Source organism: Ochlerotatus camptorhynchus, unplaced genomic scaffold, assembly GCF_037179485.1.
Source record: "Ochlerotatus camptorhynchus isolate MF236.1 unplaced genomic scaffold, CSIRO-AGI_Acam_v1.1 ptg000304l, whole genome shotgun sequence".
Taxonomy (NCBI): domain Eukaryota; kingdom Metazoa; phylum Arthropoda; class Insecta; order Diptera; family Culicidae; genus Ochlerotatus; species Ochlerotatus camptorhynchus.
In genome coordinates this window covers 2350671-2568830 of record NW_027040792.1, presented here as the reverse complement: position 1 = coordinate 2568830, position 218160 = coordinate 2350671, and the positions used below count along the sequence as shown (strand labels likewise).

General features: G+C 41.2%; 3 protein-coding genes across 4 annotated transcripts in view; 1 reads left to right on the top strand and 2 right to left on the bottom strand.

Moving 5' to 3' along the window:
• The window catches only part of sqh (Myosin regulatory light chain sqh), an 11163-nt gene extending 8049 nt beyond the window's left edge, over positions 1 to 3114 (bottom strand). The window contains exon 1 of one of the 2 annotated variants that reach the window (XM_065228927.1): positions 3010 to 3114. The gene's annotated coding sequence lies outside the window, so the exon portion shown is untranslated. Of the gene's footprint in view, positions 1 to 1588; positions 1748 to 3009 lie in introns of those variants that run through there. The other variant, XM_065228928.1, reaches the window with a different exon arrangement.
• Positions 3115 to 20247: 17133 nt separating this feature from the next.
• Positions 20248 to 21869, top strand: Pex10 (peroxin 10). Its single transcript, XM_065228923.1, has 4 exons — positions 20248 to 20338; positions 20566 to 20856; positions 20918 to 21160; positions 21216 to 21869. The coding sequence occupies exons 2-4, from the start codon at positions 20584 to 20586 to the stop codon at positions 21588 to 21590; spliced, it is 891 nt and encodes a 296-aa protein (XP_065084995.1). The 5' UTR covers positions 20248 to 20338; positions 20566 to 20583; the 3' UTR covers positions 21591 to 21869.
• Positions 21634 to 165049, bottom strand: fw (furrowed). Its single transcript, XM_065228880.1, has 10 exons — positions 164786 to 165049; positions 58783 to 58959; positions 33510 to 34079; positions 33295 to 33447; positions 32535 to 32861; positions 31944 to 32474; positions 31295 to 31888; positions 30881 to 31234; positions 30630 to 30809; positions 21634 to 22550 (listed from the first exon to the last, which is right to left on the bottom strand). Exons 1-10 carry the CDS (start codon positions 164994 to 164996, stop codon positions 22006 to 22008), a joined length of 3642 nt encoding a protein of 1213 aa, XP_065084952.1. The 5' UTR covers positions 164997 to 165049; the 3' UTR covers positions 21634 to 22005.
• Positions 165050 to 218160: the final 53111 nt, after the last annotated feature.

Below are 218160 nucleotides of genomic sequence, written 5' to 3'. Positions count from 1 at the left end.
GCGCATCAAGAGCAGACTTCCTCGTGTGCCCGTTTCTTTTGACGATGAGGCTGTGCGAGATTTCGACAGTCTTCAGAAAGAGAAGGGAAAGGTATATGCAGATGAAAAACATCATGCTCAATCCAATAGCATCCAAGAAGGTGACCGTGCCTTCTTAAAGAGAATGAAGAAAGGCCACAAGTTGGAAGCAGCTTTTTCCCCGGAAGAGTTTGAAGTTGTAAGAAAAAGGTGATCTGACACAACCGGCCGGTCGTCAACATCTGGAAAGGAATTTCGTCGTAATGTTACCCACTTGAGGAAGGTTCCAGGCAGCGGCGACCAGGTTGCTGACATCGAGCCTGAGGGTTCAGCTTCAGAAGATGATCTGCAGCAGCTGGCGAACAGGACATCGAAGAGTGCTTTAGAAGATGATATGTTGCGTAGTTCCAGTTCAGCTATACCTCAAGAAGAGACTTCCAAACGCAAACGATGTGAACCCACAAGATTCAAGGACTATGTGCCATATTACATTCAAGAAACAAAAGGTGGGGTTGTAGGATCTGGCAGCACGGTTAGGGAGAGGATGTAGATGAGGGTTTTGACAACACGCCAAAGGGGGTATGGAGGAGGAGAGAGGGAGAGAGATGAAAAAGAAAAAGGGAGGTTTGGTGTTTGGGATGAAGACGCGAATAAAGTGAGCTCTGAATAGGAAACTAATTACCCGTGTAATATCCGATTTATCCGAAGGGACTTCACGACAGTACAGTTACATACAGTGGTGGCCTTCAAATTGTTATAATCAATTGAACTGAAATTTTAATAAAATAATTTTCTTAAGCACGCCGTCATTTATTGGCCAATATCGTTGAAATTTTAAAACTATAACACTTCGGAAATGTCGAATTATAAATGTGCTAATTAGTTGGCCATTTTCAAACAGCCAATCAATTTCCGGCAGGCGCTTCCAATTATTTGATATTACGTACACGCAAATTCAGCATAATTGTAGTTCTGTGTCAAAATTTCAGCTCAATTGATCATAACATCATAAGTTGGCTAATTTGTATGAAAATCGGCCTATTGTGCCACCACTGTATACCATTTCAAACCAGTCTACCACTAACTAACCGTGCTTCCTATCATGTCATTGATGCCTCGCAAAAAAGGCCATATCTGCATTACCTAAAAAATCTTTATCAAACCACGACGAAGACACTTCGATGAATCATCATACCGCTGCACTTCAACGCGATGGTTGGTCGCACCAGAAAAGGAAACACCCATTACCTTCATTCTACATTCGCACCTCCATTAACGAAGGTGCTCAAAATTCCTCTGTTTCAGCGATCTTCGTAGCACGAAAAACTCCCAATTAATCATCTGTTTAACTTTTCACCACATTTCCCACATCGCTACTCGAGTGCGACCGTCTTCCAAAACAAATTCCTTCCCGGAACCCACGCATATGGCCCTATTCCGCACAGATTGGTCACAACCGTAGCACGCTGGCAGCATTGGAAGATACTAGGCCACTCACTTTTTTTCTCTCACAGTTACGAAAAATCAGATGTGATTCAATTTTGTAAGAGTCACACCACCAATCACTCACCTAAAAATACAACACTAAAATAGACTTAGCCGAGCAGCAGTATGGATATCAACAGATCAATCGCGGTCTTTGTGTTTCAAGCACGACGTGTCTGGTTTTCTTTATTCCGGTTGCAAGTTGGTAATTCGTCTTCTCCGGACGAGTCGCGAGCGAGGACTGAATCTGAATGTGTAAAAGCGCCACAATCATTACACACGGTTGTACCATTTCGCGTGTACTAAGTCACATTCACTACTAGTGCGCTAGTAGTGGTAAACGATATCAACTGGACTTGTCGCCAGTGTTGGATTTAAGCCGTGAAGACGGCGGTGGTGATTCCGTTGTTCATATACGTTAGATAGCTTGTAGTGAAAATTTCAGAAATTTTTACCAATTCTGAACCAATCTGAAACCGCGAGTAACACACGACCATGCATTGAAAGCCCGTTCACAAGTCCATATCTGAACCTCTGAAGGAGGTCACCCGTTGTCGCTGTCGCTGAAAAGTCTCACTGCAGCAGCAGCAGCAGCAATAACGACAGACAAGTAAAGGCCACACGATCGGCGACCGACGGAGACGCCAGCAAAAAAGGGTAAAGCGTAAAAACATCACCCGTATATGGTCATCTTCGAATCTCCAGCTCTTCAAGCGAAGCAGCGTAAGCTGCTTGCAGTTGTGCACAAATTGTGACACAGTTTTAGAGTTTGGTTCATTCTGACTATGTAGGTATCTACCTAGATCAAAATTAAACCGAAATTCTTCGAAAACTCTCCAATTCCTTAATTCAAACTTGATACCATCTCCGGTTTGGACAGATTGGGACCTATCAGCTCAAAAATGGTCATCATCAGTGCGAAGTTGTTTTGTCCAAAAATGGACTCATTATGCAAACCGGTCAACAATTGCTAAGTGCCTGCGTCCGCTGCGCTACTGCGGCCTGCGGCACAAAAAAAAAACCCATTGCATAATCCAATCGAATGCAATAATTATTTTCGTTACTTTGCACAGAAATATAACCAGATGATATTAAAAATTTAAAATCCAGGACGTCGCCACGCAAGTCCGGAAGTCGAACGAAAACAAACCCGTTCGGCTCGGAGTGACACACATCTTCCTTTCGACGTTATTTTTTTGTTTACTTTAGCTAGGAGGCGGATATTTCCGACCGCGGTTAGTAATCTGCACATAAATACCAAAAAAAAAAAAAAAAAAACGAATCACGATGGGACTATGCCCCGTAGCTACCATGTAAACTGTATGCTCAGAAAGCAAGATTCTGACGTCAGCCGAATGGAATTCAAGGCAATGACAAACATTGAAGGAAAAAAAACATGACCAAGTTGTTCGGTCCCAAATCCTCCCGAAATTCACTTTTGCCACCCAAATTCCATCAACAACATGAAATTTCACCGCTAAGCTTGGGAAATTCAATAAAACTTACCGGAAATGCGCCGGAAAACTGAGGAAATTTGACGAAACAACACGCACTTGAATTTTGACTCACTCGCGATGGATTTTTTTTATGTTGGTTCGTTCGTTGCTTTCTTTTGTGTGACTGTTTTCTCGAATGAGATAAACGGGGAACAAAGTGGAAAACGGAGCAAAAACTGCTGACGGTTTGACAGTTTGATACACTGGGATAAAAATGAACTTGGAATTTTGCGGTCAGCACTAATCTGAGGCAGTGGTATCGGATCTTAAGGTATTAGCAACAATCAATACGAAACTAATTATTTTAAATTGGCTCTCTACTTGACTAGCCTATTGGTCCCAAGCAAACGATTAACGTATCCCATTATAGCTGAAATTCTAGTATTACACTATGTTTTTTTTGATTCGCTATGAAAGATTGACAGATAAAATGAGGGGTTCGTGGATTTTCCTATGTTCCGAGGGGTGCATCGATTAGCTTGGGACCAAAGAGAGTACCAGAGCTGAGCCAAAAACTTTAACACTTTTCTTCGGGACCTACTAGTCTTAGAGTTACCTCTATGGTATCTCCCCGCCTAACCGACGACTCGATAATCCGGAAAATGTATCAACGGATTAAAAAGTATAAACACGCGTTTGAATACAAGGTGCTGTCAATTTTCAGCACGACACGAAAGGTGAAAAGAACACAAATCTCGCGTCACTTTTCAAATAGACCAATGTACACTGATAAATTGAACTATTTTCATTTTGGTTGAAATTTAATCAACTTGACATTAAACTCAGTTAAATCATATCGAATGATTAAAAATTAATCCTCTCTTTCTAAAAAATAAGCATCTGATATTAATCCCAGTTTAATCATGGTTAATTAGATTGTAGGTTATCTCTTTTTGAATAAATTTGAATCATTTTTGATTCTATTTTAATAATTTTTGATTGAATTTTAATTTTTTCTGATTATATATCAGTATTGAAAAGAATAACATTTAATACTGAAAAGATTATTTCGATTTTAATCATGCATGACTACTGCCGAAGTAATCATGGCTCGGACTCAATAAGGTGAAGCAGGAATCTGCATACTTTTTAAGCTTTTTTGATTCAATTTACCTTTGAGTGTAACAAATGTAAACAAATCGAGTTAAGCGATACAAACTATTACCAACAAACAATACGAAACTAACGATTTTAAATTGGCTCACCACTTTAGTAGCCTATTGGTCCCAAGCAAACGATTAACGTACCCTATTCTAGTTGAAATTCTATTACTACACTATGTTTGTTTTGATTCGCTATGAAAGTTTGACAGATAACATCAGGGGTGTGTGGATTCATGCAGAACATGCAGGGGTGAGTGAAATAGCTTGGGACTGCTTGGGACCGTTGTTCTGGTACTGAGTGAGCCAAAAATAATAATGATTTTCTTCGGGACCCAGTGGTCTTAGAGTTACCTCTATGCTATTACTATTCTATGTGATACAAAAACACCCATCCAAATTTACTTTCATTTATCACGCAGAAAAAAACATAGTGCAATCAAACAAATTATGTTTCATGTTAAACAAAATTTTAAATAGAATATGGATCAATAAAATTGATAGATTAATTCAACAACAAAATTGAGTTGGGATAATACTACTAATTTTATTGAATTGAACATCGGCTTTTATTGATTTAAAAAAATGTTTGCTTGAATCAAATTGAAGCATCATTTAAAGTAATTGTCGTTTTTGTTGCATTGAAATGTTATTTTTATTGTTTCAAAACCAAATTTATTTAAATTCCCAGGTCAGATTAGCTGTCATTATAAAAAATAAACTCACATTTTTCAATTATGGTTTCAATTAAGTTACTAACTAAGCCACTGTTTGTTTGTTAATTTATTGTGCCTGAACGGGTGGAAGAACGTTTTTCCCTTGTGCGCCTTTCTGTACACCTTAATAAAGATAAATCAATTCTGTACACCATGGTGTAGATTCTAATGTTATTGTTGGTGATAATTTCGAGGGTAATTTTGACAATTGTTGTGCTGCTGGTAGCGATTCTGCTGTAGATGCCGATGTTGACGCATTTCAGTGGTGCAGAGGAGGAGTTCCTGTAATGATAGAATATTGGAAAATGCCTACACAGCAAAAAAAGTTGTTGAATATTACATCGAAACTGATGCAACCAGGTCAATCCATCGGTTGTGTAATATCACATTGTACGATGTACATCGATTTTGCGAACAAAATTACATCCATTGATGTAATATTGTATCTGCTTTTTGCTATTACATCATTATTTCATACATCAGCTTGAATTACGTTGATCGATATTACATTTTTTTTTTGCTGTGTAGGAAAATGATCATTTTACTTTTTTGATTTTTTATTAACAATGTTATGATGTCGATACAGACTGACACTGCACTACACACACATAAATATTTTTAAACAATTGTGTTGGTTTGATTTAAATGGGCTTCTTTATTGATTTGAAACTTCATTATGAACTGAAACAAATAGAAATTTCATATTAAATAATAACAAAATATTTTATTGGTTTACGCCTCAGTGTTTTTTCTGCGTGATTTAAGAAAATCTTAGCTCAAAAATTGTCCAATGTAAAGTTTGAAATGATGGGTAGGTACATGATTGTTACTTCGGTCATTCGGACTGCCTAACATGATTGGTGCTCGTTTTCTAAAGGTGGGCCAATCTAAAGTTAGGTATTCTACTATGAAATCTGTGAGAAGGAATCTGTATCATGTAGATCAAAACGTCCAATGTAACACTCATTGATTATGTCAGTGAGAATAATCGTGCAATGTAACATGTCCGATGTACAACGCGAATTGTGTGGTTTTTTCTATGTTGTAGCATGAAATTCAAAGTTAAATTGTGATTTTATCGTTTCTACTGAATTTTCAACGTTATTATTCACTGACTCAATTAAAAATAGTATTGCAAAATGTATTGTTTCTAAACAGTTTAAAAAATAATCTGTCGAACTTCAACTTCGATTTTCTCAAAATGGTGGATATGTTACATTGGTCTATTTGAAAAGTGACGCGAGAAATAAGTGAGTAAATATTGTTCAGTCACTCAAAAAATATTGAAATCTAAATAGTATAAAAGTTACGCATAATCGCAACTCTCCGTACCGAGAGAGAGAATGCAAACTTAGTATAAAAATGGTTTATGCGTGCCATAGTATAAAATTGAAATATACTTACAATGCATAAATACCAGGGGGAACGACACTTCAGGATTATCCCATTTTTATCAAAACCTCTCATAAAAATTTCAACGTGCACACAATTTCAGTCCATCCTATATCTATTTTTTCTATTCCCAACTTATCCCTTCTGCATGCACACAAATTGTCAAGCAAGCCGTGCAGTTTCTCGAAGTTTTCAGGTCGACCGCGAAGCACTCTGCCATAATCACTCTCAGTTTTCAACAATCTCTACAACAAACACCATGTATGTCAGCTGGCTATGCCGGTTAAAAATCGGTGCAAAATTTTAAAAAATGATGACCACTCGTCTAAAATCGGTCGTGGGACAACATCAAGAGCATCACGGAGAAGACGGAAATGCACATCCATTTCCCGGACTCAAACCGATCGAATTCGACGGATAAGAGCCCAGGTGTCTGTGTGTTGTAGCATGGAAGTTACGACAAGCAGGTGGAAAAGGAATTTAGGTCATTTTTTCCACTCGGCCCAAGTTTTACAAAAATACAAATACAAAACCGGGGGGGGGGGAGGTCCGTCTCATTTATTTAATTTTTGATTCCGGTATGGCTTTTTTATTTCTAGGTAATTGTATTTATTAAAATTCAAAATAAAAACAAAAAATCAGCGTACCATCGAGTACCTGCTTTTCAAAAGTTTAAGCATAGCAAAAATCTCAAGATATAAAATAAAAACATATCCATTTTGCAAGCAAGATTTAGTGATGTCATTTTTTTACCTGCATTTTCAAACTTTACATCAAGAAACAAAAAAAAACAAAATGTTCTCGCTGTTATGTAACGGAAAGCTTTACTCCCCTACGTAATAATTCGTAACGATAAAGGTGACCCCCCCTCCCCCTATAAGCGACATTGCAGCAGATTTTTCTTCTTTTTACACCTATCCTTTTCACGTTCGGACTTGTATTCCTCTGAAACTTTTTAACACCCCTCACATTTCCCTGATCTATCCCATCTATTTTTTCTATCCGTGCTCTATTTTCGTCAACACGACACACTCAAAAAATCCCATCAATTATGTTTTTCCCCGAAAATTCCAAGTAATTACTAGACTGAAAAAATACATCCAAATGAGTGTCGTTCCCCCTGGTTTACACATAAAAACTATGTGTCCGACACATATATATATCATTTAATCATATTGCAAAAACTCATGTGTGGGACGCATAAAAATAATCATTGAATTTTTATTAATGCATATTCTGCCTCGTATTCTGCCTAGTATTCTGCAAGACACCAATTCAAGCTGAACATTGCATTAGGTCCTAAGTAACATGATGTGATGTGCACAGCAAAAAAAAATGTAATATCGATCAATGTAATTCAAGCTGATGTATGAAATAATGATGTAATAGCAAAAAGCAGATACCGAGGCAGATACAATATTACATCAATGGATGTAATTTTGTTCGCAAAATCGATGTACACAACCGATGGATTGACCTGGTTGCAGCAGTTTGGATGTAATATTCAACAACTTTTTTTTTCTGTGTGGAACCCACCATCAGTGCAAGGATTACCAATGTCTGCAGATACTTTACCGGTTGTAAAGTTCTGCCTGATGGTTTGTTGCAGCAGGGTGAATCAGCTTCATTGAAGGCCTTTGGAAGACAAAACGACCAGATGGCCATCTGTAATTACGTGACAACCCTAATAAACAAATACCATAAACGAACTGTATCCCGGAAGGGGAAACTATCGCACAAATGGTTTGGATGACACCCTGAACACGTCGTTAAGCTCTCTTTTATATATTAGAGATGAACTAGCCTAAGGCTAAAAATCTCTTTAATAAAGAAAAAAAAAAAAGCTCTCTTTTATGGTTATTTTTATTAGGGAAGGGCCTGGCAAATCCACGAACCCTCGTTCAGCCAACAAATCCTTTGATTACCTTAGGCTGCCCCCTAACCCAGTATATAATATAATGTTTTAAAATATATGATTTACAGTAATGTTCCAATTTTGTTAACCCCTCTGCATCCAAGTTTTAATTATTTTAGATAAACTATTCCTATTATTCCTCTATTTCATTGATAAGATAATTTTTTATAATTTTGTTTGGGTGCTTTAAGATTATGTTTTCTCCGAGGTTTTCTCACCGAATTCGTATTATTTTAGAAAAGATCCCGTTTAAAAAAGAACGAAAGAGGTATAATGAAATGTATTGTAACCCTAGTTGTAACCATACAATAGAATTTATTGTACTTAAAATAAATTGTACTATCCACAACGATAAAATAACCATAGAATTTATTGTTTCCATAATAGAATCTATGGTAAACGGGGAAATCTACAATAGAACAAGGGGGTTGTTATGTATCTTAACCATACAAAAAATCACTTTTTCCCGAACAAACTTGAGCCATTTATCATTCATTTTATTGTTTTTCTTTTGTTAAAAATTCATACAATATAGGATGTATTATAGATCTATTGTAATAACAATATTTTTAACTTACATACACACAATAAGATCGATTGTTGGCAATAGATTTTGTTGTGAATTTATATTATTTTATGGTAATTGTATGGTTATTTTTTCCGGGATTATAAAGGAGGGGTTGACAAAAAGGGTTATTTATGTATTATTATATCAAGAGCAAATTTTCATTACGTCGAAAGTAACAAAGGTAAACAAAGTCGAGCTATCAGTGTCAGTCGATTCTCCTGCTATTACACTATATACTGTCCGAATATAGGATCACATCCCAATTTTAAATTTATTTACCAGTCAAATTGCTTTTTGACGTAATCACCTTCCGATCAGAATATTTTTCGATGTTACTTAAGTCACCCGATTTCTACGGAGATGCCGTTTGACTTAAGTAACAGCGCTGAGAAACCCGTGAAAAGTGTACGTTCGTCGTTTCGCTTTCTTCCCTAATAAACGGGTACCATATACTGACGATATCTTAGATGGTGTGACCATACCACATAAAGTTGGGATGATATCTCGAATTAGTGGTTAGGTGCATCTTATGGTTATTGTTTATGCGGGTTATTATTAAAGTGAATAAATCGAACTGTTCGTTGCTAAGATGATTTCGGTGGTCCTAAAATGATGAATGGACTGCACGTAAGGAGACGTAATTGATCTTTCTCCCGAATATCCTGGTAAATACACTTTGACTTAAATAACAATAGGGGCCACCAAATGACGTATAATAACTTTTGACTCAAAAACCAGTATTTTTTAGCATGAAAGCTAGCGATTTGCATTTGTATGATTAAAACCCTGCTAAATATGTTAAAAATTGCTATCACTATGAGATTATATGTGTTTAATTGGAAATAGGAATAACTTTTCGGTCATTAAAAACAAAACTTTATTTTTCTCGGATTGGTGCGAATGTTACTTACGACATAATGAAAATTTGCTCTTGATATGTACTCAAAAACGAATTATTTCAATGAATTTACGTGTACCAACGTACTTACCTTTTGATGACGACAACTTATCGTACTTCGTGTGCCTAATAATGACGAACTAATTTTCCTATGTCCCAGTAATTTGACGCACCCAGTAACAGTCAATGAAACGACTTTAACTTCGTTCATATCATTTCCAAGGTGTGGACCGTAGCTCTTATGTCCTTATCTTCCAATAACAACTTATTTGCGAAACTTGACTTTTGCAGATCGAAGATGTTGATTGTTCCCTTCTGAAGTCGTATAATTTCTACCTTGTCCTGCATCAGTTCAGTTTTGGATTGAATTATGGTTCGATTTGATTTCACGAGGGGAACAATGAACAGTCCAGGAGACGCAATGCTAGCTTCAAACCAGCCGAATCAAAACTTAATTAAAAATTGTTAAATAATCAGCGGAAAACATACGCAGCAAAAATTCACAAGTCAGTTTAACCGCGGCCTGCTATATTGACTGTTGCATTAGGTCCTAAGTAACATTGACAGATTATCTTCGTTGACTTTCTCTTTTCATCCTCACGGCCATGTAAAGACATTCCCAGGTATTTTAAGCACACACATCGATAAAAGAAGCTTTTATCTAGCATCTAATACGACAAACACAACAAGAAATGGTTATGTGCTCATGTTATTAACGAAAGAGAAAGTCGACGAAGAGAAATCGATCAATGTTACTTAGGACCTAATGCAATGTTCAGCTTGAATTTTCGAGAAGATCCTCACAAATCAAAGGCCGCCCACACAAACCAACACCATCATCGTGTAGGTGGATGTTTCCCCTATCCAATGATGGTGTTGGTTTGCGTGGATGGCCTTCGCTTTGTGAGTAAAGGGCTTTGGAACGGTTTGTTTACAAATGCTGATGGGCCCTTTTCTATCGTTGATCCAGATTTTTTGATCAACTTGAAGAATCAAAGCGACGATTGACTCACAGATGGCGAGTGGGTAAAAATTGTAATAACGTTTTTATCATGCTGGGTAAATACATGGTGATACCTAAGAGGAAGAGGTGACAATTGGCTTCTGCCTCTTTTATTTCTATCTCTATCTCTATCTCTATCTTACGCATATGAAATCGGCCAATCAGGAGCTGGTTCATGTTTGACAGAAAAGTGGTTCATTTACGCCCCCGTATTGTCACCTTTTCTCTTAGGGTGATACAGCTTTGTCACTATATGGCCGAGGAGATCGCGGAGGGAAAAAGTGCGGTTTTAGAGCAAATTGTAAACAAACTCGGTCGCTGTCCCATACAAAAATCCAACATAGCTGAATCACAAATTTGACACATTATAACACCTATATGTAGTCACCTTGGTTTTGATATCTGTATGACATTTTTTTGTAGTACATCATCATTTTTGTAATTGCGGATCTTAAAACTAGGTGTCGCATTACCAGTTTTGGCATTTCTCTGAGAGAAGAGGAGACAATACGGGGGCAAAAATGAACCACTTTTCTGGCAAACGTGAGCCAGCTCGTAATTGGCTGATTTGATGTGTGAAAGATAGAGATAGACATAGATAAAGATAGAGATAGAGATAGAAATTAAAGAGTAAGAAGCCAATTGTCACCTCTTTCTCTTAAGTGAACCCTACACGATTGCTTTTATTGACAATAATCGTATTGTCAATACATTCTATATTGACGTCAATACATCGAGATTGACAATATTTCTGAATTCACATCATCAATATTATTGTCAATAATTCCCCTTCGCGTCAATATATTGATGCGTGTGGGGTTTGCTTTATGGCTTTGCTTTGATTCGTCAATACTGGAGTCCTTTTTGATTGGGTCGTATGAAACAAACTTGAACAAATTAACATTTTAATGCTACCCGACCTCGTACACACTTAATCTAGCTCGGTAAAATCTCCAACAGCCGATTACCTCGGCATTTACTTTTGCTGATATCTCTGCAAAATATCTGTTTGTTAGCTGATATCTCAGCAAAATGATATTTGTTAGCTGAGTCTCGGCAATTGTTTTACTGAATCTTAGCAAAATAAATTGCAGAACTGCTCAGCTGTTGGAATCTCGGCGAAAAAAATTAAGTGTGTACCCGACACTGCTCTGCTTATTCTTCCTAGAGGCAAAATTTGGATCCACTACCTTTTTTTGTTTCATTTGCTAATCAAAATTTGTCGTAAAAAATAGCTCAATGTCGAGATCAATGTTACATACGACACATAACTTCTATGGAGGTGTCAATCGTCGTATGTTACAAATTATACAGAAGCGTAAAAGCTCTACATACGAAATGATAACTACGCTTTCCGTGATGCAAGTAGAGCAGGTAAAGTGTGTGTATGACACATAAAACCTGTAAATTTAGCTTTCAGAGGGTCTCAATAGCGATTAGCTGTAACGATAAGCAACGTGATCAACGAGCAATCAGCGATCATACCATAGAGGTAACTCTAAGACTACTGGGTCCCGAAGAAAATCATTATTATTTTTGGCTCACTCAGTACCAGAACAACGGTCCCAAGCAGTCCCAAGCTATTTCACTCACCCCTGCATGTTCTGCATGAATCCACACACCCCTGATGTTATCTGTCAAACTTTCATAGCGAATCAAAACAAACATAGTGTAGTAATAGAATTTCAACTAGAATAGGGTACGAGCTGTCTTCGGGCGCGGACGCATTTGCATTTTGGTCCGCAAGTAATTTGTATATATATATATATTTTTTTTTTTACCCTTCGACAACGACGCGTGTGGGTCTCGCTGGCCATTTGTACCTTATAGTATCGCGTCGAATATTTAAAACATAAGCAGTTATGCCGTGCGGTGTAATATCATGCAGCATCAACGACGACCGCTTTCTATGGAAGTGCGAATTTTGCAACAAAAAATACCATGCTGCCTGTGTCGGAGTACAGCGACAACGGGAGCATTTCATCACGGCATTCATGGTGCCTATGTGTGCTGACTGCCAGCACATTTTACGGAAGGAAGCCGACGTGAGGAAGCTGCTTCATCAACAGGAGCAACTTGTGGAAGCAATCCACTCTCAAACGGACGCGAACCACCGCATTGCTGCTGACCTAAAAAAATTCTGCTTAGTATCAGAATTATTCGACAGCATTGAGCACCTGCTAAATGACGTAAAAGAAACGTTGGCAGTAATAAATAAAAACAATAATAACATGTGCAGTGCGGTCGGCCAGCATATGAAAACGTGTGATTCACAAGCGCACGCGACAATAACCGGCATCAACGAATCAAATTCGTTGATGTCACAAAAAATTACAAAATTACTTGACGAACGGCTATCAAGCTTATCTAATGACATGGCACTTTCAATAAAAGGGGCCGAATCATCACCTCATCATCATCATCCAGAGCCGAAACTTCTGGAAATTCTTGAGGAAGTGAAATTTGTATCTGGGGCTGTTTCTAGTCTTCAGATAAATGCTGCAGAACCTCATCAGAAGACCTTGGAGGAAGAGTTAGCTGAAAGTCCTCCAGTACACAAAAATACAATATCTCCAAAAACTGACCATTCATCTCCTGGATGGCGGTTTTTAGGCAACAAATGGCACTGGAAGCAGGACTGGTCTAAATTTGACGCAAAACAACGGACTCGCAGGTTGCAGGAAAAAGCTGCTGAAAAATCCAAACGCAGCAGAAAACGACGAAAACAACAACAAATCCACACCAGCAGTACCAAAAACATCATCCAAGGAAATGAATACAGCCGCGCCAAGGGATCGGACAAGCAACTACTGGCCACAGCGAAAGTACAATTTGCTGGTCCGCCATTGACCACCGACCACCCAATTGCAGCCCTCTCGGTCCCAAAATTCATCAACTTCAGGAAGGGTGAAACCATCAACCAATACCGGACAGAAAAGCAGGTACAACACAACAACAAGACTGAAACGCCGTCATCATTGCAATCAAATACAAATACATCAAATCAAACATCTGGATGGTCACTCGACCCTATGCGCCCACCCATCGTAAGCTTGACGCAGCAATCAGCTGATGGGGACGGGCGTTTCCTGAAAGCACGACTACGGGACACAAAAATAATGTACATCGTTCGCCTTTATTTGGCATATATGCATGACAAGGAGCCATCGTTTTGCCATGAAGGAATGACCACTACTAGCATCAAAATTAATTTGGCATCCGAAGGACTACCGACTTCAGCGGAGGAACTTCGGAAAATCTTTTTCGAGGTGCATGAAGAACATGGTGTACCAAAACAGGCGGCATCTGACGATTTGGAATCCTATCGGCGTCATCTTAACAACCAGAGGATCCAACACCTGCAGCGTATAAGGGAAAGCGCCGACAAATTTCACAACCCGAATTTTCGGAAGCAATGACTCCTTTCGACGAGAAAGAGGTAAATAATAATACCAATGAAAATATTTTATCAACCGACGTACTTCCAAAAATCTCTTCACATAAACAGAATGCGACTGAAATTTTGATTTACTGTCAAAATTTCAATCGCATGAAAAGCCCAGCTAAAATGAAGGAAATCTATCAAAATTTATTATGCTCATCCTTCTCGGTCATTCTGGCAACTGAAACAAGCTGGGACGAAAGCGTGAAAAGTGAAGAAATCTTTGGAAATGCTTTTAATGTATTCAGAGACGACAGAAATTTTCATGCAACTCAGAAGAAGTCAGGCGGTGGAGTCCTTATAGCTCTTTCGGCCAATTTTAACTCAGAAATTATCTTTACACCAAAATTTACAGAATTTGAGCATATTTGGGTGAAATCACACATTGCCGGTGAAACGCACGTGTTCGCCTCAGTGTATTTTCCACCAGACCATGCTCATAAAAGCACTTATGAAGCCTTCTTCCAAAGTGCTGAACAAATTCTATCTGAGCTTCCTCCTGAGGTTAAAGTTCACATCTATGGAGACTTTAATCAACGCCATGCTGACTTCATTCTGGACTCTGAAAATGAATGTTTCTTACTCCCAGTCGTTGGGGATAATGAAACATTGCAGTTCATTTTTGACAAAACTGCTAATTTAGGACTGAACCAAATTAACCACATCAAAAACCAACAAAATTGCTATTTGGACTCTTTACTAACGAATATTTATGAAGATTTCTGTGTGACCGAATCATTAAACCCATTGTGGAAAAACGAAGCGTTTCACACAGCAATTGAATATTCTTTATTTGTACACGAATACCAAAGACCCAACGACTGCGAATACGAGGAAGTCTTTGAATACAAATTAGCAGACTACGAAAAAATCAAACATAAATTAAACAGCGTCAATTGGCAAATAATTCTAAGGAATGAAGGAAATGTCGAAACTGCTGTAGACATCTTCTACCAAATTTTATCAGGAATAATTTTGGAAGAAATACCTTTGAAGAAAAAAAGACGCTACAGAAGCACAAAAAATCCAGTCTGGTATAACAGACAAATAAAAAACTTAAAAAATCGAAAACAGAAAGCACATAAACATTACAAAAAACACAATAATAGTGAAAATTTGGCTATCTATTTGGACTTATGCGATCAACTAGATTTAGCCATCAGTAATGCATTTGAAGAATTTAATTCAAAAACTGAACTTGAAATAAAGTCCTGCCCAAAGAACTTCTTTAATTACGTAAAAACCAAATTAAAATCTGACAATTTTCCATCAATAATGCATCTTGACGAACGTGTCGGGGATAGCTCGGAAAAAAATTGTAAGCTTTTTGCAATTTTTTTTCAAGAAATCTATACGACATTTTCCGATGAAGATCGCGACCGCGATTATTTTGCATTTAATCCAGAATTTTCAAGGGACATTGGCGTCAATCAACTTCAAGTGCAGGATATTTTGCAGGCTTTAAAGAATTTAGACGCCTCAAAAGGTCCTGGACCTGACGGAATTCCTCCAGTATTTTTAAAAAGTCTAGCAATGGAACTCACTGCTCCATTGTTTTGGCTTTTTAATATGTCACTGGAATCCGGAACCTTCCCAAAAATATGGAAAAGCTCATTTTTAGTACCTATTTTTAAATCTGGCCGAAAATCTGACGTACGTAATTATCGTGGAATAGCCATTATCTCTTGCATTCCAAAGCTTTTCGAGGCAATTGTAAATGAAAAATTATTTCTTCAAACCAAAAATAGAATTACTGACATGCAACACGGCTTCTTTAAAGGACGTTCGACCTCGACAAATTTACTTGAATTTATAGACTATTCATTAAATGCAATGGATAATGGAAACCACGTAGAAGCTCTCTATACAGACTTTAGCAAGGCATTTGACCGAATTGACATACCAATGCTTCTTTTCAAATTGAAAAAAATTGGAATTGAGCCAGGACTCCTGAAATGGCTTGAATCATATTTAACTAACCGCCAACAAATAATTAAATTCAACGGAAAGAAATCGACCCCAATTCAAGTCACCTCAGGAGTCCCGCAAGGCTCTCATCTGGGACCTCTTCTTTTTATTCTGTACGTAAACGACATTTCCTTCATTCTCAAAAAAATAAAATTGCTAATCTATGCCGACGACATGAAGCTCTTTTTGGAAATAAAAAATGATGAAGACATCAATATATTCCAGAGGGAAATACACATATTCTACACATGGTGTAAAAAAAGCCTATTAGAACTGAATGTAAAAAAATGCAACTTAATATCATTTAGCAGAAAAAGAACACCATCAAACATTTCAATTGCATTAGGAAATCAGAATGTAGAAAAATGTGAAAGAGTCAGGGATTTAGGGATTATCTTAGACTCCAAACTAACTTTCATAGACCATTACAATACAATTATTCACAGGGCAAATAACATGCTAGGCTTTATCAAGCGCTTTTGCTATAACTTTCAGGACCCTTACACAATTAAAACACTATATATTGCCTATGTGAGGTCAATACTGGAATATTGCAGCATTGTATGGTCTCCATTTTCAATCACGCACGAAGAAAGATTAGAATCAGTACAAAAGCAATTTCTATTATATGCCCTTCGTAAATTAGGTTGGACATCATTTCCTCTTCCATCATATGAAGCACGCTGCATGCTTATAAACATACAAACATTAAAAGAGCGTCGTGAATATGCAATGGTTTCGTTTGTAAACGATATCGTTTCGCAGCGCATTAACTCAGCAGAACTTTTATCAAAATTAAATTTTTATGTACCTACTCGACAACTCAGAAATCGAAATTTATTTGCCGTAACCCATCATCGCACAAATTATGCAAAATTTGGGCCATTAAATCGCATGATGGCGTCTTACAATCAATACTGCGAAACCATTGACTTCTCAATGTCTCGGCATAAACTAAAACAATATTTTAACTCCATACGGAATCATAACTCGTAGGAAGTAAAAATATAATAGCTGACAATATATTTTTTAATATTCTTAAGAAAAACAAATTTGTATATGTATTTGTACTAGTCTACATCGGTTGATGAAATAAATAAATAAATAAATAAATAAATAAATAATCATTTGCTTGGGACCAATAGGCTACTAAAGTGGTGAGCCAATTTAAAATCGTTAGTTTCGTATTGATTGTTGATCATACCATCGCTATCTGTGACCTTCTGAAAGCAAAATTGACATTTTTTTTTATCTCATACACAAACTTTGCCACCTATTCTTGCTTCTTACAAATAAAAATTATTATTATAGTATCTCATAGTTTCATAATTACGAAAAATAGCATTTTAGCTGTAATGAACAATTGATTATATGATTTGAGTAGTAGCTTTACTGAAGATCCGAGAGATGTCGCCCCTTCAGTGGTAGAAAAATCATTTTTGCAGTATGGATAATATCAGAAAATCTACGATTTGTGACTAAACCAGAGTCGATGTTATAATAAGAGTCCCGCCAAAAGAAAATGTTGCGAACAAGCAGCACTGTTTGGGATTTATTTTTCGTCAGAGTAAACGGGAACCAGATTTTTTGCGTTAGCATCGGATGACTTTCATTCCAAAGTGAAAAATTTCATGTCGATAACGGAGCTTCTGGGAGACAAAAACAAATATAGAACCTGAAAAAGGTTCAAACAAGTGCTTGGTATAAATACCACAATGTACTAAATAAAGCGAAGAAATGTTTTGCATCTAAAATTACTAAAATATTGTCAATACTTTTGACTGGCTGTGGGAACAATGGTGTTTATTTACTTTGCTCGTTTGGTACCCCGCTTGACAGTTCGATTGGTACATCTGGCTTCACTCTTGGCGGGACTCTTATTATAACATAGACTCTGGACTAAACATGCTTTCACAGAGGGAAACAAATAAACGAGTGTTTACCTTATCACCATAGTAATGTACTCGTGTAATTTTCGTGCATCTAAAACTGCCAATAAAGACGATAATGAATAAAAACTGAAAATTTTCATGCATTTCCAAATGGTTTCCTATCATTCCCATACCACAGACAAACAGACGTAACTCTTTGAAAAACTTGTTCTTGAAAACATAGTATCTCAAAACATATAACCTCAGTAACGACATCTATCTGGCTTCTCGCGGAAAACAAGCTTGCTCGCTTACTTGTAAACAATATTGCATAAAATTTCTATAGAATATATAGAAACGTCAAAGTGATCCGATGCCAGCGCTGCGGCGAGTAGTTCGCGGAACTGATAATATTCAAATCAACCGTTAAATGCATGAACGAAGATACACACTGAAGAGCTACGTCTGTTTGTCTGTGCCCATACATTCAAAAATGACTGGCCCTCTGGATGTGGATGATGTCAAAAACAACAAAATATGATTAATTACAAGCCTGCTGCACTCATAAAATTCGACACATTTTCTTTGGCGAATTTCTCTGTAAAATTCCACATGATTTTCATGAGTCCACACATAAACCGACTCCACTCAGAAGTACGCATGAAATGTATGCGTCAAATCAGGCATAACATTTGATAACGGCACAAAAGCATTTGTAAACAAACTGTCTAAGGCCCTTTACACGTGAACCAAAGTACACCCACGCAAATCAACAACATCATCGGATAGGGGCAGCTATCACCTTTCCGAAAGTTGTATTGGTTTGCGTGAGCGTACACGCAGGCAAAAGACGTAAGAATTCCATAAGAAACACTTATGAATTTTAGCCACAAGAAATCAAAATGAATTTCATTGATTTGCCTTATGAAAAATAATGTTGACAAAAAAAAAAATAATATATACCGTAATAAAAATAACCATAAAAGAGAGCTTAACGACGTGTTCGGGGTATTATCCAAACCATTTGTGGGATAGTTTACCCATGGGATACAGTTCGTTTATGGTATCTGTTTATTTGGGTAGGAGCAGACTGGAATCAAACCATGGACGTTGAGATTACGGAGCTCGTGTGTTGACCACTCGTCTTTCAACGCTTAAGAAAATGGAATGGCTAAAGGCGTATAAGGGCTACGTTATGTTAGACGAAAATCTTTCATAAGTCGCGTTTATGAAATTCATATATGTCGTTCATAAGTCGAGTCTTATGAAATTGTTAAGTTTATTTGCCTCAGTGTACTTTGGTTCACGTGTAAAGGGCCTTAAAAAGTTTATTTACAAATGCTTTTGTGCCGTTGTCAAATGTTATGCCTGAAATGAATAGTATGTGGTGTTACACATGAATTTTATGTTTACATATAAAAACTATGTGTCCGACACATATATATATCATTTGTTAATCATATTGCCTCATAGCCTACACGAAACGAAAATCAATTATTTAATTCATGTGTTTCACTTATACATTTTTGCCAAAGCATCAGCCTTATACATTCCATAAGACAAACCACATAGGTCCTATTAGAATACATAAAAGGTATGTGTGACCAATTATACATTTCATTTGACACATGATCTTTACTAACTTTCTGCAAGGCGTGTGCTTATTAGTTGACTTATACAATTTATGAATAATCAGCAATGGAAATTTGCCAAAAGGTATAAGGAGATTTCTATCCGTGTAGTCAGTAAAGGCAAGGTATTACCAAGCCGGTGGTGGCGGGTTCGATTCCCGGTCCAGTCGAGGGAATCTTTCGGGTTGGAAATTTTCTCGACTTCCCTGGGCATAGAGTATCATTGTGCTTGACACACAATATACAAATTCATGCATTGGTATTGGCATCGAAAGCTCTCAATTAAAAACTGTGGAAGTGCATTTAGAACACTAAGTTGAGAGCACGCAATAAGCTAATATGCACTAAGCAATAAGCTTGAAATGTGAATAAGAAGAAGAAGTAATCATATTGCAAAAATTCATGTGTAGGACACATAAAAATAATCATTGAATTTTTATTAGTGTGATGAGTTAAAAAAAAATGTTTATTTTTGAACAGAAACGCTATCAATACTTTACTCAACCGATAGGAGCACTCCTGAGAAGTTAGTAAATGGGGACTTTAAAGGAATTATCTATTTATTTGAAAATAGAAACAATTTTTTGTTCACTAAAACAAAACACCTCGTTTCTCAAATTGACAATAATGCTACATACGACCCAATCAAAAAGAACTCCGGAATTCCTATATTCCTGAATTTTGGCAGCACTGCCTGAGATTAGCTTCTTCGCTAAATTTTAAATGTCACAACAAATGTGTAAACAGCAAGATCTCATGCGATGTTGTGAAAATTGTTAACTTTGTAGTGAATTAATTTTTACATTCGATTATAAAACTACTAGTCGATTAGCAGGTACGTTGATTGGTTAAATTCATTGTCACGAAAGAGAAGTTTGATAACCACTGAAACGCAGCAAATCAAAATGATTGGCGTAAACTTCCCTTTCGTTCGTCGTTGATGCTCTGCATGTGACACTCACATGTAGATAGCGCTTTGGCATTGCCTATCAGTTGTTAGGAGACATTGGGGTTGATTAGGCCTGCATATTTTTGAAACCAAAATCATTTAATACGTTTTAGCTATCACCGGTCGGCAAAATGTCACTGTACCACGCCAACGCTGGCCAGGCGGAAATAATTCGCACGATCCAAAAAGATCAGACCTACATCGACGAAATCCGTTCTCAGCTGAGCGACGTTCTGCTGCTGGTCAGCCAGAAAAACTGGTTCAAATATAACCACCTGTGCAAGCTGATCGCGGAGGTCCTCTACCATCAGTATGCCATCGTGCACAACCTGCAGACGCTGGGCGAGGAATACACCGGAATCATCCAGGTCGATTCCAACTACGTGATGCTACCGAACAAGGCGGTAGGTTGGGGGATTTTTTTTCCGGGTTCTAGAACAATGATACGATTTACAATGTTTGCAGCTGCAAATTTTCGCCATCCTGTTGGAATATGGCGGAGAGCACGTGGTCGACCGAATCCTGACCCGGCTGCAGACCGAGATCGACCGCAGCGAAGAGATGCTACCGGAGGCGAAGGAAAGTTTCGTGAGGTTCCTGGATGGGATCAAGTTTATTGTTCCATACGTCCGGGGGTTCCACACCAGTTTGTTCTACATCTACGCTGGAAAGTATCACATTTCCAAACGACTAACGAGGATCAACTACGTAAGTTTATAGAATTAGCTTCTGGTTGCCGTTTGATAAACTTAGAAAATTTCAGATCCTCATCCGGAACTGGCTTAAGGAAGATCATTCAATCTACGGTTTCCGGATACTCGGAGTAGTCACCTTGCTTCAACTCCTGTTATCTTTGATAGTAAAATGGGTGGAGTTACGTAAAAAAGCTAGAAGCAGCATTGCCAGCGTAAATAGCGAGGTAGGATCTGCTGTTCGAGTGGCGAGTGGGTCGACAACTAGCAGCAGCAATCGCAGGTGCGCTCTATGTATGGAGATGGCCATAGATTTGAGCGCCACGCAGTGTGGACATCTTTTTTGCTGGGTTTGCATCCTGAACTGGCTGGACGAGCGGCCGATTTGTCCCATTTGTAGGGAGTCGATCAAGAAGTCGAGGGTTGTGAAGTTGCAGAATTTTTGAAGGGAGTTTGGTTCGGTATTCAGTAAGTTTCGGGTTGGGGTGGTTTAATTTTACTGTTACATTTTAATATGTACAAAGTACTAAGAAGCTCTTTCCAAGAGTATTTTTTGTTATACAATTCCTATCGATTTTGTGGCGGTTTCGTTCGCGCGTTTGATAAAATTTTCGTATAGGTTTAGATAGCGTTTCTAGAGGGTGGAAATATTTACACAAAAAGCAGCGTCCGAAACGGGCACCAGGAAGGCCTAAATAAATTAGTATTTTTTCTTGTTTTAAAAATTTCCGTCTTTTCACTTTAGTGTTCTTTGATGAAAGACGGCCTAAGTCTCAATTGTTCGGTTGTTGTGTTGTGTGGGGGTATACAAACTAAATAACCAAATCTATATTACGATTAATAGGTAAAAGGGCGGATCGCTCATCGCACGCTAACCCCGTTGATGGTAATGACGTTCCCCCTGGCGGTGGGTTCCGGTTCGTACACTTCTTCGTTGCTTCGCATCTCGTACGGTGCATCGTAGAACTGCTCATTTGGTATCTGGTCGTAGATGTTCTCGCCCCCGCCCCCGCCCCCGCCGTTCATGTGCCTACTGCTAATGCTATTGTTATTGCTTACACTAATGCTACCGTTATTATTAAGTCTACTGGGTGGTGGTGGGTGGCCGTTCGAGCCGCCACCTCCATTGGCTCCACCTTGGAACGTGTTGAACGTGAGCAGGTTGCCCCGGTTCGGTAGGTCAAAGTTGTGGCGACCGTTCTCCAGCGAGGAGTAGGACATGACGGCCGCGTTCTGTTCGTCCTTGTGTTCCGCTGCCTGGACGTTTTCCGTGTTCTTGACCGGGCGGGCTTTGTTCCGATGCAGGAAGAGGACTCCGATCAGGATCAACAGGATGACGATGATGGCGGCGCCGATGGCTATGCCGGTGCCAAGGCTGTTCGTCTCCTGGGCATCGTTGACGATCACTGAAATGAGGGGGAAACAATAGGGTGTTGGGTTCATTATCCGTTTCATGCCCCAAAAATCGTTACATAATTCTAAACGTAAGTACATTTGAGCATTTCCAAGCCAAATGCCCTTTCCACGAAGTAATGCCTTCGGGCGGTTCCGGGGAGGTCAAGGGCCAAGCGCACAGGGTAAGGTTTAGTGGGTCGGGAGTGAAATTCTCCCTTCCCCACACCCTGAGTTCCTTCTCAGGTGTCTGTGAGCAGATTTCCCCCTGTATAAAAAAAGCCAAATAGCCAAAAATAAAAATGAATTTCAGACATGACCTTCTCCGATTTGCATGAAACTTTGCATAATTGTTTGTTATGGGCAATCATTCACGTTTTTGCTAAAATTCGGCCATTTCGGGTCTTGTAAAATTAAAAAAAAAAAAAAAAAAAAACAGTTCCCTGCAGAAAGCATATCCCAACCTGTTCAGTAGCACTTTGGGGTTGTGTACAAAAACAAAAATCAAGCTAGTGTTTCAAGAGCCATGTCGGCCTATTTTTCGTCATCGTAGGCCGGTTTCCTACGCCATGCTATCCACGGTGGATGAGGAACTCGACCGTTTGGAACGTTTGAACATCATTTCTCCGGTGAACTACTCCGAGTGGTCGGAAATTACTCCACTGGGCTCAACGAACGGCTTCAGTCTCACCTGTATCCGCTCCCACTCCCGCAGGACATTTTTTCAAAATTGGCTAACTGCACCAAATCGACCTGTTGGATGCATTCTTACAGATAGAAATGGATGAAAGCTGCCGCAAAATGCTTACCATCAACACACCGGGGCCTGTATCAATACAACAGGTTGCCACCCGGAGTTAAAGTTGCACCTGGGGCGTTTCAGCAGTTAATAGATACCATGTTGTCGGGACATCCGGGAACTTCTGGCTACCTAGACTACCTGCACGCAGTTGTACAGCGGATTCAGGACTACGGTTTCACCATAAGTGCTCTTTTGCGAAACCTCAGATCCGGTACCTGGGTCATCTATTAAGATTGCAGCTATCAACAACATGCCTCCGCCAAAAGACATCAGCACAGCAGAGTTCGTTCCCTCCTTAGCACTATACATTACTATGGGAAGTTTTTCCCAAACATGCGGACCCTACGTTATCCGTTGGACGAGTTACTCAAGATCAGCACATCGTTCATCTGGACTCCTGAATGCCAGCATGCTTTTGACTAGTTCAGGGAGATATTTTCCTCCGACCTGTTGCTCACGCATTATGATCCGAAGCTGGAAATGATAGTGTCCGCCGACGCATCATGGAGTTGGGGCAACAATTAGTCATAAGTTCCTCGACGGCAAGATCAAGGTCATTCAGCACGCGTCTCACTGCTTCAGAACAACGCTATTCTTAGCCGGATCGTGAAGGTCTGGCAATCGTGTTTGCATTAACAAAGTTCCACAAGTTCGTATACGGGAGAAGATTCCGGCTTCAAACAGACCATGCTCCACTTCTACGAATTTGTGCAACCAAAAAGGGTATACCGGTTTACACGGCCAACCGGCTCTAGCGTTGGGCTCTGACGTCGGGAACGCCGATGTACTGTCCAGGCTCATCAACCAAGCCAATGCCAAGCCGGACGAAGATTCCACCAGCTTGGAGGAAGATCTGAGGTCAGTAGCAATCGGTAACATCAACAACCTCTCAGTTGCAGCATGGTCCAAGAGGCAACCAAGTTGGCATAAGTCGAAAACCAACACTCTAGACTGGGAACAGCAGCGATTTCAAAATCGTCAGGAAAGCTTGTCCATCGTCTAAGGCTGCATAATGTTCGGAGACAGGTCTACCGAAAAAGGCACTTGAGTCAACTCCACAAGGGCCATCCGGGAGTGTAGAGGATGGAAACTGTGGTGGCAAGATGGAAAGACCCCACTTTCAGTAGAAACGATATTTCGTTAGTACTTTGAAGACAACGGAGACCAGTTTAAATTATTCCGAAGAACGTCTGCCTTTATCAGTTTATCTGTCCATTTCAGTGGCGACGAGGATAAAATGATTTTATTAAGTGTGCACCAGTTTTTTACGACCCGTGTGGCATAAAAGCATTTTGGCGTGATTTTCTTGGCGTAATTGGTGCTTTTGGAATTGGTGAAAAATAAGTGATTCGTGAAAATCATCTGTGAAATAATGTTTCTCCCGTATTGAACGGTGTGCCAGTGATTTTTTTTAAAATACCCAATCTTATTCTTTGTGGAGCGTAGTGTCGGAAGGGATTTTTTGATTTTTTCCGCCAAAAAAAAAAACTACTCCATACGATTGTTATATTCTTATAGCAAAAGAATATTTCTTTGTTCTACGCAATTGTCCGTAGAAAGCCAAAAACTAGGCGTACCTTTTTTGTAGGACGCCATTGCACCTTATTTGTTCGTAGATGCTTATTGACTTCTCGATACAAGATCTCACTAATACCAACAATAGTTACCTCTAAACTCCGCAAATGGTTCACAGCCTAAGGCTGTGAACCATTTGCCGAGTTAAATTTAACTCGTGGTTAAAAGTGACATTTCGAAAGTTATTTTCTATGTTCGAAAATCCCCGTGCTGTCGATCGACCGGTTTTCGAGCCACAATTGTCAAAATTTAACTTCTTGTCTGTCAGAAGTAACCACGCTCGGATAGCAGGGTTAATCGATAACTTTTCATCTGTCAAATTTTAACCAAAAGTTAAAATAATTCGCCAGATGGTTTAGAGCCTAAACAGGGTATACCACAATAGATTGCAGTAGTTCAAATCCCTACACACAAAAAAGACTATCCAAGAGATGACGTTTTCATTTTTGGGAAGCGATACAGAGTACCAACCATCCGGTCCTCGCAGGACTGTACTCGAAAAGCTTCACAGTGAGTCTCTTCCGGGGAATAATTGTTCTTGGAGTCTACCTCCTCCATGGACCAGAAACGAGTAAGTAGTTCCTCCAACCGACCCATAATTGCAGTATTGCAGTTGATATGCCAACCCTGATTACCGTCTACGAATCCTCCGCTGACAATCCAACCGAAAACGGATTCCTGAAAGGCCGGAAGTCGTTCCCCAAATGAGATTTTCCTGCCAGAGTCGAAGAAGTCGAAAATTGCTAGCGGTTAGGAGGTTGGCTGTTGCCTTCGGAAGTACCAGGAAGGCCATCTGGTGCGAGAACTCCGACAGCCGGGAACGGATCATTACCACAATCCTTTGTTTGACCTAGGATGCTGCCTGACCAATGCCAAGGCCCGAAATATCCACCTTGCTTCGAGATATTCGGTGATAAAGATACTCTCCGATCCTGAATCGAGAAGAGCGCGAGCTAGCATCCTATTGCCGTCGTTATCCGGATCTACGACAACTGCAACCTTCGACGAGCATTGGTGCACTGTGCCGGCTTCTAATCTGTCAGTAGCTGCCAGGTTAGCTACTTGTGGAGGAGAGATATTGGATAGATGATATGCCGATTGAGTGGAAGTAGGCATAGGTTCTGGAGTTTCCTTGGCCACGTAGCTGCTTTCGGTTAGTACCCTTGGGTTGGAGTCCCTTTCAGGTTTAAAGCAAACCAAACATGTGACCACAGACAAACAGACGTAACACTTCATTGTGTATTTTCGTTCATGCATTTAACGGTTGATTTGAATATTATCAGTTCCGCGAACTACTCGCCGCAGCGCTGGCATCGGATCACTTTGACGTTGCTATACATTCTATAGAACTTTTAAGCAATATTGTTTGCAAGCTAGCGAGCAAGATTGTTTTCCGCGAGAAGCTCGAGAGATGTCGTTACTGAGGTCATATGCTTTGAGATACTATGTTTTCAAGATAAACTTTTTCAAAGAGTTACGTCTGTTTGTCTGTGATGTGACAATTCCTACCGTTTCTTGGAGGCGAACCAGCCCAAGGCTGAAAGCCTCCCTAATAAAGATAAATAATAATAATAATAATTCCTACCGTAGCTATGAACCTTTATCCGTCACTGACATTCGTTGGAAAGTACCACACTGAAACAGAGGATAGTTCCCAGTACAGTAGTAGCATAGAGGTAACTCTAAGACCACTGGGTCCCGAAGAAAATCATTATTATTTTTGGCTCACTCAGTACCAGAACAACGGTCTCAAGCAGTCCCAAGCTATTTCACTCACCCCTGCATGTTCTGCATGAATCCACACACCCCTGATGTTATCTGTCAAACTTTCATAGCGAATCAAAACAAACATAGTGTAGTAATAGAATTTCAACTAGAATAGGGTACGTTAATCGTTTGCTTGGGACCAATAGGCTACTAAAGTGGTGAGCCAATTTAAAATCGTTAGTTTCGTATTGATTGTTGCTACTGGTCTTTTCAAGAGATTGAAATACGAGTTAAGTTTAGAATCGGACGATGAAGATGCAGCTTGCATGATGATATCTTCAAGGCGAGGAGTTAACGAACCGTATTACGCAGATGTAGTAATTGAAAATCGTAAAATGTCAATGGAGGTAGATTGCGGGTCTGCTGAGAGCGTAATATCCGAAGAGGTTTACCTGAGGAACTTCAAGAACTGTCCAATTGAAATATTTAGGAAAATATTGTTTGTAATTGATGTAAATAAGCTGTTTGTTCTGGGTAAAGTAAGTTACAGCTCGGATGAATGGTCTGCGAATGGATTTGTTTTTGGTGGTGCTGCCTTGCGAGAAGGATTTCATTCCGCTAATGGGACGGACATGGCCCGACGTATTCTACGATGGTTGGAGGAGTTCATTTTCTAGTTCATCGGTTCCTGAGCAACGAGTAAACGCCCTAACGGTGGATCAAACGATGGAAGACATCAAGAGTAAGTTTGCAACGTGTTTCGACAAAAAATTGTCTAACCCGATAGTTGGCTTTGAGGGAAATCTCATTTTTAAGGATGATACACCTATATTTAAAAAAAAGCGTATGAAGTCTCTTTGAGATTGCAGCCAAAAGTTATTGAGCATCTGGATTCGTTGGAAAAAGGTGGTATTATAACTCCGGTGGGAGCTAGTGAGTGGGCTTCACCGGTTGTAGTTGTTTTAAAAAATGACAACAGCATTAGACTGATAATAGACTGCAAAGTCTCTATAAACAAACTTATAATTCCAAACACCTACGCTGGATCTGGCTGGAGCTTATTCACAGCTTTTAATTTCTAAGACATCCAGAAGGTTTATGGTAATTAACACCATAAAGGGCTTGTTTGTTTACAATCGGCTTCTGCAAGGAGCTTCATCTAGCGCTGCAATTTTTTAAAGAGTCATGGACCAAGTGTTGCAGGGTATAGAAAACGTTTCCTGCTATCTAGACGACGTTCTTATTTCTGGGAAAAATTTAGAGGATTGCAAAGCTAAACTTTATGTAGTCCTAGAACGATTATCTAGCGCTAATATAAAAGTTAATATTGACAAGTGCAATTTTTTTGTAAGCAAATTGCCGTATCTGGGTCACATTTTGACTAAAGATGGTCTTCTACCGTATCCAGATAAAATCCGGACTATTAGTGAAGCAAAAGCTCCACATAATGTGTCTGAGCTTAAGGCAATTTTGGGATTAATTTCTTATTATTCTAAATTTATCCCAAATTTATCTTCCCGAATAAGGGTTTTATACGAACTTTTAAAAAAGGACTTGAAGTTTGTGTGGAGTCCAGATTGCGAAAAAGTTTCCAACAAATGTAAACAATTCCTTTTGCAGCCAAAAGTACTAGAATATTTTGATCCTGATAATTGGATCCATACTGTCGGTATGGAAAAACAGCTGATTGGCATTTTTGGAAAGGACGGAAGAAATCCGATGTCAGTCACGAGGTTACAGCGTTATGTTTTTGAGCTTTCCATTTATGAATACGACATAATATACAGGCCGTCATCCAGAATGGGTAACGCAGACTTTTGTTCACGTTTCCCTCTCGCTCAAGAAGTGCATAAGGAACTAGATAGAGCATACGTAAAAAGTTTAAATTTCACTGACGAATTTCCAATCAACTATAAGCAGATTACAAATGAAACCAAGCATGATGATTTTTTATTAAAAATCCTTGAATATCTGCGGAAAGGCTGGCCAGATCGACTGGAGAAGCGGTTTGTCGATGTATATTCCCATTACCAGGACCTGGAAGAAGAGGAGGGCTGCATTCTTTTCCAGGATAGGGTAGTTGTACCGGACTCAATGCAACGGATTCTGTTAAAATTACTGCATCGAAATCACTCCGGGATGCACAAAATCAAACAATTGGCCAGGAGGACTGTCTACTGGTTTGGAATGAATGTAGACATAGAGGATTTTGTCAGATCCTGTAGAATTTGTCATGAAACTACTTTGAATTCCAAGAGACCTCCCTATTCACCATGGATTCCTACGACTAAACCGTTCAGCAGAATCGATGCTGTTTTTTTTTTCTATTTCGATAAAAAGGTTTTCTTTATAGTAGTGGACAGTTACACAAAATGGGTAGAGGTCGAACTGAGGAGACTTGGCACGGATCATAGGAAAGTCATAAAGGTATTCATTGGCATTTTTGCAAGGTATGGAATACCAGATGTCTTAGATGGTGGTCCTCCATTCAATTCGGATAACTTCATAAAATTCTTTGAAAGGCAAGGTGTTATTGTTATGAAGATCCCTCCATATCATCCGGAGAGTAACGGCCAGGCGGAGAAGATGGTTCGGCTAGTGAAGGATGTATCTAGAAAAGAATGGAAGTTTTCCCTCAGAACGATTGTTATCGTACAAACCAAAGACAACACTTGACTTGATTAACCCTAAGCATAGTTTAAAAAATAATTTGACTAAGAAATCGCATGATGATATCCCTGACGCACATTTTATAAAAACAGACAATAAGACTAATCTGTTTTACATTCTGCGGAAAGGAGATCTGATATACTATAAAAATTCAAACAAAATAGATCTTAGGCAGTGGTTGCCAGTAGCCTTTCTAATACACGTATCACTAGGCGGCAGAGTGATTTCTGCACTTAGGCGGCAAATCAAGGTCCCGCCTGATTCTCGTTTGAAAACTCAAAAGCGTATGATTTTCCACGAAGAGGGTTCAGGTTCAGCCTTTTGCTAACAACAACAGCACCAGTCAGTGATGAAGATAGCAGAGCTCCACTGGCAGAAGCTGCCAGAACTGGCCCCGCTACCGGCATCGCCCTAGCAGCACACTTGTCACTGAACAATCGTGGTTACTTGTGTGCAACCCATTCCAGTCTCAATCAAGTTGCAGCAACTTATTTCGATGGAAGTGTGCTGCTTGGGCGTTGTCTAGGCCACCGATCCAAAGGACGGACTCGACGAGGAGCCAACGAACGGATTGAGAACCCCTCGAATCATGGCCCACCATCGATCATACTCGCGAGCATTTGAAAGTGCGTGAACAGGAACAGCTCTCACCTCTCTTCAGCTTTCTGCGCTCGATAATGCCGGCCTACACGGGTTTTAAATGCATCGTTCACTGTAGCTTTTGAACCTAACTGGAGGTTTGACTTTTCACCCCTCCCTCCCTTTCCCTCTCAAAGGAACAGAGGAAAATGAAACGAGTTGTGTCAAAAATTACAGTGAACGATGCGTTTTAAAACCTGTGCATGCCGCCATTAACGAGCTGGATAACTTCAATATCGTCTGCGTGATCACGGTGAAGTATGAAAACGCTGATATATCAACAATACAAGTCGGAGGAAGACTTTGTCGTAGCCAGTATCAACACGGAGAACGATCTATTTGCATTAGATGTAGTTGAAGCACTTCCTTTCAATATCCTCTGGAGTTCACATAGTTCTGGCACAGTATCAATCAGGTGACTTAAACCGATCTGGGCTTGCCCCATCCATCATCCATTCGGGTTTAGGGTCTTTCAGGAAAGAGCATCGAGTCTACACAAAGGTTCACTCCAAGAATGCGTGGAGATGGGCACCAGGTATAACTATTGAACCGCAAGCCAATAGTTAATTCAAAATTATGCCTGCTTGTGGTGCTGGGTCTTCGTATCTCTGCGTTTCCAGAATCTTTACAAGTGACGCCTAAGCTTTCGAATCCTAACCATACTCAAAGGAGCAACAACAACGATGCATGCAGTACTCACATTCGCAACGAGGCTCCTCGCCGCTCCACTTGCCGTCGTCCATACACTTCCGCAGGTACGGCCCGATCCGGTTGTAGTGTGGAATGCAGTGGTACTCAGCCGATCCACCGTACACGGTGGATTCGTTGACTACGATCACCCTTCCGTTTTCGATATCCGCCGGTCGGCCGCAGTCGATCACTACAAAACAAAAATTCCCATTTAACATCACACCCAAATCAGCAATCTGACCGCAAAAAAAAACCACTTACATTTACACACCGGATTCCTACCGGACCACACTCCCGTCAGCTGACACGTCCGGGTACCGTTGCCGATCATATACCTACCCTTGGAGCAGCTGAACTTGGCGGCGGTTCCTACCTTTCGGCTGCCGAGATCTACCACCAGGTTGTCGGCCATGTTCGGTTCGTCACAGGTGATCTCCACGCAGGCCGGAGTTTCGTGACTCCAGCTGCCATCCTCCATGCACAACCGTCGCGATACTCCATCCAGCTTGAAATTGGCATCGCATTCGTACAGTGCAGCCGCTCCGTAGTAGGTGGCGTTGGTAGCAAGCGTAACCCGTACCTGCTTGGTTGACGGAGGTGCTCCGCAGTCGACGTCTGTTGATGATCAAGGATTTAGTTTAAATTGTAAAAATTGCAAAGTTAGCCAATACTTACAGACACACTCCGGAATCTGCCCGCTCCAGAGTCCGTTTTCTTCGCAGGTTATCAACGGCTCTCCGACAATCTTGTAACCTCGCTCGCATCGGTACTTGGCTAGTGCACCGATCTTGTACGTTTGCACACTGTTGGCCGGCACATCCGACGTCCGGATGAGTGTCCTCCCGTACATTCGATCGTTTCCGGTTACACTGAGAATGCTGTGTGGAGCGAACGTCGGTTCTGGGCAGCGGATCTCCTCGCACCGTGGTGCTGCTTCACTCCAGAGGCCACTGTCCAAACAGATTCGCTTGGGGCTACCGCTCAATCGATGGGAGTTGGAACAGGAGTATAGAACTTCCGATCCGAGGTAGGTCGTGTTCTGTAGGTAGCGGTGCGATCCGAAAGGAATCGGAGTGAGTGGACCACAGTCGACGTACTCGCAATCGGGCGCTTCACCACTCCAATGGCCGGACTCGAGACAGGTTAGGGTGTCGTCCCCGCGAAGGATATGACCCGGATCGCAGTGGTACTGGATGGATGAGTGGATGTTGTAGTCGTACCCGACGACGTAGGATCCCGGCGGGACGTGTGGCGTTTCGCAGGTGATCACTGAAAAAGAACGAGGTTTGGAGGAGGTTTTGAGTGGAAGAGAATGAAAGCTTACGTTCACAAGCAGGTGCATTTCCGGACCACTTGCCGTCCTTGGTGCAGAAGAGTTCCTGCGGACCGACTAGCCAGTAGTCATCGTCACAGAAGTACCGCACCATGGATCCAACGGTGGTGGAGTCATTGACGAGGAGCATGTTGCCCCGATCCGGTCGGGCAGGCATGCCGCAGTCAACGAAGCGGCAAACGGGTGTTTTCCCGGTCCAGTTTCCACCGAGACCGCAGGATAGGACTGGTTCACCGATGAGGACGAAGCCGTAATCGCAGGCGTAGATGGCAGTGGAACCGGCTCGGCGCCCGGACACTTTGATGGAGCCACCTTGGATCGGAGGAGGTTCCGGACACCAGTCGACGAGACATTTCGGATCGGAACCGGACCATCCTTCCGCCTGACAAGTTCGGTTCTCGTTGCCGATGAGGGTGTAGTTTTCGTGGCAGGTGTAGGTGGCTTTGACACCGAAGCTGGTGCGCTGCTCGGACAAGATGATGCCACCGTGTTCGATTTCAGGGAGGGAACCGCAATCAATATCTGCAAGGACATGTGGATTAGTGGGATAGTTGCTATTGTAGGGGATGGGAAGTAACGTACATTTACAGGTAGGAGGTCGCCCACTCCAGACGCCCGTGTCCTGGCAGAGACGCTGGGCGTCTCCGATTAACGAGTGCCCCACCGGACAGTTGTAGCTGATGGTCGACCCGATGGTGAAGTTCTTCCCCACAATGGTGGTATTGACGAGGGCTTCCGGCGATCCGCAGCTCAGTGGACTGTGCTGGCAGATGAAGTTCAGATAGTCGAGATTGCAACCTACGTCGTTCCACAGCCAGTTACGGCCTCCATCCAACACGACACAGTTCTGCTCTCCGTTGTAGTTGTTCGGTTGATCTTTACCCCAGGTCGGCTTCAGCACCGTATCTCCTGCAAACGATAAGCGAGTGGTGGAGATGATTAGATAAGCGCCCCCGAAATGGTGCCAGCGGACGCCTCTCATCGGCACAGGCAAATTCGCAACTACTTAGCATGAAATATGGAAGCACAATCTTCCAATTCAATTGTTCTGTATGAGGAACAGTTTGAGTTTTTCGCAAGTCGGGCCTCTTTACTAGATATGTGAACAACGCGCACGAGGCATCTCCGTATAGGGTGGGAAAAGTTCCCACCATTGTCCCCGCCCTCGAAAGCGAAAACACAGAGATGAGCCCGAAAAAGATGGCTCATAATTGTGGCTGCATTCATGCGTGAATGCATCATCATTCGTGCCGTGGTGCATGCATACATGCATCGCGCAATCGCAAATTGTTTGCAAATTGATTTCCCACAGTCAAGTTTAGATCTAACGGTCGGCGCTTACCGTTCACCCATTTCCAGGTGCGAGACGTAATACCGGGCTCTTTCTGCGCTCCGATCCACACCAGCTGCGTCCGTAGGTCCGTCTTCCGCCGATCCAACTCGGAAATGATGTAATCCGTGGTGGCCCCCCGGAAATCGTGCATTAGATCACCTCCTGAAACAATAGAGAGGGTTAATGGGATTAATTTTAGATGGCGCGCTGCTGCTCATACTGACCGTGAGACTGGCAGACCTGCCGTGCCTTCTCAAAACTCTCGCCCCTGGTGATATGGAACTCGTAGCACGTCTTGGCAAACGTCGTCAGGATCGTGTCCGCATTCAGATTCGGCGCCGCGCATCGATCCGGCGAGAACTCATCGTTCGAAAACACCTCCACCTCGCACAAGCTCAAACTGCTCTCCACCCCGACCAGCTGTATCGTCACGTACTGACCGATCAACGGCCTTGCACAGGTGAAACTCTTGGTCGTCCCCTCGTCCATGGTCCCGGGATACCACGCACACAGTGGATTCCTCTGCAAATCCGAACTACTGTTGCCCACCCGTATCTCCAGATCCTGCAGAGGTTGATGCCCGCAGCAGCCTCTGGTGGTGATCCTTACAATTCGCACCGCTTCCGGCGTCAGAAGATCCACTCGCCACCAGGGCGACGCTTCCTTCTGCGTTTCCGAGCACTCCTGCCCGTCCGGGTTCTGATTGCCCGGTTTGCCATCGTTGGCAAACCCCGCCGGACCGGAACGCGTTGCGGATGATTGGTTCACCGGCTTTCGGTACGCCACGTTGGTTCCTGAAAACACAGCAAAAAAGCAGCAGAAAACAGTCGTAATTAGCCAATTGATTAGATTTGCCACGGCGTAATTTGCGCGCGGCCCGATCGTGGTTTGTGCCAATTATTACGTTGCCCCGCGTTCAGTGGTAACGTAACACCGAGATTGCCTAATAAGTGAGGCCCAAAACCAAAAGAAAAAAAAATGAATCCATTAATTTCGGGGAGCCCTCGCTCGATTAGTTGGCGCGTCGAGGGCTCGCAATGCTCTTTGCTTCGGGGGGCGCTGCATGCGACACAAGAACTTGCTACTGCCGAGTCGACAGTGAGAACAATGAAGCGTCAAGAATCGCTGCCTGCGGAAATCATGGTGCTGGGGAAAACGACGAGATTTTAAAATTCAGCTGATGACCCCAATTATGGTGCAGGCGGCAGCGGGGGTATGAAAATTGAAAACCGTCAGTCCGTCCGACAGTCAGTCAGTCAGTCAGTCAGATCGTGCACCAATAGATCTCATTGCTCTTTCTTTTGGTCGCGATCTTGCAATGCTGGGTTTGCGAGTAAGAAGTGTAGAAGAAGATTGGCTTTAAACAATGGAACGATCAGCAGTCGGTAAGGGTCGAACCGTGCGGTGGCGAAATTTTAATTCGCTTACGGGTTTGGGGTCATTAATTAGCTGGGTGGGGTTGATTTCGATGTGATGAACTTTAAAAATGATACAATCCATCGATTGGGATGTTTATTGAGGTATTCGAAATGTGCAGTAAAAATGGGACCTAAATCCAAAGTTTCATTAATTTTGATGCACTGGAACTACTTTAAATAATTGCAATTAGCTTAGCAAAAATCTTCATGATCCCGCTGAAATCTTGAACAAATAACCTGACGACTTCTGGGAGGTCTAAATATTTGTTTAAGACTTCAGGTTGGTCAAGATTTTTTTTCTGAAGAATTTAAACTGTCCATCATGTTACGTTGCATGATTGAAGTTCTCCATCAAATTGACTGGATATTGCTTAGCCTTGAATCAGGTGTATCAAGTATTATTCTGAAGATCTCACACTATGCAACAATTGAAATCTCAATGTTTTCATATTCTCACATGCTACCAAAATTCTCATAAACGTTTACAGTAAACTTCGTAATGGATTTCTTGTTTTATATTTTTAAAATTAATGGTTTATCAGGTTTTGTTAAATTGTCCAAATCCGCAATCAAACATCTCAATCTCTTTACTCGATTTCTCCCTGACTCGATGAAAATCCAGGCTACTTGAATCACTCTCTCCATTTTACTTGGCCATCTCGATATCCTGCCTAACTCAATGGTCCCTTCAATATCGGATTTAACAAGAAGTGACTGTATAATCATTTCAATAAGATTTGCATTGGGGCGCGACCCCGGCGTAGTGGTTAACATCCATACCTCTCACGCCAAAGTCGCGAGTTCAAATCTCATCCCCGGACAAGTCACGAATGACCCAAGTGACCATAACAAAAAAAAAACGAAAGATTTGCATTAAGCCCTCTAGATGTTTGTTCAAGATTTCTAGTTCATCAGGTATTTTTATGAACATCTAATTATGAAGGAATCCAAATAACATATTAGCTTAATGCGTGCTGTTAATTTAGTGTTCTAAATGCACTTCCACAATTATTAGTTGAGGGCTTTCGATGCCAATACCAATGCATGAATTTGTATATTGTGTGTCATAAGCCCAGGGAGGTCGAGAAAATTTCCAACCCGAAAGATTCCCTCGACTGGACCGGGAATCGAACCCGCCGCCTCCGGCTTGGTAATACCGTGCCTTTACTGACTAGAATTTGAGGACCCTAATACAATATGGGTTGGGTATTTTACAGTTTTTCTAAAACTAATGGCCACCATCTTGGATTTCAAAATGGCGTCCAATATCGATTTTTAACCTCTACACGTCGTCTCCGTTCAGGAAATATCCATTTTGCGGGTGTTAACTCAGCGTTTCGGTGCTAATTTTTGGTTCCTGGGCACTACCGAGCACAACGGGAACACATAAACATTGTTCGTCAGTTCTTTCAGAATTTATTATCTTCTTTTAAGGCACTTTTCTGACACTTGTTAAATGGTAGTTCACACTTAAATTGTTCAATAGTCTTAAATTAATTTTATTTTTATAATTCCAACTTCACAAATTTATTATTAAACAGCTAAACTACAATTATTTAAATATACATAAATTCTTCGTTTGTTTTGTTCTGCTAGTTCACTGATGACGATGATGGTCGATGACGTCGTTGAGTTGTCCACACGAAAAGAGAACGAGCACGATGACAAGTCGGCCTTTTATAGAGGGAGGGTTCCTTTATTTTGGCAAGGTAGGCCGGATAGAGCGAGATCGACAATGCTTTTTTTCCGCCGGGCGCCATGATCGACAAATGAGTAGACTGGTGCTAACGGTTGATGAAGATCCACACACAAGGGGAGCGTCAATGCACAGCGGGTATTTGACAGTTTTTTAGAAACCCGATGGCTGCCATCTTCATGGTGGCCAGTGAATTTTCATTTTGAAATTCCCGGTTTTTCCGGTTTAAATCTCAACATATTCTCGGTTTTTAATATTTAGTAAGAATACCTTGGAATTCTGTGCTGAATTTTCTTGAAACTTTTTTAATTTAAATTCTTCAGAATTTTTCTTTATTTACCTCAGAACACAGAACACTCACCATTTTTCTCGAATCTTGCTTAAAGTTCTATTGTAAATCTTTCTTAGTATTCATTTGACATTAGACGGATTTCACGCCAACTCGTCTTCGGAGTTGGCAGCACCCTCTCAGAACCTTATGAAACTTTGTGGGTGTGGAGACTTAGCAATTTTAAGCAACTTTTATTACTTATTTTTTTCAAAATTTATCTCGCCTAACATTTGATAAGGGTCAAAGTTTTTTGTCGATTTTTTTTTCAAATCGATATAGCTTAAAAATGACAAGCCCTACAAAATAGTGATGTATGGCAAACTTTTAGCAAATAATCTGAAATTTTATAAAAAAATTTAAATAAATTAAAAAATTGGTTTCTACACTCTAAAAAAATATATTTAAAAATTAAAAGTCATTTTCCCAAAAATGGTACCCCTCAGATTTGCTTGATATTTTTTCTCATGAAAGGCAATATAATTACCTAACTTTTCTTCATACATCGCAAAGTGGGCGTTTTAAGGAAAAAAAGTTGTTCGAACAACAACTTTTTCATGTTAATTTTTTTTAGCGTGTTTCACTCAAAGTCGAATAGTAATACGCGCACAACCTTATTAAAATCCGTTGAAACTTAATGAGCATAAAGATTTTGACCTTTTGATAATCTGGGCGTGCTTAAAACAAAAATCTAGCCTAACATTTGAAAGGGCCTAATACAGAGGATTTTCCTGCATTTCGAATGGTGTTTTAATAAATGAAAACTCTAGTGTTTTTGTTTAGTGCATAATTTATTTTCCTATAATTCTCCATACATAATTTGAGTTTTTCATTGATTATTAGTCTATCGGAAACGGAGTGAAATTTTTCGGAGTTTCCTTTGAATGTGAAAATCGCTTAGTAGAAATTATGTTTTGAGAAATAGGTACAAAACAATGAAATTTTTGTGTACCAGGTATAGTTTTTACATGACTGAACAGCTCCTTGAGTTCATCGGACATCTTTGTGTATTGATCATTTGATATGAAGCAGAAGTTCAATTTTGTTATGCTTGTATCTGTTTGTTTAACTGCCCAGTCATACAGTTCTTGTGGAGTTGTGATTGTGTTTCCATAATCTCGAGCAAGACTTGCTCTCTTTGCCCTTCAAAAATCATAAAAGCCTCTTTAAGAGACATCATCAATAAACGTTTCTGAACATGCTCTTTATATCCATTTCGATATTCAGAAACATTATCATTACTTCCTGGCATAGGCCTACTAATATCATCACTGTCAAAGAAATTTAAAACAATTTGTTTTTCAGTATCATTAAATCCATGACCACTTCTTGCTTTCTTACTACAAAGAATACCTTGTTCTCTGACTAGCCTTTTCATCTGTTTCACTGTATGATGGGGTGCATTAAACTCATTAACTATTTGATTCACTGACCATGATTTAGGGAGCACTGATAACACTTTTAATTTGTCATTTGTACTCGTACCTAGTGTATCATCAAATTCCTGATGTTCTGATTGCTGATGACTTGTTGATGGTTGCGGCTCTTCAAACTTCCGAGCATGGCTTGATTCTTTTCCATCCGATCGCCTCTTTTTCGGGAGAGGTGTCCTATTGTGCACTAAAATTCCACGACACGATTCACAAATACGCATTGTTACATCCAATTGATGATCAAAGCCCCATGAATGTATTTTCTCTATGAGACTTGATGATAAATTACGTAAATTATTGCGGCTGCAATTGGGATTGTTTATGTTGGCACTACATTGCACCCTTTTAATAATCAATTCAGCAGATTTTTCCATTGTTGTATATATAAACACTTTTTCGTTTCAACAACTATGCACTACAGCAACTATGAGCATTGTTGTGATATCACCAAACTTAAATATTAGATTATGTCGGTTGAAACAGACTGCGGTGCTTTAAGTTTATACCTTATATCTCTCATGTGACTACCTGCGTTGTTATATAACTGCTATATAGCAGGTAACTTAACGATTATTTTAGGCATGCCTTAAATAATCGTTAAGTTACCTGCGCTATTATATGTATTCACTTTAAAGATGAGGTATAAACATATATGCATATTGCTTACTAATGGACACACCTAATACATAAAAATAAATGAATGATTATTTTTCTAATTAAATTAATCACAAATACATGAATTGAAATCTTTTCATGAATAAAACATACTAAGTGATTTTTACTTAGTTTACCTGTTGATTTGGAACAATTTGAGGGTGGTTTTATAGAAGTTGGATAGAGTGTATGCATATATTATAATACAATCCATCACAGGAAAGTGCAAACCATGCTGAGATGGCTGTTCCTCATTAGAACGTTTTGTTCTGAACTCTTATTGGACGATTTGCAGGTAACTTCTCTGTATCCTTTTCAAATGTTAGGCTAGATTTCGCCCAGATTATCGAAAAGTATGCCCATAAAGTTTAATCGAATTTTAATAAGGTTGTGCGCGTATTACTATTCGACTTTGAGTGAAACACGCTAAAAAAAAAATTAACATGAAAAAGTTGTTGTTCGAACAACTTTTTTTCCTTAAAAGCGCCCACTTTGCGATGTATGAAGAAAAGTTAGGTAATTATATTGCCTTTCATGAGAAAAAATATCAAGCAAATCTGAGGGGTACCATTTTTGGGAAAATGACTTTTCATTTTTAAATATATTTTTTTAGAGTGTAGAAACCGATTTTTTATTTTATTTAATTTTTTTTATAAAATTTCAGATTATTTGCTAAAAGTTCGCCATACATCACTTTTTTGTAGGGCTTGTCATTTTTAAGCTATATCGATTTGAAAAAAATCGACAAAAAACTTTGACCCTTATCAAATGTTAGGCGAGATAAATTTTGAAAAAAATAAGTACGCAAAGTTGCTTAAAATTGCTAAGTCTCCACACCCACAAAGTTCCATAAGGTTCTGAGAGGGTGCTGCCAACCACTGGATGAGTTGGCGTGAAATCCGTCATTATTATCAGAAAACCCTTTAAATTCTGTTTATATTTATTTTTAAATTCTCCTTAAAAATCTCCTCACAATCTGCATACAATTCTCTTCAGAATCTCCCAGGAATTCTCCTTGAAGTTCTCCCCCAACTCCGTTGCAATTCTTCTAAGAGTTCGTCAGGACTTAATCCTAGAATTAGTTTGGGATTCTATAGAATAATGATTCCAATATCGCGCTATTTTCGAGGTACTTAGAATCAATTTGAGTAACTTTTTTTAGACTCGAGTCCTCTTATAAAGCCCCAGAATTTACAAAGTACCAGATTCATGGACTTTGTTAAGGTCACATAGCCAAACGCTATCGGGCTGAATGGGTCATTATACCGAATTTTAGAGGAAGAGATTAAATTAGGAAATTGTTTTTAAAATCTTGAACTTGATACTGCGCAAGACCTTTGTTTAAAGTATTATGATCTGTACGAAAATAAATCTAAAATCAATTTTAATGTCTATGATTCTGAGGCTTTGACATGTGTTTAGAGTCTTAGAATATGCCATTTTTAGAGATTTGTGACTTATGAAAATCTATCCAAGATTTTGAAGAAAAAAAAAAACAGACTTGGATTTTTTTCCAACAATATGAAACTGAGAAAAATAGTCAAAATGTGGGATTTTGAAAATGTTTCTAGATCCTCGATTTAGACAAATTTTCGAAATACCAGATTTGAACAAATAGTCCCTGGAAATTTTTGTGGGCTTGGAAAAATGTTCAGGGTTCTAATAATTTGTAGATTTTTTATCGAATTTTAAAAACACAAAATTCTGAGAAGAACTCGAAAAAAAAATTCAACGGAGCACTGATAAGAATCTCAAACTAATTCTAGAATTAAGTCCTGACGAACTCTTAGAAGAATGACAAGGGAGTGTGGGGAGAACTTCAAGGAGAATTCCTGGGTGATTCTGAAGAGAATTGTATGCAGATTAGAAGGAGAATTTTATTAAGAATTTAAAAATAAATATGAACAGAATTTAAAGGGTTTTCTGATAATAATTTCAATTTGAAATTTTCAAATTTCAAAAATTTGAAATTTTCAAATGAATACTAAGAAAGATTTGCAAGAGAACTTTAGGCAAGATCCGAGAAAAATGCTGAAGCAATCGTGTTCTGAGGTAAATAAAGAAAAATGCTGAAGAATTTAAATTAAAAACAGTTTCAAGCAAAATCAGCACAGAATTCCAAGGTATTCTGAAGAGAATTCCAAAGAATTTCTGAGGAGAGTTTTGCTAAAGGTCAAATAAATTCAAAAGTTTAGGATAATTTATTTTTCAACCGCCATTAAAACGGCGCCGCGATGAAGGCTCGCTCACAGGCAAACGACTTGTTGGTGGTTCTAAAGCAGTAACAGGCGACAATGCCTTTACCGAGGTCCTTACTGTCCCTGAACCCACCGAGCTGTTTTGGCTGTACCTTTCTCGTATTCATCCTAGCGTGAAATCGGAATCAATCGAAAAGCTGGTGAAATGTTGTGTACAGTGCGAAGGTCCGATTAAGGTTGTGCCGATAGTCAAAAAGGATCCGACATCAGCCGTATGAGCTTCATCTCGTACAAAGTCGGAATGGATCCCAAACTACGCGAAGCTGCTCTTAGATCGGATACATGGCCGAAAGGAATTTTGTTCCGTGAATTTGAAGACGGTTCAAAAAACATGTGGTTGCCTCGTTTGAACACGCCTACCATCACGATCTCTCCTATTACGGGACCTTCCGAGTTCTCAACTCCCATTTCCGTACTAGACCCAGTCTGCTGATTCAGAATTGGATTTTGCGTTGTGAATCGGAGCGCTGTAGACCAGAACGCAATGCCTGTCGCATTATTGGAGACCTCGAACCACTTGATCCAGTCGCACTAGCTGTTTCCCGCCTTCAAAGTCGTTCTACTTCCTGCCATCAGAGTCGTTCTGGCCCTGCGGTCGAGTTCGGTGGTGGGGTCTCCCAAGCATCGTCTTCAGGCAAGTATGCATACATTAGTTACAGTCATTTGCCTGATCAGTTTCCGTGTTCCAGTGCAACGCTTCAAGCACCTGCCGGCTGTTTCCAGTTGAGAAGCACTTCTGATACTGCTCATTCACAACATCCGCTTTACTGTTCGAACAATCCTAATTCATCTCCGGGACGCACAATAGACCGCTCTTTGGAAGCTCCTGGTTACTCCAGCCCAGTCGTGCCGATTCCCGCCAGTGTTCAGCATAGTCGTCCTGGACCTGTGGCTGGATATGAATCAGGAGTCTTCCACCTTGCCTCTACAAGACTTGATGATGGTCAGTTATTGCCTGATGTATCTGTGATTTCCAGGGAGAGCAGTCGTTCGATTCCTTGCCGCAAGCAGGACGTCGTGATCTTCTACCAAAACGCCGGTGGAATGAATTCTGATGTTGAAGAGTACCGCCTAGCTGTATCGGATCGTTGCTACGATATTATTGTCCTGTGCGAAACGTGGCTCTATTATCGAACGCTTTCCAGTCAAGTCTTCGGTCCTGACTACGAGGTCTTTCGTTGCTATCGGAATCCTAATAACAGCCGTAAATCTACTGGTGGAGGTGTCCTTGTAGCTGTCCGTAGCGGGTTGGAGGCAAAGGCCATCGAGAACGATTCATGGAACTATGTGGAGCAGGTTTGGACAGCCATCAATCTGGGTGATCGCACACTATTTCTATGCGCTCTGTACATTCCACCTGATCGAGTCCGCGACAATGAACTCATCGATACTCACTGTCGGTCAGTTTTCACAAGTTGTCGAAAGTTCCACTCCAGTTGATGAGATATTCATTTTTGGTGACTTCAATCTGCCAGGCGTTTCGTGGAGTCCATCTCATAGCGGATTCCTGTATCCAGATCCTGATAGCTCTACATTTCACGCAGGAGCTATTAGCCTTCTCGACAACTACAGCGCAGCGACGCTTTCTCAAATTAACCATGTAGTTAACGAAAATGGTCGTAGTTTGGACCTCTGCTTCGTGAGCACACAGGACAGGGCTCCATCAATTTCCTCGGCTCCTTGTGCACTAACTAAGCTAGTTCCACATCACCCTCCTCTAATTGTCACTGTTCAGGACAAATTCGTGCGTGATTTCGGCGACTATACTGCTACGGTTTCTTATGACTTCCGTAAAGCTGACCACCGTAGCATCATAGATGTATTGTCTAGCATGGTATGGGAGAACATCCTTGATCCAGATGACGTTGAGGCTGCAGCGCAAACCTTTTCACATGTCTTGGCATATGTCATTGACAGACACGTCCCGAAAAGAACTCACCACAAAGTGTCTCACCCTCCCTGGCAGACGAGAGAGCTACGTAGGTTGAAGTCAATCAAGAGAGCAGCATTGAGAAGATTTACGAAGTATCGCACGCTTCCTCTGAAACTACATTATGTGAGGTTGAATCACATGTACCAGCGAGCCAGTCGTGAATGCTTTTCAAGTTTCCAACGAGGCATCCAGCGCAAACTTAAGGTACACCCGACATCCTTTTGGAACTACGTGAACGAGCAACGCAGGGAATCCGGCCTCCCATCGTCTATGGAATTCAACGGAGAAGTTGCTGCCACTGTTCAGGATATATGCCACCTTTTTTCCGAAAAGTTTGCCAGTGTATTCACTAATGAGACACTAACTGACGACCATATTAACCTGGCTGCCAGGAACGTTCCAGTAAACGATCAAACGCTGGGTGCAATTGATTTCTAAGGCCGCGACTCTGCTCAAGTCATCCTTCAATCCTGGACCTGATGGAGTTCCATCTGTATTTTTGAAGAGACATATTGCTAGCTTGTTAATTCCGCTTCTTCGCCTGTTCCGAATGTCTCTCTCAGGTGGCATATTTCCATCTTGCTGGAAATTTGCGCACATGTTTCCCGTCCACAAAAAAGGAAGGAAACGAGCTGTGGATAACTATCGAGGAATTACATCGTTAAGTGCCGTTTCGAAGCTATTCGAGCTAGTGATTATGGAACCGTTGCTGTCCCATTGCAAGCAGTTTTTGAGTGCTGATCAACATGGGTTTACTGTCGGCCGCTCTACAACTACCAATCTGCTGTGTCTCACATCATATATAACCGAAAGCATGTCGGATCGGGTTCAAACGGACGTTATTTATTCAGACCTATCCGCAGCATTCGACAAGTTGAACCATGCTATTGCGATTGCTAAACTCGGCAGGCTCGGTGTATGCGGTAATATTCTGAGTTGGTTTCGATCATATCTTACCGGTCGGCAACTAAAAGTTGCCATAGGAGATTGCAGATCAGCTAGCTTCTTCGCCACATCAGGTATATCTCAGGGAAGCCACATGGGACCGTTAATTTTTATACTGTACTTCAACGACGTGCATCTGGTCATCGAAGCTCCTCGGTTATCATATGCAGATGACATCAAAATCTTCCTACGAATCTGCTCCATTGCTGACTGTCACTTTCTTCAACGTCAACTGAATGTATTCGCTAGTTGGTGCAGGTTAAACAGAATGGTAGTGAACCCAGCCAAATGCTCCGCTATTACGTTCTCACGAAAACAACAACCGATAATATTTAGCTATGACCTGCTTGGCTCGACAATCGACAATCAGGTGAAAGACTTGGGTGTGATCTTGGATTCGCAGCTTTCATTCAAGCAACACATTGCATATGTTGTTGATAAGGCGTCAAGAACGTTCATTTTTAGGATAGCTCAAAACTTCACTGATATCTACTGTCTAAAATCTCTCTATTGTTCGCTTGTTCGATCGACGCTTGAGTATTGTTCAGCGGTTTGGAACCCAAACTACAACAACGGTGCCGAGAGAATTGAATCTGTTCAACGTCGCTTTCTTCGTTTTGCGTTGCGTAGATTGCCTTGGAATGATCCGTTTCGATTACCAAGTTACGAAAGCCGTTGTCAACTTATCGACCTAGTGAAATGATGTCCTTACGGACCTCCAGGATCGTTCGGTTGAATTCAACTGTACACTTTGACGGTTGTGGGTAGAATAATTTTTATTTCTCTTCCATAAAGTTCTGTACCATGCTTCGAGACTATTTTTGCTTATGTAGCTAAATGATATAATGACGACTTCAGTTGACGATAGCATGTGGCGACGGCGTTCCACATAATAATCCAAGTCAGCAAAAACATTCATTCCTCGTGGTTTATGGGAACGCAAAGTTTGATCGCTTCCCATGGATGGTAAGTGAGACCGCCATCCACCACACGCCCTATTTATAATTTTTAAAATTTTTATCTTCAGTTGAAAATTTTAAAATTGATCTACCTAAATATTCGTTTTTTTTTTTTGTGTACGTTCCATTTTTTTTACGATGAAATTCTGATTTATTTACCTTACTTACATCCACCACACGTTCTATTCTTGAATATATCTTCTGACCCTATCCTTATGAATCAGTTCAGTTTTATTGTTAATATTTACTTCTACATTAGGATCTTTGTCACAATTAACTGAGTATGGTCCAAGGTATTTATTTTCTAGCTTTGATCCTGTTTCATTTTTGATTAAGATAAGTTCTCCTGGTTGATAAACATAATTTTCTTTATTTATATTGTAATTCATTGTTCTTTTGCGCTTTGAAGCTAATAGTTTATTTCTGACTTCTAATTGGATCGTTTGTAATTTATACTTTAAAAGTTTACTGTAATCGTCTATGTTGTTGATAGGATCTACGCTGTTGGAATCTGTTAGATTTGAAGGTAATATGCATTGTTTTCCAAAAAACTAACACATAAGGTGTGTTATCGGTTTCTGTATGGCAGGTTGTGTTGTAGGCAAATTGAAAGTACGGCACCCAAGATGACCATTGAAACATTTTGCTACCTGAATAAATACGAAGAAAATTTCCAAGCGATTTGTGGGAGTTTTCTAGCGCTCCTATTGATTGATGATGATATGCAACTGAGTTGAGCTTATTAATTTTTAGTAATTTGCATATGTCGCTGAATAACGCAGACATAAATTCTGCACCTTTGTCTGTTGCTGCTATTGCTTTTGGAACACCATAATTCAAAATAACCTTTTCAACAAAAGCTGTTGCTACTACTGTTGATAATTTTTCCTTGATTGGTGTTGCTGTCACGAACTTTGTCAATTCACATTGAGTTGTAAGAATATACTTATTTCCTTCATTATCCGGTAACAATGGACCGACTAAATCCAAGTATATTTTTTCGAATGCTGTGCTAGCTGTCGAAGTTATAATCATAGGTACCTTTTTCATAGGTAAAATTTTATTTTTCTGGCATAGTTCGCACTTTTTAATAAAGTTTTCAATGTCTTGGTTGATGTTTTTCCAGAAATATCTGTTCTTGATAGTTTTTTGAGTTCTTTTAATCCCTGCATGTCCTGCAGTGGGAAGTATGTGAAAATCGTTTAGTATTATGCATTTTTCATTACCATCAGTAATTATTTTTACATCCTTGTGTAATGTATGAAGTTTTGGTATTTCTTGAAGAAAATTGTTTTCTACGATATCTTTATAAAATTTGTGCGCACTTTTAGTATTTTTTATAATTACGAGCTCGTTTATTTGTTTTTCTTTGCATAATTCTGTCAACCTTTTCATTATTCGCTGTAGCTGAACTAATGACTTTGCTGGTTTAATAATTATTTTCCTTCCACATTCAGACATTTTCACTTCAGTTGAAGTATTGTTGTCAAGTGTAATTTCTGCTATCCCTTCAGATGAAAGATGATGGCCATTCATCTTCTCTGTAGGTGATGCATTTTTGTTTGTAAGCTTTTCCGCTTGTGATCTTGTCGTTACTAACACGTCTTGATATATTTTGTTGTTAATCTCTTTCAACTCGGAAGACGAAATACGTGACAACGCGTCCGCTATCACATTTTGACTTCCTTGTATGTAGGTTATGTCAAAATCATACTCTTCAAGCGCCAACCTAAATTTAGTTAAACGACTTGAAGGGTCTTTCAGTGAGAATAGATAGACTAATGGCTTATGATCTGTGCAAATTGAAAATTTTTTACCGTATAGAAAGGGCCTAAAATGTTTAATTGCCCAAACCACTGCCAGTAGCTCCTTCTCGATTGTCGCATAATTAATCTCTGCTTTATTCAATGCTTTACTGGCATAAGCTATGGGAGTTCCGTTTTTGTTCGATAAAACGGCTCCAATAGCGTATCCAGAAGCATCTGTGTGTAGTATAAATTTATTGTTGTCACTGAAATCTGGGTAGTCTAGAATCGGTGGGTTTACAAATGTTTCCTTCAATGTGTTAAAGGCTGTCTTGCAATCCTGAGTCCAGACAAACTTCGAGTTTTTTCTGGTTAATTTGTTAAGAGGAATGCATATTTTAGCAAAGTTTTCAATATGTTTACGGTAATAGTTCGCAAACGCAATAAAACGTTTGACTTCATTAGCATTTTCTGGTACAGGCCAGCTATTTATGCATTCTATTTTTTGTGGATCGGGTCTTATTCCTTCTGAGGAGATGTAATGACCTAAGTAAATCAATTCCTTTTTATAGAAATTACATTTCTCAGGATTTAACTTCAAATTAACTTTTCTAAGACGTTCGAAAACACTAATTAGATGTTTATTATGTTCTTCCGTTGTCTTTCCAAATATAATTAAGTCGTCTAGGTAAACCAAACATTTTTCCATGTTAAGGCCTGACATAGCAATTGTCATTAGCCTGGAAAAAGAAGATGGACTTATTTTTAAACCCATCGGTAACCTAGTCATTTGATATTGACCGGTTGGTGTGGTAAAAGCTGTTACTGCCCTATCTTCTGGCTTAATCTCACATTGGTAATACCCTTGAGATAAATCTAAATGCGAAAAATATTTGGCTCCCGATAATGAGTTAATGACTTCCTCAATGTTCGGCAACGGGAATTTGTCGTCTTGGAGTGTTTCATTTACTTTTCTATAGTCGATTACCAAACGCCATTTTTTACTGTCGTTGGCTGACTTCTTTGGAACTAGCAATAAGGGGGTGTTCCATTCAGATTGTGCATTTTGAATTATATTTTCGTTGAGCATTTTATTAATTTGATTATTTATTTCATCTTTTTGATAGTGAGGAATTTTATATGGTTTGGAATAAACTGGAGAAGTATTGGGTTTGACATTTATCGATGGTTTATAAATTGGAGTAGTGGTTAAGCTGTCATTTTTTAAACAAAATATATCAGAAAATTTGACACAAATTTTTGATATCGTTCTTTTTTCATCCTCTTGTAGGTGATCTAGTTTTAATTCATTTAATAATTGACTGGCTCTTCTTGGATTACTGCGGTCTGTATCATATTCAAATGCATCATAATGTTTCAGACTTTTTACAATTGGTGTGAAAGCTTTTAAATGCACGGGATGATTTCGCACGTTTATAATTCTAACAGGTATTTTACCATTATGAGGGGTTACAATACAATTAGCAATAAAGACATTGGATGCTAATTCTTGGTTGATAACTAGGGATTGTTCTGTACAATTAGTATTAATAAATGTTACCAGCTCCGATCTCGCAGGTAATATTAAATTTGAATTATTTTTGTTAGAAAGTGGAATATTTATGACTGAGTCATTTCGCGTAAGGGATAAATACAGTAGTTCAAAATCTATTTTAGCCTTATATTTTGTCAAAAAATCAGTACCGATCAATCCTACCACATTAGATGGTAAGTTTTGAACGACATGTAGCTTAATGAAGAAATTATTTCTAGAATTCTGTAAACTAGTAAAAATATATCCTATCGACTTTGTCGTACCATTCACACCTCGTATACTAATTTTTTGGTCAAAGTTGATGTTTATCTCCGACGGTAAATATTTACGATCGATTAAACAGCAAGTTGCACCACTATCGACGATAAATTCTAGTTTTTTGTTGAGTAGTGTGAACGTTACTCGTGGTGATAGATTTACCGTATTTTCACTTAAATTAGCGAAATAAATCAATTAAATTCGCCTCTTGTTCTTCAGCTTGAGATGAGGATTGGTTAGCCTGAGAGGATGCCAAATTTGCATTTCCTCTGGCATTTCTTGTGTTTCGATTGTTACTTGTAGAATCATTATCTCTGTTCCGGTTATTTCTATTATGGTGAGCATTACTGTTATAGTTATTCCGATTATTGAAGTTGCCTCCTTGGTAACCATAATTTCTATGTAAGCCTCTATTGGGACCTCGATTGAATCCTTGGTTTTGGTCATTATAGTTATTCCTATTATGGAAATAACCACGGCCTCTGCCACGCCAATTACCACGGTATCCATAATTATTTTGTCTGCCTCTGGACGATGCAAACAAAACATTTTCTGCTACAGTTGGTACTGGAGACACTTCCAGGGCATCCGAAACAGCACTAACAAGAGTAGATGAGTTTCTTGCTTTTACAAAAAATGCAGTCTGGGTATCTGTGAGACCTGCAGTGAACGCGTCAACTGCTACCGATTGAACTATATTGGAAGCACCAGCTTCGTCAGGGAATGTTCCCTGAGAGACATACGCTGCGGCTAGCTTACTGGCAAGTTCATCCATTTGCTGACCGTATTCTGATATCTTTTGCTTACCCTGTTTCAAGCTAAGCATTTCTTTCTCTACTGCCTTCGGTGTAAGTTTGACTGCAAACTTAGCTTTCAAAGCAGTGGATGCTTGAGCAACTGTTGCGGCACCATTTATCGCTCCGTGAGCTGGGCCAATTAATCGAGTTTTTGCAAAGTCAATTACCGCCAGTTCAGGAACTCTTGGAAAATATGATCTAAGTAGTTCCAATGTTTCAACAAAATTTGAAAGCTTTGATGGATTTCCATCATATTTGTCAACCAATTTCAAAGCAATGTTCAAATCTAGCAAAGCTGCCATTTTTGATTGTTTAGATAGTCGAAGTACGAAAATAATTCCTAAAACAATCCTTCTGAAATAGTCTTTGGAAAACTCCTGTGGGTTACCTAACCTTTCCTTTAAAATTTGATGAATCTCTCCATACAGTTGCCTTGTCCCTTTAATTATAAAATCAAATTTAGATCGCGGAATTTGCTCTTCGATTTCCGATAATATTTCAGTAATTTCTACGTAAAGTCGTTTCGCAATGTCCAATTTTTTAATTAATGTGATACGGGTGTAATTCCGTCTTGGTGCTTTTTTCAAATTCAAAAGTAATCGGCTCAAGTTACCTTCTATCTTAGAGATGAGTTCTATTCTTTCTTCAGTAGACATTTAGTTAATATCGATTTTCTTTTACTTACTCCGCTTTCTATTTTGGATCATATTCTCGATAACTGCATGCACATCGATGTCGAAATTACTGCTCCTTGTTTCATTCTTCCGCCAGGCAAATTTTCCCAAGTTTTGATCACTTGCTTTAAACATTCACGTGGCGCAATTTGTCCGATTCTTTATACGTCTGCGATGTTATCAAGACTCTTCGCTATTCTGAGGGCACGCTTGCGCTCTCTTCTCTTCAGCATGTTGTACAGGGTAATAACGAGCTGAATTACCACTATTACCAAAACAAGGTACAGTAAAAAGTCATGGTTTTCTAATTTTTCACTGTGGTATTCTTGATTATTTATTATACGAACTTGAGGGTCCGCATTATGAGTAACTTGTGATTTCGATGCCGTTTTCCCCATATTAACTGTGTGTTTGTTCAGTTCGTGTATCACATAATGTCTTTTTCGATTTTTGTGAATAACTGGCTATTCACTTGCCATTTTAATGATATTTCGATGCTGCGTTATGGTTGTCAACATGTAAAAATTAATGTAATAGTAAATTTTACGGTGATTTTCCGTATTTAAATTTCTCATTTGTCAGTCACACAGGCTTCAAATCAGTTTGTTCGTTTGCTCGTTTTTCTTGCGATTAACACGCCACTCGGTGATTGGAAGCAGCATTCAACACAATTAGACTCCTGATTAGTCGAACATCACTTTCACATATGCACTGCTCCGGTAATTTATTACATTGCATCGCTTGGGCTTTCCGTGCCGAGACCGAAAATAGCATACATGCACTTTACACCTTCTTTATGCGACATTCTGAACTTCGAAATCGTCTACAAATTTTACTCAACACACTACACTGCACTGGAATTGGCAGGATCTGCCATGAAATGATGTCCTTACGGACCTCCAGGATCGTTCGGTTGAATTCAACTGTACACTTTGACGGTTGTGGGTAGAATAATTTTTATTTCTCTTCCATAAAGTTCTGTACCATGCTTCGAGACTATTTTTGCTTATGTAGCTAAATGATATAATGACGACTTCAGTTGACGATAGCATGTGGCGACGGCGTTCCACATAATAATCCAAGTCAGCAAAAACATTCATTCCTCGTGGTTTATGGGAACGCAAAGTTTGATCGCTTCCCATGGATGGTAAGTGAGACCGCCATCCACCACACTAGAACTTCTCCGGAATAGAAGAGACACAAACAGAGCCCTAACCGTGGTCGATATCCTACAAGGAAGGACAGATTGTGAGGCTATCCTGAGGCAAATTGACCTGAATGTTCAACCCCGACCGCTTCGTAATAACCTTATGCTAAGACTGCCTCTACGTCGCACAAATTATGGAGCGTACGGTGCAATTGTCTGCCGCTCAAACCACACATTGTAAATCGTAACATATGACTTCCTTTGGGAAAAATATCAAGCATTTTATTCTGCATATTTTCGCACGCTGTGATAAGTGCATGTTTGGAGCCTATTTTGTCCCAAAATCCCATATTTTCTGTAGTTCTTTCCCATTATGATACTTCACTGATTTAAATAGTCAGTACCTTTTATCAGAAGCAGCCAATTTGTCTTCTAGTAGTCAGCTTGTGCCTTTTAAAAACTATTGATAACATTTATAGGAGAGCATGGAGTCAAATAAGCCAGATTTTGTAATAAAATATAAAAGTTTTCCGAATTTTAACTTAATATTAAAAAATAAAATATGAGATGCTCAGAAAGTGGATTACAATAGTCTAAAGGACAAAACTGAGTCAAGTGCATGTTTTGAGCGTATTTTACTGAACAGTTCCTGCCGCTGAAATGGTTACACGAGATTTAGGTTTTCTTGTAGTAAAAAGGAATCTAAGCATCAAATGTGCTTGTTTTCATACTGTGTACGGACAAATAAATACATGTTTAGCGCCTGATTTACCCCAAAATCCTCTATCAATCGAAAGCATTTAGACTGGTTTATTGGCTTAAATAGACAATAACTTTCTTTGGAAGTTTCCAAATATACCATTTAGAAGCCAGTAAGTGAGCTTTGATTAACTGATTGGAAACATTTATAGGAGAATGTGGGGTCAAATAATCCATGTTTCAAATATAAAAGTTTGCTCATGTTGAATGACATGTTAAAAATAAATATGTACGCTGTACAAAATACTCAGTAAATTGGTTGCAATATTCTATGTTTAGACCATGTTGTCACTGAGCAGTGATAACCATCTTTAATTGGCAGAGCATATAAATCACTTCATGATTATTCGAAATGAACCAGCCAAAAGCTAGAAATCTCGCTAATAAATCATTAACAAGGAGAAGAAGTTTGTAGTTTTCAGCGGTACCGTGAAATTTGTCAAAAAATGGCTGAGCTATGATTTTTTAAACATTTAAAGTTTCCCGTTCCACCTTTTTTGGAGGAGTGTTTTTCGTCTACTTCAAACCAATCCCGACATATACTGTTTTCTAAGTGTGGATTAAAACTGAAGCAGACTTTATTTGGTGAACATAGTGCAATTGAAAGCATTTAATCTTCTACAAGCCAATTTGTGATATTATCAATAAAATAATTATTTAGGACTTTGCGGTACTCTGTTACTTTGGATCATCATCGCTGTCACTGATCCAATCGGAATGATCATCATAGTTTTCTGCGTAGACCACTCCATCATCAGACTCTACTATGAACTGTTGCAGTTTTGCCTCAAATGCATCATCAGACTTTTTTGTCCTCCGACACGCGATCTTCAGTTTCACGGTTTCCAACAATCGCGTTTGCTACCTTACCATCTATCATGATGTAAAAGGAGGATACTGTAATATGCAGCGTGAACTTTCCAACAACAACTGTAACCGGGTTGCTGTTGATTGCCTCTAATTCTGAGAAAAAAAAATGTCAATGAACTGCTTGATGATTCCTTCAGTCTCCTTTATCCAGCTCATTGATCTTATGCGGCAGAATGAACTTGCCTGAGGATTTGGATTCTTCCAAATAACTCCTCCTTTATCGGTTTGCAATAAAAGACTCATATAGTGCTCGGAGCCCCGGATAATAAGGAATCATCGTTCCTCAACATTTAAGCCATATTGTAATGACTGAATCCGGTCGCAGAATCGGGGTCTGCCGTTGCGAATAGCATACATTTTAAATCTTTACGATTGAACGATGTAATTTTCATGGAAACGTCACACGTAAACAAATCTCTAACCGTACACTTCGATGACAAGTAACCCTGATCTCAATTAGGTGCAGGGAAATCTGGAATGATGGTATCCCAGTACTGAGATACTTTTCTCCAAGGCTGTAACAATCTAAATCCAAGGTGGTCTATAGCGAACCTTTCAAATCCCTCATACTTGCTACGACTTAGCCCCATTGCTTAAGCATGAGGCATTTTTCAATAGACGCAACAGTAGTTTTCTTAAAACTGTGCAATTTCTTCAAGATATCCTGTGCCCATTTTTTCCGCCATCTACAATATGGCGGATTATTTTAGCTATTGCAGGATTCCTGTTATTGGCAGCTGAGGATCGTGCCGATTTTAACAAGAGTGGTAAAGGTTCTTTGAGTTAACGCTATGCAACGGAAATTTTGAGTCTTTTTAGACAATCGCATATATTCTTTTTTTTTGCGGCCTTGTGGTTTGTCACGTAGGGGAGATTGCTCATCGGAAATTGAAGAAACTGTTTCATTGGAAACATGAGTTGTGTGGGATCGAACAGATGACACCTAAGTAGATAAAACAATACGCTTCATAAATAACAATGCCATATTTATGGAAACACTATCTTTGAAACGAAAACTTAAGTATTGAAAAATTTGTAAAACATGAGCAGAATTAAATCCAACTATTTTAATCTTTTTAAATGATTAATGTAAATGTTGTATTCAGCAAAGCTGTAAGGCAAACAATTGTTTTGCATAAAGGCATGTTCACAAAAATACAACAATTTTACAAAGTTCCAACTAAGTCGTTAATAATCAATTAAAATTATCCAAAGTGATGATAATAAATATCAAAGAGTGCTTGATAATGTAAAGGGTGATACGGTCAAAATTTGGTCAAGGGAAAACGCGTGTAAATCGGTGAAATCGTTTATTTAAAAAATCAAATTAAATTTCTTTTTCAAGTTCAATTAGTATAAAATTCAGGAAAAATATTCAGTTAGGCTTCCGCTTTTCCAAATCCGAATTGCCGGGCCTTACGCTTGACCTCTGCCATCAGATTTTGTACAGCCACCTTGTCCACCTTCTTCGCCGCAGAAAGCCAGTTTGCCTTGAACTGCTGCTCGCCCTTAGCAGTTTTTTGGTCTTCTTTAGGTTCCGCTTGACAATAGCCCAGTATTTCTCAATTGGGCGGAGCTCTGGCGTGTTGGGAGGGTTCTTGTCCTTGGGAACCACCTGCACGTTGTTGGCGGCGTACCACTCCATGGCCTTTTTACCGTAATGGCAAGATGCCAAATCCGGCCAAAACAGTACGGAACAACCGTGTTTCTTCAGGAAAGGCAGCAGACGTTTATTCAAACACTCTTTCACGTAAATTTCTTGGTTGACAGTCCCGGAAGCTATGAAAATGCTGCTTTTCAAGCCACAGGTACAGATGGCTTGCCAAACCAGATATTTCTTTGCGAACTTTGACAGTTTCATGTGCTTGAAAACATCTGCTACCTTTCCCCTTCCTTTTGCCGTATAAAACTCCTGTCCCGGAAGCTGCTTGTAGTCGGCTTTGACGTAGGTTTCGTCGTCCATTACCACGCAGTCAAACTTCGTCAGCATCGTCGTGTACAGCCTCCGGGATCGCGCTTTGGCCGTCGTATTTTGTTTATCATCGCGATTTGGAGTCACTACCTTCTTGTAAGTCGATAGTCCGGCTCGTTTTTTGGCTCGATGCACGGTTGTAGACGATACACCCAGCTTATTTGCGGCATCTCGGAGAGAGAGGTTAGGGTTTCGCTTGAAACTACCGGCAACTCTCTTTGTCGTCTCAGCGGCTTCCGGTTTTCGATTTCCCCCCGATCCAGACTTCCTGGCTGTCGACAAACGTTCCCCAAACACTTTAATTACATTTGTAACGGTTGATTTGGCAACTTTTAGCGATTTTGCCAACTTTGCGTGCGAGTAGCTCGGATTTTCGCGATGCGCGAGCAAAATTTTGATACGCTGCTCTTCTTGCTTGGACGGCATTTTGACAACTGAAGAGTGAATTCTAAAATCAAAATAGGAGCAACATTCTACACACACACCTTCAAAATGAGGGGTGTTCAGGTTTTTTAAATGCAAAATTGAAAGAAATACGTCAAGTTGATATTGACCAAATTTTGACCGTATCACCCTTTATAAGCAATATTTTCTACTGATATTAACATACTGCTATTTCAACGAACTAAGTTATTCATGGATATGATCTGTATAGTATTCTCTTGAAATTAGTTCTAAAGATTCGGTTAATTGAACACCAAATACCGCCAAATGCGCTCATGCTCAAACCCTGGCTCAAACGCTTCAGCTCTGAAACCTTTACAATTGTTATAGAAACCAACAGAGAAAGACATCGAACTGATATAACGGCAACGACTTTTAGCGCAAAACAAAGGACACGAATTGGATCATGGAATGTATTGACGTTAGCCCAGCACAATTCGCCAACGAGGCGCGACGCATGAAGCTAGAAATCCTGGGACTGAGTGAAGTTCGTTGGCCAAACTTTGGAGAGCACAAACTGCCGTCGGGACAGGTACTACTATACTCTGGTATTCGAGGTGATAACGCTCCCCGCCATCGTGGAGTTGGTCTCCTACTTAGCGTCCAGGCAAGTGCTGCGCTCATCAAATGGGAGCCTGTTAATGAGAGGATAATCGTTGCCAGATTTAGAACACGGGTTCGTAACCTTACCATAATTCAATGTTATGCGCCAACCGATGCTGCCGAGCTACAGGACAAGGAGAATTTTTACAGTCAACTGAATGCCGTCGTGGATAAGGTTCCAAAGGGTGACATCAAGATCTACACTGGCGACTTCAATGCGAAGATCGGCTCCGACAACACGGACTATGAGCTTGTCATGGGATGCCATGGTCTCGGCGAAATGAGCGAGAATGGTGAGCTGTTTGCAGAATTTTGTGGCAATAACGACATGGTGATCGGGGGCTCGCTCTTCCCCCATCGGCAAGTGCACAAAGTCACGTGGGTTTCCCGTGATGGACATACCGAAAATCAGATCGACCACATCTGCATCAGCCGAAAATGGAGACGGAGCCTTCTTGATGTCCGGAATAAACGCAGCGCCGACATCGCGTCTGACCATCACCTTCTAATCGGTGAAATCCGCCTACGCATGGCGCGGATCCAGCGACGGGAGGAGAGACTCGGGTGGCGGTTCAACACACGTCGACTTTAAGATCAAGCGGTAAAAGGTCTTTTGTTGAAGAACTTGAGACTCGAGCTGCGAACGTTCCAGAAGGTGGCAGCGTAGAAGAACAATGGACGGTCATCAAGAATGCCTTTATAGAAACAAGCGAGAACAACTTGAGTGAACTGCGCACCCAGAGGAAAGAGTGGATCACAGATGAAACCTGGCGAAATATTGAGGAGCGTAGAGAAGCAAAAGCCGCGATAGAGCGGGCGAGAACCAGAGGAGCCAAGAACGAAGCCCGTCAATGGTACTCGGCTCTAGAGAAGGAAGTCAAGCGCTCTTGCAGACGGGACAAGCGAGCGCGGGTGAACTCCCTGGCCGACGAAGGGGAGAAAGCCGCAAACGCTGGCGATATATGCCTCCTCTACGATATCTCACGACGCCTGAGTGGAGCAAGGATGAACCCGAGGATGCCAGTGAAGGACACGACTGGACAATTGCTTACCGACCCCACTGACCAGCTGAAACGCTGGTTTGAGCATTTCGAACAACTTCTTCAAGTTTCGACGGCCAACCAGCCATCAACATCTCGGCATGATTCGCCTAGGGTGCGGTGCATCACTCGCGTCAATTCCGAGGCCCCATCACTGCAGGAGATTGAAGCAGCTATCCGAAGCATGAAATCCAACAAGGCATATCAGCAGAGATGCTCAAAGCTGACCCCATGCTATCCGCACAAATGTTGCATCAACTATTCTGTAATATCTGGGACACCACGACATTTCCGGCCGACTGGATGCAGGGCATCTTAGTGAAGGTCCCAAAGAAGGGGGATCTGACTGTGTGCGACAATTGGCGAGGCATCATGTTACTGTGTATTGTTTTCAAAGTTCTGTGCAAAGTTATCCTGAATCGGATACAGGAGAAGATCGACGTGACTCTCCGACGGCAGCAGGCAGGATTCCGTGCCGGAAGATCTTGTGTGGACCATATTGTCACGCTCCGCATCATCCTGGATGGCCGTCTTGGATACCAAAAATAGCAGAAATACTCACATTGCCCAGCATCCTTCTATATGACCAGGATATCATACAGGTTATACAGGAAGTTCATGTGCACACTGGCGCTGCGTAGTGTGATAGTTCTAAACTTTCTACATGGTCAGGATCAAGAGATATTCTATGTTAGATCCAAATTCCATGTAATACAGCGTCCGTCAGAAGTAATATGAAAAGGAAGCGCCTCTAACGGCGTAGTTCCTTTTTAAACCTGAATCGAATGGCACAGGCTTGCTGGTTTACCCCAGTGTAACAACTTTGTCGAAGACAGTATAGCTTTATATATTTAAACAACTGTGATTAACTCAGCCCATATTAGTGAAAATCCCATAAGCTGTGGGTATCCTTATTCGCGGATAGCCCGGCAATAAGTATCCAACAATAATGGGGTGTTTACATCTGTGTGAATTTGCTAGCGCTAGTGTACTAGCGAACTAGCACCAATTTCAGTTGCTCGTATACATTATGCTGTTGAGCTTTTTTGCTAGCAGCTGGCTCATTAGCGCTAGTCAGAGTTGATAATAGAAGAGTTACGCAGAGTGAAGCTTACAACACTGATGTCGATCAATGGACATTGTTTTATTTTGGCAACCTTTATTTTTGTTTACACCTCGGATGACTTCACTTGGGTTGTGAAAGTTTCCTCTAGTTTCGATAACAATACTTTCCACGCAACTGAGTCAGTTTGTCTACTATGCTCGATAGGTAGACGGTTTGACAGTTCGATAGGTAGATTTTGGTTTCAGTCTGCGTAACTCTTCTATTATCAACTCTGGCGCTAGTGTAATAGCACAAGTGTAAACACCCCATAAGGATTCATGACTGTATGTTGTAGAAACACACAGAAGACATAAATGCATCGGTAACGACGAACCTGAGAAACACTTCCCCTATCAATTTCAAACCGACGATGAATAGGTAAGGAAAAGTGAAACCAAATTGCCCCTTCCCTTTCCCAACCCTGGCTAGGCCCGAGGTACCTATTGATCGCAATTTTTCTCTCTTTTCAAAAGCCCGGGACACCAATTGAAAATCGAAGACCGAAACACTTCATCAATCTCGGGACAGTTTGTTCCCAATCAACACCCGCCAACTCGCCATAATTGCCGTTGGCTCCATCCACTGTCGTGATCCCTTACTACCTTACCTACACCTATATCTCATTTCCCATAGCCGCCACGGTTTCTTTCCCTGCCTGTCAAGCCGATGATGGTCGTGGTCTCGTCTCGGACGCGAAACATGGATCGATGGAATTACTTCGGATGACAGAGGAAATAACAGCTCCGGCGATGATGCTCTACTGGCGACAAGCTATAGGTAGGTAATCTACTCTCCTTCTTTCCCCCGCGCTCATTGATTGCCAATTCAATAGAGTCGTTCAAGCGTGGAAAATTCACGCGCGGTGAGGAAAAAGTGTGAGAAAAGAAATATCGTAGGTACTTACCGCAAAATGGCAGCTCCTTGTCCCAGCCCTTGACCGGGTCGCACTTGACCGTTTCCTGGCCGAACAGTTCATAGCCGGAGTCGCACTCGTACTTGGCCGACCGGAAACCAGGACCACCGCCGTCCGCCGGTTGTGTCTGCACTCGTGCGTTGGCCGGAATCGCTGGAGGTCCACATACTGCCGGGGAAAAGGTAGAGAAAATAGGAGGGAAACAAAGTGTGAGAATTCTAGTGATTATGAGTGAGTGGTGCTGGTGAATGGCAGCGATGCTTGGATTTGTTTGTTTTTAGATTTCAGTCCGTCACAGGCTGATCGTTGATGTTTTTAAGAGGTGATAGGTGAACTTCCATTGAAGAATCAAAGTGACGATTGACTCACAGATGGCGAGTGGGTGAAAATGGTAATGACGTTTTGATAACTGTCAAATTGCATGACATTTTGTTTATGTACATCATCATTTTTGAATTGCTTATCTTAAAACTAGGTGTCGCATGGCCAGTTTTAGCTTTGTTTTAATTCGCCAATAACACCGAAACATTTGATTGCTTGGGCTGCGCTGTCAAAACAATTGAGATAATAAAATTGTTCATCCGAGAGCAAAAGAGTTCCTCAGAGCTACTCTGGATTGCTCTGAATTTCCCACTGTCTTCCCCATCGGGTTAACATATCGTGCAAATCTTTTTCAGTAGGTATCATAATTTGCATGGGACAAAACAACGATCTAATTTCACTTTTTTTTTAGGTTATGCCAGCACAAAACAATCAATCCAATCACCCCATTCACGCAACGTCACTTTCACTGACTGGTAAACAAACGCCTCTATTGTAGTTTTATGGCCCCATTGTATTAACTTCATGCAGCGACGCTGACAATGTGTTGATGGCGCTTCAAACTCCAGTCTGCTGAACTGAGGAAACACGTGCCCATTAAGGCGGAACGCGTGCACTTCGTTTGGAGGTTAGGGGTCAAACGCTTCGGTATTGGCATCTTTCTTGATCTGAGAAAAGCTACCAACCAAGACCTCAAACCGCGAGCGTGGCACAGTTTGACATTTTGTAAGTAGAAAAAAATGACACTTCCGCTGTTGTTGTGGCATAATCCGCATCGGAGTGGAAAAAAAGTGCATTAATAAATGGCAGTTCCCAACAGGAAATAAAAGGCAAAAAAAAAAACGAATCTTTCAGGCATCCGATTTCTGCGAATTCAATTTGCGAGGGTTGCTGCGATTAGGGTAAATTACCCAATCCGTTTCCGACAGTTGGCAGTTGGATTCTGCATCACGCGGTTGTTATCTAAATTATGTAATTGACGCCCGCCGCTTGCTTTAGTGCTTGGAAGCTCTGAAAGAAAAAAAGCATATCAGCACTATAATGAATGGTGTGCGAAGAGCCCACAATAATTGGGCTCCTTTATTCGATGGTATGAGAGCCTCCGAAAAATGTGTTGTATAGGGTTACGGTATGTAATGTGGGTCTAGTCCTTTCATTCGGCCTATCACGCAAATAAATAATTAATTAAGGAATATTACACAAAAAATAAGGAAAATATTGATCACTGATGATTGATAAATGTGTACCACACACAAATCAATTTATATCACAACATTTCAATACATTTTCAGCTCTCGTAAGTAATAAAACTGGTTGAGAATATCACTCTGTTCGGAGTTTTTAGCCGCCATGACTTCTAAGGTTAAGATGGGAAGGTTGCACTGACGATCATCAAATGGCCTGATTATGGCATTTATTGAATGGAATTACCTGATAATACACACTAGACGTAAAACTCACAGTTACTGTTTGAATATTTTATGTTTATTTTAATTGTTTAACAACGTTTTCACAAGTAAATCATGGACCCAACTTTAGGGACACATTTCTTTTCTATGTTCCTAACTTTGGCCCATGAAATTCATTTGACAGCATATAGCAATAAGAGTAACGTCAACAATGTGGTTTGCATTTGGATGATAAGGAACGAACAGGAAGGGAGATTTTTTCTGCCAAATCTGTATAATGAACATCACAATGTTTTGATTTAGATATTCTGCGGTCGAAAGACGATAAGCGAAATTTTTAATTTTTAATTTTTAACTTGAGTGATTTAATGTAGTTTTCGTAAAATTTTCTCTAAGAAATGTTTTGAGGAATGAAGAGTATTAAGTTAACAGTGATAGTGATAAAAAAAAATACATAAGAAAACGTTACCAAGAGCGTTTTTTTTGAGAATCAAACAGGATAGGACGAAGTTGCATCCATAAATAGACCCAATTTGGGGACAATAGACCGATATTACATACATTTCCCTGGTGAGTTTTTGTCTTAAAAAAAGTAAGTTTTTCAACTTTTTGCGGTTCCTGATAGCAAACGACATGATAAGCATATCTAAGCATACCATTTAGCAGTAGAATATCGTTTGCAGGTAAATTAATTGATGAGTTATGATTAAAAACGTAATCTATGGCTGCATATTAGACCGAGGTTAGGGACGTATACCCTATGTGCGCACTATACGGAGCATATGCGGGATATAATTTTGACAGCTTTGTGCGAGCAGACGGAAAAAATTACCGACTTTCAGTTTCGTTTACGTTCACGATTTTCTTTTCGGATGTTCGATCGACGTTTGTTTTACATTTGCTTTGCGTTGCTCCCAATAGGAGGCATCATCGGTTGCGTAATTTTGCCCCATTCCAAGCAAAGGCAGACGATGCCCCATTCCAAGCAAAGGCAGAGTTATGCTTCCTCGCTTTTTTTGGACCTCCCGATAGTCGTAAATTTTTGAGTTTTGTTTTGATTATTGGTATTTTTCTTGTCGGCTTACACCGATTTCCGAGAGAGGCTAGCCGGCTGATGAAAGTGAAAATGTGGACCAACCGTTTGATTTTGTTTGTAGGTTACATCCATCGAACAGGAGATGGATTCTGCAGCCATACGCCAATTTTTAAACCAATTATCATTTCAGCAAAAAAAGGTCATTCGCCCGAACCGAACGTATCAACATATTTCTCCAAAGGCAGAAAAGGAACGAAAAAAACTAGGCCACAATCCCTTTGCCGCTGCCAACTCACGAGGAAACCGGTTCGAGGAAGTTTCACAGCTGCCCGGGCCCGGCGGGCGATCCAAAGAAGTAGAAGAAGGAAACCCATGCTGCACTCGGAGTCGGACGGAGCCAGAGCGCGATGATTGGCTCGGCTGGAAATGCAACGCAGAGCGCAGCAAAAACAAACGTCCAAAGGTTGCATAACCTCACTTTGGGGTTTCGGTTTTCCTCCGCCTTTCGCACGGCCGATGAAATTAACTCAGAGACTGAGTAAAATTGTATTGCTATCTATTGTTTTCTCATCAAAATTTAACTCAGTTTCGTAAGGAGTGGAGGTACTAAGAGCTCTGAGTAACTGATTTCTTTTCGAAACTGAGTTCAATTGGCGTGAGTAAAAGAGGTTATATCCATGACACGGCCGTAGATTTGACGTAGGATTACAATCGGTGATAATCACAATTGCAACAGTTGGACATTTGTGTAATTTTCAATAGTGACTTTTTGAAAATTGATAAAGTGTTTAGTAACGCAGATCTGTAGAAAAATTTCCAATCGATTGGCTTGTTTAGAATTGAAATCCATCCGCTATTGACAGAGTTATAAGTGTTCAAAACCTGACCACTTTTCGTAACGCGATCGATGCGTATGATATGTTGCCTTAAGACGTAATCCTACGTCAAAAATGCCATACAATCTTACTCAGTCTCTGAGTAGCATTCATCGGCCGTGCGCCGCTTGCTTTGGTAGAGCAGAAAAAGGGTTCTCTCTCTCGCAAAAGGTCTAGAACGACCTCAGGAGATTGCTACTTTTAATTTCAGCTTGCAGTGGAAGAGTGGCGAAATCCCATGACCCCTCGTGCCCCATGTGAAATTGCGAACTTTACGAGAAAGTCGGCTAATTGGTGGGTTGGTTCGAGTCTGTCGAAAACTCGAGGTTATGAACTTTGCATGAGTTCGGAAATTCTCGGTACTGATCTAGAAAACCATCGCCGGATAAAAAAGGTTGTTATGCAAATTATGAACAAATCAAAAAAAGATCCGAATTTAGATGCACAAGAGGAAACAAATGGCTTACGTAATTTAAACAACTCCCGCTGTTATTTGAAACTAACGAACCTGCTGTCTGGTGGCAAACCAAAGCAGCGAATCGAAATGTGTACCTTTTTACCTAACCAACAACACGCAGCGTGCCATGCCGAATCCGATGGGGTGCCACTTGGCAAACCGAAACATTCATTCACCCTTTTCTCTCGTTCGTGTGTTGGTAAATATAAATATACGATCCGGTACAATGGTGAAGTTGTTGCTCTCTAACCTCAAAAAGATCCAGAGATATAACAAAAGAGCCACCATTCGGATAGTGCTGGGCCGTGTGGGCGTTGGTTTGATTTGAGTTTCTACCACTCTTCCCATACCTATCTGTGGCGGCTAAAATTTGCGTGAGATCATAATCTTTCCCTCTCGCGATGCGGTTGAATAGAATCGTTCGGTTTCAGGAAATGTTTTCGATTTATACAAGACATGTGATTTGAGTTTCTAAGCGAAAATTGATCGCCGGGAACAGGTAGGACGCAACTATCGTTGAATGACAATGATTCGTATTATGTGTGTGTTTTACTGAATTGGAAGGATTGGTTGTTCTATTATTTTCAGTTTTACAAAGTCATAAAATAATATATTATATTTTATTGGGGCTGCGATGAAACAACACATGAGTTCTTTTATTTTGAAGTGTATTTTATTAACCACTTTATTCGAGCAGATAAAATGACGTTTACTACCACTCGAACTTTGAAATGAAACATTATTTTGAGATTTTTTCTTATAGAACCTCGAGAAAAGTAGCCAACATTTGTGCGTTTCATAAAAAAATAGAAATTAGTTGGTCCAGTTTTGTGAAATCGCTGGTAGAAAGTCACGCCAAAACTGCTTGACAAAGTGGTCAATTAACTGTCATAAGGTCTGTCCCCATACTTACTTTTCTGTAAAAATCTGTACAGCAAAAAGCGAAAAAGCAAGTACGGGAGCTGATCCAATAATTCACCATTTTCCTATAGGCGCTGTATTTATAGTCTAGCAGATAAAATATCAGGATCCAATTGAACTGTCAAATAGTAGAACAAATCGAGCATATCACGACCAACAACAGAAAAGAGCACATCAGCTTTAGCGAACCGAACTTCGAAAACCCTTTCCTCGGGACTCAAGGGTTGGGAAAAGTTTCCCCTATCCACTGTTGATTTGCGTTCGGTTGGCGAGGAAAGGCTTATCAAAGTTTGATTTATTAAAGTTGTTAGTAATTTTTAAATTTTTGGTCTACAATATGTTGAATTGGTTCCGCTTTTCGATTGATCGAAATTTAATCCACCAGATTATAATATAACGACTACACACTTAGAAAAAAAAACATGTAAATTTAGATGCTCTGAGACTGACATATACGAGCGTCAATTTTGACATAAAATTGAGTCATAACAGACGCGAAATTCAGCTCATTCAAACGTACTTTTCTACGAGTTACGAACTTTTCAGTCTCGGAGCACCTAGTGTTACATGACGTATGACGTAAACTCATCCTTTACGTCAAAACTGGATTTCATCACGAGTAAAATTAGTTATTTCTAAGTGTGTATACATTTTCCCAGTTTGATCCAAAGCCTATTACACACCTTTTCCATTTCCGCTTCTCTTTTCAGAAAGCGAGTAATGGCGCTATAGTCATAAGCCATAAAAGGCTAGGACAAGAGTTAGTGCTCATGCCCCAACCGTCAGAAGAAAATGGAGCATCACTTAACCTTTCTAGCTTTGATGCTTCTAACGACCAACCTATCATATAATTACCAAAATCGAAACGTATGGTACGAGATGTCCACGTTTCTTCCATTTATTGGATTCTGAAGCATCGTGTTTAAATCTTCGATTTAAACAGGCCCTATGTTTTCTGAATCATCTTGCCCCTTAAATGCTGCACAGTAGGCCTGGCCGTTTTGATATGTGTGACGCATCTTCGATGTGAAACATATATCAAATAGACAAGAAAAATGATGGAGGTGTATCCATCATTTTCCAGGATGCTTTCAAGAACTGGCTGTGTTGGTATTAGATTATGCTGAAGTACCTACCAACGGATGAGCAGGTGGTCCCGGAACGACCAATATGACCAATGATCCATGCAAGAGAAACCATGACGAAAGAGCTGTCGATCGGCATGCTTAGGTGCTTGTATGCATTAGTGCTTTATTGTGGTAGCTGCGAGATCTTATACAGCATTCTAGGGATGTTCAAAAAATGTATTTTCTTCCAAATCGAGTCCGCACACCGCCCTAGTGAAATTGATCGAAGAACTGTGGAGCTAGATGACGATTTCAGTAATATCAGGCATACCGTTTCAGAAAAAAAAATTGAACACCCCTAAAACACAAATGTTCAATTTGGGTAACACGTTGGTGATTTTGATTTGATTTGATGGGCTACGAATCGCCAGGTTGATTCAACGCCGAACGAAGTACTCTTCTCCATTGGACTCGGTCCTGAGCCAATCGCTTCCAGTCGCCATGAACGTTTAGCGACCTGATGTCCTCCTCAACTGCAAATAGCCAACGTGTCCGAGGTCTACCCCGGAGTCGACGACCTCTACCGGGTTCTCTGCTGAATATAATATTTGCTTGTCGGTCTTCCGGCATCCGCACTACATGCCCAGCCCACCGTAGTCTGCCGTGTTTTATAAGCTTCACTATATCCGTACCGTTATACACTTGGTACAACTCGTGATTCATGCGACGCCGCCAGATGCCATTCTCCTATTTACCGCCGAGTATTGTTCGCAGCACCTTACGCTCGAAGACACCAAATGCTCTCCGGTCAGACTCTTTTAACGTCCACGATTCGTGGCCGTAGAGGGCTACCGGAAGTATCAGCGTCTTATACAGAGCGAATTTCGTTTTCGTTTGCAGGCTACGGGACTTCAGCTGGCTACGTAATCCGTAAAAGGCCCTGTTTGCAGCTGCAATACGTCTCTTCACCTCGCGGGTAACATCATTATCGCATGTCACTAGTGTTCCAAGATACACAAATTCTTCCACTACCTCAAATTGTTCACCATCTAACAACACTACACTACCAACACCACTATTGCTCCCACGCTTTCTACCGGCTACCATGTACTTCGTTTTGGTAGAACTTATCGTGAGCCCAATCCTCGCCGTCTCCCTCTTAAAAGGCACAAACGCCTCTTCCACTGCTCTACGGTCAATTCCGATGATATCGATGTCGTCCGCAAAGGCAAGGAGCATGTACGATCGTGTGATGATGGTACCGTTCCTCTGCACACCAGCTCTCCTAATCGCTCCTTCAAGAGCAATGTTGAACAGTAAGTTTGAAAGTGCATCACCCTGCTTCAATCCATCTAAGGTCACGAACGAGGTCGAAATCTCATCTGCAACCCTTACACTTGATTTCGCTCCATCTAGCGTTGCGCGAATCAGTCTAATTAGTTTCGCCGGAAAACCATGTTCTAGCATAATCTGCCAAAGCTCATTTCTCTTCACTGAATCGTATGCTGCTTTGAAATCAATAAACAGATGGTGAGTCTGCAAGTTGTACTCCCGGAATTTATCAAGGATTTGACGCAGGGTAAACATTTGATCCGTCGTTGAACGGCCCTCACGAAAACCAGCCTGGTATTCACCGACGAAGGACTCCTCAAGCGGTCTCAATCTGTTAAACAGAACGCGTGACAGTATTTTGTACGCCGAATTCAGAAGAGTTATTCCTCGATAATTGGCGCACTCGAGTCTGTGCCCTTTTTTGAATAATGGGCAAATGAGGCCATCCAACCAGCTAGCAGGCAGTTCTTCGTCCTCCCATATCTTCGTTAGAATACGGTGGATTGCTTGATGCAGCTGCTCACTTCCGTGTTTGAAAAGTTCGGCCGGGAGCTCGTCCTTCCCAGCAGCCTTATTGTTTTTCAGCTCACGTATTGCCTTTTTAACCTCGTCTAGCGTTGGAGGCTCCACAGCTTGATCGTCGTCTGCGATGTTTACTCTGTTCCTCGATACTCCCTCACTCTCTCCATTCAACAATGTCTCAAAATGTTCTTTCCACCTGGCAGCCACCATTGTTTTATCTGTCAGCAAATTCCCCTCAAGGTCATTGCACATGGCGGGAGATGGCGCTGTTTTACTCCGCACACCATTGACAGTCGCGTAGAACCTTCGCATATCGTTCTGTTCCATACTTTCTTGCGCCTCAGCAATCACGCGTTCTTCGTATTGCCTTTTCTTTCTGCGGTGGGTTCGTTTCTCAGCTGCCCTTGCTACCTTGTACCGCTCTCTGTTCAGCCGGGTACCAGACACTAACATCCGGCTTCTGGCAACGTTCTTCTCATCCGTCAACCTCTGGCACTCCTCATCAAACCAGCCATTACGTGGTCGTCTTTGAGCTGTACCTATCACTTCTTGTGCTGTTGTGTTCACCGCTCCGTGGATTGTGTTCCACAGATTGTTGAGGTCCTCGTTCACGTTGATTTCGCTAATCCGCTCATCAAGCTTCTGGCGATACTCTGCAGCAACACCTTCTACTGACAAGCGATGGATATTGAAACGCATCGATCTCCGGTTCGTTGAATTCGTAACGGTCGATAGACGCGCCCGAATTTTGCAGACAACAAGATAATGATCTGAGTCAATGTTAGGCCCCCTAAAAGTCCTTACATCAATGACATCTGAGAAGTGCCGGCCATCCACCAACATGTGATCGATCTGGGTGCAAGTTTCGCCATTTGGGTGTCTCCAGGTGTGCTTTCGGATATTCTTGCGTGCAAAGTAGGTGCTACTGATGGCCATACCTCTAGCAGCGGCGAAGTTTATCAGTTTCAGGCCGTTATCATTGGTTACTGTATGTAGGCTCTCTGTACCAATGATTGGACGAAAGAAATCTTCCCTCCCGACCTGCGCATTTGCATCTCCGATTACAATCTTCACGTCGTGTTTTGGGCACTCATCATAAGTTTTATCGAGACTGTCATAAAACGCGTCCTTCACGTCATCGGATTTATCGTTGGTTGGCGCATAGATGTTGATCAGGCTGTAGTTGAAGAATTTGCCCCGAATCCTTAATACACAGATGCGGTCGCTTACCGGTCTCCACCGCATAACACGCTTCATCTGCTTCCCGATCACTATGAACCCTACTCCATGTTCTGCCCTATCGCCACCGCTGTGATAGATATGATACTTGAAGGAAGTGTTGGCGATGGGATCCACCGCCCGGAATTCACGTTCTCCGGATCTCGGCCACCGTACTTCCTGAATAGCAGCTACGCTCACATTCACTTTTTGCAGTTCACGAGCCAAAAGGCCCGCTCGTCCAGGTTCATTTAAGGTTCTGACATTCCAAGTACCGAGTTTCCATTCATTGTCCTTATTTCGTTGCCGGGTCGGTTGCCGAAAATTCCGTTCGTTGTTTTCTCTTTCTTCGTTTTTCTGAGTAATGTTGGGGGTTTCAGTATGCTACCTTACCGGGGTCGCGATACCTACATCATGTTGGTGGGGCTGCCACCTTAGGTGTAGCTGACGTGATACAGCATTTCTTATTCAGCCGCTCGATCCGAGACAGACGCTGTTTGAGCCGCACCTCCATGGTGAACAGACGCTCGAGGGTCGCACCTCCTCACTTTGCTATCACCACGATCCGGATCCATGTTTTTATCGTGGTGACATTGCCCAGGCTACGCTACCAGCATCTTTTGCTGGCGGTCTTTGTCATCGGCTGACCCGTGGAAGCGTGAGGCAGGAACTTGTGAGGACCAGAGCTGTTGGGACAACACTCCTTCCAGTTTGTCGACCCACCATTTGTAGCCCTACACGTTGTACACGTTGGTGAAAGAGTTTTAAAAATTGGTTTCAAAACCATCGAGATCCAGCTCGTTGAACTTATAGGACCGAGTGATTCGTGAATCTGGTATTTAGAAAAAAAATCTTTCAAGAAGTTCCGAGATTTTCAGTGAAGTGCACAAAGTCCAAGTCTGAGACGTTCAGAGATTTTTAGGCAGTTTTTTTTTATTTTAAGGAGAGCAATATCAAAGACCTTCAAAGCACTTTCATTGACTACAGGAAAATTGCAAAAAATATCAACAAATCTCAAGGAATCATGGGAAAAAAACAAGAATGTTCCGGAAATTTTAATAAAATAATGGGGTCACCAGAGAAGTTCTATTTGAATATATAAGGCAAATTGCCGGAACGTTGGAACTTCTCTGAAGATTCCGAAATTTTCCTGATACTCTCGGAACTTTGCGAAAGTTTCTGGGAATTTCCTGAGCTACTCAAAGCTTATTTGAAATTGCTGAAGTTTAATTGAACTGCCCTGAGGTTCTTCGACCTTCTTTTTTGTTCTAAGAGCTTTTATGGAAATGTCCGAAAACCCTCAAGTCACACCCGAATTTGTAAGAAGTTCTTGAAATATGTCTAAACTTTTTGAATCTTCTCTGTAGTTTTCTGGGCCTCCTGATTTTTCCGAAGCTTCCTAAGAGTTATAGAGAGCATCCCGAACTTCATGTAACTATCCTGATTTTTTGGAAACTTACAGATACCTTACAAATCATTAAACATCGCCAAAAGTCTGGACTGTCCTACAATTCTCGGAATATTCATGAAGTTACTGGAACTGCCCTTCTCTGAAGATCTCTGAACCTAGCTCAATGAGCTTCTTGGAACTTTTACGGAAGTTTTTTAAGCAGAAACAAAAGAAGCACTCCTAGCGAACGAAATTTTGTTGGCTTCATTCGAATGCTGAAGTGAATCAAGTCACGTTTCACTGTGTTTGGACGGAATTGAAACTCGTATGACGGAAATGGAATCAAGACCAATCTGTGCAATTTTTTTGTTAACACCCTTTTCGAAAAAGAGAGGTTAAGTGCAGGTTGACGGAAATTAACCCTATTTCCAGCAATATGACTTTGCTAAATTAGTGCAAGCTTCTTCATCAGGTGCCTTTTCACCACTCGCTGTAGAATCCAAAGGGCGTCACGGTCCAGTTAATCCAACCGTTGCTTCCCTTCACCTGAAGAACCACAACCGCGCAAAGTCTGTATAGGTGTGGGTAGGTATTTGCTCTATACTCGAGCTTACTCATCGGCCGTCTCTTCCGTCCGGTTCAGTCTGCCGATGTGACCCTCAAAACCACATCGAACGACTAGAAAATGAAAGGGGGGATAATTTTACGTTGCGCCCATTCTCATTGTTTGTTTTGTTTAGCAATTCGTGCGCAAATGCCATGTCCGAGAATGCTTTTCATGATGTTTTCATCTGCATGCGTCGAATCAGGCTGGATTGAGGTGAACCGATCGTTGTTTGGGTTTGAAATTTTCTAAAGCATAAATTATTTGGAATTTACCATACTCACCACTCGACTATATGATGTCAGCCGAGATATTGCCGGCTTTGAAAATAAAAAAATCGCAACCTGCTGTTCCCATTGTTTGGTTTTGTTTTGCTTTCGTTCAACTTTCAATCCGAATGAATGACAACAAAGTAGGCTACGGACGGACCACGGACCAACAACCAAACGACCAACGTCGCGCGCTCGTGCAAACAGAAGACGTGACCAAATGAAATTTATATGTGTCACCAGAGGTTCGTCGCTTGAAATGGTCTTTCCCTCTAGTAGGTCGCAAGAAGTCACTTTGGATGGGAGAGTGTATGGCCTAACGGTCCACTGTGCAAAGCGGGAACGATTTCTCTTCGCTATACTACCCGATGACAACTTATTGACAGTCATCCGTCATCGGGAGGGAAGAGGAGAATGCTTTGGTTCACATATGTATTTCTCTCTATCTCTTATGGATGCACTGCACATATCTTCTGCCGTAAAAGTCGGTGTCATTGTGCCCGGCAGCTCTGCGGATGGGGATTCCGAGAAAATATGATTCCTCGAGCAAGACGCGGTTGGCCCACGTGTGACGTGAGTGGTCATATTTTTTCAATGCTCAAAAAAAAAGCGGACACAATCATTTCTCCATTTCTATTTCGTGTGTCACTCGTATGCAAATAGATTTGCTTGTAAATGGCACATTTCATCTCTGGGTAGGTACATATTTCTGAATCAGTAGGCGATGACCAAAGCGTGTCATATCTGCATGAAAAACTCCCAACTAATTGGTTCAATAGATGGCGCTGATTCACGCTCGAATCAGAGCCTCAATTTTCGTTGGTAATTACCATTTGTCATCTGGGTTAATTTGGCAGTCACGGAAAACGAAGAAATCTAACCGAGAAAAGAAAAAACGCGAAACGAAACAAATCGTAATTAAGCACCCAAAAAAAAAGAGACACAATTCGGAGAAAGTTTGTGTGACAAGAAGATTTGGCTGCATCCGACGTCGGTCGATGACACCGTCGTCCAGTTTGATCAGCCAAGAAGAGCTTGTAACCGGCACCAACTACCGAGTGTAATTTAAATTTTAATGACCATTTTCGTTTTCCCTTCAATGGCGGTAGGTTCGGTCTTAGATTAATTAGCCAACGAAATTGGAGGTGAAGCAGCGCAATAACAATGAATCGTAAAACAGATTATAACGGTCTTATGTTTTGGTTACCAGCAGAATCCATCTCCCATTGGACCGGCCGCCGTAGTAAATCGGTAGATATTATTTTTCAATCAAAAATCCACCCGAAAAAAATCATCCATCATTACCCTTTTCAGGCGGAGGATAAATGAGAAAATGAATCCCACACCGCATCGTCTCTGAGAGCCGGTTAAATAAAGCATTTTGCTGCAGCAATTAGTTCAAATTGACGTTTGCCATTGGCAGTGGCGCGCGCTCGTGCAACGGACGAATGGAGAAGCCATAAAAGAGCACTTGCTTGTGTTCAAATGCCACGACGCTCTAGCATCCACCGAGTCTTCTGATCGATGTGGATGCAGTAATCGCATCATGGATCGAATAGAGCTCGTGATGAAGAAGATGGATTGGTAAGATAGATATAAATATAAAGAAAAAAAAAATGATGTCCAATACGGACGAATGCCTGCTGCTTCTTCCTTTTCTTATTCTCTGCACGCTCGAGCTGCGTTTGCGTGTGATGTAAACAAGTGAAAATGAAAACATAAATACTGCGGCTGCAACTGACCTTTCCGATTGAGCCCCGGAGGCTGGCAATCGACGAACGGCGTCAGGAGTCGATGTTTATTTGTTCAACGCGAACGGCGAAGAAGGCTCCCTTGTTGAACGTCGCGTGTCGTCATGGCGACGGCGACGGTGACGACGACGCATGTGAACAGGTTTTTTTTGGATTTATTGCCGTGGAGGTGCCGGCAGAGCGGCGTCGTTGGTGGGTCTACAAGTGGCAGCTTGAGTGGCTTGTTACCGGTTATAAATAAAGGAAAACCTAAGAAACATGATCATCAGGAAGTACGATCTTGCTAATCTAAATAGTGCAGTTCGGGGAGTTCTACCAAAGTTGTTGAACTGCAAGAGGGTTAACTTTTGAGATTCATGTTTTTAAGGCTTTTGACGTAGGACTACGTCTGTGATTTCTTTATGGGGGTATACTTTGTGAAAAACCGAAAATGGAACATGTAACGAAACTATGAAAGATTTTGAACGTTAATAACTCCGCTACCCCTGGAGCGATTTCAATAATTTTATCACCAATCGATCAGAAATATTTCTACGCATCGATAATGATGCTTTTGAATGTAGATTTTTGTATTATCGGCGTGCACATCTGAAGAATATGTTGCCTAGTAGGCCATGATTTGCAGTCATGGTACGAAAGTAACTCAAAATATTTTGTCAGTTTAGTTCCAACCACCGAAGAGACAAGTCGAAATATAATTAGCTCTTAAACCTAAAACTAGTTTCCTTTTCTTCGAGAACACAACGTATTTTGGCGACGATGTAAAGTTCCTGCGATTTTCCGGAAGTAACAATAAGCTCTGTTCCTGTTTTACCGTTGAAGCCCTCAAATCACTACGAAATCAAGAATGTCCGACAACGATCTGAAGCAAGCAATTCTCCGGCTGACGGAACTGATCGCCAACCAGCAGCAGCAGATTGGAGCCCTTCAACAGGTCAACGCTAATCAAGTTGAAGGCGAGAAGATCATCAAGTAACTCTCCACCGGAATTGACGAGTTTCGTTATGATCCAGACGAAGGACTATTTTTCGAATCGTGGTACGCTCGATACGAGGACGTATTCAAAGAGGACGGGAACGGCGTTTTGCCGAATCATCCACGGGATTTTGAGTTCGAAGAAACCGTCAAGAAGCTTAAGAAGCTCTTCGGACGCCAAAAGTCCCTCTTCAACGGACGTTATCAGTGTTTGCAGTACATCAAAAACGACGCTGATGATTTTTCGTCGTATGCAGCGTCGGTGAACAAGCACCGTGAAGCGTTCCAGATCGAGAAGCTCTCCAGCGACCAATTCAACACGGTCAGGTTCGTATGCGGTCGCCAGTTACCGCGCGATTCGGACATCCGGACCAGGCTGATTGGAAAGCTGGAAGCAGAAGAAACCGCACCGCCGGCTGACGGTGCAACGCTGAAGCTTGAAAACCTGGTTGAGGAGTGCAACCGCTTTATCAACCTCAAGCAGGATACGAAGATGATCGAGAAAGGTTGCTCAGATAGATCTATCGTTAATGAAATATCTCGACATTCAACAAGAAGGAAGGAGAAATTACCAAAAACGCCTTGCTGGTTCTGTGGGGATTTACACTATGTGAAGGAGTGTCCCTAACAGTCTCATACCTGTGTGAACTGCAAGCGGAAGGGCCACAAGGAAGGTTACTGCTCAAGAAGGTCGATAAACCGAAACCTAAAGATTTCGTCAAGTCTAAGGGTATCTTGGTCAAGCGAGGGGGAGAGGTAGCTCATCGATTCTTCCGGTTCGCCTCCTAGCATCGTGCTATAAGGTACCAGGCGATAACCAGGGTAGTTGATCGATAGCTCCATGACGTCATTTCGTTGGCGTCTGCAATGGGAAATTCTCATAGCAGGCGTTGACGATGGGACGTTATCGAGTTGTTGAATAGCAACTATCTTGGTAACTCACCGATTACCTGTCGATCTGCCAAATTTAGAAAGACGTCTGCATTGAATTATCTCATATAATAATATTCCGCCCACTATATCACAATAAATTGCGAGTAGCTGAGTGGAATGGAGATAAGTTAAGCATTGGGTACAGGATCAAGTCTCCCCTGGGTGGTGCTAAAAGATGAGCGCAATATAATCATCTAGTTGCCATAAGGCACGGAATGAGACTATTGCATGGCTGGGTTGTCAAAGTCTTCCATTCGTTAGTCATTTCAGGTTGATTAGAACAGGTTTAGGTGGGCGTTGGCCAGATTTGGATTTTTCAGCTGTAATCCTGGATAGGACCCTGTCATTGAACGTCGCGTGAAAGTGGAACTTAATGAAGGCCTAAGTACTTTTTCGTAGTTTTTAGTTTTCGGATTTGAAAGATCGTCGGTTACAGTGGCCTGCTTACTGAGCAGAAAAACGCGGTCCCAGGTCCTTACATATCAAAGAGATTTATGGTAAAATCGCTTGTGTATCGTGTATTTTGCGAAACTCGTTGTTGTCGTTGGTTCCGGGTTTGAATGGATACACAAATTTGAGCAACGGTATTATGTGATATGAGGGGCTCGGTGGCCTTGGAGCAACCGTTTTGGCTTACTGAGCAGATCATCATGAGTCTAATCTCAGGCCCATCCACATTCAAGATTCGTCAATCGTTTTATTTGTTAATATGACTACATGGTAATAACAGCAACTCGGTCATTAAAAAGGTGCTCGTCTGCCTAGTGGCAAACGTTTTTGCTTATTGAGCAGAAGACCGTGGGTTTAGTCCCAAGCTCCATCGCGTTATATGATCGTTAGGACATCAATTCAGCTTATCGTTTACCAAAACGAACCCTGCTGCAAACCCAACCCTCTTATCCAACATCCCAGTGATTCCTCGTGGAAGTGCAGAGGTGTTCTCGGCTTCCATCAAAGCGAGTGTCATGTCAACACAATCCTTCCCATTCCTTTCTTGACCTGTGTTTGGGCGCGGCCGGCGCTGGTATTGCCTAATTTAAGATCACCAGTTTTTACACATTGAGGATGATTGCTAGTCCCAAGCATCGTCTATTGGTTCTCTGTGTAATTACAGCTGATCTGGCAGTAACAGAGTAGTGACCGTGGGCGGTCAATCAAGCTCAAGCTCAAGCTCAAGCTCTAAGGGTATCTTGGTCAAGCGAATCGACCTAACGAAGAACCGGAAGTATGCCAAGATCGAAATCAACGACTCAACAGCGACATTGCAACTCGATTGTGCTTCCGACATCACCATTATTTCCAAGCAGACTTGGATTGCCGTGGGTAAGCCTATCATCAATTCTACGCCGTGAGTGCATCAGGTGACAGCATCGACATCCTGGGTGAGTTTAACGCTGAAATCACCGTTCAAGGCTTTTCGTCACAACAAACCTGGATCTCAACGTTCTCGGTATCGAAAAAATCGATCAGTTCAATCTATGGTCGGTCCCATTCAACTCGCTAGTGAACACTATACAGCACAACTCAAACGCAACCATGCAATTCTTGCAACTCAAGTTTCCTGAAGTGTTCCAGACCTCGCTCGGATGCTGCCCAAAAGCACGGGAAACGCTCTACCGGAAGCCAGATTCTCGTCCTGCGTATTGCCCCAAGAGACCGGTTGCCTACGCTGCACTTCCGAAGGTTGATGCTGAGCTCCAAAGGCTTCAAGACAACGGCATCATTTCACCAGTCAAGTTCTCCGATGGGGCTGCTTCCATAGTTGTGGTTTGCAAGTCCGATGTCTCTGTACGCATTTGTGGTGACTACTCTACCAGACGACATCTACGCCGAACTAGCCGGATGCCGCTTCTTCTCCAACATCGATTTATCGGATGCCTACCTGCAGGTCGAGGTTGAAGAAGCATCTCGAAAGCTGCTCACTTTAAACACTCATAAAGGACTGTTCCAGTACAATCGATTGCCACCAGGAGTCAAATCTGCGCCTGGAGCGTTCCAGAGGATCATTGACAGTATGGTTGCTGGCATTCCAGGTGTCAAGACCTGGACGACATCTTGATCGCTGGAAAAACTCAACAGGATCATGATCGCAGCCTGAACGCTGTGCTTCACCGGATTCGTGAGTCTGGCTTCCACTTACGCATCGAGAAGTGCCGGTTCTCTCTTCCGCAGATCAAGTTTCTGGGTCACATAATCGATGAAGATGGTCTCCGCCCAGATCCTGCTAAAACCAACGCTATCTCCGAGATGCCACCATCGATGAATGTATCGCAACTACGTTCGTACCTTAGTGCGATTAACTTTTACGGACGATTCGTTGGCCAGATGAAGGAACATCGAATGCCGCTTGACCGTCTACTAAAGAAGGATGCTCCTTGGAAATGGACCGCGGACTGCCGAAAGTCGTTTGACCGTTTCAAAACCATCCTGGTCTCCGATCTCCTGCTGACTCATTTCGACCCCAGACGTCCCTCTCAGTTTTCCGGTCAACTCCAAATAGAAGCGCTCTGGATGGTAAGACACCTGCCCATCTGTTTGGAGAACAGATGACTGCAACCCTATAGCCAACACCCAGATTGAATAGTAGGCTTCATTGTTTCGACGTTCGTGTATGGTAATGAGAATATCGCGTTGGGAGCACGAGATATATTCTCTTCGAAGATCCGCTGCCGGCTTTAAGCCGCAGTGGTGAATATTTAGGTAGGAGCACTGAACGATAAGAGAGGATCTCTCTGTCGATAACAGCCGATGGAAAACATCGCCTGCTATCGACCGGGATCATACAATTACCAGTAGCTTAGGATATTTAGTGTTAGTTCGATAACCAATCGAGATAGAAGGACGGGATGATCCTTAGTGTAATTTGTGTAATGATTGTATAGATGTTAGTTTGTTCTGTAATAAAATATACTTTGTGAGTCCGTTGTTTTGACCCTACGTCGCGTGTGTGATTTTGTGAAGTTTTGTGTGTCTGGTTGCTATATTCTTCCCAACCTGCTTCAAATCCCTAAAACCAAGGACCACGGGATAGCAATTACACCGTCAAATCCACCATCCATGATTCTGCGAGTGTCGGGAATAAAGAACCGTACAGCCTACATCCATCGAAGGTAATCAGCTCAGCGTTCCTGACATTTTTGGTCCTTCGAACCGGATGGAATTGGATATTATTCGGAAGACACGTCCAAACAACCATCGCATTGAAGAGCAAAGAGGATCGCCATTACGAAGTTGGGACAATCACTTCTCGTGGACAATCACCTTCGCGGCCATTCTTCACGCGGACAATTAGCCGCGCAGCCATCCTACTCGCGGACAATCAACTTCGCAGCCATCACAAAACAACGACGTAGCGTGGCTTCGGTCCGGACATCGATGAACCACAGTTTTCGGTCAGGTCAGTTGAACCATTACTATATGTCCTGCCGAAGCAGGGAATTTCTCAGCACTAACACTCATCTCATCAAATTACATGGTACTACGGGCTTTTGAACCGGTGAACAACAACGACTAGTGGAATAACATGGTCATTTATCCACCTGCAACAGAGCATTCTTGCATGATAGTGCGTTCGAACAGCGATCAGAGCAACACCTGTCCTACCATCTCAGCAGGACCACTGAACCAGCGCAGCAGAGTTTTGCCCAGGTAATTTGCATAGTTCAGTGTATGTCCTGCCGAAGCGTTCACTTTCGTGTACTAACTCGAATATTTCGACGTTTCTCTTGAATTATACCACATACGGAGCCAAACCGGTTGATGCTACCCTCCGGAAGACAACGCAATCGATTGGTTTTCGATTCGAGATCACCATCAGTCATTCATCATCAATTGCGACATTGATTGTTGCGATTGCAGTTTGTACACCAACCTTCGCATGCCTCCATCCACGAGCAAAGGTTAGCTAGGGGACACACAGAAAGAAGAAGGGGCTCAAGTAATGTCTGCCTTGGTGAGTCAATAGAATAGTATATGTCACCGAAGATGGACGACGGAAATACACAATTTTAATTATACATTACATCCTCTTCACATCATTGTGCTGGCAATCCCTGAGCTCGTTAATGAGCACAAACCTGTTTGTACTAGAACAAAGCTGACTTGAATGGTGTTACAAAGTTCGATCGATTTGGATTTCGCTTTGAATTTTGGTGCTGCTGTTAGTACTCCAGGTTAGTTACCACAGTATATGGCCAGTCGAGGCCTTAATATCTGGATACTACATACAAACTTTTCCTCTTAATGGATCCTTTCGCTTGATTCCTCTGACTTGGAGCGCTTACGTTGACGTAGAATTGGACTTGTAAAATACGAAACGTTTTTGGATTCTGGTGTCGTTATTTCTCTGGGTGAGTGATAGCAGTATATGCCCAGCCGAGGCCAGGAATTTTGGAATACTACAAACAAGTTCTCTCCCCCTCTTCCTCCAACCGTTTGATGAACTCAAGTGATACGATATTGCTGTGCGGTTGCGAGGTGATTCGGTGTTCTGGTTGTCATTCGATCTACAGTAACGATTGTGGGACTACATTTCCTTATGTCAGGTCAGTAAGCAGCAGTATATGCCAGCCGAAGCCTTGGATTCTCGGATCACTACAACGTCATTCTTTTCGTTTACCGGTTAAATAACATCTACGCACCATGCCGCCCAAGCAACAGCAAAAGCCGTCTACCTGGAAATTGCTGACAACAAGGTTGGCATCATTCGATGACATCTGTACGGCAGCCCTAAGTTTGCACCTTTAGAATTGATAAAACGATCCATAAAATATTGAAAACCGTTCCATTAAAAACATCTAAATGATCCATAAAACATCGGAGAAAATCCCTAAAAAAGTGAGGATGATCCATAAAAAATATCAATATTATCAATATTTTATGTGAAATTTTGCAACACAATTGTAAAAATGTACCACTAAATTTCTAAATAATGAGCATTGGAATTGTACGAATTACCCATGAACATATTGAAATTGATCCATAAAACATTCAGCAATGAACCTTAAACTAAAGAAAGTGATCCATAGAAAATCATGTTTGCGCACTTAAAAATATAGGCATGATCCATAAATTAGACGTATATTATTCATGTTTAGGACACTATTTTTTTAAATTTTGATCCATAAACCTTGAAAAATTGCTCCACTGCTTATCTACTTATATTTACTGTCCTGCCCGTGTATTTAAGGTAGATGTGCGAAGCGACGGGCAAGCGTCTAGAATTAGCTTCCAAAAGAAGATTCTACAATAATATTCTTAAGAAGCTTCCTATGGAAGCTTCATTTAGAAACTAAGAAGCTTATTCTAGACGCTCGCCCGTCGTTCTGCTCTTCTGACAAAAAAAAACACGGGCAGAACAGTAAACCTGAGTAGCTACGCAGTAATGTAGCAATTTTCCAAGTTTTGATCAAATTAAAAAACATATGTTTATAGACCGAGGGGAGCGACTCTAGCTACGATGCAGGAAAAATTGTGTTTTGTTTCGGCTAGCTGCGCGCACGCTGAGTAGATAAAAAGAAGATTGATGACGATTCTGAAGATTTCCTGTAAAAAGATGAGGCGCGATGCAAGTAGATACGAGAAATGCATTAATGGAGCAATTTTTCATGGTTTATGGATCAAAATTAATAATACAGTGTCCAAAACGTGAATAATAGGGTTACGGTATGTAATGTGGGTCTAGTCCTTTCATTCGGCCTATCACGCAAATAAATAATTAATTAAGGAATATTACACAAAAAATAAGGAAAATATTGATCACTGATGATTGATAAATGTGTACCACACACAAATCAATTTATATCACAACATTTCAATACATTTTCAGCTCTCGTAAGTAATAAAACTGGTTGAGAATATCACTCTGTTCGGAGTTTTTAGCCGCCATGACTTCTAAGGTTAAGATGGGAAGGTTGCACTGACGATCATCAAATGGCCTGATTATGGCATTTATTGAATGGAATTACCTGATAATACACACTAGACGTAAAACTCACAGTTACTGTTTGAATATTTTATGTTTATTTTAATTGTTTAACAACGTTTTCACAAGTAAATCATGGACCCAACTTTAGGGACACATTTCTTTTCTATGTTCCTAACTTTGGCCCATGAAATTCATTTGACAGCATATAGCAATAAGAGTAACGTCAACAATGTGGTTTGCATTTGGATGATAAGGAACGAACAGGAAGGGAGATTTTTTCTGCCAAATCTGTATAATGAACATCACAATGTTTTGATTTAGATATTCTGCGGTCGAAAGACGATAAGCGAAATTTTTAATTTTTAATTTTTAACTTGAGTGATTTAATGTAGTTTTCGTAAAATTTTCTCTAAGAAATGTTTTGAGGAATGAAGAGTATTAAGTTAACAGTGATAGTGATAAAAAAAAATACATAAGAAAACGTTACCAAGAGCGTTTTTTTTGAGAATCAAACAGGATAGGACGAAGTTGCATCCATAAATAGACCCAATTTGGGGACAATAGACCGATATTACATACATTTCCCTGGTGAGTTTTTGTCTTAAAAAAAGTAAGTTTTTCAACTTTTTGCGGTTCCTGATAGCAAACGACATGATAAGCATATCTAAGCATACCATTTAGCAGTAGAATATCGTTTGCAGGTAAATTAATTGATGAGTTATGATTAAAAACGTAATCTATGGCTGCATATTAGACCGAGGTTAGGGACGTATACCCTATACGTCTAATTTATGGATCATGGCTGTTCGGAATATCGGAATAACCCTGTACCGCCAAGTCCAGTGACAACCCTGTGGGGGATTCAGAGAGCTATGGTAACGGTCGCTGTCAGAAATGACAGACGTCAGGTTTGGTTCAACGGAACTGTGAACTCACAGTTCCGTTGAACCAAACCTTAGATAGGTCGGAGTATGAACGAGAAAAAAAGAGCAAAAGAAGATACAATTCCAAACCATCTAAAAAACGTTTAACAGCTAAATTATTTTAATTGCCTAAATTTGTTAATATACCTATCGTTTAATTAAATTATAGTTATTTGTAGTGAACTAGCTACCAACAATCAATACGAAACTAACGATTTAAATTGGCTCACTACTTGACTTGCCTATTGGTCCCAAGCAAATCGATTAACGTACCCCATGCTAGTCAAAATTCTAGTACTACACAATGTTTGTTTTGATTCGCTATGAAAGTTTGACAGGTAAAATGAGGGGTTCGTGTTTTATAGGGGTGCATCGATTAGCTTGGGACCGAAGATAGTACCAGAGCTTAGCCAAAAAGTTGAGCACATTTCTTGTAGCTACTGAAGTAGGTTAGTTGGAAGTGGAATTCGTGCAAATATTGAATTTAATAAACCTTTATTTGCTTAATCTAGATACTACAATTTGATCCTAAAATCTGGTAACCTACAATTTGTTCCTAAACGCTATATACATGCATTCAAAGTGTTTTTTTTTATGTTACTTCATACGCGAAGTTAACAGCTATATACATGATTTACCCCAAGTAACTAGTAAGTAGCTCATTCTACATCGTTTGCGTGCTTAACTAAAATAATAATTGAATCCCTAAATGCTAAATCTAGCCAAATCTTTGTTGAAAGAGTGACGGAAGATAACTCTCGGTTTGAAAGTCTCCCGCTCAGCCTCCTATCGCTTTTCATGGAGGATCTTCTCTTTCTCCAGCGCTTTCTTATTTGCGCTTTTCTCCTGCAGCAACTGCTCTAGGGATTTTTCCAGGCTGACCTCATTGGTACTTCCTTTTCCAGATTCGGTTGTGGCATCACTCCTCGCTCTATTATTTCTGCTAGGTGGTTTCTTTGGGACAGACTTCTTGGTTCCTTTTGCCAACTTCAGCATATTTGTGCACTTAGAGCACGTCTACGGAACCTCCTTTACAGCTGTTGTCTTACCAGCACAACTATAATGGGTCCAGAAATCGCAGACATCACACTGGACCATATCATCTACTTTTATCGCTGTTCTGTTCTTCACTCAACGGTGGTGTTGATCCCTCTGACATTTTGAGGTTATATCCGATGTTGTTCTTCAAGAATGTTCGGATTAATGAAAGCAACTTCCTCAGAGCAGTCTCGTTTTGGACAGCTTGAAGCTGAAATAGGTTTTATTATAAGCATTAAGATTGGTTTAGATTTTAAATTGGATTAATAAAACCTATTTTAGCTTCAAGATGTACAAAACAAGACTGCTCTGAGGAAGTTGCTTTCATTAATCCGAACATGGCTATATTTTTAAGTGCGCAAACATGATTTTCTATGGATCACTTTCTTTAGTTTAAGGTTCACTGCTGAATGTATTATGGATCAATTGCAATATGTTTATGGGTAATTCGTACAATTTCAAAGCTCATTGCTTAGAAATTTAGCGGTACATTTTTACAATTGTGTTGCTAAATTTTACATTAAATATGGATCATATTGATATTTTTTATGGTTCATTCACACTTTTTTAAGGATTTTTTCCGAAGTTTTATGGATCATTTGGATGTTTTTTATGGAACGTTTTCCAATATTTTATGGATCATTTATTGCTTTTTATGTTCAAAAGTATGTTTGCCCATCTGTACGTTCATCAAGGGTTATAATGAACAAACTACTCTAACTGATGAAAACATCCGATTGTCAAGGCTAGATGATTTGTGGGAAAGATATGGGAACACTTTGGTGGAAATTAAATCACATGATGAGTACGACGCTGAAGATGAAGAGGTTGATTTCGATGAGGAGAGGCTAGTTTACAGTGACCGTTACTATACATCCAAATCCTTCTTGATGGACAAGGCTAGTGCCCTACAGCCTCCAACGATTTTAGAGCAATCCACCCGAGTGAGCGATATACCGGTGCATGGTGCATTGGATCATGTACGTCTACCCCAGATCAGCTTACAAACCTTCAATGGAGACATTGATCAGTGGCTCAGCTTTCGGGATCTTTTCACTTCGCTCATTTATTGGAAAACGGACTTGTCAGAAGTAGAAAAGTTCCACTACCTGAAGGGCTGCTTGCAAGGAGAGCCGAAGAACCTAATCGACCCATTGGAAATCACCCGGAACAATTACCAAGTTGCTTGGAACACTTTGCAGCAGCGTTACAACAACAACAAACAACTCAAAAAGCGACAGGCTCAAGCTCTATTCAACCTGCCCTCGCTTACCAGGGAATCTGTAGGGGATCTACACATTCTTGTGGATGGATTTGAGAGAGCAGTCCAAACGCTCGATCAGATCGTAGAACAAGCAAACTACAAGGACTTGTTATTGATAAACCTTCTCACTTCTCGGTTGGATCCCGTAACTCACCGCAGTTGGGAAGAATTCTCGTCAACAAAGGACGAGGACTCTCTGAAGGATTTATTGGAATTCCTTCAACGTAGGATCCGGGTCTTGGAATCTCTACCACCAAAAACGGTGGAAACAAAGGGAACTCATCAATCACAGCAGACGATTAAGCAGAAACTCTCTTCGGTCAAGTCTAGTTTCAGCACGATGCAAACGTCTGGGGGACGATGCGTGGCGTGCAACGAGAACCATTTCCTCTACCAATGTTCTGCTTTTCAACGAATGACTGTGAATGATAAGGATGCACTGCTGAAAACCCATTCATTGTGCAGAAATTGCTTTCGACCTGGTCATCAGGCAAGAGATTGCCAATCAAGATTTTCTTGTCGGAATTGCAAGGGTCGTCATAATACTCTGGTGTGTTTTAAATCGAGAAGGGAAAGGTCAACAAAGGACGCAGCAGTTGCTGGGGGCAACAATCCTTCCTATTCCGAAGAATCTGACGAAACCTACGAAGAAAATGAAGCATCTGGTTCTACCTCCTCCCAAGTGGCTAATGTGGCAGTCACTGACATCACGGTTTCTGGTTCGACCCAGCTCTACACTTCCCAAGTTCTATTGGCTACAGCAGTCGTCATCGTGGAAGATGACGCAGGTGGACGGTTCCCTGCTCGTGTTCTACTCGATTCAGGATCAGAAAGCAACTTTGTTTCTGAACGACTGAGTCAGCGGATGAAGGTATTCCGAGAAAAGGTGGATATTTCGGTCCTTGGAATAGGAAAGGCTGCAACAAAGGTCAAGCACAGGCTACAGGCGATGGTACGTTCCCGAGTTTCACCATTCTCGCAAACGATGAACTTCTTGGTACTACCCAAGGTTACGGTGAATCTACCTACAGCATCATTCAAAACGGATGGTTGGGCAATACCTTCTGAGATTCAGCTAGCTGATCCCGCCTTCTTTGAATCGAAGGTTGTTGATATGGTGCATGGCATCGAGTCGTTTTTCGAGTTCTTCGAGACCGGTCGGAGAATTTCTCTGGGAGGACGACTTCCTACACTCAATGAGTCTGTTTTTGGATGGGTTGTCAGCGGCGGCATATCACATCCAACAGAAGGTTTGCGCATCAACTGCCATACTTCAGCAACCAAAGATCTAGAGGTACTGGTTGCACGGTTCTGGGCCAGCGATGAAATCGGATCATCCAAGGTGCTTTTAGCTGAGGATCAACGCTGCGAAGCAATATTCCAACAAACGGTTCAACGAGATTCGGATGGACGATACTCTGTCGCGTTACCGAAAATTGAAGATGGTCTTGCACGATTAGGCAAATCATGGGAAGTAGCTTACCGGAGACTTCAGGGGACGGAACGAAGGTTAGCGCGGGATGAACGTCTACGAAATCAATATCACCAATTCATGACGGAATACGTCACATTAGGACACATGCGAGAGGTAAACGATACCCAGGAAGGATTGGCTAAGAGATGTTACTTGCCTCATCACCCTGTGATAAAAGAAGCCAGCACTACTACCAAGGTTCGGGTTGTTTTCGACGCGTCCTGTAAGACATCGTCCGGTGTATCCCTCAATGATATTTTGCTAGCAGGACCGGTGATACAGGAAGATCTAAGGGCTATCATTCTTCGTTGCTGTACCAAGCAGATAATGTTTGTTTCAGACGTTGAGAAAATGTTCAGGCAAATTCTTATCTTTGGATTAGACAGATTCCTTCAATGCATTCTTTGGCGTGCCAGATTTTTAGGAAGACCAATATGAACAACGCTGGACCTATTGAAGCCCTGTGTTCAGAGTCCAACCTTGGAGAACAAGAAGCAGACAGGACAGGTAATCGAGCGCAAGGGCAAAGTGAACTACACTGTTTTGCTCGAACATGGACGCATGATTCGAGCACACACCAACCAGCTTAAACAACGATATCCGGATGAAAATGATGCCGATCAATCTCCAAATCCACGCAATCAACTTCCCTTGGTCTTGCTAGTTGACGAGTTCCACCTTCAAGCTCCGAAACCGTTGGTCCCAGCAGTGCTGAGTGCAGTTCCAGATGATGAACTGATTCCTGATGATGATGAGGCCGATGATGTAATGACGGATGACGAATCTGTTGTTCCTGCTAACAGTATGAATATTCAAGAACCAGTTCAACAGCATGAAGAAAGAACCCGTAGACTTCCAGCTTGGCTGGCACCCTACGATCTCTTTTGAAAAAAGGGAGATGTACACATCAGAAGAATATGTAGCCTGGTAGGCCATGATTTGTAGCCATGGTACAACAGTAACAAACTGAAAATATTTTGTTAGTTTAGTTCCAACCACCGAAGAGACAAGTCGAAATATAATTAGCTCTCAAACCTAAAACTAGTTTCCTTCTCTTCGAGAACACAACAATTTTCAACAAGAAACTATTTAAAAAGTGCTTAGTGTCAAGCATTGTCTAAAAGCGTCGAAATAACTAACAAATCCACCAAAAACGCGCATACATACAGCGTTGCCAGGTCATTTTCTGAAATATCTGGACCAGTTAAAATATAAAATCTGGGAAAATCTGGAATGCTCCAAAAAATGCTGTTTTTAACATTATGCTATTGAAATCAAAGTGATTTTCAATCTCCCGTAAAAACCGATCAGTATAATCATCTGGAATTTATTTAATGTACTAGAATGGTTATGAATTACATGTTTAAATAAATTATATAAAGCAAATAGCTTGTTAGCATTGCTAAAATCATACAAAAGTTAATACAGTGTGCCCAAAAAGTTTAAATATCTATTCCGCAGCATTTCAAAAATTGAGTCTGAACGACAGCTGACGCCGCACGACCACGAAGCCCACAAAGATGAATGGAACCCTACTCAGAATTAACTTGAAATTCTCCTTTGATTTCACAAGGAATTCGCCTCATACTTCACTGTGAACTATTTTCAGAAAATAATTCAGACTGCTAAGGTAACTCAATATTCACAGGTACTTAAAAAAAAATGCTAAGAAATATAAGATGCCTTTAAAATTCTCCATAAAAAAACCTCATGAATTATCTTCAAAAATCCAACCGGAATCAGGAACCCCTTAACTGAAACGAGACAGGAACAAAACAAAAACGAAGGGACGTATCTGCTTTTGGCGAAGCTGGTAGCGCATACTAACACCACTATCAGGCAAGGGTTTGAGTTGCATAGAGAGCATATGTAGTAAAAGTTGAGATCACTCTATTTGAAATTCGTGACAGTACTTCAAAACATGTTTAGCAAGCCATCGTTACGCACCACATTGTCCTACAAATAATCGAAAACTTTCGTCGTTTTCAAGGTCAGACCGTAGCCGTATTGATCCTTCGGTACTCAGTACCAATTATCCACATTTCATAACGTCACGTACATTGTACACACAGCACTGATGCAACGACCACCGCCGTCTACTGCAGTAGGCATTCAAAAACCTGGCAGACAACCATTCATCATGTGTAACCATCCAACCTACCGATCCACAGCATTTGACGGATCGTGATCCAACAACAACGCGACGACGATGACAATGCGAGCGACTGCAATTCGGTAAAATTTTCAACAAGTGCGTCCCAACCTTTCATTTCGAGGGACACAGCCTGCAATTTGACTGAAAGTGGTGTTTTCTTCGGCAGTCTCCTTCATCACGTCACACGTCACCTGAAAAACGATTGAAAACGAAGGAATGCGCAAAATAGAAACAGCAACAATAGTACTGTTGCTCCTGCGCAGTCTGCCCGATCGATGGATGCAAGGAGTTTTGATTTGATTTTAATCGCTGTGACGTAATCGGTAAATCACCTCGAAAACAAAAACTAATTTGATGTTCAAATTTGCTTCACATAACGTACCTAGCTACATTTAAATGTAAACATCGACACATTTGCTTTGATCGGATCGTTCCGATACACTTATGACGGTCGGTTGGTGGCCATCGATTGATGTGTGTTATTGACGATTGACGGGCGACGCCTCGTCGTTGTCGCTGCCTGAGTATGTATTTCGGTCCGTGGGTCGATCGATTGGTCATGTTGGTATGTCCGTTCATATATGCATGCATGCATGACAGTTCTCATGGCTGGATTTTAATTATTATTTTCTTGTTGGCGATACAATTTGCGCTACTGGTGATCGAATTTGTAGAGCAGAAGGTTGTTGGATTGGATGGTTGTTTTTTGTATCGAAACACTGTTGCGAATGTCATCGTCCATTAGTACAAATGAGAGGAGAACCGGATTCGCAACGAACGAATTTTACTTCAATGAAGCGTGTTTGGATCGCATTGTACATCCTGAAATAGATGGATACAGGAATGCGGCGAATTCCAAGTAATTATTTGTTGTATAAACATTACGTCTACGTTGCAGCATAATAATTATCTGGGTTTATTCTGAACGACACTAAAATACAAATATAACATTAACGTGTTATTTTGAGCTTGAGAAGTTGGGTTTTAGCTCTTTATTTGTTCCCAATTCAAATTTAATTACATTTCATTTTACCCTAAATTTAACTGAAACGTTTTAGGGAAGCCCCCTTCTGGGGCTCCCGGAGATGAACCAGCCTGCGGCTGAAAATCTCCTAAATAGAGATAATAATAATAATAATTTAACTGAAACTAAATCTTCTCCGCACTCCTTGGAACATCCCCTCGTATGATGGCTTGTTCTGTATCGGGTGGAAGCATTTTTATCATTGGAAGGAGATTCTTCTTGCTCCCTTGGATCATGCTGTGTCTCTGCTAACACCCTGGCTGTGTCCTGCAACAGTGAGTGGTATCCTTTAAAAAACGTACAAACACAGCATTCACCCCGATGGCCAATTTGAAGTGAAAACTAAAAATTAACAAAGCTCAAAAACTCCTTGCGTAGAATATGGCAATCGGAAGTGATTACCACAATAGAGGGGACCTTTTCCTTCTTGGCATTCAACCGGCCCAAGTATCCACCAAGCCCGCTAACTACCCGATAATCGCCTTTTTTTGCGATCCATTTCAAAACCATATTTAAGCTACAATAAAAGCTATTTGGCAACAATTAAAACCATTATCCGAGCCATTTACCCTAGCTGCTTGCGAAGTTTACTAGAAAAACAACAATCAAGTATTCATAAATACCATTCGATCTTATCAAAATAATTAAAATAAAAACTGATCGTATAAAAATCGTGCCGAATTTCCAAAATTATAAAATAGTTCTCATGAAGTGGCCTAGTTTTACGTGAAAACATCGAAAAACTTGAGTCCGCCCACGTAAAACATCGATTTTACTAATTATTTAACATTAAGAAAAAAAAAATATATTCTTCAGATCGATCATTTAGCTTGCATTCTAAATATTTTCTCATTGCTAAATTAACTAAAATAAAGTTATATCCAAGGAAATTTAGATTGAAAATCGAAGATTGTGAAAACCAAACAAAATAATTGTAATATGGCGGAGGCATAGAAGTTGATTTTCATGGGCCATTTGTGAAAAAGTTATTTTGCTCTCAAGAAATACTTGACAAATTCATAAGGTTTGAAATGGCTTTTATGAAGAAAACTTGTAGACTGAATTGTATTTATCTAAAGCCATTTTGCTTGATCCTAACCCGTTCAGATTTATGGCAGCATTTATAACGGCAATGTTTTCGATAGTTGCGCTGTGCGATTCAGCGTTCTTCCAGACGATTCTCTCCCGATGGCTTGGAAGCAGTTACTAAGAAAGTGTTCACAACATTTCGCATTTCGCACAGCTGTAACCTCGATCATTCCCGAAAAGATCCCCTTCTTCCGGATGGTTCTGGAAGTGCACCATCAAACGATGCAGGAATTTACGCTTGAATGAATTTTTTCCAAGTGATGACCCTTTCACCGAATAAAATCGCAGCTATGGATCGGAAACCAACTAGTGTCCGCTAACTGACAGTTTCAGTGGTTTGCTGTCGGTACTGACGCAAGTTATTCCGATCTTCATCTATTCACAAGGTCTGGAGAAGGCTGGTCTGTTTTCAGACTGTTTTGACAACGTTTTATGAATTTGAGGACCACGCTCACTTCACTCTTCTCCACCAGATGCTCAGTCGTTGATGGTACCCGTTCCGCCGGACGTGCTGGTTCTTCTAAAGAATTAAATTTTACTGGAATCGACGTCCCTTCGGTCGTTAGCTTGAATTTTCCTCCAACATCGTTTATCCTTGTCACAAATTTGGTTTTTATTCATATGAGGATCCATCCTTAAAGTTCAATTTGTAAACAGAGGAGATTTTATAATACACTTTTAAAAGCCGAAAAGGCAACAGTATATGCATTTTACTCTCATTTAAAACCGAATGGTTTTATGATTGCTTTTATAATGATAGAACAAGTTTATAGAGTATTTTATCAAGACCTTAATAAAAAAAATTGCTAATGAAGTTTATGATTGATTCTTAGAACAGTTTTATGGTGGGATTGAGAACTACTTTAAATTTAATTTTAAAACAAGACAGTTTTTGACTTCTCGCCAGACTGTAAAAGGTTTTTAAAACAGCGCAAAGGTGAACTACTAAGCAGGAACGTTTTACACTGTGAAATGCTGTATTTAAACTAAATGGCTTATTCATTGCCATTATAAAACCATCATAAATCAGAGTGGATGCCAAATGGTTGCAGAATTGTTACTTGGGATTGGACGGTAGCTAGAAGCTACCTGGAAACATATGTTTAATAATTTTACCAAGAAAGACAAGGTACTCTCTAGGAGTTTTTTATGAGGATATAGAAAATTCATTTATCACCTGAAACTTTCATATTTTGAAACTTTTTAGTTATAGATCTTAATTCGTCCAAATCAGTTCCACAGGAATCATCAAAAATATATTCCCGAGAGAAAATATTCAGATTATGCCGAGCAATATCATTCTCAATAGGACTAATAAGAACCAAATTGAAATTATTTACCACCTTCTTTAAGCGCTTGAATAGGCTTTTGAGTTTTTTTTTCAAAAATGTAGTGAGCTTTCACAGGGTTTGGTAATTTTGAAACATTATTTTAAAAATTGTTGTTCTTCAGAATCCAACCAGATAACCATAGAGGTAACTCTAAGACTAGAAGGTCCCGAAGAAACGTGCTCAACTTTTTAGCTCAGCTCTGGTACTATCTTCGGTCCCAAGCTAATCGATGCACCCCTCGAAACATCGTGGAAAATCCACGAACCCCTCATTTTATCTGTCAAACTTTCATAGCGAATCAAAACAAACATAGTGTAGTACTAGAATTTTGACAAGAATGGGGTACGTTAATCGATTTGCTTGGGACCAATAGGCTAGTCAAGTAGTGAGCCAATTGAAAATCGTTAGTTTCCACCAGTTGAGATAACTTTTATGGCAGGATCGCGTGTTCTTTGATATTGCCTCCTACGGACATTTTTCAGATGGATCAAGAGCTGAAGATCGTAGTCTATTGTCGAATTTTGGTACTGTGGCAGCTCTTGCATGGGTCAGCATGGGTAACCAATTGGCTACAAAGTTAACATGAATCAGTTAATACAAAATAAATAGTTTAGAGATTTGTTACTGAAGAAAAGCATGTTGGGCTGATTGTATATTGAATAGTGTAATAGCCTATAGAACAATCATCAAACAGAATATTACCATAGAGGTAACTCTAAGACCACTGGGTCCCGAAGAAAATCATTATTATTTTTGGCTCACTCAGTACCAGAACAACGGTCCCAAGCAATCCCAAGCTATTTCACTCACCCCTGCATGTTCTGCATGAATCCACACACCCCTGATGTTATCTGTCAAACTTTCATAGCGAATCAAAACAAACATAGTGTAGTAATAGAATTTCAACTAGAATAGGGTACGTTAATCGTTTGCTTGGGACCAATAGGCTACTAAAGTGGTGAGCCAATTTAAAATCGTTAGTTTCGTATTGATTGTTGATATTACCATTGGGATTGCTTTGAACATTATTCCCAAAATTATTTAGACCTATGACGGGTATGTTTCTAAAGGTGATCGCAAACAGAGATGAACATTGTTTGTAAGCATCTTTCGATCTCTACAAAAATGGCAGATCGGGGGACGGATGTTCAACGTACTGAACAGTTTCCTCACCGACAGATAATTCCGGTTGAACGTGTTTAGCTCACGATTAATCCGCTTTTGCATTTCAGGGGACGTTGGATAGGGGTTGATCCTAACAGCTGGTGAATTTTGAAACTCATCTTTGAGTTCGATTTTGTGAGAGAGAAGATGGGTGACATCCAGGACTTTTCCCTCTATTGCTACTTTGAAAAGCTTTTTCACCTCTTCCAGTTAAGTTTTCTGTTCTCCTGTGAGAATTTCCCTGGACCTATCACCCTCGCCTCTTCGAAATTGTTCAACCCCTGTTCCTTCGTTATGTATCTCCTCAATCAATTCATTGTGCTCGAATTGTGCAGTGGGTTCGATGCTAAGTTTTCTCCAAAAATCATATCCTAAAATCAATCTCCGTTTCAGATTGGGAGCAACCAGTGCTGGGATGAGCTTATTTTCATAATTGAAGGCCGCTGGTAGATTCACGTAACCTTCAACTTCCACATCTGATCCTGAAGCTGCTTTCAGCGAAACGTCTGTAGGGAAAATTTTCAATTTTAGCGACTTTATTAATTTTATGCATACAATCCCAAGAACTGCCCTCTGAGCTCCACTATCTAGTAAACAAATTATTTATGCTCCCATTATATAATTTTTTGCGAACGGTTGGTTATCTCCTTCGATCTACACAAAAAGCTCATCAACTTCCATATCGGAGACATAATCGTCATCCGAGAATGGCAAGAAACCATTCGTCAAAAGGTCGGTGTGTAATCGATCGTCTGAGAGAGGATTTGTAGGTGACGATTCAGCGTGCCTCCTCAAGCTGAATTCTGCTCGCTTTTTGGCAGATAGGGCATTCAGGAGTAATGACGTCTGAAAAGCCACACAGTCTACAGAACTTTCACTTCTTATCTGCACAATCAGCGTAATGGTGCCTCCTTTTTCTGCAGTTATAGCAAGTGCCAATCGGTGGGCGCTCATACTGCTGAGCTAAAGTTTTCAAAGTTCCCTTTGCTGAACCTTCCATCGGTCCTCATCTTTATTTTCAGGTTGGCTCTTGGAGAAAGTTAGCGAATTCTCGGAGCTTGATTTTGATTTCGAATCATTGGTCGTCGAAATTTCATTAATCTGGTGGGTTCTCAAACGGTTCGTGCCTTCGTTAGTCTTTTGGAATAAATTCCAATTATTTGCATCGATAATTTGACCATACTTCTTTAGCTTGGACAGAGATTTAATCCCGGCCCCAGTCAAAGCGTTTTTATGTTTCGCCAGATGATTTCAAACTTCCGATGCTCCGAAATTGGCCCGACTGAAAAAGCTTCTGCATGTCGTGCTAATCGACAAACTTCTCTCCGCGAGCTTGTCGACGTCCGGTGGCTTGAATTTCAATCTGAAAATCTAGATCAGGTGGAAGGAATTCGCCCTTGAGTTCCTTTTTTAATTCTGACCAGCTACGGAAGTCTCGATTTTCAAAGCCTTCCATAAACCAGTCCTTCCAAGTAACATTGCAAGTTTTATAGTGGTTTTAAAGCATGTTACTAGTCTAAATCATTATCTACAGAACCCTCATAAAACCAAAATTGTTGCTTGGGTTGGCACGCCCAGAAAATATATGGATCGCACTACGAAAAAGTTCTCTGTCGGAAATATCTTCCGATTTACACAGCATCTTGACTTCTTTAAGAAATTCCGCCATCCGTTGTCCCTGATATTTACCGTCATGCAGCTTTCCCCCTGAAGAACGCGTTACCCACTGAGTTCTACCCACCGCTTTGTCTCGGTGGGTTTTCAACAAAGTGCTCTGATTTTATGCGAGTGACTAGTTCTCCATTGGCACTACTTACACCGAGAAAAAGCGGTGGGTGCAACTCAGTGGGTAACGCGTTCTTCGGGGGATAGCTGTGTTTTAATTTCCACTCAGAAACTGGAATTCTCTTCAAACTGCTCCTAGTTTTCCTTTCCCTTCCATGTTTTCTCCTACTACGTTTTGCAACTACACTCGAACTCGAAGAGCTTTTCGAGTTTGAAAAGCTTGAGCTTTCGGACCTATTACTTCAGAGTAAGCTACTCGTAGAAACTGACGAAAAGCTTACCTTTCGGTGACGCTTTTTCCTATGTTTTTTTTTTGACGACCAACGTCCGTCCCTTTTCCCATCCTTCCTTTTCTTCTTTTCCATCTCTTTCAAAAATTGTCGCTTCTCTGACTCGTCTTCTATACTCTCAGTAGAGCTTTCCTCTGACAGCTGTTTTTTTGGTTTACCCCTTCGTTCTCTGAATTTGAATCTACTTTCCCGTCATTTTTCTTAACTGGGTTGGATAAATCCACTCCTGTCCCTTGTTTCTGTTTAAGTTTTTGCTCCCACTCGACTTCGATTCTCTCCTGATTTGCCTTCAATTGATCATTCAGGGTGGTCAAAAGTTTCTCCAACTTCCTTTTTCGCTCAATGTTTTGCTCTGCATCTTTTATCCTATTCTCCTCCATAGCTATTTCCTTTTCCCTCATCAATTTTTGCTGTGCCGAAGATTGCAGCACAAACGTCTTGAAATGCTTCCTCCAATATTTTATCATTCCGCTTCATTGTTGCTTCCAAGTCCTGCTTTTTGAATGTCAATTACTTCCTCTTTACACCTCCACTTGCTTCATCTTGTAAGGTTGCCTCATTAAGCTCATTTCCTGTAGCTGTTACATTTAGGATTTCAATCTCACTTCTAACTTCCTCCAAAACCTTATCAATTTCCGATCCTAGTTGTGTGGGTTCCGTTGGGAGCTCATTGTTTGTCTCCATTTCAGGAAAATAAATGTGAAAGCTTTCGGATTGTTGAGCAATCCACTGATAATTTTGAGCTTGGCACCTATGATGTCAGTCTCTTCGGAAACAGCTCTCTAACTGGGTGAAGCAACAAACGCGTTGGTTTCCCGCTCAATTTTCATCTGATACTTCAACTTTCTCCGTTTAATGCTTTCGTGTTCGTCCTGTCCGAAAAGAATGTTTCCGGTGAGAAGTTCGTGTTGAACCTCATAAATGGATAGATGAGACACGTGCATCTCTCGACCGGACTCTAACTTTTAAGCAGCACGGCAAGACAATTAAAACTGCAATCGAATCTAGGCTGCGAATCATGAAAATAATCGTGGCTAGGATTACGCGTTGGTAACGTGACTCTTTGTTGTGTATCGGCTCGGCAAACATCACTTCCCGGCTTCTCAACGGCATAGCACTCGTCAGCAGAGCGAAAGATTCCGTCATCCAAAATCTATAACCGGATGGTCCGGTTAACCGCTGGAGCGTACGTCACCACTAACCAGCCTGATTCCAGCAATTATGGCTGAAGCGGGTACCTTACCGTTCAACCTCCTGGTTCTTCAGGTTTTAGTTTGCGCTGCCATCCGCATGCTGGAGAAGAACCACAGATATGTCCAACGAGCAACCGACCGTCTTATGATGGTCGATCTATGACTTCCGAACATCGCTGTGCGGACGCGTTTCACCAACCATATATGTTCATATTTGACATGATTAGTAATCATATTTACTGCAGTTGTTTGCTCTGGAACATCAATTTCCACACTCCAGCTCGCCGTCTCTGCAACTATTACTTTCTGTGGACTCCCGGACATCGTACTGCTTACGGTTATAACAATCCTCTCGATAGATGTTGCGAACTGTTTAATGATGTGTGTGATGTTTTTGATTTTAATATAAGTAGACCAGTTTTTAAGAATAGGATTAAGTCACTTTAAACAGTCTGTATGGCTAAAATGTCAAGGATGGTGGTTAAATAAATAAATTGATGGACCAACTCGTGGTCCCTAGGGTCTATATTCCGGTCACAACTCCGAATTAATTCTGATAAGACGTCTATTAGTGGTTTGGAAAAACCCGCGGAGCTCTAGGATCAGTTTCAAAATTAAACATTTTTACGGATGTTCTGGATTTTTCAGTGACCCATCTCGTCGTTCCCATGGTCAATATTCCGGTCACAACTCCGAATTAAATTTTATAAGACGTATAAGAGTGGTTTCGAAAAATCCACTGAGCTCTTGGATCAGTTTCATGAATTGACAAATTTTTCGGATGTTCCGGATCTTCCAGTGGACCATTATGTAGTCATCAGAGTCCATATTCGGATCACAACTCCGAATTCACTTCGATAAGACGTCTATCAGTGATTTAGCACGGAGCTCTAGGATCAGTTTAATGAATTGACCTATTTTAAGGATGTTCCGGATCTTCTGGCGGACCATCTCGTGGTTTCCAGGGTCTATATTCCGGTCACAACTCCGAATTCATTCTGATAAGACGTCTATTAGTGGTTTGGAAAAACCCGCGGAGCTCTAGGATCAGTTTCATGAATTCTTACGGATGTTCCGGATCTTCCGGATCTTCCAGGGACCCATCTCGTGGTCCCGATGGTCAATATTCTGGTCACAACTCCGAATTAAATCTTATAAGACGTCTATGAGTGGTTTCGAAAAATCCGCGGAGCTCTTGGATCAGTTTCATGAATTGACAAATTTTTCGGATGTTCCGGATCTTCCAGTGGACCATTATGTAGTCTTCAGAGTCCATATTCGGATCACAACTCCGAATTCACTTCGATAAGACGTCTATGAGTGATTTAACACGGAGCTCTAGGATCAGTTTAATGAATTGACCTATTTTAAGGATGTTCCGGATCTTAAAACGGACCAACTCGTGGTCCCCAGGGTCTATATTCCGATCACAACTCCGAATTCATTCTGATAAGATATCTATGAGTGGTTTCGAAAAAAAAAACCGTGGAGCTCTAGGATCATTTCATGAATTGGCCATTTTTAACGGATGTTCCGGATCCTTCGGTGGACGATTACGTAGTTCCCAGAGTCCATATTCCGGTCTTACTTATTTTTGCTGGTCCGACGTCCCTCAGGATTTGACCTGCATAACAATGTTGCGCCAACTAACTCGACCCCTGGCTGCTTGTCTCCAATTCCTCGAGCGTCTCACATTTCCTAGATATTGCTCTACTTAGTCCAACCACCTAGCACGCTGCGCTCCTCTGCGTCTTGTTCCAGCCGGATTTGAGGTAAACACCATTTTGGCGGGATTTTTTTTCTTTGGTTTGATTTCCGTCGATCTTGTTTTCCGTATTGAGTACCAATGCTACCGACGCCAGGGACGTAGAGCTCCCACACCTGAAACCTTCCTATCGACCCATCAGCTCATGAACCGGGGGCCAACGACAACGACTGTACTTCCCTTCTGAAGGAAGGCGTGATCAGAGATTTTATGCCTCAGAAAATCCCGGCGGCGCCGACTGGGATTGAACCTAGGCCTGCTGGGGTGAGAGGCAATCACGTTCACTACTACACCACCGGCGCCGCTACTTTTTTTTACAGGATTATTATCCGGCATTCTTACAACGTGTCCCGCCCATTGTACCCTTCCAGATTTAGCGACTTTCTGGATACTGGGTTCACCATAGAGTTGCGTCAGTTTGTGGTTCATTCTTCTCCTCCAAACACCGTTTTCATATACCAGGCCAAAGATGATCCTAAGCACGGGTCGTTAGAAAACTCCCAATGCTGGAAGGTCCTCCTCGAATTGTCCATGTCTTATGCCCGTAAAGTACTACTTATCAGCGTCTTGTACATGGTGCTGATTTGAAGTTTACCCGACCTTAGAGGTTCTTGTGAAGTCCGTAGTAGGCACGACTTCCGGCAATAATGCGTCTCCGAATTTCCCTACTGCAGTTGTTATTTGACGTCACCAATGATCCGAGGTACACAAAGTCATCCACCGCCTCGAACTCAGAGATGACTGTCACACTTCTGCCAATGCGAGCCCTATCGCGCTCGGTTCCGCCAGCTAACAGATACTTTGTCTTCGACGTAGTAACCTTTAATTTAACCTTTTCTGCTTCACGGTTCAGCCTGGTGTACTACTCCGCCACCGTTGAAACGTTCTTCAGACAATGTCCACGTCGTCAGCGAAGCAGATGAACTGGCTGGACTTATTGAAGATTGTACCCCGGATGTTAAAGCCCACAAAACCGGCTTGATAACTTCCCACAAATCTGTCTGTTCGCAGCGGTAGACGGCGGAAGATGGTCTGGGAAAGCACTTTGTAGGCTGCGTTGAGAATGGTGATCGCTCAGTAGTTCTAAAATTCTAACTTGTATATTGGGCATATTAGTCCCTCTTTCCACTTCTCTGGTAGCTGTTCTGTATCCCAGATCCTGACTATCAGTTGGTGCAGACAAGTTGCCAACTTTTCCGGGCCCATTTTAATAAGTTCCGCTCCGATACCATTCTTCCCAGATGCCTTGTTTAGCTGTTTGATAGCATCCTTAACTTCACTTATCGTGGGAGTTGTTACTTGTACCTCGTCCGCCGCACCGATGAAGCCGTTGCTCCTGCTGTCTTGGCTCGTCACCTCTGTGCCATTAAGGTGTTCAATGTAGTGCTGCTTCCACCTTTCGATCACCTCACGTTCGTCCATCAAGATACCTCCATATTTATCCCGACACATTTCGGCTCGCGGCACAAAGCCTTTGCGGGATACTGCCTCTGCCTCTGCCTGTTACAGCCGACGTTTCTTATCCCGGAAAAGGTGAGTTTGCTGTCTTCGCTTCTGTTTATATCGCTCCACATTCTTCTCGTCTAAAATCGTCTGACACTCTTCGTCAAACCAATCGTTGCGTCGATTCCGTTTCACAAACCCAATGAAACCTTCTGCTGCACTGTTAATGGCTGCTTTGACACTATCCCAGGAGTCTTCAAGAGAGGCTTCGATCCGCTCTCCCTCATCCGGCAGCGCTGCTTTAAGGTTTTGCGCGTAGTCAGTTGCGACTTCGGGTAACTTGAGTCGTTCCAGATTGTACCGTGGCGGGCGCCGGTACCGAATGTTGTTGACAACGGAAAGTCTTTGGCGCACTTTTACCATTACAAGATAGTGGTCCGAATCGATGTTTGCGCCGCGATAGGTCCTGACGTCGATGATATCCGAGAAGTGTCTTCCATCAATCAAAACGTGGTCTATTTGTGATTCTGTCTGTAGTGGTGATCTCCAGATGTACCGATGTGGGAGGCTGTGCTGGAAATAGGTACTACGTATGGCCATATTCCTGGAGGCGGCGAAATCTATGAGTCTGAGGCCATTGTCGTTCGTAAACTTGTGAGCGCTGAACTTTCCGATAACCGGTCTAAATTCCTCCTCATAGCCAACCTGAGAGTGCAGATCTCCGATAATGATTTAGACATCAGCTGTCGTATACTCGTTCTAGATGTGCGTTTTTATCATCATCGTCACGTTTATTATGGTAACATTGAAGAAACGGCCTTTGATCCTCGACTTGCACATTCTGTTGTCGATTGGCCACCACCCAATCCCGTGCTTTTGCATTTCACCCATCACGATAAAAGCTGTACCCAGCCCATGTGTGTTGCCGCAGCTCTGGTTGATGGTATAACCATCCTTATACGTATCTACCGAAGATCCTTTCCAGCAAACCTCCTGCAGCGCTACAATGTCGAACTTGCGTACCCTCAATCAGTTGGAAAGAATGCGGTTACTTCCCAAGGAATTGAGAGACTTACAGTTCCATGTTCTGAGTTGTAACAAGTACGCTTTCCATATAGATAGTTATTTATTTGGTTATTTATTTAGTTAGTTCAGAATTCAATCAAATTTAATCAAATTGCATGAAGTTTCGTTTTTCCAATTAAATTCATAAATGTGTTCACCGCCAAAGAATACCCACTCATGTTGAGTTACACTTGTCATACAAAATGAGTTCCCTGCGTTCAGATGCAAGTGCATAATAAAATGTAACTGCCTGTTGAGCGTACCGACGCGACCACGTCGAGAAGCGGACATCGACCCGCCAAATTTCCATTTAAAATGCGTTGACCTTTTTTTCCGTTCGGCTTTGCGCCCTCTTCCTGAATTTCGGAGAGAAATTGTCTGGATGCTTGAACAGCTCGTTGGAAAGAGATACTGCGAAGCCCTAACAATCAGGTGCACAATTGCGAGAATTTTGGCGTTCGTGAAATTGGACTTCGTTCAATTCCACGATTCCGGGGCAAAGTTATGTACTAGCGGCTAACTGAGGAATGTCCTAGCTTGAATCGTTCAATTCGAATCGACTTGTGGAAGAGGCAAGAGTGGTCAATTTTCTTATCGTGTCATGGTGTGTTTAATCAGGTAGTTAACGACATGAGAATCCCTAGTAGGATTGTTAAAACATTTCCCTTTCCTTTAGAGACAAGTTAGGCAAACTCTAGCTAGTGCAGTGCAGTGGGCGGCAAAGTGTGTGGATCCAGAAGTTCATGAGGTAAAGGTAGTAATTCCTAGACTACAAAATAGGTCGACTTACTAGCGTGCGCGTGTGTTATCCCCATAGGTTCGTGGCAGCGAAAGCCACACCACCTTTCGTGAGAAACCGCTTTTGACCCCACCTGTCGACTTCGGAGTATCCCCGAGGTACACGTGGTCGGAAGAGGTCGCGTCCGTTAATCTACGTGACCTGGACAGGCAGGCCAAACGAAACCGTCATCGGTATCTGTCGGAACACCGAACAACCAACGCAACACGTGGTCGTGGGTACGGACGAACGAACGCACGTGCCGCGTTCCCGCGTTCCGGTGAGTGAGACCAATCAGCATCGTATGATCGCATCCGCGATAGTTTCTGGGCCGAAGTAGTGCGTACGCAGCTTCGGTACCGCGCGCCGCCGTCTCCTCATCAAGCTGTAGCGACATAAACCCTAGGTAGTCAATCGTGAGTACCTACATGCATGTAACCCATTTCTCGTTGCGTCCATGCGCATGAGACCGAACGAAAGTCCGTGAGAGTCTCACTGAATGGGTTAACCAGTGAAAACCCGAAGCACCCGAAGAACATGAATGGTTAGGAGGACACACGCTGAACACACGTCTGGGATATAGCATTGGTAGTACACACTAAAGGATAGGAAAGAGGAGAGGAAAGAGGAGAGGAAAGGGAAGGGAAGATAAAGGCCTAGGCAAGCAGACATGTAGAGAGCAAACAATACGCAAACGAATGTACCGATCGGAAAAGCTTGTTTTATTCGAGTGGAACTTTGGTGTCGAAATGAGCTTAGGAAAAGGGCAACAATTGTGATGTTCCCCTAAATAAATACCGTTGAACACCCAATTACATGGTTTTCTTATGATAGCGTACTAGGAAAAGCTCTCAGGTTTTAACGTCTTCGGGGGTTTCCGTGTCGTTCCGTTCGCTTTGGTAGTTTACTGGGATGATCAGCCCGATTCTGATCTCTGGCGTCTCTCGAATCTTAACAGTTGGTACGATAGATCGTTCTGGTTAGGCCCGTGATGAAAATCCCGCGCACGTGACTTCTGTTCTGGACAAATTGTTGTTCTTGTGCACCTGTAATTTTTAGGGACTTCGCGGGAAATCTTCTCGGGCGAATCTTTCCCGCAGCCAGTCAGCATTCTCCCCGTATTCGGGAAACATCGACCCAATCATCAGGAAGGTCTCAGGCCTGGCAAACCTGCAATCTGCTGGGTGGTCTCCCTTTGGGAGTGGCGCTTAAACCACCCATGTTGTGAACGGAAAGCTCGACAGGCTGGCGGGTTACAGAGTTTCGAATCGCTAGTTGCCTGGGTCTATGCCGATTGTTCCGGTCCGTATTTACAATGTTTGCTTCCTGTAGTTTTTGAGTTTTACGGTTGGCTTGTAGGGCCTGCACCAACCCCCGGTCTCGCCGGAGGACCACTGTGCACAGCTCTGTTTAGAGTACCGAACTGGCACTAGGACGGTGATCAGCATGCTCCTAACATGGTGAATAGACGCTGTTTTGAGCCACCCCTAATATGGAGAACAGACACTCGGCTAGGCTACGCCCTTCGGATAGTGAAACCCCTCCTCCCTTTCAGAATACGACCAAGGTCCCACCGGGGTTGGTTACCCGATCTTTCCTATGGTTACTTGTACCCCAGCCGGCACCGCGGGGAGGTAGGGATAGGAGTTACTAGAAAATAGGCTAAGGACCACATTGGGTTTATCTTTTTTAAATGCGTTTATTTTTCCAGGCTCATTTTCCGTAGCTTTGCGGAGCCGATATTCATCGTTTGGGTTACAAAATTACTTAAAACTAACGTTAGTTATGCGGGGGCCGCGGCCATCTCGAGGTTAGGGGTAACAAATTGTAACAAACGGATGGCAGGGTAGGGATTGAGAACACAAGGTTTGGAGAGCAATGATCAAATCTTGATCTAGAACTAAGCGACATACTGGAGAAAAAGACGGTAGGGATAGAAGTTACTGGAAAATAGGCTAAGGACCACATTGGGGTCTATTTCATACCTGCAGATACGCGGGATATCAATGGTACGCATTGTCCAGCCATTTACCAGCACTATATTTCGGTCACAATTCCGAATTTATTCTGGTAAGCCGTCTATGAGTGGTTTAAAAAAATACGCAGTTTCATGAATTGGCCACTTTTACGGATGTTGCGGATCTTCCACAGGACCAGACTTGTAACCTAGCCGAAACTGAATGTTCCCAAAAGGTGGCCAACTATCTGTTACTTCTTCAAAAGCATCAGGAAGTTATCTCTTAAAATTGCCGTACAATCAGTGTTTGGTCCCAATTAGCTCAAATCGCATATAGTAAATACGTGTATTCGTTAATGCCGGATCGGCCGTATTATAGGAATCCAGTGCGTCTATAGAAATCTTGACTGTATTTAATTTTGTATTTTTAATTATACATTTACGGTTATACTCAACCTTTCTTATTAACGATTTTGCTTTAATCTGTAATAATTTACGACTTCATCTTTGCATTGCTTAATGACTTCGGTTGTCTCAGCATACAGTTGATATCCGGCATGAAGTTTAAAAAAAATAGAAGCTTTACGATCAAAAAAAGCTGCACACATCAGTGAACCTATTGATCATTTGTGAGAGCTAACTATTGGATGGAGTAAGTTTGAACATCTACTTCAACGAGTGAGTGAGTGAGTGATCTAATATTAACGGTGATTCCCCTCACATTTCGTATCCCATATCGACATATCAATCCTGTTTTTCTACTTCCTGACACCACCTAGCATCACTTGCGTACGACTCACGACAAACGGGGTGTTTTCCACGTAATCCGAAGCCGGTTCGAATGAAAGTAAAAATTCATTTCATTATAAAAAAGCCACAACTCTCGTATTGCTATCAAGCCGACTCGATTTCAGTTGACCGGCTTCTTGATCAGCGAGCGAAAGAGTGGGATATGGAAGACCAAGGACGTATCGTGGGGAAAGGACCGCAAGGGGCAGACCCAAGCTGCGCTTAATAAGTACATGCAAACAATTTACCACCCCCGCCGTCGGAGTCCCAATCAAATCCAAACGGTAAAGCTGGTCCTACTGGGTCGGTTCTCTATATAGAAAATTTGACGTAGAAAAATGGGAAAGGAAAGAAAGCCTACCGCCAGCTGCCTCCGCCACCGCCGCCATTAGTCTTTTCAGGATCGCATTCAGCAACGTCATTGTGGGCTTGCACTGCGTTTTTCAATGCTAATTCCTTATGCTTCTTGCAGCACAGCCTGCTGTGCGTCGATCGTTGTGAACTTACTTCCCCCTTTTTATTGCACCAAAACGGGCTCCACGCAGTGTACTAGACTGGCTCTGAAGCACACATCAAAATGTCAAACCTCTTGCATTTTAGAGGAAAAAAATCGATGCAATGGGATTTTGAACAAATTCCTGCAACTGCTTGGAGTTCGTTTTTTAAGTTCAATGACAAAACTTAAAACGCAAATTTTTCACAGTGTCTTCCATGTCGATTTCACGGAGTACACGGTAAGAAAAAAGTACCCAACGGAAAGTTCACTTTTACCTACTTTTGACTAGTTTGTCTCCTTTTCTCCTTCTAATGTTGTCAAAAACGGAGGAGCAAAACCACCCAACAGGGGTAGTAAAGTGTGGGAACCCAACGTTGAGTATAATCATATTTACCTACTTTTGGGTACAACTAACTTACTTTTGGTTAAAAAGCCAGTGGAAAATTCCAAACGAATTGCACACAAGTAAATGAAATTTACTTTGACCCACTTTACCTACTTTTGGGTTCCTGCACTATAGTGCCGAGATGAGTGAAAAGAACTTAATTTTGGGTACTTTTTTCTAACCGTGTAGGTAAGCCAGTTCTCCATCATCATTGTAGTGCTCTACGACATCTGCACGTGAAACTGTGAGAGCTGCCCAGATAGCGACACAGACACAAGAAAAAAGCGTAAGTGAATGCTGTGCCTGCAAACAACTGATGGAACTGGAAGTTTAGCTCTCTCACATGTGCTGCTACCTGGTACTACATTGATTAAAAAAAAACAGTTGGGTGAATGGCGGGTTTGTTCCACGGACCTCCTAGTCAGGTATTTTTCGGCCAATTAAAGCCCCCGGACTGGCGGGCGCTGTTGTTGTGGTTTGCCTGACGAGGAACTTCACAGTGATGGTGCTGGTGGTGATCGTGGTAGTCGCTAGACAACCAAGCACTTATTCAAAACATTTTGCTGGAATTTCACGCGGCTCGGCTCTCCTTGATGGAACGTGGATCAAGGGGTCGCGTCGTCGGCCGCCGTCGTTGCAGCACATGAGGAAGAGGGAATTTCTGCGGGTGAAATCTTTTCCATACCGTTGAAGCATTAGAAAGACCGCCTCGCGTGAATGTGGGGGATGCTGGGATGGGAAATTGTTTTAAATGGCTTCTTTGCTGGAACAGTTATGTGGCAAGATCGCAGAGTGATGAAGAATTTCTCGGAAGATGAATATTAATTTTACTGTATGAACCTGCAGTTTTGTGTGTCTGTATTTTACCGAACAGCTCCGCTGTTGAAAGCAGTGCTGTTGTCGTAAAATTTGAGCTAAATTTGATAGTCGATTTTGACGTAGGATTACGTCTTTTGGCAACATATTGGGGGTGCAATTTAAAAAAAAAACAAAATCGACCGCGTTATGAAAAGCTTTTTACCAATTATCACTTTGTCAAAAATGAACACATTATCAATTTCCAATAGGTCACTATTGAAATTTACACAAATGGCCAACTGTTTCAAAGGTGATCAAAATTATCACCGATTGCCTGTAAAAGCGCTTTCCCTAACACAGATTGCAAAATCGAATTCCATCCAGTCTCGCCGAACGGTGCTTATTCAATCACCGTGTGAGGTGGTGCATTTAGCAGCAGTGCTGTGAAAGATTGTTCTTCTGAGTCGCCGTTTGTATCTCGTTCTGATTAGACGCATTGTTGCCTCACTACTCTGTTGCTGACGCTTGCTCGGTGATCTGCTAGAAGAATATCGAGTGATATTCTAATGTCGAATACCCTAGTTTTTGTTTTCCCGGCGGGTGCCGCGTAACCAACTTTGTGAAAAAGGTCCGTTTTGTGAAGACGTTCACTGCTGACCTAAGGGATATGGAGACAGCGTACAAGATATCTGAAGAGCGGAGCGTCTTTATAAAATTCTACATTCGATACTTGCGTGTGTTCGACCTGCCGCCAGAAGTAACAGATTTGGAATTATCACGAGTTCTGGAGAAATTTGGAAAAATTAATCGATTATAGCGCAAGAAATTTCCAGCAAATCTTGGGTTCGGTCATCTGTTTACTGGTGTCCGTGGAATTACCATGGACTTCGAGAAGGATATACCATCGATTCTTCGTTTTGCCGATCGGAAAAGGAGGATATTGTATGAGCAAATGAAATTGACTTGCTACTTGTGCCAATCGGATGAAGTAGCTGCCCGATGAAAAAAGCGCGAAATAATGGCAGACAGGGATCTCGATAAGCAATCGCACAAGCGACAGTATCATCAACAAAAGCCAGTCAAATAAGCAAACTGTACCAATTACGTGCAGCGAAGCTAATGAAAGAACAGCAGACGATACCAAACGATACAGCAGTCTAACAATGAAGCGTCTCCCCTCAGGAAGAACCAGAGACCAAATTCACCTCATTCGGGCAGCAATTCCAACCAATTTTGTTAGCTTAAACAAATGGTATATTTGTTTTTTGGCTCCGTATAGTCTTTCAGGACAATTGAGCCTAACAAATAAACCAACTAGAAAAAAAAACATTGTTCTCCAGTACACAACAAGGGGCTGTCCACAAGCAGCGAGCTGCACCCTACATGATCGTCCATTCACCGAAGAAGGTGGAAGAAACCGTACCGCTACTGATCGGTTTCAGTAGCTCCGCCCTCGTTCAAAACAACATACAGCTCGCCAGCCTCATCCATGTTGAACACCCTAATAGCTCAGCATTACTCAACCATCATGACAAAACGGTTCTTTTCAGGACCACCATATATGATTGTTGTTTAAGAGTTAATTTTCATTGAACGTTCGCTCGCCTTGCTGCCAGCCACATCACCCGCAAAGCTCTTTGATAATGTACCCAGCAAACAAACTTTTGTGGTCAAATGCGTTCAATATTGTTACATACAAATTCTCGCAATGACCCAATACCACACGACCTTGTCAAGTAAACAGAAACACTTCGGATTATGGATCGCACGATTTAAAAAATTAAGCAAGGAATTCCTCCAATAAATTTTTGCTTTTTTTTATTATCTATTGAATAAACTAATAATGATGTGCGTTGTGTTAAAGAAAATACGTTATTTTGTCATCAGAAAACGAGGCGTATCCGAGATGAAAAAAAGAGGTTTCCCTAACACAGTCGCCGAATATCGATACCGAGCATATAATCCTCCGTCCAATCTACGGTCGTGTCTTATATACAACCTCTTTTTTTTTAAATTTAGTGCCACATACACGCTAACTTCATAGTACCCATTAATGAGTAAAAAAAATACCAATTTTGAAGAAAAGTGGCTTAACTCATTATTTAGTAATAATGAGTAACAAATTTTCTCATTGAATGAGTTAAGCCACTTTTCTTCAAAATGGGTAATTTTTAACCATTAATGGGTACTATCAAGTAAGCGTGTATACAATATCAAATTGGCGCTAAAATAGCGTGATCCAAACCGTGGTGTCAATAAACAATAGATCATTTATTTTCGTACATTTACCATTACCACAAGTATAATAAGTGACATATCTTAATAGTTCATAATACATACTAACTACTGTTCAGTATAGTGTACTTCATAATCGTCAACTGGTACAAGGTGATATGACCGGGGGTCTTCTACATGGAAAAATCTGGAAAACCGGGAATTTTATTTTCTGAAAATACCTGGAATTTTCAGGGAATTTCATCATTGCACAGAGAATTTAAAAATTCTCTAACTAACAATATTTTTATTTTATAATGCAAACATTTAATTTTCATTCAGCAAAAAAATCCTCAGAAACAAATCGCATTTTAAAATGTCAGAGGCTTCAGATGTTTTTTGCTATACTGTTGGTCACATTAAGAAATCACATATGAGGCATGTAACGAAAATGGGGGTGTTTTCAAACACATATTTCTACAAAGCATTGATGAGGAATATGTCATGCAATATGCCATTCGGCGGGGAATCTATCCAGCCATTTTTAGCAAGTAGTAAAAATAGTGAAAATAGTTGAACAGCTAAGAAATTTTACGAAAATTATGAAGCATCAAATTGTCCTATACTTTTGCTTAGACCACAAGGTGTCTTGCCTAACAGAGCCATCACATAGGTGGTGCTAAACGAAACAAGCTGAACGAAGCCGCATTTCCATTCAAACTATGGACGTGAAGCAGCTCAACACAGACGATATACGGACCGGAGAAAAAGCTCCCCGCTAGCAGCTTGTTACCAAGGCTGCCTACAGGTGCGCTCCATCCAGAGAAGTAGTGAAGAAGCCACACCGCCACTACTGTTCGGGACCGCTGCTCTTTGTGAGGCCGCTGTGGGTCATCTTCATCATGCCGAAGTCAGTAAACTCCCAAACCGGCCCATGAAGCAGAATTCCGTGGCCGAAAAGCGTGCAAAACTTTTGTACGACCGTGTTTTGACAAAACACAAGGGCTGCACTTTGATCGATGACGAAACATAAGTCAAACTCGATTTTTAGTAGCTTCCCGGTCAAAAGTTTTACATCGCGACTCGACGTGGAGATTTGCCGGGAAGATTCAAGTTCGTGTTTGCCGACAAGTTCGCGAAGAAGGCCTTGATTTGGCAAGCGATTTGCAGTTGGGGCCTGAAAACGGAACCATTTGTCACATCCTTGACGATGACATCCCAAGTTTACATCGAAGAATGCGTGTATTGACGTTCATTCGCAAACATAGGGGCAAAGTCATCTTTTGGCCCGATTTGGTCAGCTGACTCCAAGGTGGTTCGAGACACGAGAATTTCAAGAACCTTGCAGACGGTTTGCGAGCTTTCAAGTGTCTCATATCAAATCATTGTGAGCTGTCACATTCTCGAGTTATTGGTATTGACGGCGATAAGCTGGGGTTTATACAACGCAAATCAATTGATCAACTCAATTGACCACTTTGTCAAGCAGTTTTGGCGTGACTTTCTACCAGCAATTTCACAAAACTGGACCAACTAATTTTTATTTTTTATGAAACGTACAAATGTTGGTTACTTTTCTCGAGGTTCTAGAAGAAAAAATCTCAAAATAATGTTTTATTTCAAAGTTCGAGTGGTAGTAAACGTCATTTTAACTGCTCGAATGAAGTGGTTAATTGAATTCAACTGACTTGAACGCGAACTGAAACCATGCCATTCAACTGACTTAATATAGGGTTACCATATCTCATTTGATAAAAAAGAGTACTCATGTTTATTTCACAAAAAGAGTACTTAAGAGTACATCAGAAACATTTGTCACTTATTGAACTTATCACTGCTCCTAATGCTATCCATCCTTTTCTTACATATCGAAAAAAGCAGAACAATCATTGATAATTAAACTTAACCATAATCAAAGCTTGAACCGACTCCGGTAGCAATCGATTTCTGTCATCTGACCAGAAAATGTCCATAAACCTGAACAATCTTTCAACGTTGGCGTTGTGACTTGGTATTGCAAAAAAGAACTGGCATATTTTCACCAATGCCGTGCCATTCTACTACCGACTGAAAATATTTAGTCCATTTATATGCTACATGCAGCTTACTGAACTCCTTAGCTGGTGCATTATTCTTGACCAAAGTCAAAAAGCAAACTCTCATTAATAGTTACTCCTTAAAGACTCGACGCACTCCTCAACATCATTCCATTCTGGTTCCTTAGAAAGAGTCATCCATCGAAAAACTTTCAACTATGAGTAGTGTCCAGTCCACTTATCCCGATAATCCATGCCGTTCTTGTACACCTTAATAAAGGCTTCTTTCATCTTCTGCGTCTGTACTGGATCAAGTTTGTCTCGAAAAATTTTCTTGACTTGAAGAGGGAGAAATTCTTGATTGTAGCGTTCTGAAAGCTGCTTGCGAACATCGTCTACAATTTTTATCAGGCTATTGTGTGCAGCTTCCATTTGTGCATTGTTGTTATGAAACATTGACATTGACGAATGAACACACCACAAAAAGCGTCTTTTACATCTTCCTAGAAGAAGTACTATTTGAGCTTTAGGAAAAATGTGTTGATCCGTATCAAATCCTTCTCAAGAGCAGTTGTTAAGGTCACCACCGGTATCAAAACACAGTAACAACAAGTTGAACGGAAACTTGATCGTAATTGTTTTGTGATATAAGCAGGCTTGCAATTGCTCATTACAGCTAAAATGATATTTTTCGTAATTACGAAACAATGAGATACTAGGGTTAACTACCCCATTTTCGGCCTATTAAGCACAACCCGCACTTAGTATTTCTTAATCAAGCGCAGTTTAGCACCAAACGGTATGTTATTATTACTGATGGCTTCCAAATTTATTTACCTTTCCGTATGTACCGTAAGATTTGAGAAAGGGAAACCAATCGTTGAGATATTGTCAAAAGTCTAACACTGCTTCTTGACACCAAACTCGGCCTACGGATTCTAAACTCGGCCTAACGCATTGAAACGCTATTGAAACGCCAATGAATTCACTTCGGCCTATCGAATGAAGACAAAAATTGATTCGGCCGGAGCGCTTCTTTTGTTTTTGGGAATAATGGGTGCCAACCTTCATATCACGCGTTCTTATTGACTTCATTCCGTAGCTCATTAACTAAAGTATCGTACCAAACGCACAATTGACTTGTTAACTCTGAAATAATGGATTTATTTGATGTTTTCTGCTCGATAGGCCCAAAATCGGCGATTAGGCCGAAGTAGTTCTCTACCCTATAATGATAATTTTTATTTGTATGATGCAAGAAGAGGTGGTAAAGTTTGTGTATGACATATACAATTTGTCAATTTTGCTTTCAGAAGGTCACAACTAGCGATTAGCTGTAACGATGAGCAACGCGATGAGCGAGCAATCAGTGATCATAAAATCTCTAGTTGTGTCCTTCTGAAAGCAAAATTGACAAATTTTATATGTCATACACAAACTTTACCACCTCTTCTTGCATCTTACAAATAAAAAATATCATTATAGTAGCTCATTGTTTCATAATTACGAAAAATAGCATTTTAGCTGTAATGAGCAATTGCAAGCCTGGATATAAGGAGCTCGGAGGCCTAGTGGTGACCGATTTTGATTTCTGAGCAGAATACCGTGGGTTCAAACCCAAGCTCCTTCCCGCTATTTAATCGTTAGGACATTAATTCAGCATAGCGCTCTTTGCGAATCCCCTTTTTCTACGTTTAACCGTAGGACAAAGAAATATAAATACAATATCTCAACAATTTGGGACTCTTTATCAAATCCAACGATACGTATGGAAAGATGAATTAATTTAGAAGTCATCTTTGACAGCAATATTCCATTTTTTGTTCAAACCCGCTCAGAAAAGAGAGGTAAACTGCGCCCTATAGAGAGTAGAAAGCGAGCAAAGGTCAATTTTGAGGAAGGCACAAATCGGGTTGATCATCTCAATCGAACTCCCCTGTTAGGGAGGGATGGTGAGGGGTATCTCCCCCCGCCACCACTGGCAAAAGAGATGATCGCTGATTTGCTCACGTACCTTCGATGTGGGGAAACAGTTCTATCGATTTTTTCACACTCATGCCGTCCTCTGACGTAAGCATCTTGTCGATACGTTTAGAAATTTCAGCTATTGTTGTCTCTACCGTTGTATGTGCAGAATAACTCAGAACCCCTGGGAAATTGGATGATGTGAATACTGCTTCAGGCGATCTGTATCTCTGGGAGTTCTAGGGAAATTTATCAATCATGGATGAAGCTAAAGCTGGTATTCCTTTTTCCCAATTCCTAGCTGTCCGATAAATGGTATCTTCATTAACAAAAACTAGGTATCGAGGAATCCAGAACAAAAGAACACCAGCTAAAATCTCATCCGCAAACAACGGTACCACCATAGAGGTAACACCTAAGACTAGATGGTCCCTAAGAAACGTGCTCAACTTTTTGGCTCAGCTCTGGTACTTTCCTCGGTCCCAAGCTAATCGATGCACCCCTCGAAACATGGGAAAATCCACGAACTCCTCATTTTACCTGTCAAACTTTCATAGCGAATCAAAACAAAGATAGCGTAGTACTAGAATTTAGACTAGAATGGGATTCGTTAATCGATTTTCTTGGGACCAATAGACTAGTCAAGAGTGAGCCAATTTAAAAGCGTTATTTTCCACCGGTTGGTAACACTCTGTACTCAAAGCTTCCACCATTGTTTGGAGCAGCTTGGGAGCTTTCTGAGCTTTAATAGCACATTGCATTCCGAAACCTCGGGTAGTTCGGCTACTTAGGGAGTTTCAGCAACTCCCGGTATTTTGACAATGTTTCTAATCGCACACTTATAGCTATAAACTTACTTGATATGTGTCTGCTAGAGTGCTTTTGAAATTATTCAATCGAAATACGTTTTTAAAATACCTGAAATAGAAGAAAAAAAAAAGATCAATTACACTAGAGCTATTACGCAAAAGATGGGAAATTTGATGAAATGAATGTATAATATTTTTCATAGGCCATATACTCTTGTCTTCAAGCAAATTCAATTCAAGCAATTTTCTGATAGTCCAAAGTATGAGTTTAGAAGATCCTGAATCGAATCAAGCGGATATAAATTTGGAGACGAGATTTTAATTTTAAAATCTTGGCAACAGTTAACATCTTTGCTTCTCACGATGAAGGTTAGGGGTTCAAATTTCATCCACATTTCATTTCATCATAAATTTAAGACCCACACGTGAAAAAGGCAAGGAGGTCAAATCTGAGGAAGACATGAAGAAAAAGTGCGTTTCCGTACAGAAGAAGCTGCAGTCGTACAGAACCTAATGATTGGAGTTAAGCGTAAGGTGCGAGCATACGGTTATGGTATTGAAGTTGAAGGAAATAAATATACCAAAAGCTCACTTATGGGTTATATTTTATTGTCTGAAAGTTTGAAAAGGATCGGTCAACTAAATAAACCCTTAACAGATAATTAAATTAATTCGTTAATTTGAATCTCTGAGTCCTCTTGCATTCACATTAGCAATTTGATCATCTGCATTCCAAGTGAGACAAAAGGTAAATGTACCGTTTTTCGGGAAATTCTCCCTAAAATTTGGAAACATTCTTAATTAGTGCACAGTAACTCATGTTTCGTATTATTTTTACAGAGAGTGCGTCAAGCATCTAAAATAAAATTCACGAAGAAGCTTCTAAACTGAAACTGAAACTGAAAGAAGCTTCCAGAAAGAAAATCTAAGAAAAAGCTTTCTAGAATAAATTCCAGAACGAAGCTTCTATATGAAGCTTCTATATGAATCGTATAGAAAGTAGCGTCTAAAAAGATGCTTCAGAACGGAGCTGCTAGGAAGAATAAGCTTCTAAAATGAATCAATTTTCTAGAAGAAGCACTTAGTAGGAGCTTCCAGAAATTAACTTCTAGGAAGAGCTTCCAGAATTTAGGTTCTTGGATGAGATTTCAGGAGAAGAAAGGAAAACAAATCTTCTAGAAGAAACTTCCACTAGAAGCTTCAAGAACGAAGCTTCCAGAAGATGCCTTTTGAAGAAGTTTCTAGAAGATGCTTCTATAAGAAGTTTCTAGAATAAGTTCCTTGAAGAAGCTTCTAGAATAATCTTCTAGAAACAAGCTTTCAGAAATAAGATTCTAGAAGAAGCATCCAGAAAACAAGCTTCCTGAATGAAAATTCTAGAAGGGTTTTCCAATAAGAAGTAGAAGAAAGTTTCCAGTAAAAGCTTCAAGAAAGAAGTTTCTTGAGGCAGCTTCAAGAAAGAAGTTTCTGGAAGAAGCTTTTGGAAGACGCTTCAAGTAAGAAGCTTTTAGATGAAGATTCCAAATAAAGAATGTAGAAGAAACTTCAAAAAGGGGTTTTCAGAACGAAGCTTCCAGAAGATGCTTCTATAAGTAGTTTCTAGAAGAAATTTCTTGAAGAAGCTTCTAGAAGAATCTTCTAGAAAGAAGCTTCCAAAAATAAGACCCTAGAAGTAGCTTTCAGAAACAAGCATTTAGAAGAAGCATCCAAAAATAAGCTCTTAGAAGAAGCTTCCCGGAAAAAAAAACCCTAGAAGAATCTTCCAGTAAGAAGTAGAAGAAACTTCCAGACAGATATTTCTAGAAGAAGCTTCAAGAAAGAAGCTTTAAGATGAAGATTCCAGAAAAAAAAAACACATCTAGAAGAAACTTCGAAAAGAAGCTTCCAGATCTAAGCTGCCACAAGATGCTTCGAGAAGAAGTTTCTAGAAGTTGCTTCTATATGAATTTTCTAGAAAGAAGCATTTATAAGAAGGTTCTAGAAAGAACTACTACTACTGAATAACCACCCAGAAAGAAAATTATAAACGGAGCATCCAGTAAAAAGTAGAAGAAGCAACCAGACAGAAGTTCCCAGAAGAAGCTTTTAAAAAGAGCTTACAGAAAGAAGTTTCACGGGGCAGTTTCAAGAAAGAAGTTTCAGGAAGAAGCTTTTAGAAAGAAGCTTTTAGATGAAGATTAAAAAAAAAGCATTTAGAAGAAACTTCGATAAGAAACTTCCAGAACCAAGCTGCCAGAATGTTTTCCTCTTGAAAAATCTTCTAAGCAGAAGCTGTTAGAAAATCTTCCAGTTATAAGATCTTAGAAGAAGCTTCCAGAAATAAGCTTCTAGAAAAAGCTTCCGGAAAGAAAATTATACAAGGAGCATCCAACAAGAACTAGAAGACACAACCAGATGAAAGTTCCTAAAAGAAGCTTTTAAAAGGAGCTTACAGAAAGAACTTCCATGATGCAGCTTCAAGAAAGAAGTCTGGAATAAGCTTCTGGAAAGAAGCTTTTAGATGGAGATTCCAGAAAAAGCATCTAGAAGAAACTTCAAAAAGAAGCTTCCAGAACGAAGCTTCCAGAAGAGGCATCTAGAAGAAGTTTCTAGAAGATACTATTATGAGGAGTTTCTAGAAGATGTTCCTTGAAGAAGCATCTTTAAGACAGAAGCGTTTATAAAGAAGCTTCCAGAAATAATATCCTAGAAGAAGCTTCCAGAAATAAACTTCTAGAATAAGCATCCAGAAAGAAAATTGTAGAAGGAGCATCCAGTAAGACGTAAAAGAAGCAACCAGACGGAATGTCCTGGAAGAAGCTTAATAAGGAGCTTACAGAAAGAACTTTCTTGAGGCAGCTTTAAGAAAGAAGTCTGGAATAAGCTTCTGGAAAGAAGCTTTTAGATTGAGTTTCCAGAGAAAGCATCTAGATGAAATTTCAAAAAGAAGCTTCCAAAACGAAGCTTCCAGAAGAGGAATCCAGAAGAATTTTCTAGAAGATACTATTATAAGGAGTTACTAGAAGAAGTTCCTTGAAGAAGCTTATTTTAGACAGAAGCGTTTATAAAGAAGCTTCCAGAAATAAGATCCTAGAGGAAGCTTCCAGAAATAAATTTCTAGAAGAAGCATCCAGAAAGAAAATTGTAGAAGGAGCATCCAGTCAGACGTAAAAGAAGCAACCAGACGGAAGTTCCTAGAAGAAGCTTCAAAAAGGAGCTTACAGAAAGAGCTTTTTTGATGCAGCTTCAAGAAAGAAGTCTGGAGGAAGCTTCTGGGAAGAAGTTTTTAGATGGAGATTCCAGAGAAAGCATCTAGATGAAACTTCAAAAAGAAGCTTCCATAACAAAGCTTCCAGAAGAGGCATCCAGAAGCAGTTTCTAAAAGATACTATTATGAGGAGTTTCTAGAAGAAGTTCCTTGAAGAAGCTTCTTTTAGACAGAAGCGTTTATAAAGAAGCTTCCAGAAATAAGATTCCAGAAGAAGCGTCCAGAATAAACTTCTAGAAGAAGCATCCACAAAGAAAATTATAGAAGGAGCATCCAGTAAGACATAGAAGAAGCAACCAGACAGAAGTTCCTAGAAGAAGCTTCTAAAAAGCTTACAGAAAGAAGCTTTTAGATGAAGATTCCAGAAAAAAACATCTAGAAGAAACTTCGAAAAGAAGTTTCCAAAACGAAGCTTCAAGAAAATATCTCTTCAAGAAGTTTCTAGAAGATGCTTCTATGAGAAGTTTCTCAGCAGTGCCGGTGGTGTAGTGGTAAGCGTGATTGCCTCTCACCCCAAAAGGCCTAGATTCAATCCCAGTCGGCACCGCCAGGATTTTCTGAGGCATAAAATCTTTGATTACGCTTTCCTTCGAAAAAGAAGTACAGCCGTTGGTCCCCGGTCCATGATGGGTTGATATGTAGGGTTCAGGTGTAGAAACTGCATCCCTGGCGTCGGTAGCATTGGTACTCGGTACGAAAAACAAGATTGACGGAAAACAAATCAAGGAAAAAAAAAGTTTCTAGAAGAATCTTCTAGAAAGAGGCAAACGTAGCTTCCAGTTATAAACTTCTAGAAGGAGCTTCCAGACCTCCTGATCATATTAATTTCTTGATATACTGTAAAATTGATCGTAGCAACAATAGGTGTTTTGGTCATTGGCTTAGCAACAACATATTAAATTTCAACATTTGGACAAGCAGAAGCAAAGTTAGAGTGATATTAGTGATTTTAGAAATTCTTCCATAGTAATTCCCTTATAAATTTCAAATGATTGGCGTGATCTGTAAAGTTCTTGACATTTTTTTAAATCCAACTGCCCTGAAGTTATCAGAACTTTTCCGAAGTTCTTTTTCCTTTTCTAAAGAGTTTCTTGAAAGTCCTGTAAAATATCTGCAATGTCCATGAAGTTATTGGAACTGTCATAAAATTTTCCAATCTTCACCAAGTTCACGATATTTTCTTGAATTTTATGGAACTGTCCTGACGTTTGCAGAACATACCCCTACAGATATTTAAACTTCCCAAAAGTTCAGGACTTCCTGCAGTCATTGGAACTTTCCTGAAGTTTTTGAAAATTCTCTGAATACTTTGAATATAGTCTTAAGTTCTTGGTACATCGATATTTCTGCATCCAGTCAGTTTTGGTAAAAAAAAAAACAAATCGTGTTTTAGAGCTGTTTTCTCATTGAGTAACCATGAGTAACCACCATGAACCTGGTCTTACGTTTCCCGGTTGGGTGTACTACAGATTTTTTTTTCATCGGGGACTAAACGATGAATGGTCCACTTTCCCGTACTTGGTATTTAAGAAGCTATAGAGCTACGGTATTCAATTTTGGAAATTTCTATGGGAAAAGTGGTCGAAGTAGCCTGAATTTCCATCGAGTTGACTCACATTTAATAAGACAGTTTAATGTTATCCTCGAGACTCTAGGGACGGGGGCTGAACCCTAAAACTCCCTCCCTCCATCGCTGTGCCAGTGACTCGACTATTATTGTTAAATTATTATAAATAATAAGGGGCTCGGTGGCCTAGTGGCAACCGTTTCTGCTTTTCAATCCCAGGCAAGTTCGTTCTATAGAGTTGTTAGGGTCGAAATGCAAAAAAAAAAGATCACATCACATGCCATGGTGAATACAGATCTGCTACCTATCCTTACATTACGTTGCCAATCAGGCTAAGGCCTTGATGTCCTCAGCTGTCCGAAGGCGTTGTCTCCACTCTACTTAATCCATGACCACACGTCGCCAGTTTCGTAGTCTGCGAAGCGGCCGGAGGTCGATCCACCTTGCCCGATGCGCACCTCTTCTTCTTGTTCATGTTGGGTCGCTTTCGAGAAACATATTCACTGGGTCGTCGTCCGGCATTCCTACGACGTGCACAGCCCACCTTAGTCGCCCAATTTTCGAAGTGTGGACGATGGATGGTTCTCCCAGCAGCTGGTGAAATTCGTGGTTCATTCGCCTAATCCATGTTTCGTCATCCATCTGCACTCCACCGTAGATGGTCCGCAACACGTTCCAGTCAAAAATACCTCCTCGAGCATAGCTCAGGTCTTAATCTTAGATAGTCAACTTCGGGCGGTGGCGAACTTTGATCGAACGGAGCGTCCCCCGGAGTCCAAAGTAGGCACGATTCCCTGCCATAATGCTTCTTTGATATTCTCTGCTGGTATCATTTTCGGCGGTCACCAGTGATCCCAAATAAACTAACTCGTCGACCACATCAATTTCGTCACCGTCAATCTGAACTCGGGGTGGGAGGTTAACATTGTCTTCCCTAGAACCTCTTCCTCTCATGTATTTCGTCTTCGATGCGTTGATGGCAAGTACAACCCGCCTAGCTTCAGCCTTCAGTCTGATGTATGTTTCCACCATCGTCTCAAAGTTCCGTGCCATGATGTCGATGTCGTTGGTGAAGTCATGATGCTGGATGGACTTCCTGAAGATAGTGCCCCTCGTGGCTCTTCTTATCACACCTTCTAACGCGATGGCAAATAACAGACACGACTGCTACCTTTCCATCAACATTCATTCCCTTCCCATGATAGATGTGGAGATGCAGATTTTTGTTTCTAGTAGCAACGTCTGTCATACTAACGCCGCGGATAAACTTGCATGACAGTGTGACCATGGATGAGCTCATCATTTATCCTACAAATAATGCTCATGCTCATAATTGGTCATACAAGTGTATCTGCGACATAAGGAACAATCCTTCCTTCTCCGATGACCGTAAGGTCAGTTCCGCTATTGATCTTGAAAATACTGATTTATCGGAATTTGCACACTGAAAATGGATTACCAATCCCAAGCAATTTGGTTCCTTTGGTTCATTATGCAAATTTCGCTGGATCTGGTCAATCACGGTGTAGCAACTACGAACTTTAAGGTCATTAATGTTCTGCTGCAACTCTACACAGTTCAACCTCATAAATGACATAGATTTCTAATCAATATTGAACTTAAATCAATAATGAATTCCATACACGGTGTGTTTGTTGGAATAACATTATAACAAAAAAATCTGCATTTCTGGAACCTTTACCCTATGAAAGTCTGGATTTTTTCTCATACATTTGAGGAAACTACTAAAAATTCGTTATGGAAAACAAAAATTCTTGCAGGTGACCCATATTTTGCATGGAAAAATGCCCGCGTAGAAACATTTCATTAGTAGTCTTAGAATGACGGGGTAAGTCCCATCTTTCATATGATGGAAACAAATTCTACCAAACACACCGTGCAAAAGCTAATTATTTCTTATCTCCAGGATACCATCGGTACACAAACACCGTGCAACACCCGTCATAAACGCCACATTTAGATAGATGATCTCATGAACTCTTGTCACCCATTGCCTTGATCCCCAACACGATAGTTTATAATATCGATCCGAGATCACGAGATGCCTGTTGCAAATACCCTTCGGCTCTGGCTTGACTATAACAATTGACACCACACCACTACTGACTGGGAGTAGCTTATTCATCCACTATAGCAAACCGTTCGTACGAACACATTCACTGTCGGCAGCCCACAGGAATTAATCATGTTCTGCTTCAGGAATTTTTGCCAGCTGTTTGGACGACCGACGCTAAGAATTGTCTTCAGCTCAAAGAACTCGCCCACTCAAGTGTAACATTTCAGCAGCTAAACCGACCGTCAGCTCTATATCTTTCATCCTCGCTTCTCGGGAGAATTGCGGAATCACTTGTTCCGTGACGTTGTTTGTGGTTTTCCTGCAGTCGGTCCAATGCCAATAATGTGTGTATCTATACTTTTATTTAATATGTTCGGAGCCAGGTTGATGGGTGCTGCCTGCCGTACCGCAACACAAACCCAACCTGGGCGTTGGTTCTGTACCATTTTCAATTAGATATTTATGGCGTCCGAAAAAAATAAAATAATATTGAAATAAACCTGTTTCCCAACCAAAGCGATCACATGGATCGTGATCGCATTCAGGGTGTGCAAACTAACCGTAGCATAGTTCACTCCTTCCAGTAGATACATGTTTAAGATACTCCACTAGACACAAGACGATGAAGTTGCGATGGCTTACAGTTAACGCCTCAGCAGCAGCAGCAGTGCAGTAGAATATGAATCGTAAGTCCGAAGGCACACAACTACACTGTGAATGGAGGTGAGACAAGTGCCCCCAAACGGATCGACAAGTAGACAGCGAAGAGGCGAGAATTATACACCGCTGAGGAGCCAGCTCGACATATGTGAGGGCTGCGCGGAGGGCTGTTATTACAATAGTAAAGTAGAAGGCTTTAATGATAATGTTCCGAGTGGTTTGATTTTATTGGCGGGTTGCAGTCTCGCGATCGGTCGATGGATCCAGCTCTGTTTGTTTGTGGGGAGTTTATGATTATGTGCGCCATCATGGTTGGAGTGCTAGCTAATAATTGGCGGGTAATTTGAAGGGACTCTAAATATTGTATGTTGGACCTAAGTTCCATATATTATAGCACCCGTCATAAGTAACATAAAAGTGAAGTGCCTCTAGTGGCGTAGTTCTCCATTAAACCTGAATCCAATGGCACAGGCTTGTTGGCATATCCCAGTACAACAACTTTGTCGAAGACAATATAGCTTTATATATTGAAATAAATGAGATAATCCACCACAGCCCCCATTAGTGAAAATCCCATAAACTGTGGGTATCCTTATTCGCGGTTCCTTATTCACGTCCCGTTAGCCCGGCGATAAGGATTCCTGACTGTATGGCAGAATCGCCAACGGGGGGCAGAGCGCTTCCATTGCAGCAATGGACGCAGTCACACACTCATCATCACTAAACGGTTATTTTCCAAAGTCGACGAAAGAACTGCTGATGAAGAACAATGAGGAGGACTACACAACGGTTGCTGCCAAGTAAACAAACGATCGCGTGACACACCTCGAGAGTGGCCTGCTTCTGTCGACAGCCGAGTAAACACTGCAAATGTTATAATGAATTCCGCAATTTCTGTGATAGCACATCAGTCCCTTCGCGATTTTCGCGGCATCATTTAATGTTTCCGTGATTTTTGCAATTGAAAGTTCAAATCCGCGACAAATCGCGAAATCCGCAAAATCCATAAACATCGCGAAATTCGCGAAATCTGCACCTGGTGGAACAGCCCTGTATTTGTCTTGCATATTTCTACAAAAGAAAAGTGTTCTTGATTGACTTTCGTCAATTTTGGCATTTCGCGGAATTTGGGAAATTTCGCGGCCAATGCCCAATTTTGCGGAAACCGCAAATTCCAAATTTCCACTGTCCCTAAACCAACAATAATATGCTACGATAGGCCGTCGAAGCTTTCATTTATCAACTGAGGAATTGCTCAACTGGAAATTCACATTCAGTCACATAAGAATCATTGTCTTAATCTTCTTCATCCGCTTCCAACGCATTATGTCCGTCCAATCCTAAGGGCACACTCTTGAAAGCCCATCCATTAATCAGCAGCGATTCCGAAATCAATCAACCATTCAAACCAAAAACAAACGCCGAACAATTTCGTCACCTCTATTGAAACGTGAGTGGTTTTCCATACGCCATACCGCCGCCAGAGGCAATGCGATCAGTTGTATGTGCACAATGAGGGTATCTTCTTTGTGCAACGATGGCGCTGCGGCGAATATTGACCACTTACCGAATTCGCTCACAAAAGTGACAGCCACCGTATGGAGCTAATTATTTCATTAGAAGCAGTTGCTCTTTTCGAAAGAATCACACACAGAAGCACAAGCGTCCTTCAATGTCTTTTTGAACTACTTGAGGAGGCTCGTAGCACCACCATTCTGCTCGGGATCCTCACGCACAGGGTATTCAAAGTTGATTCACCCTATACTGCTGGGAACTGCAGCTGCAGTCGAGAAAAGAGAGCGGAAAAGAAATCCCGCATCACCCGACGATCATATTTTTCTCACCATTCGAGTAAAGGCATCCCCGGAATAGCGCGGTGGGTCGTGCCGTCCGTCCACCCACCGCAATTTCTCGGCTGCTTTCCATCCATTTGAGCTGATTGTTTGTATGTAATTAGGGTCAACCATAAGCTCGTCACCCACAGAAAATGAGCTCAATTGGTTGGAAAACAGTCGGCAAACCGCGCTATTCGGAGGATTCCTGTACTACTCGCACAATCGGTTTTACGTGGCAGCCTTGAAGACAACGTGTAAAGATTGTGATCAGTACCCGAACGACCCACCAGTAGCACATTAATACAATTTTGTCGATCCACGACAATCACGCGCGTCGCATCGGCCATTAGTGAAAGTGATCGCAATTTGTGACCCGGGCTATCGAATAAAGTAGCAACCGTCACGACGACACGTTCGCTGGATCATCCGAGGATCACAATTTAATAAACTGCAACGTGTATGGTCTAATTTTTCGAGAAGGCTCCACTTCGTGATCGCGATCTAATTGATCCAGCACATCCACCATCGTCGCCGTCGTCGTTGTTGTTGTCATCGTGGGAGCTACGGAATTTCCCAGCTTGGTCCACATGGGTTCGAATGGGCGCGCTAATTGATGATCGCGTAACGTCCGGCCGCAGCTATATCTTCGTACCCAGGCATCGATAACAGGTTTTCACGCGAACCTGATCACCCGGTGCGGATCACGTAAGATCGCCCGTTCGCGCCCCTTTCCGGAAGCAGAAGGAAACTTTCCCTGCACAGCGTTGATCCATGATCCGTGAGCAAGCCGGTCGGTTCGGTTTGTCGTTGGCCGATTTGTTTTTCGTTTCTTCAATCGAAGTGCATTTGTACGGTTGATGGTGGGTCGTTTTGACGGTGAATGCGACCGAGCGGGGGTGGTTGGACGAAAACAAAGAAACGGCGAATGTGGGAAATTGTGGGTTTGGTTTCTAATGGACCGCAGTTTAGTGGAGGCTATAGCTGTCCGAGAAAGGTTGGATTTCGGTGAGAAAGTTGCCGCGGATGGTAATTGAATTTGCTTTCTTCGGGGTGATATTGAGAAAAATCGTTCACGCAATTGTCGATGTTTTGTAACGAAATTGTGGTTGAATCAACCGTCGTAGTCTGGCAGCTCGGTTCATCTCAGCTTATGATCAAATATTGCCGATGCGAAGTTTTGGCTGGTAGCACTTTTTCTCTTGCTTCGCAAGTGTAACTTCGCAGCGCAGCTCACTCGCGACTTCGGATAAGTGGTGCTAGGGCAATATATAGCTTTAACTTAAATGGCCATTGAAGCTGTTTTGTTCCATACAATGGGTATTTATTCAATACAGAATGCTAAAGAATATGTGTCCTATACCATCACCCGTTTTTTTTTTCAAAAGTGTCGATTCCATCATGCACTCAAGAGCGCTATTTAGCGCGTGGGATGGCGATCGAGTTCACCACCAACCAACGCAACGGTAGAATGGATTGTACCTCTTATTTATTACTTTGTGGTCATCGCTATCGCTGTGGTTTCTTCACTGTTGAAAAGTTCATATGAATCAGCTTGGAACGCTGTGTGGCGCTATTTTACATTCGTCGTGGCCGTCGTATTTTCTTGGTAAATTAGACCGGCCCAAAAAAATAAAACTTCTAATTTACACGGGCCAATCCACAGATTTGCTGCATTAGGTGAGAAAACCACTATCTGATAGTTTCAGCTTACTTGGTTGTAATATGAGCTTGCGCTTTTAGTTTGAATTTTGTATGCGGATTTTGGTCAAAATCCAGGTAGGATTAACCGAAGGCTTGAAAAAAATGACAATCCGGGTTATCGAGCCATATTTTTTTTCGTTGCCGCCTATCAAGGACACTGTACTAGATTTATTTTTGCTCCGTGTTCTGTTTTCCGTCGATCTTGTTTTCCTTGCTGAGCGCGAATGCTACCGACGCCAGGGAGGCAGCTCCCAGACCTGGACCCTACCTATCGACCCATCAACTCATTAACCGAGGACCAACGGCTTTACTTCCCTTCCAAAGGAAGGCGTGATTAGAGATGTTATGCCTCAGAACATCCCGGCGGTGCCGACGGGGATTGAACTAAGGCCTGCTGCGGTGAGAGGTAATCACGCTTATTACTACACCACTGGCGCCGCTTAAACAGCTAGTTAGTTGTAGTTGTAGATTTGAAGGTTTTCACTCAATTACATTAGATGAACTTAGAGTTATCTGTTTTTCATTAGAAAATCGGCTGGAGTAGATAATGTTAATGCTAGAGTTATTCAAGATTGCTTCCATGTCATTAACCACATCTTGCTGGACCTTATTAATGAATCATAACAAACTGGACATGTGTCACAAATTTGGAAGGAATCCTTAGTGGTTCCTATTCAAAAAGTCGAAGAAACGACGAAAGTCCCATCAACATGTCGCACACATTAGAGAAATTTTAGAACTTGTTGTTGAAGGCCAGCTATTGGAGTGTTCAAATAGTAATAGTTTGTTGATACCAGAACAATCGGGATATCGGGAAGGTTATTCTTGTGAAACCACGTTGAATTTGGTATTAGCCAAATGAAAAAAAAAAACTTGGAGTGTAAAGAAACGATTGTTGCCGTTTTAAACGCGATTTTGACACAAGTTTTAGGCCCTAATTGTTAAGATCAATCAAGTGCTTTGGAATTACGAGTACTGCATATAAATGGTTTGAAAGCTATTTGTCTGACAGAACTAAACGGACTGTTTTTAAAGATTCTGTTTCCAGTCCCGTGGGGAATACCCTTGGAGTGCCCCAGGGAAGTGTATTAGGGCCCCTGTTATTTATTATGTATATTAATGACTTGCGACGTGTTTTACGATGTTGCGACATTAATCTTTTTGCAGATGATACTGTGAGATGATGCCGTTTTACACTTGAATGAAGATTTGCGTTCTCTAAGTAGATGGTTGAAGTACAAGCAGTTGAAATTGAATACAAGTAAAACTAAATGTATGGTAATTTCACGGAATCGAGTAAATGAGAACGTCTCTGTTGTAATTGATGATGAGACTATTGATCGCGTTCGGGAGATTAAATATCTTGGCGTGATTATTGATGACACACTTAAGTTCAACTCTCACATTGACAATGTCATCAAGAAAATTGCCAAGAAGTATGGAATTCTATGTCGACTGAAAAACGATTTAACTATTGCCAGTAAAATACAGCTAAACAAATCAATCATCTCTCCTCATCTTGACTTTTGCCCTTCCATTTTATTTCTGATCAATGCAACACAAATATCGAGATTACAGCGCTTGCAGAATAAAATAATGCGTTTGATTTTGAGATGTAATAGATTCACTTCCTCAACTTTGATGCTAGAAGCCTTACAATGGTTGTCGGTGAAGCAAAGCATTGTATATTTGACTATGGTGTTCATTTTAAAAGTAGTTATCGGTCGGCTTCCTGCGTAGGTTGTTATATTTTCGATTCTCGTCTTGCATTATCTGGATACTCTTTTGTGCCGTCTTCCTCAGTTCCTCTCTTTCCTCCTCAAAGATTCCTTGCAATTCCTTTTGCAGCTTTTCATGTAAAATCTGGTCCTCCTTGGTCCGCATTTTTACGCCGGTCAGCAATTGGAAGCCAAACGCTCTCTGCCAGCTGTTATTCAAGCATTTCTGAACGTCAGAAACTTGCTTGAACCAATCTTCTACGGACATCTGTGATCATTGGAATAATGATCCGATGAATGCGTTCAACTTGTCCATTGCCGTGTAGCACACCAGTGGCGATCTTGTGTAACTCAATGTTCTCATCTCCGCAGAATTTGGAAAATAGTCCTGTCGTGAAAGCTGCTCCTCGATCGCAAATGATCCTCCTCGGGTTACCGAAGGTGTCGGTAATAACTCGTAGTTTCTTCACGGCTTCTTCAGCGGTTGTTAACTTTCGTTGGGAATAGCCATACAAACTTGGACAAGGCGTCGATGACCGTCAAGATATAGTTGTACGCGTTTCTGGTCGACGACATCGGACCCAGATGATCGACATGAAAGGTGTCCAACGGAATATCGCCCTTCGGGATTGGCTGTAACGCTCCTTCAGGCTTTCCTTTTTTCTTTTTACCGACGATGCAGGCGACACATGTGGCAATGCAGTGCTTGATCTTCTCTTCCAGTCCTGGTATGAAATAATCCGCGTCGATCCTTTGCTTGGTCTTCTTGACACCGAAATGTCCTCTTTCATGAGCCGATCGGATTATCTCTACTTTCATAGACTCCGAAACGTAGATTCGCCTCGATTCGCCATAACCTTTGTACAGGACACCATTGGAAACAGTGTAGCCGTTGGATTCACCGCCTTGCTCCAACGCTGATGAAATCGACTTCAATCTGTCGTCATTGTTTTGTGCTGCACGCATTTTTGCGACAAACGGTGCAGACACGACCATTACACTTGCTCTTGAAAGTGCATCTACGTGAGGAAGCTTTTCTCCCCGACGATGTTCAACTTCGTAGTTCAATTCGGCTAAATCCACTACCCACCGTGCAATTCGAGTATTCAACTTTTTCTTGGACATCGAATCATTGAAAGCCATGCAGTACGTAACGATCTTGAACCTATGACCTAGCAGATAGCAGATAATGCGCTCCGTACAGCACGGATCGATAAAACTCATCATCCGTTATGCCATCTACGATGTATTCTCACACACTTGGTTCATCGAGATCGACCGCAAGGGCAATACGTTGCATTTCGTAAACGAATCTCGTGTCGATTCTGTCGGCTTCTTCTTGCGTCCGGCCAACGTACGGTGGACATCGCTTGCTCGCACGAAAGGGGAAAATTCACGAATGAGGGCATCTTTCAACTTCGAGAACGATGTTAAACCACGCTGAGAAAAGACGAATCGCCGTAATGTGCCAACCAACTTCTTTCGGCACATAATAATCTTCTGCTCGTCGTTCCGGTAAGCCGTTTTCGACATAGCCTCGTACTGGTTCATCCACATTCTCACGTTTTCTCCCTCATCGGCTCCGAAAGTTTCAATGCTGTCTTGTCTTCAACATCCCGAAACGAGTGCGGCCGTTGCTCCGGCGATGTGAATCTGGTTGGCTTCGATGTTGACGCAGTTCCCTTCATCTTCGTACGCGGTGTAAAGAACTTCGTTTCATCGTCTTCGTGCTTGTCGTCGTCGTCATCTGTATGTCGACCATAATCGTTTTCGCCTTCGGAATCCTCTTCATGTTGACTGCTGCTAATCTTTCATCCCGTCGTTGATGACAGAGACAGCACCGTCGTCTGCCTCCAGAGCTGCCAGGTGGTTTTATAAAAAATCTGTATCCACTCTATTAAAAAATCTGTATTTTCTGTATTGACGATTTTTTTCTTAATTAATCGTGTTTTGTTGTTTTACAAATACAGTGCATACAAAATAACCATAAAAAGTGCTCAACCACCTATTCGGGCTATCGTACTAACCATACGGGATATAATTGCGCCATTTGTGATATCGTCCGTACTTATTTATAAGAGTGATATGAAGCCGTTTGAAAATGTATGGAGATTTTAGTTTCTATTCATTATCTTCCTGATAAGCAGTTTTAAATGCAAAAAAGTGCACGAGTTCATTACTATTTGATATTTTTAATATAGATGAATACAATTAACTACATCATTTGTGTGGTAGTTACACCGAAAAGTCGAGAGATGTCGCCCCACCAGTGCTGGTAAAATCATTTTTGCAGTATGGAGAATATCAGAAAATCCGCAATTTCTTACGAAATACATTTTCAATGCAAGTAAAATGTTTACGAGTGCTTGTATTTGTACCATTTTAATGTGCTCGGGCACTTTTCTTGTATTTAACATACATGCTTATATTGGAAATATTCAATTAATACTGTAAATCCCCATACAATCAAAAAAGTTATTTTGTTTTTATAAATTTTGAATTTTTTTTTCTCAAGCATTTTATAAAAATCTGTATAAATCTGTATTGTAATTTACAAATCTGTGATAAATCTGTATTCTGTATCGGGTCTGTATTAAGATTAAAAAATCTGTATAATACAGATAAATCTGTATAAATGGCAGCGCTGTCTGCCTCATCGGCCTCCTCTTGCTTGTTTGCAGTCATCGTCATGTCATGATTGATGATTCGCTTTGCCATAGTCTTTTTATTACCGGCAGTCGGCAATCCTCGTTTTTCGCACTCGCGCATGATTCCGATCTTCGTGAGCGTTTCACACAAATCTGCGATCTGTTCCGCCATCTTGAAACGTCAGAATTGCGATTAATTTTATCGAAATTAAATCATATCGCGTACCAGCGCTGCCATTTATACAGATTTATCTGTATTATACAGATTTTTTAATCTTAATACCGACCCGATACAGAATACAGATTTATCACAGATTTTTAAATTACAATACAGATTTACACAGATTTTTATAAAATGCTTGAGAAAAAAAAATTCAAAATTTATAAAAACAAAATAACTTTTTTGATTGTATGGGGATTTACAGTATTAATTGAATATTTCCAATATAAGCATGTATGTTAAATACAAGAAAAGTGTCCGAGCACATTAAAATGGTACAAATACAAGTACTCGTAAACATTTTACTTGCATTGAAAATGTATTTCGTAAGAAATTGCGGATTTTCTGATTTTCTCCATACTGCAAAAATGATTTTACCAGCAGTGGCGGGGCGACATCACTTGACTTTTCGGTGTAACTACCACACAAATTATGTAATTAATTGTATTCATCTTTATTAAAAATATCAAATAGTAATGAACTCGTGCACTTTTTTGCATTTAAAACTGCTTATCAGGAAGATAATGAATAGAAACTAAAATCTCCATACATTTTCAAACGGCTTCATATCACTCTTATAAATAAGTACGGACGATATCACAAATGCGCAATTATATCCCGTATGGTTAGTACGATAGCCCGAATTGGTGGTTAAGCACTTTTTATGGTTATTTTGTATGCACTGTATTTGTAAAACAACAAAACATGATTAATTAAGAAAAAAATTGTCAATACAGAAAATACAGATTTTTTAATAGAGTGGATACAGATTTTTTATAAAACCACCTGGCAGCTCTGTCGCGTACACTGTCTCAACAACTCTCTTTCCCGGACGAGCCCCCATGTGAGAAGGAAGGATTTAGAGTTGAGAGAATAACGAAAAAGTTACTTTATTAACTGATTAAATCTTACAATGCGCACACGCGAGGCACTTCGTGCTACGGTTTGGTAATAACTTTTTAATAATTATTTTAGAACTGCAAAAAATATGATGGATGATGGATTTTTAATATTTGATTAAAAAGAAGAAGAAAATAGTCTACAAAGGTTTGAGTCTCGCGCGCGTATTACGGATATAGAGGACTGAATTTAACATTTGATAAAAAAAATGCAATTTTGAAGCTTATTTGGAAGATACCTTGAGTTAGTAGTAAGTTTTCTGGCAATGTTGGGGGTTCGTGAGCATTCCTGACATTGCAGAAAATTATGATAGCATCAGATTGCGGTGTTACTAGTGTAATAGGATGCTTTGTTGATTGTTCATTAACTCTTGATTGCTTGTAATACTTATGAATATTTTAGGTGGACATTTATATCGCTGTGAAGCAACTGTAAACTCTAGAGGGAATTTATATCTGTAACTGTAACCAGTTCGATTTTGAAGCTAACCTGGTTAAACTGTCAAATTTAATTATCTTAAAGATAAACCGTCCAGCTCAAACCTTTGTAGGGGTAAGAGGTGGGACCATCATCATCATTATCATCATCATCTGTATGGTAAAATTTATTATCAACCATAACCATATCATGCGACATATCAATTCACATCTACTCGATGAAATATTACCAATGGCACTCAAAATGAGAACCATAGAAAGGAAAGCCGGAAAGCTAAAGGTGGAGGTGTTTTAGTGGCTGTAAATTCTAGGTTTAAAGCGAGGTTAAACAGTATACGCGAGCGTGACCTCATCGAAACCCATTGCCAATCGGTTTTCTCTGTTCTGGATACCGCTAAAGCAACCGACGAAGTTATTGTGCTGGGTGACTTCAATCTCCTGGGGATTGCTTGGAAAAACGCAACGGCTTCCTCTATCCTGATATGGATCACTCTGTCATCCATTTCAACGCTTCGCTCCTTCTGGACAATTACAGCTCAGCTACTTTTTCTCAAATCAATCATGTTATTAACCAGAACAACCGCAGTTTGGATCTTTGTTTTGTAACCGCCTAGGGCATAGCTCCTTTCTTGTGCGAGGCACCCACTCGTCTGATGCAACTGGATCGGCACCACCCGCCGCTACTGGTGACGTTAAGTACTAAGCTGTTGCATGATTTTAATATTCCACCTGCCACCTTTTTCTACGATTTTCGCAACGCCGACCATGCTAGTATCGCCGAGTTACTCTCCAGTTTAGATTGGATACCGTTGACATTGAGTTCGCCGCTCAAACTATTTCCAATGTATTGGCATATGTCATTGACAAACACGATCCGAAAAAGATTCATCATCATACGACCCATCCACCATGGCATACGAGCGAATTTCGTCGACTGAAATCCAAAAAGAGAGCCGCTTTTAGGAAATTCACCAAGCACCGCACACTATCCCTTCAACGGCAATCACGGATACAAACGAGTTGCGAAACGGTGCTTTCTTCAGTATCGACGTGGATTGCAGAGAAAGCTTATGTCATGTCCCAAGCAGTTTTGGAAGTTTGTCAACGAACAACGTCATGAAGCTGGGCTGCCGTCGTCTATGATACATAATGGTAACGTGGCCTCATCTACGCAAGATATCTGTCAGCTGTTCTCGGAAAAAATTGCTATTGTCTTCACGGACGAGAGACTGAGTGACGGCCATGCCCGACTGGCTGCCAGCTACATAACACTCTCTGGCCAAACCATGACCAGAATTGATATCAATCCCGAGATGTTTTCCAGGGCTTCGTCGCAACTCAAGTCGTCGTACAATCCGGGTATTGACGGAATTTCATCGGCGTTCCTCAAAACGCACTTGGACAGTTTGTTATTCCCACTGCTGCACGTTTTTCAACGGTCCGTGGACGTCGGCGTTTTCCCATCCTGTTGGAAGCTAGCGCACATGTTTCCAGTACATAAGAAAGGCTTAGCGCTGTTGCTAAATTGTTCCAACTCGTTGTTATGGAACCGTTACTCGCTCACTGTAAGCCGTATATTAGTGTCGACCAGCATGGTTTAGGATGGTCGCTCCACTGTCACTAACTTACTGTGCCTTGCTTCCTACATCTCTAACAGTATGTCGGATCGTGCTCAGACGGATGTCATTTATACTGACTTATCTGCTGCCTTCGATAAATTGAATCACCACATATCTATCGCACAAGTGGACAGGCTTGTTATCCACGGCTGCCTTTTGCTATGGTTTCAGTCCTACCTCACCGATCGCTATCTTACTGTTGTCATTGGTGATCACCAGTCCCGTATGTTCACTGCCACGTCCGGCATACCCCAGGGTAGTCACCTGGGACCGCTGATTTTCCTGATTTACTTCAACGACGTGTATCTGGTAATTGAGGGACTACGATTAACGTACGCAGATTACCTAAAACGCTTCCTTCAAATTCACTCAATTGAAAACTGTTGCTTCCTTCAACGTCAGTTGAATGCTTTTGGGGATTGGTGTATTCTGAATCATATGGAGGTTAACCCGTCCAAATGCTCGGATATCTCTTTTTCGGGCAAGAAAGAGACTATTATCTTCAAGTATGTTTTGTTATGCGCGTCGCCCAAATTAAGGACCTAGGTGTGATTCTGGATACACAACTCTCTTTCAAGCAGCACATCTCGTATGCAGTCGACAAAGCTTCCAGAATTCTAGGGTTTATCTTCAGGATTGCCAAAGACTTCAGCGATATCTACTGTCTTAAATCGATGCACCGCTCCTTGTCTCGCTTCACATTAGAATACTGCTCGGTTGTCTGGACTCCTCACTACTACACCCGTGTCGAAAGAGTTGAGTCTGTTCAGCGACGGTTCCTGAGATATGCGCTACGTAAACTGCCCTGGACGAATCTCTTCCAAATGCCTAGCTACGAAAGTCGTTTGCAACTGATCCATCTGGAGCCCCTGGAGATATTTTGCAATGACGCACCGATTGACCTCCTTGAGAAAATTGACATCAATATTCAATAAAAGCATGTTCAGCGCAATCGGTGGTTTACATAGACTTTTCTTAGGATCTCCGCACTATTTGACTTAGACCTGACTCGCCGGAGGTTTAGTTAATTTTTTTTTTCTAGATCAGTTTAGTTTATCTTGCAATGTTCTTTTTTTTACGAGATGACTATTGACTTATTGATGTTTAGTTTTAGTACTTTTCATGTTTAGTTTAGGTTACATCATTGGGGCCAATGACGCCTGTTGATGTTTAGTCATAAATAAATAAATAAATAAATAAATAAATAGAGTAATATGACGACCGTAGAACCAATTCCAGATATTCCGGATTATATTTCCATATGATGGTCAAATTTGATATCGCTCATGACCATATCAAGCGACATATCAAATCACAAATACTCGACGAAATATGACCAATGGCATTCATAACAACAACCAAAGAGGCATATGGCCACCGTAGAACCGGTTCGGGATATTCCGAATTACAATATACAATGAATTTCATGGATGAACAAGCGGGTGGGATATGCCATAAACGGTATAAATTCACGGCCGCATTAGGCCAGAAAGACGTCTCCAGAAGACAATACCGATGCCATGATGAATATTGCTCTAGCATGGTCCTATGTGAAATTTGCACACCTAGATGCAAAGAACACCAGGAAGTTACGTGTAGATGGTGAAAATTTTAACCGAAAACTGGCCTCGTTTTATGCATCCAATGAAGATGATAGAGATTACGAAGAAATTACAGTGATTTCAGCGTCAGATAATGACATGTCGTCGAAAAACCCGTGCAAAGCGAAAGGCGAAACCAAATTTCGACAGTGAGCATGCATAAGGGCGTAAACGCAATGACATTACTTTCGCTCCAGGATTGCTGAAAACAAGTATGATGCGCAGCTTGCCGAGTACAACAGTTTGCATGAAGTTCACTTTGGTGAGTATATCGATAACATCCAGAGTGGCTTCAAAGAAAACCCATCGTCGTTCTTGTCTTTCGTAAACGCTCGCAAAAGATCAGCTGGTATTCCGGCAGACGTCGCCTACTGAAGTTCCTCCACCGATGCCACCTCTGCAAACCTCTTTGCAGATTTCTTCCGAAGTGTTTTCGAACTCGATCAAACTCCTCCGCAACAGCCGTACCAGTTACCGAACTACAACATTCATCTGCAGCAGCTTAACTTCAGCCATGACGCTATTGTCAAAGCCCTTTGCTCGGAGGATGCATCGAAAGGCCCAGGTCCGGATCGTATTCCACCGTCTTTCATCGAGAATTGTGCAGCATCGATGGCCACACCCGTTGTGTCTATCTTCAATCGTTCACTCCTGGATGGTGTTTTTCCGGATTCCTGGAAGCTTGCATCAATTACACCGATCTTCAAGTCAGGTAACATACACAGCGTGGAAAACTACCGACCTATCTTCATGAAAAACCGCTCAACAATATCCAACTTGATGTTCTACACCAACACTCTTATTGGTAGCAGAGAAAAGCGTCAGCAAGTAGACGCCGTTTACATTGACTTCTATAAGGCTTTCGACAAAGTTCCTCATGACCACGCTATCGCTGGTTAAAATCATATTTATCCTTCAGGAAGGCCTTCGTTAAGTGCATGATGCCAGATCCGATGTGTTTGATATACCATCGGGAGTTCCAGGAAACCTCTTATTTTTGTTTTATTTATTAACGAAGTGTGTGACCACTTAAGTTCCTGTAAGTTGTTATATGCTGGTGATTTGAAAGTCTACCGCGTTATCAAATCGATCTTAGATTGTTGTGCTCTACAAACTGACTGATCGTGCGGTTAACAGTGTGGTGTCAGATGAACAGAATGCAAGCAAACACTGCCAAATGCAAAATAAATAACCTTTACCCGTAGTCACTCGCCGATCAGATTTGATTATTCGATCAATCAATTTCTGCTTGAACAAGTTGATTCTATTAAAGATCTTGAACTTATCTTGCATAGCAAACTTAGATTCAATGAGCTCATATCTATGTCAATTGCAAAGGCCAATTCCTTGATTGGATTCCTGCGTTCCAACGCTGCTCAGTTCGATGATGTGCACGCTTTGAAAACATTGTACTGCTCCTTGGTTCGTAGCATTCTTGAATATGGAGTACAAATCTGAGCTCACATATCGCGCATCGAAAGAATCCAGACACGTTTTGTCAGTGTCGCTTTACGACACCTTCTATTGACCAATCCCGATAACCTACCACCATACGAGCAAATATTTATGTGCGTTTAATGGACTGCAAACACCTTCGACTCGCTGAATCTTCCTGCAGAGACTTATTCATTTTTGACAAGAGTAATCATATTGACTGCGGTAGTCATATTGACTCCAGTCCGTCATTTTCGCAGTATGCACCTCGTGTGGACTTCTGGACACCGTACTGCTTGTGGCTATTACAATCAACTCGACAAATGTTGCAGACTGTTCAATGATGTGTGAGATGCTTTAAATTTTAATATTAGTAAACTAGCTCTTAAAAATAGAATTAAGCCCCGATAATTTAGTCTGTGTGGCTCCAATGCCAAAGATAGTGGTTATAAATATCTCTACACCAAAGTCATGAGTTCAAATCTCACCCGGATGAGTCACGAATGATCCAAGAGTATTAAAGCGACTATAATAAAAAATAAGATCAGAACTCCAGGCATTTTTGAAAATCTAATAAATTAAGTCCGCCACATCGTATACCTGGTTGGGTATGCAGAACTTCAAGATCAGATATCCGGGATGATTTGGATAATCCAACAATGTTATATTTAAACACGATTGTTTAAAATGATGTTGAGTCCCCACGAAGCACAAAATGCTCAAAAACTCTGAGTGGTAATCGAACAAGGTTTCGATTAACCTGAGAATGATAAAAATGTTGGTAACACATCTTCGTATCCCACAAAAAGTTGTATGGCATACAGATCTTCAAGACCTTAACTCCAGAAAGATTTGAAGAACTGCTGCTTTTCCCCTGCGCATGTGCCTTGTATTGATACAAGCTTTTTCTGACATAGCATAACTACATTTAGGGGAGTTCGCTTTGAGAATCGTTCGAGAACGGTTGTCTTTTTGCTTTGTTTGAGGGGTTTGGTGGCCTTAGAGCGACCAATTTAGCTTACTGAATAAATACACATATTTAATCACCAAAATCAAACCGATTATCGGCTTTTCTTGAAATTTTCAGGGAATGAAAAACTACTAATGAGCTATGATTTACAAAATTTGTATTATTCAATTTCGTCTCCTATCCCGAATGCCCGCATCTTCCTTTTCACTCCACCCATCACATTGATTTTACCGAAATTTTCTCCAACTCTGTTTTAATAATTTTGGGATGTTTGCGAAGTTCCGTCTTCATAATTGCCCGGAATTTTTGCAATTGGGCGAAGTTCTGGTGAATTTGGTGGGTTCATATATTTTGGCACAAAATTGACTCCGTAGGCTCGGTAACACCAACAATCAATACGAAACTAACTATTTTAAATTGTCTCACCACTTTAGTAGCCTATTGGTCCCAAGCAAACGATTAACGTACCCTATTCTAGTCGAAATTCTAGTACTACGCAATGTTTGTTTTGATTCGCTATGAAAGTTTGACAGATAAAATGAGGGGTTATTGGTTTTGTTTCGAGGGGTGATTCGACAAGCTTGGGACCGAAGATAGTACCAGAGGTGAGCCAAAAAGTTGAGCACGTTTCTTCGGGATCTACTTGTCTTAGAGTTACCTCTATGGTAACACTCCATCACGTTTCGAGGGTAGTGGTAGGATGCTAGATCAGGCCAAAACAGAGTTGATCCTTTGTGGTTCCTTATGAATGGCAAAAGACGCTTCTTAAGGCACTCTTCCGTGTAAATTGCACTGTTGATTGTTCCGGAAGTAATGAAGGGAGTGCCACATCCGCAAATCGCCTGCCAGATCACGAACTTCTTTGCACATTTCGATAGTTTCTTCTTTCTTAGACTTAGACTTAGACTTGGCAACGAAATATTCTTGCCCAGGACGTTGACGGAACTCGGCTTTGACGTAAGTTTCGTCATCCATCACGATGCAGCACGATTTGGTGAGCAACTTCGTGTAAAGTTTCCGGGCGCGGGTTTTCGCAGTGATGTTTTGCTTTTCATTCCGGTTTGGGGTTTTTTGCACCTTGTAAACATGTAACCTAGAACGTTTCATAGTTTTCTGCACAAAACCGACTGACACCTTGGACTTTTTAGCGACATCTCGAATTGACAATTGACATTGACCAATTTACTGTCGAATGGACCACTTTTATGACCACCCCCTTCCTTCTTTCGGGCACTCAGATCCTCCTTGAAGGTTCTTAACACACGAGACACAGTTGTATTTGCAATTCCAAGTTGTTTGGGGTTCCATCGGTGGAAAGCCTCTGGATTTTGATTGTAAGTGCACAACATTTTTTCACGGACAATTTCGTGTTTCGACGACATGACTGGAACAGCTGTATGAATAACTATGAAACTTGACAGATGTTAAAAATACACTATGAATAAGATTTACTTAAATTTTCAGGTTTTTTAACTCATACGGTTCAAAAGTTACAGAAGATTTTCGGTGTGTCGTTTTTATCGAATACACCCTTTAGAACATCATGCCCAAGTAACAATCCAGTAACCATTTAGCATCCACTCTGATTTATGATGGTTTTATAACGGCAATGAACAATCCAATTAGTTTAAATATAGCATTTCAAAGTGTAAAACATTCCTGCTTAGTAATTCAGCTTTTTGCTGTTTTAAAAACCTTTTATAGTCTGGCAAGAAAGTCAAAAATTGTCTTGTTTTAAAAATAAATTTAAAACAGTTATCAATCCCTTCTTAAAACTGTTCTGTAATTCAAGCATAAACGTCATTAGTAATTGTTTATTAATGTCTTGATAAAATACTTTATAAACGTGGTCTATCATAACCATAGCAACCATAAAACCATTAAGTTTTGCATTAGAGCAAAAAGCATTTATTGTTGCTTTTTATGCTTTTTAAAGTGCATCATTAACTTCCCAATTACTCTGTTTACAAATTGAGCTTAACATATGGTTCCTCATAGTTAATAAATGCCAAATTTATGACAAGGAAATCTCGAAGGATAGACGAAGTAGGATGAAAAATTCAAGTCGATTTTAGCAAAATTTACTTCTTTAGAAGAACCAGCACACCATCAACGACTGACCATCTGGCGGAGAAGAGTAAAGTGAGCCCTCGAAATCATAAAACATTGTCGAAAGTTTTAAAACATACCAGCCTTCTCCAGATCTTGCGAATAGATGACGATCGAAATAACAACCGACAGCAAACCACTGAACTGTTAGTTAGCGGAGATTAGCTGGTTTCCGATCGATAGCAGCGATTTTATTCGGCGAAAGAATCAACTCTTGGAAAATTTCATTAAAGCGTACATCCCTGCATCGTTGGATGGTGCACTTCTGAAACCAACCGGAAGAAGGGGATCTTTTTCGGGAACGATTGCGCTTCCAGCTGTTTGAAATGCGAAATGTTGTAAAACAGTATCGCAAACTATCGGAGTAACTGCTCCCAATCCATCGGGAGAAAACCGCCTGGAAGAATACTGGATCTCACAGCGCAAGTGCAGAGGATTTCTCGGCTTTCAACATAGCGGGTATCACGCCAACACATTACTACCCTTTCCTATCTTGATCAGCGTTCGGGCGCGGCCAGTGCTGGTATTGCCTAGTTTGAGATCACCAGTTTTTACATATTGAGAATAAATGCTAGTCCCAAGCAACGTCTATTGGTTCTCTGTGTTATTACAGCTGATCTGGCAATAACAGAGTAGCATCCGCGGGCGGTCAATCATGCTAATGCTCATACCGAAACTACATTTAGGCTCATTTTTTGCACGATGCTCTTTGAGTTTATACGACTTCACAATTCCACGAGGTTTTGGAGATCTAGATGATCACCATGTTGATGTAAATATTATCTCATATTATTTCTACAAAGTAGACGTATTGTAGAACAATTCTGCTGACAAAAAAATATGATTATTTATAAACGGTTAAAGCTAAACTCAATTTTCCTGAACATTTGACAGATGAGGGTAATTTGTTTGCGAAAAAGCGATGATCAAGGGAGGAATCGGAGCGCTTAAAGCATGACTCTTATTTCAAAACAATCAGCAACAATCTTTTATTAAGTATGGCTAAATCCGCTTAACCTGCTAAACACATTGCCTGAACATTGAAATGCAATTAAGAGCAGCTGATTTCTCAGATTCTAGGAAACGTTTGTCCATGCTATTGACTCAGTGTAAATTTCTTCAATCCAAACAATTACTTATGTTAAGCGCAGAACAAATAACCGGTCAGAAACATCTGCTAGCTGCTGACCTCCACCGCATCAACTTCACCACTGACTGCAACAACTCCCGTCCGAAACCACATTTCACATCCCTCTCAGGTACAACATTTGTTTCGCGCAGAGGTTGATCAGACCTCCGGACGAAGTATCAAATAATTTCGCAAATTTGCAAGTCTCGATTGAATGTACGAACATATCAGTCCGTGTCGACACCGACCGATCCATCCATCCATCCGTCCGCCCAGCAAATCAAGACCGCACATGTATGAGGTTCTCCCTTGCACAATTGCACCCGATCGGTTTCGGATCGGAATCGGCCGGTGGTGGTGCAATTGTCGAATCAAAGCTCCATTAGACACTCGGGGCACCCGTTCAGTCGATCAATTCAAGCGAGCCCCCATTAGGCGAAACAAACCAGAACCGATCGCGAGCTGACGCATAACAATTGCCGCGCGAAAAATTGTGCCGTCTGTGCAAAACTGTGAAAGAGAGAAAGAGCTTTACTTTTACATAATTCCGATCCTCCGAGTAAAAAGTGGACCAATTTACACCTAATTCGCGACTCGCACCAACGCGCACCCGATTCACCCCAAAATACCTGTGTCGAACTCTGCGCAACCAAATGAACGGAGCTCCATCCACCGTCGACAGGCCATGTTTTATTCATTTTTCGATGCGCCGAGTGCACTTTGCAAGCTCACACTGGCACTGGCATTAAGCATCATTAGGTTCGGCCAAAGTTACTGGTGCACTAGGTTTGAGTTCGAACCACCACCGCACACCGAAGAAGTAGGTAATCCTGAAGTGGTGTTGTTACCGAGCATGTAAATTTGCCACTCAGTTTCCCATTGGGCTTCACCTAGAAGAAATTCCAACCCCCCAAGTTGCGCTCGATTGGCTCGGGGGTTTGGTGAGGCGTGCATTTCGTAAAAATGAACCATACATTTCTCCACCGCCTCATGTGTCTACGGGGAGTGCCGACAAAAGAGAGCGTGGAGCACACGATTCTCCGATAGCTAGGCTCTGCATAGTGCGAAGGAGTTTCGTCTATTCTACATCGTAACGCGTGTTTCGGCCCGACGTAATAAATCGCTGGCTGGGTGGTTTGATTGAATGATAAAAATCGACTTGATGGTGATGTAAATTTGAGCTTTGAATAACTGATGGGCAACACGTAGGTCTTCGCGTGCGACAGGTCCTCAATGGATGCAAGACAAACTTGACGCACAAACTACAGGCCCCGTCAAGCATCAATTCAGATCAGCCGGCTTGTGGCATCTCTTTCTGCGTATTGGTTGAGAAAACGAATCCCTCAAAGCAGGCTTTGCAAAGTAGCTGCCATACACTTCCGGCTTACTGCCTCCAGCCAGTAGTTGGTTGCTCTCCACGCGATATGATCTATGATTTAATTAGGTATTAATGAGAGTTGGAAATACACCACTTCAGAGCTGTTGGCGTTTTTTCTCCATCCATTCATATTTTTTTTTTTTCTATTCCTATGTCACTCTGCTCGAGTCGGTATCTTCAGTGTAACCCCATGTGATGAGAACCAACTCGGGCCGTAAAATTGAAAAGCTTAGAAGAGGGCAGAGGCCTACTTTGCTTGGTGGTGCGTTCAAACGCCACCAAGCCGCGGCAAGATTTTCGGTTCCAGATTAGAGGGAAAAGAGTGAGGTTATGTTTCTTTCTTTTGGCTCGTTCCGATTAAGAGCAAAGGAGGCAGCGCGTCATGCAGGCCCATTAGGTCGCACAAAGAAGAGCGTGTGAAAAAAAAACTGGAAATGGTGTAGAGGCAATTTTGCTACTGACGGTTCATGGATTGCATAAAAGAGACGCTCCCCGGTAGGTATGCAGTGTAAAATTAGACAGTCAAAATTTGGAAGTGCAAAAATATTAAACAAGTGATGAATTGCTTGGCAGTTTGTAAAGCTGGAAGCATTCCTGGAATAACGGGCTCTCGGAAAGGTTAATGACGTCGAGTTGGTTTACTGTTTTGGGAATGAAGTTACGGGCAGTGTTCGAGATTTGAGTGAGGTTGTAAATGTCAGCGAAAAGTTTTTGGGTGGTCAGAGTGTAGAATTGGTTTACTGTTCGTTGTTTATAGTTTTTACTCACGACAGTAGTAAAACTCAAAAGAATTGGATATGTTTAAAAGAAGGACAAATACTAACAAATCGAAAATTTAAAAGTTACTTCACTTCCGAAGGAAGGCGTAATCAGAGAGTTTATGCCTCTAAAAATCCCGACGGCGCAGACTGCAATTGAACCGCCGCCGCTAAAAAGTCTTTTGTCGTTACGATCAGTTTTAAAGCATAGCAAGAAAGATAGAAATGCGAAAAAAATTGCCAAAATAGGGTATATTGACCGATGTATTTGTATGGAGATTTCGGTGAATTAGTATGGAAAATGATTGATTTACACTTAAATTGCTCAAACTTTGGTTCCCAAACTTTGAAAAAATTAAGTATGTTGTCATGACAATGCTCAACATATTCATCTGTCAATTTACCCAATATTGTAATTTTTTCACATTTCATCATCACCAGGAATTTTCTTATTTTGAAACTTTTTAGCTAGGGCCCAGACAGCTTTAAATCAAGAGTAATTTTTAAGCAAATTTTGAGTAGCTCTGAGTTACTCGCGCTGCTCAATGATGAATATCGTTGACAACATGTCAATATGTATCGCAGCAACTCAGTGAACGAGAGAAAAGTTTTGATCGAGTTATGTGTCACATATGTTTCACCGGTGTAAGTTCAAAACAATTTTGTAAACTTCTTTTCTTATATTCTAGCGTATCAGTTGCATTCCCGGCATTTTGCATGACTTTAATTACTTTGGTCAGCCATGATTAAGGAACACGTCACGTCACTTCTACCATAGAATTATTCCAGACATCGCAGTTTGTCTCGTCAGTGGAGGTGAAAAATCATTGCCAACAACGCTTTGTAAATTGTGATGAAAAAATTACACCGATAATCCTGCGATTAGTTCATGAAAAACCATGAGTTTCATGGATTAAAGTGTAATTTATAATTGAAAATATTTTCAAAGAAACTAATAAGTTAATAACTAAATAACTAAACAAAATAAAAATCATCATTTATTTATTCATAATTGCATTTAAGGGAGTTCACCGCTCCGAAAAAAATAATTACGTTTTGATTTGCCTAAAAATATTGAAAAAGGTATAAAAAATCTCAAAAAATCACATTTTTTCTAATTTTTCAAAGAGAATTCACGTGTAAAAACATTTTTTATAAGTCATTATGGCATAAAGTTGGACTAAAAAATCACAAAACATAAAATTTACGGTTTTTCTGAGAGTCCCATTTTTTTATGATGAGATAGAAAAAATATTTTTACATGTAATTTTTGACAAAAATCTAAGGAAGAAACTGATTTTCTTGGATTTTTGATGATGTTTTCCAATATTTTTAGAAAAATAAAAACGTACAGAAAATATTTAAGGACAATTTCAAAATTTTGAACACATTCGAAAAACGATATGATGTGTACATGTGAGTCAGCTTTAATTGGCCAAATTCGTGGTGCCCATTTGACAGGGATGTGCAGGTGGTTCAAAATGCTGCTTAGACTCACCAGAGTTGATCAGGTTTCTTTCCTTTATTTTTTGCATATTTGTAGTTCTACTAACGCAAACAAAACAGAAATAGCTCTTGATGATCTGGGAAAAATAATATGGGTTTCAATCAGGGTAAAACTTAACAACGGTATCAGTGCAGAGTATTCGTTAAAACACCATCCTTGTCGTTACTACCGAATGTTCAAATAGGATGACGAACTATGCAATCATTCCCTGATCATTCCTGTAAATCCATATAAGTTGTTGGAGTTCGTATGATCGATGCTGGAATATAGACAAACGTTTTCAGTTTGAAGCAGTATCTATAATTAAAAACCCGAATTTATCCACCTATGGTGTGATCAGACCCTTCTTACTTATTCAAGTTTATTAATTTTATTGTCATTATCAGTGACCAAGCCCCCCACCCCCGTGTCATCCAGTGACGCTACGCCACTGCCTGGGGGTACCCGGAATATATCCGGGTGTAGTCTATTTGGTGAGGCTACCAATCACCTTATCATCGTATTTTAATGTGATTTAATGGGTTTTAATTCAATTCATATTCATGCAACTTCCCCGGGGTACCGGGAACATGTCCAAGTGTGTCCAATGTGGTCTGGAACACTTAACACGACTTGCATTGATCTTATTTTTGAATTCTGTAGTAATTTGATGTGTCGCATAATGGTTTTAATACGTTTTCCGTTAAATCCAGCGTGAAGGCCCATATTCACCGGATCTTATTCCGGCCATATCTCCGGAACCGGTCCACCGATTCCAAAACCGTTCAATAGTGTTCAATGGAACCCCAAGACCTATCATTTGGCGCCGAGTTTGTCCAAATCGGTTGAGCGGTTGCTGAGAAACGTGAGCGCATTCATTTCGTTACATACACACACACATACACACATACACACGTACACACACACACACACACACACACACACACACACATACAACGAGTGGAGATAGCGGCCCGGACCCGGGGGACCCAACAGAATGGAGAAAAACGGAGAAAAAAACAAAAAAGAAGAAAATGAGAAAACCCAAAAAAATATGAAGGACGACGGCAAGACGCCAGAAATTGAAAACGGAGGAGCGAACGTGTTCGCAAGGAGCGGGATATTGCAGAGATCACCAGTGTTGAACCTGGAGGCAACAGCGAGTTCCAACAGCAGCAGTAAGCCCCAAGGTGAGCAGCAAGGACACCAAGGAGAGCTAGGTCTTATGCTAAGCCAGGTGTTCACACCGAAATCCAGCAGTAGCACACCCCAAGAAGGATTGCAGCTTGGGAAGACCAAATTGATGGAGGTCAGGAGGAGGATCAATGAACTCCATGACTTCATCAAGGATAAGAGCAACGTCCACAAGGCAATAAAGGAAATGGTGACGGGCATCAAATCCGCCATTATTGCTGCCGAACGTGAACAGGATGCGCTGAGGACGAGGTCCGTAACTGCCGAAAGGGCACTGATCGAGGCCAAGGAGAGAGCAGCAGCTGAAATACAGGAGACGCCAAAGGGACCTCGAAATCCACGCTCGGAGAAGAGGAAAAGGGAAACTCCAGGAGAGGAAGAGGAGTTGAAAAAAGTCAAGAACGACAAAGAAGACAACAAGGAGGAAGGCTGGCGTATCGTCGAGAAGCCAAAGGAGAAGTGGAAAAAACGGAAGGAAAAAGACGTGAAGAAGAAAGCTGAACAGAAGAAGGAGATACCCAGGACTCGTCGGGAGCGAAGTAAGGGCGATGCTCTGATCGTCGAAGCTAAGGACAAAACGTCGTATGCAGCACTCCTCCGGAAGGTACGAGAGGATCCGGAGTTGAAGCAACTAGGAGAGAACGTGGTGAAAACCAGGCGAACCCAGAAAGGCGAGATCCTCTTTGAGCTGAAGAAGGATCCTGCTATCAAGAGCTCAGCCTACAAGGAGCTCGTTGAAATGTCTCTTGGCGAAGGGGCGAGCGTAAGAGCTCTATCCCAGGAGACAGTGGTCGAGTGCAGGGACCTGGACGAGATCACCACAGAAGAGGAGCTAAGAAGTGCGTTGAGAGTGTACTGCGATCTGGGAGATGTCCCGATGTCAATCCGCATGAGGAAGGCGTACGGCGGCATGCAAACGGCGGTTATACGGCTTTCGACAGCTGCAGCGAATAAGCTGTTGGAGACGGGCAAGGTCAAGGTTGGCTGGTCATTGTGCTCGCCACTCCTCGGGTTACCAAGCAATTGGAGCGATGCTTCAAGTGCATGGGATTCGGTCACCAGGCGAGGAACTGCAATGGCCCTGACAGATCTGATCTGTGCAGGAAATGCGGAGAGAAAGGCCATATTGCAAGAGGCTGCACGAAGCATCCGAGGTGTATGCTCTGCAAAAAAGAGGACGGTAACGATCATACGACGGGAGGCTTCAAATGCCTAGCATACAAAAAGGCGATGGCAGGCCAACAGTAATGGAGGTAACCCAAATAAACCTCAATCATTTCGACATTGCTCAGCAACTGTTGTGGCAGTCGACAACAGAAACAAAGTGCGACGTTGCAATCATTGCGGAACCGTATCGAGTCCCTCCCGATAACGGTAACTGGGTTGCGGATAGAGCTGGGATGGCAGCTATACAAGTTATGGGCAGATACCCCATTCAAGAAGTGGTTGCGAGCTCATACGAAGGCTTCGTCATCGCCAAAATCAACGGAATCTTCATGTGTAGTTGTTACGCACCCCCCAGATGGACGATGGAGAAGTTCCACGAGATGCTTGATGGACTTACCGAAGAGCTGGTCGGACGACGACCGGTAGTCATCGGAGGAGACTTCAATGCTTGGGCAGTGGAGTGGGGAAGCAGGTGTTCCAATGCAAGAGGGCACAGTCTGTTGGAAGCTCTGGCAAAACTGGAAGTTATGCAGGCCAATAAAGGCACCAGCAGCACTTTTCGCAGAGATGGCCGAGAATCCATTATCGACGTTACTTTCTGCAGTCCGTCGCTGATGGCAAACATGGATTGGAGAGTGTGCGAAGGATATACCCATAGCGACCATCAGGCGATACGATATGGCATCGGTCAACGGAATACTGTGGCAGTACGGAGGACGAGAACTTGTGACCGAAAGTGGAAGACGAAAGCTTTCGACAAGGATTTGTTCGTTGAGGCACTTCGAGTGGACGGGAGTCCCGTAGATCTAAATGCGGACGAGCTGACAGAAACGTTAGTGAGAGCATGTGACACGACCATGCCGAGGAAACTGGAGCCAAATAACAGACGGCGTCCAGTCTACTGGTGGAACGAGGCACTTAGTACTCTCCGCGCTAGTTGTCTCAGAGCCAGAAGACGTGTTCAGAGAGCAAGAACGGAAGCAGACAGAGAGGAACGAAGAGAAGTGTTTCGAGCGGCCAGGGCCGCTTTTAAACGAGTGATTAAGCAGAGCAAGTCGAACTGTTTTATGGAGCTGTGTCGAGACGCTGATGCCAACCCCTGGGGCGACGCATACCGAGTCGTGATGGCGAAGATCAGAGGTCCACAGATGCCCGCTGAAATGTGCCCAGAGAAGCTGAAAGTCATCGTGGAAGGACTTTTCCCGAAGCACGACCCAACAACCTGGCCACCTACACCGTACGGAGAAGGAGAGGGAGATAACGTCGAAATCACCAACGAGGAGCTCGTAGTAGTGGCGAAAGGATTGAAGGTGAAGAAAGCTCCCGGTCCGGATGGAATCCCCAACGTAGCGTTGAAAGCGGCGATCCAGTCATCCCCGGACATGTTCAGGATGGTGCTGCAGAAATGCCTGAACGAGGGTCACTTCCCTGACAGGTGGAAGATACAGAAGCTAGTGTTGTTGCCGAAACCAGGAAAACCGCCGGGGGATCCAGCATCATACAGGCCTATATGCCTGCTGGATACACTCGGAAAACTCTTGGAGAGGATCATCCTAAACAGGCTGACGAAATACACGGAGAGTGAGCACGGATTGTCGGAGAGGCAGTTCGGATTTCGGAAAGGGAGATCGACGGTGGATGCAATTCGGACAGTGGTCGAGAGAGCTGAAAAGGCGTCCAAACAGAAGCGGAGAGGAGATCGATATTGCGCCGTGATAACGATCGACGTCAAGAATGCGTTCAACAGCGCCAGCTGGGAGGCCATCACCGAAGCACTGCATAGAATGAGGGTCCCTGACTACCTGTGCAGGATCCTGAGGAGTTATTTCCAAAACCGGGTTCTGGTCTACGAGACAGACATGGGACAGAGATCGATTAGGATCACAGCGGGAGTTCCACAAGGCTCCATCCTTGGTCCAACGCTCTGGAACGGGATGTACAACGGCGTGCTAACGCTGAAACTGCCCAAAGGAGTTGAGATCGTTGGCTTTGCGGACGACGTCGTCTTGACGGTAACAGGCGAGACGCTGGAAGAGGTGGAAGTGTTGTCAACCGAGGCAATCGACATGGTTGGTAACTGGATGAAAGGAGCGAAGCTGCAAATAGCCCACCACAAAACGGAAGTGTTATTGGTCAGTAACTGTAAAGCGGTACAGCGGGCAGAAATCACCGTCGGGGAGCACACCATAGCCTCGAAGCGTGTGTTAAAATACCTGGGAGTGATGATCGATGACCGGCTAAACTTCAACAGCCACGTCGAATATGCCTGTGAGAAGGCTTCGAAGGCCATCAACGCGATAGCTAGAATCATGCCGAACAACGCTGGTCCCAGCAGTAGCAAGAGGCGTCTTCTGGCCAGCGTGTCATCATCGATACTGAGATATGGAGGTCCAGCCTGGGTTCCAGCGCTGGAAACGAAGCAGAACCACAGGAAACTGAGCAGTACGTTCCGGCTCATGGCCATGCGAGTCGTGAGTGCGTACAGAACCATCTCGTCGGAAGCAGTATGCGTTATCGCCGGTATGATCCCTATCGGCATCACCCTGGCGGAGGACAGCGAGTGCTACAGGCAGAGAGAAGCCGGAAGAGTACGGAAAGTTGTGAGAGTGGGAGTCATTGGCAAATGGTATATGACACTCGGCCCTCCGGGCCTCGGATCTATAGTCGGTTTTTCAAGTGATATCTATACCCTTCTTTGTAAGAAGGGTAAAAAGAAAGTTTGTTTGAGAGAGAAAAATAGCTTACTTGCATTTAAACAAAACTGCAGCTGAAAGTCTCTTTAATAAAGAAATCTAAATCTAATTCTTAAACAAAAATGTTCATGATGGCTGACTTTTTTTTTGTAAATACGACCGATTGAAAAAAGTTATGCTAAGGCTACTTTGTTGTTTTTTTAGCAGCTACGAGTAACTCACAGTTACGCAATGTTAATATATTAGCTCAGAGTACAGCTGACTTGCCCCTAGCTTTTTAGTTACGGTTCTTACTTTGTCCAAATCAGTCCCCAGGAATAATGAAAATTATTTTCCCGAGAGAAAATATTCAGGTGATCCCGAGCAACCTGATTCTCAATAGGACTAGTAAGACCTAACTTGAAATTATGGGAACACTCGAATTGCTTACCCAACAAACATTTAATGTTGAATAAGAGCTTATTCAGGCAAAAACAGGCTTCTTCAGCTACAAAATAGCTTATTCAGCTGTTCATCAACTCAAATTGTTCATTTGTGATCAAAATTTTACCACCTTATTTAAGCGCTGGAATAGACTTTTGTGGTTTTTTCAAAAATGTTTGAGAGCTTCCAAAAGGGTTTGGAGCTTAGGTCTAATTTTATTATTTTCAAAAGTTTTGTTCCTCAGGGCAGAGCATCGCTTTTTCATTTGTTTGTGCAAATCCCGCCAGATACATTCAGGCAGGATCGGGTGTTCTTTGATATTGCCTCCTACGGACATTTTTCAGACGGATCAAGAGCTGATGATCGTCGTCTATTATAATTTAATCGAATTTAACCTCACATTTTGGTACTGAGGCAGCCCTTGCTTCAACTATAGAAGTAGTCAGAGATTCAAGAGCATAACTGTAGGGATTTGAAATTATTTCTTGGGATATTTCAAAAGTTGCAGGAAGGTGAAGAACTGAAGTCAGTATGGGTAATAGACTGATGCAAAATTTAACTTTTTCGCTCCACAGTGCTTAAATGGTTTCAAATCGGGTCGTGATTAGCCTCCAAAAGTTACAACTCATTTGGTTAGAAACAGACTTCGCACAAACCATTTGAAGTTTACATGTAAATTACTATGGGAAATCTCAACTTTTTGTTCATTGCCTTCTAGTCTTTTTCCATATTGAGCTGCGAAACAGTTCGATAGCCATTTTTATAGAAAATTTTCTCAGCTACAACTTTGCTGAAGATCGTTTCTATGTAAAACGAGACAGGAAATAGTTATTAATTATTTAAGAGATTGGTAAACTTATGACATGATCGAGCAGCTGCTCTGTAGGTAACACTGTATTTTGCAGTGTGACATAGAGTAGCCATAATTTGTGTGTCCTATTCAACGCCCCAGAAACACCAATGTTGCCTGCTGAGCAGTTGATTGAGCATGATCATAAGACATCAGTGCATTGAACCATTAATAACTTTCGATCCTTGCATTTAATCAAAAAGTGGTCTTCAGCAAAGTTGTAGCTGGGAAAATTTCCTACAAGTAAAATTGAAAGCTTTTGAAGCAAACCGATATGGTGAATTATTAGATAGACATGAACAAAAATCTTGGTTTTACCATAGTAATTCCCATACAAACTTCAAATGGTTTGTGCCATCTCAGTTTCTCACCAAATGGGTTCAAATTTTGAGAGGTTAGTCAGGATCCGATTTGGAATCGTTTAAGTATTGTGGAGCGAAAATTTCAAATTTTGCATCACTCTAATGGGTAACCAATTGGCTACAAAGCTGACATGAATCAGCTAGGACCAAATCAATAGTTGAGGGATTTCTTGCTGAAGAAAAGCATGTTGGGCTGTTTGTATATTGAATAGTCATCATCAAACAGAATATTACAATTGGAATTGCTTTGAGCATTATTCCATGAGTGGTGTTTTGCATTAAACAACCAATAATGAAGAAGTTAGACCTATGACGGGTAAGTTTCTGAAGGTCACCCTCAAGAAAATTCTTTTGCTGGCATACGCATTGAAATGGCAAATAGGCAGCTATAAACGTAAGTTGTCCAAATTTTGTTTCAACAGAAACTCCCACAGTTTCAAAAACGTTGGTTTGAAATGAAGAAGGAATTTTATGTTTGATTCGTCTATGAATAATGATGGCAACGCCACCACAGGGTCCATCAAGACGATCATTTCTATAAATCAAGTAATTTGCGTCCTTCTTATCCTTATGGGCAGGTTTAAGGAACGTTTCAGTTATAACGGCAATATGCACGTTATGAACTCTCAAAAAGTTAAATAGCTCGTCTTCATTATCTTTAAGAGATCGAGCATTCCAATTTACAATATTTAATGCTTTAAAATCCATTACTGAAATTTAAAGTCATGACAATATTGTTTGCAAATTTTACTCCAGTTTAAATAGCATCAAACATGGAGTTAGATTTAAGCATATCAGAATTCATGTCAATTAATAATTTCTGTAAAAATTCCATTTTAGGGGCAGTAATGCTTCCTAAGTCAAAATTGTCAAAATTTCCGTTAGAATTACGTTGGTTAGTATTTTGATTTCTACCCGCTGCAATAGCAGCATAGGTAGCTCCATTAACTCGTTGAACATTGTTAGCAGCGAGGGGAGTAGGTACAGATGAAACATTTGAAGCAGGGGAGATATTTGTACCTACGGGTACGAATGTAGAATTTGTTCCTCGCTGACCGTTGTTAACAGCAGAGTAATTTGTACCTGTTCGGAAACGTGGAGCGTTTCCTACCTGTCGCTTAGAACGAGATTGTAGGATCGCTTTGCGAGTCTTACATCTCCAAAAATTGGATTTGTGGTTTTCACTACAATTTGAACATTTAAATTTCTTAGGATCTTCCTTCACAGGACAGTCGTCCTTTGTGTGAGAGGAATCACCACAATTCATGCATTTAGCTGGCATGTAGCAATTTTTAGTTCCGTGACCCCATCTCTGGCACTTACGGCACTGGTTGAGGTTTTGGAAATTTCCTCCAGTCTTCCTGAAGTGTTCCTACTTCACTCGGACATGGAGCATAAGGCTAGCTTTTTCTAAGGCCTTAAGGTTGTTTAGTTCACTAGACTTGAAGTGAACTAAATCAAAATCATCCGAAATCCCGTTGCGCGAATCTCCAGGACGGGATTTCATTTTCATTATGATTACTTGGAGTGGCACAACTCCAAGTAATTTTGCCAGTTCATCTTTGATCTGATCCAGGGATTCACCACTGGGCAGTCCTTTCATGACAACACACGTTCAGTTTTGGTGTCGTAAGTAAAAAATTTGTGCTCCTTCTCAGTAAGATACTTGAGAAGACATTTAAATCCGTCCAAGGTTTCAGCCAATACACGGCATTCACCCCGGGGCGTCCAATTTGTAGTGAAAACTTAACGTTCACGATGTTCAAAAGTTCCATGGAAATCGGAAGTGGTTATCACAATAGGGGGAATCTTTTTCTTCTCGGCATCATTCTCATCATCCATGAGCAAATCAAATTGATTACTCAAATTAATTTCATCAGAAGGGGAGTCAAGAGTTTTCCCCTTTCTTTTGCGCTTAGGCGCCATGGCGGCAGTAATTTTTTTTATCCAAATCGACTTCCAAGCAGAGTACTATAAGAATCTGAAGGATTGAAGAGGAATTTTCCAAATCGATATTCAAGAAGGATTACCTCGGGTAGGGTCCAAACAAGGATCGAAGAGGAATAAGAGTTGAAGAAGGTAGACATTTTACAGGTTGAGCACTAAAAAGTGCTTTTTAAATTTGTTGTAACTTTAGGTAGTAGTAACACTTCCTTCAGCAAAAAGCAAATAGATCCGCACGGCAAGAGAGCACGATGCGGACTGGGGGACACCCTTTAATTCAGTGGATTGCTTCGCGATTGTAGGGTCAATAAAGTTTGGGTTGAAATTCTCTAAAACTGTTAAAACCTGTCCTGAAGTAGTTAGTCTCACCGGGATATTTCAGCAGAGTTAATGGTCCTTCTTTCAGGAACCGTTTCTCCTGTATACAGTGCATAAATAGGGGTAGAAGAATTAATTTTTTTGAAATCTTTTGAACCGAATAATCCATCCGGATATAGTTTAAATTAGTGAGAGTCTCACTAGTTTAAATGTTCCAACCGAGGGGCCTTGGATCCAAAATTCGTTTTATGAATAATATTCTAGTCTTCCAGTACCCACATCTACGTTCAGAATGGAACAAACATGGATTGATGGAAGGAAGTCTGTTTTGCATTCAACATTATTGTTCAGCACATAATACCCGCCAAGGTTTAAAAATGTAATATCCAAGTCAACTTAAATTGTAACAATCAATCGCCTCGGCGGATACTGTTTTGTTTTCATTAACCAACGCCACCATTTAATGAAAGCCCGGAAGTTATGCAACGCAGCAACCCTTTTTTTGTATTGAACAGTGGCGATCGAATTTAAAGCAATTACTCACCCAAAACGGAGTGCACCATTCGAAATACAAGACCCCGTCGTTTTCGTCGCCGTCATCGTCGTCGTCGTTGCCATATTGTGTGGTTTGTTGACCTTGAACCGTTTTGTGGTGGTCTCTTTTTTGGTAACACACTCTTTGAGCTGAGTCCTCGTCATCGCCGGTTTAATTCGGTGCGATACTTGCTACCAACGACGACGGCGACACTGTTGTTGCTTGTTATTAATAGCGACAAGTTTTAGCAAAAACTTCGACCGTGCGATTTCCTTAATGTCAACTGAGGCTACAGGTGGACAGGTGGCTCACATTTTCGAAGCCCATGTTCCCAGTTCGTCACAAACGGTACCACGGAGCCATAAAAATGAACTTGTGAAATATCACACATGGAAAACAGTTACACGGTGTAACGGTGTACTGTGATGGTTTATGAAAATGACCGCAGAACAAGTGTCGCCATTTCAAGTACATATGCCAGCCAAGACGACGTCAACAGTAGCAGCATGCCATGTCAAGGGGTCATTGTGTGTCTCCCTATATATTCACAGCATAATCATTTCATCATTCGTCACTGGACTTGGAACGGTTTATGGTAGGCAATTATTTACGATTTCACGAGAGAGAGAAAAAAACAAACAACAGTACTTGACCGTTTTGTCAGCTACAATTTTCGTCGTGCAGTCGTGGAGAATGTGTTTTGTTTGACCATAATTTCGACGAGATTGAAACATTCGCCCGGTTCGTGTCTTGTCGCTAGATGATGTCTTTTACATTGCGATTGCCATTACCCGAAAGGTACCGGTCGTCTTGGGCTCGGTGAGGGAAGCATAAATGTAATGAATCGCGGAACGGGGGGGCTCAGTATTTTCACATACTGTCGCTAATGACCAAAAAACCGTTTTGTTGGAACAAACCCGGCTGAATGGAGGTTAGCTTCATGACGTTAGTTAGACAGAAATTGCCAACTGTTTGCCATGTCACCGGTCTAATCAGATCCTCGGCGGTGGAGGTTGCAAAGGGGTGTTAAATTCCCTTTTATGGTCCGAAGAAAGATTTGGATCTTAATTAGGCTACAAGGAAGCCGGCGAATTAGCTCGCGGTGTGGAATGGTATTCAGTCAATTCGACAATTCGGTAAGTATACTTTGTGTAGAATAAGCTTTACAATAACAACGGCGTAGAATGCCTGTCCTCACTGATTGGTTTGAGGGGACGCCAATGTTTTTGCTATAAAAAGCTCTATTTTTTGGTCAAAAAAGAATTGTACTAAACTTGTACTAAACTGCTATTCAAAATGTATCTTTTTAGTTATTCATTTTAGGGGTTTGATGGCGTCTTGGAAAAGTTGTTTATTAGTCAAACATATGAAACTCTTAGTTGAAGATACTAATTTCAAGTAACATACTTAAGTGGTAATTTTAATACGATAGATGAGGAGATGAAAGTATAGAGTTGATAGTTCCGTTAGAGTACGGCAGTGTGAAAATTGTATATAGAGAGTAGAAAGCGAGCAAGGACAACTTTAGGAAGGTACAAATCGGTTTGATCATCTCTCTTTATCAAACTTCCCCCGCCACCACATGAAACTCTTACCAAGACGTCAAAATTGCAGCTGCCTTAGATATTGCATTTACCTGTGCAATATTGTTCAGATGATCAATATTAATGAACCATTTGAGACATCGCGTTGTAAAAAAAGGCACCATAGGGTTGTCCGTCTGAAATTCGCATAGAAATGGCTCAACTTCGACAGCAACTGATTTGAAGAAAGCTAGCTTAATCCACGTTCAGACTACAGAGTTATAACGTGTTATAACAGTTGTCAAATAATTGCAAAACAGAAACCACCATTAAGTTAGTGCTATAACATGTTATAAATCTGCAGTCTGAACGTACTATTAGCCATCAGCAGCGAGTCATTCAAACAGTTTTTAACATCTTGTTAGGAAGCTGACGTTGGTTCGATTTTGTCTTTTTGGTCGCCTTGAATAAATTTTTGTATTTGCGGAGTAATTTCGATTGCCCTCTAAACAGCACCACTATTTTCCAACCATCGGCGACCGCAAAACTTTATCGGGAATATGGTAGATCCAGAATACATCGTGATAAACGCTCGTCTTGCTGGTACATCTTTGAAGATATTGTAGATACCTCGCAAATAACTCGTTGTTTTATTTAGGGATTCGCCAAACCATACAACAACGAAAGCTTTTGCAGTGTTTTTTCAGCTCTGCTTTATAGTACGGAGCAATGAAAAACATAGCCAGGTCACGTCCTAGCTGAACCTAAGGAGCGATTTGACTGTCGAAAACTATTCTTTATATAACAGTAAACATGTCAATTGTCAACGAGCTCTTTGCCCCATTGCACCAGTTTTAAGTTAAACGAACTAGAAAGTGGGTACCAAAAAGCAAAGTACTAAAATCAATGTAAGGTAGACGCGTTATATGACCACAGCATACCCCTAGTAAAGGACCAACTACACTTACAAAAACAGGAAGGCCTGATTATTTTTCTGAACGAAGCGAAAGAGAAAACAGCCAAAATTTGTGTTTTCACCCAAAATACTCAATTCGGCTTTTTTGGTTCGTTTCAATTTCAACGTTAAATTGGCTAGAATAAATCCAAAAGTATATTTTTTTTCTGAGCTCCACTAAAATTCCCTGACATTCCGTGACTTTCCAGATCATAAATAGAACTCCCTGACTTTCCAGGTTTTTCCAGGTAGTCGACACCCTGATCTCGTTGAGACTGTAGAATCTCAAAATATGAACTCCAAGATGATTTGGAGAATCTTCGATATTTTTTAAAGACATCTATACGGCTCAGATGATGTCGATGAGGTTGCTCCATAAATCCAAGGCATAAGTCAGGCCATTATACAAGAGTTTGATTGAGCCTGTAGAACTTCAAGATCTTAGCTTCTGGATGATTTGGAGGACTCAAGTTATTTTTTCAGTTTAACTTTATACTTTATTTTATTTGCTTCATCTTTAAACAGACTTACGTAGAAACTTATTCTAACTCACATTACACTAACACTTACATTAACACAGATTATTTCTTATCCTAGATTTAAAAGTCTGTCTTGAAATATTAAAATCGAACGCGTCACAAACATTTATTTATTTATTTATTGCAATTCATCTGACAGTAGTTGCCTTAATACGTCATCACTGCACACTTTGGAACGCTGATGATGAGCTTATTGCGACGGCACCAATCCACAAACAAAACTAGCAGAGCTTGAAGACGATGACAATCCTCAATCGAGTGGACTATGGCGTATAGCATAAGATCATCTGCATAAACGAGTTTGCATTTAACTCCCAACAAAGCTGCTACATCGTTGAGGAATAAAGCCCAGTTTAGATGATTCAATTCGGCGTTCAACTCACTTGAACTGCGAAATGTAAGACCGGTAAGTCGGTCGATTTCGGACTTGCGCCATTGGATGTCATGTCAATTGAACGCCGACTACCAGATCGAGGGTGAGTTGAATCAACTCACTTGAACCGTGTATTTCAGCCTTAACTCAAACAAAAGTGGACCCAGGTTACTTCCCTGAGGTATTCCAGAGGTGCTGGTAAACGTAGAAGAGACAGAAGATCCTAGTCGTACTCGAAGAGTTCGTCCAGTCAAGTAGGAATGTAACAACGACTCAGCGAATCCAAACACATAAAGCAACCAACGATATATACAAAACAGTTGCTACGACTACCATGACAAGCTCGCTCTGCAAATAGCTCGATCCGAGTGGTAGAAGTATAATTATATGTTGCTTGCCTGCTTTGTTGCAATATACACGGATGAGAACATAGCTTGATATGAATCGAGAAGAGACATAACAAAAAATTCCCATTAACACACGTGTATCATCTTCGGCTTTACTTCGTGAAGCAGCTTGCCAACAATTCGCTCGTTTCCTTCTACCGCCCCGAGTGAGTTGTGTCGCACGGGCTGCTTGTGATGAAAAAGAAGGAAGAAGATTATATCATTATTGCTTTCCACTTCTGACATAGCGTTATTATTCGGTACGTTGATCGCTTGTCATTTTGTCATTTGGAGATATTTTTGATTCCTTGACCACGACCTAAGTTCCTCAGACGCTTCTAGTCGGGGAAGCTTGCATAACAAAACCTTCTGCGGCTATCAGATCAGTATATATGACGTCGACTTGTGCCTTATCCTCCATCGCGGTGATACATGTACTGGTGAAATCCAAAAGGCTACTAGCTAACGATCTACCAGGAATAAATCCATGCTGGTCAGTTGAAATGTAGTTCTTCGAGCGATTCAGGACAAATTCGCTCAAGATGATCTCAAACAGGTTGGACGCTGCCGAAAGACTGGTGATACCTCGATAGTTCTTAATATCCCGCTTATTGCCAGCTTTGAAAACAGGAAACATATACGACTGCTTCCACAATGTTGGGAATTTTCCATGCTCAAAGGATGCATTAAAAATGGCTGCTAAAGGTTCTGCTAAGGCAGCTAAGCAACGGCAGAACACCACTACCGGAATTCCATCTGGACCAGGAGAGAGTGAGGTTTTCAGTCTCCTTACTGCTGAAAGTACCATATCCCAAGTTACTTCGAATGTGCTCAGTTCCACTAAGTCACTAGTGTCGTATCAGAGGCAGCAGACTCAGCTTCAACGACACTTGTCATATTTTTATCGAAGACAGATGCAAAGTGTTTAGCAAACATCTCACATGCTTCGCTAAGAGAAGTGGACTCTTTCCCATCGTGTACCATGTTTTGCTGTTGACCTTTGTTGTCTTTGTCCAAACATTTCGGGGGTTACGCCACAAATTCCACTGGACTCTGAGGACGTTTGATTTGTACAAGGCACTGTTTAATGTAAGCGATACTGGCACGCTTGAAGTTACGCTTCGTGTCAGCTGTTCTGTGACAACGTAGTTTTCTCTGAGGAGTACTCCAAACTGGGGAAAACGGTCGTCTTTTGAGAGGAACATTTGATTCCAACCAATGTTGAATAATGCTACAGAAACGCAAAGTCATCTCATCAACATCAATGCATTCAAACACATCGGCCCAGTCTTGATCAAACAGATACTGCAGTTATAAGACATAATCAATTTTCTTGAAGTCTAGAAGCCCTGCTCTATCATCCACGTTGCAAGCTGGGTGAGATGGCTAGTTAAGTGGAGCAGGTAGCGACAGAATTAAGGAAGGATGGTGTGCATCAATAGGTAAAAGCGGCACAGCGGATTCGTCGATATCGAAATCATTTTCACCGTTGCAAAATACCAAATCCAGCGTGCGGCCAAGTTCATTTCGGACTGTATTGTGTTGACTGAGATTAACGAAATCCAGTCCATCAACGAGAGCAATACTTGCAGCGGTCAGTGAAGATGTTTCGGTGAAGTTTGTTGAAAACACGAATACAAGCACATAGAGGGTTGTTACAGCCATAATTTGTCCGATGTAGAGGAATGGATAGCAGATGACGACTACGAAGTTGACGTTGAGGAGCGTTGATCCTTAGCTGTTCCAACAACATAGGACAATCTATCTAGCCTGTCAATAGATCGCGAATGAACAAGCTCCTTATACAGACCCTTCTGATGGAGATCGTTTCCAAAATAATTAGTTTACGGTGGTAGTATGGTACGGCGCCCAAATGGGACAGGCATATTCCAGAACACTCCGAACAAGTGAACAGTATAGTGCTTTTAGTGTGTATACATCGTCGAATCCTACCGTGTTGCGTCTGATAAATCCTAGGACATCAAACGCTTTGGCCGTGGTCATGGAAGTGTGACTATTGAAACGAAGCTTGCTGTCCACATTCGCTCCCAAGTCACGGATTGAATCTGTACATTCAAGAGCAACATCATTCATGTAGTACTCGTTTCCGATGGAAGTTTGACGGCGCGTGAACGAAATAGTTTTACACTTGTTAATATTAGCCGACATACTATTTACAATGCACCATCTGTGTAGCTCATTGATATCGGCTTGAAGTGCACAGCAGTCTAATGATGGCGTTATGGTCTGAAAGATCTTCAACACATCCGCAAATAATAATTTCTCCAATTTCAACCGGGAGCACAGATCATTTATAAAAATAATAAATATAAGAGGCCCAAGTATGCTGCTTTGAAGGACTCCTGACATAATCTGCATTACTTGCGAACGTGTAGACTCCAGTTTCACAAAAGCACAACAGTTACTCAGGTATGAACGGAGCCAGTCGGTGATCCAATTCGGAAATCCTAATCGATCTAATTTCTCAATTGCTAAAGAATGTGGTACTTGGTCGAATGCTATCGCGAAATCGACGTAAATTGCATTAACCTGCATCCTTTTTTCGAGCTTGTTATTGATGAAACTTGTGTAGCACATCAAGTTTGTGGTCGTAGATCTCTTTTTGGTGAAACCGTGCTGATATTCTGATATGATCGGCTGTGCAGCACGGTAGGGTAGACGACATGCGTGTTCCCTGCTTTGTGGATTGGAACAATCGAAGCAGCCTTCCACACATCAGGGGATGTTTTATCTGACAAGGATCTCACTGAGGAAAATTGGTGGAAGATTATCAGTGCTGGCTCCTTTGGATACGTCGAGATTTTTGAAGGCATTCATAACGTCATTTTCTGTGACATGCAAGACTGGAAAGTTCAGATCAAAAGTAGGAACGTTTGACAGGGCTTCATCTTGTTGTGGTGTTTCAGAGTTGTAAACGGTTTCGAAAAACTCTGCAAAGAGGTTTGCAGTTTCTTCGCGGTCGAATCACTGAAAATAAAATTTCGTTTATACAACGAAATCGCTCGTTTGTTCTACGAATTTATTCGTTGTTTTCTGCAACGAAATGGATTTGTACATTGTATGAAGCTAGTTTCGTTAGAACTGCCACACTCGCTATCGCTGCACCCAACCAGCGGTCCACAAGTGTTGGTTGTGGAAACCGAAAAATGTGGAGTGTGTTAGTGAGGATGGGTAAAAATAACTTCATCATTGGAAGAAATAAATGAAAAAGAAATAAAAAAATGCTTCAGACCGGACTCGAAACATTAACCTTGGGATCGTAAGAACTGTGCTTTATCCATTGCTCTATCTGTGCTATGAGAAGAGGTAAAGCTAAAGGCAAATAAGAAGCGCTCATGGAGCGGTACTTCGATTTTTCTTGCTTTTTCTGCTGCTTGCATGTATTTTTTTTTCTCTAACATAAAACCACCGCGATGATTTATTGTGGTAGCTTGCATGTATTGGTCAAACCGACAATATTTCTAAAAAAAAAATATCCCATCTCCAACACACAATCAGCACTTTAGGAGACAATAAGCGCATTTGTTGGTTTGATTGTACGAAGATGTATTTGTATATTATACGAATAAGGCGTAAAATTGACATTGCGCCAGATTACAGCAAAAACGAATGTTTCGTACCATTTATGAAAGATGGGTTGTATGTACGATATTCATTTTTACGAAACGGTTTTCAGAGAAATAACGAAAATACATTTTCAGTGATGAAGTCCGAGATTTGTATTGCATTTCACTCGAAATTCCTCCACTGCTTTTTCGACGTTTGATGAAGGACCAGAAAGCTCTAGGATTCTGCACGGTCTGCATATTCACGATAACAAAGTACTTGATTTTTATTGAAGAGAATTTCAACGTATTGAAGATGAATCCTGTTCTTCTCTGACCGGCATTGAAGAAACCGCTTTCGAGCTTTACGTAAAACATTGAGCTGGTTTCGCAGCTCTGCAGTCCACCAGGGTTTCCCGTCGGTGACAAATGGTCGACTTCTTCTACAAGGAACCAACTCACTCAGTATGGTATGAAGTTAATCATAGAATATAGCAGCTGCCCTATTCATAGAAACATCATTCAGTACCGTATGCGTGATAATGTTTGCACCATTGAGCAATGTCAAAATTAAAAAAAATCTCAAAAATTTCGTTTTCGAGTTATTTTATTTATTCAAAGGGGGATGTTTCTCAGAGTTTTAAACTATGTTAATCATCGATCGAGTTTCCACTTGCTGCAATTACGGCCTCCACACGCTTCCGGAATGCACGGCAGGTTCTAATAATGTAGTCTGGATCCATTTCTCTCCAGGTACGGGTCAATGTTTGTCTGAGGCTTGCTGTATTGCTGCATATTGAGTAATCCAGCGGATTAAGATCGGGGTTGGATGGCGGCCACATATCCTTCGCCCAGAACTGCAACCACTTCTGAGTGCGGGTTGAGGTGTGGCACGGAGCCCCATCTTGTTGAAATATAACATTTGGCTTCGTACCGTACTGTTATTTGATCCACAGAAGAACATACTTACTTAAAATCCCAATGTAGACCTCCGTGTTGACCTTGTCGCCTTCTGGAATGAACACCGGGTCCATTTGTTTGCCATCGGTAGTCACCAATCCAAACACCATAACGCTAGCAGGATGCTTGGTCAGATTCACGTTCTTGTGCTCGTCGGCCATGTCTTTTACCGGAAGAGAACTATCAACAGTTCTCGTTCTGGAATTTGATACGGGTGAACAGCATTACCGGATTTTTTCGCTTAAGGAAGTTCAAGATTGTCTTGCATCGTTCGACTCGTAGCTCCCGGATGCGGTTGGTAATCATGTGAATTTTTTTTCCGTGCACTCGACTTCGCCCCGCGATATTCCTTTACAATCTTTCGTGCCGTAAAGTAACTGATCCCGTGTTTCTTTTGCCATTTTCCTTATTGAACGCACTGGATTCACCCGAATCTTCCTTTTGATAGCACCGATAGCCCTCGGAACTCGAGCTGACCTCGGACGACCTATGGCCACCTTCGCGGATAGTTGTCCTTTATTTTCTCGGTCTAAAACCCTTTTGACGGTAAACCAGGACACTCCCACGACGATTGAAATGTCTTTTTGCGACATTTGCGCGTGGGACAAATCACGAATACGCAGCCACTTCGTCATGGTGCAACTGTCAAACTAAGTAAATCATTTTCTTTTATACACAGCCTACTGCGGTATGAGCTAGGTGCTCGTTGTGCTCGTTGTGAAGGCTTATTTCTAACTGCAGAATGAATGTTATGTGGTGGTGGTCGATTATCAGAATTGGCAACGGAGGGTCGATAAGGGCTACAGCATCGTTATCACTTACGAATGCCAAATCGAGCAGCGCTCATTTGTATTCAGCAGTGTGTTGACTTGATGCAGTCCGTTGGAAATCATGGATTCGGTAAGTGCCAAATCATTTTCTGTAGAAGCGTTTATCGGCAAAAAACCATGAACATCTTCGTCAAACCGCCACTGTAGGTTTGGTAAGTGTGTCGAATTCTGAAGCTATTTCAAGAATTTAATACATGACGTAAAGGGGCTACAGAAGGCTCTTCAAATGCCAACTTTAAGTCTGAACATCGTACACAATCTTGTTGAGTCTATAGAGCATCAAGATCTGAACTTCAGGATGGTTTGGGGTATCTTTGATATTTTGATAAGACAAATATGTATCTGCCGTGATGTAGTGAGCTGTTTAGTTTAAATTTAGTAGGAACATCGAGAGATACCTAATTGAGCATTTAGAACTTCAAGATCAATTCTTCAGAATGATTTGAATATATTATAGTTCCTCGTATATGCTTCATATGGTGTGTTTCGGCTCTGTGAGGTTTTTTTTTTAAACAATTATCTATGGATAACATCTCCTTTGAGTCTCTGTTGATCCTTTAACGATAAAGGTCTATACTTCAGAATAATTTGGATCCTAGATCATAAAAAAAAAAACATATTTTTTATTCGAATATTTCATAGCTTTGTACTATTACAACTGAATTCTAACAAAAATCAAAGAAGCTCCTTAAGATAAGCCTTAACAAAATTAACTGAAACGGTAACGTTTTACTATTAGATTGAAAAATATGATTTGAAAGATGCGACTTGAGACCAATTTTGTTATAAGTTGTGACAAATACCAATACAAATGTTAACAGATTTGAATGAAATTCATCCTTTTTTGACGTAGACTACGACTTACGGATCAGAGGGTAAATAGAAAATCTAAAATTGCAATCGTCACGAAAAGGTGTTAGGTTTTGAACGCTTATAATTTAGTAATTTATAGATGAAATGAAAAACCAAATAGACCAATCGATAGGCAATTACGTTTTGGATCTGCTAAAATGAATACTTTATAATTTCCCATAAAAAACGTTTGAAAAGTGTAGAATAAAAGTGATAATTTTGTCACTGTTTTAATGTAACAAAAAAAAAATATTTTCCCCAACCCAGTCGTCGTAATCGAGTTTGGTTTGATTGGTTGGTTGGTTCTTATTTAACCTTTAAAGTGGTGAAATGGGATCAGTACAAGCCCGTCCACCGTGACGTCACCCAATGCACAAACTGCCTGCTGTTCGGACATGGCATAAAAAATTGCCATATGGCCCACCGTTGCGACGATTGTGGCAAGCAGCCGGCGCTCACTGCCTGTTACGTGATGGAGAACGCCGACCCAACATGCGCCAATTGTGAGGCTGCTCATCGGGCAACTAGCAAGTCGTGTCCAAAACGTGCGGAGCTCATTGCAATCCGCAAAAGGTCCTGCCATCCATCAACGACGTCAAATTCCGGTGCTTCCGCCGCTTCCAATCAACAACCACCTTGCTACTGCTGCAACAGTCTCGTCAACTGCTGGGGTCCCCAACCCTCCCGAATACACGAATCGTTAAACGTATGCTGCAACCGTTGCATCCCATAGCACGTCCCCCCTCCCCTCCCGGACTATCCAGGCGTCAGGATGATGCATCATCATCGAACGAAAACACAGATGCTCTGTTCACAGCGGAGCAACTGATCCCCGTATTCACCCAGCTTGCCAAACGTTTGCGCAGTTGCAAACCCCGTTACGACCAGATTTTACTCTGGGCCTTTTCGTCATCGAGTACGGCCTCTGCAGTGTTGAAGCTAGTCAACTGGAACGCTTGCTCGTTCAACAGCAACAACATCGAGTTCGTTGAGTTTTTCAATGAACGAAACATCGACATTGCCGTAATAACTGAAACCCACCTGAGGCCCGCAACTAACGTCTACCTTCCCGATTTTCGGCTTGTGAGGCTAGATCGAACCAGTTCTGGGTGAGGAGGAGTGGCCATCGCCCTAAACATCTGCTGTCGGCTGCTGCCGAGCTTTCAGCTGAAGACCATCGAAGCCATAGGGGGGAAGTTTCCACTCCTGTCGGCCCTATCACCATTGTTGCGGCTTACTGCCCCAAATAAGTCAATATTAGGGACGGATCGGCAGCAGACTTGAGTCCGGACACTCCCACCCGGTTGAGTCGGTCCGGTGCTCACACCATCGGCATCAACATCAGCAACATGGCTCACATCCCACGATCGGTTGTCTACCAAGAACTCAGCTCGGACCACTATCCGGTGGTGGCCGAAGTGTGTACCTCGGAGAACTGATTCGAAGCTTCCCGGCGCAACTACCATCGTGTCAACTGGGCGCAACATCAACACTGCGTCGACACAACCATCGACTACGATGTCCAACCGGGGACGTCCGAAGATGTAGACCGGTGTCTACAGATCATCGAGGGGGCGATTTCCCGGGCCAGGGAACAACACGTGTTAGTATCCAGACATGTGAGTAACACTCGGAAGCTCATTAGACTCCGTAGCACCATTCGTATGCAGTACCAGCGTACTGGTCAGCCTAACTTGAAGACCAATTGTAATCGATTAACAAAGATCATTCGGGCCAGGATGATGAATCGTAGAAATGACGATTTTTACAATAAGATCCGTTCTCTCCCAGATTGTGCAAAGCCTTTCTGGAAGCTAATCAAAATCTTAAAAAATAGGCCCAGACTCATTCCAGCGCTAGTTTTACTGAATCGTCAGTGGTTCATCTGATAACTCCTTTTGAGAAGGCTGCTGTGATTTGCCAACACTTCGTCAGCTCTCATAATCTCGGACGAAACATGATTAGTCCACATGAGGCTGCTGTTGCTGAAAACGCAGCCAACCTGAATTTGATTCCCAACAATATCCCCGGTGTTTCAGAGATTTCAGCTGACGAACTGTTAGCCTATATCAAGTCTTTCGAAAATATGAAGGCTCCAGGTTTCGATAACATCTTGAACATACGAGCTATAATTACCTAGCACTGATTTTTAATCAGTACCTTAGGCTTGGCTACTTCTCCTCGTGCTGGAAGCTAGCCAAAGTCATACCCATCCGTAAACCTGAGAAGGATTCTTTCTCTCCCTCCAGCTACAGACCTATCAGCCTTCTCTCAGGGTTATCAAAGCTTCTTGAAAAAGCAATCTGCCGGCGTCTTCTAACATCTACCGTAGAAAATAACATCTTACTAGAGAAGCAGTTTGGTTTTCGACAAGGTCGGTCGACTACTCACCAACTAACTCGAGTAAGTAATATTCTTAGGCAGAACAAGTCGGTATCTAAAACATCTGCCATGGTATTGTTGGACGTTGAAAAAACGTTTGATAATGTCTGCCATGATGGCCTCGTGTACAAATTACGGTCTTACGGTCTTCCAATCTACCTCGTGAAGATCATCCAAAATTACCACTCGAACAGAACATTTCAAGTCTCGCTCAATGGCATCACTTCTGATGCCTTCAACATTGGTCCGGGCGTTCCACAAGGAAGTATCCTTGGGCCCATCCTCTTCAATTTGTTCCCTTCCGACTTCCGTTTGCAGATGACACATCCATCGTCTACAAGGGACGGGTCATCGGAGCTCTTACTGCCAAACTTTAGAGAGGCTTGGATGTCCTGTCTGAGTATTTCAACACCTGGAAGGTCCGTATCAACGCGACGAAGACCCAGGTCATCATATTTCAAAATTCTCAATCACCAAGACTTGTTCCGTCTGAGAATAATAAGTTATGCGTAAACGGCTCAGTGGTGGAATGGTCCAAAGAGGTTGTGTATTTCGGACTAACACTAGACAGCAGGTTTCTTTTCAGAGAGCATATTGACAAAACTAACACCAAGTGCAACATTCTGATAAGATCACTGTATCCACTTATCAATAAGAAGTCCACCTTATCCCTGAAAAATAAGCTTACTGTTCTATAGACACCTAATCCTACCTGTTATTGAGTATGATATGTCAATCTGGGAGAGTTGTTCCAAATGCCATCACCTCAAACTGCAAAGGATCTAGAACAAGATTCTTAGGATAATCCTAAACAGTCCACCGCGGACTCGAAATTCTGCAATCCACCTCCTGGCTGGAATTCAGACATTAGAAGAACGGAGAGTTTTCATCCTGGAGAGGTTCAGAGACACCTGTCTGAGATCAGATCAACAGATCATACGTGATCTAGTACGTTAGGTTAAGTTATACTCGTAGTTAAAACGGTAATCACATTTTTTTCAATTCTAACAAAAATAGGGGAATTTACGTGTTCTCGTCAATCTAAGCAGCGTCCGCACTTCTATTAGCATTTTCACAGCGTCACGTACATATATGACGTGTCTGTTTGTTTCAATTCATCTGCTGCTTGCTTCTCTATCCATTCCTATCGACAGAATTCTTTAAAACTGTTTGAAAGCGTTTTTACAACGCTCTAAACTTCTCAGGTGAGTGTGACTATTGTCGGCAGCCTCTTTTTCTTCGGCAACCTTCCCATTAGAACTGCGTGTTAACCAGCTGTTCTATTATCGGCAACTCGAAATCAGCCCCATTTTGTAGTACGTATTCTTCATTTGAAGAAAAATCTGGCATAACAGGATTGCTCGGTCCTACAAATATAATCAGATTGAAGCTGAAAGACTAAAGAATCGTTTGGATACATTCAGGGAAGTGTGTTGATCGTAAAACATAGTGAAATTAACGTTTAAATTTTGGTTGCCGAAAACAGTCAATGGGTGCCGAAGCCGACATTTACCCTAGTTGAAAAACGGAAACATTAAATTAGAATATCCTATTAAACAAACAGGTAGGCTAATCAATTAAAATATTAAACCAATGTTCAATCATAATCAACAGAAATAATCGTAATTTTACTTACGTAAAAAAAGGTTGGGTGTATGATAACCCGTAGACTGTGCTATCGAGAGGTCTGATACTTGCCCTTCCCAAGTCCCCTGAATTTGATCTGTGGATTCTCTTGCCGATGTCAATTCCGGAAACGGTTGACATCATTTCGAGAAACTAAAAATAACTGATTTTGAACAAGGAAGCCATGTGTTGCCATGGGTTCTGTTTGCTGAACATTTTTCACCAGTATAATCCAGTTGCATGTCAAAATAGACTGATTAGTGCTTCTGGATCCGTTTGTCACCGGAGCGCATATCGATCGTGATCAACGGAATCGATACTTAGCAGCAATTAATTTAGGGCCTTCCCCTCACTGGCTTCGAGCACATGATAACGGTTGACGGTTTCACAATTTTCGATGCGTCGGACAATCAAAGGAATTATCATGCTCAACTGAACGTAGAACTGTTAAAATCTGCACTTAGCTGCTAAATTTGAGCAAACACCGCAGTGGCAAAACTTCTAGAAAATCCCCCAACCTAATCAATGCAAATCGTTCCACCGCCTCGTACTGAACTGCAGAACAGAAACTCGTTCGTTCTCAAGCTTTCAAATATCGCTGGCTGCAGCCAGCCATCAACAAACCTCAACGAAAATCACAAAAACAGCCATTCTGATCTACACACACACCGTCGCGACGGACCGGTCTTTGGTCGGTTTCGCACAGTGGTTCAGCTCGAGTAGTGTTACAATCGACTGCTCTGAGGTAAATGCTATTGCCTCTGCGAACAAAACACCGAAACTCACCTTGACAATTCACACCGGCCCAGTTGCTCACGATGATCGCAACAATCGACAGCGCCGTCGTCGCCAAAACGTTGGCAGCATTCCAACACCGGCGTCGTCTTCGTGCAGCTGATCCACCTTCGCCTCCGCTACCACCACCGCCATCGTCCCGATGGCGGTATCTTCTCCGGCGTCGCCGTTCCAACAGCTCCAGATGATGATCTCTCATCATCTCACTTTTCCTTTCTTCGCCGCTCGAGAGGACTACTGCAATCCGATGATCGAAAACAAGCGACGAACCCTCGAAAAATACACTTTTGTTTCACAAAAGCACTTCTGGTGCTGCTGTGGCGATTTAGAGACACATTCAGATCGCACGGGGCGTCAAGTGAAGGGGACACAAACACACTGCTAGAAATCGGACCCGAGCACAATCGCCACTTGTTTATCACTTTCGAAAAATTAAATTTGATTTTACCTCGATTATCAACTTCCTTTATTTTTCTGCGGATCGAACTCTTCTCGCGTGTGATAGTTGCTAGCAGTTGTCAGCGGACGCAAATTGCACAACTTGGAGCGATTTCGATTTATTTACTTATCCATTTAGCGCCGCACACTGGCCGCTGCCTTCAGTGGGACACTTTTTCCTTTCTATTTTTTTTTCTGCCGCTCAGCTCTCTTCCAGGTTCGTCGCCTGTTCAAGTCTCCGCACGTACGAACACTCGCAGTCGAGAGAAACTGGTTCCACCACTATCCACACGCGATCCACCCGCTCAACGTCTTCCTGGTTTGCCTTTCAACTAGAACTGGGCCACCCTCGTGGAGCACGGAGAACGAATACCTATCCGAGTGCCAAACTCCTTCAAGAACACCACCAATACGCTCCTATCTAGTCGTCGGAACAACTTGATCACGCTAGGAAAATGTCACACACCAACACACGCGTTCAAAGGTAAACCGACGTCGACGGCAGCGAGATATCACGTGCACCGTAAAAGCTGACTTTAAGGAGCCACTAAAATTGCAACCGAAAAAAATAACGCGCGAGCAGAGAGACGTTCACACCGCTCGGAAGTACCACACAAACTGATTCGGTCGGTCGTCGCAACCAGCTAGCGCCATTCACTTTTGCTCACGAAGCGCGGTACGACGACGGCCGAAGCTGGTGCTGTTGCATGGAGGAAACTGGTTTCTTTGGGGCTTATGTTTTGACCATGCTGCATGTAGGTATGTTGTTGTTGTTGATGTTGATGACGATCGCGGTTTGTTTGGGTTCCGTTTAGCGATCGTTAAAACGGGGGTTGTGTTCGATCGATTCAGCATGATGGGGTGTTTTTCATAGGTTCGAGTCTTGGATCAATGTGGATAGCATTTTTGTTTTGCAAACACTCGCTGTGGGCTGCGCACTGTTTTTGTGTGTATATTGTGTTTGAGGAAACATCAAACAAGAGTGACAGCTTTTTTCAACACGTGAAGACAAAAAGATTTCGTAATGGGATAAAACGTGTGGTTGATCTAAATAGAATGTTTGAAATTCTCTCACGCTCCTTTGCATGCTCTCTCATGCTCTGGTGTAGGTAAAGGCTGACTAGAAGTAAATTGGTACGCACAAAAAGACCTGTAATTCGTGATTCAATAAGTTTAAAAAGTCCATTAATGGTTGCTATACAGTACTTCTATTTCGTTCAGTTCGAACGAAATCTCGAACCTTCCTCTTGATGGAGCCCATCAGCCCGCACAGTGGAAACGGACACGGAATCTGTGCATTTCTTCCATTTTCCCGAATTTGCTGGAAGTCCTTGATTGCCCCGCCGCTTCGTCGAAGTCGCTGCTTTGAAATTGCCCAGTATTTTTCTATTGGTCGAAATTCCGGGCAATTCGAAGGATTCACTAGCTTGGGGACAAAATCGACCTTGTTGGCAGTATACAACTACAGAACCACCTTGGAGTGGTAACAGCTGACGAATGGTTCCGTTTTCAGGCCACAATTGCAAATCGCTTGCCAAATCATGGCCTTTCTCGCGAACTTGTCGGTAAACACGAACTTGAATCTTCCCGGCACATCATCACAGCCATTCACGATGTAAAACTTTTGACCGGGAAGCTGCTTAAAATCGAGTTTGACGTATATTTCGTCATCGATCAAAGTACAGCCCTTGTCGTACAAGAGCCTTGCACGCTTTTTGGACACGGTATTCTGCTTCATGTGCCGGTTCGGATGTTTACTTTCTTTGTACGACTTGTATCCTTTCCTGGCAAGGATGTTCCACACCGTTTGAAAGTTGGCGTTATACCTTCTAGCCACATCTCGGATCGTAAGACCGGGGTTGGCTTTAATGCACCTCAACACCTTGCTGCGCACCTGACAATCCCTGGTCCCTAGTTTTTTCGTAGGTCAACTGAGCAGTCAGAGTTTTGAGCACTCGATAAATTGTTGGCCTCGGCATCTTCAGCACTTTAGTCAGCTTGGAAACGGACCACTCCAGATTTTCCAGGTGTTTGTGCACTGAGCGTCTGTTCACCATGGAGGTGCGGTTCAAAACGGCGTCTGTTCTCCATGTTTGGAGCGGCTGATCACCGTCCTAGTGCCAGCATGGGAATCTAATCTAAACGATGGTCCCCCGGTGAGACAGGGGGTTGGGGCAGGCCCAACAAGCTGGCCTGAAAAAAAAACAAAGTTGCAAATACTGAAGAAAGAAATACGGATCTAAACAATCGGCACAGACCTACGCGACGAAATAAGGACTACAATTGGAAATTCGGAACATGGAACAGCAAATCGCTTGGCTTCCCGGGCTGCGATAGGTTAATCTATGACGAACTTCAACCACGCAACTTCGAAGTCGTAGCACTGTAGGAACTTTGCTGCACGGGACAAAAGGTATGGAAAAACGGGCATCGAGCGGCTACTTTGGACCAGAGCTGTGGAACCACCAACGAGCTGGGAGCCGGCTTTGTAGTGCTGGGTAAGATGCGCCAACGCGTGATTGGTTGGCAGCCGATCAACGCGAGGATGTGCAAGTTGAGGATTTAGGGCCGTTTCTTCAACTACAGCATCATCAACGTGCACTGCCCACACGAAGGGAGACCCGACGACGAGAAAGAAGCGTTCTATGCGCAGCTGGAGCAGGTGTACGACGGCTGTTCGCAACGGGACGTCAAAATCGTCATCGGCGACATGAACGCTCAGGTAGGACGGGAGGCAATGTATAGACTGGCAATCGGGCCAAACAGCCTGCATGCCGTATCAAACGACAACAGCCAACGAAGCGTGAACTTTGCAGCCTCTCGAAGTACCTGTAGTTGCAGTAGTTCGAAGTACGTTTTTCCCCCGCAAGGATATCCACAAAGCCAACTGGAGATCACCTGACCAACACACAGAAAACCAAATCGATCACGTTCTAATCGACGGGAATTTCTTCTCCGACATTATCAACGTCCGCACGTACCGCAGTGCGAACATAGATTCGGACCACTACCTAGTTGCAGTATGCATGCGCTCAAAACTCTCGACGGTACACCCGTCGAAGTCGAACGCCGCGACCCAACATTGAGCAACTACGGGACGCCGGAGTTGCCCAGGACTACGCGCAGCAGCTGGAAGTTGCACTACCCACGGAAGAGCAGCTTGGCGCAGCTTCTCTTGAAGATGACTGGAGGGACATCCGTTCCACCATAGGTAGTACTGCTGCAGCGGTACTAGGTACTGCAATCCCGGACCGAAGAAATGACTGGTTTGACGGCGAATGCAAACTGTTAGTAGAGGAGAAGAATGCAGCAAGGGCAAGAATGCTGCAATACCGCACGAGATTGAATGTGGAGAGATACAGACAAGCGCGGAACAGACAAAACTCGGTTTTCCGAAGGAATAAGCATCAGCAGGAAGACCTAGATCGCGAGGCGATGGAAAATCTGTACCGCGTAAACGACACACGGAAGTTCTATGAGAAGCTAAATAGTTTGCGCAAAGGCTTCGTGCCGCAAACCGATATGTGCCAGGACTTGGACGGTAACCTTCTCACGAACGAGTGTGAGGTGATTGAGAGGTGGAAGCAGTACTATGACGAGCACCTCAACGGTGCAGCAGCAGAAAACGAGGTGGCACGGCAACATACCTTGGAGCACGCGCAGAAGACGACAGGCTACCGGCCCCTGATCTTCAAGAAGTTGAGGAGGTGATCGGTCGGCTGAAGAACAACAAAGCAACTGGTGTAGATTAACTACTAAGTGAGCTATTAAAATACGGTAGTGAAGCACTGGCTAGAGCGCTGCACACATCACACATCATTTGTTCATCGATTTCAAATCCGCCTACGACACAATCGATCGAGATCAGCTATGGCAGATTATGCACGAGTACGGATTTTCGGATAAACTGACGCGATTGGTCAAGGCGACGATGGATCGAGTGATGTGCGCTGTTCGAGTATCTGGGACACTCTCTAGTCCCTTTGAATCTCGAAGGGGGTTACGGCAAGGTGATGGACTTTCGTGTCTGCTATTCAACATCGCATTAGAAGGTGTGATCAAAAGAGCTGGGATAGATACGAGTGGCACGATCTTCAGGAAGTCGATCCAGCTTCTTGGCTTCGCCGATGACATTGACATTATGGCAATGAGCTTTGAGACGATGGCGGAAACGTACATCAGACTGAAGCCTGAAGCTAGGCGGATTGGACTTGCCATCAACTCATCAAAGACAAAAAAATATCCAGCCTGCTGTGTTGGAAAAACGCAGCAAGAAAAGGAAGAAGAACCGAGGCCAGTCTGATGGCACGATTGGTCGAGACGATGCCTCTGCGACGAACGGAGATTTCGGTGACGCTGCCGATAAAGAAAATGCTGCTGACATGAGCGCGGCAAGAGTGAAGCTACCTCCGCTGGTGGTGAAAAATGCCCATCTCAACGAGCTCATCGCGGATCTGGCGTCGCTGGGCGTCAAAACCGAATTCAAATTGGGCAGAGTCGGCACCAAGGCGGTGCTCCGTACCAAAGCGGAGTATGACTTGGTCATCGCCCACCTGAGGACTTCCAAGGTGGAATTCTTTACCCACGACATCCCCGGTGAAAAACCGTTCAAGGTCGTCATCAGGGGCCTACCATCAGGGTCTTATTTCGACCCGAAGTTTATCGAACATGAAATCAGGGACAGGTACAAGCTGGCCCCAAGTGCCGTCTATCGCATGACAAGAAGAGACGTGAATGTGAAGGCGTATCCGGATTGCCTTTTCCTGGTACACTTCCAGAAGGGAACGGTGACGCTCAATGCACTGAAAGCCATCCGGTCCATCAATTCCATCATCGTTCGCTGGGAGCCATACCGTGGCGGCCATCGCGATGTGACTCAGTGCCAGCGGTGTCTGAACTTCGGACACGGTACCCGCAACTGCAACATTAAGCCACGCTGCGGAAATTGCGCTCAAGACCATGCCACCTCCGAATGTGCTGCGGATGAAGCTGTAGCGTCCAAATGCGCCAACTGTGGTGGTGCTCACCAAGGATCCAATAAGCAATGCCCTAAACGCGAGGACTTCAAGCGCATCCGAAATCAAGCGTCCACCAACAATCAACCAGCACGAAGGAAGGATAAGGCCCCGGCTTTCAGGAAGGAGGACTTTCCACCTCTTCATGGACAAGCGAATCCCAGGGTGCGATCCGCGCCCCCTCAAGAAACGTCTGGATCTTCTGCTGGACAAAGCTCTCCATCCCCCCCTGGATTCTGGAGGCAACCAACAGCTCAAACAAATAATCCCGATCTGTTCTCAGCAGATGAACTTATGGAGATTTTTATCAACATGACCGGTGCTCTACGTAAGTGCAGCAATAAGCCCGAACAGATCCAAGTGCTCGGTAAGTTCATCATCCAATATGGTGTCTAAACCGCTAACCAACGCTACCTGGAACGCTTGCTCTGTAAGAGCTAAACAGATTGAGCTTGCCGACTTCCTCCGCAAGCATAGCATCGACGTGGGTCTTCTAACGGAAACCCACCTGAAGTCCGGTGACAGCTTATGGTTGCCTGACCACAACATTATCCGGCTTGATCGCACCAGCTCCAGGGAGGGTGGTGTAGCGGTCATCGTCAGAAAGGGAATCAAGTTTTGCACTCTGCCCCACATCCGCACTTCTATCATCGAAGCCATTAGTGTGGAGGTGGAAACACCAACTGGAAACGTCCGGTTTATAGCAGTTTACTGCCCACGTCAGTGTACCACAAGCAACGGCCTAGACATCCAATTCAAGAACGATCTGACCGCCATCACTCGTACTAGCTCCCGATTCATCGTTGGGGGCGACCTGAACGCCCGCCATGAAGCTTGGCGGAACTACCAGCGGAACCGGAACGGATGTCTATTGTTCGACCACGCACAACATGGACTGTACACTGTGCAATTTCCGGACGAACCAACTTTCAGCTCTTCGACGGGAAATCCCTCCACGCTGGACTTCTTCCTGTCGAACATCGGACTATCCAAGCCGGAGGCACACAACGATCTCAGCTCCGACCACCAACCGGTGGTGACTGAAGTTGGTGTCAACGTGGTTCCTGCTAAAAGCTGCCTGCATAAAGACTACCACCATGTCAACTGGGTGCAGTACGGTCGAATGGTGGACAGCAACATCGATGAAAATCCACTGCTCGACACCGTAGATGACATCGACCGGGCGTTGGAAGGACTCCAACAGGCCATATCCGAGGCTGACGAGACATGCGTTCGACGAGTTCCTGTGAGGGGTAAGTTTGTTGCTATTGATTCCCACACCCAATTATTGATTCGATTGAGAAATGTGCGTAGACGCCAGTTTCAGAGGACTGGAGACCTGGGCAAAAAACGTGAAATGGCCGATCTGAACAGGCAGATTGCTTCCAGAATGGACTCACTCCGAAATGAAAGTTTCGGGCGTGTTGTCCAGAATCTGGACGACCGCTCCAGACCATTCTGGAAGGTAGCCAAGGTCCTGAAAACTCATCCCAAACCCGTTCCACCTCTCAGAGTCGAAAATGATGACGATCGGCTTTTAATTACCCCACAGGAGAAAGCAAATGCGATCGGCAAGCATGTCGCTTCATCGCATTTGCTTGGCTCGACTATCCAAAGTCCGCTCGAAGATCAGGTTGCGCTATGCGTTCAAAACCTAGATGCCTCCCCTTGTGTCGTGCCTCCAGCGGATATGATTACAGTACAACAGATTTGCTCAGCGCTGAAATGCACCAAGAACATGAAGGCTCCCGGGTTTGACGGTATGTTCAACTTGATCTTGAAGAGACTCAGCATGAAAGTGCAGTCTCTTCTAACCGCTATCTTCAACAGATGCTTGGAACTGCACTACTTTCCAAGTATCTGGAAAGTAGCAAAAATCATACCAATCCGCAAGCCCGGTAAGGATCCAACATTGCCTTCAAGCTACAGACCAATCAGCCTCCTTTCAGCGCTGAGCAAATTGTTCGAGAAACTGATTCTCAATCGTTTGCACAAGTTTGTCGAGGAAAACAACATTCTCCTTCCGGAACAGTTTGGATTCAGAAAGGGGCACTCCACCAATCATCAGCTAGTACGGGTGATGAATAACATCCAAAGTAACAAAGCTGTATCCAAGTCCACAGCCATGGCCTTGTTAGATGTTGAAAAGGCGTTTGACAATGTTTGGCATGATGGACTTGTGTACAAGCTTTGTAACTTCAACTTTCCTTTCCTTTACATCTGGTTAAAATCACCCGTAACTACCTCCAGCAAAGGTCGTTTAAGGTATCGTTGAATGGTTGTCTTTCAGACACGTTTTCCATCCCAGCAGGTGTCCCACAAGGCAGTCAGCTGGGCCCCTTGCTTTACAGCATTTATACTTCCGACATTCCTCCCCTCGGTGACGGTTGCGTGTTTTTCCTGTTCGCGGATGATACCGCAATAGCCGTCAAAGGAAGGATGCCTCGCGAAATAACGAACAAACTTCAACGATGCCTTAACGCCTTTGCTGATTATGCCACCACGTGGAAAATCAAAATCAATGCCTCCAAAACACAAGCGATCATGTTCCTCCATCGGCAATCGCCCAAACTAAAACAGGCTCCATCTTGTACTGTAATCATGGATGGCACAAGGGTTGAGTGGTCTGCCGAAGTAACCTATCTCGGGATGTTGTTCGATGAAAAGCTCCTATTCCGCTCGCATGTGGAGAAAACCGTAGTCAAGTGTTCCGCCTTGGTTAGGTGTCTGTATCCGCTGATTTGCCGCAGATCCCGCCTCTCAAGGGTGAACAAACTGGCCGTCTACAAACAAATCATAGCACCTGCGATCCTCTACGCAGCTCCGGTGTGGGAATCATGTGCACAGACTCACAGGAACAAAATTCAGGTCGCACAGAATAGAGTGCTGAGGATGATTCTTGATCGTCCTTTCGACACTAGAATAACAAATTTACACGAAGAGGCAGGAATTGCCAAAATAGATTCAAGAATTAACGAAATTAAGACTAAATTTGCAGAAAAATGTAATTTATCAGAACATGCTTTGATAAGCAATTTGTATATAGTAGGTTAGGTGTATATAGTAGTTGTAGGTTAGTTGTAGTTGTAAATAGTAGTTATAAGTAGTCTCCTTTTTTTCCAATTCAAATCAAACCAATCCCACCAAGGTGGTCATACTTTAAAATAGGCCTGATAGGACTAGTAACTGTAAATAATAATTAAAATCTCAAATGAACTAAAGTTGAAAAGACGCATCTGTGTCACTTGATAAGTTGTAAACCACACAAATTCAAGAAATAAAGATCATTTAAAGCCAAAAAAACATCTGCTCATTACCGCTTCGGACGGCGTGGCACTTGGTCCTGCAGCAAGCAGGAGCAAGTCAACGGATAAAGGTGGATCATGGCGTGACCACCTATCACAATGAGGCAATCAGGAACTCGGAAAAGCTATAGGTACATGCAAAACGGATTATTACGGAGCCGATAATTCATTGTTCATTGTTTGTAACAAAATTCACTTAATTAACTCTATGTCAAGTAGGAGTTGAGCCAAATACTCACGGCTTCTCCGAGGTTAGAGGGCTACATTGTCGAAGGATTGGATCAGGGGAGGAGTTTGGGGTGGGGTTTTGTTGTCTCATCAAAGCATTGTTGCCAGTATCAACGGTAGTGCGGTTCTAGATTCGTCTGGAGATCAACCGGCTATGGTGACAGGTGGGTCACGATGAGAATCAGCAAGACGGGGATAATATGATATTTTACACAAGTAAAATCTCAAAATGGGGTAAATATTTAAAAAAAATAATACCGTGATGACATTCTAAATAATTATATGAACTATGGAGGGGAAGTTATTAATTACTACTTAGGAGTGAATTAAATATTGAGATTTTTAGTGTAATTATAGCTTCAACTCTCAAACCCCCAACGTCATAAAACAACTCCATTTCACAGAAGAACTCTGATCAGCCGCTTTAAACCACCCCTAACATGGACCAAAGACGCTTAGTATGTAAATACTACGCTCTGCGAAGAGTGGAGTCCCACTTATCAGTCAGCGCCACGACCAAGGTCCCAGCGGAGTTGGCTACCTGACATTTCCTATTCTAACTCGTACCACAGAGAACAGACGTCCAACTTCGGTAAGAAACTTGTGTAAAGATAAGTGGGAACCTCTCCGTTACGTGGCACTAGCATCTCCTGATTTCTTATATAAATTTTCCACTTTCGACCAACTTGGCGCTAGTTTTGATAAATTTTCTGTTGAAAATTGCCACTTGGCGCTAAAAGCACTTAGTGTCTAGTGTAAATTGTGCAACTTTAGCGCCATCATGTTGTCAAAGAGGGTTTTTAAGTGGGGAAGTCGCCGTTAGGATCATAGCCGACACCGTAGGATGATAGGGATAGGAGCTACTGGACTTTTAAGCACCACTAATTGGGCTCTATTATTTACCTGCAGCACTGGCACACATTATCCAGCTGTATACCAGCCAAATAGTCATCTATCCAGCATTGTTGAATAAATGCGCGTAGCAATGAAGTCGGATGATTCACATCACCATGAAAAACAAATATGCGAACGCAGCCATTATTCACTGCAAACCTTTTGATCACCAAAATTTCCACATAAAATGTCATGACTTCCTCTATAGGGAACATCACATTAGTAAACATTCCTATGCTCTAAATGAGCCCTTCAAAAATGCGAGCAAGATCGTTAAACCTTCTTTTACCAGCGGTAAAAAAAAAGTCAAATTAATTAGGAAAGGGTCCAATGGAGGACAATTAGCTATGATTCTAACAATGTTTTCAAGATCATTTATAGAGCCATAAAATGTCGAAGATCTGACTTTCAAAATAGAGAAATTTTTCTCCGTAATGAAAGAAAAATCACCTGCTAAAGAGCTCAATTCTCATCCAGCTACACAGCGTTACGACGTTCTCTCTGTCGTTCCCTCAGACGCAAAATCGTCACGTTCATCATTATTTTGATGCCCTTTGTGGACTTGTGTGGTGCGCATCTGGAGGGGAAAACCTCTAAATTAGACTTACATAAGCCGACGTACCCTTGAATGCCACTTTCGAATGATAAGCATGTTCTTCTTTTTTTTGTGGGTCTCCTCTAGACTCTAGGTCTTGATGCCAAGCCGGTCAGAAGGTTGATTAGCATCTTAATAAGAGTCTACTGTTTTTTCCCTCTTCTTGAGTCTAATAAACAAAATGAACAGACGTGGGCACAGCTGAGGGGGAGGCTAATGAACGTGAGAAAACTAGAGGGGGTAACAAGTTTACCTCTCATGCATCAAACATGAGGACAGTTTTCTACCGGCGCGGTGGCCGCGTCTTTACTTGGGGGTCTCACTGGTTGTGGTGTGGGTGGGTGATGGGGGAGATATGCAGACGAGATGACCTCTAGGAAATTTGTAGCGTTTTACGAGTGTTGTGTTTTATGGGGGTTGATTAAGCTTTGAAGAGTCTTTTGAAGGGCTATATTCTGACATGTCAAAATGGGTCTTTAAATGTGGAAAGTTTTAATTTTGGTTTGTTTTTGGTATTGAAGTGTATATTTACAAGCCATGTGGACTGTTCATAGTAAAGTCAACTTTCGCTCGTTGGGCTAAACCTGTAGCCCACTTAATTAGTTGAGCTGAGGTGTCAAGCTGAAAATTTGTTAAGGGATACACCGATTGTTTATTATCATCACTACACTTTAGCAACTATCAAAATTGTTCATACATGAGACCTTCGAAAAGGAAACAGCTCTGTCAGAAATGACGTTTGACTTCAATTTAGGTGGGCTACAGCTTTTCTTAAAAAAATTGTTTTATTCTATTTAAGTCACGAATTAAAGTCCTATGACTTTAACCGACAAACCGCGACGGCAAAACTGCGTTCTTTGGTATAAAAATCAGCAAATTTATATAATTAAATACCTATAAACAAAATATGAGAAGAAAGCTTTCATTTGAACGAAATGAAAAGCTTCAGTAAGTAGCATGTAAGCTTGTGTACAAGTGAACGATCGTCCACGCGGACGCAACATTCAGCGATCATATTCGCTCTTCAAGCTCAACAGTTGCAAGCAAGATTTAAGCTTTTGCGATGTTTTCTATCACTTCCTAGTATTTGATTCATTCATCGATCAGGGATAATTGTGTAAATTATTTTGAATTAAATTCCTTAGCGAGGCAGTAGGAAGACACAAGCATTTTTGCTGAAATCGTTCGTAGGACGGGTCCATTTAATTTATGGATAAGGTAGGAAAAGGACAGCCGAACGACTAAACGAGTTACGTTATTTTTCGTGTCTTTAGATTCACGATAGGATACGAAAGGTTTTGGGAAGTGATGGACTTCCGGTTCGTCTGAGCTTTTCTTAATCTGAGGACTCACGGTCTTGTTATTGACTGCTTAGGCTGAGTGTGAAAGCACTGCACTATTCAACCCATTGCTCTAAAGGACGAGGCAATGAAAGAGCCAACTAAAAAATACAGTCACTCACGAACAGGCGACTCACACCGCTTGCCTTCTCTAACACCACCCTGGTCTACCCAGCTTTCCAAACTAAAAGCGCCAGCTCATGTTACATCCGAATGAGCTGAAATTTTCAGAGAGTGCTTTTCTGACCTAATGGCACAAATCTAGGGGTTGGCCCGAGGAAAATTAGAACTTTTATTTTTGTGGGGTAGTCTAATTCAACATGTCTTCAGTATGGGTGATTATAATTTTTCCACAGATCACGAGACCATTTGGACCCAAGACTAATTTTTGAAAAGGGCGTATATGTTTTTACATATGAATTAAAAATATCTAATTCTAAAACCTTTTATTGTATCTAAATTGTGTCTGAGAAGAAGTTGTAGAGAATTAATTGGACTATAAAGAAAAAAAAATACATATACACAGAAAAACATGTAAAATTTATAGAAAAAAAAAAATTAAAAAAAAAATGTGGATTTTTCTTTATTCCATCGTAAGATTAAAAAAAATCTGATAAGAATTCATGTCATAAGACATAAAGGTTAATCCAAATGAAGCAGCTTCAAATAAAAAAGTTCCTCGAAGAAAGACTTTTCATGAATTTTTGAAATTGATGAATTGGAATGAATAAGAATATTAAAATCATTGAATATGATTTTTTAGGTCATAACAATTCAAAATGATTTTGTTGTTCAACATAGTAGTTCTTTTTGAGTTATTAAAAAAAAAAAAAAAATTTAAAAAATAAGCCCATTTTATAAGTTTCTCATGATTTTCCATCTACAGTGATACAATGTCAAAGATGTACATTAAATTCCCTGCAGACCACCAAGTAGATTGAACGAAGTTCTGATCTGAGTAAAAAACGAGAAGAACGTCATATAAGATTTTGAAATCAAACAAATGTAAAAAAATATCATTTGTTCCGGCCAAACCACACTTGGACAAGCGAAGATTGCCATTCTACATGTGCTTTCTATTTTAACATTATAACCCATTATCATTTAATCATCATCATCATCATTCCCATGTTCTTCTGTGTAAATCGGAATAACGCCATGGGCCATAACGAGTAAAACCAACAGATTGGTCATATTGATTAGCATTATCCCGTTTGGTAATTTGAGAGTCGCCTTGTCTTATTTGCTCTTTTGAGTTTCTTTTCCCCGAGTTCTCGTCATACAATGCAAACACAATGCTGCCCAGAATGAGCATTCAAACTGGGGATCTTAAAATTTAAGAGATTGAATATATGTACATCTCACCCCATTTGTATAGTATCCAGCTTTCCATGCTCGGTAATGGCGGCCTGTTTGTATGAATAAATGTATCCTTCACTGTGCTTTTTGACACTAACTGGAGGGCGTATGTTGTTCCATTTTCTTCTGTTCCTGGGAGAGGGAAAGGGAAGGGGTTGAAATTCGAACATCCAGATAGTGTCAAAAAGCACAGTGAAGGATACATTTATTCATACAAACAGCCGCCATTACCGAGCATGGAAAGCTGGATACAGTCTGCACGATTGTTCCTGGTTTTACGTGTCGCCTCTTTACTCCTACTCGATTTATTTACTCCTAAAGTCAGGGTAAAAAAACATCATGTTGTGATTCACAACACTTTTGTTCTCGATTCCATGGAAATGTCATATGAAGGGCAAATCCTATGAAGCATCAAAATAGCCATGACGAAATGTAGCAGTGAAATATTTCACCACTTTGTTCCATTGAAAATAATTAAATCTGTATTTTGTTTCCACTTTGTTTCAAATCACAAATGACGATGGTTTAATTATTATCTATTATATGAAACTGTATAAAAGGCCAAAGATTTTAAATAAAATATTCAGTAAATCAAAATACTCCGAGTAGGCACGCTGCCTCTCGGAGGCAAGAAAAATCATTAGTTTTGATTGGATTCGCAATTCGAGTTCACTGTACCACCGCCGAGCAATTGGAGTCATCCTCGTTAACCGAAATAAACACAACGTAGGGCCTCATCATTGGATGAATCACATCATGTTCATGAAAAGTGATTTGCTGTTGAATTTGCACTTCATGCCAAACATTGCAAATCGATGTGCAAATCGCTTGGAAGATATCATATCGAAGCACGATAAAATCAACAACAAATCACTTCATTTTAGATTGTATTGCACATAGTTGTTGATGTGCTGTGCTTTTAACTCAAAATGTTAACCATACTGATATTAACAGTCTATCACTTTAAGTTCAACTAATTTATCTAATATATAAATAAATATACTGCCTTGTTCATACTGCAAGCCTTGTTATATGTTATTCAGAATATGACCATAGAACATTTATCATATTACTAGCCAGATCACATGTTTTCAAGTGATATTGAACAACATTACAAGGTTTGTAGTAGAAGCAAGCTGAGACATTGAGCAATAAAGGTTTATAAGCTTGACAATGTTTGGAATAGAACTTACACACTTAAAAATAACTATTTTTACACGAGACGTAACCTATCTTTGACGTAAATTATGGAACGTAAGCAAACATGTCATGTAAAATTAAGTGTTCCCAAGAACCGAAACATACGCAACTCGACGAAAAGTACGATTGATTGAATTCATTTTCTCGTTTCTTTCAACATTTGGGCCGCCGGCATGTGTCGGTCACAGATCCCGGAAATTTACATGACTTTTTGGTAGAGTGTATCTGAATAATACACTATTATTGATTACAGCTACAATTTCGTAATACTCACGCCTAGAATTTGTTTAGAATGCAAATTATTTCGGGTGGAAATGGAGAAGTATCAACAATCAATACGAAACTAACGATTTTAAATTGGCTCACTACTTGACTAGCCTATTGGTCCCAAGCAAACGATTAACGTATCCCATTCTAGTCGAAATTCTTGTACTACGCAATGTTTGTTTTGATTCGCTATGAAAGTTTGACAGATAAAATGAGGGGTTATTGGTTTTTCCTATGTTTCGAGGGGTGAATCGATTAGCTTGGGACCAAAGAGAGTACCAGAGCTGAGCCAAAAAGTTGAGCACGTTATTTCGGGAGCTTCTAGTCTTAGAGTTACCTCTTTGGAAGTATCGCCTTCCTGCTCTGAATTCATTTGTTGTTGACCTTACCACACAAAACGAAAATTAATTATTTTATTCATGTGTTTTACTTATACATTTTTGCCAAAACATCAGCCTTATACATTCCATAAGACATACCACATACGTCCTATAAGAACGCATTAAAGGTACACACTTAGAAATAACCAATTTTACACGTGACGGAATCCGTCTTTGACATACAAGATGAGACGTAAACAAACATGTCATGTAATATTAAGTGCTCCGAGACTGAAAAGTTCGTTGCTCGACGAAAAGTACGTTTGATTGAGCTGTATTTCACGTCTGTTATGATTAAAATTTATGTCAAAATTGACGCTCGTATATGTCACTCTCAGAGCACCTAAATTTACATGAGTTTTTCTAAGTGTGTATGTGTGACCATTTATACATTTCATTTGACACATGATTTTCATTAAAATTTTGCAATGCGTCTGCTTATTAGTTGACTTATTATGAATAATCAGTAATGGCAATTTGCCAAAAGGCAAATCGGATTTCTATTCGTGCATCTTCTTGACATTTGCTTCCAAAAGCAAAACTAATCAAATCCAATGGATGAAAACAGTGGTACCAATTCAAATGATAATCATGTTGATTTAAAGATGTTATACAGTACATATTTTTCAATGACAGATCACTTTGTTTCAAAACACGAATCAGTTGAAAATCAATCATAAATCTCTTCGATTCGTAGTGCCGCATGACATACTGAGTCAAGTGCAAGAGCATTCGGATTAGATGTGACAACTTTTTACCGTGGATATTAACAATCTATCTTTCTAAATAATTTATCCTTAGATTTAATTTTGGCTGGAAATGGGTTTTAATAAATTTATAGCCTTGTTCATACTGCAAACCTTGTTAAATGTTATTCAGAGTATGACCATATCATATTACTACCCAGATGACATGTTTCAAAGTGATATTGAAAAACATTGAAAGGCTTTTAGTAGAAGCAAGACGAGACATTGAGCAATAAATTTGATGAGTTTGACAATGTTTTGTAATCGAACTTATCTGAATAATACACTATTTACTATACAACAATTTTGCATTACTCGCGCTCTAGAACGCAAATTATTTTGGGTGGAGATGTGGAGCATTATCGCTTCTCTCGCTTGACTTCTTTTGTTGTTGACTTGCCATCTTCGTGAGTAATGTTTGTTAAAGAGACTGAATTGGGTAAAGAGGCGAAACCTTATCCATTTGACAGGTCTTCTGTTCGATTGCAATAACTCAGTGTCAACATTTCAAAGGGGCGTAATTGTATTAGTAAGCAATGACTTTAGCCGTCGATTTCTCGTTAATTAAAACTTACTCATGAAGATTAATGACACCAGCAGGTAGAGGAATGTTTACTTTGCCAGCTGGCATTGTTAATTTGAAGGGATGGACTTATATTTGCGAGAAATCGATAGCTAAAGCCATTGTTTACAAAAGCAATTACGCTCCTTTGAAATGTGGGCACTGAACTTTTCCTATGACTTTGACAGATAATCGAATGTTCCAATTTTGACATTTCGCCTCTTTATAAATTCAGGCTCTTTAATGTTTGTCATGTGCGTTTTTGACATTTCAAGCTGAACATTGCATTAGGTCCTAAGTAACAATGATCGATTCTCTTCGTCGATTTTCTCTTTCGTTAATAATATGAGCCTAATAGGACCTAATGCAATGTTCAGCTTGATTTGCTTCCAAAAGCAAAACTAATCAAATTCAATGGATGAAAACAGTGGTACCAAGTCAAATGATAATCATTTTGATTTAAAGGTGTTATACAGTACATATTTTTCAACGACATATTACCAACAATCAATACGAAACTAACGATTTTAAATTGGCTCACTACTTGACTAGCCTATTGGTCCCAAGCAAACGATTAACGTACTCTATTCTAGTCAAAATTCTAATACTACACAATGTTTGTTTTGATTAGCTATGAAATTTTGACAGATAAAATGAGGGGTTATTGGATTTTCCTATGTTTAGAGGGGTGAATCGACTAGCTTGGGACCGAAGAGAGTACCAGAGCTGAGCCAAAAAGTTGAGCACGTTTCTTCAGGACCTGCTGGTCTTAGAGTTACCTCTATGGTAAAACTAAGAGATACATTGTGAAAAAAAAAACAAATTAAAAGGATTGAAACTCTTTATATTGTATGTTGATCATCAACGTTTGCAATTCAATTTTGTTGTTGAACTTACGACTAAAAGGGTGGGAAACCTCTCCAGAGTTCCATCCACGTTCTCACGACCGTAGCTGAAAAAAATTCACCTGGCGGAAGCGTCTCCCTGAAAAATTAATTGAAATATTGTGCTCAGTGGCCTGCACCATCCGATCACGATTCCAATGTGTCGGTTTCAGCTCATGCAGTTTTCTCAGGATGAACAGCAACAAATGAATGTTCTGACAGTCTTCGTGATTTCCGTTCCATCGAGCAAGAAACATCAATAATATCAATGATTTCACCACAGACAAACAGGCATAACACTGACAATTTGTTCATCGAACACGCATTTAACGGTCAATTTAAATGTTTTTAGTTGGTAGTACCGCCGCCTGTGGCGCGCAAAGTCAATAACCCTTGCGTTTGACGTTTACACACTACCGCCATCTGTTCAGCGTACTACCCATCACCCTCAACAGATGGCGGTAGTGTTTTACTGACGATGTTTTATGTTAAACAACATTCAATGTGTTATGTCTGTTTGTCTGTGATTTCACCGTGCACAAATCAATAATAGGATTGTTCCTATGCGTTAGTTCATTAGCTACAACATAAATCCTGTTAGAGCGCATTGCATGATAATTTACGCTCATTGTTCTCAAAACAAAAGGAGCGCTCCTAGCGAATCCCCTTTTTCTACGTTTATCCGTAGGACGAAGAAAATCTAATGGCGTTTCAATGCGTTTGGACGGAATTGAAACTCGTAGGACGAATTTAGAATCAAGAAGCAGTGTTAGGTTTTAAACAATATCTCAACAATTTGTGACTTTTTATCAAATCCAACGGTACATATGCAAAGGTGAATAAATTTAGAAGTCATCTTTGACAGAAATTGTCTATTTTATGTTTAAACTCGTTCATAATAGAGAGGTAAAGCGCGGGTTGTGCTTAGTAGGACAGAAATTAGATCAAAAACCCTACTGAGTCAAGTGCAAGAGCATTTGGATTAGATGTGACAACTTTGTACCGTGTATGAGTCATGACGTGGAAGAATCATAAACAATCCCATGAATTCAAATGTCGGTCTCTTTTTTGGCAATTTGGTAACAATTCGGTTTTTTAGGGGGTATTAATGTAACTGCATATTCGCATTACAAATGGAACCGAAATCAAAATTGTTTGGTAATCTGGTCCTTACTTTCGAGCCTTCGATGAGTGGACTGTATATTATGGAGTGGATTCCTGGATTTTCTATCGTATTGTGCTATATTTGTGTTCTATCGCTCAGCAAACACGAAAGTAACACCTTGGTTCACTTTAAAACACTACATTTATTTTTACACACTATACAAAGTTTATTTTACGGAACTAAACATTTATTCTACTTATTCTACATTAAAAGAACACAATGTGTGGCCGCTATTGCCGATTCCTTAAATTGCTATGGCCTCAATTTGCGATGGTGCCGATTTCTGCTGGTGATTTTGCCGGTCATGACCCTCATATGCAGTTGCAACGATTTCATCTTCGATCAGTTGTTGAATTTCCTTCATGCTTGTATTGGTACACACTTAATCACGGTTTCCTTGTTCGGTAATTTTTTTTACAGTTTTCGAACTGTAAATCACAAAAACTACCGAACATTCAGCTGTTCTCAATAAAATTACTGACGTTCATTAGTTTTTGCAAGAAACTACTGAATGCGGTAATAGTAATCACTGAATTGACCGTAAAATAACAGTTTTACGTGAAATGACTAAAACTCAGTAAAATAGAACACCGAGGTTTTAGTACTGATTATGTTTTACTAAAACAGTCAGCAAACGAAATTCCAAAATTACTGATCACACTAGTAAATTGGACTCCTTTACGTCATTCTCCTCCGTTCCACCTCGCGCACTTAACTTCAGAAATTTGTGTTTGAAAACAGCAACATGTTTGTGAAAATTAGTTATACGACTTGAAATCAACGCAGGAGTGCAAAATCATACGAAATCGGGCAGTTTCTGCACTCCTGCATCGACTTCCAGATGTTCCATTGAATTTGCAGCAAAAATTTCAATTGTGTATAGCAGTGCTCCAGACTTACGCACGCAATCTGGCACTCCAAGAAAGCAACCAGCCGGCTGAACCACGAAGAAGTATTAAGCTGGACTATAGCTCAAGATTAGTTTAAGCAGCATCATTGCTATTATGCCTCTAAGCAAATAAACCTGAGTCCAAGTCTGAGTCCCCTAATAAAAATCTTAAAATATCCGACATATTTTATTCATTACTCATTGATATTTATTCATCAAAATGCTGGAAAACTCAGCAAAAATAATGTAAACAAATAAATTACTGAAAAAGTCAGCAATATTTTTAACTGACTGAAACGGTAAATTTTGACATTTCAGGGATTTTTCCATTTACCGAGTTTTCAGTTAAATCAAAAACTACTGAGTTGATTGCTGAAAACTTAGCTGTTTAAAAACCCAGTAAAATTTTACCGACTTCGGTAATCTAAACTTTGTGTATAAGCTTCGTTGACATACGGTAGATAGTTGGTTTTGATCCACAAGCCCTTGCAGCAACATCGTGGGGAACTTCAATGCGAGCGCGATCGCCGTAGTACACTTCTCAACATCAACAAAAATATTTTATCAATTTCGGAGCACTGGAATTATTTTAAATAAAGGGTGAACACGAAATTATTGCGACACATTCAACAGGGCATAACTTTTTTACCATTGGGTAAAAATCAACCAAATTTTGCACACTTTCTCATTGATGTGTATTGTGTACATGCTGTCAAACTCGAAGTCGTGTTTTTCGATTCAACGAACCAACGCGAGTTGAGAGAACAAATTCTTTCCAAACACCTGGAATTTCCTGACCTGTCGCACCGGCAGTTGGGAAAAATGTTGAACATTCACCATTCAACCGTCTCCAGAGTGTTGAAGCGGTTCCAGGAGCGGTTGACGTTGGACCACGGCAAAGGAGCTGGAAGAAAACCGGGACCGGAGAACAAAAAGACGGAGGGAAAGGTGAAGCGGATGATTAAAGCAAATCCCAACGTCTCAAGCCGTGATTTGGCTAAAAAGATCGACATGTCGCAGAGCTACGTCCAGAATGCAAAGAAGAGAGCTGGACTACATAGATACAAGATACAGAACTTCTCAAACCGCGATGAGCGGCAACAATCGACGGCTAAAACTCGGGCACGGAAGCTCTACGAGAAGATGCTGACAAAATATGGCTGCTGTGTGATGGACGACGAAACGTATATAAAAGCCGATTTTAAGCAAATTCCGGGGTTGGAGTTTTTCACCGGCAATAGCAAGTTCGATGTGGACGACAAATTTAAGAAGAAGAAAATGTCGAAGTTCGCCTCCAAATATCTCATTTGGCAGGCCATCTGCTCTTGCGGACTGAGGAGTGAGCCTTTCGTGACAAAGGGCACAGTAAATGGCGAGATCTACAAATCTGAGTGCCTCGAGAAGCGCTTTTTGCCGTTCTTGCAGCAGCACGATGAAGCTCCGCTATTTTGGCCAGATTTGGCATCATGCCACTATTCTAAAAGTGTCCTGGAGTGGTATGAGGCCAATTCTGTCCATTTTGTTCCAAAGGACATGAATCCGCCAAACTGTCCGGAGCTGCGCCCGGTGGAGCAGTACTGGGCAATAATGAAGCGGGAACTTCGGAAGAACAAGAAGACAGTCAAAGACGAGAAGGACATGTTAACAAAATGGAAAAAAAACTGAGAAACTGGTACCGGATAACACTGTAAAGACTTTGATAGAGGGCATCAAGCAAAAATGCGTTCAATTTTACACTCAAGGCTCCATCGATTAACTTTTCTTTTGATTTTTGAAGTAAATATTTTATACATACCCTAAATTTTTGGTTTGATTCTAAACATTATAAGAAAATTGGCATGAGATTTTCGGTGTCGCAATAATTTCGTGTTCGCCCTTTAAGAGCGAGTAAAATTAGCAAACACCACCATCTTAGCGCTCCTCGACCTGGCAATTATTTTGCTGTAAACCTTGATTTCAAATCGACATCGAGTCACTTACACCCCTTTCCTTCTAACCCCCTCATATGTTTTTCAAAATTAAAGAACTAATTTCAAATTCACTTTCGACAGTCGGAAAAAGAATTTATATAAGGTTAGTGGTCCTATCCTAGGCCTAACGCTAAAACTCAGTTTTGAATCTACTTTTGCCTGATTTTTCTACTTCAATGGAGTATAATGAATTCCATAATATCATTAAGTAAATGAAAATTAGCGACATGTTGTTTCAGTCCTGATTGATGAGCGTTAGGCCCAAAATAGGAATATATGCTGAGAATAAGTTCCGTTCCCCTATCATTTTGAAAATTGCATATAAGGCCTAAGTAACATTGACAGATTCTCTTGATCAACTTTCTCTTTGTATCCCCACGGCCATGTAAAGACATTCTCAGGTATTTTCAGACCACGGAACGGTTATGTGCTCAAGTTATTAACGGAAGAGAAACTCGACGAAGAGAATCGATCAATGTAACATAGGACCTAATACAATGTTCAGCTTGCTATATATATAGAGTATCTCCACAGAGTATCTTGGTATCAAACATCCAGTGAAAACTTGATGTATGGATTATGATATCAAGCAGAAATGCCAGGTTATTTTTTCAGAAGTCTTCGAAAAATGTCTGTAATTGGGTAAATGTCTGTAATTGGGCTGCATAAAATTAGCAGAAGTTGTGCGTGTGAGGGGAGAAGGGGAAACAGATGCAAAATTTGAAGTGTCAGTAAAAGTCGTGTTCGAGAAAAAAAGACCTGCATTTAACGAATTGAACCTTATTGGAGTTGGGAATGCATCTCTTTACGTCGTATACGTTAAAAGCAATTAATAAAAAGATAAATTACGATTACACAACAAATGAGGACGACTCCAAGTGAAGATTGATTAACCCATATTCTTGAAAACGTATTTAACTCATAGACTGAGTAAAACTTTCCGAGCTTTTACAGGAATTTGTTTTCTATTATGAGCAACATCTTGATATACATATGAAATTACTACACGGAAAAAAGTTTTCAAGTAGGTTCCATTGGAAATGCACATAGTATTTCTCCATTAACAAAACCAATGATAACTATCTGAATTTCACAAAACATTCGTGTGATTACATGAGCTCAATATGATAAATCACTTAAATTTCATTTGACACATAAGGTTCATGAGATTTTGTGGTGAAATTCCCAATTATGATATCACATGAAAGTTATATGAAATACTAATGAATATTTTCCATTGGATTTATCCTTTGGGTGTATACTTCTAGAATGAGTAAATTTTTCGTCGATTTTTGTCATATTCGAAAATAAATATGAGGCTCGGTAAAATTTACTTCGTCTACAAGCAAACAACGTTTTCTAGAGTTTGAGTAATTTGAGTCGATCTTATATGCCATGTAGTATGGAAATCCTTTAGTTACTTAGTACTAGTCCTTTTGCACGCCAGCAGCGGGGGAACGAACACACCTTAGTGAGAGATTTAACTTTCCACCTTCTAAATATGGAGAAATCGACAATCAAAAGAGCAATCTATAAGCGTATTAATACGATTTTAAACACGTCGTGCTCAAAATGTGTTGATGAATCAGGAACAGAGTTGCTGAAACAATTCAGATAGGAAGGAATATCGAAATAAAGATCATCGAGAGATGGAGAGTACTGTACAACGAAGCCAAGTACGATGAATTGGTGCTAAACACTAACATTGTTGTAACGATTTTACAAATAGAGTTTTAAAATAATATATATCAAGCAATATATTCGTTACATTTTCCAAACTAATTACACACCTGGGGGGGGGGGGGGGGTTAAAATTTGGCTTAATGTAACACAATTTGCTGATACCAACCTTTTTGCCTTTCTCGTACACCAAGGTACCGAAAGGCTATGATATCACTTGAAAAATACAATTTCGTTCCAAGACCCGGAGAGACGAATGGCATATACCAATAGAGTCATCTCAACGAGATCGGAATATGTTTCTGTATGTGTGTATGTATGTATGCATGTATGTAAGTTCGCATGAGTGTAACTCACTCATTTTTCGCAGAGATTCGTGGACCAATTTGAGTGGAACAAGTTCCAGAAGATGTGTTTCAGATCCCCATAGATTTCTTTTGATTTTTTTTTTCAGACCGGAATTATGGTTCCAAAGATATGAACAAAAATGTATATTCCAGATTCCACTTAGGAATTTTCAAAAGATTGATTTATAAAAAAACACCTCTAATCACAGTAGAATTTTACTATAAGATCAATGGTGGGCTTATTCAGACCCAATGATCATAATCGTCTCTTTCAGATGTACCGGGTACTCCCGGGAAGTGGACAGATTCTGGCACTCAATTTAATCATTAGTGCAAGTATTTATATTGATTTCTCTTTCCTTATAGCTTACCTGATCCTTTGAAAAAGCTCTTGATAGGGTTTTCTCTCGGGTTCCCTTTGATTTTTCTCGATTTTTTCTATATTTCGTCTCTTATTCAGGTACAAAACGGCAAAAATGGCTGCTTCGTTCAGCACTGAAACTGCAGCCGGTGGGTGTTCCCGAATAAAAATATGGAATAGGATGGAAACACACTGTCCGTTTCATTCACTTTTTCACTATCCAAACAAACCGTCAAATCGTATGAAAAATGTTCGTATTGGATACAACATGGCAGCACATTGACAGGTCTATAACCAACAATCAATACGAAACTAACGATTTTAAATTGACTCACTACTTGACTAGCCTATTGGTCCCAAGCAAATCAACTAACGTACCCCATTCTAGTATTAATTCCAGTACTACACTATGTTTGTTTTGGTTCGCTATGAAAGTTTGACAGATAAAGTGCGGGGCTAGTGGATTATCCTATGTTTCGAGGGGTGAATCGATTAGCTTGGGACCGAAGAGAGTAGCAGAGCTGAGCCAAAAAGTTGAGCACGTTTCTTCGGGACCTTCTAGTCTTAGAGTTACCTCTATGATGTTATCTTGCGCCTGAAACAAAACACTCAATGGGAAATTCATTAGTAGTCGAGTTATTCGTGAAAGAGAAAATCGATGAAGAGAATCGATCAACACAAATAGGCACTTTTCTCGTGTTGCACGAGATTCCATGTATTACAGGCTGTAATGTGAATGTAATTAAAATAAAGAAAATAATCCGTACACTGCTTTCGTCGCCTATACATGGTACCAAAAAAAACCGTGCAGTATAGGTATGGCAGGCACAGTAAACAACGAACTTGCCGTCTGTTGTTTTGTTTACAGTTATCGAACTGATGGTGATGGCTGCCCCTCCCACCTCCCACCCTCAGATCATCATTAACATCATCATCATCATTGTTGTTGTTCCAGTGCACAGCGTTGTATTTTCGTCTGTGGCTACGCAAACCAGCGCAAACCATTTGATTTGCTTTGATCGATCATAAATAACATCAACATCAACAACGGCAGCAGCAGCAGCAGCAGCAACAAAAAAACAGTTAATGCATACACGTGGTGTGTATGGGTTAATGGGATAAGCTTGTAAGAAGCTCCGGCGTAGAGGGAGAAGCACATTATGCATTATAATAATACGAAGCAGCAGTGGAGAAAACATTCGAGCAAGCTCTTTTCTCGACTACATACTTGGAGTGGATTCCCCGGTGAAGATACGGGATCGATGCAGCTAGCAGTAAGAAGGTTGCATTGACCCAGAAGTGTCCATCATCTCATTTGTGTATGCATGGAGATTTCATTAAAGACTAAGAAATACAGGAATCCTCCGAATAGCTATTTCTCCACTGTCAGCTGATTTTGTTGGTTGTTATGGGATGTGATTAGTGTTAAATGAAGCATTGAGAGTTTCACACTCCCTTTTATGTCACAGTTTTACCACAAACGAAGTGACAGCGGAAACTTTGGTGACTAACCTGCTATTGCAATTTTTCAGTGTACCACATGGCAACACCACTACTACTGGATTGTACCACATGGCAACACTACACACTAACTTTAGATTACTGGAGTCAGTAAAATTTTACTGGGTTTTTGAATTGCGGATCGCCCAGTAATCATCACAGACATAATTTGCATTACCGAACTGTCCGTAAAGTCAGTCTGTCAAAAATAACTGTTCATTCAGTAATTGGTTCGAGTTGCGTATACTGGAAAACCCAGTATTTTTTTTTGTTTATTTTGCTGCAATTTAACTGACAAGACAGTTATTTGGTTCATTATTGTACCGTGTTACCCAGTTACATTAAATGTTTTGTCAGGAGAAATGAAACTAATTAATTTTAATAATAATAAGATGGCCAGGAGGAAAATCATTTATTACAATGTTAATTGCATTTTATTTTTCTCATAAAATCAATCCAAACTACGGAGAAACTTTTCGCCCGTAGTTGTTATGTTTCCCACCCCCATAAAAACTGACTTAAAGAATACAAAAAGTTGCTTGTCGCTTGATCGACAATCTACGTTGAAGACAGTCAACGACATGCACAGCATATGAAAACATTCCAAGAAATTCCTTTTCAAAGGAATAGTGACGTTCTTCCAGGAGATAATTCCATCGGTGTTGTCTTCAGGGAATTTTCCACGGACGTAAAGTGTAGGAGTTTCATGGTTCAATGTTGGTAGGTATAGGGTCATCCATCTAAATGAATTGAAAATAATTTGGTCACAAGCCATAGCTAAATCATGCACTATACGTACTTGAATCCATTCAACGATTCCAGCCAATGGATTATCGTTGGATGAGCTCTTGTCGTCATCTTTGCTTCGCTTCTTTCCTCTGCTTGGATTCTTCAATCGGATGATTCCCAATGCCCGTATGGTGTCTGTTAAAATAGGCATTAGTTATCAATTGCATTGATTCTACATTTAAAAACTTAAATTACCGTTAAATAACGTATTCGGATAAGCCACTAGCACTTTGTTGCACCAAAGCTTACTCAGTTCCGTCATGATATAATTCATGATGTAATTCAAATTTTATCAGAACTGCGCGCTTAAACACTTGCTCCCGAATTTTACTGAAGCTAAAATGGCGGCGGGAATAAAATTGACAGGTTAGAGTTTTACAATTCGTGGTCGGTAAAACAAGGTGGCTATTTTGCTGACCAGTCGGTAAAAAATAAAGACTACTTTGTGCACAGTAATTATTTTTACTGACTTTTCGTGAAATCTTGAATATTTGGAAATTACCGACTTTCTCAGTAAATAAATATTCTGTGTACAGTATTTTGCATCAAACGATACCGAAGTTCAGTTTATGTTTTACAGAACGTCGGTTATTCACCAGATTTAAACTGAATTTTCAGTAAATATTTCATTTTACCGTGTAAGCCCAGTACAAAAAAATACCGAACAACTAAATGCTGGATTAGTGTATACTATTGGATTGAACTAGCATTTTCACCAGATGTACTAGAATGTTTTGGTTCTATCTCTTTCACTCTACTCAAAACTGAAATGCATAAAAAAATGATAAAATGATACGCACTCTTTGCACACTGTCAAAGAATCATTGTACACAAAATCAACTTTGTGCAAAATTAAAACAAAAATACTATCCCATCTGGTGGATGATGGCACAAGCTTCTAAGAAAATTCGATTACAGTGAACCACATTATTTTAATTGATTTCTTCGCCAGTTAGTCGTCTGTCACTTCGTTTGTGGTTTTACCAACCGGTGGACACTAAAGATTTTATGTTTGTTTTGATTCGCTATGAAAGTTTGACAGAGGGGTGCATCGATTAGCTTGGGACCGAAGAGAGTGCCAGAGCTGAGTCAAAAAGTTGAGCACGTTTTTTCGGGACCTTCTGGTCTTAGAGTTACCTCTATGCGAGAAAACTCAACGAGCGCACCAAAAGGGATGCGTATCCTATCCCTCATCAAAAACCGGATTTTAAGCCATTTGGGACCTTTTAAGTACTTGTCATTGACTTATCCCAGGGGTTTTTCCAGGTGCCCCTGGAAGAAGGATCCCGTAAGCTGACCGAGAAGCTGACGGCATTCTCAGTTCCACGAAAAGGCTTATACCAGATCACTTGTTTACCGTTTGGATTCTTAAACAGCCCGGCAAACTTAAGCAAACTCATGGATCGTGTACTAGGGTACGGTGCCCTAGAGCCTTTTATTTTTGTATTCCTGAATCATAAAGGCTGACTAAAAGCAAATTGGTACACCCCTCGCGCACCGCTAGCACACCTCTACTGTTCGAAATAGAAAATCTTTGACAGTGGTTTGTTTACACTTCTATCACAGAGATCAGACGTCCAAGCTCGGCCAGAAACTTGTGTAAAGTTAAGTGGAAACGTCGCCGTTACGTAACGCTAGCATCTCTTGATTTCCACAGTAAATTTTGCACTTTCGGCCAATTTGGCGCTAGCATCGATAAATTTTCTGTTGAAAATTGCCCCTTGGCGCCACCAGCACTTAGTGTCTAGTGTAAGTTGTGCAACACCAGCGCCATCATGTTGTCAAAGAGGGTTTTTAAGAGGGGAAGTCGCCGTTAGGGGCGCTTATGTCGAATAGGAATCTTTACACAAGTTTCTTTTTCAAAAATTTAGTTCGAGCCTCAACGTCTGTTCTCTGTGCTTCTATAGAGAACAACTGGTGCAAGTTTGATCAAAGTAGTCGATCGCGTTCAGAAATAACGTCAAATTAAACTCGAAAGAATAGTGTGCACAAACACCTGGAAAATCCAGAGTGGTCCGAAGTTCCAAGCTGGCTAAAGTGCTGAAGATGACGAAAACAACAGTTTGTCGAGTGCTCAAAACCTACAAGGAAACCCTGAGTGTGGAAAGGAATCAGCGGACCTATGAAAAAACTGGATCCAGGGATCGTCAGCTGCGCAGCGAGGTGTTGATGTGCGTTGAAGACAACCCCGGTCTTTCGATTCGAGATATGGCCAGAAAGTACAACGCCAACTTCACCTTGCCAGGGAAGGATACAAGTCGTAAAAAGCCAGTAAACATCCGAACCGGCACATGAAGCAGAATTCCGTGGCCAAAAGCGTGCAAGGCTCTTGTACGACCGTGTTTTGACAAAACACAAGAACTGCACTTTGATAAATTACTAAACATACGTCAAACTCGATTTTAAGCAGCTTCCCGGTCAAAAGTTTTACATCGCGACTAGACGTGGGGATGTGCCGGGAAGATTCAAGTTTGTTTTTTTTCCGACAAATTCGCGAAGAAGGCCATGATTTGGCACGCAATTTGCAATTGTGGCCGGAAAACGGAACCATTCGTCACATCCTCGACGATGACATCCCAAGTTTACAACGAAGAATGCCTGAAAAAGCGTGTATTGCCGTTCATCCGCAAGCATAGGGGCAAAGTCATGTTTTGGCCCGATTTGGTCAGCTGCCACTACTCCAAGGTGGTTCTGGAGTAGTATGCTGCCAACAAGATCGATTTTGTCACCAAACTAATGAATCTTCCGAATTGCTCGGAATTTCGACGAATTGAAAAATACTGGGCAATTTCAAGCAGCGACTTCAACGAAGCGGTGGGGCAGTCAAGGTCATCCAGCAAATGCGGGCAAAATGGAAGAAATGCGCTGATTCCGTGTCCGTTTCCACTGTGCGGACGCTGATGGCTCCACCAAGAGGATGGTTCAAGATTTCGTTCGAACTGTAGAAATGTAACCATCCAATGCTCGGGGGAGATTGTACGCGATGGTTCAAATCCAGAACTTTTTTCTGTGTAGCACACTCCCTACACTGAAACAAATCGACATGTATCGTTTATTGGATCCATCTTATAACATAGCAATGTCAGCATATTTATTCATTCTATGTGATGATTGATAGATTCCATTGGATTATCACTTAAAAACTATGACTGCGATATGGAATGATTTCTATCGTAATTTCACATACTTAGTACTTGATAATACTTTGCTTCGAACGTGGTTAGTGAAGGTAAGAAGTATATGAATATTGTCTGATATATTTCATGGTGAAAAACTGTTGATATGTCATGGGTGGGAACAGACATCTAGAAACTAATGGAAAATCATATAAGTTTGCACTATGAGAAAATTCAGTAAAATATACCTGCTTTCATGATGAATATTGCTCACTAAAATATATATCTTATAAGATAATCATGTATATTTTATTGGAGTTGCTTTTACTGATTTTTGACGTTTGTTGATATGTCGCGTGTAAATAGACATGTAGAAACTATTGGACTGTCATTTAACTTTGCAGTATAGGAAAACATGTATATCTCATTGCAATAGCTTGCTTTGATTTTTGACGTTTAAAGATTGTAAACAGATCTATCCCAATCATTAAATAGTCATATAGAAATGCATTTTAAGAAATCCAACAGCAAGCATTTGTTTTTGCATGTTTTTCTGGGATGAATATCGCTCCCAATAAAATACATCTTACATGATTGTTCTTTATAAATTATTGAAACAATTTTCAACGATGTTAACGTACACTAATTCATATGATAATTGGTTCCAGAAAAGAATGTATTGAGATTGAAAAAAAAAAAATGATTCTACTGTAATATTTACTTTGCTATGATTCTAATTGTAAGCCTTCTACACGGCTAATTCAGATTCCAGCCCTAAGTAGTACTCGAACTTCATGAGCCAGTTCTATCAAATTATATAATTTAGTCGTTGATTTATTGCACACAGGTGCATTAAGAAAGATTTGAACAAACCACACCACCGAAACGGAACATAAATTTGTCAGTGCTATTTGTCTTCACTCTAGCAAAACGAGCATAAAGTTGCACTACATTCCATGTCGGGAGAGCTGTTCTTACTTCATGCTATTTGAACGAGCTCAATCTTGAAGTCAGCCGTGGCCCAGTGGAATCGAGCACAGACACCGAAAGCATCACACCTCAACAGATCTTGATCGAATCCCAAATCAGCGACAATAAAAAAAAAGGCACAACTGTGAAAGCTCCCACTGCCTGATGTTTATTTTTCGAATTTATTTTTAGAAATCAATTAAATATATGTGTCAAAAGAAGAAGTAAATTTCATGTTATTTTCACATAACCTTTACTTCGATTGATTTATGACACATATATTATATTGTGGTGAAAAGTATAGCTTATGCTTATGGGTTTCAAATCCATTTCAGTTAATTATTATAATTTAATCGATTTTCATTTATCATATGACGATCATATAAAAGTTACCAAATTATCAGCATTGTAAATGTATCAGATATTCATATAGAACTTACCTGACACATTTTCAATCATATCATTTTCAATGGATTATCTTATAGCGCAAATTTATTAGACTTCCACATAACAGGAATATGTCAAATTCGTTCAGTGTAATAACCGTGCTATAGGAATCTTGACTGTAGTTCCACGAATGATTCAAAGTATAGGAAATGTTGTGGTTTATTAATAATCCGATAAAAGTTTCAACCAATTCGATCAATCCCTACTGCGTGTGTAAATCCCATTAGATCACTGAATGGTGTCTAAATTAGTCTCGGAAGAAAACACCGAGGCGCACCGGCAGCAGCGAAGGTAGAAGGTGCCATAATCCCGGTCGTCTATTCCAGACTAGACGCTGCTAATGGTTATGTTTACACTAAATAAGCCGGCAGCCGGTGAATACAAATTAATGGGGCGATTTAAATTGTAGCATCTGGCGCTGGAACTGAAAGAGTCCAGTGCAAATACGTGCGCCATGTTTCACCAGGGCAGCCATGGATCGTTTCGTGTTTGGATTTGCCTTAATGGTTGTAGCGAATTGGTAACTGCGGATGTTTTGACGTGACCTGAAAATGAATGGGTCTGCTGATGTGATTTTGAATTTGGAAACCTTCAACGCTCACATCTGTCAAAATACGATTGGCTTATTTTTCAGTTCATTTACTTACTTATCTGCATTACGCTTTTTAAATAGAAACTAAGCGATCGATTCAACCTCTGGTGGTTTATTGGAGAACGTCAAAAAGAGTGTTGTGAGCAGAAATGTTTGCCTTGAGACATATATATCATATATGTCATATATGATACATGTCATACACTGAAACAAATCGACATGTACCGTTTATTGGATCCATCTTATAACATAGCAATGTCAGGAGATTTATTCATTCTATGTGATGATTGATAGATTCCAATGGATTATCACTTAAAAACTATGACTGCGATATGGAATGATTTCTATCGTAATTTCACATACTTAGTACTTGATAATACTTTGCTTCGAACGTGGTTAGCGATAGGTAAGATGTATATGAATATTGTCTGATATATTTCATGGTGAAAAACTGTTGATATGTCATGGGTGGGAACAGGCATCTAGAAACTAATGGAAAATCATATAAGTTTGCACTATGAGCAAATCGAGTAAAATGTACCTGTTTTCATGATGAATATTGCTCACTAAAAGATATATCATATAAGATAATCATGTTTATTTTATTGGAGTTGCTTTTAATGATTTTTGACGTTTGTTGATATGTCGCGTGTAAACAGACATGTAGAAACTATTGGACTGTCATTTAACTTTGCAGTATAGGAAAACATGTATATCTCATTGGAATAGCTTTCTTTGATTTTTGAGGTTTGAATATTGTAAAAAGATCTATCCCAATCATTAAATAGTCACATAGATTTGCCTTTTAAGAAATCCAACAGTAAACATTTGTTTTGGTATGTTTTTCTGGGATGAACATCGCTCCCAATAAAATACATCTTACATAATTGTTCTTTATAAATTATTGAAACAATTTTCAACTATGTTATCGTACACTCATTAGAATGATTAGTCAAACTAAATATTGCTAACAACAATGATACTGTAATAAATAATCATTTTGTTATTGTTTCATAAGATAAGGGGTTCCGGAAAAGAATGTTTTGAGATTGAAAAAAAAAATGATTCTACTGCAATATTTATTTGCTAAGATTCTAATTGTAAGCCTTCTACACGGCTAATTCAGATTCCAGCACTAGTACTCGAACTTCATGAACCAGTTCCATGAACTCATATAATGTAGTCGTTGTTTTATTGCACACCGGAGCATTAATAATGATTTGAATACACGACAGCACTGAAACGGAGCATATATTGGTCAGTGCTATTTTTCTTCACTCTAGCAAAACGAGCATAACGTTGCTCTATATTCCATGTTGGGAGAGCTGTTATTACTTCATGCTAATTGAACGAATTCAATATTGAAGTCAGCCGTGGCCCAATGGAATCGAGCGCAGACACGAAAAGCATCACAGCTCAACAGTTCTGGATCGAATCCCAAATCAGCTACAATAAAAAAAACACAACTGTGAAAGCTCCCACTGCCTGGTGTTTATTTTTCGATTTATTTTTAGAAATCGATTAAATATATGTGTCAAAAGAATAAGTAAATTTCATGTGATTTTCACATAAACTTTACTTCGATTGATTTATGACACATATATTATATTGTGGTGAAAAGTAAAGCTTATGCTTATGGGTTTCAAATCCATTTCAGTTAATTATTATAATTTGACTGATTTTCATTTATCATATGGCGATCATATAAAAGTTTTCAAGTTATCAGCATTGTCAATGTATCAGATATTCATATAGAATTTACCTGACGCATTTTCAATCATATCATTTTCAATGGATTATCTTATAGCGCAAAATTATTAGACTTCCACATAACAGGAATATGTCAAATTGGTTCAGTGTATATGTCATATAGGAAGCGGAACACTTTTTCACGTTTCCTGATAAATTGATTTATCTGAGATGCTCCAAAACTTGATCTACAGTTGAAAATTTTAATTCTGTATCGCTTTTGCAAATATCCTGCTGGTGTTCAGCAGTATGTTTGTTGAGAAATATTGAAAATTAGAATAGTGCCTTGAAGGTTATGATCTTCCGAATTTATTGTGTGTGAATAGTTTAGGTACAAATCAGTACAATTATCAGGCAATTATTGATGGAAATTGGCAAGATGTTCAATAAAAAATGCTTTAATTTGCGTTGTGAAAAACCCTCATTCTGATGTAAACAAACAGTTTGATTGACGTTTCCCCCCAGTTGGTGGTGCATTAAAAAGGTCTTTTGACTAAATGAATAATTCGACGATGAGTGTTCATAAGCGCCTAATTGCAATGATCGATTCTCTTCATCGATTTTCTCTTTAAATCGCTACAGTTAAACGAAACAATTATCTAAAATTTGACTAATGCAGTGCTGTAACAGGTTGTAATGGCTATCGAAAGCAACAGCAAATGCACCGAGAAATGTTAATCCAAGTGAGTTATTAACGAAAGAGAAAATCGAGCATTGCAATTACGTCCTTATGAACGCTCACTGTCGAATTTCTATGATGCCAAAAGACCTGCAATTAGTTAACAATCATCAATCAATCAACTTAAAACTGAAATCCGATTTAAATCAGTCCATTCCCCGATTCTCGAACTAGGCCAGCCGACGGCCGCGTGCTTCCGAAAATCAAATGAAAACGATCATAATCCCATTTCCTCAATAACACTGCAGGTGGCGTTCTCCTCGTCGTCGTCGGGTTGTTCAAACGGCAGAGGTTAGGTTGTGTCTTTCTGTGCCTGTGTTTACATTTTCGTTTTCAAGCGCGCGTGGGTGGAAGTTAAATGTCGGTTATGATCCAAGCTATAAATAACGCGCACGCATTCGACGGATCATAGCGATTATGATTTATGGACGGGGAAATTTCAAAACGACGAGAGTGAGAACACCATCCTCCGGAAGTAAGTAAATGTAGATTTGGAATGGGTGAAGCAAAACAAAAATAAGCATTTTTGAATTGAGGTTATGGGTGTTTGAAATTAAGGTTCATGAAGAAAATGGTACGCTTTAAGGCATGCGTCCGAGATTTCGTGGATCACTTCTTGAAATTAAATTTAGCTTCTCTGACAAAACTCACCCAGATTCATAAATATGCCTACGTCGGTCATTACTCGGCTCTCCCGCCTGCAGGGTAATTTACGATCGGAGCTCGTCTCGTGAACACGCATACGGTTAAACATCTATCTTCGCCACTTTCGCCGAATTACACCCGGAAAGGTCAATCTGAATTTGATACCGCTACACCACAAAGGTATCAATCATCAAAAAGTGTACATTGTAGTAGGTCCCTACAGATTCTTAAGACGACACCATCGACCGCGAGCGAACGATCAAGGGGGGGAGGGAGAGGTGTTGGACCGAATCGACATGGAAAAAATAATGATTGATCGGTGGAATGCGCTGAGCGGTTATTTAATATCACCTTCTTTATCGACCTACATGAGACGCGCAGCAGCATCCCGTGCAATTTGGAGTGTTAAGATCTGCCGTCACGACGGAGCAGTCGAGACGAAACGAAGGGGGGACCGTGCGTAATTGGTCTCTGCCGAGTCGTGGCCGTAGGAAGGTAGTGTACGACAAAGTGGTTCGGAGATGCACTTTATGAGGCCGCTGTTGTTGTGGTTGCACCGCAGCGTGTAGTAAGGCCAATTATCTTCCACTCTCTCGCCTCGGTCCAAACCGGATGGCTGAGGTTTGACGCGATGATGATGGAAATGATGACGGCTCTCGGTGATAAATTTGTAGCTGGTCATTTGGGTCTATTGCGGAAATGTGTTTGTGTTTCTAGAAAAAAAAAATTCTCGGAGTTTGTGCATCGTAGTATAGGATAAGCCAGTTTCTAGATGCACAATTCTCCTGGTATAGGATAGACAAAAATGTGCGGTTCCATTATTCGTACACTCAAAAATATTACTATACACAGATAGATTAAAATTTAATCATTTTATGCTTAATCAATATTTATACATTGAATCTAATTCTTTTTTTGTCAAAATTATACTAAGTCTGAATACCGATGAAGTATTCGTTCAGAGTATACTGCTGATTTAGCCTTTGACAGGATTTAAAAAAAAAAGTGAGCAGAATCCAGGACAGAAAACCGACGGAGGAAATTGAAGTGGGGATCGGTCAGATGACAACAGTCCCAGAGACCTGACGCAAGACGGCTGGAAGAATATCTTCCGATGGATGAATTTAAGGTGAGTTGATATTTATGTTAAAGTTTACTTAGGCATCACTTCGCTCGATCTGCTGACATTTTTTTATGAAATCATTTCCCAAATTAAACTATCCTTTCTGCTCGACCCGTTCTACCTTCTAATTCCAGCGATGAAGATGCCAAGTATGTCTTCCTGCCGTAGTATAAGACATTTCGCTTCACAAATTGATCGCTTTGAAAATCGATTTGTGCTGTCAGTCGTTTTCATGAATAAAAATAAGGAACAGAAACCTGAGCTGGAAAGTAGGTGACACCGGAGAAATTCGCGGCGACTGAAATACGCTGGTAATGGTTATAGAGCACATAGTAAGGGCCCTCTATTGAGTGTCGATGAATTCGCTAACATCCGGATCGGAGAGCGAACAACTCTACTACGACAACATAACCCTACCGGCGTCGATTCTTTCGGCTTTTGGATTGCAACTGTTGCGTGGCCGAAGAAATATGGTCGGTGTCGGTAGTAAAGTTATAACTTTATATATATAGCACTAAGCGATAAAGTAAAATGATGACATTGTAAATGTTTATTGCTAGAAAAATAAAATGGTTCAATGTTTTAATCCTGTGAACAAATTGATAAATTCAAAAGAAACCAAAAATCAAAACAAAAACGCAAAGCAATCTAAAACCAGCATACAGCAAGACTACACTGCATGTATAAAGTATATTTAAACTAAACTATCCTTAATCCAGTTTTATACTAGGCATGCATTCTCTGTCTTTATACCAAGCTATGCGTCGGTCAGGAGAGTTGCGATTTAGTGTAACTTTTATACTATTTAGATTTGAATATTTTTTTAGTGTACGCCGAAGAGCTTCAGAACACGGCCATTGAGAATAACCCGGAGAGAGCGGGAGTCACTTCTACTCAGAAAAATTTCTAAAAACTGCAGGAACTCAGCACTGAGTACCTGCAGTTTTTAGAAATTTCTCATACGGCTGAGTAGAAGTGACTCTCTCTCTGCGGATTCCTTGGTGACTATTTTGGCTACCTTTGTCCAGTCTTTTTTAACTTTTCCAATTCAATTCGCTACCTTAAAGTTTCCCCGTAGTGTTAAAGTGTCTCCGGATAGTTCGGAGGATTCATCTCTGTGGCAAGGATACCAGATTTTTTTTTAAAGTCTGTGATGCACCGTGCCAAAATCGAACGGATTTTGCTCTTTGTGATTACAATTTTCAATAAAAGATTAATTATTAATAACTTCTATGTCATAAAGATGACTCACGCTGGTGCCAAAATCAACGAAACCATAAATCACAGTGCGCATCGTCATTGTGCTCCCTTGCCTTGTGGATTTATTTGCATTTTGCTGAAGGGATTGTTACCATAGAGGTAACTATAAGACCAGAAGGTCTTGAAGAAATGTGCTCAACTTTTTGGCTCAGCTCTAGTACTCTCTTCGGTCCCAAGCTAATCGATGCACCCCTTGAAACATAGGAAAATCCACGAGCCCCTCATTTTATCTGTCAAACTTTTATAGAGAATCAAAACAAACATAGTGTAGTACTAGAATTTCGACTAGAATGGGGTACGTTTTATCTAGTTCGTTTATTTGGAAGGCTCAATCGCGTTAGCTTCACGGAGCCGATAATTCATTGTTCACTGTGTGTAACAAAATTCACTTAATTCTATGTCTAGTAGGAGTTGGACCGATTACTCGCGGCTTACTCGAGGTTATAAGGGTACATTTTCGAAGGATAGGATCAGGGGAGGAGCTTGGGGTAGGGTTTCGTTGTCTCATCAGAGCGTTGTCGCCAGTATGAACGGTAGTGCTGTTCTAGCTTCGTCCGGAGTTCGACCGGCTATGGTGGGTGACCAGTGGGCGACGATGAGACTCATCGAGACGGGGGGACAAGACAAACAAAAACTAATAAAGAGAGACAAAAGACAAAAGGAATTAAATTCTTATACTAGACATTTGAAGAAAAACATAAACGGACTGCATATAGCAGAGATCACGGGTTGCCAACACGTCTCTGATAGGAACATAGGGTTGTCTTCCTTGGGCCTCGAGGGTATTCAAAAGTCGCTCTCTGGCGGCGTCATTATCCGTACATTGCCAAACTGCGTGTTCGATGTCATCGTAACCGTTTCCACACCGACAGATGTTGCTGTCCACGAGGTTTATTCTATTGAGATGAGCATCTAGCGAGTAGTGGTTGGACATAAGTCTACTCATCACGCGAATGAAGTCACGACTTAAGCCCAAGCCTTTAAACCACGCTCTCGAAGAAACATTAGGAATAATTGAATGTAACCACCGTCCAAGATTTCCAGTGTCCCAATCGGTTTGCCAACTCGAAAAGGTACTCTGACGCACTAAATGGTAAAATTCATCGTGTGAAATTTGCCTGTCATACAATTCGCCTTCCTGCGCGCCCACCTTTGCGAGAGAGTCCGCCTTCTCATTGCCTGGGATTGAGCAATGTGATGGGACCCATACAAAGGTAATCATATATGATCTTTCGACCAGCACACACATCTGCTCCCTTACCTTTGAAAGGAAATAAGATGAGTGCCTACCTTGTTTCATCGACCGAATAGCCTCAATCGAACTGAGACTATCCGAGAAGATGAAGTAATGGTCTGCGGGCATGTTGGAAATCATCCCCAATGCGAAGTTGATTGCTGCCAGCTCAGCAACAAAAACGGAACAAGGTTCCTGGAGTTTGCGGAAGGCGCTAGAGTTTTCATTGAAGACACCGAAGCCAGTGGATCCACTGAGACGAGACCCGTCTGTAAAATATCTGTTTACGCAATTGACGTGTTGGTACTTTTCAGTAAAAATACCGTTAATCACTTGTTTCATGGTCAGATCATATTCAATTGAGGAACTGCGATTGGTGAAGTGAACACGGTCTGGAGTATAACAAGGAAGACACATATCTGATGATATGTAGTGGTGGTAGATTCTCATAAATCGAGATTGTGTGTTCAGCCCAAGAATTTCTTCAAAATTAGCAATTATAAGTGTGTTCGTCACTCCGCATTTGATTAGTATTCTGAGAGAGAGCTCCCAGAAACGGTTCTGGAGGGGTGTTACTCCTGCCAGAACCTCGAGACTCATGTTATGCGTTGAGTGCATACAGCCTAGAGCAATACGCAGACAACGATATTGAATTCGTTCCAATTTTATTAGGTGACTTTTTCTTGCCGAGAGAAAGCAGAAAGAGCCGTACTCTAGAACAGAGAGAATTGTTGTTTTATAAAGCGTTATGAGGTCTCCCGGATGAGCACCCCACCATGTGCCGCAAATTGAACGGAGAAAGTTGATCCTCTGCTGACATTTTTGCTTCAAATACGTAATATGGGCATTCCAAGTGCACTTTGAATCAAACCAGACCCCAAGGTACTTGAAAGACAATGATTGAGTAATGTTTCTGCCCAAAAGATTAAGATGCATTTGGGCTGGGTACCGCTTTCGAGTAAACACTACCAGTTCAGTTTTCTGCGGCGAGAATTCGATCCCTAGATTCATAGCCCAAGAAGACAAGTTATCTAAGGAATTTTGCAATGGTCCTTGCAAGTCCACGGCATGTGGACTATAGGGTACGTTAATCGATTTACTTGGGACCAATAGGCTAGTCAATTGGTGAGACAATTTAAAATCGTTAGTTTCCACCGGTTGGTGTTACTGTTACCTAAAGCTACCACTTCCGATTTCCATTTCCGCAAGGAACTTTTGAATTTCGTTAAATTCAAGTTTTCACTTCAAATTGGCCGTCGGAGTCAATACCGTGTATTGGTTGAAACCTTGGACGAATGCGTCTTCTCCAGTATCTTACTGAGAAGCAACACACATGTTTACTGACGACATCCAAATTGAACATCTGCTCAAGGTTGTCTTGAAAAGACTGCCCAGTGGTGAATCCCTGGATCAGATCAAAGATGAACTGACCAAATTACTTGCAGTTGTGCTAGTCCACGCAATCAAAATTAAAATTAAGTTCCGTCCTGGTGATTCGCGCTCCGGAATTTCTAATGATTTTTATTTGGTCCACTTCAAGTTTAGTGAACTAAACAACATTAAGGCCTTAGAAAAGCTAGCCTCATGCTGCATGTCCAAGTGAAGTGGGAACACTTCAGGAAGAGTGGAGGAAATTTCCAAAACCTCAACCAGTGCCGTAACTGCCAGGAATGTGGTAATGGAACAACAACTGCCACAAACCGATTTTTTGGGAATGTAAGACTCGCAAAGCGATCCTACAACCACAGTCTAAGTGACAGGTAGCAAACGCTCTACGTTCCCAACCAGGTACTGGCAGTGGTGGCGAAGGGAGAGACCCCTCACTATCTCTCCAACTAAAGTCCTCTAAGTAAAAGTATGGACATCTATCAAAAGTTATTCCAATTGAACCGTCAAAATGCACTGCTGTGCTCGATTGGAACTAACTTGTTTTCAGTTTTGTGGTGATAGTCGTCCACACTTTTACTAGAGTGCTTTATCCTCAACAGGGGAGTTTGGTTAAGGAGTTGATCAACCTGATTCGTGCCTTCCTAAAAATTGAGACCTTTGCTCTATATACAATTTTCACACTGCCGTACTCTAACGGAAGTATCAACTCTATACTTTCATCTCCTCATCCATCTGTACCTGGGAGGACGAACCAGCTAATATACCAGGAGGAGTGCCTGCGGAAGATTTTACTGCCTTTTTGGAGCAGCATGAGGTGGATTGCCTATTCTGGCCTACTCAAATTCCACCAAACAGTGGTACAGCGAAAATGGCGTCACAGTGGTTGATGAATCCGGCCAAAACTCTGAAAGTATGGCCATTTGAGGAATACTGATCAATTGTGTAACATATACTGAAGAAAAAGGGTGGAACTGCAATTGACCTGAAATATTTCAAGCGACGATGGAATTTGGCAGCCAGACAAGTGGGAACAGGGCTCGTGCAAAAGATGATGGGCTTTTACGAAGCAAAGTTCGAGAAATGGCCTATGGTAAGAAGGAAGACTGGAACAATGGTCTTACAGTAAGCATAATACCTACTAATGTATAGCTGTTACATTGAACTAATAATAAAACGCATTTTTAAACTCCAAAAAGCTGTTGGTGTCCGGTCATTTTACTAGAGTTTTTTGGAGGGAATTCCTGAAATGGTCTGCACTGAATTCCGAGACTGTTATGGAGCAAATTTCTTAGGAATACCTGACATAAATATAAGATTATTGAGGGTAAAAGTAATTCGAAAGATATTTTAAAACGATCTCATGCAAATTCTGCAGATAAATTCAAAACAAAAACAATATTAAAAAAATTCTGGATTTGTACACAGAAATACAGGATCCTGGATTCACAATAATTCTCAGGATTTTTTTTAAACTTTGATTGAGAATAAATTTCAAGACCCAGGTCTTGGAAAAATGTTCCAAGATTATAGGGCTAGAAATTACAGAAAAGTGTAACAATCAGTGTTCGGGAGTGAGCCCAACAATTCAACCCTGGATTATGTTGGTCACTCAAAGTAAATAACAACACCCCCCCCCCCACCCCTCTCTAACTCACCTCATCCACTTTATCATCACCACGAACTCTACACTGTGGACTATGGCTACAGTACAGTGTGAGAGTATGGAGGCAATAGAGAGGACTCTCTATGCAATCGGAGGCCGATCGGAATTCGAAGACTAACCACACAGGCAAGGCCTGATAGGACAACCAGTCCAACCTGGGCCCTCAATATCAACAGCCGCTGGGTAGGAGGCTCAGTTCGACAATTTTTAATGTGTAAACAAATCTGTAGCATTTGTAGTAGTCACTCCAGGCTTACAGAAAGCCAGTAATGATCGTAATCTGCAACCTTGCGTAGGCAAACGAACGTCTGCTTCGTGCGTTTGTTTACATGGAGCAGAAAACATGGAACCGTCTCATGGTAACTCCAATACACATCTCGAGTACTGGATTCTGAGCTTGTGGCATTGGTTATATGATGATGGTGTTGATGATACCGATTTCCCCTTTGGCTTCATTTTCCTCGAAGATTGGTGTACTAGTTGTGAGTTCTTTCCGAGAGCAGCTGATCGCCGAAGTAGATCTAGCTCACCCACCGTAGTACATCCGTAGTGTGAGTTTGTTGCAGTTACCGTGTGGAGAATGCTGGTTATTCTCTCTTACTTGGAGGCTACGTGAAGTGTGTTGAGCTCGGAAGTCGCAAACCCAATCGTGGTGAACATAGTATCATCAATTAGTGAATCACTGGCTGTAACCAACTGCATCCTGCTTGAAGATGGCTGATGGAGACGTAGAGGGGGCGGGTAGGAGGCTCAGTACGACAATTATTAATTTGGTAAACGTTTCTGTAAAATTTGTTTTATAGTCCGGTATTTTGTTAATAAATATAGTATGTGTATGCTAGTGTTGTGAATATTAATATAAATGCTGCTTATTGCCTACTTTGGATGAAATCTCCAATTGGATTGACGACGAGACAGATTTTCAGATTCTGTTACGTAAAAAGATAAGTTGCCAACGTTCTAAAATTACTAACAATATTAAAAAAATCACACTCTGGAAAATCGGTATTTTTTTAAAGATCTTACACTTAATTTTTGGTATCTCGTACTATGGATCAGTGAAAAATCAGGGAAGAAATATTCGAGTTACTGGACTTCGAAAAATGGTCAATAGAATTAGATCTAGGCTCTACATTTTTTAAATCAGGATCCAATCCAATTCCCGGTTATTTCCCGGTTTATCACGGTTGTTTTAGATTTCCGAATAATTCCCGGTTCTCACGGATTTCCCGGTTCAGTAGCCACCCTGGTTTACAGATATGAAATGCTGAGCAGGGGTACTCGGGGTAAGACGGACAGTTGGGGTAATACGGACACCTGCTTGTTTGAAGGCTTAACTATTGAATAATTGGGTTTTGGTCACACGCACTCTTAATTATATGCATTTAGGGGAACTAGGGGACACCCTAAAGATTTTGCCAAGTTTGACTTGATAGGAATCAAAATATCGCCATGTGCTATTTACTATACACTTTTGTCATTAATTAAGCAACAGTTATACCAACAATCAATACGAAACTAACGATTTTAAATTGGCTCACTACTTGACTAGCCTATTGGTCCCAAGCAAACGATTAACGTACCCCATTCTAGTCGAAATTCTAGTACTACGCAATGTTTGTTTTGATTCGCTATGAAAGTTTGACAGATAAAATGAGGGGTTATTGGTTTTTCCTATGTTTCGAGGGGTGAATCGATTAACTTGGGACCGGAGAGAGTACCAGGGCTGAGCCAAAAAGTTGAGCACATTTCTTCGGGACCTTCTAGTCTTAGAGTTACTTCTATGGTTATACCATAGAGATAAATCTAAGACTAATAGGTTCCGAAGAAACGTGCTCAACTTTTTGGCTCACATCTGGTACTATCTTCGGTCCCAAGCTAATCGATTCACCCCTCGAAACATAGGAAAATCCACTAACCCCTCATTTTATCTGTTAAACTTTCATAGCGAATCAAAACAAACATTGTGTAGTACTAGAATTTTGACTAGAAGTGGATATGTTAATCGATTTGCTTAGGACCAATAGGCTAGTCAAGTAGTGAGCCAATTAAAAAAAACTGAAGACGAATATAGCACCACACTACCGTTCATACTGGCGACATCGCTCTGATGATACAACGAAACCCTACCAACAATCAATACGAAACTAACGATTTTAAATTGGCTCACCACTTTAGTAGCCTATTGGTCCCAAGCAAACGATTAACGTACCCTATTCTAGTCGAAATTCTAGTACTACGCAATGTTTGTTTTGATTTGCTATGAAAGTTTGACAGATAAAATGAGGGGTTATTGGTTTTTCCTATGTTTCGAGGGGTGATTCGACAAGCTTGGGACCGAAGATAGTACCAGAGGTGAGCCAAAAAGTTGAGCACGTTTCTTCGGGACCTACTTGTCTTAGAGTTACCTCTATGGTACCAGAGCTGAGCCAAAAAGTTGAGCACGTTATTTCGGCACCTTCTTGGGTCAGGGGTGGACGCCTCTACCTGTCCTGTACGCCCCTCGAGTATCGAGGCTTCAACGAACCACAAGGGTAAGTTGGCTTGCCTGGATTGGTGGCGCACACTGTAGCTGTGGGATCAGGTTCACGAACTGCGATTCGGACATAGTACCGGCGATTGGCGTGGTCGACTCCGGAAAAATACGTTAAATACGCAAATGTGCAAAGATGCAAAGATGATCAGAGTAATCCAAAACAGCCCTATCAATTAAGGAAAATTACAAGAACTTTTAAGGACTTCCGAGGAAATATGGAATATTCCTAAGTGCATTTCAGGAATGTTCCAAAAACTTCTGGGGCATTGCGGGGTCTTTAGGGATGTTTTATGACAATTTGGAAACATTTTCTGGATCATTAGAACATGCCCCAGGAGCTCTTTCTTCCGGAATTATGTCCTTGTTTCTTTCGACTGTTCCGTAAGCGCTCTGGCTTCCGACTTTCTCCAGATTTTTTTTTTCAATCTACCTTAGGAAGTTTCTGCCAGCGTCTCCAGGAAGTTTCTTTTGTCTTCTCCAGGAAGTTCAATTAAACTTCTCCCAGAAATTTCTTTCGTCTAGTTCTGGAATTTTGTCCAGTTGTTTTTTTTTTACTTCTATTGGAAGGTTTTTCCGAGCTTCTTCTGGCTTCCCCTGAAGATGGCTTCTTCTGGAATTTACTTCCGATTTCCGAAACTTTTCTGTTTTCCTTTAAATGTGAAATACGATATTTTTCTGAAAGTTTTTTTAAATTGCCGCCAGAAGTTTTTCAATGTATGTCTTGGAAGTTCTGCGGATGTTTTTTCCGACTTATCTCAGAACTTTCCTCAAATTTCTTTTAGGATAGCTTCTTTCTTCTTTCTCTGGATGTTGTTTCCAGCTTCCTCCATAAGAACATTCCCCGGAGGTTTCTTCCGGAACTTTCCGATCATAGTCCAAAAGTTCAAACTTTCGCTTTCAAAAACGACAAGAATATAAGATTAATTAAAAAAGTAAATACCGATAAATACCGATTTTTTAAAACCTTTGATACCGATAAGCTTTAAAACATTCTTGCAACGCTGGTAAGAAGTTCGTCGCGGAAACTTATTGAAGTTTAGTTAGTTGAAGCCATCTTGAAAACGGGATACGGTGATACCGTACGTGCACGCGGTGATAATTACGCCGAAATACTACGGATCGTAGATAGTGCGTTCACGTGAAAAGTTTGCGAGTGAGTGTTTGGTGAAACCTGGTCTCTGTCACGGACACGCCTTATTGCTTTTGTCAAGGTAATTCCGGAGGAACACCGCCGAAACGCCGCTGCCAAACCACGTGGGTCGTGGAAATTGGAAGTAAGCCCCGTTGCACAACGAGGAACCACGAGGGAATTCCGAAGGAACGGCGTACTACTGGATCAGACCAAAAACCCGTAGCCCGTAGAAGGATTCACTGCATGAAAAGAGCTGTCTCGAAACACCACTGTCAAACCACGTGGGTCGTGGAAATCTGAAGTAAGCCCCGGTGGACATCGAGGAACCGTCAAGAAACATAACCCCCGAGGAACCCGAGAAGGAACCCCGACCACCGGACCATATACCCATTCCAGGTGCAGGTAGTCGCCGAGACCCCCAAATTATTTCGGCCGGCCACACACGGATGCGGAGCGGAGAAGCGGACGTTATGGAGGTTTCAGCCTGGTAAGGTCCGGAGGGTTCGCCCCCTCTCTTTAGTGCTTGGTACGGATGGGCCTCTCCCCCTTCTGTGAGCATCTCTAGCAAAGGTATGTCGACAATGCAACTCTCTCTCTCTTTCCATCGCATGGGCCCCAACCGGAGCTGAACGGCCGCAACTTTTCCCTTTTTCCTCTATCCCCCCATACCCATAGCTCCCCCCATGTATCTATGAATAAAAAAACCGTAAAATGAACGTGTGCGCGTCTTATAATTTATAAAAGTCGAGCCTTAGGTGCATGTCAAGTCTGTTCAAAGTGATTGTTTGTCTGGTGATTGGTCCACTTTGTTCCCCGACGAGTCTGCTTGGAGTACGTGGGCAGTCGGTCCGAGGTAAGAGTAGTGCTGAGTTAGCCAAGACTAACAGATTTCAAGCGGAAATGGAATTTGGCAGCCAGACAAGTGGGAAAGTTCTAGACCTATGATAAGAAGGAAGATTGAAATAATGGTCCTACAGTAAGCATAATACCTACTAATGTATAGTTGTTACATTGAACTTTGAAAAATAAATCGCTTTTTTAGAATTCCAAAAACAGATTTTCGTGTCCGGATTTTACTAGAGCTTTTTGGAGGGAATTCCTGAAATGGTCTGCACTGAATACCGAGACTGTTATGGAGCAAATTTCTTAGGAATACCTAACATAAATATAAGATTATTGAGGGTAATCCTGAAAGGAAAAGTAATTCTAAAGATATTTTATAACGATCTTGAGCAAATCCTGCAGATAAGTTTAAAAAAAAAAAAAAAGTCAATCCAAACTATGAAAAAAATCCTGGATCTGTACACAGAAATACAGGATCCATAATTAACAAAAAAATTCAAGATTTTTTAAAACTTTGATTGAGAACAAATTTGAAGACCTGGGTCTTGGAAAACTGTTCCAAGATTATGGGGCTAGAAATTTCATAAAAGTGTAACAATAGGATTTTCCAGATTCTGTTACGTGAATAGATAAGTTGCCAACGTTCTAAAATAACTAAAAATATTAAAAGTGTCAGACGATCTCACCCATAATTGTCAGTGTCAGACGATCTCACCCATTTTGGTATCTCATACTAAGGATCAGTAAAAAATCAGGGCTTGAAGAAATATTCAAGATACCAGACTTCAAAAAATGATTAGCAGAACTCGATTTAGGTACTGCATTTTTTTAATTAGGATCCAATCCAATTCCCGGTTGTTTTAGATTTCCGATTAATTCCCGGTTCTCACGGGTTTCTCGGTTCAGTGGCCACCCTGGTTTACAGATATGAAATGCTGAGAAGGGGTATTCGGGATTAGACGGACAGTTCGGGTATAACGGACACCTGATTGTTTGAAGGCTTAACTATTGAATAATTGGGTTTTGGTCACACCCACTCTAAATTATATACATTTAGGGGAACTAGGGAACACCCCAAGGATTTTTCCAAGTTTAACTTGATAGCAATCAAAATATTGCCTTGAATTATTTGCTATACACTTTTGTCACTAATTTAACAACAGTTGTACCATAGAGGTAACTCTAAGACCAGAAGGTCCCGAAGAAATGTGCTCAACTTTTTGGCTCAGCTCCAGTACTCTCTTCGGTCCCAAGCTAACCGATTCACCCTTCGAAACATAGGAAAATCCACTAACCCCTCATTTTATCTGTCAAACTTTCATAGTGAATCAAAACAAACATAGTGTGGTACTGGAATTTATACTAGAATGGAGCACGTTAATCGATTTGCTTGGGACCAATAGGCTAGTCAAGTAGTGAAACAATTTAAAATCGATAGTTTCGTATTAATTGTTGGTTGTACATTGAAGCAAATAAAAAAAAAACTTTTTCTTCTTTAAAAACAATTTGAAAATTTATTACATTACATTCACATCGTAAAGCTAGCGGCAAAAATGGACACCCCTACGGGGCAGTATCCACACCTTCAGTCGATCCCAACGGGAGAAGATATTTTATCGTTAGTTTTTGATAATTGTACCTACCGAAAATTAATCAACGATATATGTGGGAACAACAGAAACAATTGTATATTCCACAACAAACGATAATTGTAGTGTAATTACCGTCAGCAACTACACTTTATTTAATGATACGTGAGAATTATATTTTTTCAGCACACAGCAAGCCTGTGCGTTTTTTCAAGAATTTACGGTGATTAAAGGGTGTCTCACATCAAATTGCACCACGGAAAAAAAAACGCTGTAGAAAGTTACCCATTGAGTAATTTCTCTTGAAAATTTGGGTAGAAGTAGTTTCAAGTGTATTGTTTACACTGTATTTTTATCGCTGTCAGTTTTTCGAAAGTTAAAAAAATTGCGTCACCCGAAAAGCAACGACGCGAATTGATTTTGCGCAAACACCTGGAAAATCCTCAACTCTCTCATCGGGACATCGGAAAACAACTTGGAATCGTGCATTCAACGGTGAGTCGTGTGAAACTCTAAGCATCGAACGGAAGGAGAAATGCGATCAGAATGGATATTTTATTAGTGATCAGGATCACAAGCGTGTCGTGAAAGCGTTTAAGCGGAATCCCAATACTTCGGTCAGGGATGTGGCCAAAAATTTGAATCTGTCCAAGTCTTTCGTTCAGAGAGCCAAAGACCGGAAGGGACTGCATACGAAGTGCAGGAGGCTCCAAATCGTGACGAACGGCAATTAATTAATTAATTTATCTTTATTAGGGAGGCTTTCAGCCTTGGGCTGGTTCGCCTCCACCCGAACGGCAAAATACGGTGGGAAAGTCACGGGCTCGGAAACTGTACACCCAGATGCTGACGAAGCCTCATTGTCTCATCATGGATGATGAGACTTTCGTCAAGGCGGACTTCCGGCAGCTTTCAGGGCTATTGTTCATCACCGCCCAGCACAATGTTGATGTTCCGGAGGAAGTAAGGAAGCAGAAACTTTCATAGTTTGCCAATAAATACATGATTTGGCAAGCGATCTGCTCATGTGGCAAACGGAGTGCGCCGTTCGTGATTACCGGGACTAAACGGGAAGATCTACCTCAATGCGTGTCTACAGAAGCATCTGCTTCCTCTGTTGAAGCAACTCGAGGGCCCTACGACCTTCTGTCCGGATCTAGCTTCGTGCCACTATTCAAATGTTGTCCTGAAGTGGTACGAAGCCAACGGAGTCACTTCCGTACCCGGAAGTAATTCCCATAAAAAAATACTGGGTTATTATGAAGCAGGCACTACGGAAGCATCCCAAGGAGGTCAAATCTGAGAAATATATGAAGAAAAAGTGGGTTTTTGTTCAGAAGAAGCTACAGCCAGATGTTGTACAGAACCTAATGAGTGGAGTTAAGCGTAAGGTGCGAGCATACGGTTATGGTATTGAAATTGAATGAAATAACTATGCCAAAAGCTTACTAATGGGTTATATTTTTTGTCTGAAAGTTTGAAAAGGATCGGTCAACTACACTGAGATAATTATCCCTACAAATTTCATAAACTACATCGTATGAACGCATGCAAATACAAGCCTGAATCAATTTCATAATTATCTTATGTTTTCATACTCCATCTATAGTATTCATAATTTGGTACAACAAAAGGTATACGAAAAATATTAAAATTTCATAAACACATCGTATGAATTATTTTGGTTCAGCTTATCAGTGCAAATCAAAACAAAACAAAACAACAAGACACAACATGGCGCATCCAGCTTCAAGACGTGGCGCAAGGCTCCGTAAACCTGTAAGTAAATTTAATTCGTATTGTTTCATTGTAGTTTACAACTTTATTTACATTTGTAGACAGTTAAGCAAGCTGCTGCTGCTGCTGCTGCAGCTGCTTCTACTTTAACGATTTCAACAGCACGTCGGAAGAGACAACCGGATCGGGTAAAAAGTCAGATTTAGATTTTTTATTGTTTTTGTTTTGATAATTTAAAACAACAGTAAAATTTTTTGAACAGGAATCGGACACGAGTACAAGCAAAACTACTCTCAAAATCGTAAGTATAAAGTACTCAGTTGGTTCGTTATTTTTTACAATACCGAAGGTGATCCAGCGCCGAGCTAAAAGCCTCTCTAATAAAGAAAACCTAACCTAACTATACAATTTTTGTTTACAGAAAAAAATGGGTGCTCAAGGACCTCCGTTACCCCCTGACGATAATAGGTAAAGGTATTGTCAAAACCGTCATTTACTCTATGTGATTAGGTGAATAAATACTATACTTAAAAATCCAAAATCACAGTTTTAGTACAATCAGCCTATTCTACTCGCTAGTAAGGTGAGATAACTAGTGAATTCATCCTAGTCACCTCGTGGAGTATCACGCCACCACGCGATAACTATTGTCACTTCACTCACCACGCACAATAGGTCTGAATATAATAAATATAATAAATAATTGCTTGGTTTAACGGCTTTCTCAGTCTTAATCTAACTCTAAAGACTACGCTTCGGTCATAGGTTTTAGTTCATGGTCCATGGCCGAAACGTCGGGAAGATCAAATCGTTGTCGTTAGAGTGAGATTAAGACTTAGAAAGCCGTTAAACTAAGCAAATCACTCAAGTACTAGTCGTCACCACCACTAATATAGTAATTAATCAACTCAAACTATATTTTTCATTCATCTCCTTTATGAGTTTCATACGAAATTACAAATGAAATTGTTCGTAATATCCAATGATAGCTATCGTTCGTTTATATTGAGATTCATAGTTATATGCATGAACAATCATACGATGGCTGATTGACAAAAAACTGACAGTTCTTCATAGTTCGGTCGTATGAAATAAAATCTTGTCGCAAAAAAACATACGATATTTCTATGAAATTCGTTTGATTAATAATCTCAGTGTAGGTAATTTTCTATAGTGTTTTTACCGTGATGCAATTTGATGTGGGACACCCTTTAGGAACATATTGAAATTAGTTCACTCGTTAAGGCTCTGAACCATTTGGCTAATTTTTTTTAACTTTTGGTCAAAATTTGACAGATGGAAAGTTATCGATTAACCCTGCTATCCGAGCATGGTTATTTCTGACAGACAAGAAGTTAAATTTTGACCACCATGGCTCGAAAACCGGTCGATCGACAGCATGGGGATTTTCGAACATAAGAAATAACTTTCGAAATGTCACTTTTGACCACGAGTTAAATTTAACTCGGCAAATTGTTCACAGCCTAAATCACTCATTCAGAAGAGGAATGAAATATATGTTGCATCTAAATTGAAAAAAAGGTTGATATTTTGGAAAAAAATATAGGGGGTGTTCAATCTACCCCGGGTATTCATAATGCCCCTAATTTATTCCACAGGGGAACGGCACTCATTCAGATTATTATTTTTTTCAAAAAAGGCTTGGCCGCGCTGCATTAGTATGCGAGTGGGATGAAATGAACAGATAGGAATATACAGAAAAATAAAGAGGGATGTTCAGGATATCTTGCAAAGAAACAGACAGGAATGCATAAAAATGGAAAAAAGGGGTGTTTTGTACAGATTTTTTTTTTCAGCATATATTTTTCGTTGCTGTCATCCCAAGTACATTTTATTTTCAAATCCGCATTTTCATTGGATTTGAAGATAAAACGTATTTGGGATGATGATGAATAAGGATGTGTCGTTCCCCCTGGAATTTCACAATATTCCACTAGTCATGGGAGCAGTCAAATGTAAAAAATATAATCATAAAGTTATTCATCTAGTGGTGATGCAAATTTCGGTAAGGTTGTAAAGAATCAAAACAGTAAAATGCTTACAACATAGTCTTCTATAGTCCATATACTTGTTGAAATTAGCAGTTAAATTTTGTTATTACGTTTGCAATGTTGAACCGCCTTGTTCCCACAGGGCATATAGTGCGATGAAACATAGTTGGTAACCCTATTCTATCTCTTTGTTTTTGCTAACTGATCGTACAAATAAAACGCAATTCAGTTAAGTACAATAAAATCGCGAGTCATATTTTATTACCCCGAATTCCACACTTGAATCACGCGGATTCCACTGCCCAAACCTCCGACAGGTTATGAGCCCAGTTTTTTCGTGCGGACAATCGGGAAGTTCCGAGTTTTACGCGTTTTAAGTTTTCGGTCAGTCGCGCGCACGAGGATTTTTTTTCTCGAGGTGGAGGAAGATGGCGGACGCTGCGAAGTTTTCGTTCCTGAGACTTTCCAACACGAATTGGAACGTTTGGAAGTTCCGGATGGAGATGCTGCTTACTCGTGAGGAGTTGTGGCATGTCATTGACGAGGCCAAGCCCGAGCCCGTCACTGCGCAGTGGACGAAGGAGGATAAAAAGGCCAAAGCTACCATCGGTCTCACCATCGAAGACAATCAGCTAGGGTTGCTCAAAAATGCAACGAGTGCGCGTGCGATGTGGAATGCGTTGAAAACGCACCACGAAAAGGCTACTGTGACATCACGGATTTCGTTGCTCAAAAAGTTATGCAACAAGAATTTGCACGAAGGAGGCGATATGGAATCACACATGCTGGACGTCGAGGAGCTTTTTGATCGGTTGCAGGCGGCTGGTTTGGAGCTCGAGCAGGAGATGAAAGTGGCCATGGTTTTGGGAAGCCTTCCGGAAACGTACAATGGCCTGGTGACTGCGCTCGAGAGTCGTCCCGACGAGGATATTACGATGGAGCTGGTGAAGTCAAAACTTCGAGACGAATACCAGAAGCGGATGAATCGTGGTCGCAGCTCCGATGACAGCAAGGCACTGAAGACGATGGCGAAATCGAAGTCTGCGGAAAAGGTTTGCTTCCATTGTAATAAGCCCGGCCATTATCGCAAGAACTGCCGGAAGTATCTGGCTTCACTGAAAGGCGAGCCGGATAACCAGAAGCAGCAAGCATCAGGAAGCAGCAGGAGTTCCAATGGACCAAAGGCGAAGCAAGCACAGGATTACGGTGCACCCCTACTATTCTGGGCGAGTGCAGGTCGAACCACCGATGCAGAGGAGGTGAAGTGCTGTTTTGCAAACGGTTTGAAGAGCTACTGGTTCGTCGATAGCGGCGCGTCGCAGCATATGACAGGCGACAGGAGTTTTTTCTCGGAGCTGGTGGAAGACGTGCATGTCGATGTTACTCTTGCGAACGGGAAGAAGACAGTTGCTGCAGGCGTTGGCAACGGGATGCTGCTGTGCGTGAACGGCAACGGAAAGGATCAAGAGGTGAAGGTACAAGATGTCCTGTTCGTTCCAGAGCTGGAAGGTAGCCTGTTGTCAGTAAGTAAGCTAGTAGCTAAGAATATTTCTGTTGTGTTCGATTCACATGGATGTCGAATCCGAAATACCAAGGGCCATACGGTGGCCGTCGCCGACCTGTGCGACGGGATGTATTTGTTGAGATGTTCTGCGAGGTATATGGTTGCTGCTACTGCTCGGCATACCGATTTCTGCCAGCATACGTGGCATCGTCGTTTTGGCCACAGGGACTACGACGTGGTGGACCTGATCAACAAAAAGGAACTCGGCACCCAGATGAAGGTGGTTGATTGCGGGATAAAGCTGGTGTGCGAGTGTTGCCTTGAAAGCAAGCTGCATCGGCAGTCGTTCCCGAAGGTAGCGCAGAGGCGTGCAACGGAAATACTCGAGCTAGTGCATTCGGACGTGTGCGGTCCGTTCAAGCACGTCACCCCAGGAGGAAACAAATACTTCCTCACATTAATCGACGACTATAGTCGATATGCTACGGTCTATCTTCTGGCAAATAAGTCTGATGTGCCTGGGAAGATCAAGGAATTTGTGAATATGGTTAAGAACCAATTCGACCGGAAACCGAAGGTGATAAGGTCAGATAACGGTGGCGAGTTCGTAAACAACGAGCTCCGATGTTTTTTTCGCTGAGGAAGGCATTAAAGCTGAGTACACTACCCCATACTCCCCTCAGCAGAATGGGATAGCCGAACGAAGAAATCGTTAGCTCCAAGAAATGGCATTGTGTATGCTTATCGATGCCAACCTTCTGAAGGAATTCTGAGGTGAGGCAGTGTCGACAGCGACGTTTCTCCAGAATCGGCTGCCATCCCGTTCCGTCAACCGGACGCCGTTCGAACGCTGGTTCGGACGTAAGCCAGTGATGCGGGATCTGAAAGTTTTCGGATGCGAGGCTTATGTCCACATCCCAAGCGAGAAGAGGGGAAAGCTGGAGAGCAAGGCCAAGAAGATGATTTTCATTGGCTACTGTAGCCAAGCCGAGGCATATCGGTTCCTCGATTTGGAGACTCGACGGGTGACTATTAGCAGAGACGCTCACTTTCTGGAACTGGGAGCGGAGATCCGTTCAGAAGGAGATTGCGGCTCAAAGGATGTTGAAGTCGTGATCGGCCGAACCGATGAGGAAGCGATTCAGCGGGAGATACGGACGGGGAAGCCACAGGAGGAGAAGCTAGTGGCCTGTGCCGATCGCAACGAAGCACGCGGGGTGTTCTTCCGCAGCG

What these genes read in the sequence shown, in the direction of transcription:
- Pex10 (XM_065228923.1), top strand. Translation starts at nt 20,584, where the DNA reads ATGTCACTGTACCACGCCAACGCTGGCCAGGCGGAAATAATTCGCACG. An exon ending in TGATGCTACCGAACAAGGCG is followed by an intron (nt 20,857 to 20,917) that starts GTAGGTTGGGGG and finishes CAATGTTTGCAG; the next exon opens with CTGCAAATTTTCGCCATCCT. An exon ending in GACTAACGAGGATCAACTAC is followed by an intron (nt 21,161 to 21,215) that starts GTAAGTTTATAG and finishes AGAAAATTTCAG; the next exon opens with ATCCTCATCCGGAACTGGCT.
- fw (XM_065228880.1), bottom strand. Translation starts at nt 164,996, where the DNA reads ATGATGAGAGATCATCATCTGGAGCTGTTGGAACGGCGACGCCGGAGA. An exon ending in CACCTGGAAATGGGTGAACG is followed by an intron (nt 32,862 to 33,294) that starts GTAAGCGCCGAC and finishes TATCGTTTGCAG; the next exon opens with GAGATACGGTGCTGAAGCCG. An exon ending in GCGACCTCCTACCTGTAAAT is followed by an intron (nt 32,475 to 32,534) that starts GTACGTTACTTC and finishes ATGTCCTTGCAG; the next exon opens with ATATTGATTGCGGTTCCCTC.